This window comes from Haemaphysalis longicornis, unplaced genomic scaffold, assembly GCF_048455015.1.
Source record: "Haemaphysalis longicornis isolate Haplotype H1 unplaced genomic scaffold, Haemaphysalis longicornis Haplotype H1 scaffold_1, whole genome shotgun sequence".
Taxonomy (NCBI): Eukaryota; Metazoa; Arthropoda; class Arachnida; order Ixodida; family Ixodidae; genus Haemaphysalis; species Haemaphysalis longicornis.
In genome coordinates this window covers 253,114,748-253,403,105 of record NW_027526203.1, presented here as the reverse complement: position 1 = coordinate 253,403,105, position 288,358 = coordinate 253,114,748, and the positions used below count along the sequence as shown (strand labels likewise).

The 288,358-nt window shown below is 48.6% G+C and overlaps 4 protein-coding genes and 2 long non-coding RNA genes across 10 annotated transcripts; 5 read left to right on the top strand and 1 right to left on the bottom strand.

Moving 5' to 3' along the window:
* Positions 1-10,411: 10,411 nt before the first annotated feature.
* On the top strand, positions 10,412-17,462 carry LOC144144361 (uncharacterized). Its single transcript, XR_013317227.1, has 2 exons — positions 10,412-10,570; positions 16,903-17,462. It is a non-coding gene; the product is annotated as an uncharacterized LOC144144361 (long non-coding RNA).
* Positions 17,463-27,295: 9,833 nt separating this feature from the next.
* LOC144169247 (uncharacterized) lies at positions 27,296-77,688 on the top strand. Of its 2 annotated transcripts, XR_013322402.1 has the most exons (5): positions 27,296-27,511; positions 76,910-77,037; positions 77,115-77,185; positions 77,246-77,302; positions 77,372-77,688. It is a non-coding gene; the product is annotated as an uncharacterized LOC144169247 (long non-coding RNA). The 2 variants fall into 2 exon arrangements; XR_013322400.1 differs by having other exon boundaries at positions 77,115-77,302.
* Positions 77,689-117,700: 40,012 nt separating this feature from the next.
* Positions 117,701-178,123, bottom strand: Flo1 (flotillin-1). Its single transcript, XM_077675774.1, has 11 exons — positions 177,952-178,123; positions 173,953-174,028; positions 172,595-172,685; positions 157,135-157,278; positions 156,848-156,967; positions 156,278-156,373; positions 151,010-151,129; positions 145,534-145,794; positions 139,853-139,990; positions 136,735-136,941; positions 117,701-119,369 (listed from the first exon to the last, which is right to left on the bottom strand). The coding sequence occupies exons 1-11, from the start codon at positions 177,998-178,000 to the stop codon at positions 119,337-119,339; spliced, it is 1,335 nt and encodes a 444-aa protein (XP_077531900.1). The 5' UTR covers positions 178,001-178,123; the 3' UTR covers positions 117,701-119,336.
* Positions 178,124-191,099: 12,976 nt separating this feature from the next.
* Positions 191,100-198,654, top strand: LOC144144340 (uncharacterized). Of its 2 annotated transcripts, XM_077675765.1 has the most exons (3): positions 191,108-191,510; positions 194,795-194,866; positions 197,320-198,653. In XM_077675765.1, exon 3 carries the CDS (start codon positions 197,384-197,386, stop codon positions 198,164-198,166), a length of 783 nt encoding a protein of 260 aa, XP_077531891.1. In that variant the 5' UTR covers positions 191,108-191,510; positions 194,795-194,866; positions 197,320-197,383; the 3' UTR covers positions 198,167-198,653. The 2 variants fall into 2 exon arrangements, with proteins under 2 accessions (XP_077531883.1, XP_077531891.1); XM_077675757.1 differs by lacking the exon at positions 194,795-194,866 and having other exon boundaries at positions 191,100-191,510; positions 197,320-198,654.
* A 7,191-nt stretch (positions 198,655-205,845) lies between these two features.
* LOC144169231 (uncharacterized) lies at positions 205,846-213,412 on the top strand. Of its 2 annotated transcripts, XM_077698297.1 has the most exons (3): positions 205,852-206,263; positions 209,549-209,620; positions 212,078-213,412. In XM_077698297.1, exon 3 carries the CDS (start codon positions 212,142-212,144, stop codon positions 212,922-212,924), a length of 783 nt encoding a protein of 260 aa, XP_077554423.1. In that variant the 5' UTR covers positions 205,852-206,263; positions 209,549-209,620; positions 212,078-212,141; the 3' UTR covers positions 212,925-213,412. The 2 variants fall into 2 exon arrangements, with proteins under 2 accessions (XP_077554416.1, XP_077554423.1); XM_077698290.1 differs by lacking the exon at positions 209,549-209,620 and having other exon boundaries at positions 205,846-206,263.
* Positions 213,413-221,644: 8,232 nt separating this feature from the next.
* On the top strand, positions 221,645-271,012 carry LOC144144332 (uncharacterized). 2 transcript variants are annotated; one of them, XM_077675743.1, is made up of 8 exons: positions 221,645-221,795; positions 229,763-229,853; positions 245,203-245,347; positions 246,451-246,511; positions 246,630-246,733; positions 247,991-248,139; positions 256,482-256,569; positions 270,701-271,012. In XM_077675743.1, the coding sequence occupies exons 2-8, from the start codon at positions 229,769-229,771 to the stop codon at positions 270,750-270,752; spliced, it is 684 nt and encodes a 227-aa protein (XP_077531869.1). In that variant the 5' UTR covers positions 221,645-221,795; positions 229,763-229,768; the 3' UTR covers positions 270,753-271,012. The 2 variants fall into 2 exon arrangements, with proteins under 2 accessions (XP_077531869.1, XP_077531859.1); XM_077675733.1 differs by having other exon boundaries at positions 229,763-229,898.
* Positions 271,013-288,358: the final 17,346 nt, after the last annotated feature.

Below are 288,358 nucleotides of genomic sequence, written 5' to 3'. Positions count from 1 at the left end.
TGCTTATTTTGTGGCAGTTTAAAACTGGACTAGTCTTCCTAGTGAAATTAAAACGCGATCATTTATAAATTCGTTCAAAACTGCGTTCTCTTTATTTCTTAATGACGCTTAGCATTGTATAAATATTGTTCACTATTTTTTTTTTTTCATTTTGTAATTCCCCTTCTTATGTTGGCTTGTGCACTGTCCTACTTGTACTTTTTGGCAAATTAGCTGCTCTGATCTTTTTGCAATTTGTGTATGTACTTACTTACAGGAGGTCCTTTAACAGCCTCGTGCTATGAGGCCTCCTTCTTTATATATTCACCTATGTATGCCGTTTATGAACACACAATAAACATTATTCCTTCTCTAATGTCTGGGGCGCTATCTTTTTTTTTATTGGGAAGGGGAAGGATAATTTTTTGGGTGAAAGCCTACAAAAATACTGTCGATCTCGCTGGACCGCAGTAACCACACCTTTAACACGCACACATCACATCGACATAGTAATTAACGCCAAGACAACGCAACACCGAAGAAAAACTGTTTCTAATAATTCTCTCCTGGCGATGTTCCATCTCCAAAGCAATTAATGAATGCAGAGTTTTCACCGTAACTATTTTCGATTTTGTTCTATTTTTGATCTTTCTTGTGGGGAAGTGCTTTAAAAAAAAAAATTCCGGTACACCTCGGCGGCACGGGAAGGACTTCTTTATGTCACCCGAATTATTCCAGCAATAAAAAAAATTAAAGCGTTCATTTGCAATTGAAAAGCAGTTTCAATTGCGATTGAAGTTGTTTTGAACATCGAAATCTTATCGTGCACGCCATTGCTCTGCTCGACTGTACGCCCTCGCTGCGCTGCACAGCCCGAAATCGAGGCGTGTCAAAAACACTGATGGCAATTTGTCGGCGGTGCACACGGGCAGCGATGTGTTGTCTACAGATGCGCAAAAATGGGCGTGCCTGTAATGGTTATACGGGTTGCGGCAGGTTCGTTACGCACTCACAGGGACAGGCGTGTGTCGGTTACGAGCATCACCTCCTGTATTTTTACAATGCCAAACGCATCGCGGCTTCCCATTGGGAGTGAGTGGTACGCCTGCAGCGCCCACATGCCGCGAGGTGGGGCCCCGAGCTGAGCCGGGATCACGCAACCGTAACTGACTTCGAGAGCGGCTTGTGCCTGGTTGCCAAGGCAACCGATGTTTGAGATTGTCAAAGAAATGGCGCTCGCGCCAGCGCTAGCAAGCTCAGAGCCGCGGCGGAGCATGTTTTGCCAACGTTGCCGCTCTCCACCACGCGTCGCCCCAAGCTAAACTGGTCCCAGATTGAAGCGCTGGGAAGGCTACCGATTGGGGGAGAGTGGCCGGAGTATAAGGAGAGGGCTTGGTTGGCCGGTCCGGGCTGATGCGTTTGGCATTGTAAAAATACAGGAGGTGATGGTTACGAGCATACTATACGTAGGTGTTATTTAAATGGCAGAAACGTGCAGATAAGGCCATATCGGTTTCTAACTGCAGTCAAGGACTAAGAAACAAGGTAATTTCAGTTGAAAGTTCACCGGCAGGCAGAAGTATATGTCGGTTCGTACGCACAGACCGGGCGGGCTTTGTCGGTCGGGGACAATACGGTGATAAGTTCGTATATTCCCTGCGACGGGTGCGCGAGAGGAATGCATGTAGCATTGATCACGTGATACGTTGGAGTCCACGTTTGGATTCCTGCAATGCGCAATCCAAGCACGAAAACAAGGTATGAAAGCAGCTTGTCGCCAAATTAAAATCGTTAAATCGGTTCGCTGCAATGCCCCGCATATTTCTCACGCTACGATTAATAATACGTTCCCACTTCAGATGAAATGTAAAACTTTTTAAGGAATCGTGGATTTTCTCGTAGTTTTTGTTAAGTTGAGCACTCAATGAGGTCCAAGGTAATACATCCGCTGCAGCAAGCATTTCCACGAAATGACTTTGACTGAGTAAACAGTGCTAATAGACGGTGAAAATTCCATCCCCTGGTGCCGCGGTTTCCGTCTCAGCCTTGAAATTTAAGCTCGATGCGAGACACTGATTCGGGTGCACTCCGAGTGGAACAATTGGAAAGGCTGGACCTTGGTTTAGATTTCCAATACTTTCATTCCCGGCTGATAACTCGCCCTCGGGAATTTTAAGCTACGTTTGCAGGATTCATCGGTGCGTAAAGGCTGTCCTACCCCCGTTCTTGCCGGCGAGGCTCTCTGCAAAGCAGCTGCAAATGCAAACGAACTGCTCCCCTTTCACCAGCTTGTACGGCGCCGCCCCTATAAATGTATGCACAGGGTGTCGTATTGGTGGAATAGTAATAATAATAGTAATAATAATAATAATAATAATAATAATAATAATAATAATAATAATAATAATAATAATAATAATAATAATAATAATAATAATAATAATAATAATAATAATTCTTTATTTCTGGTGCTCAAGAACAACCATAGCGTATTGGCAGTGGTACACCATGTTTATAAACAAACGAACATCAAGACGATTTGACACACAAAATACTAGATATAAGACAAAAGCAATAAAACAGAAATAGCTTCAAAAATCTCAGAAACAAAAAAAAAGAGCCCAGTGTTGCTAGCCCTAGCATTCAGGTGGAGAAATGTCAAGGCACGTTTTATTCAAGGTACGAAAAAGGAACTCGACAAGCAAAAAGAAATACCATATGCCCATAAGAGAGACAAAGTGTACATATTGAACAAAAACTTTTGAACACAAAGTATTAAAAAATCCAAAATTAAAAAAGATTCAGCGTACAAACAAACCTTTTTTTTTCTGCGTAGCGATTTCGGCGCACGTAAAAGATACCCAGGCGGTCAAAATTAATCCGGAGCCCTCCATTACGGCGCGCCTCATGCCCTGTGTAGCGCCGGCGCGTTAAACCAAATAATCAATCCATTCTGCCTAGCATGCAATGCACTCAAGACGACAGAAGTTTAAACAACGAGGAAATGTGAAAACACACAAAAGCATCACGTACACATAAGAAAGGCAGTGAAATACGGCACTTAAATTTGCAATCAGGACAGAAGCGTGCTTAAGCTATAACAGTTTTCAAGCAATCATAAAACAAAGAAAAAGAGCTGGGGAATATATCCAGACGATCGGAATAGTCATTATATGAACATTGTATCCTGCTGATGGGCGAACGTCGGCTACATACAGCATCCGTTCTAAAAGCCATGAATGTTCGGAAAAGCTTGTTTGGCGCATTGACATTTATATGTAAGTGAAATCAGGTCGTCACACAAATTCCGCCATGAATGAGTCTATAAAGAAAGATAAGATCGGCTCGCATTCGTCGACACCAAGGAGTAGGAAAATAATAGTAGTGGTAATCTTTTCTGGGATATAAGGAATGAACAGGATTACGTTTATTTCTAGGTCTTGAAGCCAACAGCTGGCTTGCGGGGCAGTGCCCGGCAGTAGCGGTTCACTAGTAAAAATTAAAACACGTACGAAGCTCGGTAAATTACATCTGTTGAATGTGACGTTTGTGCCCGTCGCTCAGTACAAAGGAAAAATTTGCCAATAAACAGAATTGAAAGTAAGCGTCATGCAAAGTTTCGTAACATGTATCTATAGTAATATTACACAAATAAACGTATCACATTATACCCAATTTCAGCTGTAGCAGTAATTGTTAGGATGTAAAAATTAAATAACACATTACCCGCACTTCCGCAGCCAAATGTGTCCAGGATTGTATTAAGTTGAAAAAATTACATATTGTTCAGGTTCTAGTGTCACTTGTCTTAGTGCGCTCCCAGTTGTTGTATTGTGGAATTTGTCTGGAAGACTATTCAGTGTAATAATAACAACAAGGATAAGAATAATCAGTCGTTTATTAACGTGCCCAGGGACAGCCGACATACAAATAAAAGAACAAAAAACACAAAAAACTAAACTTCTTACATGAACAATTCATAAACTACATACAGTGAAACACAAGTCAAACTGCCTGGACGCCACCGAAAAGCATAATTTCATCACGCAGATTACTGCGAACATATACTCACTACACACGAACGTGTAACGTGACAGCACCAATCCTTTACATGGACAACACAGCAAAAGTGAGAACGAAAAATCCTTAACATGGGCAGCATACCGTGCAAATTGCTGTACATACGATACAACCACCAAAATAAGCCGACTGCTACTGTACTTCAGATGGAACAATTAAAGAAATATACCTTACAGTTTTATGGAAAGAATGAGAGTAAAAATATCGATAACGGCTTTCATCACCGCGAACAGGACATAGAACAATCTTAATGTATCCCCATTAATAACAAATGAAAGGTGTGCCCGTGTTGTGGCAGGGTACAATCAATGCACTAGGCTCACCACAAGTCATTAGAAGAAAAAAAAACTAAACTCGTAACGACATTATACAGTGACACATGACTGCTGCAACAGGCCTTCAACTGGGAGCTGGCATACATGCACAACGCAGCGTATTTAAAAAGCCCGCCGGCATGATGCACAAGAAGTAAAAATAATGCACGTACATAAAAAGACCTTATAGACGCGAAAGTTCGCATAACAAGGAACAACTCCGGCAGATGGCCATAAAATCAGAAAACCATCACTGTGAATCCCAGTACAAAGCCATGGAGCAAAATACGCATGCTTACACGCACAAAATGTAAGGCATCTACACAATGTTACTGAAATGCGGCACGGAATTCTCCCCACGCCCGAAAGAAATTGTGCACATGTGGAAAAGAAAAGAACAAGAGACGGAGCGATACGGGAACAATGCATTACAGTGCTTGAGTTTTTAGCGACTGTCTCAAGTATAAATTACGCGGGCCAACGGTGTGAGCAACGATAATGAATGATCTTTGGTTGCACGCACGAGAGAAGTATGATCGCTCCGCGCAACGCTCGATCATCGTCTGCTTCCCTGTGCCTCCTTCCTGCCGCATTACCCGACACGTACTTATCTAAGCGTCAAGTGAATGAATAATGTTCGAATTTAACATGGTTATGCTCATATTGATATTTTTATTAACAACTAGATTAGGTTTGGATCCAAGCTCGAGAACATTGCGATTGAAATCCATTACCTGCAACGAACCATCAAGGAAATGAATCTGCGAAACACCTCAAGTCATTACAGTGGCCGCTTTGCTGGTTTGAAGTTCGTTGATTTTTTGCACACTCCAGCAGGCAGAAATTAACGGTGCAAGATGCGTGACAGGGGTGGTCATTACCCCCTAGCACAGTTTCAGCATCCCGTGTAGAAATAACAGCCAATGATACGAAGTAACGGAAAAAGAAAATAATGGTTGTGACGACTACCGCATGGAGATCACGGTTGTACTGTAACACCTTCTTCCGTCTTTTTTTTTTTTTGTGATTTCAGCAAATCCGTGTAGTGCGACATAGGAAAGAAGTGACCGAGACATAACGACTGCAAGTGTTCACGCAAGAACATATCTGTAAGGTTTAACGCGGCGCAGCTAAACCGGGACTATGAGCCACGCCGTAGTGAGGGGCTCCGGATTAATTATGACCGCCTGGGGATATTTAACGTGCGCTAAAATCTTGACACACGCGCGTTTCCGCGTTTCACCGTCAACAAAAAAGCAGCCACCACGGCCGGGATCGAACCCGCGTCCTTGGGCTCAGCAGCACAACGCCTCAGACACCGAGCCATCGCGGCGGGTGCGCAAGAACAGACATGTTATGAGGCACACTGGTGTTAATTCGTCGAAGTCTTATTTGTGGCTTCATCCAACAACTCAATCCATGTAATTCATTAATTTACTATTTAACGGAAGTCTGAGGCTGGGGTGGCCTTCAATTAGCGGCAGATGAAAAAACACCATTCGATAGCGGCAGCCGCACCGACTGCCGTAATGACGTCACACTGGGTTGCCATGTGTGTACCTCACCGCCACCCCTGACTCCCAGTACGCGTGCAGACTTCCTAAAGCTGGGCAAGCACCGGCCCTTCACCTCCTCCAGGCTCTACCGTAAGACCTCCGCCACCATCGTCTGGACCCCAGGCCCGTTGGGCCTTGCCGGGAGCAAGGCAGCGCACGCCGGCGCCCATCGCTACGCTTCCGGGCATTCCCGCCGCCACGGCAGGATGCCCTGGATGGCTCGGGTTCGCTCACCTCTATCCCAATGCTGCCCTCGCGCATCGCCTCCACGCGAGGAGAACCTTTGCTCCTTCCCGGCCCTCTCTCACTAACTACGAAGCTCACATCTGGCGCCGGCTTCCGGCCGGCGCATTCTGCAATCACACTATCCTCACACACACGTTCTCCTGCCCTCTTCCAGTAGCACAGCCAGAATTTCAGTATACCCCTCATAACACTAGAGCTCCGGGTTTTCGGACTTTATTTTTGGTAAAATTCGTAGGGTGTTTTTAGGAGTTTATTTTTTAGCGAAATTCCGGTGTTTCTCGGAGTTTACGTTTATTCGGATTTTATTAAGCTCTATATTAAATACTTCAAATCATAGGGGCAATGATATCTGAAACAAGAACACCTCAGAACGCTCGAAGCAAATTTTTGTCTCAACAGCTTAAATGGCAGACACACGTATATGTACACCCTTTGTCAAACTTTTTTAGCCCAATCCTAAGCCTTCTCGACCAAAAAGAAATCATTGAATAAGTTTTACTTTTACATGTAGCGAAAATATTTTATGACAGTAATAAATAAAAGTGTTTTCTATAGCTTTCCGGCATAAAACGTTCCGGCCTCGGCCGGGACGTAAGATTGTACATTGAAGTTTTTTGCGGCCTGCGCACTTTCGGCTTGCAATGATGGCTTAGAAAATTTTGACAAATACTGTAGACAGGCACGAATAGTTAAAGACAAAACTTGTGCGTTTCTCATATTGCAACCTCAAATTGTGCTGTAACACACGCTAACATAATTAACGAGATTTTTGTCGCTGATGGAAGAGCGTTGCTTTCGAGTTCTGATACTTAGCATTGAAAATGCCCTTTCAACGTTTGCGCTAGAATTAGGTCGAGCGAGAAGCCTCAGAGCGCAGCGAGACGGCACTAGCGCTCAGTGTGAACTCGACAAAACGACAAAGGTTCAACAATATTACTGATTTAATAGCCCTGGAGGTTTGCAAAATATTTCATGAGCTGGCTTATATCAGGGTAGATAACCCTTATTTAGACAAACGTACGGGTCCCGAAAGAGGACAAAGGCGCCTCCTTGTAAGACCGGTGTCCATTCGTAGTGGTCGCCGGACAATGCGAACGGCCAGTGGTGCCGATAACTTACCGGATATCCTGAACGCCAAACTTCGGCCGTCATTTTATGCAGCCGTGTGCTCTAAAATCGGTGTTTATCGGATAAATCCGAATTGTCCAAAGTTTCACCGGCGAGTGTTTTTTTTTTTTTTGGGGGGGGGGGGGGGGATTAATCCTAAAACTCGGAGCCATACTCATAACATGCCATTCAGTCCACTCCTGCCCACACACTCATAACCTCCCTCGCCAACCATTCATCCGAACAGTGGGAGGCCTCGCTAAACCGCTCGGCGCCAGAGCTTCTGGTGGACCGGCCGCCGACATGAGCGCCGACTCGCGGCCTCCTAGACTTACCACGATGACCACGCCCCCTTTCTTTGCCCAAATAAACGTTTATTTCTTTTCCCTGCGTGTGTGTATTCGGAGGATATATGTCTGCGCAGGAGCAACAGCGCAAATGAACGCCTTGCGCTGTTGTCCATTCTATTTTTCACTCACTTCGCATGCTGGGCTTTGCCGAATTCGCGCATTTGGTGTCGCTGATTGGGTGTTCTGGAGCGTTGTGGTGAAGCCAACCTGTGGCTATTTCTTAGAGTGTTATACTCTCGAAGGCGCAATTTGTTGTTTAAACAACGCAGTCCTTGGATGTAATGTATTTGATCAGGTAGAACACTGATCAAGAACCGATGTAACTTGAAAGCAGTTTCGAACAGAGCCATGAAAGTTGGCAAGGTTCCGAATACTTCTTTTTTTGGCACGCTAGTATTCTGTTATACATAATTGGATTTTGTCGTTGTGCCCGCACTATAGCACCATAGTAGAGCTTCGAATAGACGAACTATTGACATAGATCTCTTTACCCAGAAAAGGGTACATTACATTCGTCGTACATCACTTCGATAGGACTATAAAGTTCAGAGCTCACATGATGCATGCGTTCTCTGAGGTGTTCATTAAACCGAACCTACAAGAGCTTCTGCTAACTTGATTGACTAATCGTAGGCCATAGAAAGTTTATTTTAGCCCAGAAACAATGGGTTAATAACGGGCCGAAATGACGACACTTTGTTTCTGTGCGTTCACTTTGGCTACCTTTCGATCATCCATTTCGACAAGGAATTTAAGCATTTCTAAGCGCTAGCCTCAAGTTCAGAGATATCACAGGAAAAGAATGCATTGTTATTATCTTCACACATCACTAAATCCACCGATTGCCACATATAGGTGTGAGACACGGGACCTTCGCACCAAAGGACGGTCGACACGCTGTGAGCAGCAATGCTCAAATCCTGACCTTTGTCATTATTGATCTTTCGGCGTGACGGCGCCCCAACTTTAGTTTGCGTTTGTCATTACGGCTTCGCTAAAGGCCTTTTAACGCACCAGCCGGCCGCGTGGCCTAGTCCGCTGTGCCCCTGCCGTCGCTGCCTTCCGCGCGGCGAAATGAACTGGTTGATAGGTCACGTCTGACGCGTTGCCGGCCACTGCGCGATCAAATCGACGTTGCGGGTTCTTCGCGCCTTTTCCCTCCCCACCTAGAGGCGGGCTCGGGGCACCGGGTAGAGCCCCTCAGCCCCCATCTTTGATGGCCCCTCGAAGCGTCAAACACGTGCGCTATATGCACTGCCGCGGCACACTTCGCCCTCACGGGTCAAGGAACGGGCGTTTCACTCAGCGCTTACGCGCTGATGTTTCAACGCGTCGATCAGGCCGCAGAGCATCGTGCCAAATTGCGCGTGCACTGGTGAAAAAAATCGAAATAAGGAAAAATGTGCGCTGAGAAGCCAGGCAGCTACGCGGAATAGGCATCAAGGAGTACTGTTCGGTGCACGTGCGCGCGTGAATAGGGTAGCTTTACACGGCTGTTCTGTATTTGTGTCTGCGCCGTGTGGCCGTTCAGGCAGCCAAGTTTAATCGGCCGATCATCAGTGCCGTATCTCGAGAAGCACACCGAGTCTTCCCGAGCCCGCGCCGTAAAGAAGCCGCCGCGCGAGCGTCCTGGGGGAGAAAAAAAAAAGCAACTCTTCCTCGCCCCTCTGCGCCCTTTCTAGACATCGCTCCGCCAAAATGCCCGCCTTCCCACCATGATCCATTCCTCATTTCTTCTTACCGTTTCTTCTCTGGGTGTAAATTATCGGCCTCTCGTCGATGAAACAAGCCGCTCTGCGCGGCAAAAAGCGAGAAAAATGGCGGGGAGGAAGGCACAAAAAAAAAGGGCAGAAAAGAATGAATGCGGCAGGCAGATCTGCGAGAAGTCCGCGCAGAAAGAAAAATTAAAGCTGGTTCGGCTTCACCCTGCAGGTTACAGCAAGCCCTTCGGCCGCCGCGTTATCAGCGGGAGACTGAGGGCGCACTCGCTGCATTTCGCTACAGCCGAAACGGATATGTCCAAGTCGGAGCGAATGTGCAGCAATGACTTGGCTACAAGCTAAGGAGACCCAAAAGGAAGGGGGCATCCTCTCCGTTTCCCTGGGGCTGTTGGCCTAGGTGAGCGCGCGAAGGGCAGTCGGCGTCGTGAGATAGTGCGCAGAAGCAGCAGCAGCAGCAGCAGCAGCAGCAGCAGAAGCAGCAGAAGCAATAAACGACTACGACGCGCCGTTCTGCAGAAGCAGACGAACCGAAATGGTGCTAAGATGGCGGCGGCAGAGGGGCCGTTCTGAGGCGACTACCCTATTCAGGACGCCGTCGCCATAGCTTTCGCGCCTTTGCTCTTTCATGTTGCTGAGTTGCTTGTCTGGCTGATTACGCTACGCCATCTTTTTCCAATTCATTTTTTTTCACCATTCTCAGCTCGCCCTCTTGCCCACAACCGTCTCCGGCCTCCTCCTGCTCCTCCACCCGTACCCAACCCACTGCATTCCCTTCTGTTTATATTTTGTCCACGGCCAACGCGCCCTCCTCGCTTGCGTACTACACACACTTGCAGCGCACACAACAGGTTTCTTTTTCTTCCGTCGGCCGCCAGCCTCCTTTCCACCGTTCCTGAATCAAAACGTGACACGCCATCGCGCCCGCATTCCGAGACCGGAAAGCCGCGGAGGCTCGTTCCCCACGTGACCAGTACGCCGCGTGACGTAAGGCATGTGACGAACACCACGTGACCTTGACGCACGTGACCTCTTTCCCGCCCTCGACATCTGGCTCCTCCTCCCCGCTGCGCTCTTGCCGCGCGTTATAAAAGCCGGCCGACCGCGAGAACACGATCAAATTACGCTTCCCTGCGTTCAAGTCAGTGTTCTGCGCTCCTCTTGGGACTTTCGGACCCCACCTACAGCCAACATGTCCAGCTCTGGAGACGTCTGCTGCGGTACGTGCTGCTCCTGCTGCTCTTTAGGCGGGTCTTCCCCTCTGCGCCGAACATTAGATGTAGTAACTTCATATACCACGCGCTTGCAGTTGGGGCAAAACGCGACGTCCCGGCGTGCGATTTGTAACTTATTAGCTGTTATGACCTTTTTCTTCGGTCTTCACGCCTGGCTCGGTGCTAAGGACGACTGACTGAATGCCGTAAGAGTTAAAGCGTGAGTTTTCCATTAGGGGGAGCAACAGAGTTTCAGCGCACTTCGATTCCTTCATCGACGAACTGCGAGTGAACAAACTGTTGATCCTCTTCCTCTCAGTTCGTTTTCTGAAGGAGTAATGAACGGGCTTAATCGTGAAGGAGTAACTGAGTGACCTAGCAGTTACTCCTCGCGAGACCATCACTACCCTATCTGGTACCCAGAGCGGAGTTTTAGCCGGACATATCTGTGAAAGACACCATGTCCACGACTCTAGGACGAGGTATATTTTGTCTAACGCCCCCGTTTCTTAGCGAAGACGTGTGCATATTGCGCTTAATATTTTAAACAGCCGTTTCCCTTCACTGTGACCGCCTATCAGCTCCAGGACCGAACGTTTCCGTTAAATTTGGGCGTGACATGCGATAACATATATCCAAAGAAAACTCTCGCTAAGATGATACCGCGGCGACCGTGATAATCTGGTCGGATAACCTTCGTAATTTGTCTGAGCCTAGTGCCTTTCACTTTTATTCCTGTGTCGCGGCTGTGGGAAATTAACCTAATTTTGTTCCCGGTTAGATTTTTTCCATATAATTATTTTTATACGAGTTCATCTAAGCGTACGTATGCGGCATTTAGGTATGGAGCCCCAACGTCTACTAAAAAGCATCGAAAAACACCATTGCAGAGGGCTAGATATGACTGAATTACTTCCAGGTGCAAAATCGGCGCGTCACTGCATGCTGTTCCGCAATTAAACACAGCCGTTACCCTTAGGCATTCGATCAACCGCCTGTTACTTCGCGGTAAAGCTTCCTGACCCCGTAACGGCTACGCCTGGATTGTGTAATTGTGCCGGGATTGTGGATGTAGATTGTGTAATTGTTTGTGAGCTAATGAAGTCGTTGCTCACTTAAAACAGCAGATACTTCACTATTACCGGTGACGTACGATAGAGCGTGCGAGCTGCTGGGTCGGTTGTCGTTATTGTGACTACCTTTCATGTTGCAGTCATCGTCATCACAACCACGCCTCCTCACATTTGTGAAGACGGGGTGCATACTTTTTACCCTGAGTTGTTCGTGACAATATGCCGGCTGCTTTCCGTTCCACGAAGCTAAAAGAAAAGTAGTCAAGAAGGCGGCACTTATTATTCAGAAAAATCCCACTCTACCTCGTCCTCCCAAGCTGCGCCGAAATGTAATTATGTCAATACGTGCCTGTCGGAATGTTACAACTATTTACATTGGCAGATCCAGTAACCGCGATTTGTGGTGATTGGGTTACAGGACAGCATAAAGCCGCAGCGTGGCATACTTACGCAGTCGTGCACTGACTTTAAACTTGTAGCCTGTCTGTAAACTTAATTTTACGCCATATTATTAAGACTCAAATTCGCATTCTCTAGGAAGGAAAATAATTTGCTCAATTCCAAAGTATCCTTTGTGCGGACAAATCGTGCCGATCTCCAGTAATTCTAATTGCGAATACGAAAATGCCGTGCCAATTTTTTTACTCGAGAAAATCGTTATGGGATGCAAGTTGATTGAAAATACAAGAGTGGTAAGTTCGGACAAAGCAAACCGGAAGGTTTATAAAAGCGGAGATAAAACCTGTTGAACGATTCCCTAAAGCAGGCTTTGCTGCAACAAGCTTCATTGAGAGGCGAAGCCACCGTTCTGCTTCCGCTTGGGTCGGAAAGCGCGCAGCTATAATAACAAAAAAAATACATTGCTACCTTAAAGTAATTGCGTACGTACACAATATGACTATAAATTGGGGCTTTAACACCACACGCACTGAAATTCAAAGAATTCTATATCACTACCTTCTATGTGCTTAATTAGCCAAATGTGAATTCAGAAGAAAAAAAGGTTTGCCTCGTTCGCGGCATATTTTTTCGCAAACGTTCAACGTGGGCCCGTGAGATTTTACTTACGTGACTGCGTGCATGCCACCAGTGATGAATTGAACAAATTAAACTTTTTTGTAATTTCTTTTAAAGCAAATTTTAGCAATCACCAAATCGCAACATCAACTTGGGGGAGGGAGCTTAACATTGCTACATAATAGAACACGCGAAGCGCGCTACATAAACGCAGCAGAGTTTATTTCGAATGAATAAAAACTGTCAACATATGGCTCCCTAACGCAATCAAACCAAACTGCCCATCGGCATAAATTTCAGCGTTCTGTTGGCATTTACCTTTGTTTTGCTTTTCTGCTGGTGGAAACCAATAACAAAAACGCCCGCGTGCATGAACTTTTCGCGCGTGTCAAGGAATGCCAGGTGACCTAAGCTAACCTGTCGCCACCCACCACGACGCACCTCGTGGTTCAGGCGCAGCTCCCGCGCGTAAAACACAAACTTGAAATTTGAGATTAACTGTGCCGTAAGCTACTTAAAAAGTGAGTTACGTATCCTGGGTAATCATATTAAGTAGGCGCCTGACTGTAGTCTGCCTAGATACAAATCTTTTTTTTTTTAAACCGGGAGCCAGTCACGGTTTAATAATTAAATGCTTCTATAGAAACAAGGGTGTTACCCAGCGCAATATTTGTAGTACACTTCCGGGCTCTGGTGAAACTACGCTCGCGACCAGATAAAACGGGGATAATATTCCCATCTGGGTTGCAACTTCAGTAGGACAGACATTCTTAGGGCTGAAGATTAAGCTCCAGAAGCGCGGAAGCCACTCGATCGCCTCAAATGGCCGAACATCAGCATAAGGGCCGCGCCCAGTTTTGTCATGACTTCGTGGCCGACGAAATATCAACGCACCGCACGAATAAGTGCGACAGGTGCCCGAACTCTCCCAGTTTCGGCTGCAAGGTACCCGACCCAACTTTTCGCCCGGCCAGATGCGCGCATATCCCGGGCCTCTGACCGCCATTGGCCACGTCACGGCAGCGGTACTTTTCCACCGCGCAGCGTCCACTTGCAAATGCAGCTCGGGATGAGGGGCGGGTCGCAGGTGGTGGCCGCTACAAAGGCGCCGTCACTCGCTGCTCGCGCCGGTTCCGCCGCCGCCGCCGCCGTGCGTGCAGCTCGCGCGGGAAAGTTCGCCTCGCAGGCCCGCTGACGTGACCCTTTCGCGTCTCGGCGCGCCGCGTGACATGGGAATAAAGGGGAGAGGGGAACGCATGGGATGCCAGGCGCGCTACGCCGATGCCTCACATCCGCCGCCGCCGCCGTCAGTGCTGGCGCACTGCCCTGCCCACTGGCTCTCCCCCCACCCCCCACCTCTGGTTTTCCTCCCAAGGACGCCACGACACGCCCGCTGAACCTCCTTGTGCACTGTCTACCCTCTCCGGCATTTCCGCCTTGGGCCGGTGACGTGGCCGGCCCTCTTTCCTCCGAAGGGGCCCAGGCGAGACATCTCGGCCTCATTTCAAACGCAGCCGCGTTATGCGAGCGCCAAGTAGACGCCGTCTTCCGCCTTTCGCTTGACGTCGCTGCCATCGAGAGAGAGAGAGAGAGAGAGAGAGAGAGAGAGAGGAGGTGCGGAGAGAGAAGCTGCCGCGTCTACGTGGGAGTCGCCGGAGAGCAACGCCCCGGCGTGCACGAGCTTACCCGCCGAGGCCTTCCTGCTGGGCACAATAGCGCGCGGCGTCTGCATCTGCCAGAAGTGCGGCAGGGCTGTCGCGGGCGATAAAAGTCATCTGCGATTGAATTTAAAAATGTGTTCGCGGCACATTTTTTGGTGAACGAGAACGCTGGCTGGCGTCCGGGTCTCCTTAACTTCCTTCTATCACCATTTATGAAAGGCCACCCCTAACGTAATAATTACCCTCAGAGAAAAACAGGGTGGTATGCTAAGTGTGAATAACGGTAAATTTCTACGCGTTTAAGGGGGAGAAACAAGCGTGACGCGGCAGTACAGTGGACTGCACGCTCCATGTTGCATGCACTACGCGCAACAGCCGTGCTTCTGCCTCACAGTAACGCATCCTTGAAATTGCGCAGTATATGGGCGACGTACTACGGAAGCATGCAGAAAGGAGGCAGGAACTAAGGAAAACTAAAAACAATAGCGGAAAGAGGCACGAATCACACTGTAGTGGAACGAACACCACATTAGTAATAATGTCCGCACGCTGACAGAAACTGCTCGTAGCAGCAAACATCTCCGGTTTTCTGGTGACGGCACCAAGCAAGAACGATAAAAACCGAGTTGTTGTGGGAGCTTCCACTTCCTGTGATGGGCATAGCAACCTCAATGGCACGCTGTGTCGCCCGGGCAGTGCTTGGCGAAACGCTTTTCTTCGTCATTTCCGACATCCCACAAGGGACTCTGCAGGTCGTGGTTCTGGTCTATCTATTGCTTGATACCAATTGGTTCATCACTATCAGGACATCCACCGGCTAACCTCTCCTTCCTAGCTACCCGTGTCGTAGAAGAAACAAAAATGAGGGGATATCTGCGCTTGTGTGGCCTAAGATGTGCGCAAGAAAGCGTTACAAGCGTTTGTTTATAAAGTGCTTTCCGATGATCGCCGGCTAGCCCTAATGCCTAGTTGGAACCCGCCAAAAAATTTCAAAAAATATCTCGCTCAGTCTTCCGGTGTCAATGGTTCGTAAAAATAATAAAGGGATGACGACTCCTAACATATGTAGTTCTAAATGAAACTGAGCAGCTGCATTCTACTACAATTCGGGATATGAAAATAACATTTGCTTACTGTTATTGCTCCAAGCCACAAATTAAACAAACCGCGTTACATTTCGTGCTAGCACGCGATTTTGATCAAGGCTCAGAGTTCGTTTATTATTCATAAAGTTTGCTGCGCTAAATTTCGAGGCTGCGGTGGGCCTCCGCGAAAGGGAACTCGCAGTCGGCAACTCACCACAATGATATTAATCGGACTCACCCCCGGTTGGTCTGGCAGGGTACGAGAACGGCGTATTCAAGACTCTATGTCTGCTGCCCCAGGTATCCAGACGGTCAACGAACACCTGAAAAGGCCCATCGGAGGGAGATGGAAGCGGGCAAAATGGAAAAAAAAAAAAAAAAAAAAAACGGGGGTAAATGGAGCGTACGTAGTCGCTGCAGTCATCCAGGCGGGCAGACGAGAGAAATTGGGAGCTGAAAGTTGGCAAAGTGTGGTCGGTGATCCGTCACGGTGTGCGAGCACAAAGGGCTTCAGGGGCTTGCGCCTGCCCCTCCCCCATCCGTCGGCAAATGACACCAAACGACTGCCACGAACAGCGGTAGACGATCCGGTCTCCACTGCTCCCTCTCGGCGTGCCCGGGGGCTTCGCATCATGGCGGCCGTCGTCGAAGCACATTACTTCTAGAGAGCGGGGCCGCACCGCGCAAGCGCTAATCGTTCCAGCGACCGTCTGGCTTCGGCTGCGGGGTGTAGAAGGCGCAAGCGATGACGCGATCTTTCATTGTCTGGGCACGCCGCCTACCGAGACGGAAGGGGTTGTCGACCTTCCGTTTCTTTTGTGTCGAGATGCCTGGCGTCAATGACTTTCGCTCTCGACAGGTTGGCGGCTGGAAAAATTCCCTACAGCTGGAGCGATTTCGCCGACAACATTCGAGCTAAGGCGCTGAGGGTTTTCACACAACGCTAACTCTTCTTGCACAAGTTCGTTGCACCCACTACGCGTTCTGCGCCTCTTGATTGCTCCACAGGAAATCATACAACGCCGGTGCAGTACTATTTATTGCTTACACTTCATTTACTGTACACTGTTGTCGCAACAAACTTAAGAGGTACTTTTTTGTGTGTGTTTGAGGAGTACACTCTTGGAAGAACAGCTTCTCACACTGCGCTATCGGTAGTAGTATTTTTCGACATGCACTTTAAGGCTTTAGCATTGCGGCGAACGAAGACGTATGATTATGCACGAATGGCGCTCGCACGGAGCAGCCCTAACGGGCGCATGCGGTGGCCGCAGTGCTACGAGCCTGCAGGAAAAGCGCATACTCCAAGAGACAAATAACTCATTTTTGGATGTGCTTCAGCCCCGTCATTTCGTTATTAAGCAGCAGCTGCAGTCGCCATCACAGGCTGAGAGTTGCGTCGCTGCTGAGTCTCACTGAGTTCTTGTACGGCTTTGCTTGCATACGACTGCAAGCCTACCCCGCCGCACCCGTTCCTCACGGCCTCTTTTGCCCTCTCGCAGACGACAAGCCCGAGTGCTGCAACGAGACCGGGGACGTGAAGGGCGAGGCCGAGCCCAAGACCGAGGCCACCGCCACCGAGGCGCCCGAGGCGGCCCCGGCGCCAGCCGGAGGCGAGAGCGCTGCGCCGGCCGACGGTGCGCTGCAGGACGGCGCCAGCTCGTAGCCGCCGGCATGGAGCAGCTGCCCCCTTCTTCGCCGCTTTTTGCAGCCGCTGCACAGCCTTCCGCCGGCCCTCCCGAATCGCCCATGGCTCGGCCGGCCAGTGACCAAAGCCCTTCCTAAAAAAGTCTCTCCCCAATGCCTGGAATCCTTCCGCCAAGTTTACACGCCTCAAGTCCTCTCCGCTCCTACAAAGAGACGGGGCTAGGAACCTGCTCTTGGGGAGTGGTCCTATTTACATCCTGGCGGGATCTTCGGCGCCCTAAGGCTCACATCTACCAAATACGATAGTCGTCAGCTTCCAGCAATGAGCCCTTGAATAAGTGTCGACATCCCCATCATTGGCCCGCGAAATGTTCGCCTTCCCGCTACACGCGGTCCAACGACGAAGAGCAACAACAACCTTGTTATCTATCGGACAACGTCTCGTTGCAGCTGCAGAGGTTGCACAGAACGTTGTCCGCTTACCATTCATCTGGGCTTGTTGACGGCGATAAAGGAAAACAGTAATAATGAGACATAAAGAACAGCACGCGGGGTGATGTGCAGCAGCGGAAATGCGAGCCAGAGTTGAGGATTCCTAAAGAAGAAAACGCGCGGAGCGCCGACTTATCCTATATGATATATTTATGTAATGAAAGCTCACAGCTCGTGTATACACCCGCTGGCGACAAAAACTACAAAAAAAATCACAAAAGCGCGAGAAAAAAATAAAGAAGATCGAGGCCATTGTACCGTCTTCTTCCATGTACATTTCCGAGAATAAAATGAACATAAATTACAAAAAAAAGCATGCGAAATAGTGTGTTTGCCTGTGCGTGCCTCCCCATACATCAGCCTCCTTCGCCGGAAATTCCCAGGAACAGGTGGGCCGAGACACAACAAAGGTAAGGCCTTAAAAGGAGTAAACGAAGATAAAAGAAAAGGTGGAACAAGCGAGGACTGTACCCTCGCTCGTGCGTTGTGCACAAAAGAACAAAACACAAAAAAAAAACATCCCGTGTTACGAATCCTATTGTAGAGGCCTTCAAAAAAGCTTTTTTTAGACATGCCTAAGAGTCCACAACGTGACTCTATCAGCTCACCCACGTTGGCCAATCCCTCCCAGTGTCAGCCTTCAGCCTCTTCTCCTCACCCTCCGTGGCTATTCCCTCCTATGAAAATTGTCATCACGGTATTTGGATTTAAGCGGAAGGCGCATATACCAGCCTCGGCTCTAAAGTTCTTTGCTTTGGAGCATATTACCAAACCAATATAAAGGCCACACTCATGTGTACACTGATGGCTCAGTGACGGCTATACATCGTCGGCGATAGGGGTCTCGATTCCTTCGTCGCTCACTACCACCTGCGCCCTATTGAGCCACAAGTCCTCGACGAAAGCTACTGAGCTGGCTGGGCTGCGCGGTGCTTTTCAGTATATTCTAAAGCAGTCGGCCAATCAATGGGCTGTATTTACAGACTCCAGGTCAGCACTCGAAAGCTTGAAGTCGCTTCCAAAAGAACAGCTGGCTTGGGAAATCAATCTCTTGCACTTTCAAGCCATACAAAGGGGACACAGCGTAGGTCTGCAGTGGCTTCCTGGCCACTGCGGAGTTGCCGGCAACGACGCAGCTGACAAAGCCGCCTCATCTGCCCACAGTCTCTGCACTGAAGCTGTGTCGATCCCATTCACGAGAAAGGATGCGGCCATACTCGCCTCATCAACCGCATGGAATGTGCAGATGTCTATCTGGACTGATGCAAGGCAGCAATACGCACCTCTTCATGAGATTGATCCCAAGTGCACCTTCAGAATGCCACCTGGACTTGCAAGCGTGAGGAAGCCATTCTGCATAGGCTGCGCTTGAATGTGGCCTACACGGGACATTACCTGTACAAAATTCAGCAGGCATCTTCACCTCTTTGTTCCAGATGTGACTCACGAGAAAACGTCCATCATGTTATATGCGTGTGTCCAAAGTACACCGTGCACAGACAGAAACTCATATTATCTTTGTGCAGGCAGCTTGGTGCGATACTTGAGCTGAGGGCTGTTTTGGGTCCATGGTCGGGCCCCAGTCAGGCTGCGCGTGCAATCAAAGCTATTTTGGAGTTTCTTCGGAACACCGATCTGGACAGAGTTTTGTGATTTAAAATTTTGGCCGCATCAAATGACATCTTTTCGTTTTCACATTTTTTTCTCTTTTTTTCCTTTTTTTTTCTCTCATCTAGCGTAGCAAGCCAGCACTACGGCTGGGCTAACATCGCTGGTTTTCATTAAAGTTATTCTCTCTCTCTCTCTCTCTCTCTCTCTCTCTCTCTCTCTCTCTCTCTCTCTCTCTCTCTCTCTCTCTCCTTCGCAATTCATTTTCTCGTGAGTAAGCCTCGCCGTTAAGACGATGGCTCGTCCTAAACTATTGAGGAGGTGGTTCTCAAGAGGGTTTCAGGAAGGACTTCTGCAACGCGTACCGCAGTGAGGAGAAAATCTAATCAAAAATGGGACTTCACAGAAACAAACAGCAAGTAACGTTTTCTTGATCTGTTGAGGGTACCGGGTTTATCTCATTATTAGAATCGAAACAAACAAAAGCAATCAGGTGGAGTTCCTAAGCAAGGATTTATTCCCGATAGGCTGTCGGAAGAATTATAACGCCAGAAAGTGCGGTTCCGTTAACGACTGGAGCATTCAAACACTGCCATAAGTCCTGTAGCAGCTGCACATGAGACCCCCAGCGATGTTTACTTCAGGATTAAATTTAGTCTCGCAAGGCGTGCACGAACAGTTGCAAGAGACATGCACGAAGTAACGAACGAACACGTTGTGTTCGAGATTTCATAGGCGTGTTAAAGTCGACGATTGAATTCCTGGTGACATGTCGCCTTATGGGTTGAGTATAGACGCGATCTAAAATGTCAATTCATGTGATCTGCTTATCTCCACTTACCGCATGAGGCAGCCCACAAGGGTCTGCCGCAACGTTTATAGATACTATAAACGTTGGTCTGCCGGTCACCATGTATGTTCGACACTTGTATGAAAGAAAGAGAGAAAGACGTTATTTCGTCCCTCGGGATCAGGTATTGGGGATGGATAAGGCCCAGGTGCAGGCGTTTATCCAGAAAGTCGATTGGGAGGGGGGGGGGGGATGTCAAAATTTTCCTGGGGGTGTTGGGGGAGTGAATAAATGACGGGGTGCTTGTGGTTGTGGAAGCTTTTTTGTTTGTGGGGCGGAGGGGGGGGGGGGGGAGCGTGGTGTATAAATCTCTGCCCACAGGGCCGCCGAGACCGCCAGGGCCCGGGAGGTCGCCAGGACTTGGCCCGCCTCCCCCGGGTAGCGCAACATCTGCTCCCAGAGATGAGGGGAGGGCCGCTCCATCTCCCCCTTTTGGGGGGAGATGGAGCGGCCGTGGCAGGGCAATATCCCTGCGTTGCAGGAGGGAGGTTTGCTTGCCTGCAGGGGAATCGCGGGTAGGTGTAGTGAAATCGGCGACTTGTTCAATAGGTTCGCGAGCACGTACGTGCACGCCTTCATTAGCGCCTACGCGTGTGTTTGGGCACGTGGCTGCATTGAACTTGGCCGGTAAATAAAAATTTCAAGGCGGTCAAGGATGACGCAAACTTTCAGCCCAAAATTTTCCAGAAATGCAATTGGCATTGTTCGCACCACATTCTCCTTTTCTGGCCAATGCACAAAGGAACTAAAGCGGTCGTAGCACACGTCGAGCCAATTCTCAAAAATTACTGCGGCTGTGATTTATTGAAACGACGTACGCAAAATCTTGCAGCGTGCACCCAAGCGACACGAAATTTCGAAGCTGAGATAACTATTAATCGACTAGATTTACGGGAAATCCCCCAGGTGGAGTAAGTTCTTACGAAAGAAAGTTTGACATCCACCTCAATGCAGCCGTACGGCTACAAATGAAAGCTGTACAGCTTTCTCAGAAACTTCGCAGTTGAAGAAAAATTCGTCCTTGCCCAGGATTCAAACCCGGGACCACCGCTTAACCGGAGCAGTCGCTCTACCAACTGAGCTAACCAGGAGGCTAGACCAGGACAAATTTTTCTTCAACTGCGAAGTTTCTGAGAAAGCTGTACAGGTTTTCTGTGTAGCCGTACGGCTGCATTGAGGTGTTTGAGATATATATTTAACAGGCTTTTTTTGTATATGGAGGTATCTCCCAGCAAGTTTCAACAGTAACAGTTAGGTATAACACATTTTATATCCATATTAATCTTTGCGCGCACAAGAAAGCTCAGAACGGATGCCCTTTCGCAATTGTCATCAGTATGACGCCATCTCAAGTCCAAGTTCAAGTTCAAGTTTATTCAAGACAATATTGCAAAACATTGCCTTGGGGGGCATGGCTAGAGGCAAACCAGTTGCCTGACGAAGGTCACGCCACCCTCAGCCGCAAACGGTATGACAAATCAAATAAAAAGTACAAGAAAAAAATAAAAAGTACAAGAAAAAAATTTACAAGCAAAATTTTCAAGGAAAAGAAGACACTAGCACACACTGATACAACTGGATACAACTGGATGGGGTTTCAATTTTTGTACCAAGCTGTTTATAATTTGGGGTACAGAAGAAACAAAGTAAAATGCAAAATGCAAGAACAGAAACAAATTCAAAACATCGTGAGCAGCGCGTGGTGTTACAAAATAGTTTCGCTTATAGTTACAATGATACCTTCATACCTATACAATAGAAAAGAGTAGCGGTTTAATAAATTTCTTGTATTGTGACGGCGTTGTTCCTGAAATTAAGACTTCCAATATCACCGGATGTTCGTTCAACACATGGGGTATTTTGTGAGACAGTTTTTGGTCACCATAGTTTGTTCTGGATCTTGGCTTCGTTAATAAAGTTTTTCGCAACTCATATCGGCATTCTTTTATTTGGTATTTGAGTAGAAACAGGCTGTCCGAGCTGTATTGTCGCAATATTTTAATGAACAATTTATACGTCAGTGTTTTGCGGACGTCAAGAATTTTATATTCAGTGTAGTACGGAGTAATGTCTTCATTGAGTTGAATATTTCCTATTGCACGCAAAGCTCGATTTTGAAGTGCCTGTAGGAGATCCAAACTTGTTTTGGTTGCGGTTGACCACACTAATTAACAGTAATTCAATCGGGAGTGTATAAGAGCATGATATTTAACGCGTTTTAAACTTGGCGGGAAATAATACCTTAGCGTAATTTAATATTCCTACGGCTCGGGAAATATCTACTCTAAGTGCATCAATATGTGGTGACCATGATAGATTTTCGTGAAATACAACCCCCAGAAATCTAATTGTTGATGTGTGTTGTATTTGGGCACCCTGAAATTGCAGATGTGATCCAATCGGTGTTTGTGTTCCTTTTGATTTGAAAAGCATGTATTTTGTTTTACTTACGTTCAGTTGTAGTTTATTTGCAGTTAGCCATGAGCATAAACGGTCTAATCAGGTATTGGCCTGCCCAAACAAATCGTGCACATTTACGCCTGAAAAAAACACGTTGGTGTCGTCTGCATATAATACCATATTTGTGTAACCTTTGATGTGTACAATGTCATTTATATATAGCAGGAATAAGATAGGCCCAAGGATGGATCCCTGTGGAACTCCGTATTTTATGTACTGTGTTTCAGAAATGACTCCTGGCCCCGAAACTGCCCACGTGAGGGCCCCCGGCCATGACGTGGCCAACGCGCTGGCTGCTGTAGGCGCGCGCTGCTCCGGCCTGTGTATTACGTCACGGTTTTGGGACTGATGTCATGCTGCCCAGGCGCGTTTAGATGGCGAGCGAGCGCGTCCAGACCTGCAGTGGTGCGACAAGAGCGGTGATGTCACGAGCGCCGTCCTGTCATGGCGGCCGCCCCTGTGTTCGTTCTGTCGAAACCGAAAATGACACAAATAAATGAGGCAGTCAAAAATTATTTCCGCTGCGGCCGACCATCTAATGTGCCATTCTATGATTAGTGGGCTGGTAGGAACCCCAATAACAGCGAAAAAAAAACGCAACACAAAAATTTCGTGTCATGTACTCCTTTAAGAAGATGATCATTTCCTCAAACTGCGTTTGTGCATTCCTGTGGGGATGTGGGAAGTAGAGGGAGGGAGGGAGGGAGGGAGGGAGAAGCTTCATTGAATACTGAAGAGGTTAGCCCTACAAACGGCGGAGCTTGCTACATCAGATGGGGTGAACATAGTGAGGCGAAAAAAGAAAAGAAAGGGGGGGAGAAGTATAAAATTTGTGCAACAAATATAAAATGTAGTAATGTTTAAACAAAAAATATAAAGAAATAAATAATAATAATAATAATAATAATGTAAACAATTCATATAAGTGTAAAGAATAGAAATATGTAAATAATATAAAAGAGCAGTTGTCGAGTTTTTTTTTTTTTTTCACACGAAAAAATTAAGCGTCGAAGCAGCCGCCATAACATAAAATTCGCCTGCAGGATGAATAAATAATGGACAATAATGGATAACAAAAAAAATGCATGGGAAGTCTTTTCGCTACTGCCCGAAGCCTCGGACCTGAGTTTGAAAGTTGAATGGGAAGGAAGGAATGATGGGAGATCAGGGTGGGAAGGAAATACAACTAAAGCATTTCTGAATGCCTCCTTTTGTGATGAATTCAAGCAAAACGTGAAGCAAGTGCAGTCTCCTCGTGAGCCTTGTTTTTGGAAAAATGCAGAAAGAAAAAAAACTCTGCTGTACAGTTGAGTATTATTCGCTGCTACACCAGATACAAAAGAAAAGGGCTCTTCACCTGCCTGCCGACTGTAAAATATGGTTTGCACGAGAAGCCACTTCCCAGGAACAAGGACACAGCTGAAACTTGAAAACGTCTGAATGTGAAAGTTTACTCAAATTCGAACTACCTCTAAATGAACGAAATCTGTTAGTATACGTTGGCACAATTATGCTGAGCAGTAAGATTAACCCATATATCTGGGAGCCTATTCAGCCCGACATCATTGTTATGCGTGTTAACTGGTTTTCCTAACTGCGCACGAAACGCTGCCGCTTTCTTCGCTATGATGTTATAAACTCAGGCGATATAATAAAGGAAAACCGTACCTGTTTTATTTAACTGGAGAGGGAAGGTTATTTCAGCTCGCACAGTGCTTAGTATTGAAAAAAAAATAGTTGTTTTAGCTTTCAAATTAAATGAAGTAAATTTGATGTGATCTTGTTAAGATTTGTTTTGAGGTCAGAAGGAAAAATTAGCAATACTGGGTCCGAACCTATGATAAATTTTTAGCGTCCATTTTTTTAAAGGTTGACGACTCATTCAAACCTCATGACTGCAGTTGCGCACAAAAGTTCAGAAAGTGGTATAATGCGGCCCAACAAAAATTGTAATTGCGGTTTAACGTGGGCTATGAGGTGCTCTGTAGGGGTGGGGGTGGCGACAGATTAATTTAAACCCCCCAGGGATTCTTACGCATTCAGAAATTACCTACGCACGGACACTTTTCCTCTCACAAAGAAATTTTCTCGTTATTTTTCTTAAACTACTTCAAGCTGGTCAGCACAGTCTTAAAAGCTCGTGCTCACTGCTGATATCTTGTTTCATTCTAAATACCAGTAAAACAATATTCTTTTTCGAGATTTAACCAAGAATGCCCAACAATAGAAGCTTCCGAGACTGTAAACTTTTATCGGTCAGCTTAGGTTGTTGGTTCAGTGGAAGAGGCGGGAGGAGGGTTGGGTCGACGGACCTCTTTGGGGGGGGGGGGGGGAGGGTTGCACCCTCCCCCCTCCCCCCGGAAGTGTGCCACTGATCGCCCACAAGCACGCCTTGCGGATAGCCAACTGACCGGCGTCGGTACAACGAACGTGAGCCGGACGAACTTTAAAATGGCGGATGGCCCCACAATGCAATGCGCGCCGCGGGCTAGTGATTACCCCGCATTAGTAGCCAATAGGTTTACCCCCGGAATATTTTTTTTCTAGAAGTCGCCTGCGACTGGCTAAACCCGACACATATATGGGGCATCCGGAGAGCAGATATTTATGATAACTTTTTTGTGGTGTCACGACTTGAGAGAGTTTCCACTCGGAAATAATACGGCACGAGGTGCGCTTGCGGACCACTGTTGCGAACAACAGTGTAGCACTTGCTCAAACTAGAACACAGAACAAAAAACAGGTTTATACGGTTCAGGTTCCTTCCTATTAACTGCGGTTACATGATCAACTTTGATTTGTTTTGCCATTGCATGGTTGATGTGAACAACCTGTAATATTCACACAATTTATGGTATTGCCTAGTTATGTGGCCAATCATGTAAACATGTAATCTAGCAGACATTTTTGCTATTTAATAAAAATAAATAAATAAAAACCTTGCCTGGAAACTAAAACATGGGTTCAAGCCACAGGTAGTGCAACCTTTTTGCTGCATATTTCATCATTTGACACGTATTCATATTGTCAGGCTTTTGTTGGCTTACTTTGGCCCTCACTCGCATTGGTTTAAGTTGGGTAGGTTCAGTCGAGTGTGCTTGAGTTGAGTCATCTTGTTAGGATGGGTTACTTTTGGCACTCACTTTTTTCACTTATAAGGATCGCAACCGGGTTCGGCCAAGTTATGTTAACTTCATAGTAGCTAAAGGGACCATACCAGCTAAAAAATACAGGCAGAATTCACCTTTAATGGCTGTCGTTAATGCAAAGCAATGTTTCCTTTGGGTGAACTGCTGGTAGAATTTCTTGAACTTCCGCACATCCTCCGGTTAATTGAAGAGGAAGTCGTGATAAAGGCTGGCAATGCGTGCGAGTAGCGCTGCTTATGGCAGCTGGTATGGCATATTCGACAACATTCGTGATAGGAAGACAGAAAGTCAGCCAGGTCATTGAAACTGGGATTAGTGTATACATGATACATAATGCTTCACATTAAAATGGCATGCTCTCAAGTTTGTTTAGGTTAGCTCAGGTAATAATAGCAAGCTAACTTTCCGCTAAACAAGCCTTAGTGTAAACAGGTGCGATAGCATTCTCAGGGTTGATGCACCTAATGATTAGGTTGTGCAGCGTAAATACCATCGATAGGCCCCAATATATCAGGGGTACATTGTTTGCCACATGGGTAAAACGTACTGGAATTACGTACGTCACTTCTTCAACGAAGGTTCCGTTACAAAATGGGATCTGGTTGGAAGAAAGACGACGCAGAGGCGATGAGCCCAACAGCTCTGCGCTTACTTCCTCAACTTCATCCCCCCTACTTCGAGCTCTTGCTTCTTTATCCCCTTCCTCCCTCCGAAAAGTTGATTTGGTTTGGCTACCTGGACATGCAGGTATCTGGCTTAATGAATCGGCGGATGCTCTGGCGGGAATGGCATTGGGCGGTCCAGTAGTGGAGGTTCTGCCGCCCATTAACTTCATCACTTCGGCTCGCTTTCGCAAGCTGTGCTTACTTCGAAGTGTGCCTGATTCTGTTTGCGAATACTCGGAGCTCGAGCCCCTCCGGTACTCATGAAAGTGCAGCATAAGCCAGTCGCGAGCTTGCGAAGTCAGCCTCACCAGCTTTCGCTGTCGCGGGCCCAATCTAAATTATTACCTGCACCGCTGTAATCTGACCCCGTCGCCGTTATGCGCATTGTGCGATGAACCAGAAAAACGATTGACCATTCCTTCTTCTCCTGTCAACGGTTCTCCTCTATAAGACGAAGGAACTGAGAAGGCACACGTAACCGTCTAAACCTCTCAATTTCTGCTACACTGATTTTGTCATTCGGGGCGAAAGATCTGGAGTCTACCACGGGGATCTTTGTCATGCGTTACACTCATTCCTTCTATAATCAGGCCGTCTGCAGTGTTAGGGCCCCCTGTCAAACCTCTGCGCGCCTTGCTCACTGCTTCGTCTGTACCACATCCTCTCTTCCTTATTCTAACTTCCTAATTTTCGTGCAATGGTGTTTCTTTTACTTTTTTTTTGCTTCTGTATATACACTCATCCCTTTTATTTCTCTATTTATCTACTGCTAATCCATTCGAATATTTAAACACTCCTCCCCAAGAACTACATAGTTTCTTTCGGGCGCCCATTTCCTGGCCAATCCCCCTGAGTGGGTATGAGCCATCTCACTGGTACCACCCACCACCAGCAACGGCACGGGCAGCGAAGCTCGTGACAGCAACCTTTCAGGGCATCATCATCATCATAATCTTCTTCTTCTTCTTCTTCTTCCTCTACCGAATCACCCGCTCGAAGGTCGTAATAAACCGGTACTCTTTTAACCGCGTCTGGTTCCTGGTTTTCACCAATTTGATGCCTTTGGCAGGGTTACACCGTTGAAGACCCCTACCGATGAAGCGAGCCCATTGAAGAGGACGCGCCAGCCAAGAACAACGCATCGCCTCAGCTCCTGCTAGAGTGGCATCTCCGCGAACCGCCCACCATTATGGACCGCCTCAAACGAAAACATGGTGCTCTGCGCGCCTCAACTACTAAGGTAAGTCCATAATGAAGGTGACCCAGCTACCGATAGGTAAGCTGACTGAACACCTTAATATGCTCAAACTGAAAGAGGCGGCTTTAACCGATATGGACACAGAAATATAGCAACATGTTCCCGATGAAGATCTAGATGAAGAATTTGCCGCAGCTGAACATTACCGGGATTCAATCGCTCGCATGATTTTTCGCGCCGAAAGACAACTTGCAGCTGCGTGCCCTGCATCGACTAGTACGAGACAAGAGGCTGCGTCATCTCACAAAAGAGTCCAGATTCGACTACCGAAACTAGAGATCGAGTTCGAAACTAGCGATATACCCGCCGCGGTGGCTCAGTGGCTAAGGAGGTGCGCTGCTGAGCACGAGGTCGCGGGTTCGATTCCCGGCTGCGGCGGCCGCTTTTCTGATGGAGGCGAAAAGCAAAAACGCCCGTGTGTTCGAGATTTCGACGCACGTTAAAGATCCCCAGGTGGTCAAAATTAATCCGGAGCCCTCCACTGCGGCGCGCCTCATCGCCTGCGTTGCGTCGGTGCGTTAAACCCTACAATCAATCAATCAAACTAGCGATAGGAGAACTCATTCAGAGGCCTTCGTTTTGACACTTGTACGAGTCGACAATACGTAAGAGCCTATCGCTAGCCGACGTTGATAAACTCAAGTATCTGCGCAGTTATTTGAAGGGGATAGCGTCAGGCGTCATTTGCGCCTTACCAACAACCAACAAAAGCTACCCCATGGCCATCGAACTGCTGCAGCAGCGTCTTGGAAACGAAAACCTGCTAATCAACGAGCATATGAGCAAATTGCTGAACCCCATAAAGTGACCTTCTGCAACGTCTTGAGCGGCCTCCAGACGCTCGATGGACGGATACAGACTAACGTTAGATCGCTGGAGAATCATGGTGTACACATTGTATCCTACGGAGTAATGTTGAAGACGGTGCTATTGCAGAATCTGCCCTATGAACTCGTTCTCAAGTTCAACCAGCTAACGTTAAAGAAACGTCAACACGAGGACCACGAGTGGGACGGCCTAACGATGTCGCAACGCTACTTGACCTGTTGGACCTTGAAGTACGAAGCCGGGAGATGACTTCATTGATGACTGGATCAGACACATCTGTCAAAATAGAACCAACCTGGAACGAAGTCAAGGACAACATTCAAGGTTCTTCTTCCACGCTAACGGTCAACATCTGTCTTTTTGGGACTCTTTGTGACTTTTTTGTGACCATAGATGTCTTTTTTGTGACACTAACGACCTCATCACAGATGACTGCCCGGCTGACCTTCCGTTAGAAGAAAAGAAAGCCAAATTGTGAAAACAGGGATGTTGCTTTCGCTGCGCCAAGCCCTTCCACCGCGTCAAAAATTGCAGGAATGCTAAAAGTTATCATCTCGGCATTGCAAAGGACGTCATATTACTTCCTCGCGCCATCCAACTTGGAAACTCCCAACAGAAAAACTGACGACTGCGTCCAGCTCTACGGCTGAACCAGAGACGTCCCATAAAACGGTTTTTGGGCGGACACTTCAAGGAGAGGCGCCGCCAAGCATCGAATTTTAAGAGCGGTGACAAACTTGCACGTGGCAACTGAAGACCGTGTATCCGTTCCGAATGCCTTTCGGGAGCTCGACCACCTAAGACGCCGAGATAGGCAAAAACATTCCGAAGAAGAGAACGAGGACTTAACAGCTTTCATTACATTTAAAAGCAGTGAACGTAACCTTGTTGAGTTTTGTAGGCGCCCGAATTGTCATAAGCCCGGGCGCGACAAAGACATCGACAACATGAGCGATTTCGAACACGGCGAACATATCGACGACACAGGCGATGAAAGTGAGTTTACATCAACCACCTGCAAGAATCTGACATCTCAACGAAGTGGTTACCTACAAACGAAAGGAACACAAAACATCCTAATTTTATTGGGTCCAACGAACGCAAGTGGACGCGTTTCGAGCGGCGTTCAGCGGAACGGTTGCATCGCTGCAACGTTCCGACGCCTACTTCGACTAGAAAGGAATACTGAGGGTAGGGCCGCTTCTGCAGCTCGGGAACAAAACCGAAAGCGTCGTGCTTGCCGAGTGGAAAGAGGTTTTTCTGCCCCTACCCAACTGCTTCCCTCGATAGTTTATGCTCCGCTTTGGAGCGTGAAGCGTCGTCAGCAGAAACAATTTATGCGCGATGGAAACATCGAGGGCACGGATTTAGCAGTCGGTGGAGCAGATTGCGTCAGCGTGAATACCTTTACAAGTTACCCGCCGCCCACAGGACGCCAAGAAAATCTTCAGTTCCTCTCGACCTTGGAGACACCGCGCAATTGTTAAGCAGAAACACGCCCACCGAGAAGCGTTGACGAGTGACTCAACTTTACCGGGAAGAGATGCAAAAGTTCGTTTACTTGAAGTGCGTCCGCCTGCCAGAATCATTTTTAGTCGGCTGATTTGGCTATGGAATCGTCTTGAGGCTTCAGACTAATTCGCTAAGAGCTCATTCAAGATCCAAGAAATTATTCAACCACATCCGTATTGGGCCTCCTCGATTATCAGTCCCGGATCGTCCGCGGACTGCCTGAGACGCGATCCGGCGCTCGATTTTCCCATGTATCCCTATGGGAGTTCCGGTCCGAACGCAGTCCTCGGACTGCCCGCGGACCGTCCAGGACTGGTAAATCGAGGAGGCCCATTATTTGGCCGGCCCGGAGGTTGTTGCAAAATGTGATCTGGTTCGAAAACACGTTGAAGGAAGAACCCTTTTTTGGGGGAATGGGGGGGGAGGGAGGCGGCGTGGAAAGTCGGCGCGTGTGTTTTCGCATCGTCTTCTCTCTTTTTTAAGAGCAGAGCTGTTTTTAACCTAAGAAGCACAGCTCTTCAGGCCGAGCTTTGTCCGACCGTCGCACCAAAAAAAACTCGAATCCTCAAGAAGAAAATGTGGTTAGGGAGGTCAGGGGAATCGAACCCAAGTCCTTTACGCAGTGAAACCGGCAACCTAACCATTGAGTCACGCCAAATGCCCGAGGGGTACGGAGTTAGCAGCGGCGGGAACAATAACATGTGCAGCCGAATGGAAAGAAAAAAAAAAAAACGCTCTTTGGGTTACTTTAGGGTTCGCAGCGAGGGCGTTGGCTTTGGTCTTGGCCGAATGTTCTAGAGCCTGCTAACGTGGTCCATTTTGGGAGAGGCGCGGGAGGCTGTGGACGGAACGATCCAGGCCTGCCAGTTATGGAGATCTTTCGGCGGCAAGTTCGTAAATAAATGTGAGGTGCAACAGCCGGGTCTCCGACGAAGGGAGAGGAGCAGCCAGCTCTGCTGTTTCTCCAGCCTTGCACCACTAGTGCAAGCTGCGCCAATTTTTTTTAGTCGTGTGTAGTTCAATTCTAGTGCCGCGTTTTTCTTACCACAGTGAAACTCCGTAGCGTTAATTGTGACTTTAAGAAGGGTTATGTTTGGTGCGTCTCTTTAATTTCTGACACTAGAAACAGTTTAGCCAGCGAACAAATGTCATGTAGGGGATATTTAGCTTTTGATTAAAATCAAATCAAAACGTTTAGAAGCTACGCATGCTCATGCTAGGCGCAGGTTTCAGTTAGAAACTGCGACGTATGCGTCGGCTGCAGCTGTGTCACACGCATGAGCTCTTCACAAATTGAACTGTCGGCGATACGAACTCGCCATTCAAGTCGAGTTCAAATTCTACCACTGCAACTTCATTACGGGTAAAATTCACATGTCCTGACATCGTCACCACACACATTGTCACACAGGCAACCTTCACTTTCAGCACACGTCCAAACTCAGCAGAGACGAACGCACCGAAAAGCAGCACCGAAGCACAGCAGAAAATGCCCCTACGCCTCCAAAATACGCACGCTGTTGCTACTGCTCTCTCTCTCTCTCTCTCTCTCTCTCTCTCTCTCTATATATATATATATATATATATATATATATATATATATATATATATATATATATATATATATATATATATATATATATATATATATATATATATATATATATATATATATATATATATATATACAGTAGACTCTCGATTAAACAGAACTTCAAGGGACCGAAAAAATTAGTTCCGTTTACCGAGATCGATGATCGATGTATGAAAGCGCAAATTTATGTGCGTACACACTATCAATACCATTTCATGGAACTCGAAGCATCAGAAGGTGAATGCAGCTGATAGTTTTTCAGAAAGCATGAAAACTAAAAGAGGTTTAGGCACAGCACTCACAAAGTTAATTTGGCAACAATGAGTCCCTGAACATCCAATGCATCAAATATGTTTGTTTGAGTCCTTGCAACGGCATCTTCACGGAGGCTAGAGGCCTCAACTTCGCGAGTGCTTACCAGCCACCGAATGTAGAAGACGGCAACGCGGTAATGAAGCGCGAATAGTACCACGATGGCACGAACGAGGCAATAGGAGCAGAGCCCCGTGATCTCGGCATCTTAAATCGAGACCATACAACTGGAACAAGAACTGCGATGTTGCATTCATTGCGCTAACACGGCTGACCACTAACGAGACGAGGCTTACGAGGAGGGAGGAAAAAAAAACAATCACGAAACAGCCGGAACCGTAAAAAGCTGATTCGCATGCCAATTGGTTTCACAAAAAGTTCCATTTCTGGTTCCGTTTAAATGGTGACGTGGAAACTTTAGTTCCGATTACCGAGAGTTTTTTTACGTTATCTGAATACAAAACCAACGCCGCCTGCTCCTGCAGGTGCAATCGTGAACAGTGCAGCACCTGCATCACGTACCATAGTTTCGCAAGAAAGAACAGATTGCATACACTTGCCCGTGCAAAAATAGACAAAGCCCTGCCTCCCCATTTGGTTGGCTTTTCCCGCAATTTTTTTGTCTCCTCCTGCCAGTATGCATTGGTGTCCTGATAACAGTCCAGCGGCACACCGAGATAGCGCGATGGTATGACCGTCCACGATACGTTTTCAAATACGTCTGGCGTCGAGCTCCATTCCCCGTGCCAAAAACCCGTGCACTTTTCCCAGTTGACCGAGCTGCCAGTGACGGAGCAGAATCCTTTGGTGACTGCTACTGCACTGCTCACACTTCTCTTGTCAACACAAACCAAAGCAACATCATCTGCGTATGCAAGAAGACGCACCTCACTTGAGTGCAACTGAAAGCCATGAATATCCTGACTATGCAGAATCTTCAGACAGAAAGGTTTAAGAAATATTGAAAAAAGAAGGGGGCTAATTGGACATCCCTGCCTAACAGAAGACAAAACAGGAATTCGCTCAGTGACGCTTTGGTTAATAATTAACTGCGCAAAGCAGTTGCTATAGGCCATGGAAACTCCCTTTATCAACACCTCACCAAGGTTTACATGTTTAAGAACACAGAATAAAACCTTGTGACAAACCCGGTCAAAGGCTTTTTCGAAGTCAACTTGCAGTACTGCTACTTTTCTGTATAACATTTCGCAACACTGTAAAACGCTCCGCGCCACGTGAGCATTGGTCACAATGCTCCTCCCGCGGATATCACACGTCTGATGCGGCCCCACTATGGTCTTGATTACAGTTCAGTAAAATATCAGTAAAATAATGGCTGCCCCAGCAGAAAATATCGTTTTTCTGTTAGCTATATGTCTACCAGACAATCAGTATGTTCTTACACTATTTCAGTCCGCCTCCGTCTCTATCTTTGGAAAAATGCAGCAAGTATGAAGCGAGTGACACGTTGAACGAGATCCCCAGTGCGCCACAGAAATAGCGCCCCGTCGCGGCTAAGATGTAAGCGAAACGGCCCTTGAAGCCCAACAGGCAAGCTGACAGACACACGTCGTAGAAGTGGGTGCAGCGTTCGCGACTCGCGAGCAGTGACGTAAGGCGAGATGTCCGCCGGCACGCGCCACATAGCGGATCAGTGCCTGAACTAAGCGTCCCTACCCTTCCCATAGAAAAGCGCGTGACGCGTCAGGCAATGTTAATACAGGCGGCGTTGGCAGGAGATACATCGAGTGTGCGCTGTATTTGTGTGGGGATCCACGTGGGAGCGAATGAGCAGGATCTATCTTTTTCGTAGAGTTAAGGACGGAGGGTTAGGTCTGTCACACATTTTTGTGCGGCAAATTGTGAATAGGTTTCTGTTTTTGCGGAACACCACAGACCCATTCCTCCGTACTTTCCTAAAAGTGGCACTAGTGAAAGAGCTTCCCTAATACATTGTATCGTCAAGTGATGATGTTTGTTGTGTGGTAGAAGAATACCTGAAAGAAGTGGTGCTTGCTGTCAGATTTCTGGGTGCACGCTTTTCGTTTGAATATCTGTCAACTGTTGAAAGGAAACCTTTAACCATGCACCTGAAAGAGATGCTGTTCCCTGTGCCATTGTATCGGGCGTTGTACAATCTGGGCCTTGGCCAGGATGTTCTTTGCCGTGTTAAGAATATGGTTGTCCCGGCCTCAGTGAAGACATTCTTTTTTAAATTACATACAGAAACCCTGCCAGTAAAAACATGGATGGAAGGAAAAGGATTGTTTGTACCTTGGCACAACTAATTGCCTCCTCTGTCAGAAATCAGAGACAATAAAGCACGTCTTCATTGAGTGTTGGGACGCCATCTTTTTTTGGGACGTCCTGCAGAGGACGTTAAAGAAAGACTTCCCACTCACAGCGCATGGTATCCGGTTTCTTTCAGTAGAAGCCCTAAATGGCTTACCATGTGACCTTGTCATGCTGTTAGGCCTGTACGCAATATGGCGAAGTCGAATGGCTGTAAGGCACTCCGACGTGGATGCGAAGACTGTCCCCCGTATTCTCAGTCCCTCCTCCACTCGAGCCTCCGCTCGAGAGGACCCTTGAAAGCAAGTTTCGGTTTCATAAACTAACCTCCACTCGAGTGTCTCCTCCAACGGAGGAGCCGCTCGGCGATTTGGAGGAGCCGCTCACGATTTGGAGGAGCAACTCCAAGGTGTCGTCTGTGCTACCTTGAAGCAGCCCTCCAGTACTATTTTCAAGATGGCCGCCTACGCTCCTCTCGGTTCGAGCCGGCTGTGCTCGCTCGCCTCTTTTCCGGAGCATGTATCCCGGATTGACGAGGCATATAACGAAGGTTCAGGGGATTTCCGCACCGTGAATTTGCCATGTCAGCGCATAAGGTACTGGCTGAATACGCTTGAGCACTTCAGCAAGGGCGAATTCGTGTCGCGGTGCCTCCCAAATCGGTCACTGCTGGAGCTGCCGAGGTGGCTGCCGAGCCAAACGCCAGCAACCGCGGCCACCCACTGCTCCCTGCGTTCCGGCTGCTGGTAACGTTGCGATGTTATGGCGCCGGGACATTTCAAGTTGTGATGGGTGCCTTCGTCAACGTTTCGCCGCCGACAATCCGCGTCGTCAGGCGTTGGTTGGAACTCGTAATTCGAAGCGTCGTGATGTTTTCTGCGACGGCGGGCGAGCTCCGAGATACCTGTGCAGACTTGTCTTTATCCTCGCAATGGCAAGGTTGTCGCTGTCATGTACCGAAAGTCATCGCTCTGTAATGAAGGTGTCACACTAACCTATGACACGGCTATGAAGCAGACGATCGCCGTATGGAAGCGAGCGAGCGTGATGTCTGCTCCAAAGCCCAGTTTTCTTTTTTTATTTTTTCTTCGAGCCGCCTGCGCTGCGAGGCTCCGCCCCTCTCCAAGTGCCCGTCGCTTTGTGCTCGCCTGCTACCTCGCGCTTGCGTCCTTGCGTGCTGTCGAAGGGGGACATTTCTACCGGGTTCACCGTGGTGCCTGTAAAATTACACACGCACTACTTTGTAATTTGAACATTATGTCGGCTTTGAGCTGCCGATAGTGGCGTGAACCGAAAAGAACAAATAATTAGGCGCTCACTGTGTCGGCAATTCCGGTCTATGATATGCGCTCGTCACGCATGGAAGCAAACCGCCCTATACCTCCAGCCCTTCCGCTGACATATCGTTATCTTGGCTGTCATCCGGAGGGGGGGCCCTGAAACTTATAGTAATCGATAGGATCAGAAAGAACAGGAGACACAACGGGATACGAGGAGACATGGAGCAGCGTGCACAAAAACAAAACAGATTTATCGTCTGCTACCGAAGTGTGTGCAGTGTGGCCAGACCAGAAAACAGTTATTTCTAGTTGTGGCCACCTGGTTCATGTTATTTTCGTGCTCCTCTCAACCATACAAACTAATATTTCTTAGAATAGCTGTATAATTACTTAACAAAAAATAAAAACATTAAAAAGTTATATTTCTTAGGCGTACTTTCATGTCTTGAATAAAAAAATTGCCATAACCTCGCCCCCAGATGCCTTTCGCTGCCCCTCCGAAACTGCGATCTCGAGGGTCCCTCCAAACGAAGGATTTCCTCGGAGCATGGCCTCGGAGGGTCGGCGTCACCACGTTTATGAAATGCCTGGAGACCTTGAGTGGAGGTGTTGCCCTATCCTCCACTCAACGGAGTGGAGGAAGCACTTTGAGTGGAGGAGGGATTCAGAATACGGGGGACACTGTGTCTCGGTATTTTGCAGAGAACGTTAAGTTACTCCACAAAGTGTACAGCCGGTAAAAGGCTTGTCTATAACACAGCGTTCGTACTCTCAGCCCTATCCTGCCCCGCCGGAGCAGGATTTGAATAAAACTACTGCGGAATTCTGAAGTCTTAGCCCTTCGCTTTTGCCTCCGACGTGTTTGGACCGAGTATGTTTCGGCAGTTTTCGGATGTAGCTGGTTGAAGTTGAAATCGCTGTTATAGACAAGCGTTTTACCGGCTGTACGAGATGCAATGTATAGAAACCGAGTGGCTACATGATTTTGGGAACCTTGCAGGTTTTGGCGTTTTTAGCAGTTTTCCCCAGCCAAAGTCTGGCCGGTGGGTTTTAAACCGATAATAGTGTGTAAACCTAGAAAATGCAGGAAATAAAGAAGAAAAAAAAAGCCTCCTTTGGCGTCGTAGACTGCAGACCTATCTTTCAGTATATATAGAATTGGCAGTCAAGAAGACATCGGAAAGCAAAGGGGAGGATATAGTAGCTCAAGATAAAGAATTTGGAAAATAAGAAAGTGGAGAAAAAATGCCCGCCAGGTGGGATCCGAACCCACGACCTCCAGAATACCGGTCTGGTGCGATAACCACTACGCTACCGGCGGGGCTACTTTAGCCTCCACTTTCTGGGGTATTTATGTTCAGGTGTTTTTGTTTCCTGCGCTTGGGGGTGGTAGCCAGCGCCACTCGGACTACTCGGGGTGAAGGGGACCTTCTTTTTAACCCCCGGGCCGTGACTCGAGCGTCTACGACATGTCGAGAGTGGTCGACCGGCGTTGAACCCTCTTAAGCTCCCTATGGCACCAAGACTGCCAGAACTGCACCAAGACTGCCAGAAAAAGAAGGTCCCCTTCACCCCGAGTAGTCCGAGTGGCGCTGGCTACCACCCCCAAGCACAGGAAACAAAAACACCTGAACATAAATACCCCAGAAAGTGGAGGCTAAAGTAGCCCCGCCGGTAGCGTAGTGGTTATCGCACCAGACCGGTATTCTGGAGGTCGTGGGTTCGGATCCCACCTGGCGGGCATTTTTTCTCCACTTTCTTATTTTCCAAATTCTTTATCTTGAGCTACTATATCCTCCCCTTTGCTTTCCGATGTCTTCTGGACTGCCAATTCTTATTTGTCTTATTTTCAACGAGCCCCTCATTTCCTATCCTGATTCGCTATATATATATATATATATATATATATATATATATATATCGTCTCGCGCACTGCTGAGGGTCAGGTTTTTATTTATACTTGATATTTTATATGAACTTGTAGTGATGTTTTTTTTAATGTCACCATTAGCAACACACAAAAAACCGTTAGATAAATGCCAGCAGCGGCTTTACAATTTTCTCTTGATATGAGACTGCTGCAAGGTTTATGTGTCTCTGAGACTACGGTAACTGCGCGCGTTAGGCTAATTATAAACTCGTGTCGCGGTTTGAATCGAGGTTAGATCTTTTTAGAGCATCCGGCGCTGGTCCATGTCCGTCCGTGCACGCACCGTGTCGACGCGACAAAATTTTCGTTGCCAGTTTCTCGCGAATGCACTGGAGATCTCAATCTAATGTAAGTGTCTAAACACACACACACACACACACACACACACACACACACACACACACACACACACACACACACACACTGAAATTAGCCGCTAAGACCCTCTGCCATTACGCCGAGTTTCGTAGACTCGTCATAATTAGTAGTTCACCGCGAAGTTGTATATAACGTTACGGAATTCCCGTCTGTTGTCAAGACATGAACGTCTACGGAGGGAGTGTGGTTACAGAAAACGGCTGTCATTCGTGTTTTATCGAAACTATTCTGAAACATATTATATCATAATTAGCCGTTAGGACGACTCTAACATACGGCGAGTTTTATCTACTTTTCTCAATTATGTTGTTCACAGTAAAGCGGCAAATATTGGTGGAATTTTCGTCTGCCGTCAATATATGACCTTCTACGGGAGGGAAACGGACAACCCCATATTTGTGCGCTAGAATACAACTGTAGTCCTTCCAAGTTTCCCTCCGCTAGTTAACTTAGAGGTATGGTCAATCCTAAATTACAAACTCGACTGGACTGGAAAGGACTTTATTCACGTCGATTCTGCAGTGGGCGGGGGTTTGTTATGACCCCCGTCCCGACGTGGCCGGTCGTCGCATCTTCTTCGCTACCCTAATAGGCGCAGGCCCCTTTACGGAGTTCGTGCTTTTCGAGTTCAGTGAAGACCTGCTGGATGGCCCACTCTTGCTTCGTCTTGTATCTTGATTCGATGTCTTCCTGTAGTTGTGCCGGGTAGTCTTCGAAGCTGGCGCCTTCTGTGTCGTTGGCGCAGTCCCACATGATGTGCCACCGGTTGGCCGGCCCCTTTTTGCATACCTCGCATAGGCTGCTTGTGTACTCCTCTGAGTACATGCGGTGTAGTGCCGCCGGCGATGTGACCTACGCCGTCTGTAGTTGTCTGAGAATCGTCGCCTCTTCGTGGCTCAGGGCCCGATGGGGCGGGGGGTATTCTCTTCTGGACAGTCGCGCGTTTTTTAGTGCTTCACCGTAACCTCGGGCCCTATCTTTGGTCTCTGTCCACCATTCCCACTCGGGGCGGCTTTCCACTCTGGGGGCGCGGTGTGTTAGTGCGCGCGCCTCCCTGTGGGCCATCTCGTTGTGGTTCGGTGCGTGCGACGAGCATTCGCCCGCGTGCGCCGGAATCCACCTGACTTCCACTCTCCGGTCTTCTCGGGTACCCGACTTCTTGATGATCTTGATTGCTTTGCTGCTTACGCGTCCGTTAGCCAGGTTTCGGACGGCTTCTTGGGAGTCACTCAATATTGTGTCGCAGTCGGCTTCGGTCATTGCCAGGGCTATGGCGATTTCCTCGGCCTCCGTGGCGTTCTCGCACCTTGCGCTCGCTGCCGTGGCTATTCTTCCTGTTCTTGCATTGATCGTGACCGCGACGTATCTGCCTTTGGCGCAGTCCGCCGCGTCGACGTATCTCGTTCTCAGGTCGTCGCCGTGTTGCTCGACCATGTACTTGGCCCTCGCCCTTCTCCTTTCTCGGTTGTATTCTGGGTGCACATTCGTCGGTATGGGGCTCACGCGTATGTTTGCGCGCGTTTCTGGGTCGAGTTCTTGCAGTTGTCTTCCCATGGTTCGGTGTCCTTGACCCAGTGTCTCGAGAATGGTTCTGCCTGTCTTGGTTGACGATAGCCGCTCTCGCTGCGCCTCCAGTTGCGCCTCGATGAGCTCATCGACCGTGTTGTAGGTGCCTAGTTGCAGGAGTCTTCTTGTACTCGTTAACTCGCTCAAGACCAGCGCTCGCTTGTGCATCCTCCGTATCATGACGTCGATTTTGGCCTTTTCAGTCTGCGTCCACTGGTGGTACGCGACCGTGTAGGCGACGTGGCTTATTGCGAAGGACTGCACCAGTCTCGACAACGCCTCCTCACGCATGCCCGTATTCTTGGTGGACACTCGCTGTAGCAGTCGCATCGTGCTTGCCGTCTTGGTTGCCAGCTTTCTCATGAGGTTTTCCTTGTTGCCTTTGCCGTTGATGAACATGCCCAGCACCCTGATCTCCTGCACTTCGGGGATTCGTTGGCCCGACTTTGTGATTATTTCTAGGCGGTCACATTCTCTCGGGGGCGGTGGTTGTTAACGTGTTTCAATTGTTTCGTGCATTCTGAGCACACGAACGCGGGGTGGATCCCGGCCGCGGCAACCGCTTTTCAGATGGAGGCGTAAAGCAGAAACGCCCGTGTGTCCATGGGAATTTCGGTGCACGTTGATGATCGCCAGTTGGTCGGAATTACTGCGGCGTGCCTCATAGCACAGGTGCATATTTCGGCGCGTTAAACTTCAAAAATGTAAATGAAATTTATATTAAATGCAGAGCACTTTAGGGGCCGGCCCGCCTACTCGTCGTAGCTCGTTCGCTGCCACAATGTCTAGCCACTGCCGGAATCAGGCGGCGCAGCGAGATAACGGACCCAAGTAGAGCCCCACGGCGCTACAGTGTAACCACAGAACAGGGAGGATTTGTGTAACGGAACCAGAGGCTCTCAAAAACAAGCGCTTTATTCCCAATTGTTCAAAACTCCTGAAACGCTGGCGCTTGTCATACATCTCCCCGTTGTTTAGCGCAAAGAAAACTGCAGATACATTTCAGGCAACATCTGTGTATATAACCGGGAGCCCCAGCGTCCATTTAGTTAGGAACGCCCGTTGGGTTGGTTTTTACGATAGTTTGCGAAAAAAGTGACCGCCAAAAAACGACGCTTTCCAAACTGCGCAGTAAGGCGCCAGCACACGCGATATGAAAACAAGGAAGCTCTTCAACACACGGGATCTCCGAGTCGTCGATGGCTTCAGTCTCGGTTGCCGCTTCTTCTTGCATACCGGTCGACAGAAGGTCGATCAGGTACTGTGCGTCATTGACATCGTATCTAGTCGTTGACGGTGTGTGGAAGAATTGGCTGACACAAACAAGCTTCAACGCACCCTTCATGTCTAGGCGCTTGGAACAGGCTTCCCGAGTCTTATAACCGAAAACAGATTTTCCAGGCAGTCCTGGGGCAATCGGGGTGGTAGGAAGAACTTGTAGCCTTCACTGATTAGAATGACACCCTGCAAGTGAATGATCTCGGCTGCGGCTATCAAGAAACCTGCCTGCGAGGGCTTCCATTGGAACGTGCTCCCCATGTTTGTTCCCCGATTACTCTCAGCTGCCAAATGCAGTAGGTCTATGGCTGCGTGATGTTTGCCCATGTGTTCGAAACTCAAGGAAGTTGATGGGTGTCGTGATGACATACGAGTTTACAACTTAAACACAAGCCCTAAAAACCACGCTGTAGTTTCCGCCCTCGGGTCCAAGATCTTCTGCTTTATCAGTGCCGAATCCCGGTAGGAGCTTCTCGGAAGAACCACACGGTCACTCCCTTTAGTCTTCGTAAAATGCCCGTTCTACACGTGGATCTCCTAGAGTCTTAAAAATGTTTAGCGCAAAAAACCAAAGACGGTACACAAGAAAGGAGACAGGGCAAGCGCTAACTTTCAACTAAACTTTATTTAACAAGTTTTTTTTTTGAGAATCATGAACCAACTAACCCACAAACAAGTTTTGTTTGATCTCCTAGAGTTTTGGCACGACTTTTAGCTCCCGCTTCTAGTCAAAGTCTAGAAGTCTAGTCTAGAACTTGATAAAAGCCTAGAACTTGAGCACGAGCACTGCGTGCACGTGCTCAAGTTTTGCTTCTCTTGAGGGTAGGTCATGTTGACACTTAGTTGCATCACTAATGGTGAAAACGATAGAACTGAAAAGTTGGCCTTTGCATGGTGTTCTAAAGCAAGTGCGCAGCATCTGCAGTGAAGAAGTAGTAATAGTGAAGTCCTTTATTGGGAAGGGAAGGCCGGCTGGCCACTTATTGAATTTTAAGGGTCGTATAGGCAGCTCACAGTTGAGGATCAAATTGTCCAGTTTGAGGTACCGAGTGGGTTGTAGGCCCCGGCTCACACTACTCGAGCCAGACCGGTTTCAATAGAAAAAGTGCCTAGCGCGGCGAGGAATTGGGGGTCATGGTTAGGGGGATTACCTGGTGATGAACCATTGGGGAGTGCACTTTCGAGAGTATAGCAATGGTCTGAGAATGCAGCGCAGTGCCAGATTAAATTGTTGGCGTTTTTTACCGGCCCCCTAATGCGAATACCGATCTTTAAAGTGAATTTACCTGTGTGCTGACCATATTCTGCTCCCGTTTTCCTAATTCTATATTGTTTATACTTGGCGACTTTAACTTTCCCAACATTTGCTGGTCAGCTCAATCAGTTATGGTCGGCCAAACTGAAGCACATAACTACGTTCGTTCTCGTCTCTATTTTTCTCTTGTTCAGCAAATTACTCGTCCCACACGTTGTCCGTCCATATCGGCTAACATTCTCGACTTAATTTTGACCACCGATCCTGATATTGTTTTCTGACATTACGCATCTCGATGGGCTACCTGACCATGATGTCTTTACTGGTAATCTTCGTATTTCCCCTATCAAGCGCACAACTGCTAAGAAACAAATAAGATGTTTTAATAGGGCTGACTCCACAAGAACTAACAATAAACTCTTGTCATTCACTGATAATTTCTTGGAAGAACACGCATCGCGTTCAGTTGAAGATAATTGGGTCATGTTCAAGAATGCACCTACTGACTTAATCAACAGGTTCATGACAACCATCACTATAAAAACAGAAAACACCGCACCTTGGTATAACCAGCAGCGTCGACGCCTGAATAACAAAAAGAAACGCCTTTACGCCACGCCAATAAAAAAAGATCCCCTCTCCGATAGCTGGGTGCATTACAAAAGATGTAATCAGGAATATCAGTCACTGCTCGCATCAGCTCGCCGTCATTTTAAATGCAGAGCATTTCTTTAACTCACGATGTCACCCGTTCTTGGCGTCCGTAGTTGTCCGTATCGCTCGCCTCGACATGCCCCGCTCAGACGTTCCGCTATCGGCGCGATCAACATTCGATAGCGCGCCCAGGCACGTTTCAAGGACACTCTCTACCCTCTCTCGGACTCAACGTGCGCCGAGGCTGCAAATTTTACTGCTGACGAGCGCTCTCTCGTCAGCAGTTGCCACAAGTGCAACAACATTAACGTAACGCAAACTACTTAACGTCGTGCGCCCCCGGAAATGCTCTGCATTTGATCGTGCCCCTCGCGAGGGGGATGTTTCACTGCGTCGCCAGGCGAACAGTTTGCCGCGCTTTAGTTTCAGCTCCGTATCTCCCCGCCGCGGCCGTGGAGAGAAGGCGGCCGGCCGTGACTCTCGCCACCGCGGCGCTGCGGTTGCGAGTTGCGCTAGGAAAGCGAGCGTCGTCTGCTAGCGGGGAGCGGAACGCGTTCCGCTCGGCATCTCCGGTCTTCGCCACTTCTGGCTGCGCACTGCAAAAGTTTTTTAAGTGGCGTCACAGCGTGTCGTCATCGCACGAATGACGCCACCGTTTTTTTCAAACATGGCTTATCATCTATTCTAAAAATTAACCCTCGGAAATTTTGGCGTGTTATCAATCCTACTAATAATCCTGAGATCTTCCTCGTTGACTGTACTAACGACGCCATTCCCATGTCTGAGTGTGCAGAGGTTTTAAACGATGCATTTATATAAGTATTCACGTGTGAAGACATCACGTCGTTCCGTAAAGTTCATTCCTGATATCAGCATGCCACAAATAATAATTAGTAAAGCTGGTACATTTTCTATACTAAATCGACTCAAAATTTCTACTGCTTCTGATCATGTAGGCTTCAATAACAAAATACTCAAACATTTATCGGCTAGCATTTGTCCTATACTGTGTGCTCTTTCTTCCCAATCCTTATCATCAGGTTGCATCCCTCATGACTGGTGAGTCGCAAAAGTCATTCCCATCTTCAAATCCAGAGAACGCTCTTCACCCCTAGACTATCGTCCCATCTCGTTAACCAGCAACATTTGTAAACTCCTGGAACATATATTATACACACAAATTATTAACTACCTGGAGAATCATAAGATTATACACAAATACCAACACGCTTTTCGCAGAGAGTATTCTTGTGACACACAGCTCGCCGGTTTCATTAATGACATTCATTCATCTCTCGACGCTGGATCCCAAGTTGACGCTATTTTCCTTGATTTTTCAAAAGCTTTCGACCGTGTTCCTCATCACAGGCTCATCGCTAAACTTTCTCGGCTTAACATTCCCTCTAAAATTTATCATGGCTAAAATATTTCCTTTCGTCGCGAATAGAGTGCACGTCCGCTAACAATCGTACCTCTTCTTTCAAACATGTAACTTCCGGAGTCCCCCAAGGCAGTGTACTAGGACCCCTTTTATTCGTAATCTATATTAATGACTTTCCATCCTGTGTCTCTTTTCAAATAAGAATTTTTGCTGATGACTGTGTGATTTACCGAATAATGTCTTGTGATATTGACCGGAAAACTTTGCAAACCGATCTTAACGCTATCAATGCATGGTGCTCATCTTGGCTAATAATTTTAAACCACTCCAAAACTAAGTATATGTCTTTTACTAATCGCGCCTCCCGAGTTCCTACTTCCTACATGCTTGATAATATTGCCATTGACCTCGTCTCTACTTGTAAATATCTGGGAATTCACTTACAACCTGACCTATCATGGCATTGCCACATAAAACTCATCCTTGCTTCCGCTAATCGCTCTTTCGGTTTTCTCAAGCATAACCTTCAACATGCTCGCTCCTTCTAACATTCGAAAACTTGCCTTTACTACACTAATACGTCCTAAAACAGAATATGCATCAGCCATTTGGGATCCCCACTAAGCATACATAATAACTGATATTGAATCTCTGCAAAACCGTGCAGCTCGCTTCATATATTCAGACTACTCACGTCATTCTAGCGTCACAGCACTAAAACGTAGCGCCGAACTACCGAATCATAGCCCATTGCCGCCAACCTTCCCGCCTATCACTGTTCCATAAGCTTTATCACCATGTGTCACTTCTCCATGATTTCTTTGAACCACCTCCCGTAATTTTTCCACACCGCGACCATTTTTACAAAGTTAAACGCGTAAATTGGCGCTCATCTCCCTTTGCCCGGTCTTTCATTCCACGTACCATAGTCGAATGAAATAATCTACCATCACATATATCCTCTGAAAAAGAGAACACAAAATTTCAGGAATTAATCCAAGAGCTAATCTAACGCTCTGCTCTCATTCTGTGTTCTTGTTTTCCTTCTTTTAAAACATGCGGTAATTTCTTTTTTTGCCCTGTATTTTCCATTTTCTTTTTTTTCTTTTTGTTGTGCTGATGGGTTGTACATTGTTTTCGCGTTAGAATTTGACCCACTTGTGTTGCGTTCGTGTCTTTTATCATTGTTATTATGCATGGAATTTTGCATTATCGTTCTTTTCAAGGTTATAATGTGTGTATATATTTGCGTTCTAATTTTGAATATTCTCTTTTTGTTTGTTTGTTTTTCTCTCATTTTTGCAATTGTAACCCCCCTATGTAATACCCCTCACTGGGCCCTTTAGGGGTAGTGTAAATAAATAAATAAATAAATAAATAAATAAATAAATAAATAAATAAATAAATAAATAAATAAATAAATAAATAAATAAATAAATAAAAAAATAAATAAATGGTTTAGGTCCGGGATAGAGGTCGCTGAACAGTGCGCACAACGTGGGGGTGGTGGCTTCCCAGGGTGAATCCATTTCGAAATGATGCGAGGAGCGAGAGCAGCGTTTTCGGCTGGGCGTGGTTGAAAAGGGACTCCGTTGAGGTAGTCAAGCGGGGTGCTTGATGCTAAGCGGCATCGGCGGGCGTGGCGAGCGTGGTCTAGTTGCAGGCGAAAGGATGTGTATTCTAGGAAAAGGTGTGGTATCGAGCATATAATGTTGTAGTTCATGTTGCTAGAAAAGCCAAACTCACGCCACAATGACTTGTTGGAAGAATCCATACCTGAAGTGACGACGCGGATCCTCAGGGTGCGCAAAGTTGCACGATATCCAATACGTAGTCTTTAATAATGAGGCCAGCTATGCCGCTGTCAGTAAAGTGATAAGAAATAATTAAAACCAGGGAATGGTGGGTAGGTTCATCTGCAGGCAAAGTTGTGCTCCTAAGAACATAATCTTCAGCGTGATCAAGCTCATAGCCCCTGGTGATCTCCATTTCGTCTAGTAGCAGAACTCATTCTTTTTCAACGTCTTGCATGCCCTCCGCTTTCGTTTTCAAGAGGTCGATCACGTCAGTCATGGTGCCGAGCAGAAACTTGAGCCCCTGTAGGCGACACGACAGAGTTCTATTTCTTTGCAGTCGGAGGGAGGGGGAGAGAGAGAGAGAGAGAGAGAGAGAGAGAGAGAGGAGAGAGAGAGAGAGAGAGAGATAGAGAGAGAGAGAGAGAGAGAGAGAGAGAGAGAGAGAGAGAGAGAGAGAGAGAGAGAGAGAGAGAGAGAGAGAGAGAGAGAGAGAGAGTTAGAAATCTGTGTCCAAAGGACTGGTTGGCTTCTTGGTTCGGGTACAGGGAGAAGACTAGTCCTGGCGTGTTTTAAGGTGGTTCACAAGCGTGGTCTAATACAGCTCTTCAAACTCCTTAGAAGGTGTGACCCATGCCTCCCAGCAAGGAGGGCGCTTTGTGGCAGGAACTGGCTGCCAGACACTGTAAACGCAAACTAGCCGGAAATGGAGTTTTAATCAAGTAATGTGCCCTGAAAAGTACCTATAGCAAAAAATGTACTCCCTAGGCATGACCTAAAGAAGTGGACGAACCTCCACGGTAGTACCGTTGCCCATCCGGGTAGCAAAAGGGAGGATTTAGAACGACTTAACACCATTTGTGAGATGGCGTTCGGTTCCTTGTATACTACCACGTCCACAATAAACGCCCTATCTGAGGTAATCATCTCAAGCGGGCGGTCGCCATGTTAGTCTTCTGTTGCCTCCGTGCACCAGCACTTCAACCGTGGCCTAATGCTAATTAGAACGAGTAAGCAGGACGCAACGGTTGCACGCAGCTACAAAACCAATACCGTACGTATACCCGTATAGATGCTTCAACCAGCTCGATCACAGGCAGAGAGCGCGGCAGTGTTGTCTCAATCTGTTTATTTTGGCGATAGGTGGTGTCAAACTCTGCTGCTAACAAAGAGGCAGTTCTCGCCGTTGCAAACAATTGCAACGTTCATCTGCTTCGCTTGCTTGCGCATACATAGACGATTTAAATTCCCGTGCCAGCGCGCCAACGCACCCGACTGCAGCGACTCAACTTGCCCTGGCGGCACGACTGGCTGCCCGGATGTATACAACATCTGGCCTCTGTGCTATCAACGCAGCGCGGCCGGTGACTCGGCGCGGCCGGAGCTTCAAGCCTCGCCTTGGGCCGTCGTTTTTTCTTATTTGTGAAGGACTAGTAGTGCCATTTGGTGGAAAGATTTTCATGTGCCCCTGTCACACGAGGAACGGCCGCAAACAGCATTTGGATACGGCGACAGGTGTGGACAGCTCGCTGGTAAGTGGTCTTTCATCAGTCGATGCGTTTGTCAAACGTTTGGATAGGGTTAACAGCGAAGTACCCGGGTACCCGTGCCGCTCACCGCTCGTACGCGCACGGGCAAAGAAAACAGCGCACACTCGTATTATTTTACTTGTTTGTGGGTTTTGGGGTATGCGTTCGCATTCTTTTGTAGGCTGGTTTGTAACAGGGCATTCGAGGTGAAATCGTTTGTCGCGCGCGGCGTCGTTTCAAAGCAACGTGACGGTTACTTCGTGCTGGCGGAAATCAGCGCAGTCAGACGGAAGCGGTAAGGAAGGTAGAGAGGTCGGGGAAGAGGGCGCTAATATATAAAAGAAAGCGTAATGCAAGACGAGAAATATAACACAACCCGCCTGCATTTCTCCGAACTTCAGGACAGAGCCGCACACGGGTACGTTGTCACAAACTCGAGCGTACGACGTCTAAAAGTACCGTTTTTTTTTTTTCATTTTTCAACGTGACCTGAGCCACTTATCTTCTGGTTGCCGCGCATGCAGACCTGATTGTGTCCCTGTGTTTGAGCGCACAGCCATCCTTTTGCGACATAAGAACCAGCAAACGCGAGAAATTGTAGAAGCCAGCCACATCAGAAAAGCTGGTTCCGAATGTGTCAGTCATCCCTCTATCGCCCTGCTTAATCGAGAAGTCGCATATTTAGACGCACATTGAGGGCTATTTCGGTGCTTCTGGGAATGCGTGTTGGGGGTGGGAGGGGGGTCCTAATCCATGTATGATGCGGTTATCTTTGCTGATTTTTCGCCTTTCGTGCGCCTCAAAGTTCGTTTTGTGGTTTTGTTGTTACGGTTTTTTAGTCTTTTCGGCTGAGTGCGCCGAGAACTGTGACGCATTGGGGGCGCGGCAATTGGGCGCTTGGGCATATAAAGCTTTGAATTGTGCAATAATAAACTAGTTGCGAGTGTGCGCTTGTGCCGTCTTCATGTGTTCTTGTCCTCGTTAATTTGCGCGCAGTTTATTTTTCGCAATGCATAATTACCAACTCGCCCAACTCGCAACCCTTTTACAGATCCTATACTCCGTAAAAATGAGTTGCCTGTCCTTTTAGGTACGGCAAAATCTCGCGCAGCGCATCATTCTGCCAGGGGGCCATATCCTAATGTCAATGCACACACTATGACAGCAGCTTGCACTTAATGCGTCACATTGTCTGCTGATAAGCATTTTAGATTCGCCCCTCTCATCATCATTCACTTCGTGGAGATGGCGGGATTTTCTTTCATAGCTTGTTGTCACTGCAGTAATTAATAGCAGAATCAGTCCTACAAATCACAGAAACGGTTCGTTTCACGTTACACTAACACACTTTGCACCACACGGAGGAACAATCGGTTGCAGTGATGAGGCATAAGGGTAACTTGTTGTTAAAGGGTCATTGAAGACAACCAGCAAGTTGATTTCAAACGGAAGTCGGACCTCCGCATTGATTTAGTGCCAAGATGCCTTAAGTGCTGAGAAATCGCTGTTCAACTGCTCATCAAGCGTGACGCAAACACGACTGCAGTCGCTGTTTGCATCAGGATAAACCGGAAGCAAGTGAAGCAGCGGTGATTAATAGCAGTATACAAGCAACTGAATACAACATTACCACGTACCAAGCAGTTTGGTCAGTTCCGGTCAAATCGCTCATGCTTCCCCAAACTCCCCTGTCATTTGCCGTTCGAGACCACTAAGCAAAATGTTTCTCCATTGGACCTGTGATCAGTATTTACGCTTCACTGAAGAAGAACATTGGCCTTTTGAGGCCTCGCAAGTTTTGGCGTCGAACGATTTTCTCATGCGTAGCTCGCATGCTCCCTTGGAAAGCGGTACTGCCACCCCAAGTATGGACGAGTAGCACCATCCAGCGGCAGCCAAGAAAGAAGTTGTGCGCGTCAGGCCACTTAAGCCCTTCCGGTGAAAACGTGTTTTTGCTAGTTTCAACCTTATTTAAAAAAAAAATGCCAGGCGTAAGAGGGGTATAATAGTGTTCCCCGTGAGCTAATCTATCAACCTAGAGAGACTTGCATTTTAACTTCACTGTCATTTAAAGTTGTGCTCGAGTATATTGTGCGGAAGTAATATCTTTTTTATTGCTGCAAAAGCCACGATGGTTAATGTACTGGCACTTGGTTTTATGAAGCCTTTGCATTCCTAATTTAAGTACTGAAATTCGCAGGGAACCTGGCATAACAATTTTATTACTGTGCCGAATTATTAAGTTCATTTAACCATAGTGTCTGTTTTGAATTTTACATGTGGGGCATTTTTTTTTTCCTTTTTTGCTTTTTCAGGTAGATGTTCCTTCGACTCCCTGCCTGCATTCCGCGAAAGGGGAAATTAGCCTCCGCATCGATGGCCAGAGTGTCTTGACTGCATCATCTTTACTGGGAGGACTGTGTAGTCTGTTTGCATCGTTCTGGGTTTTCAACATTCAATATCCCAAGAAGGCACACAGAGCTCTAACGTTTGTGGAACATGCCTTTTTGGACCTTGCCAGCACCAAACCACGTGTGAAGGATTTAGAACTAATTAACTTTTATCGCATCAATATCCCTCACCAATATTTTATTTGTTTTCAATCCTGTAATCATTGGATAGTAGTTTAAAGAATTTCGTATTATGTTTCTGACGTTTTCTTTTTTTTTTACTGAACAGGGGATATTTGATGGGCCCTTCTGTATGCTGATAATACAGCTATCTTTTAGTGAATCAATTATATTAACCAACTAATATAACTTGAAACAATTATCTAAATAATGTTGGCAACTGGTGCCAAATGAATCAACTCAAAATTATCGGAAAAACACGAATTACATGGCGTTTTCTTCGCACTCTGAAGAAGCTGTCGCGATACCACCCATTCTGTTCTATATCCTTGCAATTAACCCCTCAGACTGGGTCACTTTTCTTGGCGCATTTGTGTCTTTATCAAAACGCACTGGTATTTTCCGCAGCATATTTCTCGTTCTTTATATTACTCATTTATCCATAGCCATCTCATTGCTGTCTGTCTCGTACATCATTTATCTCTTGTGCCTTTACCATCTAAAAAATGCTCGTTACCTTTCAATATCAAATCGTTACACAGCTCTCGCACATTTCACCACCAATTGAAAAAAAAATTTTGTTGTTGTAAACCACTGCAACCATTTTTTTCCCTTTGTGTACTGAGTACTGATGCGTACTGATAAGTACTCACGCGTTCTCAATCCTCTAGTATTATATAACGATGTCACTTACCATGCCGTTGTGTTTGTGCCTGTATGTTTTTCGCGTATTTCCAGTTCTTGTAGTAATATTGTTTCTACAGTTTGTTCAACTAGCACACAGATCGCTCATTTCACCACCAACTGAAATTTTTTTGTTGTTGTAAACCACTGCAACCATTTTTTTTCACTTTGTGTACTGAGTGCTGATGCGTTCTGATAAGTTCGGATAAGTACTGACGCGTTCTTCATCCGCTATTATTATATAATGATTTCACTTACCATGTGGTTGTGTTTGCGCCTATCTTTGTTTTTCGCGTATTTCCAGTTCTTGTAGTAATATTAATTCTACGGTTTGTTCAACTAGCATTCTATTGCTGTCTTCCATTCCTAACTGGCGTGTTTTTAGCAATTTACCATTTTTGCTTTCTTATAGGAGGTCGCCCTAAGTTTTTATTTTGGAGCCTCCTTGTGTACACCATGTACCATGTAAACTTGTATGCGAAAGTTCGTTTGAAATAAACCTGAAACCGAGCAAAACCGTGTGAAATCAGTACTCCCGCAGGGAACTAGAAACTCTCCCTTGTGGCCTTGAAAAAACTCCTTTCGGAAGGCCTACAAAACCGCCCCAACTTTGCAAAACTCCATTCAAAAGAAATATATGCTTCCCTTGAACCTCCTAAAAACTCCCCTCGCGAGGCCTACAAAACGTAAAACTCCATGCAAAAGAAGTAAATGCTTCCCTTGAACCTCCTCAAAACGCCCCTAAAATAACATAAGTACTTCCCAAGGGAGCCATAATAAGCTCCTATTCAACCGCCTAAAAAGTCCATAAACATCACTTAAAAACGCCTTGAGGAAGTAAAGAATACTCCATTTTGATCTCCTTAAATTCTCCCTAACATTTCTTAACACTCCCTAACTACCTCCTTTCTATCACCTAAAAACACCCTGTTTTGAGGAGGTAAACAAAACCTCCCTGTTCCATGTAGTAAAAAAAACTCCTACAAGGAGGATCACTAGAGGACAGGCGAAAAAGAACCTCTAGGGAGTATATGGGTGGAAAAAAAGTTTAGAGTGCAGGGTGGTTTGTATGTTTGGGCATGTCCAGCGGGTGTGTTCATTGTTGGGGTATTGGCCGAAGTGTGAGCACCTTGATGCGCCTGGAAGCCCATCTATATGTTATGTGTGTTGTGTTGGTAGCATGCCGGTTTGTGCTCGTCGAATGAGGACAGCGTCAGGGCGGGCGGATTTTCTGTGGTAGGGGAGTGTGGTTCTCTGATCTCTGACGTACCGTAAGCACTTTCTACGAGTGTGTTACATTTCTCGGCGGTGCCCTGTCGGGTCATAAAAGCGAGGCCAGGGTATTGGGGTGCCCAGATCATAAAGAACAGCTCGGGCTAAGGCGTGGGCCTTCTCATTCCACTTTACACCTGCGTGATCAGGGACCCAGATCACAGTAGTACGAAGCTCGGGGTGGTTGCGTGTGATGCTGGTGAGTGTGTAGCGCAGTCCAACGTCCCGCACGGAAATTTAGTTTGAAGCGCTTGCTTTGCAGTTTGCGGAGACCATGTACACCCTTCGTTGCTGTTGCGCGACAGTGCCTGTAATTGGTCTTCGTTAACTTAAACTTAAAGTTCTTTCCGAAGGATTTGATGTTTTCTTCGAGCTTCTTATCTTTCTTTTTGGAGACCTTGGATTGATAAGTTTGCCTGGGTACGCAATTCTTGAAGTTTGCAGCATTTATGTGTAAGGTCTGCGAGCTCCTTGCTTAATTCTGCGCTGGGAGTTCAAGCAGACTGCAGGTCAGAGACCCTGGCATTCACCCCACTGGCTGAAACTTGAGACCTGCTTCGTCCGCTACCAGTGCACTTGCTCTGGCCTCGTGTGGGCTGACATTCCGTCCTTGGCAGCTCAAAGCTGCCCGGTGACGGCATTGGGCCCATCGCAGCTGCAAATGTACCGATGGTCATGCAGATCAACACGACATAAGCATGCTTATGCCCTGTTAATGTTCAGGTATACATATGGCCGAGAAGACAGCGGGTCCGTTCCTTTGGTGCCTTTCTATGACAAGGCAAAGCTGCGAAACCAAAGGAGAGCATCAAAATGCATTCCATACACAGCACTGGGCAACAGCGGTACATGCCACGAACGGCTTTCCTAATGTCTTAGCACTTTTCTATCCGAAGCGCCGCTGGCTGAATTCATTACACATCTAAAATGCCTGTATAGCGACAAAATGCCATTTTCAGCCAGGGTAACCAACTACTTTTTGCTTGGCGCCCTTGTTCCTGTTTAAGCTACGTAGCAACAGCGTAAGAACGACCCCACCTCCTCCTCCAATCCTAGCGAGAGATCTGATTCAATGTCACATTTGACCCGCTCCGAAAAAAAAAAGCTTTGGTACTCTTGTGCCCGTTTATACAGAGGTAACTACAATATCATAAAAGCCACTGGGGGCTGAGGGCCGAGATTTGGGTTGGTCACTCAACCCCCTCATGAGTGATCAACCCAAATCTCGGCCTTCAGTCCCCAGCGGCTGTAGAACCCCTGACCACGGCGGCGGTCAGGCAAGTGATACAGCGGAGGGTGCTAAGAATCTCTGGATCCGGACAGGCCGCCTATGGAACTTGAACTTGGCAACGTTCAACGCACGAACCTTATCTAGCGATGGTAGCTTAGCTGTACTATTAGATGAACTGAAAGACGTTAGGTGGGATATTTATTGGGCTAAGTGAGGTTAGAAGAACAGGGGAAGGCTGCATAGAACTGACTACCAGGCATATTCTGTGCTATCGGCGGCCTCACGAAAAGAAAGAGCACGGGTAGGATTTTTGATCCACAGGGAAATAGCAGGAAATGTGGAAGAATTCTTCAGTGTTAACGAAAGGGTCGAATATGCACCAACAGCTAGCTACGAGGATGAGGCCATAGATAGTTTCTACGAATACGTTGAGCCAGCAATTAATAAGAGAACCGCACAGTTCACAGTTGTAATGGGAGACTTTAACGCATAAGTAGGTGCAAAGAGAGTAGGAGAAAAATCAGTGGGAAATTTTGTTATAGGCACTCGCAACTGTCGAGATGATACGCTGGTTGGATTTGCAGAGCGAAATAACCTCAAATTACTGAACACATTCTTCCGAAACGCGAGAGTAGAAAATGGTCTTGGAAAAGTCCTGACGGGATTACAAAAAACGAAATTGACTTCATACTGAGTGACAACTCAGGTATTGTGCAAGACGTGGAGGTACTAAGCAAGATTCGGTGCAGTGATCATAGGGTGCTTAGGTGCGAAGTAAGGCTAAATCTCAAAAAAGAAAAACTCCCAAGCATTTCCCCGAAGGTGAACATGGTTAAGTGCGAATGCACGGGGTGATGCTATGAGGGGGAGTAAAGTTAAAATCCGTTGGCATTCGCTCGTGAGCGCGCGCGAGCCGACCCACGGAGGTCTGGCAGTTTATCGCTGCATATATAGGGGGGTACACACTAAACTTTTTTACACCCTTTTGGGCCGAAAAGGGTGTAAAAATCTTGTCCCTTGGCTAACACCCTTAAAAGGTGTTTTGGCAAAAAAAGGGCGTATGGATGAAAAAAGGGTGATGAGCTGAACACCTTTAAAAAAGGGTGTGGAGTCTCACACCCTTTTTTTGAGGTGATGGCATGCGCAGAGGCAATGTCAAACGGCGGAGCGCGCAGCATTCAACACAAACAGCCTATACGTACAAGTTACAGTTGGAACACGGGATGCAAGCGGTACAGGGAGTGCATACTTACTTAGCAATACATGTGTTGTTCTTGCTTTTATACCCAGCAGAGGAAAGCCCCCAGATGGAGTCGGTGGGCTTGTCGCAAAAAACTGATATTTTAGCGCTAATTTTGGAAGTATGGATTTTACTACGAGAATATACAAATCAACACGTGGATTTGCAAAAACTTTTTAATTACGCGGTAGTTTTTCTGATCCGTAACTTAAAGAATTTTATTAAATATCATACAAATCTTCCCTGCCACCTCAACACCCTTCAAAAATGGTGTTCATTATTTCAACACCCTTTTTCCCAGAAGGGTGTATAGCTACAAATTAGGGTGTTCGAAACTAAGAAACAGGGCGTAAAGAAAAAAAAGGGTGTGAGAAAAGACCGCCAACGAAGAAAAAAGGTGGAGAGACCTCCAATTTTGGAGGCATTTTGTACCTGTTTACACGGGTGGACTGAACATTCTCTACAAGCGGGCCCCCGGGGGGGGGGGGGTTGTGCCTCACGATGTTTACAGCAATATGAATTGGCATAATTTATTAGCAGTGAAGCTCTTTAAGCTTCAGGAGGTAGTTTCGGCAACATTAGCAAAAACATACAAAGAAAAAACTGGGGCGCCTGTAAAGGGTGCACCACCGCAGATAGGGTATTATGACAGTTAAGTCAGCTTTCGAGCTTGTTAGAGTGTGAGCACAAGGGGCGTATGAGTATCCGCACCTCTTACTGTACCATTTCAAAGGTACTAGTCTTTTTTGTATTCTAAAAGGTAAAAAAATTCGGGCAGCTTGCAATAGTGGTGCAAGACTGGAGAAACAGCAACGCTGGGGGCCGACCTACCTTGTTTCCCTCTCGGATCTCCTGGAAATGGGGAGGGGAGGGGGAGGCGGGCACACTGGAACAGCCTTGTAAAATCAGGTTAAATTTGGCCTCATCCCTGAGCGGTCATCCTGGCTTAGCAAGAACATTGTAAACCTTAGCAAACATAACAAAACCTAGCAACACCGGAAGAAACTAGGTCGACCCCCAGCTCCGCTGTTCTTTTTTTGCAACTGAACACCTATTTCACACCGTTTCAACAACCTACAGAAAGCCAAGCGTGTTGCAGTTCGTAAACATCCTTTTCGCCACACGACTACAGTCTTCTTAATTTTGAAGGTTCAAATTGGTGTTTCACGTGCCAAAGCTAAACTTGGGACATGAGGTGCACCCAATAAGGAAACGAGCGATCATTGCATAAGAGCAATTATTTTTTTTGTTGCGTTTGGAAATTTCTTGCGAGTAGAGGAGTATATGAGGGGATGTCTTCTTCTTTACAGTGCTATTATGCATCCGAACATGGCCTTATTCAATGAACAGCTGAACACCTTTTCCACACCCTTTCAACACCCTAAGAAAAACCAAGGGTGTTGAAGTTGATCAACACCCTTTTTTTCAAGCAAAAAGGGCGTAGAGCTAGAAAAAGGGTGTTGAGACTCGAGAAAAAGGGTGTAAAGGCCTCCCAACACCCCTTTTCCACCTATGCTATGCCCTTTTTGGCTAAAAGGGTGTAAAAAAGTTTAGTGTGTACGCCGCGCCGAGCGCGCCAAGCCAGGTGGCTGAGAGAGGAGGCGAGCGCAAGGGGAGAGGGACAGGGGCGCACGGCAGCTGCAGCCGAGCGAGGGGGAGAGGAGAGAGTGTGACGTCACGGTGGAGAGAGGCGCGCGGCAGCTGCTGGAGAGAGGAGGCGCGCTGTGACGTCATACCATGACGTCACGGCGCGAGGAGTGGTGCGGGGAGCGGCGCGCACCCGCGCAGCCACGGCGAGGAGGCGGAGCGAGCGCGGTCACGTGGTGAAGTGACGTCACCGCGCCGTTGCTACCGACGCTCCTCTCCGCTCCACGCCGTTGCTAGGGAGAGGAGGACTGCGGACGCCGCCGCCGCCGCCGCCGGCGGTGGAAGGTTTGGGGTCGCTTATAAAGTGCATTCGCACTTAAAAGAAGGAAGCTCGTAAAACGTAAGAATCCCAGCGTCAGGTCAGTCAGAGACAGGTTTCAGGAGTTTAAAATAACCCTTCAGAACAAGCTCGCGCTTCTAGGTGGTCAGAACTAGTACAGTGTGGACACAACCTAACAACAGCAATCACGGAGTTAGCAGCGACTACTGGAGAAGAAGCATGTAGGAAGCAGATTGGAAAACTAACTAGGGCACTAGGCAAACAAAGGAACTTATTTCGCAGCGCCAGAGGATCATTTCGAATACGGTGGATCAAACTGAACTAGCGGAGCTGTCAAAATTGCTAAACAAAAGTAAAACAAATGACATTCGTGCATTTCTACATGGCGGTCATCGAGGAAACGTTAGAAAAAGTAGAAAGCTTGAAGGCAACAAGGAGGAAGCTGGCTATTGGCAGAGACAGAATGTACGCACTTAGAGATGAACAAGGTAACATTACGCACTATAAAATCAACGTTACTAGAATAAACTCAGTTTCGGAGCTCCGCATCTCCGCCAGCGGAGGAGGGTGGGCCAAACGGCGGTCGCGAGAACTAGCGGCGCTGCAGTCAAGTCTTGCGCTACTCTCGGGGCGTCGTCTGCTACTGCGGCGGCGGCGGCGGCGGCGTGCCGCCGTGCCGCGGTGGGCCGCCGCGGAGTTGCTCGCGGCGGCTTTCTAGTAGTGCTATGGCCAAACTTAAACATTTATCATACTTTCAGTTGACAAACTTCAAAATAAGTCATCCTTCCAGTTGACACCCCGCATCACATTTGCGCACGGTTTACGTAGATATGCATACGGTCGTCTGTATGCAGTGGCTTGCGTGCGTTGCTCATTGGTTGGCTGATTTGACGGTGGGCCTATATTTGAGCCGTGTAGATTGCGTGTAACTTCCATATACGGGAGTTTCTTAGCGAGTGAGCATTTTCAGCGTAGTTCCGATAACTACTGAGCTGTCTTATCTCGACCAAAAACGACCCAACACTTTTGTAAGAAAGTGACTTTATATTTATTTTACTTTATATTATATTTTATATTTTATTTTATTCACGAGCCGGCGAGTGTAAAATATTCCACACATTTTGTTCGTTGCCTCGTCGTAAAAACTCCCGAAAATCCACTGCTTTGAAGGCAGCGTGACAGTTGACAATTTATCAATTGTCAGTGTGAGGCCAGTTCAACTCTGAGTCACGGCAGCGTTGCTAATAATCGCTTGCCTTTCGTCTTGCTGTTGTACTTCCGGCGGCTCCTCCGCCGAAGAACTAGGCACTGGACTTTTGCGGGACATCGTGTGTTTTTGGCGCGCCTTGATCCCGAAAGTTTCGGCTTCGATATATTGGGTGGAAGTACTGGGAACAAACGTGGAATGGCACCGGGCGCGAGCTCCCACTTTCCGCGTGCTATCAAAATTTCTAGTCCGGCAACAACATGACGGTAGTGCTTTACAATGTCGTCATCTTCAAAATGAATGTCACATACTTTGCACTTCGCAGTTAGCTTTTTATCTTTGCGATGTAAAGCTTGCTCCCACCTTTTGAATTCCGTAGGGTCCTTTGGTGGCCCGAAGAAGTGGCGTGAAGTGGAGTAGCCGTTGCGGTAGCCGCTCTTGCACCCTGGCGCAAAGCAAGTCGGCATGCCGAACCGTGGATGAATCTCTTGCTCCTCACTACGCTTTGTACATGACGTACGTGTCTTCGTGCAAGCTCCTTCGCATGGCCGAAAACAGTTCCAAAAATGACCGACGAGCAAAGCGTACACACTCGCTGCCAACGTTACTAGTAATGTTGGTCGCTGCAAAGCACGCGAAATTGCACCGACGATCTTAATGAAAACCACCTGGAGTGAAGGAGGCGCCCGCTATTGACGCCGACGCTCGCCAGGCAAAACAACACTTGTTTTGCCTGGCTGCAGGCAAAACACGTGAGGGTGGTCGTTCGGCCCGCAAGGCAGTACGACAGTTTTTGTGAACCTCATCAGTGGGAGGTCCCGTTAACCAGCTTCCGGTGTAGAGTTCCTGTGCTGAATTTTTATGTGCGCGGGGCTGGTCTCACCTTCTACGGCCTTTCGAATTAATTCCGGGTGAATAAAAATCATACACCCCTTTGTTTCTTCCACCGAGCACCTGACTTTTGGAATGTTTCAAGCGAATACGCATTACGCCCTCGAATGCGTATTCGATCATATTTAATCGCGTACGGCTAATATGGAATTGCTTAAACAACTGCCTTATGCAGCTCCTTTGGAAGGTAGTGGGGTGTTGTTTTTTGACACCCCTTTCCTTTTACGCAACCAAAAAATGCTTTCAGGTGGCTATGAGACATCTTGTGCGTGAGCAAATTCTGCAGCTTCCCTGTTTCCACAAGCCTGTCAAAAGTTGCCTTGACACTGTTCATACGTATGGGGAGTCCTAAAAATACGGTTTTCTTGAGGCCCTCAATAGCTGATTTTCCTTGTGCATCCTAAAGTCCTGTTATGTACAATTCAGCCTTTAAAAAAGCCCTCATTGAATCCTCATTCGCCTTTCGCAGAGGTGCCTTGTACGATCAGGTGGGGGGATTTCTTGAGTTCAAAACATCAAAAAGGCGGTCAAAGATCCTTATGAACTTAGGCGTAGAATCCGCACCTTTAAATTGTGGATTAAAGCTTTAACGTGATTTCGCAAAAGTCGAGTGCATCGGCGAGAGATGAACTGAGCGTCAGAAGTGTAGGCGAACTTTCATCTTCGGTGCACCACACCGCACCACAAACAGCGCTGAGGCCGGAGGAGGTGAGACGAGCCCGGCGCATATAAAAGTTGAGCGTAAGAACTCTACATCGGAAGCTGGTTAACGGAACCTCGCACTGACGAGATTCACAAAAACTGTCGTGTTGCTGGACAGGCATAAAGGCGCGGCTTTTACAAACGCGTTGAGTCATTTTTCGTCGAGATAAGACAGCTCAGTACTTATCGAAGCTACGCTGAAAACGCTCACTCGCCAAGAAACTCCCGTATATGGAAGTTAAACGCAATCTACACGGCTCAAATATAGGCCCACCGTCGATTCTTAGCCAGCCAATGAGCAACGCATGCAAGTCAATACGCATACAGACGATCGTATGCATATCTATTATACTCAAACAGTGCACAAATGGGATGCGGTAACGTCGACTGGAAGGATGAATGAAGATGTTTAAGCTTGTCGACCGGGAAGATGATATATGTTTAAATTTAGCAATAGCAGAACTAGAAAGCCGCCGCGGTACGTCGGGGCGGCGGCCCGCCGCGGACGGCTGCTCTCGCCGCAGTAGCAGACGACGCGCCGAGAGTAGCGCAAGACTCGACTACAGCGCCACTAGTTCTCGCGCCCGCCACGCGGCCCGCCTCTCCGGCGGAGCTTTCAAACTGAGTTTATTCTAGTAACGTTGCTATAAAATAAGAGGAGAGACCAAGGGCCGAGACGTCCCGGTGATGCGGTGGTGTTCTATTATCAAGATGGCGGATGAGAGGAAAACGAAGCAGCTCGAGCGAGAGCTGCTCACGAGAGATTACAGGCACCGATGATGATATTCGCATCGGTGCCGCGATGATGATTAGAAAGTTTCTACATCTTCCCCGGCCGCATTCTCCCCGCCCACAAAGCAGCCGTGGTCATTCCAGTTCGTTCCAGTTCAATCCGCTGAGGCCATCAGAAGGCGACACTGCCACTGGGCTGTCGTTTTAGCACATGCAGAGTGTGTCTTTGCAGTCCATGTCTCCACTCTGAAATTCGTAGCCTGTCTTCAACGGTCCTGTACACAGATAAGAGTTGTTCAGCATTTTCCCGTTGGGCGTGAAAACGGTGTGTTGAAGGCACCCGCCCCTTTCTCGAGCGCTGTACTTTAATTATTCGAGTGTCGTTGTGAGATGCCTTGTTGTCCTCCGAATGGCGTCTGCCTGGAATTGCTTCCTTCCGAATGCGTTGACGGGTCAGTGCAACGGCTATCTGTAGATGTTTTGGGAAACCGTCCGGATCCCTCTCTTTAGTTTCCTGGATCGCTTGTCTGTTCTTTGCAGGTATTTGTGCTTCATCGTGTCTTTTTAGTATTTCAGTAGGTACATCCGGGATGTCAGTTTCGGAACACTCCCGATCCCTAGCTTGCGGTGACGCCAAGGGAGTCGAGGAGATGCCTGACTTGCTCATGGCAATGTCAGTGGTCTCTTGGAAGGCACAGAATATCAAAGCGTCTACTGTCTGAAGATCACGCGCAGCCAACGAAGTTGTCGCATGGTCACGCTGTGCTTGCGGTAGGGACTGTGGCTCATGCAAAGGTACTATCGCAGACCCTTCTTGGAAATTCTTCACATGAAGTGGGTCGCATAACTCTTCGGTGAGTGTATAAAACTCGTGAAGTTTTTCGAGGAACGCAGTTTCTTGATGATCTGGCATTGTTCGATGGGGTCACATTTTTGGTCTTTTAATCGATAGTATAATTGGATCATAACATGCTTACTTTCGTCTTCATAGTCAGTATTTGTAGCAAATTCTTCGTCTAGGTGGTCAATGTCGATGAACGGTTCTATTTATTCATTCAATAATCTCAATCTAACTTCATATTTCCTTAGCTCATGCAGCAACCTCGTCAATACATCGCTAACGCCACTGCTTGTCATACACAGGCCTAATGTTGCTCTTGCTTCTTTGCACAGTGCTCGAGCTATTATCCTCTCCTTTTCTCGTGTTATCTTCATTTTCTCAACGTGCATCCTAGACTGAGCGAGGCCCAAATCGTGTTGCAGATGAAACGCTTCTTTCATTGCGCGATACGCTGCGGCATTCCCCTCACCGTTTATGGAATCGCCGCCCATCGAGGGAATCGTCGGAGGTGAGGATCCGTCGTCTTCTAGTCCGCCCATCGCCTCGGTCACTTTCGCATACCACCACCGGTTCAGTCCATCACACCGGTTCGTCGTCGGTATCAAGGGGTCCTCCTCCTCCAAAAGGCCGAAGTTCGGAAGACTCCGAATCGCAGGAGAGCCTTCTTCCCGGGTTTCGGCACCATATAAAATAAGAGGAGAGACCAAGGGCCGAGACGTCCCGGTGATGCGGTGGTGTTCTATTATCAAGATGGCGGATGAGAGGAAAACGAAGCAGCTCGAGCGAGAGCTGCCCACGAGAGATTACAGGCACCGATGATGATATTCGCATCGGTGCCGCGATGATGATTAGAAAGTTTCTACACGCACAATATGAAAGAGGTAATAAAAATCGCAGAACGATTGTATACACCAGGCTATACGCCAGCGACGCTGGAGCGGGAGAAAGTACCGAGCCTAGAAGCGTTGATTCCGATGTTCCACCAGTAACGAAAGAGGAAGTAGAAAAGGCCCTTAAGGGCATGAAAAGAGGGACAGCTGCAGGCGACGACGGCATAACCATAGACTTTCTAAAACACGGTGGAGATATAGCTTGCTGAACTATTCTCAGTATGAAGGACTTTAAAAGTACCAAAAGCCTGTAAAAACGCCAACATAGTTTCAATTTACAAGATCAGCCTTCTGTATACAAGCTATTTACCAAGATAGTAGTTAGCCGCATAACCGCCAGCCTAGACTTCCAACAACCCAGGGAACAGGCTTTTGCAGTTGTCTCGGCTTGTGATGTCTACTGATGTCACCTAAATCGATGGTTTTCTTATTTGTATTTAAAAAAAATAATCTTTTGTTGCGTTTTTAAAAAAAAATATCACGTGTGAAAACATTCTAGATGCTCTAGAAATGTAATTGTGCGGTTTTGCGAGCTCGCTAATCGTCACCGCTATCACAATCATGACATTTGTTTGTAGAGCCGCACGGCTCTAGAACCGTGTAGAGCCGCACGGTCGAGTCGAGCCGAATGACATTAGATTTGCCGTGTGACAGGGGTATAATAAGCTGGCTATTTCCCCTCGTGTTCAAAATCACTCCTCTCATATGCACATGTTAGCAACTTCCCCCTCTCGTGTCCCCTCGACCTCCTCCGTCTCCTCAGCGAAAACGAGGATGGGTCTGCTTTTGTTGCCGGCAAGACGAACAAAGGGGCAGTGGCTGCAGTGGGGCGCACCAGCTTATTCTAGTAACGTTGGGGCGCACAGCGTACAAGGCGTGCGCGGGGACGTACAATGAGTGCACCCCGGCTATTCGCCGCGAGATCGACATGTAGGTGGCGACAGCGTCGCGCTGCTAGTGCGGATGCTCCACTACGGCCCGGCAGAATGCACACTGTGGACGCGCTTCGTGCCTTTTTAGCGCCGCATGTGCGGACGAAAGGCGCAGACAAGAGTGGCATGCTGTAGTTCGGTTCCTCAACGTTCAATGCATAGCATGGAAGCGGCAGTAAGTTTTCATTACTGCGCCCGACGACCCATCGGGAATCTCAGAACGACCGCAATAATGACAATGAACTTGTACGCCGTGGCTCGTAGCAAGCTCGATCTTTCCAGACTATAGCGTTGAGCCTTCAATAAAACCATGAGTAGAAACAAATCGGGCCTCTATCTCTGGAATTAAGCAGTTTCAATCAATTTCACTGGTAGCATGAAGCATTCTTGCATTTGTTGAATGCCCTGAAATGGTAACACCACTTAAATGCCCCGACATTTTTCTAAGAGCGCACGATATTTTTTGTGTGTGTTCGAAAGGCAACATCAAATTACTGAATTTTAACAAACGCAGAGATATAAATGCAACCGTTCTAAGGGTTCTTTTGCGCGCATGCAGCTTAAATGAAATTTTAGCGACTCTGAAGGCAGGTTTGATAAATAACGGTGTCGGATCACTTATTTAAGGCTTTCATAAGTGAACGTGCGAATTCAATTGCTAACGCGCGCAGCACAATCTCGAATTAGCTAGACTTGCAAGTGACAAGCTGGTTTACAGTGTGTAAACCCAGCTTCGACTTCACAGTGGGAACGTATTTTCTGTTTCCGCTGCACTGCATGTTGACCAGTTGCGTTCCTTTTAAAATCTAACAGGTGCCTAGTGTTTGCATTCTTGTGTAATGTCGCTTACGAACCATAAAGATGGCAAATGAGGGTGCCCTGTTGCAGATGTAGTAAAACGTTCCTTTTTATTTCTCGTCACGAAACAGCGCAACGGGTTCCCGGTAACTAGTTTGTGTTGTTAACTGTACCTCGATTTTGTCTTCGCATTTAATTCTTGAAAATCGGTTTAAAAAGGCGTTCATAAATGTTTTCTGGAGAAGACGAATCGGAATAGGCGGGCCCTACCCCACTCTGGTGATTTTCTCGTTCTTCATGAGTTTTAACGAACTGTCATTGCTTCGAGATTTACAAGCGACCATCTGGCACCTAAGCTTCACGTTCGGAGGGCGCTGCGGCGCCCCCCGGCCTCTCCGGTGAGCATCTTGCCAAGTGCACGGCGGTTACCGCCGCGACCGCCTCCGTGCCCAAGATCGGGCGAAGATGGAAGCCGGCGCAGCATCAACAGCAGCTACGTCGCTGCCAACAATTGATATGTCAACTGCAGTGCCTGCACAAGTCACCTCTCCACTACTTGGAAGTGATCATATGGACACTATGGCACAGTCCTCCGAACAGCGGCTAACCTCGGCGCCACAGGTGATGACTGTGCCGCCTCCTGATCATTACCCGATGGAAGTAACCGTACAGACACCACGGTCACCGTCAGAGTCTGGAACGTCAACCGCTTCCAAAAGGCTACCAGACCCTCCATCTCAGGGTGGCAAAAACATCGCCGTCTCACCGGGTTGAGGGGGGTGGGGGGAAACGACCTCGTACTAATCCTCGTCCGCCGCCGGAGTCCATATCATCCCACTCATCATACAAGATGATAATCAAGCCCAAGTGCAACTTCGACATGTCCAGGCTCCCTAATCGCATCATTCAGCGTACCTTGGACGCATACCTTTATGTAAGTGAATTCAAGGGCTTTGCCCTACACCGCCCCACGAGCACCATTTCCGTCTGGGTGCATAGTATGGAAAATGTCAGCCTTCTACAATCTCTGCAAACAATGGAGGACTCGAAAGATCTGACTGTACCATTGCAGGCCTACCTCTCTTCAGGCACATACCTTCGACGGTACGTTGTTCCTGGCGTGGATGCTGGAGAAGACCCGGCCACCCTTTTACAAGACCTGAAGTGCTCTACGCACCGCGTGGTTGCTGCCCGTTACCTTGGGAAAGGGCGCTCTTGTCTTGTAACACTAAGTGAACCCTCCGATTCACCGCCTCGCATGTACTACTATGGATGCGTCCTTCACGTTCGCCAGTACCGTCCATCTGCAGTGTACTCTTACAAATGCCTCCGCCCCGGACATATGAAGGCTTCATGCCCATGCACTGCTGCAGAAGTTGCGGAGACGACGACATCGCAGTTCACTTGTGGACTTTGCAAGACAAACGATCATCAGATTACCTCTCCACTGTGCCCCACCAAGCGGGAGGCTACAGAGCAGATGCGACAACGCCATACCCTACAACTCGCTACTTCACGTCACCAACAGAATGTCACCACAATTGAAGTATCAAATCGTTACGCAGCGCTGTCAACCGACATTACAGAAGAACAATCGTATGAAATTGAGGAACCTGACCCACAGTTCAAACCGACTTACAGTGAAGTCACTCGTAGTAAGAGTCGCCCTTCCCGCACCCGTATGGACGCGACCCTGACCGAAGAGACTGAAACACTGGACGCGTTATGTCAACGCCTGTCAACACTGGAGGCCGAAATTCAGCGCATCCGGAGAAGACGTGCCATACTGTCTCAGCGACACAACCAGCAGCGCTTACCAACTCCACCTGCCCCACATTCGCCTTTCACGACTTCACCTGCCACACCACCGTCTTTCCCGGTGCACACAAGGGAGACGCCGATGACACCACAGCAGCTCCTGATGTTCGTGTCGAAGCAGCTACAGCATTTGACTTCGGTGCTCGCGGATCATCTCTCGCGATGACTAGCACCGCAGGGCCTACACACCTGTCTTGTGTTCTCCAGTTGAACTGTAGGGGCTTAACGGGTAAGCTCGGTGAACTGAAATACCACATGCGCATTGGCCAATTATCTGCATGGGCCCTCCTGCTAAAAGAAACAAACTGCGCTCCGCAAATATCGGAGTTCAGTGTGCATACGTCGCCAAGCATTCGGGACCGCCGGGGTGTGCGTCCGGACATCCCCCCTGGCAAAGCAATTGTATACGTACGTTCCCACTTGCCACAAAACCAGGTCCCTCTTCCCGCATGGTGCACCGCTTGGCAAGAGGTGGCAGCTGTGCGAGTTCGCCTATCCCACTCAGAGGTGATTCTCGTATCTTATTACGCTCGACCGAGCAGTGGTCATGCTAGTCGAATTCGGTTAGGCTGGCTTTCACATCTCCGCCACAACTTCCCAGGAGTCCCGATTCTGGTGTGTGGAGATTTTAATGCTCCGCATGGATCCTGGGGCTACCCGAGGAATAGCTCTAGAGGTCAGCTGGTTGAAGACACTTTTAGGGGGGGGCGAACTTCCAACTCCTAAATGATGTTCTCAGCCCCACTCGTCGGCATACACACCCTCGCGCACCATCTTACTCCCCGGACCTCACTTGGTGGCTTGGGCACGGTGCGCCCTCATGGCACTTGGAGCTCGGCTGCTGGGCGAGTGATCACCATCCCATTTATATTAGGCTTGCTGCAGGACCGGTTCCGCGACTTCGTCGAGGCTGCCGGGTCATCGATTGGGATGAGTTCAGATCCCAGCTCTCCCCACTCGAACTGATGACCCACTGATGACCCGATTTCTATCCTACAAAGCGCACTGCACGCATCAACGCACATCTCTTGGGTAGATGAAGCCCGACCTACGCCTGACCTTCATCTGCTCTGATTGTGGGCCGCCCGCCGTCGCGCGGAACTGACTGCGGCCCGCCAACCGTCATCTGAGAGTGCCAAGATCCACCTTAATCACCTGACAGCCCAAGCCCGAAGACATGAACGACGCCTTTCCAGGGCTCGCTGGATGGAGTGGTGCGCTTCACTCGGTCCCTCAACAAACACAGCCTCGATATGGCGCACGTTTCAGGCAATGGAACGAGGCCGCAAGCCGCAGAACCCCTTGGACAATGCTTACCTTGCATCGGGTCTCTCCTTGCAAGAATTTGTGGAGGAGGCAATGAAGGCTTTTTTCCACAATTATGACACGCCTCCTCCGTCCTTTGGGGGACCTTCACCCCTTCCCCCTGAGGCAGGCCGACCCCTTACCATGGAAGAGGCAGCTGTTCTTGTTTCCCCCTTCACCATGGCGGAACTGTTGGCAGCTATCGACTCAGCAGGAACACATAAAGCACCGGGCCCCGATGGCATACAGTACGAAGTGTATAAGAACTGCACAGAGAAGTATCTTCAGGTCATACTGACCACTATAAACGAAGCTTGGGCCTTTGGATGCGTACCCACTTTCTGGAAGCACGCAGAAATCATAGGCGTCCCGAAAGCAGGAAAATCACCGGATAGGCTCAGCAATCTACGGCCGATTGCTCTGACGTGTACCTTATGCAAGCTGGCTGAGCGTATGCTAGCATCAAGGCTCACATGGTGGCTTGAGGGCACGGGTTGGTACCATCCCTCTCAGATCGGCTTTCGGCCCCACATCGGCGCAGAGGACGGCCTTGAAGCGTTCTCCACTTCCGTACTCATAGGAGGACGCACTTGTCGTATTCGTTCTATTCTTGCCCTAGATGTGAAGAAAGCGTACGACAATGTGAGCCATCAAACAATCCTACAGATAGTGCGCTGGCTTGGGTGCCCGGCGCCTGTGATGTCCTTTATAGAGTCGTTTTTAACACACCGCACATTTTCAATTAGTTTCAGGACAGGCGGCTGGCTCCTTTTCAACATGCCGCGGGGTACCACAAGGCTCGGTCCTGGCACCCATACTGTTCAACCTTGCCCTTCTCCCGCTCGCTTGGACAGTAGGGTATTTAAAGATCTAAAATGCCTCATCTATGCGGATGATATCACGCTCTGGTCGACACTTCCAGACATTGCGGATCAAGAACACGCTCTTCAGAGTACTTTAAATACGGTTGACACGTGGTGCAAATGCGTGGGACTCATGCTATCCCGAAATAAGACCGGGTTACTTGTTGTCGGCAATCGAAGGGTTCGACAAAAACTGCAAAACCGACCCATTTTACTAAATCTTGATGGTGAGCCAGTGACGGAAGTTACGTGTCACCGCATCCTTGGCCTGGACGTTGCGGCCTCCGGCTCAGCTACGCCATGGCTCCGGGAAGCTCGCCGGCGCGCCCTTCAACTGCTACATCTAGTTCGCCGGATTTCCATGAAATCGGGAGGAGCTCGCACAGAGATGGCTCGGCTTCTTGTACGGGCAATCCTGCAGCCACGTATCACGTACCAGGCTCCGTTTCAGTACATGACAAGGGCGGAATGGGATCGTCTAGAGGCCATCAATAGAGAAGCCATGAGGACTATTACCTGCCTTCCTCGCTTAACGCGCATCTCTAAACTACAGGAAGAAGCTGGCCTTAACACGATAGATGAGTTGGTTCACCAGCGGCGACATGCACGATCTCTTAAAGCGCAGGTGTACACATCTGTGGCTGCTTTAAGGTGATATATGGGCCTCCAAACTAACACGCCGCCAGATACCTCTCCAGAACCCCCTCCTTGGACCCGAATATTAATTACTGACTGCAAGCCTCTGGGTCGGTCAAGCGGTGTTGCGCCGCAACTCTCATCCAGTACTGACCAAGATACGTTTTACGTCGACGCCAGTATTTCAGGAAGCCTTATTACCACAGACATCGTAAACCCAGCCATGCAGTTTTGTCAAACCTGCCATTACTACGCCCCTCAGAGGCCCCCGTCAACACTTGCTGAGCTCAAAGCGATTTTCGACGCCTTGACGGCTATAGAGCTGCTGAGACCAAACCAATCACAACCTGTCAACATCTTTACAGATTCAATGCAAGCAGTCCGAGACCTCCGGAAAGTACTTCATCAAGTGCCCATGTCCCAAACCATCCACGCGAAGGCTGTGGCCCTTAGTTTCAGAGTGAAGATTACTTGGGCCCAGAGGACGTCGACCCCTGGACAGCAACAGGCGGATGCGGCGACTCGTATACCTCCAACGACGCATCCACTGCCCTTATTTCCAGTTGACGCAATGTCAAAGTTGGCCACCGACAAAGAAGACCTTCGGCGCTCCACACGCGCACTTATTCCACCGTGTGGATCAAACCTCCCTGGTGGGCTCACCCGCCGTGGGAAGGTGGCGCTACGAAGGATTCGCGTCGGGGCTGCTCTTACACCAGCTGTCACCCACACCTGGCCCCCGGATCGACGGGCTCCATTTGGCCGGACACGTCCATTTTGCACCACGTCGGCATCGACCGCAGACATTCACCATCTTCTGTGGACTTGCCGTGGCCTCCAACGTTCCCGACAGCAAGTACTACATAGTGTGGGACTCAACCCAGGCCGGCCTCCCGACTACAGACGCCGGCTCTTTGGGCCGTATCACCAGAGCCTTTTAGACTTTCTTAGTAAAAACTTCCTGTTTACGTACATTAAACACACTAGGCCTCCACCGTTTTATGCTGCAGAGCAAACTTTCGCAATTAAAAAAAAATGTTTTCTGTGCATTTCATTTTTATTTTTTTCTGGAGGGAGAGGGGGGGGGGGGGGGGGCAACGTTCCAAGTGCATCGAGAAGAGAACGCATGTAACGCGAAATGTAACACCAAACAACTGTATAGTTGACCTCAATGGGGGCGCCCCAAAACAAATAGTGCTCAAATATTTTTCATCTACGAAAACGTCTTAATGAAACCTGGGAGCCATGTTTCATGGGTGCCACGCTTCATGGGCACGTTACCAGTAGAAACTAACACTGTTGCAGTTACTGTTACCTAAGCAAAAAAAGTAACTCTGTTACAGTTACAGAGCTTCCAAAAGTAACTTGTTACATTTATAGTTACTGTGAAAAAGTAACATGTTTACTATTCCGTTACTGAACAAAACTAAGTAATAAATCACAAACCAAATTATAGTGTTTATTTAGCAGGAACGTATGAAGGCATGCGGGTAGTCAAAATTGCACGAGGTGGAACGAAGAGAACCTAAACGAGGAACACTCAATCCCAACACCAACAATAGTTGCATACACCTCATTTTGTCAAATCAACTTTTTTGTTGATACACCCTTGATGTCGTCATGGGTGCGCTGTTCTCGGTGGGCCCCTCTGCGGTGGTCTTTCCTTACAAGGGTAGGCCAGATTCCTCCTCGGCGGAGGTTTAATTGCCAGTTTCTTTTGTTTTGCTTTGTTTCCGCTGGACACAAGGCGAAGTAAAAGTTTTATAAATCCCCTTAAAGGAGCCATGAAGACAAAACACAAGTTTGGTTCATTCAAAAGATTGCCTCGTTAAAATCATACTGGCACCACTTTTAACGTAAACTTCGCTCATATAAGCTGTATAATTAGGAAAAAAGGGAAAGGTCATGCGACCCACTCGCTCATTTCCCGCAACAGAACCTATGATGTCATACCAGCCAGCTCTGGATTGGCGGAGGCCGGCAAAATCAAACGCAAATTAGAGCTTATAAGCTTGCCGAACGGGCTATATTTGCGCTTCAATTTAGGCCACATTTTAAAGTAGTAAGAATGGTGGGACCGACAGTGTAAGTTACGAAAGTACACGTAAACCATAGAAGTACCGATGCGCACTGCTGTTGGTACTGCGTGAACTATGCTTAATTTAGCTGCAAAGGACTGCGGGGCTTTGGGGTAGACGACACTTGCCGATTGACGCAAGCAGCGGTGTCTTACGTGACCATATTTGTCGAGCGAGCACTCTGTTTCACGAAAGGATTATTTTATCCCTGAACAAAAACAAGCCAGGTTCAAATACGGTCAAAAACAAACCAAAGGCAGAAAACGGCTTGCGACCTTACTTGCCACGGTGTGGTGGCGCCATCTAGGTTCCCTAATGGTAAACAAGGTTTTCCAATCGGCTGCAGAGCGGTAGGTTCCTCTGATGTCATTTCAGACCACGAAAACGCACGATTTAGCGCGAAAATTAAAAAAAAAAATTACGCCCATCATCCCGCGAGCGAACCGTGGTGTGATGCGACGCATCGGGGGGTTCAACGAAGTAGTCAAAGCAAGGTCACGTCAGTGCGAGAGCGAGCGTTTGACTGAACGCCGCGGCGCGATACCCGCTTTATATTCACAGCGATTGAAGGAGAGGAGACAACGGAGGAGAGTCGCGCATGCGCGCACTTGCGCGCACCGGAGCAGTTAACGCAGCGAAGCCCGCGCCAAACAAGCACGCCAGCTGTGGTATGCTAATGAGCCGGAGTGAGAGTGTTGCACACAGCTGTGATGAGAAGAACGGAGGAGGGATGCGGACGGATGCCGCGACGACGACGCAGGAGGGACAAGCCCGAGAGCAAGAGATGCGTCGCATCTAAAAATGTAACGTAAATTGATTAATTTCTCAGTGAATAAAACATCGTTTACATCCGGACAAGCACTGGGGACACTATAAAACCCGAAATCTTTCGAATAAAACAAACTTGTATTTTGTCTTCATGGCTCCTTTAAAAACCGGCCTACGATCTGGTTCTTCTAGTAGTAGTAGTAAGTTATTTTATTCGGAAATAAGAAGCGGAAAGTTCAACCAAGCATATTACTGTGCCCATATAAGGGCACACCTGCATTCAACTTGGTGTGTGTGTGTGGAGGGGGGGGGGGGGCAAGGTGGTAAAGGTGGGAGTACAGTGACTGTGAGAGAAAGGAAAGAAAAGAATTAAAAGTAGTTGCAAAAGGAAAGAAAAGAAATAAAAGTAGTTGAACGCCTCCAGCCGGGGTGGCTAGAGGCGTTGATTCAGGCCCGTCGCCTCGAGGTAGATAAGGGGAGGATATGGCAAAGAACGTCAGAAAAAGGGGAAATCGTTATATTTACGTCGGCCTTAATAACTATCGTTGCTGTTGGATAATTTCTTATAAAAAAGGAAGTAACTGCAACGGTATTTTCTGTTACAGTTACTCAAAAAAAAACTAGTTGCCGGTAACGCGTTACTAGTAACTAGTTACTTGCCCAAGACTGGTGCCAGGTTAAGAACTGCCGGCATGTTGTTTATGGGGGCCAGGGTTGAAACTTGGAGCGCCATTTGCAACTGCGCCATCAAGAGGTACACGACATGGAGTACTTAGTTGTCCTTGGACTTTTTTCTGCGCACAATTGAGCTGTTTAACGGACATTTTTTACAAAAAAAGTAATAAGAGTCAATGTTTTTTTCCATAGTTTCATAATTCTCCTTTTTTAACACAATTTCATATTTCTTAATTTTTGTGCGCAAACACGAACTGTTGTCATAAATATCGTTACGAACTATTATTTTTTCGTTCCGGAGCTGAACCGGAACGCGAATTTTATTACAGAGTTTAGCATAGCGGCTAGCGACCGCTAACGCTACTGCGCTGGGTGGCGGGGCCCGACTGGGCAGTTGCACATTCGTTCCTCAGGGACGGTCACCCACCTCGCGCAGCCCGCGAATTCGTTCCGGTGAGGGGCGACCTCCTTGCCCTCCCCGCGCGCGCATGCGCAGTCGTGTCCAGGTAACCCGCTGGATGCTGGCTAGCGTCACTAAATAAAGGCGTCATAAATAAAGGCTTTTAGAGTATCGGCACTCTTTTCTCTCATTGTTATGTGCCGCCAGGATTTTCATTGGTCGGTCGGAACCACGAGATATTTCTTTACATATGGGCGCATCCATTTTGTTTCTGGGCGCCTCTCCTCTCTCTCTCTGCTGCCGGGCGCTAGAGCGGCCGGTCACACTCTGCCCGTCACAACCGGCGGTGGTTTCGTTGGCAGAGATGGCAACACTGCAAGCCAGAAACAAAATGGCCCCCAGGCGCTTCCGGGTGCACGAAGTGGCGGTACTCTTAAGCGTAGCTTATTTAGTGACGCTAATGCTGGCCGCTATGCTGAAACTCTCTGGAACGGAAGAGAAACCGGAACACCTGCACCGGCCAGCGCGCGCGGCGGGAAACAACATGGCGGTGGCGGCGAGGGCGTGAACGAACCGGTTCTATCAAACTTAAGCATATCAGGACCATCAGGACAGAAGGCTCGGCTCCGTCAAAGAAAGAGTTTCAGCATAGCGGCCTTGCGCACGCTACGCTAGGGTCGGCGAATACCGGGACCCGTCTGCGCATGTGCACATTCGTTCCGCGCCCGTCCCCTCCTTGCCATGCCCCGGCGCGCACGCGCAGTCGGGTCCCAGTACCCGACGACGTTGGCATACAATGCCTGCGGCGTCACCCCAAAGCGTGCCCGCCTTGCCCTCTCTCACTGCGTCTGAATTCCGCGGGGTGGCGCCACCCACCGATCCTCCCGCTACCGATCCTCTCTCGCTATGTCGCATGGTACTGGTAGCAGACGATCCGCGGGCAAACCGTGTACTGAGCATTCCCGCCTTTTGCCAGTGAACGGCTATTCATGTTGCGTATTTTTACAATATGTGTGAGCATACCTGCCGCTAAATTCGTGTAAGTAATACCAGTCCATTAAACAAGCGACGATGTAAAATTTAAAACTGAGGAATACGATATTGTAGCCGCCCATTCTTCAGCGTGCAGAAGGACCCGGATGTCTCCAAATGAGTTCTCAGTGAACGAAGCCCTGAAAGCACAATGAGTAAAGAACATTTCTAGAAGGAACAGGGAACCCAACTCAACGTCGATGTTCTGCTGCAGTCTGCCCTTTTGGCAGGAAGACTTTCGGAGTAATTTAACAGGAAAAGAAGTAAGATGCTGTGCTTAGTGTTTTCCCGCACTACCCTTCGCACACGAGGCCGGCACCGAAAAGAGAAGCAAGGGGCGATCTCAGCTTCAAAAAAAGAAAGCATGCAGGAATCCGCACCGGCAAGATCGGCAAGATATCCAACGCAGAAGCTATGGTGCGACTGCATGCTTGCCTTGAAGAAGTTTTCTGACGCGATACTTCCGGATCGTCGGTCGCTTATGAAGCCCCTAGAAGCATGCTTGAAACACAGCGTTGTGCTCATCACATCAATGCCAGTCTTGGTGTAACTCATGCCAGATTGGTGGAACTCGTATGTAGAAAGTTTATTAAGCCGCTGCTGACTAACCACGCATTTTGATAACACCGTCACCGACTTTCGGTGCTCATATCCGGCACTGAGAGTTTTCTGTCTGCACCCCTGATTCTAGAATCAGGGGTGCAGACTCCACTTTCTAAAGACAGGCCTGAGAGAGAGAGAGAGAGAGAGAGAGAGAGAGAGAGAGAGAGAGAGAGAGAGAGAGAGAGAGAGAGAGAGAGAGAGAGAGAGAGAGAGAGAGAGAGAGAGAGAGAGAGAGAACTTTATTCTGGAGCCGTTGGGTCAACGACGAGTGGTGACCAGCGCTTGGAGGGCGCCGGTGACCTGGCCTGCTCGTTCAGCGAGTCCTTGCTGGACCCGCGGATCCGAGCTGCCTAACGCCGCCTCCCAGTGCTCCACACAAGAAATGGGAGGGAATGGGTTTTGAGGGCATTGCCAAATTATATGAGCAACTGTTTCGTGGACTCCACAGTCGGGACATTGGGGAGAGGGAACTACAGATGGATAAATTGCATGTAGTCAGATAAATTGCATGTAGTCAACACCCTTCCCTGTCGCGCCAGACAGGGAAGGGTGTTGGTTTAGAAAAGGCGCCAGTACCGTTCCTCGGTGATAGAGAGTGACCAATGGGGTGGAGGGTAGCGCCGGCGAGAGAGGCGGTAGTGGCAGGTGATTTCCTGGAAAGTCAGAAGGCTGTCGCGGGTTAATTGCAGATCTGAGTCCACACTAGAGTTCCTGTATATAGCTCCCGCAGGGAGCTAAGAGTTGCGCGACCGGCCGCCATCTTTGTTATCCGGATTGCTGCGGGAAAGCCGCCCGTCGCGAGTGAAGGAGCCTCGCCGCCACGCTTCCGACGGCGGCCGACGCGCGGTGGGGGCGCTTCGGTCGGCGGCGCCTTACGGCGGCTACGCTGGATTCCTGGCGGGGCGCGGTACCGCCCGCGTCGGTGGCTGCGGCGCAGCCGTAGTGGGGGCTTCTCTGCGCGGCATGGATAACCGGAGTGTCGCAATCACGGCGGCGCGTGGAAAAGGGTCGCGCAACTCTTAGCTCCCTGCGGGAGCTATATACAGGAACTCTAGTCCACACTCCTTGCGCGTGCCATCTCGCGCCACTGGTCCCATTATGCTGCCCGTAGACACCACAACCCGGTTATCCCTCCGTGCGTGCGTGCGTGTGCCGCGTGCGTGCGTGCGTGTGTGCATGCGTGCGTGCGTGTGTGTGGGGGTGGGTGGGTGCGTGCGTGCGATCGTGTGTGTGCGTGTGTGACATTTGCTTCGGCATCACCCGCCCTGGGTGGCCGGCTGGGTGGCAGGCTAGTATGCACGCGTGCATACACGCATATGTACTCGCAGTGTACTGTAACTCGCACTTTTGTTTTCACGCCTGTTTCGTTTCTGTTCATTTATAATCGTTAATTCTTAAGCTGTCTGATGCCGTTTAATTTGTTTGAATGTGTGTTGTCCGTTTCAGTCATATCGTTTGCCCAATGAGACTGGCAGCTTCACCGCTGCTGTTTCATGCGATGAAATTAACGCAACTTTTCAGAACATCTGAGAGCAGCAAAATTTGCACAAAAAGGATTACAGATAGGAGTTGCAGTTGCCCATTAGAAGTAGCCCATATATACGCCAAAGAACGACAAAACCGATAATTAAGGCGGGCCGGTATAGACTGTACAAGCGAAACAAAATCTGTTCATTTAATGATTGCACAATAAAGCACTCTTGAAAGAAGCAGAGTTACCTAAAATGACAGCAAAAACACAGGCAAACAAATTTTATCTTAGAATGTACTTCAGACGAAAGCGCGCACAAAAACCCGCCATCCGCTGACGCCGCCTTTTAGCCGCAACCGCCACCGATGATGGTGATCGATGATTATTAAAGGCCTAGGTCCCCTTTGAATCGGGGTGACGGCATGCGCCATCTAGCCTATCTTAGTAATTTAAATTTAGTTAGCCCTCAACTCGGATTTCTTTTTAACTCTGCCCTGCCGCTACCCCTGCCTGGGATGACACTTTATCGACTTCCCTGCTTTTTTTCCACCAATACTCCAGCCGCTGCTTAGTAATACCTACTGCTGACCAGTTAATGCTTCCATAGATTGCGAAGCCCAGTGCCTCAGGAAGTAGGACTTTCTCCCCAATTCTAGCCGGCTCAATCTTTTGGCATCCTATTACTATGTGGTCGATTGTTTCTTTATCCCTGTCACATACAACACATGTCTCATCCTGTGACGAATATTTGCTCATGTAAGTTCGAGTTCTCAAGCAGCCAGCCCGCTCCTCAAAGAGCAACGCGCTACCTTTATTGTTGTCATAAAAGTTCTCTTTCCGGATCTCTTGTTTGCTTGCTTTGTAGATTCCCCGTGATCTCTTCTTTTCCATCCTCTCTATCCCCATGAGCGTCTCCGTTTCCTTCACTTGCTTTTTAACTGCTCCCCCTTGTTTATTCGCCGCGGTCAAGTTATATTTAGTCCTCTTCGCGTCCTCTTCCGCCATTGGGTGTCCACACTTTTAAGGTACAGGTACCTGTGCACTCTGGCTGCCCAGTTCTTCTCATCTAAATGTCTAAGCCGCTCCTCAAAGCGTATTTTACTTTGCGCTTCCCTCGCCTCAAATGAAGCCCAGCCCATATCACCTTGTATACCGCCTCATTTGTAGTCTTACTGTGAGCTCCCAGTGCTAATCTGCCGACTGCCTTTTGGTTAACCTCCAGTCCCGCTAAGATATCTGACTTTAAGCATAATACGGCATTAGAGAACATGAGCGCCGGCACCATTACCCCTTTCCAGATGCCTCGCACTACCTCGTACTTATTGTATCCCCAAAGTGCTCTATGTTTCATTACTGCTGCGTTTCGTCTCCCCTTCAGTTTGAGGTGTTCTTCATGGGCATTCAGGTAGCCTTTTCCGTCATTAAGCCAGATCCCCAAGTATTTGTACTTATTTACTAATGGTATGGCTTCCTGTTGAATCCTTAGTGGTGCTGTATGTGCTTCCTCGTTAAACACCATGACTCCCGATTTCTGCGGGTTAAAATGTTGGCTTAGGTACGTGGCCTCATCACCACAAATGTCGGCCAGTTTTTGAAGGTATTTCACATTATCTGCCAGGAGTGACCGAGGATCGGTCACTCGCGCCACCTTGCGGTGGGTGAGTCACATAGGTCGGCGATCTGGCAGCAATGGGAACCGGCGCGACGCCGCAGGCATTGCTTACGCTGGGTGTTGACGCTAGCCGCTACGCCAAAAATAGCTGATTATGCTAGCCATCTTATGATGTAAAACAACGCCTCACGTCTTGGAAACTTTGTGAATACTAGTACAAACTTTCCATGTGAAAAGCTGGTCTATGGCATACGCAAAAAATAAAACAGCTCAATGCCAGTTTTAAGCACATTTTTCGAGAGCAAAAGGTAGAATTAGGCAACCAAGAAAATACGTGGTTGTAATTTCGTCTAGTTGTGTAATGTTTTCATTCTTGACAATTGCCTGTTTTCTAATTTTGGTTCATTGTGTTTTTATGTTTATGGGCATTTAGGCAATTATCGTCCTCTTTCAACTAATCTTGCCGACGTACCACGTCGTCATCAGTTGGTCGGCTTCTCTTGCTAATTGAAAATTCTCTTGCAAGCTGTCTGAAGACTTTTCACTTGCTCAATGAGCTGCAAGAAAAGCTGTAAGGTATTTTATATAATTAAGTAGTTTTGTCCTTTTCTGTTTTCCAGGGATGCTTGAGAAACCCACTCATGCGATGTGCGTGTCATAAAGTTGACACAGGCATTAGAAAAAGTCAAACAAGCAAGACAAAGTGGAAAGTGAAGAGGCCTGTTTTGCTATATATTCCTCCTTAAAGGTAAGGTTTTCTCCATTAGCTAAAATTTGCTTCACTTCAGTTTTCTGCACAACTTCTATACTCTGTTTTGTTTTCAGAAATGCCTTAAGATTTACAAAATTGACACACGAATAAGCTCATCTGGCAGCAAACGTCATCCATAGTGCAGGTGAGCTTCTGATCAAGCACCCTATATGTGTTACAGCAATGCCTTTTGTTTGTTTTCCAGGAATGGCTGTAAATCTCATTTGAACTGCCGGTACAAAAAGTCCTGGTTTTCTGAGAGGTGAGATATTGTCTTTGCTGTAACAACTTTGCAACTTCTCCTAAACTACAGCGTTTGTTCATTTCGCAGATGCGTCGCAGTAACAACCCTATGTTACTGGGTTCATATGGCCAAGTATGTCATCAAATTTACTTGACAAGGCAGAAGAACAAGCCCCGGAGGAGGAAAACGAAGACATCGGCTCAAACAGCGTACTTGCGACATTCAAGACTTTAACAGAATACGTATTAGGCTCGATTGTTAATGGTAAAATAAAACGCGCATGTACTTTCATTTAAAGAGTCAGTGTTGTTATTTACGCTAGCTGCGTGTTCCTTGCTTTAAAATTCCGCCATTTCTTAGGTCGCTATTTTGCCGGAATGCCTTAATTGTGCGTGTTGGTCAGTTTAGGGCAACGTTACTAGATTATTTTCAGTTGTAAAACTGGGCGGCGCTGCCCGGAACCGCCACCGATCCTTCTCTCTGTGGCGCTGCAGTCGCAACCGGCTCGGCAGCCGGGGCGCTCGCAGGCGGTTTCGCTTATGCTTCTCCCTTCGCGTTCCTAGTTCAGCGCTCGGCGCGTACGTTTCTTGTGCGTGCGCGGGCGCTTGGGTGGGCGCACACATCTGGTAATTATTACATTCTCGGAAGCAAATAGCTACAATGAACAGCAGACACAATGACATTTTTTTCGCCCCTTGGGTGGTTCTTCCGGGTCCTTTTTTTGCCGAAGAGCAGTACTCGCAGTAGCCGGCGCATTCAGTGCCGCGGTCTCCGGCGTTTCTTGTTCGCGCGGTCTTTCTCAGTAGTGTTGAATGCGCGATGCCGTTCGAGTGGCACGTTTAGTGATTTGCCAGCGACTGTATTCCATTGATGTGGGCCTCTGCATGTGAGGCTGATGCAGACAATGCCGACCTGCTTCATTCCCGGGTGTACCAGTGGCTACAGCAGCAACAATTAAGAGCAACATGGACAGGCACTTCTTCTCGGCTTCCAAAAATGCGACGCTTCGCTCGCTATGGATTAAGGCCATCCCACGTGCGGGTAAGGAAAAGGATACCATGTTGGGCTAGTTGGTGGTCAGATACAAAGGAAGGAACAGCGCACATTTTAACGAAGAAGCATTGTGGTGTGTAACTCTGTCCGTCCTTCGTTAAAATGTGCGCTGTTCGAATTTCTTTGTAGCGGATAAGAAGCTTCCGACAAAGTCCAAAGTGTGCGACTGCCATTTTCACGAACAGGACATCGACAAATGGTTCGTACATGCAATGACGTTCTCTCTGAGGAATTCTCTGCGCGCGTCATCAAATCGTATTTGGTGACGTGCATTTCTATTCCAGATTCCTTCAGCGAGAATGTGCCTTGAATGTGCCGGCGCAACGCGCTAAGCTACTGCAAGCACGCTGGCAATTAAAGTTGTAGAGTTCGATTTAAATGAAAAAAAAAAAACCTTGCATACATGTATCTATTTATTACTTTTTTTCTGTTAACATGCTTTGGTATTTTGTAGCCATATTCACCGTAAGCAAAAAAGATGAGTTGATTTCTAAATAAAAATGCTTGCATGTTTCTATTCATTACTTTGTTTCTCTTAACGAGCCATAATCACCTCAAGCAAAAACGATGTGGAGTTGATTGTAAATAAAAAAAAAACGTTGCATATATTTTTCTACTTTGTGTCTGCCGTAAAGTGTGTACTGTAAAAACCAATAAATTGCTGCAAAGAACTTTATGCTTATTGACATGTAAGCTGGTTTAACTTCGTCAGTTAAATGACTCAATAATTCTTTCAATTAGAGATATTTCGCATTTGCGGAAACGTCGCTTCTTAGTGACGTACTTTTGGTAAAGCTAACTGTTGTCAGGGCAAAACATGGAAAAGATACTATTCTAAAAAGGACGTCGATAAAATTAGGAAGTTTCGTCTTCGAGTGGCCTTAATTACTAGAGCCACAAAGTGACGTAGCTCCAATTGATGGTGACCTTGCTTCTAATTGGCTGGAAATAAAATGAGCGGTTTCATGATTTTTTTATAAAATTCGGAAGAGTCAATCAAAATAAGCTTTAACGGAGGCTTATTCTACGCTACCAGCTTGCTGCAGACCGTTCACGCTCGTGGTTGACTGCCAGCGAGCAGCCGACGCAAGCGCGCGCAAACTACGATGCGCTTCGGCTGACCTGTTGAAGAAAGCAAAACAATGAGCCGTAACTAACGGCTTTTACGCCCCACATTAAGCGATCCTGAGCAGCTACTGGAAAGTACTCTGGCCTAGATGTAGTCTGGACGCGGATAACTTGGCGGGTAGCGGGTAGTCTTTAATATTATCGCGCGCTAACGTCATGAAAAGGCCGAAGAGGCATTGGGAGAGGCCCCGTTGCACCCGACGAGCAGCGGCCGGGTAGAGCAAAATGCGGCGGTCCCGCCCTCTCGCGGCACGCCGAGAAACGGAGACACCGGCGATGCACGGCGCATGGGGAGAGTTTTACAACTGAACCTATCTAGTAACGTGTTTAGGGATCAAATGTATGAATGTACAGGTCTAAAATGCCGGTTTATACAGTGTGTTGCGACGGTAATTGGAACACTTTAAAATTTTTTCCTGAGCGAACCGCCGCTCTTTTCGCGTTGAAACTTCACACGAAGGTCGCATTTTGTGGTCTATTTTGTTTGACACCGGGAACAATGACGGTACTTACCTGTTTATCCTGCCAATAAATAAAAACGATTTCCGCCTATGGGAAAATGGCGGCGATTTGGACGTGCGAGCCCGAAAACAGGGTTTTCTGATCGTATATACGATCAGAAAAATACGACAGAATGATCCTGTGAGGGAATGGGACATTCTGTAGTCTGTAGTAAATCCTGTCCTGTAGTCTGTAGTAAACCCTGTCCTGTAGTCTGTAGTAAATCCTGTCCTGTAGTCTGTAGTAAATCCTGTCCTGTAGTTTGTCGTAAATCCTGTCATGTAGTCTGTAGTAAATCCTGTCATGTAGTCTGTAGTAAATCCTGTTCTGTAGTCTGTAGTAAATCCTGTCATGTCTGTTTTCGTAGTAAATCCTGTCATGTCTCGAATTTCAACTTGTTTTGCATAATAAATTTACTTCCCGTGATGTTTTTTCTATTAAGTACCAGAAGTATGCAGGATATGCATAACAATTTCAATAAAAATATGACCAACAAACATAAGTATTTGGGGGAATTCTTGCCTTTCTGGAACAAGCTTAAAATTGTTTCCAGTGAATAACTGATTTCAGAAAGCTGTTCCAAAAGGTAATGTAAGCAATGCAACAAGTGGTACATTCATGCATGCAATACAAAAGTTTGATGTTACGCAGATTGCACATGCCTGATGCATGTGCAGTCGCAGAAACTCGTGGACACGCACACTGCACACGCGGAAACTCGTGGATGCGGCAGCCGCAGAACGTAACGCTGGAACACGCCGGAGACAACGCGGTCTCCAGCGAATAGCGAAGCCGATGCTCGCGCTAGGCCTTTTTTCTTTAATAGCCGTGTAATTACAAACCCGCGTAGCTGTTAAGAAGAAATACAGAAGTCTTTCCTTCAGGAACACCTAAGTAGCGCTACAAAATTTAGCTAGACTCATTTGGGCACTTTTCAGCTGATTTGGCCGGGCTTCTGAAGCAGGGCCAAATCGCGTCCCATCATCGCGTTCCGTCAATGACGCTCAATCTGTTCATGAAAGCAAATTTATTCTCCCGGATAGAAAAAAAAACTATTAAACGAGCATGGACAATAACCGTTCGAAAATTCGTTCCTTATACTATTTAGGACCATTAAAACACAAGCAAATAAATATTTCTTGAACCTGATTTATTTAAACAGCAAAACTCGAGAGAACTGTTGTGCCAGAGCGCCTGGCCCAAAGGCGTTGCACGAGGCGACGCGCCGACAGCGAGGCTGAGTCACGCCTCTCCCTTTGTCGCTGCGGCGCGGCCGAATCCTGCATCTCGAAACGCTGCGGCGCGGCCGACTCCTGCATCTCGAAACACTGCGGCGCGGCCGAATCTCTCAGCGGAGAACGACCCAAACAAGCGCATGTCGCTACGCCCGGAGGCGAGGTCACGGAGACGGCGGCGGCATCGCTCTCCCTTTCCCCATTGGCGGCGCAGCTGACTCACCGCTTCGCTACCATTCGTCGGAATTCAAACTTCAGGCAGCGAGAGCCCTGATTGGAGCATTTCGAACTTCTTGGGGCCACAACGAACTTCCCGGGCTATAAAAGAAGCGCGGAGGCTCTCATCGTCGGCTTTCCTCGGCGGCTTCTCTCCGGCACCAGTCTCTTCGGAAGCACCGAGTGAAAGGGGTGCTGTCGCCTTTGTGCGAGTTATGTAACGATTGCTTACCCTGTACATACTGTATATAAATGTTACTTTAAGTTTTCGTCGGCTCGAGAACTTCTTCGCTCTGCTCTGCGCCGCGCCGATAGCGGACGGGGCGAGGCAACGTCGCTACACCGGTGACTGCGCTCGGATGGCCAGTCGCAACAGCGGAGACAGCGTCGGGATGGCTGATTCCCAACCTCGGTGACGAGCAGGAAGGCGAGTCACAACCTTGGCGACCGCCCTGGGATAGTCATTCCCACCCTCGGAGACAACGGTGGGATGCTCATTTCCCAACAGTGGTGGCAGCGGTGGGATGCTCATTTCCCAACAGTGGTGGCAGCGGTGGGATCGACCGGCAACGGCTACTACCTGATGTGGTAAGCGCTCGACGTTTTCTCTCAGTTCACCAGACTTCTCTAGCACAGGTTATGGTAGTTTAGAGAAGGGCTGGGTGAAGCACTGTGTATAGCTTTGAGTGTTTCAAGCCTAGAGAAGTGTTTTGAAACCAAAGCTAGTGCCGAGAGGTAAACAAAAGAGCGTAAAGAATTACTTGCGCGTGCCTTGCTAGTAGTTCGATAGTATAGGTACGGCAAGGGAATTCTAGCGTGGGTAAGCAGCAAGAGGCCAGTGCAAACGATGGAGGACCTTAAAGTGAAGGAACTCATCGAAATTTGCGAGGAGCTGGGCCTTGACTTAGGCCGTGCGAAACGGAAGCATGCGATCCTTGAGATCATGCGGAAGGAGAACGTAACGGCTGAGGAAGTCAATGAGGCCAGGGATGATATCAAAGAGCGCCGGGAGCGCGAGGAGGCCGAAGAGAAAGAGCGCCGCGAGCGCGAGGAGGCCGAAGAGAAAGAGCGCCGCGAGCGCGAGGAGGCCGAAGAAAAAGAGCGCCGCGAGCGCGAGGAAGCGGAAAGGCAGGAACGGAGGGAGGAAGCTGAAAGGCAGGAACGGGAAGCCAAAAGGCAGCTCGAGTTGATGAGGCTAGAGTCGGAGTTCCGTCACGGTTCGCCGGCGCCTAGAGTGACTTGTCTAACGGTTCAGGCGAGCGGTCCGAGAAGTCAGGACCAACGGCCGCCGTTCGTTGTTGAGAGGTCAGGGCCGGAAGACGGAGCGTGCCAGGGCAAACGCGAAGCGACCGCACTCGTATTCTTGGACAGAGAAGCGAGCCAGGAAAGCGAGAACGGCGCGGAGGCAGAGAAGCCGCTTCGAAATAAAGATTTCGAAACGCGCGCACAGTCCGCGAGCAGTGGCCAGTGCATGGCACTTACGAGTTCGCAAGCGGGGAAGCTCTCGGAGAATGTTGATTCTTCCCCAGCGAGCGAGACGCGAAAGGACGCCGAGCAACGTAGCTCGAACTGCGAGCCGAACGAAAACTCTCGCGGTAGGTTAGTCGAACCGCCAGCGGCTGAGGCGGGTGGCGTGAAACCCTTCGGTGGAGAAACGGAGCCGGGCGACACGGAGAGTACGTTGTCACCGTTTTCCGATCAGCCGTTACTCGAAGACGAGCTCAAGGTCGAAGCGCTGCCGATAGGGCCGACAGAGAAATCCGGTGAGCTCGTCGCGAGTGACGTTGACAGAGACCGTACCGCCGTCACGGAGAGCAAAGGGGTGCCTAAGCGAGATCAAGCACTTGCTGAGACGTCCGACAGAGGGCCGTACGGGTCCGCTGATCGCGTTCATGTGTCGGTCTCAGGTTCAACGATCTCGGCAGAACGCTCAGAATCAGAGGAGGCCTCAGAGACGGCTTCCAACAAGATCGCGCACAGTGCGCGAGCTAGCGAGGTTTCTCGTGAAAGTTTGGACGGCGAGGCTAGCCAGACGAAGCCGCTAGAGCCCCCGGAAACAGAAGGTGTTCTTTCGGGTGCGAGCTCCAACTCTGGCGATGTTGTGGCTAAGCCTGCGAGCGGGACACGAGAGACGAGCGAGCAACGAAGGCCGAGCGGCGAGCGGACCGAAAGCTCTGGCAGTAGCTTAATCGAGCCGCCGTCGGCCGAAGCGGGTTGCGCCATCCCCATCGGCGGGGAAACCCAGGTGGCCGAGCGTTGCGAGGCGAACTCTCCGTTGTCCCTAGTTCTCGATGGCTTGCTTGAAAGCAAGGTGGGGCACTTTCACCCGCATTCCAAGCCAGTGGAAGTGGAACGAAGGCGCTCAGGGCGAAAGCGGGAGTTGAGAGCTTTCTGCTATGAGCGGAAACGCGGTTGCGAGGCATGCGTGCCGGCCGCTATGTTGGCCTTGAAGTCAGCTCCGCACGCGATTACGGGCGTCTGCTTTGCGAGGCTTGTATATGACCGCGGAAAGAGAACGCGTTTCGAATAACGGAACTAGCTTGTGGGGAAGAGCTAGTTGTAACGCTGCGTTCATCCTCCCAGTGTCTTTCATTTCGCCTCTTCGTGAGCAGCTTTTATCTTAGCAGGTAGATGGGAGCAAAATTATTGCCCTCATTTGCTGCCTCAGTTGATTATTTCCGCACCGCGTGATTTCAAGTAATCAACCTTAGTTATCATTTAATGTCGTGTGTTACGTTTGACACTTAGTGTGAGTTCTTCTTTTAAGAGTTTTACGTCCCGCATGGGCCTCTTGGTGTAGAGGGTCCAAATTTGGGATAGATACTTAGCTAGGAGAGTTTGTCACGCTTTAGAGTCTGGTGTTCTGACGGAGGACAGAGGGTGCTTGCTTGCGCTGGGTGTTGCTTGTTGTCGGTCGGTTCTTTGCAAGCTCCAGAACGATGAGCACCGGGGCCGAGGACAGAACCGAAAGGGCCGGACGAAGCTGGTCGAGACACCTGGGCAGCACGGCGAGGTACCTGCGATCCAGACCTGGCAGGCGGTACCCGTTCATGGAGAGGGACCTGGTGGAGTCGCCCTTTTCCTGGGGCACTGGAGGTGTACCGGGATGAGCCTGGCGAACGAGCGCGCCCGGCATCCGAGCCACGTGGAGGCAGCTCGTCTTCACGGCGCATTGTCTGGCGGCGGGGGTGCTGTTGTGCCAGAGCGCCTGGCCCAAAGGCGTTGCACGAGGCGACGCGCCGACAGCGAGGCTGAGTCACGCCTCTCCCTTTGTCGCTGCGGCGCGGCCGAATCCTGCATCTCGAAACGCTGCGGCGCGGCCGACTCCTGCATCTCGAAACACTGCGGCGCGGCCGAATCTCTCAGCGGAGAACGACCCAAACAAGCGCATGTCGCTACGCCCGGAGGCGAGGTCACGGAGACGGCGGCGGCATCGCTCTCCCTTTCCCCATTGGCGGCGCAGCTGACTCACCGCTTCGCTACCATTCGTCGGAATTCAAACTTCAGGCAGCGAGAGCCCTGATTGGAGCATTTCGAACTTCTTGGGGCCACAACGAACTTCCCGGGCTATAAAAGAAGCGCGGAGGCTCTCATCGTCGGCTTTCCTCGGCGGCTTCTCTCCGGCACCAGTCTCTTCGGAAGCACCGAGTGAAAGGGGTGCTGTCGCCTTTGTGCGAGTTATGTAACGATTGCTTACCCTGTACATACTGTATATAAATGTTACTTTAAGTTTTCGTCGGCTCGAGAACTTCTTCGCTCTGCTCTGCGCCGCGCCGATAGCGGACGGGGCGAGGCAACGTCGCTACACCGGTGACTGCGCTCGGATGGCCAGTCGCAACAGCGGAGACAGCGTCGGGATGGCTGATTCCCAACCTCGGTGACGAGCAGGAAGGCGAGTCACAACCTTGGCGACCGCCCTGGGATAGTCATTCCCACCCTCGGAGACAACGGTGGGATGCTCATTTCCCAACAGTGGTGGCAGCGGTGGGATGCTCATTTCCCAACAGAACGTGAGAGAATTAAAATGGAAAGTCAATATTTAGCTGGAATGCTTGCCTTGGTGAACCTTGATCCGTTGACAATGCATTCGCACAGCAAAACGTGGAGGGGTATCCTGCGGCGAAAAGCGCACGTCTCTGTGGTGATGCACTATCTGGAAGAGTATGCACGCCCGATACCTGCCGAAGTCACGCAGGGGTCATTGCAAGTTCAGTCGATTGTCGAAGCACATCGCACGCATTCGAGATCACACTGCCTGCGAAATTCGTCGTATTCACTCGCATCAGTGTGCCGATAATCCCAAGCACCACGGTTAGTCGTGGCTAGAGGAGTCCTCACTTCGAGATGCTTGAAATCCGGACCACTGATCGTGCTTTTAGCACAGCTTCCGAAGCTTCAAATGTTGCGGCTGATACTTCGCGGAGACATAAGATGCACGTTTTTACAAAAAGTTAGGCGTAACTTCAGCTAGGCAAAGCGCCGATGTTAAAGGGGTCCTGAAATGCCTTCCGCCGATGCATATGGATGTACATGTAACCAAATAAAGCAATGTATTAGCAATCTCCTCCTGCAAGAATTTTGTTAAAGCGATGAGTATTAGCTGAGAAATCGTAAATCAAAAACCGCGAATTATCGTCGCGCCGTATTTCCTCCTCCTTTCAACTGTTTCTTCGCTGTTGGCCTCCCCTCCCATGATGCTCCGCTCCTCAGCGGTGACGTACTTCCGCTATTGCGCTCCCACAGACTGCCGTCTGCTACGGGCCAGCTCTTTCGGCTTTTTCATCTCTGTAGACACCATGGACACAGGCTGGAAAAGCGAACGAATGACCTGGCCGCATGTGTGCGGCCTGGCCTTGCCCTTTCGCGGTGAACGTAGCTGCAGTTGGTATCGGCGGCGAACTCGCAGCCGCGTGGGGAGAATCGTGCGCTCGTTCCCTTTGGTGCACCGCGCACTGTTTATCCAAAAAGCGCGGTCTCAGATGTGGCCCCGCTGGTGCCGGGTGTTATTTTGCGGTGGTTGTAATTCCTACTACCGGCGGCATGTGAAAAAAGACATTTTCAACCGACACAGAACCCGTGCACAAAACGCGCCGGATCGGATCGCTTTATCAGCGGCGATGAACGTGAAGGCGAAGAGCAAACCAACGCTGCACTCGATCAGCGAGAACCCGTGTTCTGACAAGCTGCACCCATGTGTTGCATTCAACACTGACGGGAAAGCGTTTGTTTGCACTTGTTTGGATAGTCGTAAAATGTCCAAACACTCCGGCACTCCGCTAGCAGATCAGCCGGCGAGACATTTCGGAAAACATTTGACAGATGGCGCCGTATGCATTAGTGTGTCGCTACGCAAAACTGATGAGACGCTCTACTAAAACTCCCATCGCGGTGTCACGTAGCGGGACGCAAAAATTTAGCGTTTAGCGTATGCAAAGTCCACAAACGCTGTACTAAAACTCTATTAGCAGCAAAATAGCGTGCGTATGTGAAACCGCTTGCGTTTACAAAGCTGCACGCCGAGCGCGTACGTTTCAAACCTAGTGACATCGTTTAAATACACTGGCAAGCACAGTGTAACGTAGTCAGATATCAACCGTATGCTCAGGCGACAAGCAAGAGCTTGTTTTATGTGGGGCGGAGATTGCGCATAAAGGCCCGTTCGCACTTGCGACGAAAGCGAGTGAGAGCGGCAGGAATTCCGCCGCTTTGTCGCGCGACGATCGTTTTTGTCGAATGGTCGGGACAAATTTTGGTTGCGCGACAGAATTCCCGTCGCTTTCGCTCGCTTTCGTCGCAAGCGGGAATGGAAAGTTCTGCCGCTGCCGTCTGCTACGCAGCTCGGAGGTACCGCGCGATCTGCTCGGGCCGGATGAACGCGCACACTCCCGCACGGCAGCGCCCCAAGCGGCAGACGGCCGCGTACATCTCTCCCGGCGCCCGCCTGGAGCCCGCCCTCGGCACACTAGCCAGTATATTTCAGGCACTATAATGGAGGAAAGATTTTTTGCTTCCGATGAACCTAGTTCTTTGCCCCTGTGTTTTTAAATACGTGAAGTGGCTAGCACGTCGCCCTCACGCAGCTCTGTATCGTCGTAGCATCGCTGATTGTCCGAACGAAGCTTGCAGCTAAGCCAATGCAGCGACCGAAGCTGTGTGTGTGTGTGTGCATCGCCTCCTGTGTGTTGTGGACGCGTTCGTTTCGCGATGAAATGCGACATTGTACTTCTGCGGGTGGATAGTGCTTTCTCGAACGACGTACCACTCAACCTCGCATGGGGTATGTGCAGTGTGCCTGGCTAAAAGCCTTCTCGCTTGCGCGCCAGAGTTGTGACTTGCTGCTCGTCCCCGCAAACCGGGTGTGAGGTGAGTGCCGAATTTACGACGGGCAGGAGGAGGCAACTCATCGTCTGTCAATGGCACCACCAAATCTTTTGGGCTCAATAAATGTTGTTTCATCATCATCGCGGTTCAGACTTGCAACGCATGTTGTGACGTTGCGTTCGTTCGAAACGCATCTCTGGATTGTTTTGAAGTTGAATAAAATGTACGCGTCACACCCGGGCATTCGGCTGAGGGCGTTCTCTGCGATTGCACCAAAGAAGTGCCACGGGACTTTCTTTATGGTACGTACTCACGTAAGATAAAATCCACGTCGTGTTATGGCCGTGTTGCATTCAATACAAACGGTTAAGCGTTTGTTTACACTTGTTTCGTTTGTCGTAAAATGTCAAAGCACTCCGGCACTCCGCTGGCAGATCAGCCGGCGAGCCGACGCTGAGCAGACGACTCATCTCTGCCGGAAGTGCGTGAAAAAGCCGCCCAATAGCAGGATGTCTAGCTCATGACGAACATCTGGGAATCGATGATGTAGACATGTGAAGATGGTGGCGTCCAAAAACACGAAGGAAAGGGTGAGAAAAAAGCGACAAACTTTGCAACAAAAGTGTGAGCTTTTCGCTGCGCGTAAAATAGTAATACTTGGCACAGGTGACGCTGGCGACCCAATCTAGCGATTGCGCTAGTTCATTTAGTGTGCTCAAAATGCCTTTCAGGGCCCCTTTAAATGTGAACGAGCCACTCGGCCACGCTGCCACCGCCAAATTTTGACCGAAAGACGAAAAGCAGGAGGGAACAAAGGAAGGGTAAGGAGGGAACCGGCCGATCCAACACCGATCACGAGAAGTTGTTTCGCGACCCCTCCTCACCCCTCTCGATTCTTCGTATTGGGGTCTCCCCGTCCCGCGAGTGCTGTCGCGCCGCGACATGCCTTCAGTGGTGACGATGCTTCCCCGAACTTCTTCCGAAGGGCCGGGCTAGAGGGAAGGCGCGCGTTTTCTTTCTTTCTGCATTTATTTTTTTAACACATCTCGGTAATGCAACGAGTTCACTGGCGCCGTTTCTTTTTTTTCACACAGGTAGCGGCAACTGGTTCGCTGTTTTTAAAATCTTATTTTAACTATTAAGACTTGATTGGACACATGTTTCGCGTTGAAATAAACAAATTGCGTGCTAAAAAAATAAAACAACAGCACGCAGATTGAAACAATGGGGCTCTCGACACCCAAAAATACGTGTCAGAATGTGCGCTGCAATTATTACACCACGTCTTCAAAAAGCATGTCTTGCTTGTCCTTTATGCGTCCGCTTTGCCGACGGGCTACCCTTATTGCCTCATTCTTTTATCAAAGATTGTCCACAGTACAATATATGCAATTGCAATTCCCTCAACGAATTAAAAAAATTTGCAAGTTCTTTATGTATTCATTTCTTTGGTTATGGGGCTACGCTTAGATGTTGCAACATTACAGTGATTTGTGCTAAGTTGCGTTGTTAATTGCAAATTTGTAGCGAGGTTTTTTCAAACACGACCGTAATGCTAATGGCAGTAATGCAGCAAACGTTCATTACAACAGACGCTTGCGATGCAATTCAACGAGATGACCGTCACTCGCACGCACCATTGTTTTCGTGCAGCGCACGCTATAAAAGTGGGAATTCGCTGCACCGCACAGGCCTAAAACACCAAGTTTCGGAGCATCTGCGTCGATCGCGGCGCTGGAATACAACCAGCTCACCCCTTAAGCGGCGCGCGGCATTCCCGTGTCCAGCCAAGCAGCGGTACCACACTAACTATCCTGTTCGGGCTATCCCGTTTGGCCTGTCTGAAGCTCTGTCCTCAAAGGCAATGGCCCCGTGTTATTCGATGCTCTCCAGCAACCACCCCGCTCGTTCAGCGCGGCGTTTTCTGTTTTCTGTTGTCTCCAGCGTATTACATCGCTCTCTCGATGGAAAATGTGGTCCCCGCGTTGATGTTGTCCAGCTCTGCGTTTTCCAGTGTAATCCGTTCTTTCCGGCGTATTCCACCGCTCTCCTAATGCTGGAAAACGCGGGGTTTGCCGACAGGGTAAGCAAGAGATTTTGTAGCAATACTGAACGGTCTGTCGTGTGACACTTTTGCAATGAATCTAAAATTCTCTTTCAGACTGTAAAAATCTGCAGGGACTACAAAATGTTCGGTCGCATGGCAGATAATAATAGTAATTACGGAATCCAGTCGTAGTGGCTGAAGGCCTTCAGTCTGTGGTGCAACAGAAGTTTGTGTAGTGCCTACAGGGTGTTGCACAACAGAAGTTTCTGTAGTACAACAGAAATGTCTCATGCGACAGACATTGTAGTTCTACTACAAAGGTTTTTGTAGTGGGGCTACACAATGTCTGTCGCATGATAGATATGTGTGTTGTACTACATAAATTTCTGTCGTACGACAGACATTCTGTCGTCCTACTACAGAGATTCCTGTCTCACAACAGACCATCCTGCATTCCCAACAGAAATTCCTGTTGTGCGACAGAAATGCCTGTCGTACGACAGATTTTCTGTAGTTGTACTACAGAAATTCCTGTCGCACGACTGACCATCCTGTAGTCCCAACAGAAATCCCTGTCGTGCGACAGAAATGCCTGTCGTACGACATATTTTCTGTAGTTGTACTACAGAAATTTCTGTCGCACGACAGACCATCCTGTAGTCCCAACAGAAATCCCTGTCGTGCGACAGAAATCCCTGTCGTGCGACAGAAATTTCTGTTGTGCGACAGAAATTCCTGTTGTGTTTTTCGACTGGCTGCAATGTTAGCTCATTTCTAGGTGCATTTTCTGATCGTCTGCTGCACCATTTGGCTCCGTACGTGAATCCCAAACATGCGTGTCACTCTGCAGGTGGTTCCGTCGTTCCAACATCAACTTGTGCTGGCTCGCATGTCCAAATCAGCTGCCATTTTCCCATAGGCGAAAATCGTTTTTATTTATTTTCAGAATACACAGGTAAGTACCATCGTTGCTCCCGGTATCAAACAAAATAGACCACAAATTGCGACCTTCGTGGCAACTTTGAACGCGAACAGAGCGGCGGTTCGCTCAGGAAAAATCTTTAGAGTGTTCCAATTATCGCCGCAACACCCTGTACCTTTCAGGAGTTTATGCGGACGAAGTTTGAACTGCTCGCTTATCATGCACTCAGCAATCGCCTCTCTAGGAAAAACTTAACTTCTAATATTTTCATCTAGTTATTGCTGCATGTATATTAGATTCATGTAACTGCAAGTTACCTGTACATTGCTGCAATATTATTGCTTCGTAAGAGAAACATTGCTTGAAAGTCATATCAACAGTGCACTGATGTGGCCCTCGTAGTGAAAAAACGTATCTGTAAAGTCGCGGTAACGTTGTAGGAAGCATCGCTTGAACATTAAAGCGACGTTTTTTTAAATGTTACCCGCACGTTGGAAAAATATAGCTGGAAAGTTACCGCAAAATTGTAGCAATGTTATATAATAACATTGCTACAATTTTGCGGTAACAATATTGCAACTTCATAAAAACATTGCTTGAAAATTAAAGCAACGTTCTTTGTATGTTAAAAGTGTGACTCTAAAGTTTCTGCAAGATTGTAGCAATGTTATCACAACTTCTGAATGATACAGGGATATGCTTAAATGTGGTATGCACGTAGCGAAAATGTAGGTGAAAAGTTGCTGCAACGTCATCGGAAAACGTCTAATAAAAGTTGTTCAAATGTGTCCCGCACGTGGCTGGAAGGTTGCTCCAAGAGTGAAACATCGTTGGTGAACGTCAGAAACAACGTTATCCAAACATTAGAACAACACCCTTCAAACGTTGCCCCCATGTTGGAGCAATGCTAATATCATGCTGACGCAATGTTTCTGGGAAACATTGCACTAACGTTAAAAAAGGCGGACATTAGCCACGTTTTGGCAATGTTAAGGGGAAACGTTGCAGAAATGTTCGGGCAATATTCTGTGATACCTGGGAATATGCTTGTCTGGTGGGATAAAACTCCTGTATTTGCAAGTTTTATGAAGTAATCGCAAAGCCATAGTCGCTACCATTAACCAGTAATGAACAAAATAGATACGCAGAGACTTCGGGAGTGCTTTTCACGTGAGGGGGGTACTCAAGTCAATTAATCAATGATGAAGATTTCGTGGCTCTATACACTAGAGCACGTTTTATTTATCTGCGTCTGGAATGCTCAGTTTTCTTTCTTTTTGCATTCCGTGGATTTTCAAAGTCAGTCTTGAACCAAAAACCAATTAATTTAAGTAGCAGCTCTTTATCTACTTCAAACATATGCTATTGTAATAATTAAATTTATTATATGTTTGGTTAGGGAAGCTGTCAATCGTACCCTCTGCGTAAAACTTGAACTGCACTGTATGCCATCACGCGTGATACAGTCGACATTCACATAGGGAATATTAATTAAATTACTGTAAGGAAACAATTTGCTCGTCGTTACTAAACTACAATACGTAACAAGTTCCAAGAAGTACACAAGCAAGACGAATAGGGAATTACGTAACAATTAGCCTTTGCAGGCGAGTCGGATGTCCTGGCAAAATGACTCGAATGGCGCCCGGACTCAACAGAGTCTAACACTTTGTACCACTCCAGACAATTTTTTGACAATTTAGCCACCATAGCTAAACTGATCACTGGGCAGAAGACCCTGTACTCGGACGGAGAGCTCCAGTACGAACACTACTCCGTTTCAAGGGCGTCCGCAGAACTTTTTGCAAGGGAAGGGGGGGGGGGGGAATATACGTTGGATTTTGATTGATTGTAGGGTTTAACGCGCCGACGCAACGCAGGCGATGAGGCGCGCCGTAGTGGAGGGCTCCGGATTAATTTTGACCACCTGGGGATCTTTAACGTGCACCGAAATCTCGTACACACGGGCGTTTTTGCTTTTCGCCTCCATCAGAAAAGCGGCCGCCGCGGCCGGGAATCGAACCCGCGACCTCGTGCTCAGCAGCGTAACGCCTTAGCCACTGAGCCACCGCGGCGGGTATACGTTGGATTTTATTACCGAACAAAGAAATAAAGTTAATAAAGGAAATGCGAGAAGTTACTGTCACTTTGTAAAGAAGAGTGGACAGTCTCGCTGCGTGAGGGTTCTCGACTCACGCCAACTGATCACCAGCACACAGCACAATACGTTCACATACACTCCGTCATTCTTTCTTGAATAGCAGCTGCAGACGCCTCGGGTTTTTCTGGGCAAATTGCGAGATGACATATGTGATGAAGTCTGTTGAAATGGCTCACACAATAAATATACTACTGGCCTCCCTGGCTTTCAATGCAGTACAGGCGTACAAGCGTTTTGAGGGGCTGATTTATAGGTTTTGTTTCGAGGCTTGGGTGGTGCCGACATTTCGCGATTTCGAAGGAAAGGGTGTACAAGGGGATGAGACGGCACGGGAGGATGTTACGCTCTTCCTACTAGGTGTAGCGGTGAAGATTTTGTCCGAAAAGTGAAGTTCTTGCGGTAGGACTGCATAAATCTATAGTTTAGGAAAAAAAGCAAAAAAAAAACGTTAAACTTTTCAGAATTGTTTCAGAACGTCAGTGGTGTATAGATTCGTAATGCAGGCGATAAAATCAGAAATCCAAGCATGGATGGAAGAAAATGGAATACTTGGGGAACTGCAGAATGGATTTAGACAAGACAGGCGACTGGATGACAATCTGTTCGTGATAACGCAGTGCATTGAAATTGCGAAAGCACAGAATAGACCACTATGGATTACGTTCTTGGACATTAAAGGGGCATATGACAACGTAAACAGAGAACGGCTGTGGAGGATGCTGAAACTCCAGGGATTAGATGACGAGTTAGTACAGTTCCTTATAGCAATCTATAAAGACAATAGAGTGCACCTTAGTTGGGAAGGACAGAAATGCGCCCAGCAGGTCAACATCCATCGGGGACTGAAACAGGGATGCCCTTTGAGCCCAATACTGTTCATGCTTTACATGGCAGGGTTAGAAAAGAAAATGGAAGAAAGTCAAGTAGGGTTTAGCCTAACCCATATGCTGCAAGGCGAAGTGGTACAACAGCATCTTCCGGGAATGTTATACGCAGACGACATTGTTCTATTAGCGGATAACCAAACCGATATGCAGCGGCTAATAAATATTTGCGGCCAGGAAGCCACTGACCTCGGATTAAATTTCAGTGCAGAAAAATCAGGAATAATGGTTTTCAATGACGCTACCACCGACGTAGTGTCTATCCAGCAAGGCGAATTACCTAGAGTGAAGGAATATAAATATTTGGGAGTGTGGATAAACGAAGGGGATAACTACTTAAGTACTCACGAGGAGCAACTTAAGGTTAAGGGAAAGCGAAACGCAGCTATAATGAAGCATAGAGCTCTGTGGGGGTATAACAAATATGAAGTAGTAAGAGGAATGTGGAAAGGAGTAATGGTTCCGGGTCTCACGTTTGCGAATGCTGTACTCTGCTTAAAATCAGACGTTCTATCAGGCCTTGAAGTAAACCAGAGAACGGTAGGACGTTTGGCCTTAGGCGCGCATGGAAAAACAACTAACGAAGCAGTTCAGGGAGATATGGGCTGGGCGTCGTTTGAAGTTAGAGAAGCTCAGAGTAAAATATGCTTTGAGATGAGGTTGAGGGCAATGGATCAACGAAGGTGGGCAACTAAGGTTTTTAGGTACCTGTACTTGAAAAGCGTGGACACGCAGTGGTTAAGAAAGACTAGAAGGCTAACGATGAAATACGGAAAGAACAGTGGGGAATCCAAAACAGCCAAGGTAACCAAAAAAGAGGCAAGGCAGATTGAAACGAATAAATGGAGGGAAAAAATGGAAGCTAAAACGTCGTTAGAGATGTACAGGGCTGAGAAGATGAACATCAGAAAGGAAAATTTCTACGATAATTCCCAGGGCAGTGCTTTGCTTTTTGAGGCTAGAGCAGGTTGCCTGCGAACTAAGAGTTTTGTGGGGAAGTATTCACAAAATGATGGGGTATGCGTGGTCTGCGGAAAAGAAACAGAAACTATGCGGCACATCGTGTTAGAATGTGAGGGTATCCATCCAAATCTACATGAAGGGAATATTGGGCTTTCAGAAGCCCTAGGATTTAAGGGTATCACAGAGGAAGTTACCTTCAAGGCTGTCGAGGGGACGAAAAGAAGATTAGAATGCTGGTGGACGAAAAGCAGAGAGGGGAATATTGCCTAGGACAGTTACCACCTGTAACAGGAAAAAAAAAAGTATTTTGTGCCTAATAAGCTTTTTGTGCCTGCCCTAAGCAGCGCTAGTATTAAACCAAAAGTGTAAAACATATGTATATTAGTAAATTTGGTAAGATGACATGTCATCACCCCGATACAAAGGGGAAACCAATAGAAATCATCATCATAATCATCATGTTTGCTATCTGCAATAGCCAGCACAGGCAGTCTGTTTCGCTGCCGTCACATGGCCGTAAATGTTAGTCAGTGTCGAAAGTGTTATGTTGACTGCAGTCCTGAAGGGCGTTCCATACGGATACGCAGGACCTGCATGAGTGTGCTAATTATTTGAGTAGAGTGGATTGTTGGGCTAGTTGGTTCACGTACATAATTAAAAAAACTTTGCGCTAAAGGACCGGACAAAGGAGAGAACATCGGTGTCGTTCTCTCCTCTCTTCCGTCCTTCAAGGCAAAGTTATTTTAATTATGGGCCAACCAAGCTGTGCAGCTTTTTTGTAGTGCATCAAAAATTCCGAATTTCCAAGGGGGGGCAGTTGCTCCCCCTTGCCCCCCCCTCCCGGTCGCCCATGCTCCGTTTACGGCTCCGTCGCGGCTTCTTGACGTGACGGTGCCGTCACAGAGAAGGTGACGGCTGCGTGAATAGGACTCCTGCGCTGCCCAGGGGGCGCTGCGCAAGCGGCTTCCGGGCAGTACTTCCGGGTAGTACAAAGCTGCGCGGGTCCCATAGGATCCCGTGTTGACAGAAGCAAAATGAGCTCGACGCTCCCGATTATTTTGCGACGTGGTCACCAGCTCATCCCCGACGCGTCCGATCTATTTCAGCGATCAACTTGGCATTAGGGGAAAAAGGTTTGCAGCGCTAAACGCGTTTACAGCGCCGACGAAAGTGCCGGGACCGTGACGGCGTCTGCTACTCGCAGGTTCACCGATCGATGGTCGTACGAAGTGAAATTTTAAGTGAAATTTCTAGTTTAAAATAATACTCTAGGTGACAAAGACTTCTCAAAAACAGCCGTTCAAAAAAGAAGAGTGACGCAATCGGCGATGATCGCGCTTTAAAAAGCCAGCGAGTACGGCGGACCGCAGGCTCTCCTGCTGCGGTGCGCCGCTCTTTTGCGTACCTGCACACTATGCGTGCACTTTCATTAAACAGTGCTAGTTTGCATCGCCGTTACGAATACATGGTGCAGCGTTAGCTTGCCGTTTTGCTGAGTGTCTCAGTGACAAAATGCCGCGACGGTCAGAAGCGTGAAATCTGTTTTGCGATTCCGAAATTAGTGGCCGTAAAACAAAGTGGTCGGGCAAACTAAGAGGCCGCTCGCTTTTCTTGTTTTCTCTCACTTTACTTAATTACGCTCTTGCAGCATACATTCCTAGTTCGCACTTAATAGCCTAGAATGAGGGTCGGCAACGGCCAAGTTCCATGCAGCCGACACGGCGAAGGGCTGGACGGCAAATCGGGTGGGAGGAGGAGGGGTGTTTTGAATGCAAAGAGAAAAAATTCAGCAAATTTATAATAATATTTGACAATAATCTGGCGAAGTGTGAAAGGGGGGGGGGGGGGGGGCAATTCAACTGGAGGACGCCAATTCTCTGTTCTTGTCTCGCTGTCTAACTCCATTTGAAGTCAAAACTGGCGTGTCGGCGTTCAGATTCGACGATCCCCTGCACTAGAAAACCAACACAGTCAGTGATGATCGTATTTAAATATTCGGGGCCCCGCGCCGTGTATGCGGCTGTGTTATGTGAAGTTGTAGAAGTACACATCTCTGCAGGCAGCGGGCGTGTGATTTGGTGCATGTTTTGCGTCCTTTAAAGGAGCCATGAAGAGAAAATGCAAGTTGGTTTTATTCGAAAGATTTCGTGTTTTATAGTGCCCCCAGCGCTTGTCCGGATACAAACGGTGCTTTATTCACTGAGAAATTAAACAATTTAGCTTAAAATTTTGATTTTCCCGCTCAATCGTGCATTTTCGTGGTCCCAAATGACATCACAGGAACCGACCGCTCTGCAGGGACCATAGCTCTGCAGCCTAGAACACCTTCATTCACGCATCCGCCGTACAGGGTAGAGACACGTATACGCTGGCGCCGCCATTTTCGGTTGCTCGCTCGCCGCCGAAGCAAGTCATTGTGTCAAAACTGCGCTAAAATTATCGCCGCAACGCGGTTTACTGAAGAAGTTTGAATCATTTTGTCTGTTTCGCGTTGCTAGGTCTCGTGGAAAACGAAAAGAATAACGCGTTGAGCCCATTGGCCCAATTGCGGCGGCACGGGACAGTTCAAAGGTTGTCTCCACCCTGTACAGCGGTGTTGGTTTGTTCCCGCGTTTCTTTACGTTCCGTAACCTAGATGGCGCCACCATACCGTGGCAAGCGTTTGGTTTGTTTTTGCCCGCATTTAAACCTGGCTTGTTTTTGTTCTGGGAGAAAATATTCGTTCCCTGAAACAGTGCTCGCTCGACATATGGGGTCACGTAAGACGCCGTTGCTTGCGTCAATCGGCCAGTGTCGTCTGAGACAACCCCAAGCCCCGTAGTGCTGTGCAGCTAAACCAAGCATGCTGTGCGCAGTACGAACAGCAGAACGCATCAGTACTTCTATGTTTACATGTGCTTTCGTAACTTCCACTGTTTGTCCCATCATTCTTATTGCTTTGTAAAGAATGTGCCCTAAATTTAAGCGCAAATCGCTCGTTCGTCTAGTTTGTAAGCTCTACCTAATTTGCGTCTGCTTCTGCCAGCCTCCGCCAATCGCAGAGCTTAGCTCATGTGACATCATAGGTTCTGTTGCGGGAAATGAGCTGGTGGGTCGCATGACCATTCCCGTTTTTCCTAATTATGTAGCTTATTTGAGCGAAGTTTACGTTAAAAGTGGTGTCAGTATGATTCTAACGAGACAATCTTTTGAATGAACCAAACTTGTGTTTTCTCTTCATGGCTCCTTTAATAGCGCTTAATTTGTTTATTTGGCGCTATCGCCCCACCTACTCGCTAGTATACATGCACCCTGCCGTTCGTAAATCGTGCGGCGTAAGACGTTACGCAAGAATCATTTAGTTTGCGAAAATACGAAACACAATTTCCACTCGTTTCAAAGGCGGTGCCAGGCCAGCAGTGTCAGCTGAGTCGGCTGCGAAATTCTTGCGTTCGCTTGCATGCTCCCGCTGAAGCAACCTTTTGCATTTACCTCACGATATAGGATGAGCAGCGTTCCGTGTTTACGCTACTCGCGAACTTTCCTTTGTCAACCGCACGCAAGAAGAAAAAACTGTAACTGTCGTCAAACAGTTAAACCGCCCGACCTGGCGATACTGTCCCACGCCGCGACCACCGCGACAGCTCGCTCAAAAGAAAGCCGACAAATCGGCTTCTTTTAGCGGATATTATTTTGTTTAGCCTCTGCAGCTACTTTACGGGCTATTTCACACAGTATGCAGTCATTTAAACACGCCAAAAAGCGCCACAACCAACTTTCCCTCTGGCTTGTAATTGAAAACACATGGAGGGCGGCGAGGGTCGTCTGCTTTTGTACTACCCAGAGGCGTCGGCCGCTAGGGGCGCTGCATGTCGCCGAAAACTAGAGTTCCTGTATATAGCTCCCTGCGGGAGCTATATACAGGAACTCTACCAAAAACACCGCTGGTGTGCGCGTTCGTGCGTGGTCGTTCGTGCGCGTCGCTCACTCACGACGGGCAGTATGTCGTTCCACGGCACATCGATCCTCCGCCAAGTGAAGGGTGCCGGCCTTCGAATGCTAAGCCTTTCGGATATGCCACCTCGGCCTGGCCAAGAGGACCCTGCCGAGAGAACGAGCGACTGAAATGAGACTCCTCTCCACAGCCTGTTTCTCGTGCTGGTTTCTCCCGCGCACCCGGAGAACACCCCTCTTCTCCTCCCTCCCTCCCTGCTCACGGAAGATGAGCCGACGACGGGCAGCTGACTCGGCAAACTCCGCGGATGACGAGAGGCCAACTGTGAAATGTGACGTGTGTGGGCGGTGGGACTACTTGGAGGAGACTCCTTTCGCGGACTTGGACGAAGCGGGAACGGAAAACACTCCCTGGCAGTGCCGAGGATGCCAGCGGGTGGCGGCGCTGGAAGCCCAAGGCGCGGAGTGTATAGCCGCACTGGCACAGAGGGCAAGGTGTGAGGCTTGCGAGCAGCTCGATGGCAGGATCGCCGACATTGAAGCGAAGATTCAAGAGCTCGAGGTACCTCTTGGACCAGGTGGGACCCCGGGACGGCGAAAGAAAGCTTCGTCTCCTCTGGGTACGGGTCAAGCGCGACAGGAGACGCAAGCGGATGCGACCACCGAAGAGCTAAAGGAAGCCACACCTGACAGTACCTGCGAGGAACTCGCGCAAGGGAGCGGCTATCGGGACAAAGTGGAGGAGCAGCACCAGAGTACGTCGTCGGGCAACCAGCCAGGGATGACTGCCGCAGAAGGAAGCAGCAACCACCCAGATGCGCAGTCCACGACGGGAGCAGACGACACAACGCTGAAGGCTACCCAAAGCGAACCACCCGCTGACGCCCGGGAAAGGGAGCAGGGGGCAGGCGACGATGGGGCGCATCAGAAGAATACCCCAAGCAGCCGCACAGTTGCCCAGCCGAAACGGCACAAATCGCCCTGGCTTCGCCCACCTCCCGGGGTTACCAAGGAAGTACCGGTAGTGGTAGTGGGAGACGCAAACGTGGGCCTGCTCGCGAAAGGCCTGGTGTCTGAAGTGGGGGCGCCCCAGTGCATTGAAGCGGTCTACTGCAAGGGTGCAACAGTGGCCCAGTCGCTCAAGCTCGTTGAGGAGTATGAGCGAGCGGCTAGACCAGTCCACCGACTGTGGGTGCTACATGTTGGTCTGCCCGACTTGCTGGCTGCGAAAGGTGAAGAAGTGTTGAGCCGCGTAGAGGAGTGGTGCGAGGGGAGGGGCCGCAGTGTGCTGATCTGTTCGATCCCGGAGGTGACACGACGGGGAGGCGAGACTAGAGCCAGAGTAGTGATGGCGAATGGTCAGCTCAAAAAGCTGTGTAAGCGTCGGCGCATCCGTTTCCTGGACCTATCAGCAAATGGCTCGGACGACCACTTCGCCGCCGACGGAGTCAGTTATGGGAGTGAGGGCATCCGACGGGTGATCAAGCAGCTGGCGACGCCAATGGCCCGTTTTTTAGATGTGGAGGCTGGAACGCTGTCTTGGAATGCCCGAAGATCTACCGGGCGACCAGAGACTCTGAGTGCAGCAGACGACCTGAAGATGTCTCAGAATGGCTTGCATGCAACGTCGATGGGGAGCAGACGCCCCGATTGCAACCTTTGTGCGGCGTGTCAAGTGGGCAAAGCGCAACGCAGTTGCAAGCAGTCCGAAAAGCACCCGAATCGGAAAACCCCAACGCAGCGCCCGGAGCCACGCAAACCAACCAACGGGAGCACAACCAAAGCACAAGACCCGGGACACAATTTAGCACCAAAAAACAGCGTCCCGACGGAAGCTCGGATCAAGGAGCTGATACAGGAGCACTTAAGCAGGAGATGGCCAACGCTGGGCCCTGCGTGGGGCAGACGCCGGCGTGGTTGATGTCGTAGTTTCAGACCCATTTGCCGAGCCCCTGATCGACAAGCGGACTACCGCGGAACCGAGTCGACCAGTGCCCCCCAACAACAGCCTTGGCGCAGGGGTGAACTGCTACAAGCTCCAGTGCCGGAAACTGGACAGAAGAGACCCAGGCGTCGTAATCGAAAGCTGAGTGTCGACGCCAAGATCGGTTTCTTAAATATGAATGGAGCTCGACACGAAGCTAAATGGGAAGAGCTATACCGTACGCTAAGCTCAGAGCAGATATCAATATATGCGGTGGCCGAAACTCATCTCAGAGACTTAGAGGAACCTCCCGTACACCCAGAGTGGTGTTGGGCGGGCACGAACAGGGACAAAAGTAGCCGAAAAGGCGGAGGCGTCGGAGTCCTGTGGAGGCAATCTCTGAGCTGGCAACGTGACATGGGAAACTGCACCGAACATGTGTGGATAACCGGAGAGCTGCTTGGCGTGCCTACAGCAATAGGCGTAGTGTACTTCTCAGTACACACAGCACGCGGGGAAGCGAATAGCCAGTTGGTTGACTGCCTATGTGGGGACGTCAAACGCATGGCAAACGACAAGGAGCTCCTTATAGTAGGCGACTTCAATGGCCATCTCTCTGAGTTGGACGGGTATACAGACACAAATGGCAATCATCTCAGAAGTCTGGCCGAGCGCCTCAATTTCCAAATTGCCAACCTGGGCCTACGCTGTCATGGCCAGTACACATGGTGCGCCCGTGGCAGTACTTCATGCATTGACTATGCCCTAGTGTCCCCCCGTCTCGCTGAGCTATTGAAATGCTTGGATATTGACGAGGAGGGCAAACACAGCTTGGGAAGTGACCACAACCGCCTACGCATGGACTTCAGCCGGGCTCAGCTCAAAGTAGAACAGCCGGGGCCCCCCAAGCGTGGCAAGTTCCTCCCAAACAGGTCGGTTGAGCTTGTAGCCAGGGAGTTTGAGCAGAGTGGAGAGCGGCGCGAGGCAGAGTCATATGAGGATTATATATCGGTGCTCAGTGGGATCATGCAACAACACATGGTACAGGGCCGGGAAGCACGAAGAAGAAACGGATGGTGGGACAGAGAAGTTGCAGAGGCACTGCGTGCGAGACGCAGGGCAAACCAAGCACATCGACGAGCACTCAAAACCGGGGAGGCAGGGTCCTCTGAAATTACCTGGAAGCTCTACCTACAGTGCAAGCGGACAATGCAGGCGATGGTACAGTCTAAACTGGCGGAAGCGAGCAGGCGCCAAATGCAGAGCCTCCGGGCAGACGGCAAATCGACTCACAGTAGTTTAGTTGGCCGGGAAGATGGCAGAAGGCACGGTACTAAGGTTGGTGGAGGAGGTCCTGCAAACTGCATCATCAGGCAAGTACCTTGGAGTTAGCTTGTGCAGCGGAATGAAGCTGAAATGAAGATGCTGCAGCTGAAATGAAGATGCTGTGCAGCTGAAATGAAGATGCTGGGCCTTCGATTCAATGCCCAGAAAACCACAGTAGTTTAGTTGGCCGGGAAGATGGCAGAAGGCACGGTACTAAGGTTGGTGGAGGAGGTCCTGCAAACTGCATCATCAGGCAAGTACCTTGGAGTTAGCTTGTGCAGCGGAGTGGACTTACTTGTTCGGCCTTCACGAAGATAGAGTAGGGAAAACTGCCCTTAGAGCCCAATGCATTTTGCGACGCAGGTGCCTTTGGGGGTGTAACCGCTTTGTAATGATCAGGGACTTGTGGAAACTCGTTCATGTGCCTGCTCTGACATTTGCAAACGCGGTGGTGTGCCTGTCGGCGAGAGGCCGTGACGTACTTGAGAGGCGACAGCGAGAAGACGGCCGAATAGTCGTCGGATGTCACGGTAGGGTGGCTAACGAAGCTGTCCAAGGTGACTTCGGCTGGTCCAGTTTTGCTGCTCGGGAGGCCTCAAGCAAGCCGGTTTTCTACAACCGCCTGCTCAATATGCACCGGGACAGATGGGCGAGGAGAGTCTGAATATTTGTCGGCAACCTGTCTTCGCACGCAGTGGACTCGGCGGATATACCACTTGGAGCAAAAGTTCGGTCTTAAGACCCCATTCGGGTGCATTCAGTCGGAGCATATGCCCAGGCAGTACGACAAAGAGTCCGCGAAGTGGAAGACGCAGCATGTCAGCTAGCACTGGCCGATAAAGAGACTCTGTCCTTCTACGGCCAGCACAAGAATTCCATCAAAGCGGTCCGCCTGTACGATAACAGCGTCGGGAGCGCCCTGCTCTTCGAGGCTAGAGCAGGGGCACTATATACTCTAACGCGGCAACAGGTGTTCGATGAGACAGTGACGTGTGTGAATTGTGCCGCGCTTGTGGGAACTCCGACGAAACAATTTTGAACATCTGGTGCTTCAGTGCGACGCGCTTGGAGAGCCTGTGTCTCACAGCACTGGCAGTAGCGCTGGGCTTCGAGGACTCGGAGGGTGAAGTGCAGACTGTGGCAGTATCCAGGACTAAGCGACGCCTTAAACAGTGGAGGGCAGCATGCAGCACTACAAAGCAGTGAGAGATCGGGGATGAAGTGTCTGTGACAATGTGGGGGTGGCGTTGAGGGCGCAGAGCGAGCCACTCTTTCTGGACTCTTCCTGGACCTCTGTGTAGTTGTGAATTTTGTTTTCTTGTTTTTCTTTTTTTTTTTGCCAGGCCGTCACTGCCGTCACTGTAACGGCCACCCGTTTCAAAGGGAAAGACACCACTGCATCATCATCATCACTCCAGCGCAGGAGGCCTATGAGGGCTAACACTGCGCTGTGTTGTGATTGTAGCGCCCATAAATGGCATTATTTCATTTTTTTTGCTTCACTTGCGATATATTGAAGCATAGTGGCGCAAGCAGGGCGCAAGCATAAAGTTCCTTAAACCAGCTTTCTTTCCTCCATGCACGCCTGAATCGAATGAAGCGCCAAAAAGTTGGTACCGCGTGACAGCGTTATAATAGCTAGACTTCACACAAAATGCTTCAGACCGATCTGAGCCCATTCGATATCTGTTTTACTGCTTCTTCCATTTTTGCAGTCTGTTCCAGCCGTTCTGAATTCTTGTTCAGTGCAACACTACCGAAAGGCTTATTTTGATAGAGTAATTCTTTCTAGCCCGATCAAGAGTCGCACCAAAGGACAAGCAGAGTGCTAAAAAAATAACAAAGCGGGAAGGTGTAGTAACAGCTCTGCCACAATCGCAATTAGTGTTATTAACTACTGCTTGCAGGGCGAAATGCTCAGACAGAAAAATAAATAATTATTATGTAACTTAGGTAGGAAAGATTGTGTGCCAGCTTTTGTTTGGCTATCATCATCATTACTATCTCATAGGTCACGTGAGCGCGGGAGCACAGCGCGCGGGGCTAAAACCCAAAGAGCGTTCGGTTCTACCGTTTCTGGCGCCCGTAAGATGCAACTAGCTGTCGCGCAATGATGCGTGAAATAGTAAAGTGGGTTATTGTTCCCACTGGTGTCTCGTCAATGCTCATTGAGGGCCGTTGTGCCAAGACAGGAGAGTTTGTAACCACTCAGGACATTCAACGGCGTCTCGGTAACTATCGTGTTGTCACCGTCGGCGGCGTGTGCTACCAACTCCGTGGGCATTTAGACCGGGACGCTTGTTCCGGAGCCAACATTCCTTTGCACATACTGGACAAGTTCAAGAACGGTGTGCCGCCAAACTGGAAGCGAATCATTCATGGCTGGTCCCCAACGGCACCGGGCAAACATAAACGCCGCCTGAAACGCCGAACTTCAGCTCGCCACGGAAGTTCGACTATGACTCGTCCGGTGAGTGTGCCAGGAACTCCCCGCAGCGATCGCAAGCTGTATGGTCGTCACAAATACAATTTGTTCGGCGAGCAAGCGGAGATGCGCAGCTTACCGCGCGTGTCCCGGGTTACGAGAGAGCAGCGAGCGTCTCAGGCGGAAAGAGGCGAAATGAGTGGCAATCATGTAGCCAACATGATAGAGAAGAACCAGCCACCTCTAAAAGAGCTGAGGGTTGTTGTGGAGCCTCTTCCCAAGTTCGTGAGTGTAAAAGGGAACATCCGAAAATTTGCAAACAAGCAAATCAGCAGCACGCCAGGATCGGTCGAAAGGCGTTCCACTCGCTCTAGCGCCAGCGTTAAGAAAGGAACTTTAAATCAGAAACGCTACAGCAACTGCACCGAAGCGCCAGTGGTTGCTCGAAAGTCCAGCTTGTCTAAGCAGGAGGAAGATTTAATGAGCATAGCCAGAGCAAAGACAGAGCATGGTCCCGTGTTGGTGACCAAAGGAACTTTTTCTTCAGAAGTGGCATCCTGCAGCACGATGCAGCCACCAGCTCCTAAGTTGCAAAGTGACATCCAAGTCCCTGCAAGGGAGACAAGTGGAGTAGGCATGGTCACTAGGCGCCGAAGTGCCTCGTGCCCTGGACTCTTACAGCTGGCAGAGAGTAGCAAAGCACAGGTGCATTCACCCGGTCTTATGCGAGGTCTGCGAGAGGCTTCACGAAGCAAGTACTTTGGTCGAAAGATGGCTGCCGAGCAAGGGGCTTCAGAGCGTTGCAAGGAGAAAAAAAGAATGGGAAGCACAGCTATTGGCAACCCTGCCATGAAGACACAGCGGTCACACACGCCAGTATGTGCTGCCGCGACCGCAATCACCAGGTCATCACTGCGAATAACGCATGGAGGTTCACTGTGGAGTGCAGAGCAAGGGTACAAGAAAGGGAAGTCAAAGCAGAGTAGAGGCCGTAGTCTTGACAGAGCTGAATGGTCAAGAAAGCACCCATATATGGACCCGCTCAAACTACACCCAGGCAAGCGAAAGGGAAAGGCTGCGAGCATTTCTTCTTCACCACCGCGTCGAGAGCTGCGAAGCACCAGGAGCTCTACCCTTGGGTGCACCAGAAGTGGGTGCCGTTATGCACGCGAAAGCGCAGGACTCGTGAGCCGAAACTTGAGGTTGGCAAGTGCTTCGTCAGCGAGACGAAAGTTAGATCTGACAAGCCCTTTGAACAGCGGAGACAGCTCACAGGAGTTTAAGGATTCACCGGCGAGCGTGCGGCAGAAGAAAGTTGGAGGTCTGAAACAGCATGATCTTGCGAAGTGTGTTGCAAAACAAACAGCTGTGTCTTCACCCAAAAGGTTGTCCAGGAATAGAGCAGAGCCAGGCATCTACTCTGAAGCTAAGGCATTGAGTGCTAAAGAAACTGTGAAAAAACACAGCAGCGCCATACAGGGACGACGACGCACACGGTCACTAACTGTCGAGAAAGAAAATGAAGCTGTGCAGGCAAAAAGGAAGGACACAAACAGTTCGCAGCCCAAGCAAGTTTCAACCTCCACAGCCACCAAGGCATCATTGCTCATTGCCGAGAAGGGTACCTTGAAGCAAAAGGTCCAGACCTTTGTTTCCTATAGAAACAAACGCACAAGAAAACAAGACACCTTTACTGCTCTGAAACCTGAAAGTCAAGCTCAGGAGCTACCTGCATCAGCTGTATCGAAAGGAGAATCAAGCAAAATGCAAGCCTCCCACCTTGGTGTGGCTTCAATGCCTGCAACAAAAGAGCAGCTGAGAAAGGCTGATGAGAAGCGGACACCACATGCTTTACACGGCCCACCCATACCAGACACGGCGGAAAGTCTGTACCCTGCTCGAAAAACGAGGCGGAGTATAGCACGAGCCGATATTGCAAAGGCTGGCCATGCCTCAGGGACCACAGCCACACAGCCGCTGGATGCACTGTCGCCGAAAATACCAAAAAGGGCTCTCAAACGAAAGTGTGGAGCCAGTGCTGAAAAGCGTGACCACTTGACTGTCCGAAAAAAGCCTAAAAAGGATGGCAAAGTTCAGGAAACAGCTGCTAGTCCATGTGCAGTCAAAATGGGTGGCCCCAGACTTGTCTCAACAGCAGTGCGAAGCAGGAAGCGAGCAGGGACCCCTAAGCTTAGCCACACTTCGAAAACCGCAGAACGACTGCTGGCCGCAGGTGCACAAAAAGAAGCTTCCAGGTGTGAAGCCCATGTCAACAAAAAGAGCAGTGCCAAGGAATGTCTCCGCACTTCCGTAAACAAGAGGCCTGAGGCTAGGGAAGCTCGGATGCCACCTGCACGAAGTCGCTGCCAACGAGCAGCAACAGCGAGGGCTAACTTCAAGCTTGACCAAAGAGCAGGTTCAAGTAAGGCACCAGCTAACATGCCTTCAGGGTCTGCAGCCACTGAGAAGCCTAACGAAGGTGACAAAGGTCAGAAGCCACTCCAATTACTGTATTTGTGTACGCCCCAAGTAAGTGCCAGTCAGAATTCCGAGCTGAAACGAAAAGCAAGATCTAGCAAAGGGCGAGCCTGCACCACGAAGGTTGGCCATGCAACAGAGGCCAGTGCCATGCAGCCAGTGGAGGCATCGTTGCCCGAGGATAAGGTGGTGGCTTTTAGGCAAAAGTGTAAAAGTGGGGCTGAGGAGCCCAACACCTTGCTTGGCCAAAAGATTCCCAACGGGCACAACTACGGTGCTGAGAAACTTGATGCCCCTACTGGCCGTGGTAAGCCACGAAACGCCAATAAAGCTCGGAAGCCACCTCCATCAGGCAGCCCAGAAGTCGGTAGTGACCAGCACCTTGAGCCTACCCTGAAAGAAGTACCTCGCAAAAAAGACTCAAAGCCCAATGGTCAAACAGCGGGGACAGGGTCTGCCACGGAGGAAGTCCAACAGAAGGCTGTACAGTGCAGGGCCCGGACTACAAAGAACACCACCACCGAAAAACAGGACGGTTCCACTGGCCAAAATGAGCCGCGAAAGGCTGACAAAATTCTCCAGTCACCGGAGTCTGTTCATCATGCACTTGAAAGAAAAATGAGTGGCCTTGGTCTTGTCCCTGCCAAATCAAGCCAAATGTCCAATATTGGCCAGGGTTCTAAATTTACAGCCAGTGATCAGGTGCTGGCAGCAACAGCCCAGAAGGGTATTCTCAAACAAAAAAGACGGACCAGCGGGACAGAAAATGTGGGGCAAACTGTCCAAAGGAAGCCCAATAAGGGTAGGGCCAAGAGGGGTGAAAAAGTTCAGAAGCCTGCTTCATCGGATGCCAAAATCATGCATGAACTTGCTCCAGAGGCTGGACCAAGCAGAGCACCAACAGAGCCCAGAAAGGGTGGTAACAGTCAGAGGCCTGCTTCTTCAGATGCGGAAGGAAATGAATGTGAGGCAGGACCGAGCAGGACACCAGCCTCGGGTGTCGGTCAGGCTCCAAAGACTTCAGCTGGCGCACAGTTCACAGCGGCGCTGCTGGCTATAACAGCCAGAAAGGGTACTAAGAAGCGCAAGGCACAAGTGAAACAGCTCACGGAAGCGTTGGCTGCCAGGGATGCATGCGACATCTATGGCGCCACTGGGGCTCCAGTTGGTGCTGTGGGTGATAGTATTTTGGGTGAAGATCCCTGGGCGGAGAGCGACTTGAGGGCGTCGAGCATGGTAACTCCACCGCCAAACTCACCACACCTGAGCCCTGGCAAAAGCTGTTTTTCTTGGTCCAGCGACCACAGTGTGCCAATGTCTACGCCGCCACCATTTGCCAACGCTATACTGCAGGAAATCAGGGGAAAGAAGGCTCCGGCTCGGCCACCACCCTCAACGCCCAAGCTTGCCCCCAACCGGAAGAAGCGCCTGTCAGTGAGTGCGTGGGCCAAGGAACTCAGGGTGCTGGAAGAGGCCATAGACAGGGACCAGATCCGTGCCAACTGCGCCGAGTCCAGCAGCGAAGAGGGCTCAGACACCGAAAGTTCAGGCAGTGCCAGGCTGCCGCCTCTGCTGCTTTGACTTCAGTGTTTGTGCGTGTGATGTGTGCGCTGTGAGGACAGTTTTGCCGCATCCACTGGAAAGCAGAGCCTTTGCGTGGTGTCTTCAGACATGTTGGGTCGGATGGCACTGCAGTATTGGTCTCGGACCCCATTGGACAGCCTCCTTCATTGGTTTCAACTTCAGTGCCAGTTGGACTGTATGTGCTGGCCATGTCTTTCATGTATGTACAAGCCCAGTCTTTGTGTGCGATTGGAAATATGTGGGTATCTGTGCATATATATCTTTGCATGTGTCAGAAGTACCAGGCCTGGCACCATTCAAATTGTGAGAAAAGCCCAATCGGCCAGATCATGAAGCAAAATTCCAGCCAGAAAGTGCTCATTTGGATAATGCCGTTGATTTGAGCTTGGTGATGGATCAATTGTACATTAGTAATATGTACTTAGAACTGTAGCTGCAGTTTCACCGGGCTGTTTAAGTGTCGCTTTTTGAGAACTTTGTACTGTTCCGTGCAGTCTGCTGTAATTTTACAACTCTGTGGAATGCATTGAAATGTACTCGGTATAAACCCCTGGAGATACAGCTGCAGTATCACAGTGTGCCGTCATTTTTTATGCTGCTTTTTAAGACTTGACTCCACCCTTCATTTTTTTCAAGTTAATTGCAGTGAGGCAAGTTGTTCTTTTTGCATTTTTAACATCTTTATTTCAGATGAAGCATACAGCACCAGCTGATGAAGATGAATTGGTAAAATAAAGTGGGAACATGCACTGTGTAGCATTTGCACTAGACAAAAAACTATTGCTACTTATATGCAATATCTTTCACATCTGGACACAGTGTTTGCACCACCACACAAGGCTGGCTGCTAAATAGCGACTTTATATGTAGAGGAGAGAGCGTAAAAATATCTGCTTGCTTCATTTGAGGTCTTGGGGTACATGGCAGTCAATAGAGCTGTTTGGAAGGTTGGACGTTTTATTGCCTCGGGGGCTGTGTATAAGACAACATTGCACTTGTATTTTGTGACTGGGAACATGTGATCTCGTTCTGTAAGGAATGGTTTGTTTCATTTTCTTTCTTTGTGTGTCATGTTACGTTTTGCTTGGAGATTTCTAAACAAAATGTGGTTCGGTCCTTTTGGCATTGTTTCACGTACATTGTCATTGGTAGTTGCTTATGTACGTTGTGCTTTATTTTAAGCAGCTGTGGCACACTTTAAGCAAGGTGAGATGTGTTTATAAAAGGATCAATAATCAAATTTTCTGGTTGTTAGCATGGCCACTAAAATCTTTTTCGTCATGACATGAGCAAGCTAATGCCTCCATTTCCAAAACTGAGAAAATTGGGAGAGAACAGCCTATAATGTAACTGGCAATGTTAGCCTAACAAAGATGCCTGGCTTGCTGAGCCATACAATTGAAAAAAAAAAAAAAAACCTTATGATAAGGAAACTGCAGCTGTGTGTGCGATTTATTTAAAGTTGTTTGAAATTTACAGTTCAATGTACCAAGACACTTTACTGGAGGGTGATACAGAACTGCTGTTCCCAACAAGCCTTTTGTTCTGTTGTGTACAAAGAAGCACGCATGTTAGTTTTCATGCTGTAGTTCATGTCTGGAATAAACAATTGTTGATTACTTCCAGAGTTCCACAAATTCAGTCTAGTATTCACCTGCTTAGCGCAGTGAAGAGTGCAACACTTTTTCACCTCATTTAATGTGGATTAGTCTGTGCAGCTACCTCTTTTTAAGTAATGTTGGCAATACTTTTCAGCCATTTGCACTTTGCAAAGCTGTCGGACATTGAAACAGCAGTTGCTGCCTTCACATTGCACAAAAAGAAATTGTAGTTTGCAGTGGAAATGCTGGCAGAGAGAAACTGCTGAGTGCAGTTGTTCTTGCAACAAATTTTGTAGTGTATGCAACTAAAACAATGCAAACTTCAAGCCGAGTTTGTGTGAAAGAAGTGAGCAGTTTAGCCGAGCGGTAATACTTTTAATGGGCAGTGATGCAACAGTCGGTACACCGTAACAGTATCGTTGCTATCACATGAAGAGAGTCTGTCATTGGGTGTCACAAGACTCTTTCGGCGCGCAAAATTGCTCGTGAGTAGTTGCCCAAGGCTGCTTCCTAGCAGTATGCCCGAACTGGCCAGAGGACCTTGTGGCCTACGAACAAATGTGGCATAGTTCCACACGTCCATGCATATGTGCAACAACTTACAGAGGCAAAAGACAGTATAACAATTAGCTACACATGAAGCTGGGCAGTTGGGAATTTGTTTTTCACATCGTTCCTGCAGTTTGATCACAAACATGGTGTGGAAGTTCCCCCCCATGTGAAGAAGTCCATGTTTTCAAAGGCCTGTGTAAAGGCATATGCTGCAGCTTATCTTGATAAAATCTCCACTTTCTCTTTGCATGATTTAAAAAGGAAAGCTATTTGGTGAGTGTATCTAATAGGCAAACCTTTCGAATGCATTTTGCAGGGGTTTTATAGAATTATATAGTACCAGTTGGCAGAAGAATTTGATTTTTTTTTTTTTTTTAGAGAAAGGGCGGGGACAAGCAATACCTGGGCACCTGGGGCAATCCAGAAGTATGTTATAATATTACAAAAACAGAATTAACGAAATCATTTAAGTTACAGGTCTGTGATGCCTTTAGCACAAAAATATGGAAGAACATTATGCAGTAATGTGCGAATAAAATTGAGGATTTCACATGCTAAAGTCACCCCTAAACCACAGAGAAAATGCTGCTCTGCGATATAGGTAATGATGTGTTCTTACTGCAGCCCAGGGCTCCGGATTAATTTAGATTGCCCCTCCTGAAAGGGCCTGTTAAACTAACTGATATTTTTGTTTTGTTTGAAAGAATCAGTCTGAATCAGTCTGATTTGCCCAACTACACTCTGGCTCTGAAAGACATTGATTTAAAGCATTCAGATTTCCCACTACACTATGTCTGCAGCAATGTCACTGTGAGGTGCCACAATCAGTATCAGTGTGTCAGCTCAATGCTATTAAAATGGCGGTAGGTGTCGCCGGCAGCCGCCAACCACACAGTGCCGCTACCCATGATGTCACAGGGGCAGTGAACCAAAGTGGTAGTTGTCTCCACTCCTTCACCTTTTTTCATTATTTTTATCAAGCTTAACTGTTTGAAGTCTGTGTTACAATCGGTATGATTGTTCTTCTGACGTAGCAATCTTACAAATGAACCAAATTAAATGCGCACCTCAGAGCAGATTAACTTAAGCACATTCAAAGCTAAAACTCATGTACAAACTTTTGTCCTCGACTCACTGCAGGTCAATGCATGGCAGACTTACTTATATTGGACTTATGTATGTGTATGACACATATAGACAGATGACGCATATGCTTTATATCGTGCTCTAGTTAAACATTAGAATAAAAATTACACATGGTGACAAGTCATTAAACACTGCCAACTGATGAGCAGATAAAGCCCTCTGCTACTTTCAGTGGTAGTGATAGTGCTGGCGAATATGACATGGTTGCTCCTATCATGGTGCCCTGCAATACACTGCGCAACCCGATTGATTGATTACAAGGTTTAACACGCCGACGTTACACAGGCGATGAGGCATGCCGTAGTGGAGGGCTCCGGATTAATTTTGACCACCTGGGGATCTTTAACATGCGTCAATACTGCATAACCTAGTGTGCTTACTGTGTCCACGCGTCGTAATAAAATAAAAACGCTTTCTCTAACCCTTAACGCTTTTTTTTCCCTGCCTCGAGCTCATCCCATGCGAAGCAAGTGTTTTTCTTTGCCTAAGCTGCCTGATTTTTGCAATAACGTGCAATGAAAGCATGCTTTCCTATCACTGCTACCAAGAACATCTCAACCCAATGGCATAAGCCATGCATCATCAATGAGTGGTGTTTCCTTACCAACGCAATAACCCTCAGGAGTACATCGACTGATGACATTAGATATGTGCCAATTTCAAAACATTTTACAAAAGGTTATTCCTAAAGTAATAGCTAGCATTCACACACTGCAATGGCTAATGATAAATAATTGCAACACCGCTGCTGCTATGCTGTTCTTCTACTTTGTAGTACCATCATTCCATTTTGTACACTGATTGTACTTCAATGAATGCCCCTCTTATAGAAGATCCTTGGAATTACATAACAATAACTAGTGTGGCAGTCAATAAATTAAATCAAGAACTGCAGAGCTGAAGAAAGCAAAACACGTCCAAAAAGGAGGAACAGTGGATGTGGGGTGCTGCTCTCCTTGCATGTGTGCACGATGTAAAACAAGGGGGCCAATGATACAGTGTTATGTCAGATAAGATTGTGAAAAATACGAGCCTACAGGTGATGGATGAAGAGGCACCAAGTTCTGGCAACATAACAGGCAAGAAAGCTCAAGATCCTGGAAGGCGTGAGAAGGGTTCGATAACTTAACATGGTTCACTGGTGCTATAAAGGTTGCACGATGCACGTAATTATAGGCAACATCTCAACAGTGCAATAACAATGAGGGATAGAGCATGACACTAATGTCTTGGGCATATTCAGGGAACCACGAAGAAAAAGGAAACAATACTGCTTTCTGATCAAATTGTGGTGCAGCAAAGCTGGTAACAGTTTGATCGCACAACCACAACCATTCAATGGGAAAATCACACAGGGCAGTGGCAGCCATCTCTGCCTCAAATGACGTCAATCAAGGGAGAGTGCATTTTTTCTCTTCTAGATGGACAGGTCATGAAAGATTCCAGCTGCAAGAGGGACAATGCCGTCTCATCCACTCTTAAGTTCTTTTCTTTTTTTTTTTTGTGCTGTCAAATGAGGCACAGCTTTTTGTACATGAACCAAATATCCCAGCCGAGGCCTCGCAAATAGCTTCTCTCAAATAAAAACGTCATTTAGAGCAATTGGGGCACATACCCAAGAAAAATTGTGGCAAGCACTAACCCAGGCAAATCTGCCAGAAAAGGAAATGGCGGAAGGGGAAGGCCAGGTTAAAGACTCCGAACCTCCTCTTTCTGCCGTCTCGGGCTTCAGTTTGTCGGTGCCATGCATTGCTGCATAACACTCCAATGAACATTGGTGTACTTTAACCTAGAAATGCGGTTCACTATATCACATGAAAGTGAATAAACCAAAACCCTAAACCGACACATGGCTATACCATGAAAAATCTGGGCAACTGCACTGTATTTGCGGGGTTGAACATACCTGAACCTTGATTTATTTAAGTCACTGGAGACCACAAACTCATTTGTTATACCAAAAATCTCATAAAATTGAGGAAGCATTAAGCCTATGGGTAACTGCAGGGAAATCCAAATTTTCTCTTTAATTTGGCACATTCGTAATATCATGTTTTGTAAAAGTGATGTTAAAGGAGCCATGAAGACAAAATACAAGTTGGGTTTATTAGAAAGACTGCTTTGACCCGATAACAATGATACCAATATCATCGCACTGTTCGAACAAATAACGGAGATATTAAAGAAAACGTGGGAAGCAGTCGCGACCCCCTAGCCAATTTCCCGCAACTTTTCTATGACGTCACGGAACCTTGTTTGTGCGATTGTCGGCCGCCTGACTGACCTGTCGCGACGACACATGAGTGGACGTCTGTAATGGGGCCTCTAGTTCCATTTGACCGCATCACTTGAATGCTAACGTGCAGTTAACGCACCGAAAATTATGTTTTATTGTTGGCCCGTATGACGTCATTCTTGCTCATAACACGTCACTGTGGCGCAAAATTTGAAAGTTTTTAAATACTTCTTGCTTTTTTTTCGTTAAAAAAACATCTTTTGGGGCTGTAATGGAGCTGAGTGAGATACTGAATCCTAGTTCTTTCAAATTAAACGAAGTTGTATTTTCTCTTCATGGCTCCTTTAAACTATCTATGCTCATATCTTGTTTGGGTGCAGAATGTCACTCCTACCACCAATGGCTTAGGACATCCAAATTCTAGTCATGTTCTAATTGCAGCATGTGTGCGCTCAGTTATAGTGCAGGGTGGAAACCAGAGCTCCCAAACTAATCCAGTCCTGCACACCTTACAACGAACTATCTTCGCCGTCTATATGTGGGATATAGCACACCAATGCAGGAAAAAGAAAAAAACGGTCACAGTTGAAACGGTGCTTGTCACATTTTCCCCGACTACCGGCAGCAACAGCAGTGCGTTTTTTTTTTAAGTGCAACATCTTGTGCTTGTAAAGACCAGCATTCGCAAAGCCCAATGGCACATCTCTCCCCATCCCTTTCCTGTTGCTCTTTTCCAGACATTCAAATTGGCAGTCCCATTTTTGTTCACCAGCGCATATCGAGACTTCCTTGCAAAAATTTTACAGTTCCACGTGTTAAAAACTACGACACAGCAAAACCGAAGTTCTAGAAAAAACTTTGTTGAAATACTGCAGTGAAGTGCACAGTCCAATGTCTTTTCTCATTCATGCCAGCTATGTTGAGAATGCAGTATTTTTTGCATTACAAAAAACTGCCTTGAAATTGACAAAATACAATATCCGTTGTGGGTCTGGTGGAAAACAAAAATGTAGTGTGCCCTTCAAAATGTTTTATTGGCAGTCAGTACACTACTCTACTCTGTGCACAAGAACAATCAAAACTGTTTGCATCATTTTGGGGCCACGAATTCTGCACTGTAAATCAACCAAAGCAAACTTAAACTGGAATGGCGCAAAAATGCATGAAATATTGATTTTATTCAGCATCGAATGAAGAGTTGACTTGGCATAAAGTGGCCAATTGCATTACGCTGCTACACCGGCAGTTAATGCAGCTTGCAAAAGGGCAACATTTTTTCAAACATGGTCACTGCATCACGAGTCATGTAGCATGCGCAAGCCGACTGTTGCAGGTTTTTTTTCTTCTAATGTAGGACGGCTGCTATGTCTGCCACTTGCGGTCTCAGTAGTGCGATTTGGTGGGTCACAGCACACCTGAGATAAACCACAGTTGACCTAAAGGAAGCAGTGGCAGTAAGGAATCAAGAATTCAAAGAGAGCTTGCACACTGAACACATTAACAGTGAACACCCCTGCTGACATTACGCTTTTTCTCAGCAAAACACAGACATCGAAAACAGCAAGCCACATTATAGTTGTGCGAGTGGCTAGACCGATGACAAGTGCAGACCTTTAACAGCATCAGCGGCCAGTTCCCCTTTAGTTCCACCCTCAATATACATATAAAAAAAGCACCGATATCCCAGAGACTTGCTTCTACCGGAAGAAAAAAAAAAGCTCAACTGTCCCTCCCCTTCCCATATTTTTGGGGGTTTTTAATTGGGACTAGTAATTCACTACCACCCTAGACACGCAGACACAACATCAGACTGTTTTTCCGAGGCTGAAGCACGCAGCATGACAAGGTTTTTCAACTGCACCTGCTACCATAAGACAGCACTGCTTTTTTTTCCGCAGAAAATTGCTCCAGAATAAGTCAGCACTTGTCTTGCGCCATATTGGAGAGCAGACGTAAGGACCCACGAGCACGACTAAATTCGCAAAACGCAGTACCAGGATGGCTTGAAGGAACCTTGGATTGTGCACATGCCGCCAGCCATAAAGCCGGCACCCTCTTGGACAGAAGCAGGCATAAAAAGTCTCCATATACAGTAACTCTGCTACAGCTGTGGATGGCATCCATGGAATTGAGCAGGCAAAACATGCCCCATGCTGTACATGCTCTGCAGTTGCAGCCGTTTTGCTTGCCTAGGATGAAATGGTCACTGTCCTCTTTTCACATCAGCTTGAATGCACCGAGCTGTGCAGTCAAGGGTCACAAGGCGCAACTTTGCTCTGCTACTACGATCAGATTCTAAACGGCCAACCCATTTCAAGCCACAACATAAAAAGTGCATTTTTACTTGCGAACCCGATGGCCTTCACTTGTAAACGCAGTTGCACCCCTGTTTTATAGCATTCCCAAGCAAGGTATTAAGAGGAATGAGCACTGCAAATCACTCTTCACAATTCAGCAAGTTCGTATGCAGATGCCAAAGAGTGCCCTACATTTCTACACTTTTCTCAATGAGAAAGGTGGGCAAGATTAACCCCTCACACCCCCAACTAATTTTCTAAAGTAATTTCATCCCGTAGCTGTAATAGCAAGCAAGGCGACTGCCCCTCTGTCCACCCCTTCTAGCAATCGTGAAAGGGTACGATATGAACAAACTATTTCCACGCAAGTTTTCTTTAGCAATTAAACGACTTATTTAGCAGTCACCAAGCGCCAAGTTACTCAGGCCCTCGAATGCTCCATTAGAAAGCCTGGGAGCTCACAATGTTGGCTGCCATTTAATTATATGCTCAAAGCACTTCGCCTGCACTGAACGATTCTGCCTCTCGCCCAGCTACCATTTCTCTGCTAACAGCCCACTTGAGTTGCACGTTTGGCGGGTGAGAAGTGGGATACTTGTCTCAACACAAACAACCGCATTCAAACCACAATAGAGACAGTTTTGATTTGGAGCCTTTAAACTGCTTAGCATACAATTTGCCAACAAACTGCCAGTTGCAAGGACTATCTCTTGCCAGTGCTGAATTATCATTTTCATTGCCTTGCGTGTCCAAGCAATCTGAAGTGATCATTTGCCACTGATCACTCCCATGTCTGAAAGGCTACAAATGTTGAGCATACCACACATCAGGGGCTTCTGCCCCTTATCTTTGCACAGCATTAGCTGAATTAGAGATGCTGGTTACGTTGCTTTTAAGTTTGCCTATAAGTATGCTTCCAACATTATGCGGCAAAAGGGCACAGAATCGCAACAGCTTATCTCGTGCTTCAGGGCATTTTACAGACATTTTTCGCCCCAACACCACGATACTGCCAAAAGTGCTTTCGAGGTTAGCAAAGCTGCACTGTTGACGTTTCTCACGCATGTTATTCATCCTTTCCTACACATGCAAACCTATGCATGGTGAATTTAAAGGGTAGGGTCACGTCTCAGATACTGGATTAGGGAGTAGAAACACTTCTCAGCTGAACAACTTTCACGAAGTTAAATTTCCGTAGTCGTTGCAAATAACCACACAAGCAACTGACCTGTGGTGCGAATACTTTCACAAGCTGAATTTTGTACAAAATGAGTTTGTGCAAACTCTTGATGCCGGTGCTTGTGCTGAAGTAAAAGAATAAAAGCATAGATCTCAAAACAAACCCGCTTGTGAGGGCAAGTGACATTTCCATCCTTCATACATGGCACAGCAAAATCACTAGGCTACAGCGGCTGCGACACAAATGGATATGGCACACGTCTAGCATGCATGACAATGCAGCACACACACAGACACCCGTCCATACGAAACAAAAAATGCTTTTAATAAAACCACATGAGAGTATATCAAGAAATGCAACACTGAAAAAAATTCACTCGGGTAAACAGATGCTGAACGCCATATAAAACTCTAGACATGCAGAAAATGCAGCTGCAGACTGAAATTCTTTCAAAATGTCAAAGGAACTCGGCAACATACTAGGAACATGCAGACGGATGAGAGAGCAAGTTCATTTTAAAGGGCAGTCCTGCAATGAGAGATTCCTTGTGCAGTTCCCTCAAATGGCTTTTCAAGTGCTAAATGTTGTGCAAGCACTCAGAGGATAACCCTGCCTTGAGTATTCATGTGCCACGAGCTTAAAGCCGCAAGGACTAACTCCACTGTACACACTTGTTTCATGTTTAGGCATTCCAATTGGCTCTTGTTACTCCGTTTCTAGACATTCTTCAAGCTATTTAAGTGATGCAAAAATGTTTGCGGTTGACTTAATTTGTCCACATTTTACTAAAACATTTTCCATATGGACACGCATATAAAATTAAACTGCACAAGATCTCAGCCTCCCGCCAGAAAAGCTTCCCCACGAATGCAAGCATCAAAGCCTTATATCTGCTTTTGCGTTTTCTCGGCTTGCAAACCAGTCTTTTCAGTTTGTGGGTCTGGACAGGGCCCACAAACTGACTACGAATGTTATACAAAGCATTCATCCACATGATGTGTAATGCTCATCCAATTTATATTATATACACAATTTAAACTATACTTTGCACATGTTTGTGGCCAAGATCAGCTGCTAGGAACAAAACAAAACAAAGCAAACTGCAAATGGAGGGAACCCGGAATAATAAAATACTAATAAAAAAGGCTAAACATACCAGACTAGGCCACGAGCTATGGCTTTGCTCGTAAAATGGGAACAAGACCATGCTACCTGCAGATCAGCCCTCACAACTGCCCAAGGTTCGTATGCACCGAGCTCACAGTACCAAAGTCCGAGTTGATACAACTTTCAGCAGAAATTTTACCACTTGACCTGGTTGCACGAAAACAATGCTCAGCTGTTTTAAAACAGGTGCCGGCACTTTTGCACGGAGGCAAGCAAAGCTTTCGTAAATGTCGGAGAATGGTGAAAATGCTGCAAATGTGTACAGATAAAAGCCCCCAGGTTAGACAACAAAAAGCTGGCTTACAGAAAACACTGCTTAAAGGTACAGATCATCTTAAAAAGGAGTTAAAAACTACGCAACTGGTTCCACAAGCTAGCACAAAATGATGCAGCAGTTTGTCTGGCAAAGCCCGTTGAAAGCAGAATAATGTTGCTGTACACACTTGCAGATTCCTTTTTAGAGGCGTTGCCTTCAAGCTAAGCGACATATTTCACCTCACAATAGACCCCATACGCAGCTGCCCGCATCGAAGAGGACAAAGCAGATTACACTCCCAGTGTTTTGCCGAGCAACACAAGCCAAGAGCACGAACCTCCACAAGCAGTGCAACCCGCGAGAACAGGTGCACTCAGATACACCACCAAGCACAGCTGTGGTGAGCAGTTTCAAAGAGCTGCTCTGCAGAGTAACGCCACAAACAGTGCAGGCATGGATTACAAATTGGCTGGCACAGACATTTTCCTCCGGGGGCCTTCCAGCTGAAGCATCTCTTCACATGGCAGCTTGGGCAGTCTTGTTGGTGTTCTGAAGACAAAAAAAGACAGAAGAGAAACTTGTAGCAGCAATTTCATAGCCAATACTTAATACTGTTTGCTAAAGAACAGAGCAGAAGATGACTTTGGCTGGAATGTATATTGACTGGGGCTGCAGCACTTGGCGCAGCCCGCAGGCTGTGGCGAGCAGAGACTGGCGCCAGACATCACAATGTGCGGCAGTGGAGCAACTTGGCTCTTCCCTTCCAGCCTGGACCGACCATCGTCTGCCGGAGTTGAACGATTCTGGCCACTCAAGCAACATGGGACTTGTCGAGGATGTAGAACACGGCAGCACTGGGGTGGTTCGGTAATAGACCACCTTGGAAGTTGGCGTCTGTTGCCTTTGTGCTTTGCCTGCCTCCCACACCGATGCTACAGTGTACTGGAAGATGAGGTGTGTCGTGGGGGGACAAACAAATAGAGAACGAGGGCCTTTTTTGCGATAAAAAAATTGTATGGAGCACCGGCGTTCCCCAGAGAACTCCTGTTGCAGCCAGCGCCACCTAAAAGTTTTTTACACAAACTCAACAATTATTTAAGGTTTTATAAAACTTTATGCCATAAAATGGAGAATTAAGACTATTTAGGACAATAAATAAGGATGAATTTCACAAACAGAACTTGAGAAGCCAACTGGTAAGCAGCGGCCACCAGAGGCGCTGCTTACAACAGGAGCTCCCCAGCAGAAATTTCCATCGCAAAATGGACCCCATGCCAGACCCGGATGACGCATCTCTCTTCTAGTACATCATACCGGTGCCGTAGACAGGCAGCCGCGTGTGGAGGATCGTCTGAGTGAGACCATACCCACAAGCTATAAGGTTGTAAGGAGCTACAAGAGCTATAAGGAGCTATGGTATCAGGCACTGCACCATGCCATGCCTGCAACACCTGTTGTCACCTCTTACACTCCCTCTTCGGCAGATCGAAAAGAAAAACGCCAGCCATAGTGTAAAATAAATGCACTGCCCCAAATAAAGGGTTTCCATTTGTGGCATGGTTACCGTATAAACCGGTTATAGGTAGAGTTTTTTCAACAAAAAATCCGCACAAAAGTCACCCCTCGTCTTTATTGGGGAGGAGATTTAGGAGTGGCGCCCCTAGCGGCGCCAACGAGAAACTGAATAGAGGGGAAACAAAGCAGACAACACAGGCTTTTTCACATGGCCGAAGAGGTACCTTGTATTTCTGGAGAATGAAATTTAGCTGTTTATCTAATTCTAGGGAGCACTTTTGAGTACATGTTGATCTGAAAGAATTACTCTAACTGCACACATTTCCCGAGAAGATTTTGCTGGCTGTTTTACAGCGTTTTGTCCGAACTAAAACCCCACTTACCTGACATTCCACAGTCTCTCTACAAGAGAAGCTGCACTCAATCATTCTTACCAGGGCTATGATAATCCGTACAACTGCTGCACCAGAAAAGTTACTAAAAGAACAGAGGAGCAAATTCTCCAACGTTGTTTAGTTCTCGGCGTTCGAATTAAATTCCAGTTAGACAAGAAACTGCATTCGCGTCCTTGTACTGCTTCCCCGACTGGTGCAAAACTTTGTCTCCCACACTGAACTTAGTGGCACCCAGTAGCCGCTTAAGGCGGCAGAGTTGTAATACTTTCACATGGTTTCTTCGACAATGTACACACAAATTTGCGCGACACTGACCTGGTTCTGTACGCATGAAAAGAAGCTTCGGCAAGTTCACTAATCGCGCGCGGCTTTAGGAGCCACCAAACTGCCCTAACGGCTGCTCGCTCTTTCTTAGCGTGCTGTCGTTCAGGAGAGGGGAACAATAAGAGCAGTGACCTCCGGCATTTTTGTGTGTTTGTGTTGATTCCGGCAGTCCAATAAGCGCAGAGTGCTGGGGAAAGAAAAGGGAAGGCACGGGGTGGAGGCGGCGCGCCAAGCTTTATCCCCCTCCGTATCGTTCCCTGCTTCAACGTCAATTTGCCTTTCTTTGTAGGCGTTTATTTGCAGACAAAGCCACGGGTCGCATGATTGTTTAGACCAATGAGCGTTGGTGTCGCGGCAACAGCTTCTGTTTGAAACGTACTGGTTTTTTTCGACATGCTAAGGCTGCGCAGAAGGTGTGTGCTTATCGCCCGTTAAATTAGCTGGCCTGTGTCGGTGTGCAGTGCGCCCCATAGAGTTATGAAACTATGGTGTGTCCATCTCGCGGTTTGCCTTCAATTCCCTGTGCTTGTTCCATCACTGTCTGCGTGTCAGCTCACCCGTCTTATATGCGCTGCTGGCTCACCGTGTGACGTCTAATGACCACTGGATACAGACTCACACAACAGTGTGTGGTACACCGTAGCACTGCCTATTTTGTGCGGATTACGGGTCGTCCGCGCTGGGAGCGTGTTTTGCGTTGCTACCTGTAAGTATCACTGTCCTGACTGTTGCGCAACAGGGGCAAAATTAAAAAGAAATCGCTCTGTTATTGTGCTATGCTCATTTTTTTTTTTTTTTGTATGTTCGCAGAGCCGTATCCTGGCATTTCTTCATCAGCGCTTTCATCTTGGAAACATCAGCTTGTTTTAAGGGGGCCTGTGGCGTGATCGCTGCAGGTGACAGGTGCTAATGTTACTTGTACGCGTTTTTAATAGAATGAACGCGTTCTTAGACCACTGTCGCGTGCGTTTTGAAGCGAAGGTTGCTAGCGAACAAAATATTTTGAGAGCAGCTTTTAGCATGTTCAAGTTGCATTTCGGCGTAGCGTGTACTGTGGGTGCTATGGGGTATCTATCTTCTTCGCAAGCGGGGCCTTATAAATTGCCGCACTGACTCAGGACTCCATTCTTAGGTATGGAACTTACTACGTAAACACACGGTTCATCAAAAGTGACCTAGAGCCAAACTTGCGAATTTTCGAAAAACTTGCAACTTTCGGCCGCTTATCGTGTTCACACCGGGCAGGTTGTCTGACGGAACAGCTGTTCTTTTAAGTCACTGTCTTTTTACTGCCGTGAATGATTGTAAAGCCTTCTGGGTCGGCTTTTCATGTCTGCGGCGATTTGTGTGCTGTTATCATCATTTCCATCTGAGATGTGCCTGAAACACTCTGCGCTGAGGTATACTTCAGACCGAGTCCAACGTTCCCTCAAAATTGTAGCTTTGATATTCAGAGCCTGCGTTGGGTTTCCGGCTGCGGAAAGCGGTGCAGGCTAACGCCTCATGTGTATTTCGTAGATTTCCACTGCCCCACTGCGCATAATTTCGCTGTACATCAAAGGAATCTTGTTTGACCGACTAGTGCCCTATAGAAACCCATGTAATTTTGTCGTTTGTTTCCCCTCTATAGAAATTTGACCGTGGTGCCCCATAGACTAAGTGGCGCCACCTATAGGACGATCTCGTGGCCAGTAGCGGTCATTGGAAGAACGTAAATTGTTGTCTGGCAACAATGTGCAAGCGTAGTCCGTCGCCATCGCCCTTTGTGTCTGACTGCTCTCTCTCACTATCAAGCCTTCATTTATTTGCTTTTCTCTTTTCTCTAGTTTTTCGTCTTTTACTCGTCTTGTGTGTGCGTGTGCGTGCATTTCTGCACGTGTGCTCCGAAATGAGCAGCGGAAGTCTTCGCCAGTTCACCACTGCACTTAAGCTGAAGCGATTGAGTCACCGAGCAGAATGGTAATATGGCGGCACAATGCCACTTTGGCGTTTCGGAGAAAAGTGCGGTACTGGCGGAGCCAGAAAGCGAAGCTGTGCGCTTGCAACCCCCGGAACGGATCGTTCCGTGAACGTCAACAGGGTGTCTAGCAAATTGTCTAATTCAATTTCCCTGACTTTTCCAGGTTTTCCATGACCATTTTAGTTGAAATTCCCTGACCAATACAACACGCGCTATTTTGTGGAAACTGTCCGTGAAGCATATAAAAAGCGTAGAGAAAACACATTCTATCATACGGAAAAACACATTTGTTGCAAGTGCCCTAATTCTCAAAAGGCACGTTGATTAATTTCAGTTTGTTCAGTTTGAGGTTTGCTTGCCTTCAGTTACGGCTTCAGAGAGTTTATTTCATCTTGCGGGATAGAAGCTTCAAGTTGCGCTTCAGCAAGCACCTTTTGCTTTTTTTCTTGATTGTTCTGGCTTGACATGCAACGTGAACCGCATGGTGCGTTGCGCGTGCGCGCTGCGCGTGCGATTTCGTGCGTGCCTTGTGCGGCATTTTAGAGAACGCTTAGAAGCGTTCGCTCGAGCTCCCGTCACCACTTCGCGGTCGAAGCCGCCGCTGTGTTGCCGCCGCCGGCAGCACCACTCGCAGCGTGCCGGTAGTTCCGCGGCAGCGTCAGCGCGCCTGTGACGTGCGCGGCGCGTTTTCACGAGCAGAAAACACCCCATGCGGTTCGCTGGATTCGCGCTAAACCACGTTCCTTTTTGATTATGTAATTCTGGCTCATGATGTCATAAGGAAGTTCTTTCAAGATTAGCTCCCAAAAAGCGCTGCCTTTTAAAATTCGCTCGAAAAAAAAAGCCCGTTTTGCGTGCGATTTGGGCACCACCTAGACGTCCCTCTGCCGCAAATGCACCCAGCAACCTAAGCCAGCTGCGTGAACTGCGCGGCGAGTTTCTGCACGCCATTCGTGCGCGGTATTTTCACGGCCGCGTCGACGATTTCGTGCCTGCGGTGGCTCCTTTCCTGCACAAGCCAGTGCGTTTGTGCCTTGAGTAGCGTTTTTAAAGAGCGGTTAGAAGCGGCCGTTGGAGCTACCGCAGTACTCCGCGGCCGCCGGCCGGTGCTGCCGCCATGTTGCCACCGCCTACCGTTCGGCACGCACCGTGCGGGTGGTTTCCGCGGCGGCGTCAGCGCGCCTCGGGCGTACGTGCCGCGTTTTCCCTTGCAGAAAAACCAGAAAACGTTTCATGCGGTTCACGCTTTCATCGCGCGCGAACGTGTTGCGTTCGGTAACTTCTTGCGGGCCTCCAACACTGGTTTACCCTATTCTAAAACTGTGTGGGCAGGCCCCAAAGTGGTTTTCCCTGACTGGTATTACTTGATTCAAAAATTCCCTGACAATTTCCTGACTTTTCCCGGTGGCTCAAAATTCCCTGACTTTTCCCGGTTTTCCCGGTCGCTAGACACCCTGGTCAAGCGGTGCACCCCATGTTGGAGAACGAAGTGGCGAACTTTTCGGGAACTTCGCTCACGATCGCTGCCGGTTACAGCGCAGGGCATCTGCGGACCGGCTCTGCAAACTGTACATTGAGTGGATAGCCGGCGACAACGAAAAGACATCTACAGGCCGGCTGCGAAGACCATCCCTCGTGACCATATCAAGCTGGTTGTCCTCTTGGCAGTCGCTGCCCGACGACATGGTTGCACGAGCGTTTAGTAAGTGCTCCATCAGCAACGCGCTAGACGGCAGTGAAGATGACAGCGAAAAGCCATAGAGAAAAAAAATATATAAGAGAGGACACTTAAATTTTTAAAGTATTGTTGCTTATTAGACTACACACTTTTCTTTACATAACAAGTTGAATAAATGTGAATGTAGATTTTGGTGGCTTCTTTTTATTTATGTAACAAGTTGAATAGTTGTGAATGTAGATTTTTGTGGCTTCTTTATGCACAATATGAAGGCAAGCCTGACCAAGCCGCAAGCGGAAGCTATAGTGCCTAGAATATACAGTATATTCTAGGCACTATACGGAAGCCGCCATTTGGCTCTTTTGGCAGTGTTTGCACGTGCGTTTCTGCAGCCTCGTGCAAACTTCTCTTGGGCAGAAAGAAACGCCTAGTGCTTTCTTCGCGGCATCGGTTTTGCTTCCTGAACAAAAGGTGAGACTTTTTATAAAAACGTGCTGGAGTAGAGTATCATATTTACGTTTCCTTGTACTTCAAACGGTGCGAGCATTGCGTAGCTTCAATGAAATTAGACATTGCTGGTTTTGCGTCTTTAGGATAAGAGCTTAGGAAACGCACCGGAAATGCATAAGAGACCATTTTTTTTTAGCCGCACGTATAAATAGAGAGTTTTCGCTGACTGTTTTAGACTGTCTGCTCAGGTACCGGCGGCCCGCTCAGCGCAACCAGAGCCAATGCCGCTCACGGCCAAGCGTGCCACGCTTGCTATCGGAGCGGACTGGACTGGACCGTGAAAAATGGTCAGCTAAAACTCGCTAATATTTTAGGCAGGTTGTGCAGTTTGCTGAAGCACTGAGGGATGTCAGTGGTACGAGCCCGTCGCCACATGTAGCGTTCACGTGCCGTAAACAACGGTGGTGAGTTACTTGCGGAAGTGGCCAGCTTGCCGGCTGTCCGTAGGCGAAGCAGGCGTTGTGCGCTGTGGCTGCACTGAAGTTACATGAGCCGCACGCTGCGTTGAATTATTCTACCAGCTAGCCATGGCTATGTTGGCCAACTGTTACTGCTATTATTTATTATGCCTCCGTACACTGATAAGCTTTTACACGTGCGCCATTAATCGTGCGTTGCATGCGTACCCGGCGAAACCACTCGCCGATGCCAATGGTGTGCACGCGTCGCTTCGCTACGGCGCATCAAGTGCGGTGAAAACGCGTCTTTAGTCTGTAGATAACAGCTTTCCTCGCGGCAGCGAGAGTATGCCAAGAATTGAAACCTTCAAATGGGGTCTTCATTTTACATTGTATATCCAGGGGTGAGACAGCCCAAACAGATTTGGGAGCAGTTTTCGGAGCAGCAAAATTTCGATTTTGGAGCAGAAGAATCTTGATTTGGAGCAGTTAGGGACATTTAATACATCGTCTTGTGAGCTTAAAAAATCATTATTTCAGCAATTTGCGCGGGCGATTTTTTCACGCACGCGCTTCTGCTTCTAAGTTCTACTGGTTTTACCTCGGTATGACGTGTGACGAGCGGCAGTGGGATAAGCCCGACGACTTGTGGCACTTTGAAAGTGCTCCAGCTGGCGCCGCCGGAGATGTTTAGGCTTACCACGGTGGCGGATATTTGATTGGCGCTTTCCCTAGCGGCGCGGATGATGCTTTATAGTGTCGTTTTAGACTACATTATCAGCTCCTTTCTTGCACAAACGTATTCGTTTGTGCCTTCAGTGATATCTTAAAGAGCGGTTAGAAGCAGTCGCTGGAGCTACGCATACCTCTTTGCGGCTGGTGACGCCGCCATGTTGCCGTCCCCGATCGCGTAGCGCGTAGCATCATTAAGAAAGACGTAAGACCGTACATTGTACAAAATCATGCAGGTGGTATTCGCGGCAGCGTCAGCGTGGCTGTGGCGTGCGCGGCGCGTTTTCACGAGCAGAAAACGCCCCATGCGGTTACATATTACACTATAACCATGGGAACGAGGGTGCAAAGCTGTCCCCACCTCGTAGCACCCACAATTTCTCGTTTCTCTTTCCATTACTAATGGTACACGGTTCGATTTCGATTCTAAGTCGACCCCCCAACATTGGATTGTCAAATTTGAAAAAAAGGGTCGACATACAATCGTGTAAATACGGTAACTGCACTACCTTTTTCCTAACTGGTGATATTGTGTTGCGGCTGCACGCAACACTGACAACAAAACTGCCGTTAACATTAGAAAGTTTTAGCAGTCCGTCTGTTCTGTTGGTTACTTTGTTACCGGGTTGACCGGGACCAGTCTGCGCCTGCGCGCGCGGAAGGGCGAGGAGGCGCGGACAAGGCAAAGGCAGGCCCGCGGAACTAATCCCCCTACCGCTACGAATGCCCAAGTGCCCAGTCGAGTCCCGGTCAGCACGGTAACTACGTACACGGCGGAACAGACGGACTGCTGAAACTGTTATCAAATTTAAGGGCTCCGTAATTGTGGCATTTTTTTTGCCGTTTTAATGCTAAAATTATTATTTTTTGTAATCCCAGGCTGCGTTGTACGAACGACTGTAGTCACGGCAACAGTTGAGCGTCTTCGAGCTAACAGTCGCATATCCCAACCAGACTACCCGTTTCAGTCTTCAGGGCGCAGGTTCACCCTATGGTCATTTGAGTAGCGTTACTGTTTAGCCACCTAGATTTTGGCATTAAATTTCACTTTGCATACATCAAGTGTTATGTTCTATGGCAACCGTGTAGTCCTGCAGCTATTGGGCGCTGCCTGAACAGGTCGCGGCGCCGCAGCACAGCCTGCAACTTTCGTGTCGACCGTTCCATCCCCGAGGCTCGCGATCGCGCTTCGAAGCACAGCAACACCTCAGCATTTTATAGCACCACAACAAGCCAAAAAAATCACTTCACGAACCCGATTATAGATGCGCGCACCGCGTTTCGCAACTCAAGGACAAACCACGCCGAAGTCGTAGGCCCCACATTTCAATGAACTTTTTTTCGAGCCGCGCAACTTCCCGTAATCTGGCACCAATCTCAAACCATATCCCCGCGTTAACGTCACTGTTCAGAGCCACAACAGATAGAATGAATAGACTGGAACCCAGCTGATAGTGTAACATAAACCAGGGAAAGTATTGGCGATGCGCACTGAGCGCGTTGGTAGCAGCCAGATCAGGCGGCGGCCATGTTTGTTGCCACAGCGATGCCTAATCGAGAAGGCCGTTTCAACGAACCCGGACGGAAAGCGAATCGAGTTTTAGAAGCTATCGCTTGCTTCGTTTCAGTTTTTCTATTTGTGCCATTTCTGTGTTTGCGATTGACCGACGATAAAAGCGGTGACCGGGATGCGGGAGGCTTTCGTCCCCGCCAAAACTGACATGAGCATCAAAATCCGTGCCGCTGAGGCTCTTCTGGAGCAGTTTGGCGCAATTTTCGCCATTTTCGTGCTTTTGGAGCAGCTTGGCGCAGGAAAATGGAATTGTATCAAAAAGGCACAATATGCGCAGCTGTCTCACCCCTGTATATCAAGTCCGGTATCACAGGCATTACATAGAACTGTTTCGCCCTGGCAGTTTTTAAAGCTTTTGCTCTTTTTTTCTCTAGTCGCATTTTGGCTAATTTCACGTATTGCGCAGATTGCACCTATTCAGTCGGAGCTGTGTGTGTTCTTGTCATGTTTTTCAGTCCATGGCCTCTGGCGGTCATCAGTACGACGCTCACTGCTGCTTGCCATGGTGCCCACGCAGCGCCCAAATATACCTTCGCCAGGTGCCCGTTCTCGGGATGCGTTTCTTTCGCTGGCCCATGGGGCAACAGGTTTGTTTAAGCTTTGTATTACGTTCAGCTCACTCTCGCTCTTCGTCCTGATTTTACAAAAAAGACAAAGGGATTCAGGCTACGTGAGCAGCATTATCATTTTTGTTAAACCAAACAATAGCTGAATTGCATTAAGAATGTGCCCAACCAGTGTTGCGAAATTACAAAGACCCATATTTTCAGTGTTGCTAATAGCGTGACCGCATGATTGCTGAATAGAATTAGAGAACTAATGTTTTAAATAGGTGGCATGCACTGGAGGTAATACTTGAGTACTAGCTGCAGTGAAATTTACAGACTGTTCGCAAGTCATCTGTCATTGCAAGCAGTTTGTGCACTATATCCCCTATCACCTATGCAGGTCTACAGGTGCCCTCAAAACAGAGCCAACCAGCCAGCTGCATTCGTCATACCAAACATGGTGTAAGCACTTCATGGCACAGGACTTCACGGATCCTGCCCTCACACGACTCAAAAGTGGCCATGCCAACTGTTCTCTTAGAGTTATTCAGTTGTATTAATGACTGCCTGCAATGCTTCTTGCTGCCTTATTGATGCTCCTGATGGGTACCGCAACTGTACTCCATCTATTGAACCTTGCCATTAGCACCCGAAAATCTAACGCAAGTCTTGGCACTCAATCATGCGTGACAACTGAAAAAGCCTAACGTTGACACAAGGAACAAACTGTTTTTAATCTCTGACGTGCCTCATCTCATTAAAACCACTCACAACAGCGTCCAGTCTCCTAACTCCACTCGCAAATTATTGTTGCTGTTAGCTCTAATATTGTGAAAATAGTACATCCACGAAAACCCTTTTGCATTATGAAGACTGCCATGGTAAGAGGTCATGCAAAATGTCGTTTGTCACCGTACGTGCCGCGTGTTGTTGGAGTGACCTAGATGAAGAGAACCACGTTGGGACCTACGTTGTCAAATGTGCTCATAACGTCCTCAGCAAGGATGCCTGTCTTAGCTGAGAAGAACTTCTTGCTGGACTTGTTGGTGAATAGTGTCCAGCGCCTGTCGTCTACTGTGTTTCTTTGTTCGTGTTTCTTGTTGCGCTCCAAATAATGGCTCTCTTGCTGCACCTTAGAAGTTCGTCGGTACTTAGTGTAACCTCTCAACAGGGAAAACTCTCAACAGGGAAGTCGGGTGTTTTTTTCTGACGAATTGTGTACTCGCATCGTGGTAAGTAGATGCACCTGTTGTAAGTGCAGCATACGCCGACTGTGTAGTGGGGTGGTCCTTTGCCGGACTCTGTTTTCAGGTGAAGCACAGCTTGCAAATATACGCAGTGCTCCCATGATGTGCCTCGTAAAAAAAAATTGCACTGCAATTCTCCTTGTTGTAATCAGGCAGAAAAAGTGTACAATGTCATGCTAAATACACAGATGCGGTGTAATCCGCGAGCATATAGGCGGCACAGACATTTTTGATTGATTGATTGTAGGGTTTAACGCGCCGACGCAACGCAGGCGATGAGGCGCGCCGTAGTGGAGGGCTCCGGATTAATTTTGACCACCTGGGGATCTTTATCGTGCGCCGAAATCTCGTACACACAGGCGTTTTTGCTTTTCGCCTCCATCAGAAAACAGCCGCCGCGGCCGGGAATCGAACCCGCGACCTCGTGCTCAGCAGCGCAACGCCTTAGCCACTGAGCCACCGCGGCGGGTGCGGCACAGACATTTTTAACCTCTGTCATAGCACATGGCGGATTGCGAAACATACCTGATGTAAAATGTACTCTAGTAGCATTCCTCACTGCCTGGTGCCTGGTTGCGAGATGCAAAGCATAGTATAGTCAAGTTCAGTTGTGCATTTGTGCGCGGAACTATTGAAATTGTGCTCGACTACGTGTTCGAAAAGGCAAAAATGTGGCGCGTGGTCCCACAAATGTTGTTGCATTACCTTATGGAAGCATATACTGCTTTGATCGCATTGACAGCGAAAGACGTGAATTTGTGTGCCTTAATTGAGCCTGGAACCTGTCGTTTGACTACGTACACGTACCTAAAATATCCCCACCTGGCCCTTTGCCTTTACTGGGAAGGCGACGCTTTCGGAAGGTAACCCGGCTTCTTGGGAAAATGCACCCTTGCAAGGAACCAGTAGGAAGTTGTTTTTCCTCTTAACGTTTTTGCGTGTGCATATCCACACATGTGATTTCTGTTCAATTACTGCTAATGATCTGAAGTTGCCCCGAGGCAATAGACCCCATTGGAGTTCATCAAATAAGCAAGACCATCAAAGCCTTTTTGGTAAATGGGGCGCAAGTGCTTCCCTTCTTTCACATCCTAACTGGAGAAATTGCCAGACTAAAAAAATTATTTGCGGAGATTGTGGTCGTAAACAGGTGCAAGTATTCCAGTGTCTAGATTTTGCTATGGTTGATATTTTTGTATGACTGCAACAGCGCACACAGTCTGAGGGTGTCGTAGATACATGTAAAACTGTGGATGGCCGATTCTTCTCGGTTTTCTGCGTTTTCAATTATCGTGGAGAATAAATCCTTTGTGTGGTTGTGGTACCTTTACTTGTTAATTCTTTTCATTCCTGGAAACGTGTTTTCCTCTCACTACTGCCTATTATCTCTGTTGTGCTGTATTACCAACTGTTTATTATGTGTGCATTGCAAGGAACGATGACAATTTGAACTTGTTGTTTCGTTTAGTGACATGCAATAAATATTTCTTTATGATCTGTCTCTTTTATGTGGCTTGACAAGATGTGAACACAAGACAGAATTCGTAACCATCTGTAAACGATGCTGTAACTACCAATTTCACATTAAAAAAATTTTTTTTTTAAAAGCTTGCGGGCACCAAGCCTGAGAATGATATATTAAAATAAACACTAACCAATGCATAAAAGTGTCTGAATACCGCACCGATGCCCGTCTCCGTGAGCAGCACTTTCCAATCATTCAAACCACCCGCTAAAATCGGTGCCCGCGAAACCGAAAGTGAACAGTTAGTTCTTGGTCCTCCCGCTCGGTGCGCCAGTCAATTGGGCCGCAGGGCCCTATGGGAGTGTCCTTTCTTAATAGTATTTCTTCCTCTATGGAGAAGCAGTCATCCTCGGACAACTCTGACAGCTCGGACGGGTGACTTCGGCAGGCATAGTGGGTGGCAGTGACGGACAGGCGTCGAAAATAAATATAGACATTGTGTGTGCGCTTCTGTGCTGAATTATTTTTTTGCCAACATTTCCCACTTCAAGGTAGGGGGTCAACCTATATACCGGGTCGACCTATATTCCTGTTTATACGGTACTTGAGGGACTGAACAAGTTCCATGTCGTATCTGAAAGCTAGTGATGGCAGTGTGCTAACATCATTTAGCCCATATTGAGTACTTGAGCCCTTGCACGGATATGGACCGCAGTCTCCTTTATTACTGAATGTGCCTGCCCAGTGCCAGAGACTCCACCGTAAACTTTGGTGGCACCACAATACCAGGTTATTTTGTATTGGTATGAGGGTATTGTCAACATTTGTCTTCACACGTAAGAACAGTGGAAGTAGTATGAAGTTATCAAGACCCTTTACAAGTGCAAATGAGGTATTCACCCTACAATAAAGAAGGAGTGGTGAGAAATAGCTGTGAAGGTAAGCTTAAAAAAAGGGAGCAAGCAACATTGGCAGATATGAAACCAGCAAATAAGGACCCCAACAACTCTAGCTCAATTGGAAGTATGCACATTGAAGTGCTAAGCAACCAGTTATCCCTGCTTGAAATAACCCAGCAGTAAAAACTAGCAAAACAATGTTGCAACAACAAATAGATATACTAAACAAAACAAAACAAAAAAAAAGGTTTCTGTAGACATGGCTAGCTTCACGGTGCGCAGTCTTCGCGTGAAGGTTGCATCTTGTGGTCTACCTTTCCAGAGATAACTTAGGGAACAGCAAGGCCTTTCTAAACTTTGCTTTTGTGGTCAAATAAACACCCGCCTTCTAGTATGGTTGCTAACACACATGGGGAAAAAGAATTAAATAGGGGTGTGCGAATATCAAATTTTTCGAATACGAATTGAATACAAATATCTAGCTTCGAATATCGAATAATTAATAGAGGCATGGCTTTTGAAATTAACTCTTATTTCTTAGTGCATTTTGATGAAAATTAGCGCAGCAACTGGAAAGGCTGTGATCACAGCACTAAAATTTTAAGGTGATATTTTGAAAACTTTTTTTATTTATAAAATTTTCTTTCTGTTCACCTTGTACCGAGCCGGAGCAGCCTATAAAACACGATAGAAAACTTGTTCGAAGTGCTTTACATTCCCAAATGAATGGATGAGGTCGTGGCAGTCTTCGATTTTTTTTATTAGAAGTTTTTTTTCGTTCAGTTTTTAGAGGTGAATGTACAACAGGCATATACTCGTAGACCATGAACAACTATTTGAATAAAAAATTCACAAAAAGTAAAGCTGAAAAACCAAGAGTCACGACCTGAACTGTTCATCAAGGAATATAACGCAAAGAAAGGAATCAAATAGACCTAGCGGTCACGAAGAAATCACTGGAACAAGCGACGTAGGTGGCAAAAAAAAGTTTTGAGAAAACGGCTTCCTAAGTTGCAACATAAATTTCATCAAAAGTTGCTAGGGTTGTTGCCTTTCATGTCCTTTTGAACACTGGGCTTCTGGAATGCCTTGCCTTGAAATTGGAGTGCCATTTGCCGCCTTTTTCTTTTTATAAAACATCATTTTCAGCTCCTCTGTGAAGAGCACAGTGCCCAGTGTGCAGACCAAATGGGAAGGAGATGGCTTTCATCGCAAAGTAGGTTAGCCGGTTGCTTGTATTGCACTGGACAACTTCCCTCTGCAGTGTTGTGACCATGGCACAAGTGAAGGACATAATTTTTTTACTTAAATTTGAAAACTGAGTTTTGACTTCTTTTATGCTTCATAACCTTGCCTGGAGCAGCAACTTCGTACTCGTACGTGCAGGTGTTCATTGCCAAAAGTTCACATACCACAAGAATACAAATGAGCTACTTTGAAGCTTGGTATATTATTCTGCATAACTCCAACTTCAGTACATGCACATTTTTTAGTACTTAAATTCAGGGCAACCAATGTTCATCGCAGCAGAGCCAATATGCACTAAACTACAGATGTATGCATTGGTATTTATAATTTCCCTGAAAATTCTATTTGTTAAATTCTATGACGGTAAAGTACATTTTTAACGCCGTCAGTAGACGTTTTTATTCTTAACTCCGACCTGTTTGCATGATTACTCGAAGTGCACGGGAAACGCGCAAGAAAGCGATATGGCTCGCCCGCATCGCGGCGTTCGTATACCACAACATGTCATACTTTGATTATCCCTGACAGCCCGTCAGGTCGCTCTTCAGATTAAATTTAACGTCCCAGGCATTAATTACAACTACTGGCGTTCACTCGTACCCAATTGCGCAGTTAGGCGATGCTACAACGCGCTCGGCTACGCCGTGCGTGCTGCAGCTTTTGACGCGTCGGCCGTTTCTTTCCCACGCCTAGAAAGCCTACTGTCAAGCTTAGCAATAACTAAGCGTGAAAGCATCGCAAATCAGACGAAAAGTTCCCTTCACGAACCGCTATCACAAGCGCGCACACCGCGTTTTACCCTCCTGGGTAAAGTCATGCCCACCACGAATCGTTCGATGACCTCCGCCTTTCGAGCCACGCAACTTCCCATAATCTAGCTCATGATCTCAGGCATTCCCATCGTGATAATGTCTGTGTTAATACCACAGCAGGCAAAATGACTGAACAGTAGCTTGGCCGAGCGAAGCAGCGAAAATGAGCTCAGGAACGCGCACTACGCAGTTCAAGCTGCCGCCATCTTTCATTGCCGCAGCGACGCCCAAAATCAAAAGGGCCGTTTCAGCGCGTGCCGACCGGAAGGCCAATCGCGCTTCAGCATGTATTTCTGGCTTCGTTTGTGCATACTTCTTTTTCTGCCGTTCGAGTGTTTGTGAATGAACGAAGATAAATGAGACGGCCGGGACCGGAAAGAGGATCGCTCGGCCGACCCAATGGTACCAAAATGGCTGCGCCCGGTGGCACCATTGCGGAGATACAGCGCTCCGGAAATTGCAGTTTTTTCACCATTTTGGGCTGACCTTTTGTCACCACCGCTTGCAAAAGAATTTTTTTATGCTACTTTGCGACTGTTTTCCAAAAGCTTTGCAAACGCACAGGATAGAAAACATAGAGGCCGAATATGTGGCTTTAAAAAAAAAAAACAATGTTTTGGTCATTTTTCGAAGTTGAAAGCCACGTCCCCCCCTAAAACTAATCAATCCCGATATTCGATGATAGCCGATTAATATGAACCATTTCGAATATTCGAAATGTTTCGAATACATAGTTTTCGAAGTGAATATGAATATAACATATTTAATATTCGAGTAATATTCGAAATTTTCGAATATTCGCACACCCCTAGAATTAAACTAACAACAGACAGAAATGTTGGTCAAAAAACTAATTTTCACATTTTCTTCCACAGTTGCCGACAATTTTTGACACTATTTTCCAGACCTGCCTCAATATACTCTACCGCGGCACCGTCACACATTCCACAGAGTCGATGTACAACACCGACCAAAATTTTGAATGTTTTTTGAAACCTTTCGTGTTTTGATTTTGTGGACGTTTTCTTTCGATCGCGAGTCAAAAGCTACCAAAAACGCAAGCATCGCTGCCATTTTGTTTTCCTGCAGCTTCGAACCACTGTTGCATGCGTATTGCCAGCTGATCTGCACGAATGCGTATCGTCAGCTGATGCGTGTTGCATGCGTATCGCCAATCGCTGGAAGAAGATGATTCGGACACAGACAATGAGGAGGCAGCGACTGTGCTGCTAACTAGCTCTGAACCAGCGCGAGCCATCACATCATTTTGCTTTCTGCTGTTTGCAGCGAGGACGTCACCCTCGTCTCCGCGCAAGTTGGCCTATCTGTATGGCAACGTAGTGAATGAAGAGTTTTTCAAGCAGCTCGGTAAATAAAGTCAGTTTCTTTTTTTTTTGCCTGAATTTGTTTTTCGGATTGCCCGATTTTCTAATCGCCATCTCAACCCATTGAGGGTTCGAAAAATCGGTCTGCAATTGTAGTATGTATGAACACTGGTAAGTGCAACATAGCAAGCAGTTTTTTGATGCACCACTTGGAAGTTTTTTCTAACCCATTAAACAACTTGGAGTGTGAAATGGAGGCTGGCCACTGTTGCCACCAAGTAAGCTGTAAAGGAGCTGTAAGCGAGCTGTAATGAGCTGTAAAAGTTCCTCTGAGTGTACAACAAAAAAAAACGCCTGCTATACTGCACTAACCAATGTTCATAGCACTAGAAATTCTAATATGAAGGCTGGTTTTTTTTTTTTTGTGCTGGAAAAAAAAGCGAATAACCTCTAATTATTTGGACTACTAGTTGACTGACTACTATTTGACTGACTGACTACTAGTTGACTACTAGTTGGAGTACTAGTTGACCCTTTGACTGCTGAGTTTTTATGGCTGGTCCTCACTTCCTGCCGTTTTCTTCTTTTCCATGTTTGTTCGGTGGTAATTTTAAGCTAGTAATGCACTACAATGCTCATTTGAGTAGAACAAGTCAAGGAACTTCAGTGTATTGGGTACTAAGCATAGCCTAGGGGGTGTTTTGCTTCGGCATCGTTGGTACGTGCTCAGCCTAAAATTTTTCATAACATAATTCACAACAAAACCATATTGACAGAAGCTGCTATTTAATTAGGCCAGACTGTTTCTTAAAGACTGATCACTCCTGTAATGTAAACAAAATACGTTGCAGAATGAAACTGTTTAAACATTCTTTTTTTCCTAAAGTCATTGATGAATGGAACAAGCTACCAAAGGTAATTGTGTCAGATACATATGATGACGCATTTTAGAGTTCTCTGTAATGTGTTTTCCTTGGCAATGCCTGGTTTTGGCTTCTGTGTAATGCATTGAATCATTTGTCTGTTTTTTGTTCCCCCCCCCTCTCTCCCTCTCCCTCTCTCTCCCTCCCCCCCTCCCCCCTCCCCCCCCTCTCCCTCCCTGTAATGCCACTGGAAAGGCGCTGTGGGTACTATGACACAAATAAACTCACCCAGTTGTCTATTTTGTTTCACCAAAGTAATCACCTTAGCACTGCTCTGCTACTACTGATGCAAGACAGTGAATGCTATGCAAGCATGAAAGACAGAGGGAGGGAGAACAGGCACAACTGCCAGTGCAACGTACCCAGGAGGCGGGCGATGCAAGGTTGCGATCCTTGCCACAAGCAGAGCCCACGTTGACCCCCGTGAGTTGGTGAACCATGCTGGTGGTCTTGGTGATGATGTCGATCACCTCTCCCGTCAGCTTGCCCGCCCCAACTTCGCCCTTGCCCGAAGACACCATCACGATGCGCTTGCACTGCGAAATGGGCGCGGCCACTTCCGCAGCCACCTGTCGAGAAGAGGGGCACACCTCGGTCACACGGGGAAAATGCCAGAGCTGGCCGAGAAAGCTTGACAGGCAAGACCTGCGAGTAGCGGCCTTACTCTACTCTTGGCCCAAACCATAAATATGGAAGGCTATTTACCCGTGGCCGACAACTGGTGCAGCAGTCAAAGTTACCATTGGGGCCAAAAAACGAACTGGCAGTGTGCAGGAAGTCTAGGAATGAAGTCGAAACTCCCCTGAACTTCCTCGAGCTCGACTGTCATTCCTCCTTGACACACATAACAGTACAGTCATGCTCTTTGCAATACAGCTAAACTTTGTGGGGGCCAGTGTTTCACTACACCTCGCCTGCACATTTTGGCGAGCTGGGAGCCGCCATTGTGGGCAGCCGGTGCGTCATGCGAGTCGAGACCTCTTCATGACCCCATGCGACTCGCCGAGCCGGCTCGCAGTGAACGAGTGCGCGATGGCGCGGGGGAAGGAGGTCCAGCTTGTCCCCTCCCTTCGCGCCACCCTCTCCTCAACCAGGGGAAGACCTCTCCCTCACGAGCTGACCTGCGGGACACGCGCGCATTCCACCGGGAGTCGACTGGGCGATTTCGTCGGCATCAGTTGACTCGGTAGTGCCTCCTCCAAATGCCCACATGACAGTGAACCCAGTTGGCTCCACGGGACTCTGCTAAGAGATTCTGTCCTGATTGGTCACAAGAGATGCCTCCCTCGCTCCCGCGGCTGTGGTAGCGGATATAGAGGTCCTAGTCCTGCGGCTTGAGCGAGCGAACAGAGCCACTGTCTCCCCGCAAGAGATAGTAATGTTGTCTGGTATATGCCCTGTATCTGCCAGGCAATAAAGCCTCACTTTGGATTGCCAGAGTCTGTCTACCGCATGTGAGTACCCGAACCCGTGCGTGAGTCTTCGGATTTCGCAGGGGCCAGTGTACGGCGTGTAGCCCTTTCTCTAGTGAAGCTAGCCGAGGTCCTCTGCTATCCCATAAGTTAGCCCACAACCTCGTTAAGTTGAAGCTAACGGAAGAGTCAACATTACTGCTCAACCACTGGCTACGTCTACATCTCATACTGCATGGGTGATTTGAATTTTTTAGGGGCGAAGCTCCTAAAGCCATGGGTCTGTCCCTCCCTTGTGTCTCATGGTACGTGACCGCCGCATGCTTTCGGAGATGTCGCAAAGTGGGCCGCGTTGCACGCGCAAGAACCGGCTGCAACCGGCAGCGCAAACTCGGCACTGGGAGCGCGAGCTTGTCTGTGTTCGCCAACGGAGGCGCGAGCGCACGTGCACTGCTAGGGGGAGATCACGCAAGAGATCACTCCACGAACGCAGGCAGTCGTTCTCGGAGATCGAACGAGACGCAAGGACCTTTGGTCGTTTCCTCTCGTCTTGTTCGGGCACAAGTTCGCCCTAAATAAAAGTTATTTCTTCACCGTTGTGTCCCATCTTACGTGACAAATTGTGGTAGAGGTGCGGGATAGTCCTCGATGGCGCGGGGTCTTTCACCAGGTCTGGGTCTGGGAGCATTGACTCCGAAAATAAAAGTTGATTTGTACAATGTACGGTCTTACGTCTTTCTTAATGATGTAATGGGCGAACTTTCACGGGAGAGTTACGGTTACCGATGATCTCCCCCTCTCGAGCTTCGGCCCACTTATCATTCATTCCGTGGATATGGCGTGATTTTTTTTCTTCAAAACATGCTCATGGTATAACCCGATTCATTATACTAATGAAGTTAATTGCATAAAGTGCATCTACGTTTTACAGCAAACTGTACAGGGGATCTGTTTAAAACTTGGGCATCATATGCAAACGCTGCGGGTGCAACAAAACAAATTGCATTTAGGCCTAGAAGGATATTGGATGTCATAAAAGTGAAAAAGGAGTGCCATGCAGCCACTATGCTGATGTTGGGGTGGGCCTACTCCACTGGCTGAGAAGGGGGGGTTGTGGCTTGAAGTGCGCACTAAACTTGCATCTGACGACAGCCACAAGATCGCTTGTTTGTGTACAAACTGCTTGCAACTCATCTTGCTGCAGCAGAGCATTGAGGCAGCCTACCATTCTCAATGCAAATATACTATTCAGATGAAGCAATTTCGGTGCAGCCCACAAAAGCACCCTGGCACCAGAGAAGAGCAAGGGAAGAGAAGAGCAAGGGGTCAGTTTGTGCCACACTGTCCTGCTCTTGCCTTTCCGCAACAAAGCTGAATTCCCTTCTATGCCAATTCTCTTTTACCAAGCTGTTCCGCATTAAAAAGCCCACGTCACGCCACACTTTTGCTAGAAGTGTGCCTTATGTGGTATCTGCCTTTCCTCTCCCAATGTGTCGCAAGAATATGTCGGGCTGAAAGGCCAAGAGACCCTTTGTCTCCGTCTTTGCGCGTGCTGCTGCGTTTTCTTTCCTGACCGATGAGGCCGTCAAGTTGGTGCCTGTGGTTTACTCTCGGGGCAGTGTGGCACCGCCATGCGACCAAGTGCTTCGTCCCTAAAATAGAGCGTTGAGCAGTAACAGCAACATGAAGGGCAGCCATGCAGCCCCTCCGGAAGGTGTGATCCAGTCCTCGTGTGTCTCCATAGCAGACTTCAGGCATTTGCCAGGCCATGCTTAGCACTAAACAGTCGCCCATTTCTGCACTCCGTATGGTCTCGTATAAGATGCATGCAATTTGATTGAGACCGCAGACTATTTTGAATAAAGCGATTGCTGTTTGGCGAGAGTGCACTGTACTTTGACGTTTTGAAATGAGAATGTATACATTTAGAACTGCATTTCAGCAAACAGGTGCAGAAAATTTATGCCCCATTTCAAGCAGGCAAATGTGCCTTTTATAGTGAACTGTACAGTGTGCAACTAAAATGCCTAAACCCCAGGAGATGGGAGTGAGAGAGGCAGAGACCGACCTTGGGCAGAGTGTCCAGCATCATGTCCAGTATGGCCGCCTCCTTGTACTCCCGGAACGCATCGGCCTTCTTGATCAGCTGCTCCGCCTCGGCGCGTGCCTTGCTCTCAATGGCAAAGGCCTCAGCCTCCCCTTTCAGCTGCAACGATGTCAGCGCAGAGCACAACGGTCACTCGTGTGGTGAATGCTTTGGCAGGCAACACACAAATCGCTTACAGTGCACTGTTTCCAGAACATAACTTATAAACCTGCATGCCCAAACCAATTCACTTAGAACTGGCTGAAACTTTGAGAAATATAATTTAATCCAACCAAAAATACAATAAATAAAAACCCTGACGTTTTTTTTTTTATTTTTGAGCCAGTTCGGATCCTTCCTCAGGGGTGACTGGGGCGACACTGAAGTGGCGTCTTACAGTTTTTCATCAAAGTCGGCCTCGCACAAAGCTATTCGTTGTGGAGTGCAGCCAGTGTGTGTACACAGATGGAAGAGTTCCATGGCAGCGATTGAGGTTCTGTGGCGTTTGCTGAACACAACATTATATCGGATATAACTAGGGGTGTGCGAATACTCGAATACTTGAACACGAATCGAATAGTACCTCCGCGAATAATTCGATTCGCGAATCGAATATCCACTAATCGATGTTTCAAATAGTCGAGTGGAGTTTTTGAACGTTCCCTGGCTTTGCGAAAGCAAGAGACATTGGCGCACGCTAACGCACTGCTGCTACACCGTCTGCTAGGCAAGTTTCACCCAAATCGAGCTTTCAACGAGCACGCCTTGCAGAGGCCATTAATTTTATCCCGCTGCACAGAGCAATCTGCGATTGCGCCGATAAGATCTTTTTTTCGAGCCGTCGCCGTCGACTCCAGCTGCCATTTTGAATTCTGTGACCGGATGTTTACATGTTAGGGCGGCTTCTGGTAAAGACCGCCGCCGTTTTAACAGCAATCCGTTAATTTGAAATCAAAAGCGGTTCTGGCTGTTTTTAATGCAGTTGACGTCATCATCATCACCAGCCTATCTACGCCCACTGCAGGGCAAAGGCCTCTCCCATTATTCTCCAATTACCTCGGTCCTGTGCCAACCGTGACCAATTTATCCCCGCAAACTTCTTGATCATCTGCCCATCTAACTTTCTGCCGCCCCCTGCAACGCTTGCCTTCTCTAGGGATCCACTCTGTTACCCTTAATGACCAGCGGTTATCTTGCCTTCGCATTACGTGCCCTGCCCACGTCCATTTCTTCTTCTTAATTTCTACTAATATGTCTTTAACACCAGTTTGCTCCCTGACCCACTCCGCTCTCTTCTTGTCCCTTAATGTTACACCTATCATTTTATTTACGCTCCATTGCCCGCTGAGTCGTTCTCAATTTAAGTTAAACCCTCTTAGTGAGCCTCCAAGTTTCTGCCCCGTAGGTGAGTACCGGTAAGATGCAGCTGTCATACACTTTCTTCTTCAGCGACAATGGTAGGCTGCTATTCATTATCTGGGAATGTCTGCCATATGCACCCCCCCCCCCCCCCCCCCCCCCCCCCCATTCTGATTCTTCTAATTATCTCTGCCTCATGGTTGGGATCTGGGGTCACAACTTGGCCTAAGTAGATATATTTGCTTACCACTTCCACTGCCTCGCCACCTATCTCAAACTACTGTGCTGTCCCGAGGTTATTGATCATTACTTTAGTTTTCTGCATATTAATTTTCAGGCCCACGGTTCTACTCTGTTCGCCCAGTGCGGAAAGCATGCTTTGCAATTCGTCCCCCGAGTTACTTAGCAAGGCAAAGTCATCAGCAAATCTGAGGTTACTGAGGTATTCTCCATTAACCCTTACTCCCACCTGTTCCCAATCCAATGTTCTGAATACTTCTTGTAAGCATGCTGTGAATAACATTGGGGAGATTGCGTCTCCTTGTCTGACACCCTTCCTTATAGGTATTTTACTGCTCTCCCTATGGAGGATGATGGTAGCTGTAGACCCATTGTAGATATCCTCTAGTATTCTTACATAATGCTCATCTACCCCCTGGTTCCTTAATGCCTGAATCAGGGCCGTACCCAGAAATTTTTTTCGGGGGGGGGGGTTATGAATTTTGGGAAGGGGGCATTTTTGCTGAAAGCAACAGTAAGTATTGTTTACGTGCTGCCTGGAAAAGATTTCGGGAGGGGTTCGAACCCCTTCAGGCCAGGGTACGGCCCTGGCCTGAATGACTGCTAGGGTTTCGACCGAGTCAAATGCTTTCTCATAATCTATGAAGGCTAAATATAGGGGTTCAGTATACTCAGCGCACTTCTCTATCACCTGATTGATCGTGTGAATATGGTCCATTGTTGAATAACCTTTACGGAACCCTGCTTGTTCTTTAGGTTGACTGAAATCTAAGCTTGCAGAGATTCCGTAAGCGATTACCTTGGTAAATACCTTGTAGACGACTGACAGTAAGCTGATCGGCCTGTAATTTTTCAAGTCCTTCATGTCGCCTTTCTTATGGATTAGGATGATGTTCGCGTTCTTCCAAGATTCCGGTACCATTGCGGTCATTAGGCATTGCGTATACAGGTTTGCCAGTTTTTCAAGTACAATTTCTCCGCCATCCTTCAAGAGGTCTGCTGTTATCTGATCCTCACCAGGTGCTTTGCCCCCTTTCATTTCTTTCAAAGCCTTCCTTACTTCTTCGGTCGTTACTGGTGGGATGTCTATCTCCTCTGAACTACTGTCTCGTTCGGCATTATCCTGTATGTCCCGGCTACTGTACAGATCTCTATAGAACTCCTCAGCCACTGTGACTATTTTATCCCTATTTGTGATGACATTGCCTTGCTTATCCTTAAGTGCATACATCTGATTTTTCCCCACGCCAAGACGTCTCTTCACTGCTTTCAGGCTACCTCAGTTTTTTACAGCGTATTCGATCCTCTCCATATTATACTTCCGTATGTCAGCTGTCTTTCGCTTATTGATTAACTTCGAGAGCTCGGCTAGTTCTATTCTGTCAGCTGCGGTAGAGATTCTCATGGTTTGCCGTTTCCTGATTAGATCTTTCGTCTCCTGTGAAAGTTTGCCAGTATCCTGTCTAGCCATAGTGCCCCCGACTTCTACTGCACACTCCGTGATAATGCGTGTAAGGTTGTCGCTGGCTTCCTGTGTCGTAAGCTCGGCTTTCATGTTAAGGGCGGAATATCGGTTCTGCAGCGCGATCCTGAATTCTTCTACTTTACGTCTTACTGTTAGCTCATTTATTGGCTTCTTTCGTACTAGCTTGTTGCGGTCCCTCCTCAAATCTAGTCTAATTCGAGATCTTACCATACGGTGGTCACTACACCTTACCCTTCCGAGCACTTCCACATCCTGCACAACGCCAGGGTAATCGCATAATATGAAGTCTATTTCATTTTTGTGCTCCCCATTCGGGCTCCTCCAGGTCCACTTCCGACTCTCCCGTTTACAGAAGAAGGTATTCATTATGCGTAGGTTATTCTGTTCTGCAAACTCAACTAGTAGGTCCCCTCTGCTATTTCTACAGCCCAGACCATAGTTCCCAACTGCCTTGTCTCCAGCCTGATTCTTGCCTACTTTAGCATTGAAGTCCCCCATAACTACGGTATACTGTGTTTTTACTTTAGCCATTGCCGATTCCACATCTTCATAGAAGCGTTCCACTACTTGGTCGTCGTGGCTGGATGTGGGCACATAGCCCTGCACCACCTTGAGCTTGTACCTCTTATTGAGCCTAATTACAAGACCTGCTGCCCTTTCGTTAATGCTAAAGTATTCGTCTATGTTGCCAGCTATGCTTTTATTGACTAGAACGTACTGCGTGTTTACTAGTTTTTTAGACCACAGTGGATAGCGCAGGCTTGTACCTGGCGACTGTAGTGCGAGCTTTCCTCCAGATACGTAGTATTCCCGATTCATGCTGCCCATGTACTTCCGAAGAAGTGCTTCATCGTGGTCCATAATCGTTCATACCTGCAATGTGCTCGCTTCTGAGTTATGAGGCGCTGTGTTGTCGTTGCCTATAATTGCAGTACAGCAACTCCAGTGGAAATTTTTTCTTTTTTTCTTTTTTCCAATTGCGTATCGTGCCCGCTCCGTATTACTGGAGCACCACCGAAATGAGAGTTGAAAAGTGCATTCTCCGGGTTGAAAAAGAACGTCATGTCTCCCAAACATGCGAAGTAACTTCTTTTGCACAAAAACCTATGAAAAATTGAGGCCTGTAAAAAAAAATTGATATTTGATTCAATATTCGACATTTGATTCGATATTCGATATATTGCTTTCGTGTTGGCTTTGGCTTTGGCTTCGTGTTGGCTTTGGCCGTGAGGTAGGCAGGTCGCTCCAGCGACCGCTGGCTACCATTCGCCAAAATGACACTCAAGGCACAAACACTGTTGCATATACAGGGAAGGAGCTATTGATATGGGTGAAAATTGCACAATAAATCATCATTCAGGTCTTTTATGAAAGCGGCAATCAAATATACGTGGCAGTACTATGCCTAAACATATCTAGGCAGCCCACTAGCTGCTCCGAATGCGCGTCTCCCATCCTGCCACGACCGGCTTCCTGCTAAAGCGTGTTGCGCTTCATTTTATACGTAGTTTACGGCCGCTTTTTGGGCGGTGGACGAGAGATGTGGAAAGGCTTTTCAGAAACAACTGCGGTCACAGAATCGCCGGTGCTACGGCAGCCCTGCTGGGGCCAATAGTATAACCTGCAAACACTGATATCCTTCCAACAGTCACATCCTCCATGTGAGCGAAGGAGCTGGCCAAGCGGAGGTCCGCCTGCGGTGACGTCCCTACCTTGGTCGGATTTCTCCACTGGAATGCTCCCTCGTGTGATAACCGTTTATATAACAGGCCAGGGAATCTTTTCTCTGCATTGTGGAGGGGTCTATTTATGGGCCGGTGCAACAAAAAAGCAGGCATTGATGCCTGCTTGCAAGTGTCAGGTTGGTAGAGCATTTTTGAAGCAAACATTTGTTGTGGAATGAACTGATTGAAAGAGAAGTATTGGGTTTGTCACTAAAACTCTGTGCGCACTTAAAACACAAAAGAAATGCCAAAACTATTTGTACAGGTTCAGGCATAGAAGTGGTTGGTGCACAGCACTAACGGTGGCGGATCGCCAAAGGAAATGCGAGAAATAGACCGCGAAGATGACCAGCAACAGCCAATAGGACAGCCACCGCTGTAATGACGTAATTACAGTGGTGCATAATGAGGGAAATTGAAAAGAGTGCAGTTGGCTTTTCCGAGTCTTTCACAGCAATTTGCGAGTTTGCCACTTCACGTGCACATGTAATATTTGGTTGAAGTATTCCTGGCCGTGTAATCTAAACGTCGTGCAGGTTTATTAGCTCTGCTAAAAGCGTGTTGCAGGTCCCTTTAAGAAGGAAGATGTCATGTCATTCACTCTCGTCCACTTGTAGAGCTAGTGGGAAACCTGCACACCACCAGCCCAAGCCCTCAACACTTTTCAATGCTGTTGAGCCACAGCACACAAAGTGCAGCACACCAAGTGGTATAAGGTTGTGGTGGAGACACTTCGTAATGCACGTTCAGACTCGATTACATACACGTGGACAAATCTTCCCCTTGAGCTGGGCTAGGCACACCCCCCATTGCTGCGAACCCCTTGAAGCACGAAGAAGAGCAGACGGCCTCACCCGGACAGCCTCCGCTTCTGCCTCAGCCTCCATGATGACGCGGTTGCGGTTGGCCTCGGCCATCTTCTCGAGGCGGTACTTCTCGGCCTCGGCCGGCCGGCGCACGGTGGCCTCGAGCTCCTTCTCACGCCGCATTATCTCCTGCTCCTGCACCTGGATCTCCTGCGACCGCTCTATCACCTGCACCTGCATCTGCTCCTCCTTGATGCGCTGCCGCGTCTTGGCTGCTTGCAGGCTGTACGCCAGGTCGCTGTCTGCCTTCTGCACACACAGGCCAGGACAACGACGCTTGACAAACCAACCATTTCAGACATGGTAACCGCCTTGCATTCTCAGCAAAACCTTTCTCAATCGTAATCCCTCAAAACATGTGTACAGGCCTGCAAAACAAAGCGCGCGCGCCTCCTACACTTAGGAACTAAACATTTTGTGGTACACAGCATTAATGCAGACTATATGTGTTGCGTTGTGTTGTTTTATGGCACATGAGAAACTTACGCTATCATGCACCAAACAAAAAGTTTTGTGTATTTTGTGGATAATAACTGTTTGCTGTTTGTTACAGCACGTTACAAAGTTACAGCTTGTTTAGAAGCCCTGCTTCTTTTAAAAACTAAAAACCGAGGAAATTTGAACAAGAGCATTTTCTCCTAAATGTAGACTGGGGTTAAATAGAATGTGCTCATCGTAGAACAGCCCAAAATGCTTTTTTTCTCAGGACCTCAAATTTCGTACATAAGAGTAACATGTGGTTTACTGTTAGCTCTTGGTCGCATTCCTCACATCTCGGTTTATCTTCTTTCATAAGAAGGAAGTTATGTGTCAGGAGACGACATAAAATGACTTCTGTGAAGCGTTCTTCATCTTTGCTTGATTCCCACTCTGCTATAGTGGGTTTAACTATACGTGTGGGATCCGTCGACCCCCAAGGACAAGACTCAAGCGTCGAGGGGGAGAGGAGCGACCATCGAGGTCTATGTTTAATGGAACGTCGAAGGGAACAGAAGACGAAGAAACAATGCGTGCGTTCGTGAAGCGTGAGACATGACCATGCCAGCCAAGGGAGATTGACCTCAGTTTGCTACAAATAATGGCTGGCCGCACCCGGCCTATGGCGGTCGATGGCGATGCGGCTGTGACCTGTACAAAGAGATTTTACATCTTCCCGGCGGCCGGCAATGTGGAGACAGTCTGCATGTAAAGAGTGTAGGCGTTGAGCTGGCAGCCATGGTACAAGTTCCTGCGCAGTCGTTGCGTAAAATCTGGCATACCCGATGGCAGCATGCACTGCAGTGTAGTTTCCGCAGAATGTTTTCAAAACTCATGTCGGAGTCCAAAATGAAACGAATGACTCTTAGATTGGCGCAGCAGAAAATGACGTGGGAGCGCTTCTTCGAAGATGGCGTCTTGAAAATACGTGGTCCCTTCAAGCTCGTTGCCTCGGTTATTTGCTGTGGCTGCATGGGCAAAATCTCCGGGTCGGGGGGTGAGCTGTGCATAGAAGATGTCCGCGAGGGTCCTTCCCACGACGCGTAAGTCATCAGCGGCTCGCTTTCCGTTTTCCTCGATAGGTTCTCGTCTGAGTTGTCGCTTCCTAGGGAAAAGTTCTGATCGTGCTTCTCGACCAAGTGACCTGTTCTTCGCTCTGCTCCTTTGGAATTGTCACCTAGGTCAGTTGCCTGTTTGGAGGGAACAGCAAGTTCGTAACTCGCACCGACAAAATACACGTTTTCCTCTGGCTCTTCTGGGTCTTCGTTGCACATTGAGGGAACGTGCCGTCGTTCGCAACGGGGGCAAACGATCTTCCTCCTACACTGTCGAGCGATGTGTCCATGGGTGAGACAACGGAAACAACGTCCGTATTTGGTAAGAAGGCTCTTCTTCTGTTCCATGGTTACATTTTCAGCTGCGCAAGACGCTGCGTCATGTGAGGCGGAACAAAACAAGCACTTTCGTATCTCGGGAGCGGCGGTATTTAGGAACGCTGCAGCATGTTGATGTTTTGAAATTCCTGTTCGCAGCTGTTCCCCTGTCTTGTTGTCCTTCTTAAACTTCGTTAGCTCCGACGAGTCCTGAAAAACTGCTTCCAGGTACTCAACTTCGTTTCCAATGAAGTCCATCAGTTCATCAAACTTTTTCTTGTGGTCGATCGGTTGTTGTTGACGCTCCACTCCGGTTGACGATAAAGCAGTAGACGACGTCTTTGAATGCCGGTGGTACCTCAGGACCATGTCTCGAGGGAGTGCCCGAAGAAGTATCTCACGTAGCATGGCACAATAAGACTCTGGGCTAGTACCAAGTGCAGTCAAGCTTCTACAGTGTATCTGCACCTCGTCGTAAAGCTTTCGTAGTTCTATTGCGTCAATTGATGAGGAAACAGGTGGTATGTCAATCAGAGCTCGCAGGTGGTCTCGGACAATAAGAGTCTGGTCACCGAACCGCTTCTGAAGTATCTCGATCGCGTCATTGTAGCATTGTTCGGTCATGGGCAGACCAGAAACTGATGCAGCCGCCGAGCTGGTCAGTAGGCTGTTCAAGTAACAAAATTTCTCCGTCGCCCGCAGTTCTGAGTTGTTATGTACAGCGGACTCGAATATACTCCAAAATCTCAACCAGTTTCGACGGTCTCCATCGAACTTCAGCAGTTCTAATGTCGGTAGCTTCGTTCTTGTGGTTGCGGTTTCGCTATGCGGCGGTCTCGTTAAAGAAGGCGAAACGAGGGACTCACCAGCCTGTTGATCTCGAGATCTGTACTGAAGCACAGCCCTAATATTCGCCACCTTGTCGTTGTACGAAGTCGCGTTGGAGGTCTCTTGCGTGACCATTTCCTCTGTAGCTTCCAGGAAAATGTCGTCGTCCAGCTTCTGGATCGGTCGATGCATGACCTCGATCCTCTCCAAAGAAATCGCTGCGTCCATCGCTGTAGTCAGGGTACCACTTCGGAGGCCGTCTTCTATCTCGGTCAAGACGGCGGAAAGCTTGTCCCGAAGGGCAGTTCGTCGAAGCAGCTTTCGCTCGATTGAAGTCATCCTTGGTCCTTGGAGGTAGGTCCGCCGGTCAGTCAAGCAGAAGCCATCGAAGAAGGGCTATCGGTCCTGCTTGTCGGTGTCGGCCTGGCAGACACGAGTCCCGGGTCGTTTCGGCACCAATTTGTGGGATCCGTCGACCCCCAAGGACAAGACTCAAGCGTCGAGGGGGAGAGGAGCGACCATCGAGGTCTATGTTTAATGGAACGTCGAAGGGAACAGAAGACGAAGAAACAATGCGTGCGTTCGTGAAGCGTGAGACATGACCATGCCAGCCAAGGGAGATTGACCTCAGTTTGCTACAAATAATGGCTGGCCGCACCCGGCCTATGGCGGTCGATGGCGATGCGGCTGTGACCTGTACAAAGAGATTTTACAATACGAAGTTTGTTGTTTGTTTCGTTATCCCATGAGGACTGCCATGTTTCTCTGAGTTTACTTCGTATAAATTTCATACAGTCGCTATAAGGAATATGTACCTTGTGTTACTGTTTTGCTACCAGACTGTGCAGCACATGCATCGGCTCTCTCATTACCATTGATCCCAACATGGCTAGGAACCACAGCACAACTTAATCTCCTGTCCCTGTGTTTTTGCTGTCACTAAATTGTGTATTATGTCTACTATTTAGGGTTGAGCTGCATTTTTGTAATGTAGGGCTGTGATCGCGCTGAGTGATTCTGTGTAGATAACACTTTTCGGAATGCATTCCATCCTTATTCTTTCTACAGCCACAGCAATGACACGCAAGACTCAGCTGTGAAAACCAAGGCGCACTGAGGTAGCCTGATCACCTTCTCACATTTACCTTGTAATATTGCACTCCCAACATAGCATGATGTTTTGGAACCATCTGGGTAGAATGAGGTGTAGCCTTTGTATTTTTCGCTTAGTGCCAAAAACTCCTGTAATGTGTTCGCGTGGTTTTTTTTTTTTTTTTTGAAAGTGTGTCAGAGTAAAATCGCACACAGCAGGGAATGTATACCAAGGTGGTAGTTTTGTTCTTTGGGCAGTCCCAGGTAACGTGTCCAGCATACTAAGTTCTTGGCATTTCTCTTCAAACCAAAGGAGCAATGGTCTAATAGCTTGGCGTTTGTTATTAAACAGTATCCTAGATGGGCATTTCGTAACTATGGGATAGCACAGATGCTTCGGTAGTGAACGGATCTTTAGGAAGTTTGAGCATGTCAACATGGTTCTTCTGTATGTAAGTGGTGGCTCATTGGTTTCAACATAAATACTGTCAATGGGTGATGTCCCATATGCACCAGATGAGAGATGTAAACCTAAATTATGTACGGGGTCCAGTCGTTTGAAGTAGGACCGTTTTGCTGAGCCATACACAATGCAACCATAGTCTAAGCAAAAGCGAACAACGAAGCGATAAACTCGTAGAAGGCATGATCTCTCGGAACCCCAGGCATGATCTCTCGGAACCCCAGTGTGAGTGACAGAACCTTAAGTATATTTAGAGCTTGGGATGCTTTCTTTTTCAAGATGCTGATGCGAGGCAGGAAAGTGAGTTTTTTGTCAAATGTTATGCCGAGAAATTTGTGTTCATTTTAAATTTATTTCTCTTAAGTGTAGGGTGGGGTCGGTCTGCAGGCCTCGTTTGAGTGAGAAAAGAATAGCGACTGTTTTGTGTGGTGAAAACTGGAAACCCTTTCTGTCTGCCCATGTCAGTTTATTTATAGTCAACTGTACTTGTCTCTCGCATGTCGCTACATTGGAGGATGTGCAAGCTATTTGAAGGTCACCAACATAGAAAGACAGAATACATAATCGACCTTGGAATTATTTTGGATATGGAGTTCATTTTTACGACAAACAGTGTTGTGCTAAGAATACAGCCCTGAGGGACCCCGTTCTCCTGTACAAATTTCCTTGACAGGGTTGAACCGAGGCGCACTTGAAATGAACGATTTGTCATGAAGTAATTCAGGCAATTCAGCATTCTTCCACGGATGCCCAATTCTACTAAATCCCGCATTATTCCAAACCTCCATGTAGTGTCATAAGCCTTTTCAAGGTAAAAGAAGACAGAAAGACAGAAGAAAGCAAGCCATAGCCGGTGGCCTTTTTTCTTTTTGTGCGACCAGCGGCAGGGTAGCCGCTTTCACTGTCGGATAAAACTAAGCATGGTTAACCAGCTGAACATGGCGAAAAACAGGCCGACATCGCCAGAAGTACGGGCCTGTCTAAGTAGACAGTCTACTCGACCGTCAAGAACAAGGGCGCTGCCGAAGAACGCGACTCCAGTGAGATTGAACAATGCTTTCAAATACACTAAGTGGCACACCCGAAAGTTGAGTCTGCCCTATTCACAGTTTATGAAATAAAGAACTAAGTTTCAGTGAAATTCAGCATTTATTATTACCATGCATGCATCGTTCCCGTTCTGTTCGATGAAAAAGGTAAGAAATGCCTCAAGCACAAACAAGTCACAAACCTTGGTGTTGACCTCCATGTCGTATGCAGCCTTCTTGAGCTCAAAGTCACGCTGAGCCTTGGCTATCTCGGTGTCATTTAGGTAGCGCGATGCCATGCGCTCTTCCTCAGCCAAGGCCTCCTGCAAAATGAAGCAAGGGAGGGCATCTCTCACACATTGCACAGCTGTGCAAGCTGTTCACGAAAGTAGCTTCCTTACTCTTTGCAGTATCCTGTGGAGGAAGAAAAAAAAATCCGAAAGAAAAATGTTTGCACCGTACACTCCGGCCTCAGCCATTACATTGTAAACACTAAGGTTACCTATGCAGATTAATGTCTGAGGAGTGGGAGGTCCGGGCAGTCATTCAAACCATCAACTTCAAGTCGGCCCCGGGGCCGGACGGGGTGTCGAACAAAGCGCCGCGCAACCTCAGCGACGCGGCCATAACGGCGCTGATGGGTTACTTTAACAAGTGCTGGCGGGCGGGCAAGCTCCCCGCCAGCTGGAAAGAGGCCAGAACAGTACTGATCCCAAAGCCGGGCAAGACGCCGAGTATCGACAACTTGCGGCCCATCTCCCTGACGTCCTGCATCGGGAAGGTGTTGGAGCACGTCCTCCTAAACAGATGGCAAGCGTACCTGGAAGAAGAAGGTCTCTATCCCGACACGATGCTGGGTTTCCGAACCAAGCTCAGCACGCAGGACGCGATGCTGCTCATCAAACACAAAGTCCTAGACCGACCGGCCGGCTCCATGGACAACAGAGCGGTACTCGGCCTAGATTTGAAGAGCGCGTTTGACAATGTTCGCCATTCAGCCATACTTCAACAGGTCTCGCGCCTCAACATGGGGGAGCGCTCCTTCGCCTACATCCGCGATTTCCTCACGGGCCGCACCGCAACGATAGTGGCGGGAGATATGGAACTACCCAAGAAGAGCCTGGGGAGCACGGGAACGCCGCAGGGCGCCGTGATCTCACCAACGCTGTTCAACATGGTCATGGTCGGGGTTGCCCAACGACTACAGGGCATCCCGAACGTTGGGCCCACCATTTACGCAGATGACATCACGCTGTGGATGTCCGGCGGCAGTGACGGCGAGATCGAGGCGTCCCTGCAGAGCGCCATCGACGAAGTCGAAGACCACCTGCAGGACACGGGCCTCACGTGCTCCCCGAACAAGTCGGAGCTGCTGATTATTCCACCGAAACGAAGAGGTCAGGGAAGCAAAACAGAACCCGACATCAACCGCCGAACTCGAGACGGGACGACCATACCGTGGGTGAAGACGCTGCGCGTCCTCGGACTGCACGTCGACGCCCTCGGGCACAACGGCCTTACCGTCACCAAGCTCGAGACGAAGATCATGACGGCAGTACAGCTAATCAAGAAGGTGGCAACACGGCACGGAGAGATGCGAGAGAACAACCTCCTGAAGCTGGTTCAATCATTTGCAATCAGCCATGTGGCATATGTGGCGGCCTTCCACGACTGGTCGGCGGCCGAGAGCGGCAAGGTTGACGCTCTGATACGCAAAGCATACAAGATGGCACTAGGCCTCTATACACACACCAACACGACGCGACTCTTAGAACTAGGAGTCCATAACCCCTTAAGGGGGCAGACTGGTCTTAGAGCTATTTTTTTTTATTTACCAACCAATTTTAATGAAACTGCACTGTGTTATAGAGTGTTTTGTGCTGATTTCAAATCTGCCATTAGATTTTTTGTAAGTTGATTATATTTTGAGTTAATAATTGATTAATTGCCATTATTCTGGGTCACAGTTACAAAATAACCACTCCATACAGAATGGCAATTACCACGTGGCTAGGCAGACAAATGACTAAAGAATACAACATAGGAAGAACTTTTTTGATTCAGCTATTTTTGGTCGTTTTACAACCCAGGGAACTTCGCTTCTCCCACGCTCTGCCAGAAATGGCTCGCGGGTGGTGCCAATTGAACACAATAATAACTTTCCAAAGCCTCCATTTAAAAAATCTGTTTCCAACATTGTATTCTCCACACATTTCAGTATCAGAAGCAAAAAGAATTAAAGTTGTACCTGTTCTGGGTGCCAAGATATCTGAGGATGAAATGCTAGCTTTGCATTGCAAGAAAAGTGCCATTTGACCATCGAATTCTGCGCTTACTGAGCTGTAGGGTGCACTTTAAAATGCTATTATAATATAATAACAAAATATGATGCCTTTTGATGAGGAAATTTACAGACTGATAGAAAAATGGCCGTAGAGGCCAAAAATGCCATTTTTGAGAAAACGCTTTTTTTGGCCGTTTTTCGGCCCCAAAGACCCAACTGCCCCCCTAAGCGAGATAGCAGAAGCACAGCGCACAGCACAGCTTACTAGACTAACGCTAACCAGAACCGGCAGGTCGATCTTGCACAGAGTAGGTTGCCAGACGAGGCTGCAGGGGGAGGGAGACAGGGGACCGGTGCCGCCGCCGCCTCCGCGGTCGTTGCCGCGCGGGCTGCTCGGCCTCATGCAGGTCCCGCCGGTCCCCAAGCACATGGATCCGGAAACGAACCAGGAACGCCGCCTGGCCAGGGCAAAGGCCCTCACGGTCGCGCACGCGACGGACACTAACGCCTACTACGTCGATGCGGCGGCATACCCGAACCGCCAAGGCACGTACGCTGTGGCCGTGATAGCGGCGACCTCAGGGGAGCTGTACACGGCGGGCAGCGTGCGGGCCCAGGATCCGAGGCAAGCGGAGGAGCTGGCCATAGCGCTGGCCCTAACCAACCCCAAGTGTGTGACGGTGTTGTGTGATTCACGCAGTGCTGTCATGAACTACGCCACAGAGTGTCCTCGTGCGCGTCTAGGGTGTGCGGGGCCCTACCACAACGAACAATGCCGGTGACCATCAAGTGGTTCCCGGCGCACATGGGCCCGGTGGGAACGGGTGCCAACCGCAACGAGGGGGCAGACCGAGCGGCGCGCGTGCTTACCAGACACAGCGCTGCCCCGAGCTCCCCCCCTCGTCCTGCGGAAGGCGAGGAAGAAGATGAAGAAGACCACATCGAGGCAACTCCAATCGACACACACAAGGAGGTGCTGGCCTGGTATCGGGAGGGCAGAAGAGCCTACCCGCCGCCGCACCGGAATCTTACCCGAAGAGAGGCGGTGCTAGTGCGCCAACTACAGGTGCGCGCGATATGGACGCCTGTGTTCGCCAAACACGTGTGACCCGAATTATTCCAGACAGATAAGTGTGTGATGTGTGGTGACGGTCGCGTTACCATGCAGCACATGCTCTGGGACTGCCAGCAAACGGACTCAACCACTGCGGATCCGCTGCCGCCGCACTTGGAGAGTGCGGTGACCAGTGTGGACTATGAACTACAGAAGATGGCTGCACAGCTCGCGCTAGCGGCCATCGATCGCCAGCGGCCGAACTTGTCACCTCCCCCCCAGGGAGGCCGGCGATAGTAGGTACCCCCCCCGAGGTTTCCGCAGGCCAAATAAAGACGTTGTTTCTCTCTCTCTGAATTCCCTAAGCCATGTTTCGACCACTTTCAGTGCGTTCACGTGAATTTAGTAGAAAAATTAATTTGCAAGTGCTGTTTCTCTTTTCTCATCCTCCTTGCCAATTTGGCAACATTTCCTGCGACACTCAGTGTTTTTTCATATTGGTTTGACAGTGCCAACTGCACAGCTCACGAACTGCCTACAAAAATCTGTCAATTGGCCAGGCTGCCAATGGGCCATCAACTTGATCGCGAAGTGAGAATGGAGCCCCAATAAGATTAACGCCCGGAAGACTAGCTTTATTTGGTTAGCTTGTAGACTGTATTAAGCTTAATAAAGTCGAAGTAAAAATAAAACTCCCCGCTCGCACATACGCGATAGCATACTGGCTTATGATGCTCTGCTGAGTTCACTTTGAGTTAGCTACATATGCATGTGACTGGTACGCTAGTAGAAAACCTAGGGTCCATTTAAAGGCAGGAGAAGAGTCAGTGAATATAATCTAGATAATAAGGAATTGAAATCAACCGAAGCTTTAATGGTGAAGTGTAAAACCAGGGTACAAGCAGCATGTGTGCACGGTAAGCTAGCAGCCTGCAAAATGACCAGACATTTCAGATCCTCTGCCTGGCTTAGTAAACGCAATTGCTGGTGGTCAACTATTTGCGAGGGCTAAGGAGAAGCTTACTGTGCAAGAAACACTCAATCAAGCAGCTCAGAATGCTGCAAGCAAAAAGCGTGCTACTAGCTTGTTCCTGTAGCTTAGAGATCTAACTCAATGGGAATGGTGCATCTCACTCCGCCCGTTCAAATCTCAAGTGGGCTACTTTTTTCTTCATAGTTTATATTTAAAATTTAGGCAATACTCTATACCGCATTCCCAATTTTGCGTCGCAACTTCCACTGCTCTATAAGTGAGCTGGCAGGCTGCGCAGAAGACTGATGATGACACACCGGCGAGTTTTCGATGCATACCACCGCTCACTCCAGCGCGACACGAGCACCAGCAGCTCACAGGCAGTGCCAAATCAGCCGACCGTCAACCTGGTGTGAACGCACCTCTCACAACACAGATGAATCAGGCGAGCTCAGAAGGTGCGGGCGAAACGCCTCACATTTGAGCGGCTCTGATGACGCGGAGGGCATTACCCACTGCGTATGCCTACGCTCGTCATTGGGCAATGAATGGTACGGCATGCGTTTGCCCTAAGCAGTGCTGGCAGGCTTATCCGACCCGTTCTGCAGCCAACAACATGGAAAAAGATAGTATGCCAAGAGGTACTTGATCCACAATTGAAGATAACATTAGCTGCCAAGCATGTTGTTGCAGAAAATTTAAACAGAAATGGATGTGAACTCACTTAAAAAACTGCAATTTGGCCTATATGCCTGTTGCCAACAAGTTCTTTCTGAAAGACAACACTGACAACTGCGTGTGCATATGCATGAACTTTACTGCTTCAGGGCCTGCATGAACAATGAAAAGCATGTTTCTTTGAGTCAATCTACAGAATACAGACACAATTAAAGTTAGACAAATTCCCTTCAGTGTACCTTTCCTGCTTGTTACAATAAACAGTGTAGGCAGGAATTGCCACGCTGCATTACTGAAAGGGCAACTGCACCCCCTATTGTGCTCTGCCATCACAGAAGAACAGCTGAGCATTCTGACAAAATTTCCGTGCTTTGAAAAGAAAGACTGAACATGCAATTGAGCAACCTTTTCGGGTACATAAACACACTATGCCCAAGGCTGTCCCAGAACATGAAGGAAAAAAAAAAAAACAGAGTGCCTGCCTTGATTTGAGAGTCCCTTTGCGCTTCAGCTTCTCCAATGCGGGCGTCTCGCTTGACCTCCGCCGTTCTGGCCATACCCAGCGACCTTAGATAGCCCTGGGAAAAACAAAAACAAAATGATGGCGCACGCACACACACGCACGCACACACACACACACACACCAGTCACTTAAGTACAGCCTCAGCCAAAAGTAAAGGCCTTTTCCCTGTGAATGTGGCATGACTGCGTCATAGTAAATACGAAATAGCACTAGTAGCCTGCGAAATGTCCCAATGAATCAATAATGGCACTGTCTGCTGCTTACTTTTTACGAACTTTAAAATTCACTGCACCACCTAAAAGCCCCACTGCTGGCTTGTCACAGTTAGGTGCAGTAAGCACCCACTTTATATCGTGCTGCCAGCATAACCACTGCTGTTTGCAACATGTCCCCGTACTTGCGCAAGAAACTCCGGTAACCCTAGACATGACTGCAGTTTTAAGACTAGCGACCACCACAACTGCTTTGCATGCAAACAAGGTTAATCAATACAAGCCAACACAAATAGGGCAGCAACAATAATACCCACCTCGTCATCGCTGATGTCCTTGATGGTGTAGGACACCACCGTGATGCCCATGTTGACGAGGTCGGATGAGGCCACCTCAAACACCTGCTTGGAGAACTTCTTGCGGTCCTTGTAGATTTCCTGACAGGAGGAACAAAAAGATGAGAGAGACAGGCATGTTCTCAGGCATGCAACTGCACGGCTTGCACTTAAAGAAAAAGAAAACTGGAGGCAACTCCAGAAGCTGATCGTCCAGCAAGCACTGAAGCTTGAGCGGCGCATATCCACCACAGAAGGACAACACGCACCTCGACGCTCATTGTGCCCATGATGGCACGCTGGTGACCTTCGAGGGTCTCGCGGGCAATGTGCATCACCTCTTCATCCTTCTTCCCCAGGAACTGCTCACATGCTGCTCGCAGCATCTCCACGTTTTGGCCCTGGATCTTCACCTGTCCAAACAGAGCAGTTGCTTATAGCTAGGTGCACTAGACACAAGTTCAAGCGGCTCTTGCACTGGCATGAAGAGACCACTTTTCTGCACGCCTCTGAAGGGCGTGGTGGCTTTGGGATGTAGCTCAGCCGACTGAACAACTGCCCTGATCTGTGGAAAGCTGCATCAAGAAATTTTTCGTACCTAGAAAACGCTTCAGTATAGAACACCAATTATTGCTGAATTGTTTCAGAAAATGTTGTGCAAAAAATGTTTCACACCTATTGCCAAAGTTGGACTAAAAATTTGCAATTCGCTACCCGTAGTGAAATCAGTCACTTCACATAACAAATAGTAAATTTCACCATTTACAAACAGATTTATACAGCATCGCTTCGCTATACCCCATTATATTTTTCAACCCAAAGATTCTCGGCCAAAAAGTATTTTTACTAACCCACAAAAAAACGTAAAGACCGAGTTAAAGCCCAGAATGTGTGGTTTATGTTCAGAGTCGTCCAGCTGATTCGCCCAAATTTTTCTTGCGACATTGAATTCTGAACTGCAGTTACAGTCACGTGCTCTGTGCCTAAATTAGGCAGTGCCAGCTGCGACAACCCTGGCAAGTCTGTAGGGTAGCAGTTAACTCTTTCGTTACCACGCCTATTCAAATTGATCACCAGTGATCGATGCTTTATATTGCAAATTTTGACTGTTGTCGTCATTTCTCGTAGACCTAATGTGCCCGAGTACTTAGTCTAGGCACTGCACTTTTAGAAGCAGTTATAAATTTTCTCACTCCGGTGACATCGAGATTTTTGGCGGCGTTTTTTGCCAGCATAGGTGCGTGTGTTTTCGCAAAAAGGGCATGGCTGCTGCACTTGACAAAACAGCATGCCACTCGTGGTTATACTACATATTACCATCAATATTTTTTATCAAAAGGTTTCTAGCAAGTCAAATACCAAATTATGTTGTCAGCTTTGGAATCTGACAGCATTGAGAGGTGATAGTTACCTGAAAATGACACCAGCTATTCACTAGTGATTTTTGGTTCGGAAAAAGGGTAGCTTTATTCTGCCAAAGTTTATTTCTGAAGGTCCCTCACATGTCTAACAAGTGGACCTAGACTCTCAGTCAGTTTCCAGCAGCTTCAGTTTCATTCGGTTTCATATTTGGCACTACTACACAGTTACCCAACTTCAAGCCGATTTGCCATGGCCCCTCCGTCGCCCGCCACTGTTCCTCGAAACAAGCCTGCTGCTTGCAATTCCACTTCACCAACGCCTTACTTCTGCGATAACAACTTCAGATGAAAGTCAAAAGATAATACCAAGTCGTCAGACATCAGTTCAGACGAGGAGATTGCTTTCAATCGGCCTTGAACACCCCCAGCTGTTCACTCGCCAGTTTTGTTGCCGTACGAGGGTCATTCCGGAGGTCCAGTCAGAGTTTCTCAACATTACGTCTAGTGTCGCTTCTTGGTAGATCTGTCTATTCTGACAAAGTCTCCAACAGGCTTGATATTGTTTCTTTTCGAAAATGTTAGGAGGTGCCGCAATTAGGAGGCTCATAGTGCTGAACTCTCTTCATAGCATGACAGCTGCTTGGTGAAAGCTTGCTGGGCATGATTCTAGAGCATTGCACCGTATTCCTGCAAGCACGGCTACTATAGTGAGTCATAAGATGATAAACTGCACATGAAAGTTCTGACAGGTAAGTGACGATCAGAACATCAACAAGGATTCACCACCGAAATTGGTTTTCAACTCGAAGTGGATTTCTTCACATTGCTTGCTTGCCTTTAATCTTGTGCGGGCCGTAATAATTGACAAGGTGTTTTTACATCCTGTGGGGACTAACTGGTGTCTTTAAGAATGTAAAACCACCAGATTTCTCACAGAGAACAGTCGAAAATTGCGAAATTTCAAATAGAGGTTGGGCTCCACCACACGGCGCGGGCGCCGCACAGGCTAGCAATTTTTTTTATATATCTGACAAATTGTTCCGAGCAAATCAAATTTTTTCAGAATGCGTTTTTGAAATGTTTACCTACAAAATTTTTTCTACTACTGGTGGTTTGTTATACACAACTTTTTTTTTTATTCGACGCCTGGACAAGAATTTTTAATTTGATAATTTTTTTCGCAATCGATATTTTTGAAAAAAAAAATTAAAACTGGTGTCGTTGGAAAGGGCGTTGAATCGTCTGCATTTTATGTCACTGCAATATGTGCCTAACTACCGTATAAACCGGTATATAGGTCGAGTTTTTTTCCAAAAAAATCCGCACAAAAGTCACCCCTCGTCTTATAGAGCGGTCATTGGCAGAATGTAAATTGTTGTCTGGCAACAATATGCAAGCGAAGTCCGTCGCCATCATGGAGGAAAAAAAAGTTAGGAGACGGCATGACGTCACGCAGCTAGCCTTCGCAAGCCCCGTTGAAGCCGCTCCCTCCGCCGTTTCCCTTTCTCAAGCCGCCGCAGTCGGCCCTCCAAGGTCGGGTGGGCCGGCGGCAGCGGCGGTCTCCGACTCCGGGGCATCTCTCGTGTTTCGTTGGCGGTAGCTGTTCCCCGTCCTTCCTGCATTTGTCTGCTCGGCGATCTCATGCCCGTGTGCGGGCAGGAGTGCCACGTACGTGCGGAAGACAAAAGCCGTGGGGAAAAAAAACCAACATATAGCAGGCTTCGCGACAACGGGCCGCAGAGCAGTTTCGAGCAGACGAAATTGAAGAGCGCGGCGGCCCATACAGAGGCGGTGCGGTGGGGTCACGTGGTGCAGTGACGCCTGGGCCGACTTCGATTTTACTTTTTATGTATTCGCCGCGAGCTCGACATGTAGGTGGCAACAGCGTCGCGCTGCTAGAGTGGATGCTCCGCTGAGCGGCCCGTAAGAATGCACACTGTGGGCGCGCTTCGTGCCTTTTTCTCGCCGTATGTGCGCACGAAAGGTGCAAACAAGAGTGGTATGCTGTAGTTCGGTTCCTCAACGTTCAATGTATAGCATGGAAACGGCAGTCAGTTTTCATTACTACGCAAAAAAAAAAGCGACGACTCATCGGGAATCTCAGAATGGCCGTAATTGTGACAATGAACTTGTTCGCTGTGGCTCGTAGCAAGCTCGATCTTTCCAGACTATGGCTTTGAGCCTTCAATAAAAGCATAAATAGAAACAAATCAGGAAGCCTCGATCTCTGAAATTTACAACGGCAATCTCAACGCTTTCACTGGTAGCATGACGCATTCTTGCATTTGTGGGATGCCCTGAAATGGAAACACTACTGCACTGCCCCGAAATTCTTTCTAAGAGCTTACGATATTTTTTGTGTTCAAAAGGCAACATAAGATTACTGAATTTTTATCAGTGCAGAGATATAAATGTAACCGCTCTAACGGGTCTTTTAAATGAAACTTTAGCGACTCTGAAGAAAGGTTTGATGAATAACGGTTTCGGATCACTTATTTACGGCTTTCGTCGCAAGTGAACTTGCGAATTGAATTGTCAACGCACGCAGTACAATCAACATCTTATGTTTAGCTAGGTTTTCGCAAAGTGACAAGCAGGTTTACAAACCAAGCTTCTGGGACCTCACAGTGAGCACAAATTTTCTGTTACGGCTGCTCTGTTGACCATTTGCGTTCCTTTTAAAATCTAACAGGTGCCTGCAACAGCGAGATGTGTTTGTTTCATGCGTATAAGGTCGCTTAGGAACCCTAAAGTTGGCAATAAATGAAGTTGCGCTGTTGCAGATGTAGTAAAACATTTACTTTTTATTTCTCGTTGCGAATCAGCGTAACGGGTTCCCGGTAACTACTGTGTTTTGTAAACTGAATATCGCCTTTGTCTTTGCATTTACTTCTTGAGGATTGGTTAAAAAATAAAATTCTGTGCATTTCGTTTTTTTTTCGGGAAAGGGGGGGGTCCTGCCAACGTTGCAAGAGCAGCAAGAAGAGAACGCATGTAACGCGAAAAGCCAAACTATGGTTATCACTATTACTTACAATCGAAACTAGACTAGGCGTCGTGTTCTGTAGCGGTGAAAAAGCAGTACTTTAACACGTATTTTCAAAACTGATTAACCCCCTTTTGGTCCGAAATTGTCCAGGAATTGTGGCTCGCCTTTTTCAAAATTGTATTGAAAGCAAGCATTGTGGGAAAAAATTAAAAAAAAAAAAAAAACAGCGAGTCATGGCACACACCTCTCACACATGTGGGCAACAACGTGCATTATATTACGCGTTTTCTCCTCTTTCTTTAAACTTAGGTCAACCTTGAAAGGTTAAGATGGGACCATATTAGGCATTTGGTCATGCTGAGTGAAACACGTTTCTGGACAAGGTGATTCATGTCGGATTTGAAAATGATATATATGAAAATGGGAATGCCACATGACAGACGCAAACTCACAATTTTTACTGAACAATCCCCCCTAAATACTCTTGCGCATCCACAGAAACGTATTTTAAATAATACGTAAAATTAGCAACTCGGTACACTTGTATAAATGTTTATTTCTTCTCCTTAGTATAAACAACGACTGTCCAAAAATGGTATTTATTTTAGAAAAAATACAAGAAGGACCCGATCACACAGGCGCTTGCGGGTGTAAAATACGTGTCCGGTAATGTATGGGCGATAGCGCACGGGTCGTGTGCAGTGTAAATGTTTTTGCTTGTTTCTTCTTTCTATAAGGACACAGCGCAATTTTACAAGGGTGTGGAATTTTCACGCGTATGCACAGGTCTTGTCGCTTCTTACCCGTTTCGCGTACTAAACTTTTATCCTTTAAATAATCACCACGCCACCTTCAAAAAGCACCCTTCGACGTTCCTGAAACGGCAGACGACTGCACTCAACAATACGAAAAGTGCAATGTGTGGAAGCAATGTTTATAACGCGTATCACACTCAAGCGGTGACCACGGCAAAGATGTTTCGTGGAATTAATCCAGCGCATTAAACCGCAACGGCCGCTGATTATTGCGTTTCTAGAGGAAATGCGCAAGCAGAGGTAACTATGTCATTGCTTACTGCCAAACGAGCACACATATTGGCTGTTTTGTTGTGTGCAGCACGCGTTTTGCGCCGCACGCAACGTGAAAAAGCAGACGACGCGAGAGCGCCATCCACACTAGGAGCGGTTCGTCCCGCCGCCGCCAGGAGCCGACTGTGTTCGCGCTCGGGGCGAATAGGCTTCACGTTTCTCCGGCGGCGCCGTCTCCTAACTTTTTCTTCCTCCATGGTCGCCATCGCCATTCGTGTCGGACGGCTCTCTCGCACTATCAGGCCTTTATTTCTTTCCGCTTTTCTCTAGTTTTTCGTCTTTTACTCGTGTATTGTGTGTGCGTGCGTACATTTCTGTACGTGTCTGTTCTGAGATGAGTTGCGGCAGTCGTCGCCATTTCACCGCGACGTTTAAACTGAAGGCGTTTGAGTCGCCGAGCAGAATGGGAATATGGCGGCGCAACGCCAGTTTGGCATTTCGGAGGGAAGTGTGTGGTACTGGCGGAGCCAGAAAGCTAAGCTGTGCGCGTGCAACCCTCGGAACAGATCGTTCCGTGGACGTCAAGCGGTGCACCCCGAGTTGGAGAACAAAGTGGCGGACTTCGTCCGGGAACTTCGTTCACGATCGCTCCCGGTTACAGCGGAGGCCATCCGTGGACCGGCTCCGCGAACTGTACAATGAGTGGATAGCCGGCGACAAGGAAAAGACCCATACGGGCTGGCTGCAAAGACCACCCCTCGCGACCGTGTCAAGCTGGGTGTCCTTGTCTTGGCAGTCGCTTCCCGATGACATGGTTGCACGAGCGTTTAGGAAGTGCTCCATCAGCAACGCGCCTGACTTCAAGAAAGATTACAGTGAGAAGCAGTCATCCTCGGACGACTCTGAGAGTTTGGACGAGTGACTTCGGCACGCATAGTGAGGGGCAGTGACGGATGGGCGTCGAAAATAAATATAGACATTGTGTGTGCACTTCTGTGCCGAATTATTTTTTTTGTCGTCTTTTCCCACCTCAAGGTAGGGGGTCGACCTATATTCCCACTCGACCTATAATCCGGTTTATACGGTAGTATGTTTAGCAAAGAATAAATGTTTTCTTAAACCCCTAAAAATCTGTGAATTTCTTGCAGCAACGAAAGACTTAACAGGCTGCAAGCAAGTTTAACCTGTGTACCTAACTGCTCAAACAATAAGGCAACATTAGGCAAGAAATGGGTGATAAATTTTGAGGACTACGGTAGCACCAAACTGCATTGCCAATCAGTGAGGTGTCATTGCGATATTTAACAAAAAGGCCTCAAATGACACTTTCCCATTCGAGCTTCAAACATACACCAAGACTCCAAATAACCACTGAATACCAAAGTAGGAGCCATTTAAAGGTATGAGAGTATCAAATTGCAAATAAAAAATTTACTGCAAATAGAATCAAATATTTTCAAATGTGAATATCTTCACTTTTAACCAGGATCATCTAAAAGCACCATGAAATAATAGTAATTTGAGGTCAGGACTTTACAAACCAATGTAATTGATATAGTAATGTTCAAAAGAAAAAAATTTGCCAAAAATTACATTATGGGGCAAAGCACTCTCAGTAAATAAAAGCTTGAAAAAAGCAGAGGCACTTTATTTGCAAGTCTCTTTTTTGAATTTTTAATGGCATAGAAAGCATTTGTGCAGCATAATGAAGCCCCGAGGGCAGGCTGCATATGACCCTTGCACCTGGCTATAGAAAACACACCCGCATTCACCGGAAAGACTGGCAACTACCTCCTGCACGTGGGGTTTTTTTTTTTTCGGTGTTGCCTTCTGTTACAGTGGAGTTAGGGTAATTGTTCTGCACAGAAAGGTGAACCTCATGAGCATTTGTTTTGTGCTTGCGTTGCTGAAAGCTGGGCAATTTGCCGCTGTGCGAGTTTGAAAGGTGCTTGTTTGAATTGAGTAATTACAGCAATTACCTCACATAGGCTGTTCATTTTTTCTTGACAGAAGTGCCGTTTAATTGACACTCACTGATCGGTTGCACGAAATTTCTAAATGACTGGTGGTCCATCTACAGCTGCAAAGCAAGTGTCATCCCTGTGTGCTGTACGGTTCGTTCCCAAAATCATTCAGAAAACTTCACCATTTCACTTGGTAGGGCTGTGCTTACAAGTCAGATTACTATTACAAAAACCCGTGAAAATATTGTGACGAAGCACTAGGGCCCCATGCCAATGGCTGATAATAAGTTTTTCTCTCAATGGCTTGGCTGTTAACTGGATGGCAAGTGAACTTACAAGTTGATCTTAACCAAGTCATCGCAACAAACGATGATGCCTTTAGCGTAGACTGGCTCAAATGAACACACTTTTCATTGTTTATCCGGGCAATAGGGTGGTATTTATTTTATAAACCCTGAAGGAAGAAAAACTACCATGCGCGGTTTCCAACGGCTGCACCAACTAACCGCAGTGACATCAGGTAAAGGTGCACCGTGATTGGACGATGTCCAGGATTAGCATTCAAACAAGTTTCGGTTTTGGTTCTGTAAAACAACATGCTTGACATCCGACGTTATCGTTGGAAGGGCATTCTCGATATCTCAATAATCGCCATACCACGCTTCTGTCATGTTGTCAGCTGTAAAATGCCTAAGATAAGCCTCCCAAGACAGCTTAGAATCATAGAAATCACTAGCCGAGGCCTACGTAGTGGATGAACGCCCTCCGCGTCACCGCAGATGCTCGAATGCCATGCGCGTTTACCCCATATTTGGAGCTTGCCTCACTCATGCCTGTATCGTAAAAAGCGTGATCGCGCCAGGCCAAGGGTCTGCTGATTCTGGCCTGTGCCCACTGCCCGCAAGCAGTCGGTGCTTGTGGCAACAGCACGCCAACGAGAACTCGCTAGCGCGTCAGTCAGTCTGCGTGCGTTCTGCGAACTCGCTCGTGGAGCAGTGAACTTGCGGGCCCAAAAATGGTGAACTCAGTTTTGAAAACATCGGCCGAAGACGAAGAAATCAACTTGCAAAAAACAAAAGGAATGTACCCTCGGGGATTTGAACTTGCGACTTGCAAAATAACATCTATTATAGCGGTCCAGACCACTCGGCCACGAGCCAGCACTGGCAGTGATGGAAATACAAGATATCTAATGTATAACCAGTTCGCACTTTTATTTATTTTTAGCACTTCAAGCAGCTTAGGTGACTATTCGTTGTATAGCGCTCATGCAGTAAGCATCCCCCAAATTTCCACAATATGTCACGTCTAGCAATTGCATTTCTTAGACTGAAAAGCGTTTACAGCTGTGTGGTCGTGCTGCTGACCGATGTGCTTGTTCACCCAGCGCAAAAAAGTGCTTCCTGCTCCCTAGTTTTACACTAGGGAGCAGTGGAAGCAGTGGAAGACGGCGACACTACCGAAGCAGTGGAAGACGGCGAAGACGGTACTCATTCCGAAGCCGGGCAAACCGCCGAGCATAGAAAACCTGCGCCCAATCTCCCTAACGTCATGCGTGGGGAAGATCCTAGAACACATACTGAACGACAGGTGGCAACGATACCTAGAATCGGAGAGACTCTACCCGGACACCATGCTCAGCTTCCGGGAGAGACTGAGCACACAAGACGCAATGATTCAGTTACAACACGACATTCTGGACGCGTCCGTACGCACCCACGACAACAGGGCCGTGCTGGGGCTGGACCTCCAGAGCGCGTTTGACAAAGTCAAGCACTCCGCCATCCTCGCGCAGGTCAGCAGCCTTGGCATGGGCAGAAGGTCTTATGAATATATTCGGGACTTTCTTTCAGAACGAACCATCACAATGCACGCGGGCGACCTACAGCTGCCGCCCAAGAAGCTAGGGAGCACGGGAACCCCCCAGGGCTCGGTGATATCACCGCTGCTCTTCAACCTAGTCCTGATAGGCGTTGCGCGCAGGCTCTCGGAGATTCCGCAGGTCCGCCACACCATCTACGCGGATGACATCACGCTGTGGGTCCCCGGGGGCAGCAACGGCCACATTGAGGACGCGTTGCAGACAGCGGTGAACGCCATCGAAGACCAGCTCATCGGCACGGGACTGCGGTGCTCGCCGCAGAAGTCGGAGCTGTTGATCATCCCACCGCCGGGCAGGTACCGCAAGAAAGAGGCAGAAGAATCGGCAAACATCCACATACGAACGAGGGACGGCACAGTCATCCCCAGGGTCGCCACTCTCCGGGTCCTCGGCATGCACATCGAGGCCAGCAGAAGCAACAAGACCGCGGTGGACCGCCTCGTCACCAAGATCGGCGCGGCGGCCCGACTCATCCGGAGGGTGTCGACGCGGCACAATGGAATGAAGGAGGCCAGCCTCCTCCGCCTGCTCCAGTCCTTCGCGATGAGCCACGTCGCCTACGTCGGGGTGTTCCACTTCTGGCTGCGCCAGGAGAGGGATCGCATCAACGCGGCCATCCGCAAGGCGTACAGGACGGCCCTGGGCTTGCTAAATAGCACCAGCACGGCCCGGCTGCTCGAGCTCGGGGTGCACAACACCCTCGAGGAGATCAGCGAGGCCCAACGAACGGCGCAACTCGAACGCCTCGCCACCACGAGCTCGGGCAGGCGTATCCTGGAACGCCTCGGGCTGGCGGGCACGTCGTCGCAGCAGAACGAGACAGCGCAGCAACAGCAGCGGCAGCAGCTCCAGCCGGAGGTGATGGGGCGACTCCGGATCCTCCCGCTGCCCCGCAACGTCCACCCCGACCACAACCGTGGTCGCAGAGAGGCGAGGGCCCGCGCTCTCGCCGCAACGCACGCCAACGACACGGGCGCCCTGTACGTGGACGCCGCCCGGTACACCGACCGACCCGACGCCTACGTAGCCGTGGCGGTCCGCGCTACCACGGGAGAAATATACAGCGCCTGCAGCGTCCGCGTGCCATCCGCCAGCCAGGCGGAGGAGACGGTGATCGCGCTGGCGCTGACGGATCCCCAGTGCACCACAGTGCTTAGTGACTCCCGGTCGGCCATCGCGAACTACGCCAAGAACAACGTATGTGAAAGTGCCGTGCGTGCGGTGAAGTGCAGTGCGGTGATCAGTGGAGCGGTGCCGGCCACCCACCTTCGGTGGTTCCCGGCGCACACCAACATCAGAGGCAACGTGGGCGACGGTCTCCCCAACCGCAACGAGACGGCGGACGCAGCCGCGCGAGGACTGACCAACCGCGCGGCGGCGGTCTCTTCCCCACTGCCGAGCTCCGCGACAGAGGGAGGCCAACGCGAAGACGACGACGAAGACGACAACGACGACGTGGAGTGGGACCCGGAGCCCCTCCTCACGTACGGGGAGGTGCTGGAGTGGTACCGGCTCGGCCGGCGCACCGCTCCGGCACCCCACCCGGAACTAACACGACAGCAGGCAGTGCTACAGCTGAACCTCGTTATAAGAGACACTGATGTAAGAGACAAATGGGTATAAGAGACACTATTGACCCACATGGTTGGCTGCCCTATCTTTCCCATTAAATCGACCTCTTTTATAACAGACATCGGATGTAGAAGATTGGTTATAAGGGACAAGTCATCCTTGAACTTTAATCAGTAAATCTCGCCCGCCGCGGTGGCTCAGTGGCTAAGGCGTTGCGCTGCTGAGCACGAGGTCACGGGTTCGATTCCCGGCCGCGGCGGCCGCTTTTCTGATGGAGGCGAAAAGCAAAAACGCCCGTGTGTACGAGATTTCGGCGCACGATAAAGATCCCCAGGTGGTCAAAATTAATCCGGAGCCCTCCACTACGGCGCGCCTCATCGCCTGCGTTGCGTCGGCGCGTTAAACCCCACAATCAAATCAAAATCTAATTAATAATCTCGCTTGTAATAGACATTTTAACTTCAGACGCAGTGCCACCAGTCACTAATTGCAGTTGCTTCCATCCTGGAAGCACAGGTGGACGACAGACGCCTGCAGTCGCTATTTATTATAACTTCAGCAAACACACAGTGGTTCAGTCAGCTATAAAATGACGATGAGAAGCCCTGCCAATGGAAATGCAACTTACAGAAGTGGTTGAAGCTTACTGCCATCCATTGGATGGAGCGCGATCGCACTGCGGGTTCTCCCACGGGCATAGCTCCCAATCAAAAAGCATCGCAGATGTTGAGTCCTGCAAGCATAATGAATAGCCTGAGCACACAGCGGAAGAAGCTGTGCGCTCCGCCTATTCATCAGGCTTGTGAACTCAACATGTACGATTCATCTTCCACAAATGAGGAATGAAAAAAAAGCTTGCAGAATCGGTTGTAAAATATACAGTGTAAATACAGTGATGAAGCAAAGATTCAGAACTGTTTCATAAATTCTGGGGGCCAAACATAAATTAGAATGAATCTTTTGAAACATGCTGTAGCATTCTTTTGAGCTTGTTTTAGTCATAGGGTGCCCACATTGAACTAGGGTCTGATTAGTAAGTGAAAACATGGTACCCTGCTTATAAGAGACATCTCGTATAAGAGACAGAAACTGCTCCCCGGTACGTGTCTCTTATAAAGGGGTTCAACTGTACTATGCCAACTGCAAACACAGTCAGTGATCACGCCGGCGCTCGCGCGTCACGTGTGCCCGGACGTGTACGCCAGTGACGTGTGTAGTGTGTGCGGGCAACATCGCGCAACTCTGGCCCACATCCTGTGGGACTGTGCAGTGCACCCCGTGGAAGCTGCCGACCTCTACGGCCGGCTGCCGGACACCATAACGAGTGCCGTATATTCGACGGACCTGGCCGCACAAACTCTAGCTGTCCAGCAGCTCGAGGCTGCTCTCGCCAGGCAGAAGCGGAGCGAGTCGCAGACGGGGGGGAAAGGGACGAACTCCCGAGTACCTTTCGCGCACCGCTCACGCCGACGCCGGCGGGGCCTAGTCCCGAAGACGTCGTGAACGTGGGTGGGATGTGGAGGCTCTGCGCATCCCGACCTCCCACTCCCTGCTGGCCATAAATAAAGTCTTTCTCTCTCTCTCTACAATAAAAGTTTCAGTTGATTTTATTTCTTTAATACCTACATTAACTTTGCTGACTCTGCTCCCACCTTCAATTGGCCTTAGATTTTCCTGCTAGCGTACCAGTCAGCGAACCGTCACGTGTGCGCTTGTGCAGCGCTTGTGTGGAGTGACCTGGACTTGGAGCTTGATGCAGCGTACAACCTAACATACTAAAGAAACGCACGTTCTTCCATTCACAAACGTGTCGTGGCTTAGTTTCAACTGAGCAAACGAATTGCAACGACTCTTCGGCAGCCGGCAAACTAAACGCAGGACCGACTGACTCTGACGGCTTGACTACGCTACTGCACGGCTTGCTGAGCTTCCAAGTCCTTTTTTTCCTGACGTCACACAAAAACGCCACAGAAAATAGGCGAGGATGCAGAGAGGACAGCATTTTGCAATTGATTTTTCTACTAAATAAATTCACGTAAACACACCCAGAGTGGTCGAAACATAGCCTAGGGACTCCAGACTACAGTTTGCGCTAGTAATCCCGCAATGTTTACAAATCACGTCAGTGTCCCTTTAAGCCTTTTGACATCCCCCATCTTGTTAGCATTTTTAGACGTTAGGGGTGCCTTTAAAGTTGTTGATTGATTGATTGCGGAGTTCAACGCGCCGATGTTTCACAGGCCATGAGGCGCGCCATAGTGAAGGGCTCTGGATTAGCTGTGACCACCTGGGGATCTTCAACGTGCGCCAAAATCTCGAACACACGGGCGTTCTCGCTTTTCGCCTCCACCAGAAAAGCTGCCTCCGCGGCCGGGAATCCAACCCGCGTCCTCAGACTGCCTTTAAAGATCTGGGGCCATCAAAATAATTTTGCAAGCTTTTCTACTATAATGCCCCTTCCATCTTTTAGTGAATCCACAGTTATTCCACTGCCTCATGTCGCTTTTCCTTTCTTCATCTCCTTCACCACCTTTGCTATTTTGTTTTAAGTGACTGTTGGGTTTTCATCAACTAAATTATTCTTACACTACCGCCTTCTGCCCTGATATAGCTAGTGTACAACTTAGTGTAAAATCTTCCCGCTACTTTCATTATCTCATCCATGTTGTGCGTAATATCACCTCTTTCCTAAAAAAGTGCATACATTATACATTTGCCAATAACATGCTGCTTTTTAGTTTCCTTCAAGCTTCCTTAGCTATGTTGTAGGCATGAACGTTGCTCCACCACTGACATTTGTATTCCTGCCCTTCAAAATAAGGTCCTCTATTTTCATAGGTAGCTAAGTAGTTTCTTTTTTCAATTCACCTCCTCAAACAGCTACTGCTGACCAATCACCATCATTAGGTTTCCCTGCAGTATGGCTACAGTATCTTCACTCTCACCAGCCAAATCCATGAATTTGTTCTGGAGAACTATTTTAAAACATCTGTGCTCTGTTTCTTACTGGCTCTAGGTGCAGTTTCCTTCTTTTAATTAGTTTCGTCCTTTCCCTTTTCAGACCTAGCATCGCCTCAATCTGCTCCTTACCGTCCTGTAGTCAAGTGTCGAATCTTGCCTAGCACGTCAACGTTCTGCACAATGCCTGGATAGTTACTTAAAATAAAGCTGATTTCACTTTTAGTTTCCCTGTTGGAGCTTTTCCACTTCCCTTACCTATTCTTTCACCTGCACAAAAATGTATTCATTATTTTCAGGTTGTTACTCTACAAATCTAATCAGCGCATCTTCTCGGCTATTCTGCCTACCTATTCCAAGGCTTCCCACCGCATGTCCGCCCACTTGCTTCTTTCCTAATTTTGTGTAGTCTCTCACACCACCGTGTACTGAGCGTTTACCCGATTCATTGTCGATTTAACATCCTCGTAGAAACTACCAGCGGTCTCACCCTCACAGCTAGACGTTGGTGCATAGGCTTGTACTACATTTAAAATCTATTTAGAGCGAAGCTTTTTACCTCCCTCTCCCCCCACCCTAAGGTTCTGTCGCGATCATTGTTGCCAACAGAAAACTCCCGCGGACAAATAAAAGAACCTACTGGCACCACCAGGAATCGGACGGTGAACGAATAAAGAAATGGAGCGAGAGCCCATTGTCTTAGTGATTGAGCTACGAGCCGGGGGTGCACTCACTGAGCACATCTGCGGGTTTACCCGTTGCGTTCTCGCTGAATGCCATGCGATAGCATCACGGGACCCCTCGCACCGTTGTGCGGTCCCGCCATGGCACGTGTGGCGACCGTGTGCGCACCTCGCTCATGCGCTAAGAGTTAGTAAAAATTAAAGAAAGCTCACACCAACACATGGCATCTCACTTCTCCGTCTCTGCCGCCGATCGTCTAGCAAGGAGTTTGAGCTTCCTTTCATTTTATAAAAAAAGTTTCCACTCATGTACTTTACCACTACAAGTCAACCAACTACCATTCATGGATCATGCATTGATTTAACCTCAGGAAAAATATCTCTTTAAAGTAATAAAGGGTGTGGTTAAGTGCATTTAACTTGTCTCTGGTTTCACACTTTGTAGAGCCATGTGTGTGAATTTAAGTGATGTCGCATGGGTAATCGTGGGTGTCGTTGACAGCTTTGCTTTGCAACCACATTCACCGGGTGGATTGGTGCGCATTTTTTTTTTGTTCCCGCTCAGTTTTCACAGGTTAAAGTGCCTTGCGATTCACTAAATTCCAAATATGGCAAGTTCTACCCACCAGACCTTTCAGCATGTCACAGCAGACGTCACAAATCATGGAGGAAGTTAATTATAAAAAAATGGCCCTTTTCAGGCCACTTTTCTTGGAAAAAAAGAACCGTACACAAATAAACTAAAAGAAACTCAATATGTGTTACATGTTATAGTTTATGCTGATAAAGTCATTGCAGCATGTTCAGAACTCTTCAGCATCCCTTTAAAATATGGCAACGTCACGAGTGACGTTCAGCGGTACCATGCCAGTCTCCTGCACACTAGCAGGTGGCAGCTTTGCACGATTGAGCTACCAACGCTCATCACACCAGATGGGCAAAACTGGTATGATATTGCTTCACAGTAAACGACTGTATTCACAAACATCATATTCTGGGAATTATAGCAACCTGGAAGGTTTGAGAACACCACAAACAGCAAGTTTTACGAGGGGAAAATTTGAGATTCTTCTTATCAACTGTTGACGCCCATGTTTGCCATGCTCCACTATGTGCTTTCCCCGACGGCTGCTGTAGTATATACGTGCACCTCCTAATCCTTGCACACATGCTGGTCTGGCTTGTACACTCGCACACTTGTACACTTGCAGCCACTGGCATGGCTGCAAGTGTACAAGTGATCGAGAATAACCACTGGAGAACCAGAAGAGAAAACGGCCATGGATACCAACCTGGGCTATGCCAGTGACAGATATAGGAACACCCTGCTGTGTGTACACCTTGGGGCTTTCAATCGTCAACGTCATGGTGTTCAGGCTGATCCTGCAGGCAAACGAAAACCACCGCGTTACACACAGCAGCAGGCTGTGTAAATAATGCTACAGGGCAAGTTGAACGTCCACCGTCCCTGTGTCTGCTGTATGTCTTTGGCCTGAGTGAGAGTAACACACAGCCTCAGGGAAGCCACCGAAAACAGACCCTGGCGTGGGTAGCAGCAGCAACGTTACAGGTAGTCGGGGCATGTATAATTAGATAAATGAATTCTTGGATGGCTACAATGATTATGCAGATGAAAACCTGTGATAAGCCCTGGCCAATTTCCCATTGAAACAATGCATAGCAATTGCCTCTACAATAAAAACTCGTGCCAGAAAACTGCGTATAATAAAAGGTTTCAGTGCCCTTAACTGATTATATCATTAGGACGAACCAATGACTGCTGCCACGACAAGAGTGCATTGCCTTGGCAGTTACCTCAACTGAAGCCCCACTTCGTACATGTCAGTTACAGTACCCTTGCCAAGTCATTTACCAGCAAACACAGCCTCACAGGATGCCATTTAACAGCAACCAGGTAAGCCTTTCTTTCCTTGCCTCCAATTTTCGAGATTCAGTCATACCAAAATGTCACAACAATGCATATGCTTCATTAAATTTCAAAGACTGCTTGATTAGTTCACTGTTGCCTCCAACCTGAGTTGTGTTAAGCCCAGTTTGCACACTGGTGCCTCTCTGGGTCTATTGAACTGAGGACAGACAGCTCAAAAACACTAGAACGATGGCAGTTAATTCTCCATGAACAAATAAATATCTCCCAGGCAGTGGAGGGCAGTGAAAAGAAAATAGTCGCTGCAGAAACTTGAGCAAAAGCATCCCTTTCCACAGAACTGTGGCTGTTACATAAGAGATGCTACAAATGCTCGACACTTGAGTGCATGATACGAAAAGGATCCCGTAAGCATAAGATAGTTAAGTTTGCGAAGTATTGCAACAGCAACAAAAAAAGCCAAGCACATTCTTCCTCGCATTTACATTTATGGCCCAAGGAAGCAAGGATACAAACCAGACGTACAAAACCAATTTTGAACAAGTGCTAAGAGGAAGACCGTGAAAAGGCACGGAAAAAGCTTCGTACAGTAACCAAAAAAATTCCCAGCACAGAAGCAGCGGAACATGACTGCAGCCCCCCGTGAAGAGCTAATGAGCTCAGTGTAGCTGCTACATTCAAGCACAGAAAATAACAAGGACCGTCACAGAGCCCATGAAGCAAGCCAGACAGACACCTGCACGCCATCCATCCATCACTCACTTCTGCACTCTCTGAATTATTGGCCAGACAAAGACCCTTCCTCCAGGAACCAGCAGAGGGTGGGCGTGGCAGCACCCTGCAGGAGGACAAAAGAGAGGAGCAGGGGCAACAGCCACAGGGTTGGCCATGGCCGAGCATTTCATACAAACAAAGAAGCTGCTTAAAAAAAAAAAAAAATGAAACTGTTACAGGCACAGTATACTTAAAAATTCAATTATATTGTAAAACTACGCCAGTAAAGCACTAAGGAGCCACATGCACTTCGAAAGAAAGAAGCTTTCTTAGTGTTTCTTTGGTACAAGTGCACTAAATAAGCCCTTTGTGCAGCATTCAGAGCACAAAATTACCACTTCTATCTACAGGGCTCTAGTATTCAACTTTTGGCGAAGGGTTTCAAAAACTGACCAACACCCTCAATTTGCAAAAGCACAATCTGAACAATTAAATATGGCAACAGTGTAGTTGGAGAAGCGTGGAGGCCATGAACACTCGTCTCCAACTGCACTCAGCTGGACTACAACCAGACGGTACAAAGCTTGAAACAGTATTTAAACACTGGATTAAGGGTGTTTATTATTAACAAGGAATGGTTAAACACTGGTTGCGCTTTATGAACAATGCAACACCTTCAGTAGAATATATTCCTAAAAATTGAGATGTTCAACACTTGAGGTAACACACACCCAAGAAGCATTTGGCCTATTAACTGTGCACAAGTGAAGCACTCCAGCACAGTTTAAAGACCTGAGAGTTTGATATGCAGTAATTTCATGCACAGAGATAGTTTTACAGTCACATCGCAGCAGGAACCAAGCTTCTGTATGCCAGGTGAAGCAGCAGACTCCATTAGCTGTAGTGCCAGTGCAGCAGCCTAAAACTTTGTTGCAGCCTTCTTGCCTTTAACAGTCATTAATTTACTACCATATGTTATTTCCAAGTTCACTTGAACACATCTGCGAGAACTGAAAGCAAGAAACTGACTAGGCAACAGCCTAACACTCGGCACAAACGATCAGCACAGGCTGCAACTAAGAAAAGGCAGCAGGACGGGGCTTCACCATTGCCATGATGCAACACCACTGGTCACTACTGCTTGAGACTAATAGCATCTTCGATAAACCGCACTGGTGCGCACCATCTGTCCTCGATAAACGGGAGCGCACCATCGTGGAGGAAATTTTGGTTGCCCCGTCGCACACAGAGTCGACGGCGGGGTGCAATCCCGAGATGCATCATGGAAGACGCCAAGGAAGCGGCTTCCTCTGCCGTTTGCTACAATGACAGCGCATCGATGCGCTCTTGGGAATGTAGAATCGGCTGCATATTGTTGCTGACAAGAATGGGTCGCTTGTGAATTCATCGGACAGCGATGGAACGGGCTCAGAATGGCCCCAATAATGGCCAGAGATTGCATATGAGCACACAAACATTATGCCCATGTAGGAATTTTGCTGACTGCAAAGAAGGCTCCGTGGCTAGCCAATTGGAGTAAATATAGGAGCTTTGCATCCATTCTGTACGAACAAAGTATCACACACAGTCACTGGAGTGCCTAGAACATGAAGGGTCTACATATTTTGCCGTAGCTGAGGGATAGGTCATGACTGCATGCAGGCACTCACTTTGCTATGGTTCTCAGAAGACGAAAGCAACTTGTAGGTGGCTGTTTAGTAGGAGTACGTTGTCGCGCATGTGTGAGGGATGTGTTAGCTTTCAATTAATATCAGTTTGGAGCAGAGCTGTGTCATGCTGAGCTGCTTTCTTTCCACTCGTCAATGCTTTCATGAGTTGTGCTCATAGCCCAAGAAATTGAGCTAGTGTAGAACTGCTCAGTTTGTCCTCAATCAACGCTCTGTGCTGGTGCGCACCGTCGTGGGCCACTGTGCAGGGGCACTGGTTTTGGCGGAAACCCTGGTGCATGTTTATCGAGGACACTACAAGTGGTTCCGATACTCCAGTTTGAGGTTGCAGCATGGTGAACAAGTTCACGTTTCCCAGGGCTTGTACTCGCATTTACCAAAACCACAAAACAACTATATTCACTTTGTAATGCCCTCTGCAAATGTGCTTGATTCAGACTTGTCATGGTGACAAAGCTTACTTCCATAAACATAGCTACCATTCAAAAATGTAGTCCAAGCATTGCCATAAACCAGAAAGGTAAATGGCAATGCCCTAAAACTGCAGTTTTCAACCATGAATGGTGCAGAGACCCCTGTAGAGCTTGCAAAAATGGAGGGCCCCACAATGACCTATATTGATCCATGTCATGTCAAACAATTCGCACATGCAGCCCGTCGGCCCGGCCCCACTTAATGTCCACCTTTTGAGGTTGACTTTTATGCTGATGCATGTTATTGTCACATGATTTGCTCTTGCAGCTAAAAGTCGCACCACTGTTTACATGTTGCCTTTTGGGTGTCCAGCTTTTTGCATAGCTGGTGTACAGTGCAAAAAGCAGACATCAAATGATGTGCTATACGGAGAAAAAATTAACGTACATGTCATGCAGCCAAGCCACATTTTTGCATTGGTAGCGAGGTTTGGCAAGGAGAAATGAATAGGGGGGAGAGCGAGTTGCAGAAAAGGCTTCAGGGACCCCTAGAATGTTCTTGCGGACGCCCATTTGAGAGCCACTGCCCTAAAATATGGTAACTACAAGGTAATTGCAACAACCTGTCTATACTGGTAATAGTTGCACAGGTAATATTTCTATTATTGGTTCAAAGAAAGCCACTATGTCAAGCATGGAGCCAATGTGGATGAGTGGCAACTGAACAACGCTCAGATGCAAGTGCTGGTGGACTGTGTTTCTTTGAACTTTATAAGCAACAAACAGAGTGTCTTAATGCTGTGTAACTAAGAGCAGAGCAAGACTTCAGACTACGCGTCACCCACCTGGACTAGGTAAGCACCCTGTTGTGCACTTGAATCACGCAAATGCTAAGACATAGAATTCAGGATCTTTCAAGCAGGCACGAAGCCAAGTGCACTGCCTGCACTCTAGTTTCATGGCAGACTGCAGGGATGCTTGAGGTGGATCACTGCACAGGTATGCCGAAACCGACCGCTTGCAGCAAGTGTCGCCTATTTAACGGTTCTACGGCTTAGATGGGTTTATTTTTGTCTGTTTTTGCCTTCTCCAGTCGGAACAGTTTTCTGTAGGATTATCTTTTTGCTTTTGCACGCGAAGAGGTAGCAATGCCACGTTACACCGAAAGTAGTCTAAAATCTATTATAACGAACAAACGCTGCTGAAACGCACCTGAACATTCCAAACAAGCCTGTTCGATAACTGCACGATACAGTATACGTCTTTAAGGCTTCCCAGAGGTATGAAGTGAGTATAAGCAGATTAACGTCCCGCGAACGAGCAAGAAACTTTTATACCGCTGCCAAAAAGAAAAATAGCGCCGAGATTTTACACAAATATGTATTTCAAAAACTGCCCACCAGTACACATTTACTCCTCGCAGCGCACATTAAAAGCGCAAATTTGTCCGTACGTTACGCAAGGGTACACCACAGCCAAAGGCGAAAGCTACTCGCACGCCTGTGCGAAGTACAGCCAGAATTAGCGCGACTTAGCGCCAGAATATTTCTGCAGTGTAATGATAGTGTCACAAAGACAAAGACGCCGAAAGGCACGAAGCAATTATTAAAGCGGTGTGCCTAAGCTCTGCATAAATTTCGGAGCTATCCAAAGAAATGGAGTAACAGGGTGCCGCTGGCGCTTTTAAGCTGGAAACAAATTTCATACGCGCCGCTGGTGTTTCTTGTAGACTGTGAACTCTTCTTCGGGGTAAAAAAGATTCCAAAAGTAAGTAAGATTGCCTAGAACTGAAACTTCAGCGAAGCTAGGACCGTAATATTCGGAGAACTCTGCATTAATCAACGGGTTGCAAGCCTAGGCCTATTGTTGATATTTTGCGGGAAACGGCTCGCGAAGGGGCGGGGCGCAAAGTAGCGAAGCAGTCGTATTCTGGAAATTAAACTTACCGGACACGACCAAGGCCTCATTGGGGCCACACGCGACGAACCCGACCATGGTAACAGTCTAGTTTCACTCAGCGGGCCACAAACAGCGGACGACAGAGCATAACAACAACCTAACCCGCTTTCCTCTTGTTTGTCGCTGCGGATGACTCCGATCGCGCAGCGCAGCGGCCGAAGATAAAAATCGTTCGCGAACACAGTGTTGCCTAGTGACGCTCCTATTGCCGCTACTTTCGGAAGACACGTTTCACGATTCACATTTCTTGATTGTTTCGATATGCGTTCGCTCCATGATTGGTGGTTCATAGTTTGTCCAAGAAGGATCACTGCTATGCTGCCTTGAAAAACACGAAAAAGCAACTTAGTCCTCCTGTGCTAATTTAATTTCAAAAATAAGGCGTCCTACGCTCAGTCGTGACAGACGCCTCCAGGGACTTGCGCGATTCACTATAGTGAATCGCGCAAGTCCCTTGAGGCGTCTGCTCTGTATTTCAGCGGAGGCGTTGGCTTGACGCGGAAGGCGTGAGGCCCGCACGGGCGGCGGGCCCTCTCCGGCACCCAGCCAAGGGTCCGGATGTCTGGTCCGCAGGTGTCGCTGGATTAGCAGGCAGGCGTCGTCCGCTGCCGCCTGGGCCACCGTGTACGAGCGAGGCAGCGGTAAGCCCCAGCGGCCAGCTCTTCCGCCCGCTCGTTGCCGTCCAGCCTGATGAGGGCGGTGACCCACTGCAGGCTCACCCGAGTGCCACGGACCACCAGCTGCGCCGCCTTCTCCCGGATGCCCCGCACCAGGGCCGCCCGGGAGTCGCACAGCAGGGCGCAGCGCTCGGGCTTCGTCTCTAGCAGCAGGTCCAGGCCCAGTTCGATGCCCAGCTCAGCCGTGGCCGAAAATCAAGCATAGGGCAGCCGCACCTGCCGGGTGGCTTCCCCAGCATAGCGGCCGCTGCGGCAGACCCCTGATACTGCTGCACAGAGACGTCTGTGTACACGAGAACGTGCACGCATCTAGGTCGCCCCAGACGACGCCCCAAGCCAGCTACAGTTAGATGCAGCGGGGCGTCTGCCCCACGTCGGCCGCCAGAGCAGAAGCCGGACCGCCAGGTCCTGCGTCCACGGGGGCTTTTACCTCCTGATTAAGCGCCAGCATGCGCCCCAAGGAGCGAATGGTGGTGGCCCCGCAGCCGCTGCAGCAGCGGGCCGCCTCCCTCGGCTCGCCGCAGCAGGTCAATCTGGCCAAGCGCCCTCTGGTCAGCCGTCATCTCAAGGGTCCACGCTCCCGCCTTGGACAGCGTCTTCTTACACGGCGAGCGCTGGGGCAGGCCGAGGCATGCACGGACCCCCTTGCAGTGATCTCTTTCCAGCTGCTGCCAGGTTGGTTTCCGCAGGCTCACCAGCGGCAGCGCGTACATCAGGAGACCCACCGCCGAGGCGCTGTACAGCCGGAAGGCCGTCCGCTGTGAGCAGCCGCTGTCCCGGGCCACCATCTTGTGTACTGCCGTGGTGGCCAGCTGCGCCCTGGCTCGGAGCTCCTTGACTGCCTGTCGGAAGTTCAGCCGGTGGTCCAGGGTCAGCCCCAGGTAGCCCACCCTGGTCCTCCACTGGAACTCCTCGTCATCGATGGTCAGGCGCCGGATACATCTGCCGACGACAGCGTCCGGATGTGCCAGCATGGCGTCGGTCTTGCACGCCGACAGCTTCAGGCCGACGCCCGTAAGCTTGGCCCGGACTGTGTCCATGGCCGCCTGCAGCTGCTGCACGATGGCTCCGCCTTGACCCTTGGGTCCCAGCACCCACAGGGCGATGTCGTCGACGTACACCGAAATATACACCCGGTGGCCCCCTCCTCTGGTCAGGCAGCCTGGCAGTGCTGCCATCCCCAGGTTGAAGAGGAAGCCCTGGACGGAGAGGAAGCTTGAAGAGGAAGCTAACGACGGAGCCCTGCGGGATTCCCACGTCCACCGGCCGAGGAGACGACAGGGCGTTGCCCACCTGAACCTGCGCAGCGCGGCCCGTCAGGAACACCTCGACGAAACCCCGCAGTTTTCCCACAATGCCAACCTCCTCCAAGGCTGTGGAGATGGCGTGGCACTGCAGGTTGTCAAATGCGCCCTTCACGTCCAGCAGCACCAGGGCCGCCACCTGCTCGGAGGCCCTGGCGTGTTCGAGGGCCGCCACGACGTCGGCGATGGAGTCGGTGGCTGCCTCCGGAAGCCCGTCAGCTGCTCGGGGATGGTCTCTTCCTCCCCTGCGATGGCCTCCATCCGCCGCAGCGCCACCCGTTCGAGCAGCTTGCAGCCGCAGGATGTGAGGGCCACGGGCCGGTACGCTGTGACTGCCACGATGCCCTTGCTTGGATTTGGGATGGGCCTCAGGATGGATGGCAGCCACTCAGGCGACAGCCGGCCCGTGTCCCATATGCGGTTATAGGCGGCCAGGAACCGGCCGAAATTAATCTCATCCAGATTGTTCATCATCTGGTAGGTGAGGCCGCCTGGCCTTGGCGCCGACTTATGCTTGCCGCTGCGGAGGGCGCTGCGGAGCTCAGCCTCTGTGATGGGAGCGTTGTTGAGAGGGTGATGTACCTCCTTTTTCCCTACAGAAGTAGCAGCGGGCATTGGTCCCGCCTGGTGCGGTGGCAGGAAGTGTGCCGCGAAGAGCTCGGCCAGCTCCGAAAAGCTGGCCTGCTTGGGGATGGCCATGGCAACCAGGGGGTTATGGTTCCTCTGGGGCTTGATGACGAAGTTGAAGATTCTCCAGAGACGGCGGCATCGCGAGACGGCCTCCAAGCTCACGCACAGCTCTGCCCAGCGCTGCCGGCTCAGGCGGTTGGCGTGTCGGCGGCAGGCCGCGTGCACGCGACGGTACGCCATCCAGTCCATCCGCTCCCCCGATCACTGGGCCTTCCTCTCCACCCGGCTGCGCACCTCCCGCAGCTGCAGCAGCTTCAGGCCCAGCGTGGTGGCCACCTCGGCTACGGTACAGCTCCGTGTGGCTCGCCTAGAGCAGCAAATCAGGCCGAACAGCTCGACTCCCTCCCCCAGGTCCTGCTCGGCCAGGCAGCGCCGGAACCGGTCCCAGTGGGTGACGTGGTGCAGTGCGGCTCGATTGGTTGTCCTGTCGGGTGGTGCGATGTGCAGCGGGCAGTGGTCAGAGCCCCACGTTCTGGACTCCCTCCTCCAGGTGGTCTCAAGTACTACGAACAAAATATTTTCGGACTGCCACCTGTAAAGCGTGCTTTTCTGTAAGAAGAGTGCGTATATGTGAGGAGCCAACGTTCAGGATCTAGGAGACGTGGGGTGCCGGCCAATTTTCGGCCAAATTCCATTCTTTGGTTTGGGCGAGTTGGTACATAGCGAGGTATCGAAGCGCAGCACAAGACGCGGGACAGAAACACAGAAGACTAGGGTGCCTCGATGTGCGCCGCGGGCGCGCATCGAGGCACCCTAAGAAGACGACACACAGAGCGACCCGCCGCGGAGGCTCAGTGGCTAAGGCGTTGCGCTGCTGAGCACGAGGTCGCGGGTTCGATTCCCGGCCGCGGCAGCCACTTTTCTGATGTAAGCGAAAAGCAAAAACGCCCGTGCGTACGAGATTTCGGCGCACGTTAAAGATCCCCAGGTGGTCAAAATTAATCCGGAGCCCTCCACTACAGCGCGCCTCATCACCTGCGTTGCGTTGGCGCGTTAAACCCTACAATCAATCAACACACAGAGCGCTAACTCCAACTTTAATGACACAAAAAATCCAACCACCACATATATTGCCGCGAACCATGTATGGGCTTGTTTATTTATTGTTTGTTTTTACTGGCCGGCCACGCCCGGCTCTGTTATCTGTGTCCCAAGCGAAGCGCGTCTTCCATTCTTTATTTTTATGCCGCACGGGCTATCTCATTCAGTTAAGCGGACTGTTTCGTCTTAACGTCACTACCCAGAATAATCTTCGCTGATCTACAATGTTCTAGATGTAAATCGACGGTTCCAGAAACACTCGCGACGAAAGATAAAAGCCTGCAGAGCAGACGCCGCGGCATTCGAATCGCCGGAGCTCGCCTGCACACGTCACTTTGTTGACTGCTGCTTCGCCGCCTGTGTATTCTTTGAGTTGTTAGGGGAGCACAAGTTCGCTCCAATAAACTTGTTTTCTTTGAAGACAACTGCGTCGTCTTTGATTTCGTGACAATAGTGCTCTTATCAGCCAACATGCCTTATTTGAACCAACCAGGATGTAGTCAACAGCTCAAATAAAACGGCGTAGAAGTTTAACATTGTCAAAAAACGATAAAAGGATCACATTACAAATACACCGATAAAAACCGATCAAAAAACTTAAGAAATAGGAAGTTGCCAAATGCACGCAAGGGTAAGCAGAAAACTCATGCGCGAAAGACACACGCTCCGGACAACAATTCACGGGTTTGACCATAAAAAATCTAACTCTTTGGCCCCGAGGGCTACCGGTGGTTTCGAAACGCAACGATACCGCAAATCAGCAATGGTTTTCGCTTCGAAAATTTTGCGTGTAAGGGGGTGTCGGTGTTTGGTCACAACAACACACTTCTCAAAGAAGGTTGCACTTGATTTGCACTGCAAAACGCCTTACGTTTTGCAGTGCAAATCAAGAAAGCCCCGGTTCTGATTACGAACGTTGTAGATATGCTCCTTTTAAGCGTTCGTTCAGGCATCTGCCCAATCGCCCCACGTAAACCTTGCCGCAACGTAGCGGAATCTGGTACACGACACGCTCAGTGCACTCAATAAATTTATTCCTGTGCTTTGTCTTGCATGAGGGCTTCGCCGAGCTATTAGGCTTTGACAACCGGCTGAGCTTTCCTAGCTTCTCGGAAGCAGAAAAAACTACTTTTATGTTGGAGCCAGAAGCTATCTTCTTGAGATTATGGGACAACCCGCCGCGGTGGCTCAGTGGCTAAGGCGTTGCGCTGCTGAGCACAAGGTTGCGGGTTCGATTCCCGGCCGCGGCGGCCGCTTTTCTGATGGAGGCGAAAAGCAAAAACGCCCGTGTGTACGAGATTTCGGCGCACGTTAAAGATCCCCAGGTGGTCAAAATTAATCCGGAGCCCTCCACTACGGCGCGCCTCATCGCCTGCGCTGCGTCGGTGCGTTAAACCGTGCAATCAGAGATTATGGGACAAGCCATGCAGGTACGGGATCACCGCCACCTTGCTTTTCTCCGTTGGCGGTTGTGCATCATCACGTTCTTTCATGCGTGACTTCCTGAGTATGCGCTCAGCCACCGATACCATAACATGAGTTGGGTACCCTGCTTCTTCCAGGCGTACCGTGTGCTTTGCAAAGCTTTGGCCCATTTCGTGCTCGCAAGACTTCTTCAAGGCGTTGGTAAACCACAGGTTGACGATACCTCTTTTAACAAGTTTCGAGTGGGCAGAGTGATAGGGAAGCAATGACTTATTGGCTCTAGGTTCGTAGCTCCAGCAAATGTGATTGTCGTGAAAAGAAAAACATATGTCAAGGAAGCGGATTCTATTCTGGACAGGTAGCTCAAATGTAATTTCGAGGGGTGCTCGTTTTGTCTTCACCATGGCTAGAATTTCGTTAGCGTCTGGTTGGATCTCACAAGCGGAGGACTCTAGGAGGAACAGGTAATCATCGACGTACCTGAATACCTTTCTGTTTTTTGTGCCTGCGAGGGAGTTTGCTATGCTGGTATCCAGTTTAGCTAAGTACAAAATCACTGAGAATGGGTGCTTAGCTAAACTGGATTTGTACTGGATTTGTTTACAGGTAAGACATTGCCTGCATGATTAAGCAGGCTGAAGGAAGATGTATTAATTACTGCGCTGAAACGCCTTATAGTGGGTCAGTTAGTCTCCTGGTCTCCGTTGAAGGTTTTCCGCCACCACAGATCTTGCTCGTGTCAGGCGGAATGTAGCGCAAAGCGTAGGCAACAAGCTTAAATGACCACAAGGACAGCTGCCAACTAGCAACCAAAAATATATTACTTCTGAGGGCACTGGGGCTTTACTGGTACGAAGTCTCTTCCGCGTGTGGGATGCACTTTCGGAAGTACCCTATGCTCAGTAGCAGGTGGGTTCCCCACAACATTCGGCGCCGCCTGCATTCTGTTCTGCAGGACCGACGGTACGTAGTTGCTGTTCGATCTAAGCCGCTCCCACTCCTCCTGGACAATGGCACAGAGCGTGTCCGCTGAGAGGCCGCGCAGCTGTCGGTGGGCCAGAGCAATCTTCATGTTACCCCAGACATTGGGGCTCTTCGATTTACAGTCTCGGACTCACCGCGGACTATCTGCGGTGAGTCCGAGAGTGTAAATCGAAGAGCCCCATTGTCTATGACATTGAGGTCAGGTGACTGGGGAGGCCATTCGAGGAATGCCTCGTCACGACTATCTAGCAAAGCAGCAACTTTTTTCCACTTGTATATCGGCGAGTTGTCATGCTGCAGGATGAAGTAATATTCGGGAAATGGTCTTTCAACAAGGTATAGGAGCAGCACATCGTGGCAGTCTAATCGGGGAAGTGAAAAGAAAAAGCGCTCAGTTGTATGCAGAAACTACACAACGCGCCACAGTGAGGGAAGTGCGCTTTCCCGCAATGCGGTCGCGGCGCGCTAGGACGTTACAAGCATGCCAAGAGTTAGGCCGGGTTCAGACTGTTGACGCAACTGTCGTAATAACTATAAAGAATGACGCCACCTTCGCGTCTCAGCCGACCGAACTGCGTGAAACGCCGTTTTTTTACGTCCATAGATCACGATATGGCTTTGGGGTCGGTAGTCTGAACATAGCCTTAGGCGTGCTTAACAGCAAAGCAAGGAGCGTACTCCCGAGTTTTAGCAGACGACACGAAGCCCCGCTACCAAGCCGCTGAGCGCCTGCGCCGCTTAGCTTGGATGCGTGGCCGCGCTTCGTGCGCTGACGCTGACGCTGCGCTTGATTCTGTTGACGCTGCGCGTCACAGAATCAAGCGCTTTTTTTGTAGGCAATAAGTGCTGTGTAAAGGGACTTATTAATTTCTGCAGATTTTTCCGTTACTTGATTGATGACGTGGATGTGGTCACTTGTTGAGTAGGCTATCCTAAATACAGCCTTTTTTCTCGGTTGTTGGAAATATAGGCTGTTTCTTATGCGATTAAGTAATACCTATGCAAACAGCTTGTATACAACCGAGAGTAAGCCTGTAACGAAGTTTTTTTACATCACCGTTCTTGTGAATTAAAATTATGTCGACTTTCTTCCATGCAAGGAACACCCTCAAAGAGGTCACAAAGACAAAATACCAGTTTGGTTCATTGAAAAGAGTGCTTTGCCCTGATAACAATGACACCAATTTTATCGCAAAATTCAACCAAATCATCCACATACCAAGAAAAACTGAAGAAGCAGTGGCGACTCTCCAGCCGGCTTCTTCCAGGTCTCTACACTAGCGCCATATCTTGGGCTATGAGATCAACTCATGAAAGCATTGACAGGTTCCTATAAAACAGCTCAATCTGACGCAGAGCTGCTAAAAACTGATATTTGTTGAAAAACCACACAACCTACATCCCGCACACATGCGCGACAACGTTCTAAAGAGCCACCTGCACGCTCCTTCTCGTCTTCTGAAAGCCAATGCGATGTGCCTCCAGTCATGGCCCGTCCCTCAGCTATACGGCAAAATATGTAAGGCCTTTATAGTCCAGACACTCCAGTCACTGTGCGCGATACCTCATTTAAAGAAAACGAATGCAAAGCCTCAATATTTACTCCTACATACTGGCTGGCCATGCAGTCTAGCTTCTTTGCAGTAAGCGGAATTCATATATGGCACATAATGTTTGTGGGCTAATATGCAATCTCCGGCCCTTATTAGCGCCAGTTCTGAGCCCGCCGCATCGTATACTGAGAAATACGCCAACTACTCATCCTTGTCCGGTTTCCGCCTTCAGACGGGTGCGTCGAAGCGCCGTCGCTGCAGCAGACGGCGGAAGAAGGCTCTCTCGGTGCACGACGGGGAAGCTGAAAATTGCCCCGCGACGGTGCGCCTGGTTTATCGAGGACAGATGCTCCGCACTGGTGTGGTTATCGAGGATACAAGGCGCACTGGTGCGCCCCAGTGTGCACCAGCGCACACTGGCAGTGCGCAGTGCGGTTTACCAAAGATGCTGTATGGTTTTGTGTTCCCCTTATTGCAGCGCGTCATACTTCACGTCATGCAACGGGAAATTCGAAGGTTTTTTTTTTACTCTTTTGCGTCTTTTTTCGTTAAAACGACGTTTTTTTGTGGCTGGAATGGAGATGAGTGCGTTATAAAAGGCTAGTTCTTTGAAATTAAACAAGATCGCATTTTGTCTTTATGGTGAAAAGAAAAATTCCATGCAACGAGAAATGCTTGTAACGCTCGGAAATAGAAAACATCAGCCTGGATTCGGGGAAAAAAAAACAGTGTATAGAAGAAATAGGCTTGGCTGGTCATGCAATGCGGAATAGGGACAATAGTTGGACCATCCGTTTAACGAATGGCTGCGAAGAGAAGGCAAATGAATTCGAGGGGGAGCCCAACCAAGGATTCGGTGAAGGGATGAACTGAAAAATTGGGTGGCGAATAAGGGATGTGGGAAAATTCGCGGTATTAGGAGTGGCTGGAAATCTTTGGGAGAGGTCTTCGTCCTGCAGCGGGCGCCAAAAAGATGACGACGACGACGACGACGACGACGGAGGCGGTGGTGGTGAGACACTCCTTGCAATCCTGAAACTTGATCCGGCGAATTCTTCCGTGATGCTACTCACCGACTCCTTGTCCGTGTGCATGGCTCTCTCCTCAGAATCCTTACATCCTATTGCCAAAACTTTTTATTCCTGCGTCCCCACTCATGTGCGGGAGATTCGGCTCGTTTGGCTGCCCGGCCACTGTGGGTTAACCCTCAATGAAACCGTTGACATATTAGCTAAAACAGCTTTGGCTTTACCGATCGTCGAGGTTCTTCCCCCGTTTTCTTGCGTGTTGTTGGCACGCTATCGCCAATACCTGTTTAATCAAGATGCCTCCGACCATGGTCTGAACACTTCTCCTGAACTGGAACACCTCAGGTACGGCTGGGAGAGAAGTTTATGCCAAACTCGCTTGTGCGAAGTATTGATAACTTCTTTTCGTTGTGGTGTGCCACCCCTTAATCGGTATTTATACAGGGCAAATCTGATAACCACCCCTTTGTGCCACTTTTGCCAAGAAATTGAATCCGTAGAGCATTTCTTTCTTCTTTGCCGCCGATTTGCTAACCATCGGAGAAGGCTGCTGGAGATTCCCCTGCTACGTCTTGGTCTGCCTTTAACTGTACCGGTGCTCTTGTCGTTTGGGGGGACTAGGCTGGGCCGATGTCATAGGGACGTGTGCAACGCCATCCACTCCTTCATTTCGGAGACAGCTCGTCTGCAGTGCTAAAAACATTCCGATTAGGCTGACTTTTACTATAAATTTCCTATTCTTCTCTCTGTTTTTTTTTTCTCGTGTTTTCCCTCTCTCTCTCTCATTAACCTAGACCAAATTCTTTCTTCTGCTCCATTATTTCGCCTTGATTGATTGTAATGAAAACATAACTCTTCTTGGCCAATCCCCCTAAGTGGGTATGCGCCATTTTTCGGGCCACCACCACCACCACCACCACTCCGAACATAATTTTGCAATCTTGTCTAGTACAGTATCGCCTCTCCCTTTCAGATGATCCATGGTTATTCCGTCGTGTAGTGCGGCTCAACAGTTCACAGATAGGATACGCGAGCAATGAAGTGAAATTTCCTGCGAAAACAAACGGGGCGAAATCAGGAGTCAGGACGTACACGTACAGCCATGGACAAATAAAACGCGATCACCGAAATACGAACCAGAACACACAAACAGCGAAATGTCTTTCCATGCAGGCCAAACTGACGCGGGGCCTAATTACAGCAACAAAGCAATATCTGAGCAATATCGGGAAATGTGGCTTATACCGACAGCGCTCCATTATTGGACCTCCGCAGTATTTCTCAATTTTGTGTGTTCCGGTTGACAATTCAAGCGACACCTTAGTGTCCTCACTGATGCCCGTGTACGCCAACACGTCCTGCAGAAAAGCCAACTTTCTCTGGCGATGATGAAGAATGGTCGTGGGCGAAGGGAAAGAACCAAATGTTTCCCGTGGCCGGAATCGAAACTGGGTCCCTCGCACTATGAAGCCGGCGTCTATCCGATTACTCTATTTCGACAACGTCGAAGCGAACGCCAAGCAGCAGGTACCGATTCGCGCCGTACACCCCAAACCCAAATGTTAGGCCTACGGAGTGCACACCTTAGAGTTGCTGTGGGTATTCCTGGAAAGCGGTGCGCACATACTCGCAATGCGGGATTGGCGGACCACAGAATACATCACGAGAAAGCTTCGCGTTCAACCATCGCCGCCGTTAGGCGGAGGGGTGCAAGGTTTTTTCGGGCCCGCATTTCATTTGTCCGTGACTGTAACTTCCCTGTGGGAGGCAAGTCGTCAAAGACGCGTTCTTAACTGCTTCGTTTCGGCGACTGAAATTACACTTGAGGTCGCCAGGGAGGGTTGGAAGCGACTAATTTACCTCGTGCGGACCTTTGGGAAACTCCTGTAGGACTAAGTCATTAGGAACGCATAATTGCGGGCGCTGTACCAGGGACCAGTGAATTCCGGAAACCAAAATAAAACAGACAGGATAACCAAGAAGCGAAGTTGTTGAAACTTTGGACCCCAGAGGACAAAGAAGTCATTGCAGATGTGGGTGAAAGGCAACGATGAGGAACGATGGCAGCCGACGCACATTTTCTTCGTTTTAATTCTTAACCTTTTTTAACAATGGCATCACAATCAGAATTGGCCAATCCCGAGAGGGTACGCACCATTGTTAGGATGACTCCAATCAACCAGCCAACCATGTTCGGTGTGTAGTCAAATGTTGACACAGCTCTTATCCCTTTACGAAGGCGTGTATAGAGGGGCCATCGTATACAGCGATCTTTCTCTACAGAAGTTGCATTTCCTTTGAAAACAAATGGTGTTAAATTACTCGTCAGGACGTACAGGTACATCAGAAGGAGTCAAGTGCTCATGTAGGCGCGCTGTCCGCCTGGATATACCGCAAAACTATAGGCTGCTCCACGCCCCGGATTGAAGCAGTCGTTGCGAGCTTGTGGTCATCCGGTGTCCCGCGATGGGACTGGCGTTAAAGGGCCACCGCCGAAAAACACGTTTTGAGGTTTGAGTCTTGTCCACTTTTACTTCACGGCTATTTCAGAAGAAGTTTAACTCCTTTAATAGGCCACGAGGCTACAAAATGTTGTGCCCTACAAATAACCAGAAAGAGACAGAAGTCATCTCAAGTTCGAACATCGTATACTTGACTGCTCTTACATAAGTGGAAACGCGCATATCGGTTAAATAAGAAGAGCGAGAAAGTACTGGAGGAAAGGAAACGCCTCCTTAATTCATTTCCTCAGTGTTACCGAAACCTGGAGGCACAGCGCAAAACCTCTTCAGCTTTCAGAACCTTATCAACACCGGTTCAAGCGCAAGTTCAGTATCTGGATGATGGTCGCGCGGGTCGTTTACAAATCCTGGCTGTTTAGGAGACATAATCTCTACGCACACCCTTTGTCCCGGCGAGCATTCCTTTATAGATTAATCGGCTACTGCAATGTCACCGCCAACAAATTTTATGGCTTCAGCCACCCCGATGCGTGTTTCACTTGCATCACAGCCTATACCAATAAGCACAAACGACATTACCCTCGCCCCTAAATGCTTCCACTGGGGTTGCATATAAATGTTTCCCGGACATCGTTTATGAGAACGCCATTTCAAGTACTCCATGCTCTCCCCCCCCAATGTTCGAGATGTCACCTGGCCCTTCGTTGAAACCCCACAAACATTGCTGAGGGAATTTGCGCAACTACGAAAGCGACAAGCGCCACGTTTCTCAGATGGCTGACCAGCCTGATAAGCGCTCCGAGCCCGAGTGAGCGCATGCATTCGATAATCACGTACCAAGAAATCACACAACACTACTCGATAGAGCGACAGCACTACCTCTCACCACACAAACAACTCCCCAGTGATAAGGAGCGACTCTTCCGGGACCTCCAGGCACTTTTCTCCAACCCATTCGAAGACAAATTTTGGCTCGTATACCCTCTTCTCTTCGCAGTGCCGATTTTGCGGGGCCCCAGGGACGCCTCAACACATGGTAGGGTGATGAAGGGTAGGATAGGAGTAGGCTGCGACCAACCCTTATCCCACTCACGAGTTTGGGGAGATAATCCTAGCCACTTCCAACCTCGAGGACCAGCGTCAGCTTGTCGAAAGGACAGCTGATGCGGTCCGTGGTCAAGGTATCCTGGTCTGAAGAAGCCAACCCGAAGACGGCAATGTGTTCTCGATAAAAACGCCTATTTTCCCTCCCTCGACCAGCAATGCCCATGTCACCACCTTGCTGCTGCCACCATTCGCCGGCTATTTATGTGAAATTCACTACATTTGTGTCAGCCATACATATGTATGTATGTATGTATGTATGTATGTATGTATGTATGTATGTATGTATGTATGTATGTATGTATGTATGTATGTATGTATGTATGTATGTATGTATGTATGTATGTATGTATGTATGTATGTGTGCGTGTGCGTGTGCGTGTGCGTGTGCGTGTGCGTGTGCGTATGCGCGTGTGCGTGTGCGTGTGCGTGTGCGTATGCGCGTGTGCGTGCGTGCGTGCGCGCGCGTGTCCTCTATGCTCACTTGGAGCTACCGCAAAGGCAAGGGCTACAAGAGCCCTTTCAGCACACGCGTGGGGGGTTTCGCGCCTCAGGGTATTTCTGTTGAAGCCTAGATCCAGCAAGGCCTGGTTATGAGGTCCGGGGGCCCGGACCACCAGCCGCAGCCAGGTTACCCTGGGGTGAGAATGCCCTTCCCCGGATGGGTGCCCTAACATTAACATCTGCACCTGATGCTCGATAAATAAAGATTTGTCACGCACTGTGAAGCATAACAACTGAAAAGATCATGACGTAAATAAAGGACAGCATTTTCTTTTTGTTTTGTTTAAGCGCCTCGCACAGACATCGCAAGCCTCAGCTCGAGCGCTGGCAGTTTTCTTCTGCTTTTTCACAGCAATGCGGGCTCCGAGTGACAACCCTAGCACCATCGCCATCGCCTCCTTCCTCGTGCACCAGTTCCTCGAGCCTGGCTCACCAGCTGAGCGTTCCGTCCTGGCGTCTGTGTGTTCTGCCGCCCCTCCGGTGGCCGGCGTAGGCACAGCGAATGGGCCCGCCGTCTAAAGGGCTCCGTATACTTCCGAGCGTTCGGTCGAAGTGTTTGGCTTCACAGTGTCTGCAGCATGCGGCGTCCTGTCGCCCCAACGGTGGCTGGCGTCCGCTCAGCATGTGGCGGCCTCGCAGCCTCCAGGGCTGCCCCAGCCCTGGGCATTCAGTCGGGATCCTCGGCGTCTCCACGCAGCGCCCTGCCACCCCACCGGTGGCTAATGTTGGTTCGGCGGCTGGCTCGTCCCCCCCTCCCGCAGACCGAAGGGAAAGGTAGGGGCTATGACATTCTATGCGGCAGCGTTCTGGGTAATCGTTCGCCGTTGTAAGCCTCAGCTGAGATCTATTCGCCATTGCTTTCGTTCGTGCCAACACGCACCCGCGAACGGACGCGCGGCTCGCTGAGCAAAAAATCGATTTTTTTTTCTGTTTTGCTATAACTGGCGACTCAATGAACTGCAGTATATTGTGCGCGAATCATGGGAGATCACTTTCTCAATTGCGAAAAATACGCATAAATTATCAATTAAAAACACGTTGAACATGCACGGGCAATAGAAACCCAGTTCTAGGTGGGACTCGTTGATTCTCAGCACCTATAGGACGTTTTCAGCGTACACCGAACGTTGGCTACATGGAGCTTTTCGCTACCATTCCCTTAAAAAAAAAACTGAGACCTTTCAGAAGTATACCATTGAAAAGGCAGGGTGAAATATTTAGGCTCCCACCCTCTCCTTCCGAAGTTGCCGACAAAAAATACGGGGCTTTTTACAGGCTGGCTCGGTCATGGCTGTTTCTGCTTCGGTGAATATCCAGCCTCGAGTGAGTGGATTCCCATTTTTTCGACGAACACATCTGCTCAAAAGACACCACCGCTCGAACATGAGGACTGGAGAGTCCGCGCAGCCCGTCTCGGACGAGGCAAGCAACCGCACTCGTTCTTCCTATTCGCATTCCCACAATGCTCCGAGGCTCGCAGGAGTGGTTCGGACAGTTTAGTGAGTTACCGTGCCTGTCGCCGACTTCAGGGTTATTTAGAAAAACGTCCCGTGCCTCTACCCCTGTTGACAACGGTCTCGGTAGCTGCTATTTCGCGGCTTGTAACGACGTGAATATTATAGTCAGGAGCTGTGACGCGGGTCGTGGCTAGCTGTTGCACAACGTCGTCACGGCGGGTACAGGGGAAAACTGCCTGCACCGAACGGGAAGACCGTACCGCCGCCTCGCGCTCCTCTGGTATGCGCGCGATTTTGCCAACAACTATAGGAGAAAAATCAGTGCCCTTCATTCTGTGGAGAAGGGCGACCAACGAACCTGTGGTGCGCAATGTGAGAGTCGTCTTAGCGGCTAATTGTCATATTTATTTCGGGAAACTTTCGATACCACAAAAGTTAGAGCCGTTTTCTGTAAACATACTCCTCCGTATAGGGTCATGCTTCACTGTGCAATACACAATGTTGAAACGCCATGGCGTACAAAGACCGAGCTTAGAGCGATCTCTCTAAAAGTCGGCTTAAGCCCCTTTTACATGGTGGGAATTTCGCCTGCGAATTCGCAGCTTCGGCGGCGCTCGTTCGGCAGAACGATCTATTTTTCGTATTTTCACTGCTGCGATAAATTGCCAAATGCCAAGAGGCGTCAACGGGAGACGTTCGACTGTTCCGAACATTTGGCAATTTGCCACAGCAACGAGAACAGATCGTTTTGCCACAGTTGCGAATTTGCAGGCGAAGTTCGCGCCATGTAGAAGGGGCTTTACTCTAAACACAAACGCATTGCTGAGAAGACATTTCTCCAAGGGCAATAAAAGTCGCCTTCTATCAAATTAAAAGGCCTAGGACCTGTTTATTTTTGAATGAATTTTTTTCTATACTGGCGGAGAAACCTGTTCATCGTCTAGCCCAGCCTAATAACAGCTTCGCTGTAAAAAGTTCTTGCTGCCTCGTCTTGCCGTCCCATAGGGCTTCAGCTGCTGTCAAAATTAGTGGCCTCATTTTGTGCACTGCCTTAGTGGGCGTCCTGGGACATAGGACAGTTAAGGAATTACGCGTAGCGCATGACTTATCCAGAAGCAATGCTATATATGAAGTTCATCTGCGACAAATGGTGCTCAGCCAGGCCGCTCCTAAACTCCACGTGTTTTCCCCACTATTCAACAGCGGGCGCCGGAGCCGACTTATTTAAACTAAATCACGCGACAAAGATTACCTCCGCCTACATAGATCACAACACGAGCTGTAAGAGGGAGCGAGCGAGTCGCCAAAAACGAGGCACTGCTGCAGGTACTTTTAGCCGTTTTCGGGCAACGGTCGGAGTATATTTATTTATTCATTGAATTGGCCTGGTTGGGTACACAGTACCGTACTTAAAGGGGCTGGGGGGTGGGGGAGAAGGGGCATTGCGGTACACGTGTCGTGGGCGGGGGCGCCGATCCGAGTCCGCCCAACACGTGCATGAAGGTTAATGGTGGCGCGGACACAATCGTCGCTTGTAGTGAAGCGCCACCTCCTATAGGTGTGAAAACACCAAGATCAAGGAGTTCAAAATGCAACTCCAGATGGTAGCCAGCGTGCATGCGTGCGTGCTGCACTACGTTCTCTTCTCGTGGGTATGCGAAGAAGACGGGGGCTTGTCGCTCTCGATATCAACGCACCTCTGTACACTCATTTTCACAAGGCAAGGCTAATAAAACCCGTGCAGTGGCTTGGACTCATTGTGGTTTCTTAGTCCAGGATGCTCAAAGAAAAACGCCGCGCTGCTGAGCATTCGTTCATGGGTTTTAATTCCAGCCGCGCCAGTTATTTTATCATGCCGGCGCAAAACTGAGTCGGTATCTGTACGAAATTTCTGGGCACATCGACGCCGCATCACTATATTACGCAAACCATGCCTGGCGTTCTTCCACAGTCTAAGTGGTCGCCTTTTCGCGCTTATAGGCGGCATCGGCTGCCTATTACAGCGTTCTTTGTTCAGCTTTCTTCGCCTCGGGATTCTGTCACGCCATTCACATACAATCCTCTTTTGCCGCCTACACACCCTTGCATTGGCCTCACACCAAGTGCTCAAAGGTGCGCCAGCAACTTCGTTACTAACTCTAAGAATGAACTGAAGCCGAGGCGGTGCCGAGATGGGCGGCAAATGCGGAGCCACGGCGTACGCCTCCCCCTCCCCTTTGGCCTCGGCTGGATGCCTCCCCTCTCCACGCGGGGCTGAACAGCTCTCACTGTATATCTATATATACGTCCCTACATGTATTGCACTCCGCTTCTTCTTCTGCATTCGCTCTTCGCAGCTACTCTCTTTAGTGCACGGGAAGACGTGGACGCATTTAAGGCTTCCATGACCCTTCCGTTTCCAACGCAATAAAATGGCCTACAGAGTCTTGCGTACTGTGCCCCTCGAACAAAGGATTTGCATTATTAATCAACCCTTCACCCATTTTTGTAGGCTTCATTCCCTCCGCACTACGAGATACAAATGGTTTGAGGGCACGGCTCCCAACATTGTCCTAAAGGCGAAATGCGGTTGACAAGTTTTATTTTTCATAATTGATGCAGGAGCTAACCGTGGCTGTCGCTCGGAGACCTTGCGGTCGCTCTGGAGGCGCCTGTGGCCAAAGCGAGTCCGGGGTGAGCCCATTTCGCTTGTTGAAAGACTAGTATGAGCCTGAATGCAGACATTTCAGGCATTTGCTTGCTTAACTATTAGCCTAGCGTACATAGTTCGCCTAAATAGCAACGTTCCAAAATAGCTCTGTCGTAAACACACCAACGTACGATACGGTGATTTTGACTAAAAGGAGCGTCTCGATTCACCCGTATGTTCTAGCATTTATTCTGGCCCTTTAACAAAACAGTGATTGCCAGTGGTTGTTCCGCTTTTGGTTTATTAGACTTGTTTCTTAAGAAAAATATTAGGAGGCATTTTTAACATTTCAAGGCAAGCAGCCATGAGTTTTCCAGTTAGGATGAAAATGACACTACAAACAGAAGCAATACCTGAAAGCCGCTCTATTAAAACCAGCAATAATTTCTTATTCAAGATAGAGAATAATAACTTTGGAAACTGTAATGATGGCAGCGCCGATAGTGCCCGTCGGGACGATGACCCCCTTCCCTTCTCGTGGCTTTGTTGTGTCCCCCTCCGTCGGCGGGAGTGCTGTGGCCGCCGCCGGCGCCTCCTGCGAGGCGCAGCCCTTTGGGATGGCCTTGCCGGCGATCTTAGTCGCGGCTGTGGGAAAGGCCATGTCTTGAAAGGCCTTCAAGCCATGCGATAAACGGTGCATGTACGGGATCACAGCGGTTTTCATTCTTTCCGATGCGAGACCATCTTTCGTAGATTCCTCTCTCGAACATTACGTGTTCCGGGAAATCCATCCGCGTTGAGCCTCGTGATTTGTGCCTGGAAACTATTCCCAGTTTTATACAAACAGAACTTAAAAACAGCAGACGACCTTAAAACAGAAAAGGCGATTCCTGGACCTGCGCTTGTGTTATTACAACCAGGACATGCCTGCTGGGAATGTTGTCCTGGATCTGCGAACAGGGAACTCTGAACTGCTAAAAAGTGGAATCGCCTTTTCTGTGTTAAGGTGTGCCGTTTTGGTCTGCTGTGTAACACTTCGGTTACACACAAGAATAGGTCAAAACGTCAGGTTGGTTGCAGCAACATACGGAGCTCAATTCATACCTTGATCAGGGGGTAGCCAGAAATTTTTTCCGGGTGGGGGGGTATGGTTTATGGGAAGGGAGGAGTTTTGCCGAAAGCAGCAGTAAGTATTGCGTACGTACTGCCCGTAAAAAAAAATTCGCGAGGGATTCGAACTCCTCTTGGCTACCCCTTGGCTACGGCCCTGATACGGCTCCTCTTTTCTGTGTCGTACGTGTGCCATCCTTTCGCTTTAACATGGCTAATTATAAGCTGCTTAGATGAGGCATTGACTTTGAAAACCATTGTCTGCGTTGACCTTTAGTCAGTAAATTGCCATTGCGTGAGAAAAGTGGGGCAAGGGGGCTTTATGGAAATGATTTTCTTAGTTGAACACGACGCCTTTTTTTTCTTCCCCCCTCGTGCTTTGCTCACAACTACCCCTAGCGCTTTATTATTTTTTTCATGGTCTTTCATGAATATATACTAAGGTCGAGAATGCATTCCCATCCAACGTCTTTTTTTTTCACAGTTAGCCGATGCAAACTTTTCGCCCGTAGCAGCTGCAGGAGACCAGGATCCTACTAGCGGAGCCATTCGCGTCATGAAACACCTTCATCACCGACGATGTTACCCAGCCATGGACGAGATGAGTTAAAAGGAGTGAACTGTGACTATCCAGGCCGTGATGCCCGTCGACAGAAGTTTCCAGTGTTGGCGGCCAGCCGCCGCCACAATCTCGGCCATGCGAGGCGCTCTTCAAGCTCGTTCCTCACAGGGGGAGGGAAATCACCCTTGAAAGAGCAGGATTTACAATTGCGATGCAATTAAAGGCAGGTTACTAACGACGACCAGCGTCGAGAAAGGGGAGAAATGAGCCGTGGCACAGAGGCATAAAAAAATGCAAATTGTCAAACTTCATCAGGAAGATACGAAATTACGGAAGAAAAATGTAAAAGAGAAAAGAAATAAAATATAAAGCACAAGTGACAGAAGCACAAAGACAATAAAAATGTCCGCACCCTGTGGTACCGTTGCGGAGATACAGCGTTCCGAAAATTGCCGTTTTTAACACGCTGTTTTTATTCCCGGATACGCAGATTTCAATGACGTCATATCTGTCCTGGAAATGACGCCAGTTCAACGAAGCAAGCGGCCTGTAAAGGGTGCACCCCTGCACACAGGGTCTTCTTGCATTCAGCTCGTGCGTTGCAGTTTTTTTAAGTTCATGGACACTTTCTCTTTCTTTATTCCGAGCTAACTACTGCTAGCAATACGTACGTCAGACTTTTTGGCTTTGCTCCACATTTGGCGTGTGTAGGTAGATAGTTACACATTGGCATCCCTTTGTCACTGTAACCCAATGGTCAACAGTTACATAAGTGTCGGGGCATGTTTTCACACCAATCTTGTCACATTTCTTTTTTATCGGTAGCCTGTTGGACACAACGAACACGGAGCGTTCACCTTCCGGGCCCATTGCTTCACTTGCCACAGCCATGGGAAATCTTCACATCGGCGATCACAACGGCAGGTCCGATGACGATCCAGAACATCGTTCCATGGCGGAGCCAGCACCGACCTTCGAGCTGGAGGAGGCCGGTCAAGATAATTCCAACAAGTGCATCAACGGTGGAGACCTTATCTTTGACGATCACGAGCTGTCGTTGCTCGAGAGCCGAAGAGATGCAGCTGCTCTGACTGCTCCGACCTTCACTTCGACTCCGTTTGAGGGGAGTCCAGTTCCCCTCCGGGACTCAATGCCCCTCATCTACTTCACCCCGGACGGGCCTAAGAAGCCAACCCATGGCTTCTTGGCCAAGTCAGATTCGGAAGCCGGTGTTCTCGACCGGGTGGCAGAGGAACAATTAATGGTGCCTTTCTACAGGCATCTTGGCTTCAACGAGACTGACACCATGGCTCCTGTTGACGAGGCCACTGCGACTGCTACCATGCCTGTGCCTCCTGACAAGGCCCTGAACAGGAGCCTCAGCTTCATCGTGGCTCCGGCTGTGGCTGTGGCTGTGGATCATGCTGAGGTTGACGAGGCAGCAGCTTCTCCGCCTTTGCCCTCTGGTACAACCGTGGACATGCGTCTCAGCTTTGTCGTGACCCCAGCCACCGAGCCTGTTGAGGCTGACAAGGCCGCTGCCACCGCCTCGCCAAACCTCCCGGTTGCTTGTGATACCGGAGACTCGCATACACATTCATCCTTGACAGGAGAGGACAGTTTCGTCACTAAGCTTTTTCTTTGTGCCTTTTTATTTTATCTCAAGTGGTAAAGCCATGAGACTGTGCGCTTTCAGTACACTACAGTTGACAGTGCGGAGTAAACTGCTTAATTAAGTCTGCTTTATAAGTGATACTGCACTACAGCCTAAACGTGCGCGAATCAAGTCATATATACGTACCAAGTACCTTTTAACTATTCTTAATTTATTATTAGTCAAACTATAATTAAACACTCGGGCACTGTGTTTCAAGCTTGTGCTGCAAGTTGTCAAAATGGTGCACATGTTTTCAACTTGCTTTTCGTTCGAGTTCGCGCTTGCTGTTATATAAATTAGTCCTAGTAGAGCCATTGAAAATGCGTACAAACATGTACTCCTGGCCTCCCTTCTTTCCTGCACCGTTGGGGGCACGGGCAGTTTCAACGGAACTCCTGAACTTCATACACGGAACTAACCTGTTTGTGTTTCTGTGGATGCCTTCATCTAATATGGTGTAGGGCAAAAATTCTCAAAGCACCGCAGAGACTGCAGAGCGCAATTACCCCCTCACTTCTAATGTTCAGTGAAGTCACTTAATGCTCCTTTGTTGCTGCAGAGAACTTTGCCGTCAGCATACAAGTCAACTGTGAAAAATCACGTCTTGAGCTAGTTTATACGGTTTTAAGTCTTTTGTTACCAAAGACATCCCCCTCGCGAGGGGCACGATCAAATGCACAGCATTTCCGAGGGGGTGCGCCGGCAAATCGTATCTCTCGATCGCGGGACCCGTGTCGCCATCTTTCGGAGGTGCGGGACAACTTGTGGCGCTTTCGAAACACACCAGAAATGAGTGAAGGATATAAGGCGCGTTCGGTGCATCGAATTCTGTGTCGGTTTCGTGGCTCAGGCGGTAGTGCGCCGGGCACCTTGCGGAACGCCCGCGGCGTCATGGGTTCGAAACCGGGCGCCGGAAACTGTTATTTCTTTTAAGTGCGAATAAGCGACCCCAAACCATCCACCGCCGGCGGCGGCGGCGGCGTCCGCAGTCCTCCTCTCTATATATAAAAAAAAACAGCATCCGGCGCCAGGTTTCGATCCGAGGACTTTGTGGCCGCAGCGCGACGCTCTAGGTTCGTAGCTCCAGCAAATGTGATTGTCGTGAAAAGAAAAACATATGTCAAGGAAGCGGATTCTATTCTGGACAGGTAGCTCAAATGTAATTTCGAGGGGTGCTCGTTTTGTCTTCACCATGGCTAGAATTTCGTTAGCGTCTGGTTGGATCTCACAAGCGGAGGACTCTAGGAGGAACAGGTAATCATCGACGTACCTGAATACCTTTCTGTTTTTTGTGCCTGCGAGGGAGTTTGCTATGCTGGTATCCAGTTTAGCTAAGTACAAAATCACTGAGAATGGGTGCTTAGCTAAACTGGATTTGTACTGGATTTGTTTACAGGTAAGACATTGCCTGCATGATTAAGCAGGCTGAAGGAAGATGTATTAATTACTGCGCTGAAACGCCTTATAGTGGGTCAGTTAGTCTCCTGGTCTCCGTTGAAGGTTTTCCGCCACCACAGATCTTGCTCGTGTCAGGCGGAATGTAGCGCAAAGCGTAGGCAACAAGCTTAAATGACCACAAGGACAGCTGCCAACTAGCAACCAAAAATATATTACTTCTGAGGGCACTGGGGCTTTACTGGTACGAAGTCTCTTCCGCGTGTGGGATGCACTTTCGGAAGTACCCTATGCTCAGTAGCAGGTGGGTTCCCCACAACATTCGGCGCCGCCTGCATTCTGTTCTGCAGGACCGACGGTACGTAGTTGCTGTTCGATCTAAGCCGCTCCCACTCCTCCTGGACAATGGCACAGAGCGTGTCCGCTGAGAGGCCGCGCAGCTGTCGGTGGGCCAGAGCAATCTTCATGTTACCCCAGACATTGGGGCTCTTCGATTTACAGTCTCGGACTCACCGCGGACTATCTGCGGTGAGTCCGAGAGTGTAAATCGAAGAGCCCCATTGTCTATGACATTGAGGTCAGGTGACTGGGGAGGCCATTCGAGGAATGCCTCGTCACGACTATCTAGCAAAGCAGCAACTTTTTTCCACTTGTATATCGGCGAGTTGTCATGCTGCAGGATGAAGTAATATTCGGGAAATGGTCTTTCAACAAGGTATAGGAGCAGCACATCGTGGCAGTCTAATCGGGGAAGTGAAAAGAAAAAGCGCTCAGTTGTATGCAGAAACTACACAACGCGCCACAGTGAGGGAAGTGCGCTTTCCCGCAATGCGGTCGCGGCGCGCTAGGACGTTACAAGCATGCCAAGAGTTAGGCCGGGTTCAGACTGTTGACGCAACTGTCGTAATAACTATAAAGAATGACGCCACCTTCGCGTCTCAGCCGACCGAACTGCGTGAAACGCCGTTTTTTTACGTCCATAGATCACGATATGGCTTTGGGGTCGGTAGTCTGAACATAGCCTTAGGCGTGCTTAACAGCAAAGCAAGGAGCGTACTCCCGAGTTTTAGCAGACGACACGAAGCCCCGCTACCAAGCCGCTGAGCGCCTGCGCCGCTTAGCTTGGATGCGTGGCCGCGCTTCGTGCGCTGACGCTGACGCTGCGCTTGATTCTGTTGACGCTGCGCGTCACAGAATCAAGCGCTTTTTTTGTAGGCAATAAGTGCTGTGTAAAGGGACTTATTAATTTCTGCAGATTTTTCCGTTACTTGATTGATGACGTGGATGTGGTCACTTGTTGAGTAGGCTATCCTAAATACAGCCTTTTTTCTCGGTTGTTGGAAATATAGGCTGTTTCTTATGCGATTAAGTAATACCTATGCAAACAGCTTGTATACAACCGAGAGTAAGCCTGTAACGAAGTTTTTTTACATCACCGTTCTTGTGAATTAAAATTATGTCGACTTTCTTCCATGCAAGGAACACCCTCAAAGAGGTCACAAAGACAAAATACCAGTTTGGTTCATTGAAAAGAGTGCTTTGCCCTGATAACAATGACACCAATTTTATCGCAAAATTCAACCAAATCATCCACATACCAAGAAAAACTGAAGAAGCAGTGGCGACTCTCCAGCCGGCTTCTTCCAGGTCTCTACACTAGCGCCATATCTTGGGCTATGAGATCAACTCATGAAAGCATTGACAGGTTCCTATAAAACAGCTCAATCTGACGCAGAGCTGCTAAAAACTGATATTTGTTGAAAAACCACACAACCTACATCCCGCACACATGCGCGACAACGTTCTAAAGAGCCACCTGCACGCTCCTTCTCGTCTTCTGAAAGCCAATGCGATGTGCCTCCAGTCATGGCCCGTCCCTCAGCTATACGGCAAAATATGTAAGGCCTTTATAGTCCAGACACTCCAGTCACTGTGCGCGATACCTCATTTAAAGAAAACGAATGCAAAGCCTCAATATTTACTCCTACATACTGGCTGGCCATGCAGTCTAGCTTCTTTGCAGTAAGCGGAATTCATATATGGCACATAATGTTTGTGGGCTAATATGCAATCTCCGGCCCTTATTAGCGCCAGTTCTGAGCCCGCCGCATCGTATACTGAGAAATACGCCAACTACTCATCCTTGTCCGGTTTCCGCCTTCAGACGGGTGCGTCGAAGCGCCGTCGCTGCAGCAGACGGCGGAAGAAGGCTCTCTCGGTGCACGACGGGGAAGCTGAAAATTGCCCCGCGACGGTGCGCCTGGTTTATCGAGGACAGATGCTCCGCACTGGTGTGGTTATCGAGGATACAAGGCGCACTGGTGCGCCCCAGTGTGCACCAGCGCACACTGGCAGTGCGCAGTGCGGTTTACCAAAGATGCTGTATGGTTTTGTGTTCCCCTTATTGCAGCGCGTCATACTTCACGTCATGCAACGGGAAATTCGAAGGTTTTTTTTTTACTCTTTTGCGTCTTTTTTCGTTAAAACGACGTTTTTTTGTGGCTGGAATGGAGATGAGTGCGTTATAAAAGGCTAGTTCTTTGAAATTAAACAAGATCGCATTTTGTCTTTATGGTGAAAAGAAAAATTCCATGCAACGAGAAATGCTTGTAACGCTCGGAAATAGAAAACATCAGCCTGGATTCGGGGAAAAAAAAACAGTGTATAGAAGAAATAGGCTTGGCTGGTCATGCAATGCGGAATAGGGACAATAGTTGGACCATCCGTTTAACGAATGGCTGCGAAGAGAAGGCAAATGAATTCGAGGGGGAGCCCAACCAAGGATTCGGTGAAGGGATGAACTGAAAAATTGGGTGGCGAATAAGGGATGTGGGAAAATTCGCGGTATTAGGAGTGGCTGGAAATCTTTGGGAGAGGTCTTCGTCCTGCAGCGGGCGCCAAAAAGATGACGACGACGACGACGACGACGACGGAGGCGGTGGTGGTGAGACACTCCGAACATAATTTTGCAATCTTGTCTAGTACAGTATCGCCTCTCCCTTTCAGATGATCCATGGTTATTCCGTCGTGTAGTGCGGCTCAACAGTTCACAGATAGGATACGCGAGCAATGAAGTGAAATTTCCTGCGAAAACAAACGGGGCGAAATCAGGAGTCAGGACGTACACGTACAGCCATGGACAAATAAAACGCGATCACCGAAATACGAACCAGAACACACAAACAGCGAAATGTCTTTCCATGCAGGCCAAACTGACGCGGGGCCTAATTACAGCAACAAAGCAATATCTGAGCAATATCGGGAAATGTGGCTTATACCGACAGCGCTCCATTATTGGACCTCCGCAGTATTTCTCAATTTTGTGTGTTCCGGTTGACAATTCAAGCGACACCTTAGTGTCCTCACTGATGCTCGTGTACGCCAACACGTCCTGCAGAAAAGCCAACTTTCTCTGGCGATGATGAAGAATGGTCGTGGGCGAAGGGAAAGAACCAAATGTTTCCCGTGGCCGGAATCGAAACTGGGTCCCTCGCACTATGAAGCCGGCGTCTATCCGATTACTCTATTTCGACAACGTCGAAGCGAACGCCAAGCAGCAGGTACCGATTCGCGCCGTACACCCCAAACCCAAATGTTAGGCCTACGGAGTGCACACCTTAGAGTTGCTGTGGGTATTCCTGGAAAGCGGTGCGCACATACTCGCAATGCGGGATTGGCGGACCACAGAATACATCACGAGAAAGCTTCGCGTTCAACCATCGCCGCCGTTAGGCGGAGGGGTGCAAGGTTTTTTCGGGCCCGCATTTCATTTGTCCGTGACTGTAACTTCCCTGTGGGAGGCAAGTCGTCAAAGACGCGTTCTTAACTGCTTCGTTTCGGCGACTGAAATTACACTTGAGGTCGCCAGGGAGGGTTGGAAGCGACTAATTTACCTCGTGCGGACCTTTGGGAAACTCCTGTAGGACTAAGTCATTAGGAACGCATAATTGCGGGTGCTGTACCAGGGACCAGTGAATTCCGGAAACCAAAATAAAACAGACAGGATAACCAAGAAGCGAAGTTGTTGAAACTTTGGACCCCAGAGGACAAAGAAGTCATTGCAGATGTGGGTGAAAGGCAACGATGAGGAACGATGGCAGCCGACGCACATTTTCTTCGTTTTAATTCTTAACCTTTTTTAACAATGGCATCACAATCAGAATTGGCCAATCCCGAGAGGGTACGCACCATTGTTAGGATGACTCCAATCAACCAGCCAACCATGTTCGGTGTGTAGTCAAATGTTGACACAGCTCTTATCCCTTTACGAAGGCGTGTATAGAGGGGCCATCGTATACAGCGATCTTTCTCTACAGAAGTTGCATTTCCTTTGAAAACAAATGGTGTTAAATTACTCGTCAGGACGTACAGGTACATCAGAAGGAGTCAAGTGCTCATGTAGGCGCGCTGTCCGCCTGGATATACCGCAAAACTATAGGCTGCTCCACGCCCCGGATTGAAGCAGTCGTTGCGAGCTTGTGGTCATCCGGTGTCCCGCGATGGGACTGGCGTTAAAGGGCCACCACCGAAAAACACGTTTTGAGGTTTGAGTCTTGTCCACTTTTACTTCACGGCTATTTCAGAAGAAGTTTAACTCCTTTAATAGGCCACGAGGATACAAAATGTTGTGCCCTACAAATAACCAGAAAGAGACAGAAGTCATCTCAAGTTCGAACATCGTATACTTGACTGCTCTTACATAAGTGGAAACGCGCATATCGGTTAAATAAGAAGAGCGAGAAAGTACTGGAGGAAAGGAAACGCCTCCTTAATTCATTTCCTCAGTGTTACCGAAACCTGGAGGCACAGCGCAAAACCTCTTCAGCTTTCAGAACCTTATCAACACCGGTTCAAGCGCAAGTTCAGTATCTGGATGATGGTCGCGCGGGTCGTTTACAAATCCTGGCTGTTTAGGAGACATAATCTCTACGCACACCCTTTGTCCCGGCGAGCATTCCTTTATAGATTAATCGGCTACTGCAATGTCACCGCCAACAAATTTTATGGCTATGCGTGTTTCACTTGCATCACAGCCTATACCAATAAGCACAAACGACATTACCCTCGCCCCTAAATGCTTCCACTGGGGTTGCATATAAATGTTTCCCGGACATCGTTTATGAGAACGCCATTTCAAGTACTCCATGCTCTCCCCCCCCCCAATGTTCGAGATGTCACCTGGCCCTTCGTTGAAACCCCACAAACATTGCTGAGGGAATTTGCGCAAGATGGCTGACCAGCCTGATAAGCGCTCCGAGCCCGAGTGAGCGCATGCATTCGATAATCACGTACCAAGAAATCACACAACACTACTCGATAGAGTGACAGCACTACCTCTCACCACACAAACAACTCCCCAGTGATAAGGAGCGACTCTTCCGGGACCTCCAGGCACTTTTCTCCAACCCATTCGAAGACAAATTTTGGCTCGTATACCCTCTTCTCTTCGCAGTGCCGATTTTGCGGGGCCCCAGGGACGCCTCAACACATGGTAGGGTGATGAAGGGTAGGATAGGAGTAGGCTGCGACCAACCCTTATCCCACTCACGAGTTTGGGGAGATAATCCTAGCCACTTCCAACCTCGAGGACCAGCGTCAGCTTGTCGAAAGGACAGCTGATGCGGTCCGTGGTCAAGGTATCCTGGTCTGAAGAAGCCAACCCGAAGACGGCAATGTGTTCTCGATAAAAACGCCTATTTTCCCTCCCTCGACCAGCAATGCCCATGTCACCACCTTGCTGCTGCCACCATTCGCCGGCTATTTATGTGAAATTCACTACATTTGTGTCAGCCATACATATGTATGTATGTATGTATGTATGTATGTATGTATGTATGTATGTATGTGTGCGTGTGCGTGTGCGTGTGCGTGTGCGTATGCGCATGTGCGTGCGTGCGTGCGCGCGCGTGTCCTCTATGCTCACTTGGAGCTACCGCAAAGGCAAGGGCTACAAGAGCCCTTTCAGCACACGCGTGGGGGGTTTCGCGCCTCAGGGTATTTCTGTTGAAGCCTAGATCCAGCAAGGCCTGGTTATGAGGTCCGGGGGCCCGGACCACCAGCCGCAGCCAGGTTACCCTGGGGTGAGAATGCCCTTCCCCGGATGGGTGCCCTAACATTAACATCTGCACCTGATGCTCGATAAATAAAGATTTGTCACGCACTGTGAAGCATAACAACTGAAAAGATCATGACGTAAATAAAGGACAGCATTTTCTTTTTGTTTTGTTTAAGCGCCTCGCACAGACATCGCAAGCCTCAGCTCGAGCGCTGGCAGTTTTCTTCTGCTTTTTCACAGCAATGCGGGCTCCGAGTGACAACCCTAGCACCATCGCCATCGCCTCCTTCCTCGTGCACCAGTTCCTCGAGCCTGGCTCACCAGCTGAGCGTTCCGTCCTGGCGTCTGTGTGTTCTGCCGCCCCTCCGGTGGCCGGCGTAGGCACAGCGAATGGGCCCGCCGTCTAAAGGGCTCCGTATACTTCCGAGCGTTCGGTCGAAGTGTTTGGCTTCACAGTGTCTGCAGCATGCGGCGTCCTGTCGCCCCAACGGTGGCTGGCGTCCGCTCAGCATGTGGCGGCCTCGCAGCCTCCAGGGCTGCCCCAGCCCTGGGCATTCAGTCGGGATCCTCGGCGTCTCCACGCAGCGCCCTGCCACCCCACCGGTGGCTAATGTTGGTTCGGCGGCTGGCTCGTCCCCCCCTCCCGCAGACCGAAGGGAAAGGTAGGGCCTATGACATTCTATGCGGCAGCGTTCTGGGTAATCGTTCGCCGTTGTAAGCCTCAGCTGAGATCTATTCGCCATTGCTTTCGTTCGTGCCAACACGCACCCGCGAACGGACGCGCGGCTCGCTGAGCAAAAAATCGATTTTTTTTTTCTGTTTTGCTATAACTGGCGACTCAATGAACTGCAGTATATTGTGCGCGAATCATGGGAGATCACTTTCTCAATTGCGAAAAATACGCATAAATTATCAATTAAAAACACGTTGAACATGCACGGGCAATAGAAACCCAGTTCTAGGTGGGACTCGTTGATTCTCAGCACCTATAGGACGTTTTCAGCGTACACCGAACGTTGGCTACATGGAGCTTTTCGCTACCATTCCCTTAAAAAAAAAACTGAGACCTTTCAGAAGTATACCATTGAAAAGGCAGGGTGAAATATTTAGGCTCCCACCCTCTCCTTCCGAAGTTGCCGACAAAAAATACGGGGCTTTTTACAGGCTGGCTCGGTCATGGCTGCTTCTGCTTCGGTGAATATCCAGCCTCGAGTGAGTGGATTCCCATTTTTTCGACGAACACATCTGCTCAAAAGACACCACCGCTCGAACATGAGGACTGGAGAGTCCGCGCAGCCCGTCTCGGACGAGGCAAGCAACCGCACTCGTTCTTCCTATTCGCATTCCCACAATGCTCCGAGGCTCGCAGGAGTGGTTCGGACAGTTTAGTGAGTTACCGTGCCTGTCGCCGACTTCAGGGTTATTTAGAAAAACGTCCCGTGCCTCTACCCCTGTTGACAACGGTCTCGGTAGCTGCTATTTCGCGGCTTGTAACGACGTGAATATTATAGTCAGGAGCTGTGACGCGGGTCGTGGCTAGCTGTTGCACAACGTCGTCACGGCGGGTACAGGGGAAAACTGCCTGCACCGAACGGGAAGACCGTACCGCCGCCTCGCGCTCCTCTGGTATGCGCGCGATTTTGCCAACAACTATAGGAGAAAAATCAGTGCCCTTCATTCTGTGGAGAAGGGCGACCAACGAACCTGTGGTGCGCAATGTGAGAGTCGTCTTAGCGGCTAATTGTCATATTTATTTCGGGAAACTTTCGATACCACAAAAGTTAGAGCCGTTTTCTGTAAACATACTCCTCCGTATAGGGTCATGCTTCACTGTGCAATACACAATGTTGAAACGCCATGGCGTACAAAGACCGAGCTTAGAGCGATCTCTTTAAAAGTCGGCTTAAGCCCCTTTTACATGGTGGGAATTTCGCCTGCGAATTCGCAGCTTCGGCGGCGCTCGTTCGGCAGAACGATCTATTTTTCGTATTTTCACTGCTGCGATAAATTGCCAAATGCCAAGAGGCGTCAACGGGAGACGTTCGACTGTTCCGAACATTTGGCAATTTGCCACAGCAACGAGAACAGATCGTTTTGCCACAGTTGCGAATTTGCAGGCGAAGTTCGCGCCATGTAGAAGGGGCTTTACTCTAAACACAAACGCATTGCTGAGAAGACATTTCTCCAAGGGCAATAAAAGTCGCCTTCTATCAAATTAAAAGGCCTAGGACCTGTTTATTTTTGAATGAATTTTTTTCTATACTGGCGGAGAAACCTGTTCATCGTCTAGCCCAGCCTAATAACAGCTTCGCTGTAAAAAGTTCTTGCTGCCTCGTCTTGCCGTCCCATAGGGCTTCAGCTGCTGTCAAAATTAGTGGCCTCATTTTGCGCACTGCCTTAGTGGGCGTCCTGGGACATAGGACAGTTAAGGAATTACGCGTAGCGCATGACTTATCCAGAAGCAATGCTATATATAAAGTTCATCTGCGACAAATGGTGCTCAGCCAGGCCGCTCCTAAACTCCACGTGTTTTCCCCACTATTCAACAGCGGGCGCCGGAGCCGACTTATTTAAACTAAATCACGCGACAAAGATTACCTCCGCCTATATAGATCACAACACGAGCTGTAAGAGGGAGCGAGCGAGTCGCCAAAAACGAGGCACTGCTGCAGGTACTTTTAGCCGTTTTCGGGCAACGGTCGGAGTATATTTATTTATTCATTGAATTGGCCTGGTTGGGTACACAGTACCGTACTTAAAGGGGCTGGGGGGTGGGGGAGAAGGGGCATTGCGGTACACGTGTCGTGGGCGGGGGCGCCGATCCGAGTCCGCCCAACACGTGCATGAAGGTTAATGGTGGCGCGGACACAATCGTCGCTTGTAGTGAAGCGCCACCTCCTATAGGTGTGAAAACACCAAGATCAAGGAGTTCAAAATGCAACTCCAGATGGTAGCCAGCGTGCATGCGTGCGTGCTGCACTACGTTCTCTTCTCGTGGGTATGCGAAGAAGACGGGGGCTTGTCGCTCTCGATATCAACGCACCTCTGTACACTCATTTTCACAAGGCAAGGCTAATAAAACCCGTGCAGTGGCTTGGACTCATTGTGGTTTCTTAGTCCAGGATGCTCAAAGAAAAACGCCGCGCTGCTGAGCATTCGTTCATGGGTTTTAATTCCAGCCGCGCCAGTTATTTTATCATGCCGGCGCAAAACTGAGTCGGTATCTGTACGAAATTTCTGGGCACATCGACGCCGCATCACTATATTACGCAAACCATGCCTGGCGTTCTTCCACAGTCTAAGTGGTCGCCTTTTCGCGCTTATAGGCGGCATCGGCTGCCTATTACAGCGTTCTTTGTTCAGCTTTCTTCGCCTCGGGATTCTGTCACGCCATTCACATACAATCCTCTTTTGCCGCCTACACACCCTTGCATTGGCCTCACACCAAGTGCTCAAAGGTGCGCCAGCAACTTCGTTACTAACTCTAAGAATGAACTGAAGCCGAGGCGGTGCCGAGATGGGCGGCAAATGCGGAGCCACGGCGTACGCCTCCCCCTCCCCTTTGGCCTCGGCTGGATGCCTCCCCTCTCCACGCGGGGCTGAACAGCTCTCACTGTATATCTATATATACGTCCCTACATGTATTGCACTCCGCTTCTTCTTCTGCATTCGCTCTTCGCAGCTACTCTCTTTAGTGCACGGGAAGACGTGGACGCATTTTAGGCTTCCATGACCCTTCCGTTTCCAACGCAATAAAATGGCCCACAGAGTCTTGCGTACTGTGCCCCTCGAACAAAGGATTTGCATTATTAGTCAACCCTTCACCCATTTTTGTAGGCTTCATTCCCTCCGTACTGGGAGATATAAATGGTTTGAGGGCACGGCTCCCAACATTGTCCTAAAGGCGAAATGCGGTTGACAAGTTTTATTTTTCATAATTGATGCAGGAGCTAACCGTGGCTGTCGCTCGGAGACCTTGCGGTCGCTCTGGAGGCGCCTGTGGCCAAAGCGAGTCCGGGGTGAGCCCATTTCGCTTGTTGAAAGACTAGTATGAGCCTGAATGCAGACATTTCAGGCATTTGCTTGCTTAACTATTAGCCTAGCGTACATAGTTCGCCTAAATAGCAACGTTCCAAAATAGCTCTGTCGTAAACACACCAACGTACGATATGGTGATTTTGACAAAAAGGAGCGTCTCGATTCACCTGTATGTTCTAGCATTTATTCTGGCCCTTTAACAAAACAGTGATTGCCAGTGGTTGTTCCGCTTTTGGTTTATTAGAATTGTTTCTTAAGAAAAATATTAGGAGGCATTTTTAACATTTCAAGGCAAGCAGCCATGAGTTTTCCAGTTAGGATGAAAATGACACTACAAACAGAAGCAATACCTGAAAGCCGCTCTATTAAAACCAGCAATAATTTCTTATTCAAGATAGAGAATAATAACTTTGGAAACTGTAATGATGGCAGCGCCGATAGTGCCCGTCGGGACGATGACCCCCTTCCCTTCTCGTGGCTTTGTTGTGTCCCCCTCCGTCGGCGGGAGTGCTGTGGCCGCCGCCGGCGCCTCCTGCGAGGCGCAGCCCTTTGGGATGGCCTTGCCGGCGATCTTAGTCGCGGCTGTGGGAAAGGCCATGTCTTGAAAGGCCTTCAAGCCATGCGATAAACGGTGCATGTACGGGATCACAGCGGTTTTCATTCTTTCCGATGCGAGACCATCTTTCGTAGATTCCTCTCTCGAACATTACGTGTTCCGGGAAATCCATCCGCGTTGAGCCTCGTGATTTGTGCCTGGAAACTATTCCCAGTTTTATACAAACAGAACTTAAAAACAGCAGACGACCTTAAAACAGAAAAGGCGATTCCTGGACCTGCGCTTGTGTTATTACAACCAGGACATGCCTGCTGGGAATGTTGTCCTGGATCTGCGAACAGGGAACTCTGAACTGCTAAAAAGTGGAATCGCCTTTTCTGTGTTAAGGTGTGCCGTTTTGGTCTGCTGTATAACACTTCGGTTACACACAAGAATAGGTCAAAACGTCAGGTTGGTTGCAGCAACATACGGAGCTCAATTCATAGCCTTAATCAGGGGGTAGCCAGAAATTTTTTCCGGGTGGGGGGGGGTATGGTTTATGGGAAGGGAGGAGTTTTGCCGAAAGCAGCAGTAAGTATTGCGTACGTACTGCCCGTAAAAAAAAATTCGCGAGGGATTCGAACTCCTCTTGGCTACCCCTTGGCTACGGCCCTGATACGGCTCCTCTTTTCTGTGTCGTACGTGTGCCATCCTTTCGCTTTAACATGGCTAATTATAAGCTGCTTAGATGAGGCATTGACTTTGAAAACCATTATCTGCGTTGACCTTTAGTCAGTAAATTGCCATTGCGTGAGAAAAGTGGGGCAAGGGGGCTTTATGGAAATGATTTTCTTAGTTGAACACGACGCCTTTTCTTTTGTTCCCCCCTCGTGCTTTGCTCACAACTACCCCTAGCGCTTTATTATTTTTTTCATGGTCTTTCATGAATATATACTAAGGTCGAGAATGCATTCCCATCCAACGTCTTTTTTTTTCACAGTTAGCCGATGCAAACTTTTCGCCCGTAGCAGCTGCAGGAGACCAGGATCCTACTAGCGGAGCCATTCGCGTCATGAAACACCTTCATCACCGACGATGTTACCCAGCCATGGACGAGATGAGTTAAAAGGAGTGAACTGTGACTATCCAGGCCGTGATGCCCGTCGACAGAAGTTTCCAGTGTTGGCGGCCAGCCGCCGCCACAATCTCGGCCATGCGAGGCGCTCTTCAAGCTCGTTCCTCACAGGGGGAGGGAAATCACCCTTGAAAGAGCAGGATTTACAATTGCGATGCAATTAAAGGCAGGTTACTAACGACGACCAGCGTCGAGAAAGGGGAGAAATGAGCCGTGGCACAGAGGCATAAAAAAATGCAAATTGTCAAACTTCATCAGGAAGATACGAAATTACGGAAGAAAAATGTAAAAGAGAAAAGAAATAAAATATAAAGCACAAGTGACAGAAGCACAAAGACAATAAAAATGTCCGCACCCTGTGGTACCGTTGCGGAGATACAGCGTTCCGAAAATTGCCGTTTTTAACACGCTGTTTTTATTCCCGGATACGCAGATTTCAATGACGTCATATCTGTCCTGGAAATGACGCCAGTTCAACGAAGCAAGCGGCCTGTAAAGGGTGCACCCCTGCACACAGGGTCTTCTTGCATTCAGCTCGTGCGTTGCAGTTTTTTTAAGTTCATGGACACTTACTCTTTCTTTATTCCGAGCTAACTACTGCTAGCAATACGTACGTCAGACTTTTTGGCTTTGCTCCACATTTGGCGTGTGTAGGTAGATAGTTACACATTGGCATCCCTTTGTCACTGTAACCCAATGGTCAACAGTTACATAAGTGTCGGGGCATGTTTTCACACCAATCTTGTCACATTTCTTTTTTATCGGTAGCCTGTTGGACACAACGAACACGGAGCGTTCACCTTCCGGGCCCATTGCTTCACTTGCCACAGCCATGGGAAATCTTCACATCGGCGATCACAACGGCAGGTCCGATGACGATCCAGAACATCGTTCCATGGCGGAGCCAGCACCGACCTTCGAGCTGGAGGAGGCCGGTCACGATAATTCCAACAAGTGCATCAACGGTGGAGACCTTATCTTTGACGATCACGAGCTGTCGTTGCTCGAGAGCCGAAGAGATGCAGCTGCTCTGACTGCTCCGACCTTCACTTCGACTCCGTTTGAGGGGAGTCCAGTTCCCCTCCGGGACTCAATGCCCCTCATCTACTTCACCCCGGACGGGCCTAAGAAGCCAACCCATGGCTTCTTGGCCAAGTCAGATTCGGAAGCCGGTGTTCTCGACCGGGTGGCAGAGGAACAATTAATGGTGCCTTTCTACAGGCATCTTGGCTTCAACGAGACTGACACCATGGCTCCTGTTGACGAGGCCACTGCGACTGCTACCATGCCTGTGCCTCCTGACAAGGCCCTGAACAGGAGCCTCAGCTTCATCGTGGCTCCGGCTGTGGCTGTGGCTGTGGATCATGCTGAGGTTGACGAGGCAGCAGCTTCTCCGCCTTTGCCCTCTGGTACAACCGTGGACATGCGTCTCAGCTTTGTCGTGACCCCAGCCACCGAGCCTGTTGAGGCTGACAAGGCCGCTGCCACCGCCTCGCCAAACCTCCCGGTTGCTTGTGATACCGGAGACTCGCATACACATTCATCCTTGACAGGAGAGGACAGTTTCGTCACTAAGCTTTTTCTTTGTGCCTTTTTATTTTATCTCAAGTGGTAAAGCCATGAGACTGTGCGCTTTCAGTACACTACAGTTGACAGTGCGGAGTAAACTGCTTAATTAAGTCTGCTTTATAAGTGATACTGCACTACAGCCTAAACGTGCGCGAATCAAGTCATATATACGTACCAAGTACCTTTTAACTATTCTTAATTTATTATTAGTCAAACTATAATTAAACACTCGGGCACTGTGTTTCAAGCTTGTGCTGCAAGTTGTCAAAATGGTGCACATGTTTTCAACTTGCTTTTCGTTCGAGTTCGCGCTTGCTGTTATATAAATTAGTCCTAGTAGAGCCATTGAAAATGCGTACAAACATGTACTCCTGGCCTCCCTTCTTTCCTGCACCGTTGGGGGCACGGGCAGTTTCAACGGAACTCCTGAACTTCATACACGGAACTAACCTGTTTGTGTTTCTGTGGATGCCTTCATCTAATATGGTGTAGGGCAAAAATTCTCAAAGCACCGCAGAGACTGCAGAGCGCAATTACCCCCTCACTTCTAATGTTCAGTGAAGTCACTTAATGCTCCTTTGTTGCTGCAGAGAACTTTGCCGTCAGCATACAAGTCAACTGTGAAAAATCACGTCTTGAGCTAGTTTATACGGTTTTAAGTCTTTTGTTACCAAAGACATCCCCCTCGCGAGGGGCACGATCAAATGCACAGCATTTCCGAGGGGGTGCGCCGGCAAATCGTATCTCTCGATCGCGGGACCCGTGTCGCCATCTTTCGGAGGCGCGGGACAACTTGTGGCGCTTTCGAAACAAACCAGAAATGAGTGAAGGATATAAGGCGCGTTTGGTGCATCGAATTCTGTGTCGGTTTCGTGGCTCAGGCGGTAGTGCGCCGGGCACCTTGCGTTCCGCCCGCGGCTTCATGGGTTCGAAACCGGGCGCCGGAAACTGTTATTTCTTTTAAGTGCGAATAAGCGACCCCAAACCATCCACCGCCGGCGGCGGCGGCGGCGTCCGCAGTCCTCCTCTCTATATAAAAAAAAAAACAGCATCCGGCGCCAGGTTTCGATCCGAGGACTTTGTGGCCGCAGCGCGACGCTTTACCGACTAAGCCACGGACGCGACGCTGATATCAGTGTTAGTAACGCGCTTTATATCTTTAACGCATTCAAACTACGTCGTCAGCGGCGTGCGTTGGCGACTCAGCGGCGTTATAGCGGCTTGATAACTGCTTGGTGTACACGTGATACTACAAACCCGATGGAAGAGAAGGCGGCGAGGCGGTGGGCTGCGGGGGCCGAGCGCAAGCGCCGCAAGCGGGCCGACAACCGTGCATTCGCACTTTCACATTCTCCCCCTCGGGGAAATGCGGGGGAATTTTTTATAGTGTAGTGGCCTGGCTGCGGACTACGACACGGCACGCCAACGCCGCGTGACATTGTGAGTTACTAAAATGCTATGCATTTAAAAGTGTGGGAGGGCTGCTCCTATTATGCGCGCACGCCATAGCTCTCCCAGAGGACGAGGATTACTTCTGTTTGGTGTGGTGTAGTTGCCCCGCAGCTCGCAAACGCGCGGGTCACCCGGGAGGCGGACGGCTGGAGCGCCCTGCATGCCCAGGCCGACGCCCGATGCCCGCCTCGTAGTCTTCGTTTGCACCCTTCATGCACCTTCAGACTTCGCGCGTCTTGCTTGCGCGGGTGATTTGAGTAGTTATAGGTACTTCGACCAGCCTTTTGGTCCGCCCCAGTTTTCGCTGGAGTCTAACCACTCTCACCGCTTCGGCAGCTTGCGCCTTTGGAAAGACAGCTGTTGATTCCCTGCCTAGCGCCGATGGGCTCTGTAATTTGCCGTGTACGGCCGGCAGGTACCCCGCTTCTTGCTCCAGGGCTAGGTGTGTTTTACCGGAGCTATTGCAATGTGGCGTCCCACGCGTGGAACGCAGTTATGCAGTGCTAGCTAATCCTCTTAGAGTGATTCAACGCGCGTGGCGAGGGCCGGCGCTGCCTTACGGCTTGGCCCGCTCGAACCCATGGTGGGCATCTTGCAGCCTGCGCTGAGACAGGACTGCCGTTGTATGGCACCACCGTCGCATCATCAAATAGCGCCGCCCGTGGCGACACGCTCGTCAGTGGAATGCCGGTGGCGGTCTGCACGGCGTTCTTGTGCGTGGCTCTACCCGTCGTTGTGCGGTGTGGCTTGCAAAGCCTAAATAATCGCAAGGACGTTTTCATATCGGTGAATACAGAGAGTGGAGGCAATCTTTACTAGACACGGCCCCCTACCGCCGCGGGGGCTGAGCAGCTAAGGCGTTGCGCTGCTGAGCACGAGGTCGCGGTTTCGATTCCCGGCCGCGGCGGCCGCTTTTATGGTGGAGGCGAAAAGCAAAAACGCCCGTGTGAACGAGATTTCGGCGCACGTTAAATATCTCCAGGTTATCAAAATTAATCCAGCGCCCTCCACCATGGTGCACCTCATAGTCCAGGTGTAGCTTTGGCTCGTTAATCCTCCAATTCCACATAATTTCAGAACCATGCGTTTACAGCAGCCACAGGGAGGCGTTTCCAAAACAAATACTGCATGGCAGTAAAAAGTTATTTCTTCATGTTGAAAACCAAGGCTCTATGCCTGTAATAAGATATGGTTGCCGGCTAGCTGGTTCATGATCTCTGAAAAATAAATACTAGGTGTCTATAAGAGGACAGGGACGGAAGGCTGTGAAGGAGCTGCCTTTTAGTTACAGGTCGCATTCATGCACTTACGCTTGAATAAACCAACCGCGTCGCATGGGTGGCACTCAATCCATTGTCAAGTTGTAGGCTCAAGCAAAGAGCTAGGCACACACAAAAAAAGAAAACTGCAGAATTTTTTGGAATTGTCAGTGCGAAAAAATCCATGCGTGACTTCTCCATTTCACAAATCTTGCGCTTTGTTAGTAGCACTCCCAGCGTCAACCCAGACAGCGGGCACTAAAAAAAAGGCTTTTTCTTTGTTCAGTTAATCGAGTTAGGCTGCTGTATTGAACAGTACAGCATGTTTGGCTAGTTGGTACAGAATTTTAAGAGTAGAAAAACTGCGCGTCGAAGACAAGACTAGTACATAGGGGATTGGACGGGCGCAGACTCGCAACTCAGCACCCGTTGTGAGTTGCTAATTTGCGCCCATCCTGTCCGCGTTGTACTAGCCTTGTCTTTGACTCGCATTTTTTCTACAATTAAAATTCGATATTGAAATACACCTGCATTACCTCCTCTGTTCATTTTCAGTTTTTTTATTGTTTGATTGTTCCTAGACAAACGAATGAAGGCGTATGACTAAGTGGAACATTGTAATTTCGTTTTTTTGTATTTTTATTTATTTAGTTACATGACACCAACTCAAAATGTCTTGACGAGCCATTACACAGTTCGCGTTGAGGTACTCGATATAGAATGCAAACGCATTGAAAAAAACACAGGTCGGCGTTAACTAACACACCATGACACATTTTCAACACTCTTCGCAGTGTTTTGGTGGCACCTTTTATTTCACCCAGGTATGGAAATGTTGGTTGGAATATTTCGACTCAATAAAATTATCACTACAATCGCCGAAGCGGCTTCAGCTCCCAGACTCCCGTGCAGTCAATCCTAAGAAACAGAACGCACAAAGCTTGTGGTTACAGTAAAAAATTGTAAACTTCCACGTAATTAACTTGTGCGTAACTGTCTCTCTACAAACCAAACTGTACACAGGTATAGCCACCGTTAAGACTGTTGCGAAAACCGCTTTGATTGAAACCGGCAGAAATGAAAACTAATACTTCCAGTTGTGCTCGGGGCGTGTAAAGCCCGGCGTACAGGGCCGCATAAGGTAGCAGTGCCTATACCAATGAGGCTTGTGAACCCAACCTTAGACGAGTTCCACGAGTGTACGTAACTGTTAACGCAGCCAACAGCAACTCACAGCTGTCTAGGCTTTGATTCCGAGGATATGTACGCTCACAACAACATATAAACATTAAAAACGCCGAATCAAACACGACAAAAACAACTGAAGGCAGCTATTATACTCCAATCTGCTGGCCCATTCCAGTAACAAGGGTAGCGCCGTGCGGTGGCGTCGCCCGTCGAGCTGCCCGGTCCCTATAGGGTAGTCTCACATTTCTGGCGCTCAACGCGGGGTAGCTCATGCTTACGTATTTGCTGACTCCTTTTAACGAGCGTTGCTTGTACAATCAGCCGCACGCGCCATGAACGATAGCATATAGGAGACGAGTCTAGTGATCCGCCATTATCCCGCTGCGGGGCGCCTCCCATTGTAAACACGTTCACACACTGCGCATGCGCGACGTACGAAGGTCACGAGGTACGCTGGAAAATTATGAAGGTCTAACGTCTATTTAATTGACAAAAAATGGCTGGTTCGACTTTACCGCAGGAGAGACAAACATGTGGGAAAGCAGACTTAACGGGTATACACGCGCATACATGCATCACCTGAAAGTCCCGCGTGTTAAAAAAAGAGAAGGTTGCGTCAGTTTTTTACGAGAATTGTTGATAAATGTTGAAACTGTAGTTTGTTTGCAGCACAATGGCTTATGTAGCGGGAATAAAGCTGCAGTACTCGCGACTTGATATGATGCAATTCCGCTCCCAAACGACACCAGTACGGCGTGGAAGCAACAAAAAAAAATCAAAAACGACGCAAAAATACAAGTAAACTAAAACAACAGAAATGCACACACACATACATAAAATTTGGACGTTAATGCCGAATTGCAGAAATATGTTCCGAAGGGTACTGTAAGAGAGTGGAATAACAATAGACCTGATGCAAAATCTGCTGCCTTCTCGCGGCCGCCGCGAGCGCTTCCGCCATGTTCAAGGGTCCAACCGGAAAGCACAGCATCTGACTGCGGAGAGTTTTCGGCGATCTGGGTTTTTCTGTTCTCCAGGATGGCCACATACTGTTGTGTGCCATGCCGCTCACAAAGTGGTAGCAAAGATGCTCAAGGGAGAAAGGTAAGAACTCTAGAAGTTAAAGTAATGTCGTTTATTGTGTCATCACAGGTACTCCAACAAACGTGCGCGTTGCAACTTTATCGTGTATGCGTGTCGCGTGTGCTGCGAATAGTATCTGTGTTAGCTTTGTTCATGTAGCAATAGCAAGAACAATCCGTGTGGTACGTAAGGTGTTACCAAAAATCTGCCGGGTTGTCTTAAATCTGCCGGTTACCTCGCGCTACGCAGCAGCGATTGCGTGCTACTAACGCGTAGATAAGTGCGAACGCGATCGAGGCTCTGAAACGATTTACCCCGAATACTAAATCGAACGGCTAACGCACGCGTGTCTAATACTGATATGTTAGCGTTCTTGCTTGTTCTTGCTTGATCGGTGCTTAACATTATTTCATCCTGCGGAAGGCACACCAGAGAGGCTGCTACACCTAGATGTGTTTACATGCTTTCTGAGCTCAAGGCAAACTTAGCTTCTACATTTTATGGTCTGATGTACTTTCTGTACTGTCTGCAAGAATCCATTTTTTACGTGACCACGACAAAGAAAATTTCCCGCGAAAAGTTTTGCACCCTCTGTTCGCACTCAATACAACGCACAATAAGCTCGAGCGGTCGCGTGGACGAACTCCGTGCTAAAACCCACCCATCGCTTCATGTGGGATTGTTATTGCCACGAATGACGATTATCTGGCACAATCAGGCAACAAGATCGCCGAAAACGCGCCGAGCCCTCCCCCCAAGAAAAAAAAAAAAACGCTGTCCAAAGATGCCATTCAGCGAAAATGCGGACATGGAAAACGGCGCAGTTTGGACACATTTATATTGGAGTTAGTTTGCATTTTTTAGTTCGATAATAAGCGCAATAAATGATCGTTGAATAAAATTGCGTTGTTGAGTAGGTAATTTGAAAAGGAGGAGGGGTAGCTGTTTATTTGACGATGTTATTCTGTGGGGTCACCACCGTCGTACTCGCTTTCATTTTACACTTTAGAAGTTCCCTGTCTGCCTAAGAATAGTTTGTTTTTTCCAGGCCCTTGCCAAACTTCATGGTTGCTGCACACTGTCGCTCCTCTGAGAGTCGTGGCACCACAAATTCTCGAGCTGTAGACTGTAGAGGTGTCGATGAGCAACCTTCACGTTCATCACGGCTTCTGGTGCCATCCTTTTTAAAGCAAGACCCTCGCTCCAACCGGCTTTTTATCTGCTCTACCCCCGCTCCCAAGATCAGCCGAAATTTTTATGAACAAATATTTTGCAAATGCTAGCTTAACCCCAGAGACATTCCGTAAATGGTATACCCCATCCCTGCCGCCTCGATGTCCCTTCTGCGCCTCCCTCACACCCGCCAATCTCCAGCACCTAATTTGGCACTGTCCAAAATTTACGCGTTACAGAAACTTCAAGCCTCCTCCAAATGCCTCCTCCTCATACATCGACCCTCGAACACTGGAACCCTCCACGCTGACTTTAACTGCGCACTACTCTCTAGAAAGCGGTCTAGCGCGAGCAGTTTAGAGCCGTGAGCCTGCTCTCCTCACCCCACGTGGCCACTTCCGCCTTCGTAAGGAGCCAACCAGCTTCAACTTGAACGGTTTATTTTCAAGATGTCCCAAGCCTCGAATACCACCCTCTACTCCCACTTCCCCCACTTGACCTAGCGTATTCCTAATGTAATAAAGGCTATCTCCTCCTCCTCCTTTTTCGAGGGCGTCGTCACTGTTGAGGTAGTTGCGGTGGAACAAGCTCGTCGGGTGGCTCCCTGTAGCCCAGCTCTTGCAGAACTACAACTGTGCTTAAGACTGCCATCAGGTGGTTAAATAACCAGATGCCCCAGCCGGGCAACTGCACTTAGCTTGCTCCACTTGGCAGGTCATTGTGACGGCTAGGTCCCCAGTGTACATTCTTTCTTTTCCGGCTCCCGTAACGGGCACAACGCACAGCAACAGCAGGACCAGAGATAGTGAAACCAAACAACAAACCCGTAAAATTAAATGCAGGCGCAGAATCACTACCTGTTTAAAAGCTACATAAGCGCCTAAAGTTGGGAGCAGGGAGGAGAGTGGGCATTCAGAGCTTCTTATTTTGACTACAGTGTGGCATGGCCTTTAATGCGGACCCTTGAGAATAAACAGTGTAGTTTTACAACGAAGCTGCCTAAGGCTAGGTTGCGGAAAAAAATGTGTCATTGGATGATAACAATAACAACAACAAAGCTAAGGGCACCCAAGAGCTATAGTGGCAGCTGTTTTATCCGTCCAGCTTCAAGGGCTTCCGGAGCGGAATTTGGGCCGGTGTCATTCACATATAAGTATTCGCACATCCCCCGTTGCCTATTTATGCGGGGAGGTATACGGCGTGTACGCGCAGCCAGCCTTCTCGCGTTGTACGGCTCAGGTGTTCCCTGCTTGGGCGTGTGAGCTGTGCTCTGCCGCCTACAAGTGAAGACCCCCGCTACCGTCGGCCCTACACTTTCTACCTTACATGTCTAATCATCCATATATATTCCTATCCCCTGCACTACGTTGTATACAGGAGTACCCTGCGACTGGGTCAATAATGCCCGGTGTGCATCCTTCCCTTATCATTCAATTTTGGATCAATAAACAACACCACCCATGACACGCCCGTTGTGCGGGTAAGAGATTTCAACGTGGACACCTCACGGCCCAATGCCACCTACCTGTTGTCCTCCGTGGTCGTGGTTTAGCGCCCTTTTGAGGTAATTAGCTTAGGGAAACACGGAAGGGCTGCAGTTTTATTCTAGCTGATAATGATATCGATCCGTATCCCAGTGTCTTTGTGACGCGTGCTGGAAGATATGATTGAGGAGCGGCGGCAATCTGCGATTTGTAATGAAACTGTGACTGATATATTTATTCCTAATACCGGATGAGATAAAACTCTCCCTTGTTATACAGTCGCCTCAACAGTCAAATTAGAGATCATTTCGGTGGAGCACGATTGTATCCGTCATCTGTAACCGCGTTCCTCCCGTGGAAACCCATGTATTGACGGCGGACGGGAATCACGACACGTTTGCGTATTTACATAACAGATGTAAGCTATTCATTTACATGGTGCTGCCGCGGAGCAATGCGATCCATTTGCAAGCGGCCACGATCGCTCGTTGTTGTTGTTGTTGTTCCCCTTCTAGTGGCACATACCCACGTGGGGGATTGGCCAAGAAATGGGGTGGCTTTTTGGGGCTAAAACGCCCACGAGCCACGAGTCCGTGCCATCCACCGTTTCGTCGTCGTTGGTAATGGGTCCCCTGCAGCTATACGCCAGCGCCCACTTGCGCTTCCCGTGACAATATGCCCAGCGAACTAACTAGCTATGACAAGTAAATTAAACTCTGCGTGATAATAGGGTAGCATTAGCAGCCGATTGCGATGATTTTGTCCAGGATATCTGGCCTAATTTCAGATCAGTGATATCGCGAGAAAGTTTGCTTTGCCACAAAGCGTGTTCTGCTGACGTACACGAAAAAAGTTGCGGGGGCCGAGCAATATACACCTTCACTGTAAAATACCTGCGCTATGTTGGATACAAAACACGTGCTAACAGACTACGTAGAAGACTTCAGCAGCAGCAATTACGAAACCGAAACCTCTGATCAAGGATGTAACTTTTACATTTGTGTAAAAAAACCGCAACGTTTGTTTGTAAATGTTGCGTTAATTTTCAAAATAACGCAGTTTACAGTTCAATTCTTAAAACAAATTATAAACGAAAAAAAAAAGATGGGCTCTAGGGAGCGTGTCACGCGCCTCGCATCGCGCGCTGTCACCCGCGAGCGGCGGATTCGTTCGAGTGACTGGCGGGCAGCCGATGTGACGCCCCCCCTTTTTTTTATCACGCCGTCTTGTCTGTGCTGCGTTGGCCTGCTGCTTCGTTCTTAGGGCTGACAGTAAAAGGTAAGTGCGAAGTATTTTAATGCGTGTTGCTTAAGAGTGAACTGTCCTGCACCCTTCTGTCACCGCTGAGCTGTGCGCCTTCTCTGTCAAAGCTATTAGTTTCTTATGGTTTCTCTTTTTTAGCAAAAACCGCGCATTGCCAATCTTCCGGTTAAATTATACCCGCATGTGTAAAAATTGAAGCCGTTCCTCTCAACTTGAAGGCTGTCGGAAGTGCAGAGCAGCGATTCGCCATAACGGGCTGTGGCGCCGTTATCCGCTCACTGCTACCACCCACCACGCTCTTCACCGCCCTGTCTCACTCCTCTCCCGTTGAATTGAACGGAGCTTTGTCCAATGCATTTCCAATTTCACGCCTTCGCAGTGCTTGCGCGCCCCCTGCGTGAAACAGCGCTAGCGGGAATTTTCTTCCTTTTGTAATTGCTTTTCATCCCGCACGTGCCGGCTCCTTAGTGCGCAGTTTGGAACGGGACATTCTTTTTTCCTGCACCACCACTTTCGCTTGCTATCGTAAAAACCAACCAAACGAGCGTTCCTAACTAAATGAACGCGGGGAATGCCGGTTAATTACGTATATTTTGCCTTAAATGTACAGGTGCCGTCATAAGTAATTGGAGCACGGGAGCTGTGGCCGAACCGCATAGGAGCGCCGTGTAGCTGCACCGGCGGTAAACTAAAGGAGCAGAACACGCATGCGCGCCTGCCGACGGTGATATCCCATCTATACTTGTGAACCCACTTCTCTTAACGCGGCTTCGAGCATTATTCGCAGCATACTGGCCTCAGCGATGGCGCCGATAGAGGCGGTATCTGGCAGCGTTGCTCCCACACCTTCAGCGCACGCGAGCTGACAAGCGTCGCAATCGCAGGAATCTGCAGTGACAAATTTTCTTTTCTAATATTTTTAGGAGGGTCTGCTGTCAGCGCCATCACCGAGACCAGTATGCTGCGAATAATGCTCGAAGCCGCGTTAAAAGAAGAGGGTGAGAAGTATAGATGGGCTACCACCGTCGGCAGGCGCGCATGCGTGTTATGCTCCTTTCGTTTCGTTTACCGCTGTTGTAGCTACACGGCGCTCCTATGCGGTTCGGCCACAGCTCCCGTGCTCCAATTACTTATGACCACTGATCTCCACTTAGTTGCTGGATGGCGCTTCGCCGCTGTCGCGGCCGGGCGCGAGCACGGCCACCGGAAGTTCAACGGCTCGTCCCGGAAGTCGGGCGTCTGCTATGCTTTTCAACCGCTCATAAGCGTCCCGATTGGCGGATTTTGGCATTTTGTTCTCACTTTATTACATTTTGGCTATACACATTGCGTTCAGACCGCAACATATGCTATACCGAAATATGCGACGTTAATATGAAGCAGAATTTAATTTCAAAGGAGAACGAAAATGTCACTTGGGTCTTGGTTTGAGAGACGACGCAGCTGTAACGGGATTTATGCTAGAAATTTATGCTAGGGATTTATGCTAGAAAGAAAACAACGTGAGCACGGCGACAGGCTGTAGCCGAGTTCGTGCGCCCGTTCTGTCAAAACAGTTGTCAGTAAAGTGGTCACTGCAGAGCCTGCTGCCTGGGGATGGAGAGCTAGTTACACGGGCACAGTTAACCACGGTTAAGCAAACCGCGGTTAGACAAAACCCGCAGTTTGCTGCGTTACACGACAGACGAAACTGCGGTTACGTCGCTAACCATGGTTAGCGCAAACTGAGCTTGGCACCTCAGTTCGGTCACGCTAACCGCACTTTCTGCAGCCGCAGTGCTCAAAATCGCACAATTCAGTTCGGACGCAAGTTGCGGCGCATCAGCGGAGGCGAAAAAAAAAATCACCTGGCGTTCGGAAGAGACAAAGGTTCTCAAATAGCGGGCGCCCAAAAGCTACATGTCCCCAAGACGCGCTTACGTTCTTTGCATCGCTCTCGCAATCAGCGCGACTGCCCGTCAGCAGCGGCTCGTTTCCCGATCCGCCCGATCAACTACGACAAACGCCGTGCTAAATTTGTAAATTCCGCGCGTCGTCCGCCAGAAATGGATATAGCAGGCAATCTTGAAGCGTTTTCAGCACACGGAAACGATCGGCGCGCGCGTCGGCCGTGCCTGTAAAGACGCCGGCACGCCTGCCCGCACGGCACTGCTTGCGGCCCGAACCGTCCCAGACCACGGCAGCAGCAGCTTATCGCATCGCCGCTCTTCGAAATCAATCTTATCGCGGAAAAGAACTTCCGCATTCGAGAAAATGAATGTTAGTGCGGTGAAAAATTGTGCTATGGATTGTAATTCGCAGTTGTAGAGATAGCGGTGGTCAAATACCTACCGCGATGCTAAGCTGAAAGTTCCAAACACCGAACAGACCTAAGCAAACCAAGCCGGTTGCGAGCTGTTGGGGAAGCCCCTCTTCTCGCCGCGCTCGAGTGCGTTGCGTTTGTGTCAGAAGCGAATGCTTTAACGATATTTCTTTTTGTCTACACTGCTTCTCTTTTTTTATCGTGAAGTTAAAAGTGTGGTAATTTATTTTTGTTGCGCTCATAATCAAGTGACTGCGGTTACCAAACTTGCAATTTCGCGTGCAACATCCAAAACCGCGGTTGGCGATAACCGCGGTTAAAGTTTAGTAACCACGGTTAAACTTAACTGCGGTTACTTTCGCCGTGTAACTAGGGTATAAGTTTGCCGCCCAACGCTGGTATAAATCCGGCTTAGAGCGAGGGAATCTGCGTAACAAGAGCCCCAGCTTAAAAACGACACTGCTATGACATTTGCGTTTCGCTGCGTATCACGCACGTCGTTCAGAATATTGTAATACTTCCAAGTAGAACGTCTTCCCAGACGACTTCTCTGGTCTGCTTGTGCAGTTTACGGCGCTACAAGCAGGCATTTTTGGCGAAATGCGTGCGAAACCAGCCCATGCGTAGCATGCGCTATGCTGGAACGGCCCGACTTCCGGGACGAGCGCTCGAACTTCCGGCGGCCGTGCGCCGGAGAGCTCGAAGCGCCATCCAGCAACTCTGGTGGAGATCAGTGCTTATGACGGCACCTGTACAGGCGGCCACAGAATAAACCGGACCAAGCGAGCGGTGCGCGAAAACTATCGGAACGGCTCCTTCCGGCCCAGCGCCTGCTGTCGAGATGGCGGAGGGCGCATGCGTGTCCCTGTGCATGTCAGTGTCCTTGATTTCGGCTGCAGCACTTCGTTCCTCTCGAATGCAACGCGCGGCGGGCCTACCGAGCGGTGTGATGCTTGGCAGCAGCCGGCAGCGTGCGGCATAGGCTGATGGCGCGTAACTGTGCGTTCATTTGAGAATGTTTGTTCGGCGCTCTTTTTATTTTATTGACTGGTTCGCAAACCACCGTTGAAGAAAGGCTACGATAAAGATTCACACATGGCTGAACCAGTGCTGGTCGTTATGCAACGAACACAGTTGATATCAAGAACTGAAAACAGCGATAGTTTATTCGCTTCGGAAAAAAAAAAAACATCGATGATTGTCCGAGTGGTTCCCCTGATTAATTGTGTGTGAAGTTTCCGTCGTTTTGGATAACTTCACGAATGCGTCAGGGGAGCGACTCATAAAGCGACTTTATGATTTCGGGACGGGAGCGCAGGCGTCCCCATTCATCTTCCACTGCCTGCCAAAACTCGTCCACCATGCGACCGCAGTCATTTCGTTTACTGAGATTTATTTACTGAGATTCATTTCGTTTACTGAGCTGCGGTGCGCCCCGCACGGAGGCGCACCGCAGCTGTCGCACCGAGTGGTCCTCGAGCAGTGCTCTCACGGTTCGTGCTGTGTGGACAGGGCTACGGTCCTGTTGCAGGATGAAGCACCCGTCCATGAACGGGCCGTCCAGGACGTAGGGGAGCAGACTTGTCGTAATGTTGCAGTACTGGGAAGCATTGAATGGCCCAGAAATTCTGACGAGGGGTCCCAGGCCATCCGCACTCATTGCGCCCCATACGGTAACGCAGCACTGCCCACTGGAAAGGACGCTTTCGGTGTAGCCGGGCTGGTATCTGAAAAATGAATAAAGCGAATTCGTATTCTAAATACAGAAATACATTCAGAAAAGATATCTCCGAGAGTTGCTTAAAAGAAATTTGGAGGGTATAACAGCTAAATCAATGAAAGGACAGTCGCCGTGATCAATAGTTATTATGTCAGTTGAAATTACTGGCACATTTTTTTTTTTTTTTTTGCGGGAGGCTGCACCCCCACTGCCACGTAGGCGAACAGTATCCTGTATAAAACCATGCTTCAATTTCATCCGCTTTCCACTGCGAGAATTACAAAATGCCCCGTTAGCCGATGCGGATTACCTGAAGTTTTTCCTAAAAAATAGCGACAAGAAACGCTTAACAAACGGTGCTTTTAAAACTGCAATTAAAACGGTTAAAATGAACCCAGCTGAATAAAATTTACAGGGAAATTGTAAATCGGTTGCTCCGAAATATAGTTATTAACAGGCAGTTATGCATTGCTAGCCTTAACAATTACGCTTAGCGTTGCACTCGGGACCTCTGAAGGAATGCTCAGCCATTTTCACATTAAACCGTGTTCCCAATTCGTCCTCTTACGCTATAGTAGTTTATGTATCGTCTAGAATGCACATTACCAGCTACGTTTCACAATTCAGTTTCGTACCTGCAGCTCATCTCACTCCAAACACGCGGCTGTTGATCCCAGCCAGTGGAGAAAGTGGATTCGTCTGTGAATATAACTTCCTTCCACTCGTCCGTTGTCCACTGCTCGACCGCGCGGGCGAACTCAAGCCTTTCCAGCCTCTGGCGGGCCGTCAGGTGTGGTTTCTGCGCTGAAACGCAACTCCCGAGTCCCGCCTCCTTCAGTCATCTTCGAATTGTCTTCAATGACAGCTCCCGTCGAATTCCTTCTGCAGACTGGAAGGGATCTGCCACAGCGGCGGCGGCAATCAGTAGTTCCTGCTCCTCACTGGTGACTTTAGGCCGCCCGATGCGCTCTGCGTCAATGAGTCTGGCCTGATCCTCGCGGTAAGCTTGGATAATGCGGCCTACAGAAGTCCTAGACCTTCCGGTGAGGCGGCAAATTTCCCGCTGAGTAGTCCCTTCGATGAAAAGTCGCACGATGTGCCTCGTTGCTCGATGGGGACGCGGGACGGCATTCTTCACGAATATGACCATGCAGGACGAGTTACTTGGTTTATACGCTTCATAGCTGTCACTGTCCAATGGGGGACATGGAAGGAAACGCCTCATTGCTTTTCGATAGCAATTCACTTACAACGCACAATCGTGTATTTCGGTCTATTTTTCCGAAGCGAATAAACCATCGCTGTTTTCAGTTCTTGATATCAACTGTGTGTTCGTCGCATAACTCTGGTTCAGTCATGTGTGAATCTTTATCGTAGCCTTTCTTGAACGCCAGTTTGCGTTACAGTCAATAAACTGATAAAAAGAGCGCCGAACAAACTGCACGTGATAATCCATGTCGTCGTGGGGGTTTATGGGAAGACCCCCCTTGTGGCTTGGGCTTGGCATGACAAGTGAATTCTTAAGCGGTTTTTGGGATTTGCTTTCTTCACTATGCAATAACACAACTACGAGCTACGAGGAATCCGAAATCCTCCCTTTTCTGTGGTAGCCGTGTTCGGTGAAACGGCAGACAGTGCGCGATTGTGCTTGACGTTGGTCATGCCGCAGCCGAAGGACGTATGACTGAGCGGGTCATATGCCGCCGCGAAAGTTGTACCTGACGAAAAAAAAAATTCCCGCGCCTTCCCGCGAGGGGAACACGAGTAAATGCAGAGCATTGGGGCCTCAGTACTGATTGAAGGCAGTGTTGCTTCCATCGCTTCTTCCGTGATGCTGGAGTAGCAGACACGAGTAAACGTGGGCACGAGCGTCAACCAAGGAAGGAAGGAGCAACGCAGTGACTGAAACACGAGCGACCGCTAGCCGCTATATTTGCAGCGCGCGCAGTAGAGGGAGAGCAGAACGGGGGGGGGGGGGGGGGGGGAAGGGGGAGAGCACGCATGCGCAAGCAGCGCGCGCCCTTCCAAGCCCCACCGCGCTGCTATCACGCACCTGTTACGCCGAGACCGCGACGGAGCGAACGGGCTGACTACTACGCATGCGCGCGCCAGCTGCTGTTGAGAGAGAGGAGGGAATGAGAGGCGCACCTGCTGCGGACGCGAAACTGTTGACACCGTCCGACGCAGGAACAGGCGAGGCTAAGAAATGCTCTGCATTTAAAAGAAACAAAACGTACTTCGACGAAGACAAGATACGACACATACCGACGCCTGTATCTGTCCTATCTTGTCGTCGTCCGTGACTGTTTAAAGCCACGTTTCTTTTTTTCTTCATATATGAACCACAACTCGCTCAGCAACAAGTTTTGTTAAACTAGCTGACGGTCCGTGCACCGGTTAACCAGGAAGACGACGTTTTCATAGGCACGCTCAAAAAGCTTTCCAAACTCTACAAACAACGTATTATCTGAAACAATGGTAAAATTAATAAAATAAGAGTCTCTTATGAGTTTCCCCCAAAATAATGACATTGTTAACTACCAGCTTGACCTGCAGAATAGTAGGCACAACAGTTTCTGCGAAAATACACTTCGCTCCTTTTTTTCCTTAGCTTTAAAACAGGCAGTTTAATTTTCCACTTATATAACACACCATTCTTTGCAGTTTTTGTGGCATTGTGTTCGAATATACGGCCACTAAAGCATTTCAATCCAAGCCAATGATGAAACTAAGGCGAGCGCATGATATAATGGCGGTCCATGACTACACACAGCGTTGATGTGAGCCGCATAGACGCTAGCGCCAGATTCCTCTCTAGTGTAACCCGCCGCGGTGGCTCAGTGGCTAAGGCGTTGCGCTGCTGAGCACGAGGTCGCGGGTTCGATTCCCGGCCGCGGCGGCCGCTTTTCAAATGGAGGCGAAAAGCAAAAACGCCCGTGTGTACGAGATTTCGGCGCACGTTAAAGATCCCCAGGTGGTCTAAATTAATCCGGAGCCCTCCACTACGGCGCGCCTCATCGCCTGCGCTGCGTCGGCGCGTTAAACCCTACAATCAATCAATCCTCTCTAGTGTATATTGTAAGAAACTCTATGACAGTACGCCACACTCTCAGACGCTCTAAAAAAACTACGCATGCGCGCAGTTTACTGCCAGTGCAACCAGACGGTGCAGCATGCGTCGGAGGCAGTGTGCTCCGTTGTTCGTTTTTATTTTAGTCCCCCCGGTACATCGTAGTCGGTTTTGATTCCCGGCCGGCTGCGGCGGCCGCTTTTCTGATGGAGGCAAAAAGCAAAAACACCTGTGTTCGAGATTTCGGCGCACGTTAAAGATAACCAGGTGGTGAAAATAATCGGGAACCATCTACTACGGCACGTTTCATAGCCCAGGAGTAGCTTCGGCGCATTAAAGGGACCCTGTAGCACTTACCATCGACTACTCGGAATGTATTTTGGGGTAAAGTATATTGTCCCAGCAATCTCCTCCCGCAAGAATTGTGAAAATCCGTTCGCTATCACCGAAGCTACGCGCGATGAGAAATCGCGCATAATTGTTCCCTCGCAAACTCGACCTCGGGCAACGCGACGAAAGCTGCGCACTCTCTCCCGGAGAGGGGGCGGCTCGCCGCGTTCACTTCGGCGGCCTTCGATATCACATGCCGGGGAGTTTTGACCTTTTCTCCGCAACTTAGAGGGGTCTAGTTGCGGTCTTGTGCCACAAAAAAAAAAAAAAAAAAAAACGTAGGTATATCTGCCTGCTCGCAAGCGCGCGCACAGGCGCTTGTTGTCCAGTGGTTTCGTTCAAAGGGGAGTATTGAGTTGTCACTCACACTATGCGCGCACTCAAAATACAAAAGAAACTCCAAACCGGTGCGGTGCGCACAGGTTCAGGCATCAATACCGAAGTCGGTGTCATTCGAGGCGTATGCTATTGCGTTCGCAATGCGTTATTTCCTCTCGCAGGTCACCATGGAAGCGACACCCTCGAAGCTCTCCTTGGTCGCCCAGTTCGACGATCTCTGCCGGCAGCTGAGGGACGACACCCAAGATGAAGGTTCGTGCGATTCGTTACAAAGAGCGCCAGACTGTATCGGCAGGGGTAAAACTGTTACTACGGATTCACTTGCATCCACTACAACGTTAACGTACAGGCCCACATAGGGTGAAGAGTTGTGCTGGTTAGCAAACTACCTTTGCTGTTTCACGGAAGTGTCTATTCCCACGGCAGCTGTGACTCTTAACTTCGGAAATTCTCACGGCACTCGCCTTCTATTGGCTAGGCACGCCACGCGAAGCTTTGTTGGGTAAACATTCGGCGAAGACTCACTCCTACGGCTATTTCTGTGGCGCACTGGTATTGGCGGTGAGATGTTTCAGTGGCGCCACCTGGCTTTGACGTCGGCTTAGGGACTCGGCTTAGGGCTTAGGGCTGTCGTCCGCTTGTGAAGGGCAGCAGTGCCCGCGCTAGAAATCGCCCGCTTTTATGCTATAGTGCAATTAAAAAAAGTATTTCCAGTAATTCAGTTGTTTTTCCAGCTTCTGACTTCGCAGAATAATTTCAAGCTGTGTGCCGCACAAGTTTGCAACGCACGAGGAGCGAGAGAACAACTTTCCTGGAGCATCGCTCAGACGGTAGTGTCCAACTCGTCCTTTCTAGCTTATTTGCGAGGTTCAGTACTCAGAGATCCTGGATAAGAATTAGAAATGCGTAGGCTTCCCTAAAGTATTTTAGGATGCTCTTATGATATGACGGTACGCTCCGAGCATAGGGTCGCACACGCGCATCGCGCAGCAGGAAATAAGACGGCTGTCTTTTATTTCTTTCGTTGTATTGTATTAGATAATTGTTTTTTCTGTGCCCAACACAATAATTTTTCTGCACCGTCACAAACTTCTTATTAGGAGGTTTCGGGATGTTTGGTAGGCTCACAAATTTCGTGTCGATATTTTATTCGGGCTGTAAGGCATACACTAACTTCTTCAGAAATTGCTATTTGTTACGGCCTCTTACAAGGTGCATATCCTCAGCGTGCGTTGTTTATTCACATGAAAATGCAATGAGAAGGTTTATGCACGCCACCGAGATCGCGCCCCAGACAACGTCGTCGAGTAGTCGAAGGCGGCTTTTGCGCCCCGAATTTATATTGTAACCATCGCTATGGTAACAAACTGAATCTCGACCTCAACATTTACATCATTACTCTTTTAAGCACTTGCTATACTCGCTAACGAACGTCATGATCGTATGCGTGCCGGTTTTCAGTATTACAAGGAATTGAAATCGATGAATATGTCTAAGCAGCATTTTATTGTTTTCCAACCCCTTCAGGCGTAAAGAAATCCTGGCCTACCCGGGGTAACATTCCTTGTATTGAAGAAAATCACCCTTACTCTCTTGTCCTGGACTGAGAAGCCCACCCACTTAACCAGCCCGATTTTACTGTTAAATAATGTTTTGTCCTCCTCCCTCTCCTCTTGAGTGCAGTTTTACTATAACGCATATCTGAAATTGGGAAGATATGGCTGCGGGAAATGTACCGAAATATCCCTCCAGGTCCGAAGAAGCATAGTGTCACTTTATTTTTAGCATGGACGTGACTCGTTTTGCTCAATAAGCCTCCATACTGGTTAGAAGCCCGGTATAAAACAAGCACGCGCCTATAAAAAGCGTAGGTTATTTGGAAATCAACCTGCACTTTTTGCGCGCATGTCGGCATACTTTAATGCCATGACAACACAGTGATATAATACAATGCTTTCCGGCGTTCGGCAAGGTTTCAAAAACTGTTTTACCTTGCATACGATTAGCAGGAATCGTGATGCCTACGCCAAAGCAGACAGTGCAGGAGGCCTGGAATTTATTGTTTTGGTCTTGTGTTGTCGATGTTGTCGGTTATTAGACTGTGCAGGATCTACGCTTTGCTCGAAAGATTGCTCGATACAGAAGCTGACGCCTAGGTTCGACTCTGCGCGCTGGGCACAGGACCGGCTTCGCAGGAATAAGCGACGCCGGCAATGTTTTTTCCTGTACGGTATCAAAAACTATACTTAAAATCACGCTTTCAGTTAGTGTATGCGATTTTAAGCCTCGTATTATGATAAAAAGTTGCGCATACGCAAAATCTGCTGCGAGAAAGCATCAAATTAAAGTCAACCGCGCGCAAAGAAACCGCAGGGAGAGCGAGCGCCAGTGAAGCAGACGACAAATGCGAGAGTCCCTAAGCCGACGTCACGGAGACGCACTTCGCAGCGCCGCCCGTGGTCACGCTCACTGCCAATAGTGCCTGCTATCAAACCGGAGAAGCCTTCAGTGCTGAAAAATGTACACGTTCTCTGATACCATGGTCTAGTGGACAGAAGAGAGCTGGGAGTGGGATTTCAACTAATAAATGCATAGCTGGCAACATAGACCAATACTGCAGCATTAACGAAAGGGTAGCCGGTCTTGCAATTAGGCTTAATAAGACGTAAAAATTTAAGGTGGTATAGGGCTACGCGCCTACAACCAGCCATAAAGACCAGCAAGTTGAATGCTTCGATGAAGATGTGGAATCGGCAATGGCTAAAGTAAAGACACAGTACACCGTAGTGACGAGAAACTTGAATGCTTAAGAAGGGAAGAAGCAGGCTGGAGACAAGGCAGTTGGGAACTATGATCTGGGCTGTAAGATTAACAGAGGGGACTTATTTGTAGAGCTCACAGAACGGAATAATCTGTGCATCGTGAACATCGTCCGCAAATGCGAGAGCCGGAAGTGATCCCGAATGGGGAGCATCCAAACGAAGTAGACTTCATGCTATGCGATGACCCTGGAGTCGTGCACGATGAAGTGCTCGGAAGGGTGAGGTGTATTGACCACAGGATGGTAAGATCTCAAATTAGGCTAGATTTGAGGTGGAACCATAACAAGCTAGTACGAAAGAAGCCGATTAATGAGCTAACAGTAAGATGTAAAGTCAAAGAATTCAGGGTCGCGCTGCAGAACCGATATTCATCTCTAACCGAAGAAGCAGACGTTACGGCACAGGAAGCGAGCGACAATCGTATACGCATTATCACGGTGTGCGCAATAGAAGTCGGAGGTAAGACCGCTGTACAGGATACTGGTAAACTTTCCCAGGAGACAAAAGCTTTAATTAGGAAACAGCAAACCACGACAATCTCCACCCCAGCTGACAATAGAACTAGCGGAGTTTTCGAAGTTAATTAACAAGCGTAAGACAACTGACATACGAAAGTAAAATATGGAGAGGATTGCGCATGCTTAAAGAACGGAGGCGGCCTGTAAGCAGTGAAGGGACGTCTGGACCCGTAGCGTTGTTTAGCGTGGCGGAAGCGAGTGTGATCAGTTGTAACCAGATTTTAAGCCACGGCTACTGTAATAAATGCGTAGCAAAAAAGTTACAGGGGACATCTACGTTTAGGTCTTAAGATGTAAGACGATAACGTTACCTCGTCGTCAAGGGCAAGCTAGAACGGAGCTGCAGCATTCGCCATTGATGCTCTCCGAGCGCTGAAGTTTAACCTAACAAAACTAAGAACTACGTCCTTTTGTGGGACAAGGAGCTTCACGGCGCAGAAGCGGCAAGTGAGACCACGTATCCCTTCTGTCCTCTGCGCAGCAGTATCATTGTCGGCAAGCCTACCGGCCCGCCTCCTCCTTTCCGCATTCGGTTTTGAGCAACCACGCCCGATTACAGCTTTAGGCGCGAGCTCTGTTTGGGGTGCGCAGACTTATTTCCCGGTTGACGGAAACATTGTCTTCCGTGGTCGCTTCATGAGCACGGCTGATAGCAGACAGTTAGCCTTCAAGGAAACGCGCCGAATGAGCCCAGTAACGGCATCGCGGCAGCAGTGGCTCATCGGCGCATGAACCAACGGTGGGAGAACGAACTCACTGCGCAGACGCGATGCTTCATGAATCACGTACCATTTCTGCCATAGCATCCGCCGTAGCATCGTTGCCCTCCATCCCACCCGCCAGTTAACCTTTGCATCTGGCTGCCTCAGTCGTAGTTTCCTGTTGGCAGTGGTGACGTATTTCCGTGGACACTTGACGGGCCCGGCTGATAGCGGACGGCTAGCCGGAACGGCGAAATCGAGAAATGAGCCTAATAACGCTATCACGTTAAATATTGCCGAAGAGAGTACTCATATGCCGTACCTCGTTGGGTTGGAGACCTCCCAGTCGACGATCCACGACGTACTGGTTGCCTCGCCTTAGTACGTCAGCCATGCGTACGCATACCCGCACGAAGCACGTCCACGTTATCGACGCTGGCTTTGCAGTCTAACTGAAATGTTGGTCACTTAAAGACAAGCAAGGCAATGTCATCACAAATAGTCATGGATAAAACAGCCATATTGGCCGAGGAGTTCTAGAGTGATCTGTACAGTAGCCACGAAATCCAGGACAATACCGGACAAGGGTTGCCACCTTTCCCCGAAGAAAAAACCGGCCCTTCGGGGTGGGAGGGGGGGGGGGGAGGGGGGGCGGTGCTATATAGAAGGTTCAACTTTTGTTAAAAAACAGACGTCACGTTCTTTTGTGTTTTTTGAAGAACGCTTCTGTACCTTGCGGCATATTGCCATCGTTGTGACTAAAGCCCATCCATATCGGAACATTGGTCTCGTCATCCGCCGCCTAGAAAGAAAGCGGGAGGGGCCTGACGAAATGGAGGGGCCTTAGCTGTGATAGAGGCCGAAGATGGCTATCGGGGCTTCACTACTGTCGCGACCGCCGTCCGCCTGTAGTAGTTAGGGGCCGTCATGCCTTCAGGTGTGGAACTGGCTCGGAGAGCTGCAGTGGGTCTTTTCTGGCATCACGCCCGTTCCCCAGTTTCTTAGGTTAGGGAGAAATGCAGAAAACAAATGTCCAATCCACGATGGGGGGAAAGGGGGGGGGGGCGAAAGTGACTCCGTCTGCAGCACCGCTTTCAGGAGGGGACACGCCGTGCGCGCACGCTGTGGCCATACAATTAGCCCACTGAAAGACACTCCTATGGCTCGACAGTAACGTGAAAGAGAGGGGATATAAAGGGGTGACGCGCGTAACAGCGGCATCAATTGCTATGCGCCTTACTCACAAAGGTCCTCTCCCGGTGCACGGTCCGCATTCATCTAACCACACATTTTGCAGGATACGTAGACCCATTGGTTTGTTTGGTCACTTTGTAGGAGTCTTGAACGCCTTCTGCCGCCGCTGCATTGCGCGCGGTGCTGCTTGGAAAGGCAAAGTTCATCTGTTCCCTTTTGTTCACCCAAAAATGGATGGCGGTGCCCCCTTATTCCGCCGCCAGTTACTGCAGACCCCTCCTTGTTTCCCCCACCACACCATGACGAATAATCTTCTTTGCTGCGTTAAAGTCGCGCGTGGTTTCCCTCTTGGGAGGGCGAGGAGGATAAACAACTTTATTGTTGTAGTCTTCAGGAGGTAAAGTCCTCAGTCCAACCCCATTTGCCTTGCCAGCCGCTATATCACTCTCCACCAGCCCAAGACATAGTCGCACAGGCATGACTTGGGCAGGGCGCGCCTTTAGAGCTTGGGAGAGTTGAAAGGATCCGGTGTGGGGGAGAGGCTGCTCTTCAGGCGGAGAACGACCAGTCAGTCTCCACGTGGCGACATCGGCCACATTTCTCTGCGCATTTGAGTATGGGACAAAACATATTTGGGATGATTATATGGAACCACACAAAAGGACCACGCACGCGTTTGGCGTCCCGCGCTTACCTTACCTGAGGAGGCCACAGCTATGGTTGCTGCAGCCCTCTGCATTCATCCTGACTGAGGCGCTTCGTTCTTTGTAAGCGCCCAGACGTCGAACTGGCGTTGAGACGCGAATGTTTCTAATAGTGACAAGTTTGAAGGATATGCGCCTTTGTTTACACGCGTAGTAAAGCTCATAGCAGGGAGCACGGCACCTACGGTAAAAAATTCCGGTGGTAGGGGGGGGGGGGGGCTTAAACCTGGTCAGCACCCCCCCCCCCCCCCCCCTGGCTACGCCACTATCACATAAACTTTCCCGGTGGGGGCGTCGCCCCCACCGAAGGAGCTCGGTGGGAGCAGGCGCACCGCTGCCCCTACGTACTTGACGCCTATGATGGCAACAAGATTTTCGGCATCCCATGATCGTCCTCCAAAACGGGAGCGCAACGAAGCAGTCCAGCAGTTTTTCACTCCTAAAAAGTCAGAAAATTACTTGTAGTTCCACGTCATGCGCTGTGAAAAAGAAGGCATGTAAATGAGACGTCTGTCACCATTCTTGGTAGCCAAAGTTTTAACGAATGAGCTAGGCGGCGGCTATAAAGCAAGCAAGTTGGGAAGTGGTGACCTCCTCTTAGAAGTACAAGACGCAGCTCAGTGTGCCAAGTTGACGAAAATAACCACTGTTGGTGACAATCCTGTGAGCATCAGTCCCCACCGATCCATGAACACTACCAGAGGTTTTATCTCTGATGAAGACTTTGTGAACTTGTCTGAGCAAGAACTCCTGGAAGGGTTTGAGGGCCAGAATGTTGTGAATGTTCAACGAATCAAAATACGTAGAGATGGGAAGGAAATTTCGACCAAGCATGTAATCCTCACATTCTCTACCAGTGTACTGCCCGAGTCTGTCGAGGCAGGCTACGTTAAAATCCCTGTCCGTTTGTATATTCCAAACCCCCGACGCTGCTATAAATGCCAAAGATTTGGCCATGGTTCACTGAGCTGCCGAGGCAAAGCAGCATGTCCAAAGTGTAGCCTCCCTGATAATTCGTCTGACACCTGTGAAGCTCCACTCCACTGTGTAAACTGCAAAAGAGAGCACGCCGCGTACTCGCGCTTGTGCCCGCATTGGAAGAAAGAAAAAGAAATAATTGCTCTGAAGTATAAGGAAAACATTACCTTTAGGGAAGCACGACAAAGACTGTTCCTGACACACACTAGCTTTGCCGATGTAGCGCGACGGGGGGCGGCGCTACACTCGGTTCGAGTTCCCCTCGGAACCCTCCCAGCGAGGCCCCAAGGGACACCCCAAGCCCCCTCGGGGCCGGTGGCTAAGGCCACTGCACATGCCACAAAAGAAGCGTCAAGGGCTGCCCCAGCACCCCTTGATGCCAACACTAGGCCCCTTGCTGGCACTGCAGTGCCGGTCCCTGCTGAGAGGCAGGCTGCCGCAGCCAGCCAGCCTAGCCCTGCAGTCGAGGCTTCGCAAGAAGCCATGGTCACAACGCCAAGCCCTCCGTTGCGCGGACGCCGATAGGGCGCGGCACGTCGCTTGACCGTTCAAAGCAAAAGCCACCTAGGGTCACGGCTCCTGGGAAGGTGTCTTGAGCCTGGGAGGGTGACAGCATGGCACTTCCTTAATCCTTGTTCAGCATAAGCTGATGGTAGCTGATAATGTAGTCCAATGGAACTGCAGAGGCCTCCTGAGAAACTTGGACGATATCTATGAATTGCTGTCACAACACCAAATAAGTATTATGTACCTCCAGGATACACACTTGAGGTCGAACCAAACAAACTTCTTAAAGAACTACTCTGTGTTTGGAAAGACAGGGATGGCTGCATGCACCCCTCTGGAGGAGTTGCGATTATCGTGCAAAAATCAGTGCCATGCCAGTTCTTACCGCTACAGACCAGTTTAGAGGCTGTAGCCATACGAGCCTTTATCTTTAATAAACTGGTAACAGTATTCTCGCTGTACATACCTCCAGACCACGGGCTCTCCAGAATGGAGTTTGAAACATTTGTTGATCAGCTGCCAGAGCCGTATCTGCTAGTTGGGGATTGTAATGCTCACCACCCACTCTGGGGTTCTGCACGCACGGATGTTAGAGGACGCCTCTTTGAAAAGTTTCTGCTATCATCTGGAGCGTGCATACTTAACAAGACCCAACATATTATAACACAACACATGCCACGTACTCCTGCGTAGATCTCGCCATAGCCTCTCCAGTTCTGTTTCCAGCACTCCAGTGGAAGGTCATTAATAACCTGTACGGAAGTGACCACTTTTCAGTAAGCCTCAAGCTTTTAGACAATAAAAGAGAACACCCCATGCCCAAAAAAGTTCGAGGAGGCCGCAGGCTGGAAAAATTCAAAGAGCTCTCTGAGTGTCACTATACACTTACAGACAACCTTGGTATTGATGAAGCTGCTGAGACTCTGACCACCCATATAATTGAAGCTGCGCTGAAGCCCACCCCCCAAACTTCTAGTAGGGTCACTAAGCCAAAACCTTGGTGGAATGATGATTGCAGGCAGGCCCGTAAGGAACAGAATAAGGCATGGGGTGTCTTGCGTAGGTGCCCAACGACTGAAAAATTGGTACTTTTGAAGCGGGCAAAGGCCAATGGCAGACGGATACGGCGTATTGCGAAAAGAGAAAGCTGGATTCGTTTTGTGCCGTCAATCACATCATATACTGACACGCGGAAAGTATGGAGGAGAATCAAAGCACTCCGAGTAAGTAACACTCTTACGCACCCTTTGGTCAGCACAAGTGGAGACACTTTACAAGACCAAGCGAATGCCCTAGGCAAGCATTTTGAGTATGTATCAAGCTCAGCTCACTATTCAAATAACTTCTTGAGACACAAGAATGCAGAGGAATGGAAGATCGTACGTGACAAACTGCCGTCTGAGGTAGGGTATAATTGCCCCTTCACTATGCAGGAGCTTAAAGTTGCGCTCGCTACTTGTAGTAAATCATCACCAGGTCGAGACCGAATAACATATACCATGATTAAGCACCTGCATGACGACACGCTAGAAGCGCTCTTACTGTTTAACAAGATCTGGCGTGCAGGGCAGTTTCCAAAAGTGTGGAAAGAAGATATTGTGGTGCCGATTCTAAAGGAGGGGAAAGATCCATCACTTGCAACTAGTTTTAGACCGGTCGCTTTAACCAGTTGCTTATGCAAGGTCTTCGAAAAAATGATTAACCGTCGCCTTATCTATTTTCTTGAGTACCATGGTATTATAGGCAATCGCCAGGCGGGTTTTCGCTCTGGTAGATCTACAGCAGACCACCTAGTGGCTATTGAATCGTACATCAGGGGTGCATTTGTTCATAAGCAGCATTGTTTATCAGTTTTCTTTGACCTCCAGAAAGCTTACGACACAGCCTGGCGTTACGGTATTCTTTGGGATCTGCGCCGTCTTGGAGTTTGTGGAAACATGCTGAACAGTTTGAAAGATTACCTTTCGGAGAGCACCTTTCAGGTTAGTGTTGGAAATGTCCTCTCAAAGATGTTCGTCCAAGAAAATGGAGTGCCGCAGGGTGGTGTGCTTAGCTGCACCCTTTTTATTGCTAAGATGAATTCCTTAGGAACTGCACTGCCTCGCTCCATATCCTACTCACTATATGTTGATGATGTGCACATTGCCTTTAAATCATGTAATATGTCCATTTGTGAGAGGCAAATCCAAATAGCTGCAAACAAACTTACAAAATGGGCAGATGAGAATGGCTGTTTTAACCCAGAAAAAAGCATGTGTGTGGTCTTCTCTAGGCAGCGTGGTATCCTCCCAGATCCGGTTATTAAACTCAAACACCCATAGTAGTAAAACAGCACAAGTTCTTTGGGGTTGTCCTTGATGACAAACTTTCATTCATTGCACACCTCAAACGCCTTAGAGTTAAATGTTTGGATACAATCAGGATCCTGAAAGTCCTCTCACACCAGTCTTGGGGTACTGACACAAAGTGCCTATTGGCCTTATTCAATAGCCTTGTGAGGTCCCGCATCGACTACGGGTGTCCTGTTTATCAATCTGCCGCTAGAACAGCACTAAATATGTTAGGCCCTGTCTACCATCTTGGCCTTCGTCTAGCTACAGGCGCTTTCCGAACAAGCCCTGTTTTAAGCCTGTATGTGGAAGCTCTCTTGAAACACAGCGGAAGTACACTGGGTTGACTTATGCTCTAAAAGTGACATCCTTGACCGGACACCCGAACAGCACTCTAGGTAACCAGGCAATCAAGCTTTTTGAAAAGCGACCTGCCATGGCTGAGCCTTTTCTTCTGTCGGTGAGGGCACTGGCCACAGGCCTGGGAATATCCTTCACTGACGCTCAGAAAACCAACTTTGCTGACCTTGTCCCTCCATGGGATCTCTGCCATATCTCTTATGATCTCTCTTTTATGAAGATTGACAAAAAGAACCGCTCCAAAGGAATTAATTTTCAGCATTTTTTGCTTTTGCAGAACAAGTACAGAGCATCTGAGTTCTACACAGATGCTTCCAAGTCAGCTGGTGCAGTATCATGTGCTGCACATTGTCCAAACTTTTCCACGTCAAAGACTATGCCTAAAGCCACATCTATATTCACTGCTGAAACACGCGGCCTTGTATTGGCTGTAGAATATATTATTCAGAACAATGTCCAAAATTCAGTGATATTCACTGATTCTCAAAGTGCTGTGCAGGCTTTAGCGTCAGGAAAGTTACAAAAAAATCCAGTCTTTAATCAATTGCTAAAACTACTGTGCTCAGCCCACAAACAAAAACTTGAAATCAGTCTGTTGGGTCCCAGGTCACTGCGGCATAGCCGGAAATGAGCAAGCAGACAGGAATGCTGTAACTGCAGCTCTTCAGAGTGACCTAGATATTCAAAGCGTCCCGTATGATCTTAAAGCGTACGTACGTAAGAGGATGCGCGACTAATGGCAGGAAGTTAGGAATAGGCAAACAGCACACAAATTGCACATGGTAAAACCCAAGTTAGGTAGATCGATCCCTGAGAAACTGGACAGGATCGCAGAGGTTACTCTCTGTAGACTGCGCATAGGCCATACCCATGCTATACATGCGTACCTATTGAAAGGAACAGAACAGCCACGCTGCTTTGAGGGGTGGAGGGTAGCTATCAGTCATTCACGTACTAGTAGAATGCAAACTACTTGAACCGCAAAAAACGCTTCATTTTCCAGAATTGTACGCACGCATGATACCTCAACACCCATTGCTGTTTTTACCAGACGAGCAATTTTTCTGTTAACCGTGTTTTTAAGTACCTCTCAGACTTCGATTTTTTAAGGTGTGTGTCATATCACCCGTGAGCCGAGCCACCATCGCACGCTAGAACCCGGTAGGGCCTCTCACTGCTACCGCAAAGACGGTGGCAAAGGGTGCACGTAGAAAATTCCTGTCATAGTGACAATTGTTTTTACTTGGCCCTCTACACCAATTCTTTTTTCAACAAAAATTTGAGATACCTTTTATTGTATATTCTGTACTTTATAGTCCCACTTGAATAATCCTCACTATAGTACTGGCGCTCTTAGGTTTTCTTGGCGCAAGGGCATCAAGACCAAACATCATCGTCATCATTCTAACACTATGTGGCGCAGAGTTTGTTTCTTTTCCGCAGACCACGCATACCCCATCATTTTGTGAATACTTCCCCACAAAGCTCTTAGTTCGCAGGCAACCTGCTCTAGCCTCAAAAAGCAAAGCACTGCCCTGAGAATTATCGTAGAAATTTTCCTTTCTGATGTTCAATTTCTCAGCCCTGTACATCTCTAACGACGTTTTAGCTTCCATTTTTTCCCGCCATTTATTCGTTTCAATCTGCCTTCCCTCTTTTTTGGTTACCCTGGTTGTTTTGGATTCTCCGCTGTACTTCCCGTATTTCATCGTTAACCTTCTAGACTTTCTTAACCACTGCGTGTCCACGCTTTTCTAGTATAGGTACCTAAAAACCTTAGCTGCCCACCTTCGTTGATCCATTGCTCTCAACCTCATCTTAAAGCATATTTTACTCTGTGCTTCTCTAACTTCAAACGACGCCCAGCCCATATCTCCCTGAACTGCTTCGTTGTTTTTCCATGCGCGCCTAAGGCCAAACGTCCTACTGTTCTCTGGTTTACTTCAAGGCCTGATAGAACGTCTGATTTTTAAGCAGAGTACAGCATTCGCAAACGTGAGACCCGGAACCATTACTCCTTTCCCCATTCCTCGTACTACTTCATATTTGTTATACCCCCACAGAGCTATATGCTTCATTATAGCTGCGTTTCCCTTTCCATTAACCTTAAGTTGCTCCTCGTGAGTTCTTAAGTAGTTATCCCCTTCGTTTATCCACACTCCAAAAATTATATTCCTTCACTCTAGGTAATTTGCCTTGCTGTATAGACACTACGTCAGTGGTAGCGTCATTGAAAACCATTATTCCCGATTTTTCTGCACTAAAATTTAACCCGAGGTCAGTGGCTTCCTGGCCGCTAATATTTATTAGCTGTTGCATATCGGTTTGGTTATCAGCTAAAAGAACAATGTCGTCTGCGTATAACATTCCCGGAATATGCTGTTGTACCACTTCGCCTTGCAGCATATGGGTTAGGCTAAACCCTGCTTCACTTTCTTCGTTTCTTTTCTAACCCTACCATGTAAAGCATGAACAGTATTGGGCTCAAAGGGCATCCCTGTTTCAGTCCCCGATGGATGTTGACCTGCTGGGCGCATTTCTGTCCTTCCCATGTAAGGTGCATTCTATTGTATTTATAGATTGCCATAAGGAACTGTAATAACTCGTCATATAATCCCTGGAGTTTCAGCATTCTCCGCAGCCGTTCTCTGTGTACGTTGTCATATGCCCCTTTAATGTACAAGAACGCAACCCATAATGGTCTATTCTGTGTTTTCGCAATTTCAATGCATTGCGTTATAACGAACAAATTGTCATCCAGTCGCCTGTTTTGTCTAAATCCATTCTGCAGTTCCCCAAGTATTTCATTTTCTTCCATCCATGCTTGAATTTCTGATTTTATCGCCTGCATTACGAATCTATGCACCACTGACGTTACTGTGAGTGGTCTGTATGAATCAATACTGGCTTTGTCTCCTCTGCCTTTATATATTAATTTCATCCTACTTTATAGCCAGTCCTCTGGTATTTGTTTGGTTTCTATCACCTTATCTATTGCCCTCATAAACGATTCCTTACTTTTAGGTCCAAGCAGGTTTATCAGTTGCATTGGTATTCCGTCCGGGCCCACTGCTGTCTGGGGGGAAACCTTTTGCTCTGCTTTTTTCCAATCAAAGTTGCTCAAACTTATTTCCCCTTCTGCAGGCTTCTGTGGCGCTGATGTTATCGGCGCAGGCTTCCCTACCACTATTGCCCTAAACTTCTCACTAATCATGATGAATATGCGCCAACGCGTGCTCCTAAATATTTCCCCTCCACATCAATCAGGCCCGGGATTTTTTCTTTATTTCCCAAATTTTAAAAGTTTATGTTCATGCGATATTTGTTCTCATTTTTTCTGCTGGTTATTCCTACAAATATCACGAGACGGAAGTCCATGGCTTCAGGGTTGAGCAATTGAGTTGTTTTTGATGTAGTCGGTCTGGTTTAGATTACGCTGGGCTAGAGTTCGGTAGGTTACGTTACGTTTGATTGGGCTGCGTTACTTTGGGTAGGGTAGATTATGTTAAGTTGTTAGGTGCGAGCCCAAGGACGCGGATTCGATTCCTGGCCTCGGCGGCCGTTTTTCTGATGGAGGCGGAAACGCCTGTGTGTTAGAGATTTAGGCGCACGTTAAAGATCCCCAGGGGTTCAAAATTAATCTGGAGCCCTCCACTACGGCACGCTTCATAGCCTGTGTAGGCAGCCCGTTAAACCTCATAATCAATCAGTCAAGCAGTCAATTATGTTAGGTTACAATAGGCAGCATTGGGCTAAACCTTGCCCTCACTTTTTTCACTTGTTTGTTTTATAAGAACACCTATTCGTAGGCGCGAGTTTAAGTGCAGCCGGCGTTACCACTCGCCCCATTGAAGGGATGTTCCGGGCTTGCGCGCCTACAGCAAAAGGTCATTTATTCTAACCGTAAGGGGACGCCATCTTAGTTCGAAATAATGAAAATGAACCATCAGTACAGTGCAATTGAGAAGCAGTAGGGCATGACAATACTTTGGTGCTTAAAAAAAAATTGGCTCCAATCCATGCTGTGAAGCTGGTTCAACTGCGAAGCTGAAGCGACACCCACGAGTACCCATGCGACGTCACTTGAAATCGCACACGTGGCTTCACAAAGAGTAACACCAGTGACTCTTACAGCCGTTACCCGCTTTTCGCGGGGGTGGCGTCCGCGTAACCGAGTGAGCGAACGCAGTTGTGACTGAAGAAAACGTAGAGGAGCGTCTGACGAAGGGTGAGGAGGAAGGAGGCACGCGCGGCTATGGCGTCATCTCTCATTGTTTCCCCCTCACAATTGTTTCATGCGTCGCCGTCAAGGAGTGGCCGTCGTGCGTCGCCGTCAAGCACACACGATCACCAAGCATGCAGGCATATTGGCGCCTCCTTCCACACGCTCCGTTTGTTTGTAAACACAAGCCAACGCTTTGACTGGAGAATTCAGATCGACCATGAACTATACCGCCCAACTCTGTGGCTCAGAAGTGAACCAGATTTTGTCAGTGCTGCAGCTTTGACGGCATGCACTGACTTGAAAGCTCTTCTGGAGCTCAAAAGTGGGCAGCACCAGCGATATGTTTAGCGTACGCACAGAGCAGCACGCTTACTCCACCCGCTCGCTTACGCCAGCGAACTGGCCAACCAAACGGATTGCGGAAACGACGGAGAGTCCCGGTTGCGTCAGCCTGACTTGGGCGTACACTTTGCAAACCACTTGCTTCGCTTGTTTTGACAGCTTTTGCTTCTCAAGCTTCTCAAATCCTACGCGGAGAATGAAATGGCGTGCTGCCGCGAGCTGCGGAAGCCTTCGACGAGGACGCCGTGTTTTTTTCGGAAGAGAACCATTGCGACGCCATAGTGAATGCGAATTAGATCGTCAGCGTTGGTTGTGATATCGGCCTGAGACTGAATCGCATCGGCGAGCTGGGCAGTTGACACGCTGTGGAGAGCTAGGCAACCCTGCGGGCGTAGAACGACCTTGATGTCATCGTCGGGCAGGGAGCGATAGTCGCAACCAAAAAAATCCGAAAATAATAATAAAAAACAATGCTCTTTGTTTCATATATTTTGGCTAGAAATTTAGTGGCACTATTAATCCAAGGCTAAAACATAACTAGGCGCGACCAAGTAAATCGAGAGGTTTGTGAGACCATTTATATTCAGATGATGGAAAATGTGTGCGTACCTTCCATCACTCTTACAGATAAAAAGCTAAGCTGCCTTCAAAGGCGCATGCGCGAGACGCAGCTCGGCGTGCATAGGGTTGTACGCTACTATCACAGTACATTGTATTTTTTTTTTTCAGTAGTAGCCTCGTCTTGTTAGTGTTATTCGCTACGTGTCCGAAGTAAAAATTATCAATTGAAGTCCAGCGATTGTCCTGTCTGTTTTTTTCTTCGTACGATGGTAATGTGTATTCAAGGACAACACCAAGAAGCCCAAATTTCAGCCTTAATTGCTGTTGCCCTTTTCGTGAGAACTCTTTTGCATTTGCAGAGCTGTTCCTGGACTTCGTGCAAAACCAGGAGGCATGTCGCCAGCGCTGGCACGCTGCTGAACTTGAAAATGCTGAGCTGAGGAGGCAGGTTGCAGCGCTTCAGAAAGCCAACACGGAACTCTTAAGGAAGCTGGCGCACACCAAGTAAAGGTTCCTTCTCCGTATTGTTATGAGTTGTGTGCGGAGGTCGTAGTCTGTTCAGGGCATTCATTTAGTCCGACCTGTACTCTCCTGCATTCTGTAAGATTCGCCCGCAAGGCCTATCTCATTTAAATGGGCATTTCGCTACATTAAGGCTTGTAATTTAAATTGTTTTGTTTAGTTTAAAGGGGGGAGTGAGAGAAGCTGCCCTTATTTGTGCGTCCTTGTGGCTGTGACCAGGCTTTGTTTATATTGCCTCAAATCGCAGCAGCTTTTCTAAGGTTATCTTGATGCACACTTGGCGGAAAGCAGTTTTCCCACATGCAAAAAGGCTGCAGTGTCATGATGGCATGCATTGTAAAGGAAAATTTCGGAGCATTCACACGTGTTCTAAGTTGTAGAATGAGCCCTGGAATATTTCATAGGGTAAGTGAATTGAAATTCACGGGGCTCATTGTGTTCCGTTTTAAAGTGATAAAGCCTTGAGGGCAACCAGGTGACCACTAAGCCGCGTATGGCTGCAGGGGAAGCAGCTCAATTAGCAGCCCACATTAGAAAGTCCCTTTGCACCACCCTTGAGCCTTTCCCTTTTGTACCATCGAAATTCTCGAGTGGCCCATGATTTCTAATTATAAATCTGGGGCTATTAGCACTGTTAAACGTACTATGTATTGCTGCAAAAGCTGCTCATTATTTCCTTAACTCATATAAATAAACCCCCCTTTTCTGGAAGACTTAGCCTTAATACAGCGCAAATGTCTTCTCAGTTTGTGGCTTTCAAAAATCTTTTCTCTAACAGCTTTTCATTCAGCCTCGAAATGAAGAGCTCGGGAAGCAAAGTGTGACGCTTAAAAACTGCAGTAGCCATCGTTGTTGCAGACAAATGCTCGTGGCTCTCTAGCGCTGTTTTGCTGCTGCAGGAATAGTCAGTGACGAGGTTAACATAGGTAATGACATTCCTGGTTTGCATGCACAAACGGTTGCTTTTGACTGCGACTAAAGTAGGTGATGCTTCTGAAGAACACAAACGTGACGGCACATTTGTGGATCCTCAGCTTTTATGTAAAATCAGCGTTAAACAATTGGCCTCTTTTCTTCTTCCCTAGAGATGTCTTAGAGAAAGATGTGCTTTGGAGAGAGAAACGTGAGCGGGAACTGCTCTCAAAGGTAAGGGGACTAAACAGAAGTTTCCGCACACACATGCGTGCACGGGCAACGCCAGTTCTCTCTCTGCTCATGGTGTTTGGTTCTCTGCATCCTCCCCCCTGTACTATTATCTTTCCAGCAATACCAACTAGAGCAGATCCGTGTGTTCATGATGAACGGAACTGACCGCCGTGAGGAGACCCTGGCGTTCCTCAAGGAGGTGGAAGATAGCCATACCAGGAAGTGAGTGAACTGAAAAAGGCTCGGAAGAGCCCACTCATTCGGGGGTGTGCGTTTTCTTTCACTTGGGAGGAGATTGGTTGGCCCATTCTTATTTATTACCTTGTTTAATGAGAAAGCGTTGGGCTCTGTTACACAATGCTCTACATACTTGGTTGTTCCTTCTTGCGATTGGGAGCGGTTTATATAAAGCATTTGGAAAGTAGAAGTTGACGTAGTGGTCCCAAATATTTCATAATTCAGCTCACATTACCCAGTCTGTCTCAGTGAAGTTATGGTACTTTAGTTTCATTCCAGATAGTTTTTGCTAGTTGGATACACAGTTTAAGTACCTGCCACACCTTGAGCCTGCATCTCATGCGAATCAGATGGAGCACTACGCCCTAGGCATCGTAGGCCGTTTAAAGAATTAAGGCCATCGATATTGGAGGACAATTATGGTGCAGCCAAAGCCACGCTCTTCATTGTCTCTGTGGGAAACAGCGCTGGTATATTCCCATCTGAGATTTAATGTAGTTGCGCCAATCACAGTGAGGCAGTGGCTGGTGGTACTAATTTAGCACGCAGTAGTATTCAGTTCAGGATAGTTGATCGTTCACAAAAAAATGGCCCACGATTACTATACTCCCTAAGCGAAATTTGTGCGCTGGTTGAACTGCAGTCTTCACGGTCACGGCGCATAACTGCTGCGTCTCAGGAAGTGATCGCGCTATCAGCGAACGTACAGCGGCGCGCGCTGCTGCCTGCCGTTATCTCGCGGCGCGGCGCCGCCGCTGAGCATGTTGTAAATTTTGTTTTAACCTCGCGCGAAAATGTCACGTTGTCCGTATCAGCCACCAAACGAAGAGAGAAAGAGAAAGATGCTTTATTGAAAGCGAAGGAAGCAATGAGGAGCTCACCACGTGGTGAGCTTCTGTGGGGCCACCTCAGCATACAGCCGTCCCCTTCATATTTTAGCCACACTTTCCTCCTCCATGTTTCTTCTATCTTCTGTGTTTCCTTCGTTCGCTTGGTTACGAGGCGGTAGAAGCCGCCAAGCTACAGTAGCGGACGCTGAAGTGCTGCTCACTAGTAATATACAAGTGTGTAAAGCGACGTTCGGACTACAGCTGGTGGTTGGCTTGGGTGCTCGTAGCAGCGGGTGAAGAGGACAGAAGGGAGAAAGGGGGAGCACTTAGAAGCAGCTTTGGGAATATGCAGATTCTTTTGTTACTCTGAGTGTTGATCCTCCTGTGTTTTCTTTGTTTCTTGGCATCGCAGGCTGCTGACGATGGAGGAGTCCATCGGGTCCGTGCTCTCTCCATCCGATGCCAGCGATGAGGAAGAGGAGCTCGCGTGGGAAACGACGTTCGAGCAGAGGTCACCTCCAAGAGCACGCGTCACCACAGAGGAAGCGGAAGAAGTCCAAGGTGAGGCACCTCGGCTGCTGCATTGCATTTCTTCCAAGACGCTCAGAGCACAACATACGGACAGAGGAACAAGTCGAATGCTTAGCTCCCGTCTCTGTCTGTCCTTTGACCGTTTTTTATACTCTGAGCGTCTTGGAGTGCCGTCCAGCTCTCCTTTTTCTTTGTTTTCAATTGTCAGTTAGGTTGAAACATCCATTTATTTGTGTGTGCGATCGACTGCTTGTTCCTTGTGTTTCGTACACGACATTCAGCTTGGCCACTTCTTTCGTCTCCAGAACTTGCGGCGGCCGCTTTTCTAATGGAGGCGATAAGCGAAGACGGCTGTGTGTTCGACATATCGGCGCACGTTAAAGATCCCCAGGTGGTCAAAATTAATCCGGAGAACTCTACTGTGGCGCACCTCATCGACTGTATAGCGTCGTCACGTTAAACCTCACAATCAATCAATCAATCAATCAATCAATCAATCAATCAATCAATCAATCAATCAATCAATCAATCAATCAATCAATCAATCAATCAATCAATCAATCAATCGTCTCCAGAATTTGGTATCAAAGTGCCAACTGTTTACTTTAATTCAGTATTAAGATTTAGAAGCTGCGAGTCTCGTTATTGACATGTCTGTGCTGTGAGTAGGCAAAATGTGGCAGGAGGGAACGCTTGGCGATTTGGGGTATGGAGAAATTCGCCATCAATGTTCCTTTTATTTTGTAAGCCTCATCATTGTCGCTGTAACGTTTTACAAAGACAGTTCCGGGTTAACCCTTGAGGGCGGCGTCTAGATTTTGGCGTACGCTAAAGGTCCCCGGCTGCTCGAACTTAATCCAGAGCCCGTCACTACAGCATACCTCATAGCTCAGGCGTAGCATTGCCATGATAAACCTTATCAGGGGCGCCCCTACAGGTGGCGGGTGTTACCCCCTCCCCTGATGTCCGTCGATCATCCCCCTCCTCCCTCTTCCACCGAACAGGTAATCCAAGCGAAGTTTGTAGTCTCGGAAGCTTCTATCGTTGGAAATTTTTAGCTAAATCTCGAAAATATAATTGTTTTACTGGTATTAAAAAATAAGCGGAAGGAAGCAGAAGCACATGATTTTAAAGATTATGTGATTTTGAGTCTGCGCGTCACAACTTGCGTATGACGAAGTAGTTTAAGAAAAAAAGCCAGAAAATTTCTTAGTGAGAAAAACCGTCCGTGGGTATGAAATTTCTCAATGCGTCAGTATCTCTGAGGGTTTAAATTAATACCCCTGTCACACGGCAGATCTAATGACATTTACAGCAAATGTCATCCGCTCTAAATGTCATTAGTTCGGTGCTACACGAGAATACCGAATGACATTTGAGGCGAATGACATTTAGCGGCTAACTGAGGTCCCTAACCTCAGTTAGTGGCCAAATGAGTAGCCTCGACAGCAGTAGCGCGTCCCTAGACAGGAAAATTCAGTAACAAACCAAAGAATACCGTTTCTAAAAACTGTCAGTAAACTTATATTTTCTTCTTTGTATTGTTGTTCAAATAAAGACAGACAATTCAAGTACTAACAAAAAAGGAAATCTCGTCCCCAATGTGCGCGCTACCCTAATCCGGATTTTTTGCAGACTTGTCTCAGCTTGTGATGTCTACTGATGTCACCTAAATCGGTGGTTTTCTTGTTTTTATTTTAAAAAATCTTTCTTTGTTACGTTTTTTTTAAAAAAAAACCGCCCGCATCTTCCCACAGGGGGAACTCGAGTAAATGCGTCGCAGAGTGGTGGGGGTATCGCGTGAATGTTGCGTAATTGGGTATGGTTTGGGAATGCTTAATTGTTATTTCGTCTTTATTATTCTTATTTATTGAATGAAGGAGAAGCGAAGGCAAGGAGTGTAAAGTTAGTCTGTCTTTATTGCTTCGTGCCGTCAAGCAAAGCGTCAAGTCAAGCGAAAGCCAAGCAAAGACGCCCTTGACTGAATTCCGAACGCGCGCTCCGCCGCTTATATACACACCGCCCGCGTTCGAGGGAGAGGAGTACGGGGGAGAGACGCGCATGCGCACACTTCCGTACACAAGCGCGCGAACTTTCCACGCACCCACCACGCCGTTATCACGTGTACACGCCCTGCCGTCGTTACTGTTGAAAGCGACGCAGCGCACGGGTAGCTACGACGCATGCGCGCACAGACGCGTTCCCCCCGCACCGCCGCAGCTGTTGTTGAGAGCGACGGAGCGCACGGGGTACACGCGCTCCTCCCGCACCGCCGCACCTGTTGTTGAGAGCGAGGAGGGTACGGGGGAGAGACGCGCACCTGCGCCTCGACGCGACGCGCATGCGCAGTGAGCGTGTGGACGGCGCCGACAACATCGACGAGTGACATCGCGAGCCTAAGAAATGCTCCGCATTTAAAAAGGCTTCCCGGGTCATTTCTTGTTATGTAAAGGTGTGTCCATTATTAACGTTTGGCGTTCAGCCTGAGAGTGCCTTTATTTTCCAGTTCCCCTCCCCGGGTCGCGCCCTCATAATTCCTTCGTCGGGCGGGCCGAGCCGCCGGCTGCGCGCAGACGGCTCGGGATTCCCTTGCGTCTCGGCATAAACACAGAGCACATCTTCCCCTCACATCCTTCCCTTTTACACGCGCTGGACAGGCTTGACTACGCGTCCACTCCGTGTCTTGTAGCCTTGTTGTTGGTATGTACCTCCACAATGTAAGACCTCAGAGACCCCGCCGATCAAAGTAGCGTTCCAGTCTTGTTCTGGTTCCTTATCCACACCGTTTCTCCCGGCTCTAAATCACGGCGGATCCGAGCCCCGTGCCTTCTGTCATGGTTTCTCTTCTGCTGGGCTTCTCGGCGCAGTTCCCACGCCTGGAGCGCTTTCTTGTCCACCACAACCGGATCTAGCGAACTAGACACTGCCGGAACAGACATTCTCAGACGCCGTCCCATTAACAACTCCGGAGGGCTAAAGCCATTTGCAAGTGGCGGGGCTCTACGCCTGAAGAGCAACATAACTGTCCCCCGTTTTCTGTAGGCTCTTCTTTATGATCCGCATGGCTGCCTCAACAAAGCCATTGCTTTGCGGAAACCTGGGGCTTGATGTTACCTGTTCGAAGCCCCATTCTTCCGCGAACTGGCGGAAAGCAGAGCCATCAAGTTTTTTGAACTGAGGCCCGTTGTCGCTGAAAACTGTTTCAGGCGTGCCGTGCCTTGCGAAAATAGACTTCACGTGCTTGATGACTTCCTGCGCTGTCATTCTCGGAAGCAGGGCGATGTCGGCAAACCTTGAATAATAATCGGTCACAAGCAAGTAGTTCTTCCCTCCACAGGGAAACAGGTCCATGGCAACTTTCTGCCATGGTCGATCGGGAAAATCATATGGCATCAACGGCTCATGTCTGTATCCCTGTTCTTTAATGCACTGTGTACATCGGCGAACAAGCTCTTCGATTTCTGTCGATACACCAGGCCAGCAAACCGACTCTCGGGCTCTTGCTTGACACTTAACAATTCCTTGATGTCCCTGGTGTATCTTCGCGAGTATTTCTTTGCGCATGGGCCAAGTAATTATAATCCTTGACCCTTTCATGAGAAGGCCATCTTGAACAGCTATGTCTGACCTGTGCTGCCAATAATCTTTACATTCGAAAGGGAGCTCTTTGCGGTCGGGCCATTCATCATTGCAGTAGCTGCTCAACGTGCTGAAAATTGGATCTGCCGCTTGCTCTTGTCGAATTTCCGCAAGTCTCTTGTCAGTTGACAAAGATCGGCAATTACGCTTCTAACGTAGCATGCAACTTCTTCAAGCTCAGTGCTATCTCGGTGAGGTAGCGGCTGTCGAGACAGCGTCAGCAGCAACAAGGTCCTTGCCCGGCACATGTGTCATTTTATAGGAAAAACGCATCATGCGCATTTTTAGTCTATGTAGCCTGGGCGTGATATCCGACAAATGTTTCGACATGAAAATCGTAACTAACGGCTTATGGTCAGTTTCAATGGTAAACTGTAAGCCAGTGACATACTCCTGGAACTTCTCACATGCCCAGGTCACAGCAAGGCCTTCTTTCTCAATCTGAGCGTACCTCCTTTCTGTATCTGACAGGCTACGGGATGCGTACGCTATAGACAGGTCGATAGACGCCATCTTTCTGCTTCTGTCGCAGAACTGCACCTAACCCGAACGATGAGGCATCTGCTGAAACTACAGTCATGTTCTCTGGGTCGTAGAACTGGACCTTCAGACAGCTTTTTTCTTCAGCAGTTCGAAGCTTTTCTGTTGGGCTGAGGTCCATACCCACTCGCTTTTCGCGTTTAGAAGAGCGTTCATGGGGTGAGCTATTTCTGACATGTTCGGGACAAACTTCATCAGGTAGTTTGCCATTCCGAGAAACCTTCTCATCTCCTGAGTGTATGATGGTGGTCTCATGTCAATGATAGCCTGCACTTTTGAAGGGTCAGCATGAATTCCTTGCGTATCAACGATGTGTCCCAAGAACTTTACCCTTTGTAAATTGAACTCGCACTTTTCACGGCTCAACGTGACGCCATGTATCAAGCTCAACCATCTATTGAAGTTTTGCTTTGGCCTTCGACATTAATGGTATGGCAACTTTTCGAGGAGTGGTCAACGCTAACGGTACATCATCTTCTTTAAGCTTGATCTTGTATGCGAGCTTAATTTTACCAAGACCGGAGAACAGATTGGGAAACTCACCCTGTGGGTTGACAGCTTCGCTTTTCTGAATGATGACTGGATCACTACCTAGTTCTTCGCTAGCTTTCCTTGACGGGAGAGGCATCTGAAGACCATCCACAACGCAGATGCTTCCTTTCGTCGGCGTGTCGCGGTATGACATGTCTGCCGTTATCATGCCGTAAACAGGAAGTTGTCGCTCATTGGGTCCCATCAAAACCTTTACTGGCTTCTGGAGATGAAGATCCCTGAAATATCTCCGGTACGTTTCCTGAAATATCTCCGGTACGTTTTCACAGGAATCAGTCACATCAGCTCCAGTGTACACTTTGAAGGTGACGGGCGACCCATTGATGTCCACAGTAGCCATCCACTTGTCGTCGCAGCTGGATGAGACGGCTCTGAAAAATGCATCGTTGCTACCGACGATCTCGCGGACTGATGCTCTTTCTTTTCAGACACGGGCAAAATGTCCCTTTTTGCGGCCCTTGTTGCACGTCGAGTTTTGTGCAGGGCACTTCCCTGTAGTGTGCTGCGAGTAGCCACAGAACATACACTGCTTTGCTTCGGATTCAGGCGGCTTCTTGTTTCGTGTTGCAGACCCCTTTCGATTTCTTGGAGGTACAGTCGTTTTACGAGTCTGGCCGACTCTGTCCACGTTTCCCTACTTGTGTCTGTGGAGCGTAGCAGCTTGTTCTTTTACGACTTCAGGCTGTCGCGCCATGTTGGTGGCCTTTTGGAGGGTCAGCTCTGCGTCCAGCTGCATTAGCTCAGACAGCTTGCGGTCCCTGATGCCCACTACTATCCGGTCCCGGATCATCTCGTCATGCAGTTCTCCGAAACTGCACAACTTGGCCAGTCGGTGTTGCTCAATGACGAACTCTTCGACACCTTCTCCTTCCCGCTGTTCTCTTCTGAAGAATGTCGCTCTTTCGTACACTCGGTGCCTTCGTAGCAGGTTCGAACGTACGCTGCCACCATGTAGTGTTCGCGGAGCGCGAGAAACATACAACCGACACGTTTGGCGTTCAGTCTGAGAGTGTCTTTATTTTCCAGTTCCCCTCCCCGGGTCGCGCCCTCATAATTCCTTCGTCGGATAGGCCTGATAAGGTGTCGGCACCCTTCGCCAGACAGTTTCGGGCCTTTTCCTCCTACCTCCCCCCCCCCCTCAAAGCCTCATCGCATCGCATCGCAGGCCGAGCCGCCGGCTGCGCGCCGTCGGCTCGGGTTTCGCTTGCGTCTCCGCATAAACACACAGTACAGTTATAGCGGATGCTTCGACATTAATTTTGTCATGAGAAAATTAAGAAAACTTGTGTATTTTTATTTATTCAATTACATTATTTATTTCATTTCTATTTCTATTGATTCTTTTATATTATTTATTTATATGTTATATTATTTTATATTTGTTGTCAAAATTCCCCCCGGACAAACATGGTGGCTGCGCTATAATGAACCCTATAATCTAAATTTTTGATCAACTTTTGATGGAATGAGGGGACTTTTGTTTTAACCTAGTTCAACATTGCACTGGGGGAAACCTCTACGAACTTTCTCGAAAGGTGGGACAGGGTAATGCAAAACTTTTTAGAAGGGCCCCAATAGAACAAACAACTTGCTTTATTTGGACGTATTTCGCGACTCGCTCAACTTAATTCTAGCCCAGAAAGGCATTGTTTTCACAAAGGCACAAAAAATTCCCAACTTTACGACCTTTCCATATTTCGCGCTAAGCAATGTAAGCAGTGGTATCATCAGTGAGGTACCAAAGAGTAATGAGTGTGGTAACTCCATGTAGTACGGAAGCACCTCAATCACATTCAACTACGGGGACCAATACAATGGCACAATCGTATTTATCGGCATGAGCTTTTGTCAGTCGCACATATATAACATGTCCCCTTGACAACGTGGGGCAGTCTGAAAGAGTAGCTGAGAAATCATCGTTCGTCTGTCTTTTTTATCTGGCTGAGGAGTTTGAAGTTTGTTGAAGTTGGCATCTCACATGGCAACCTTTCGAGTGAACCAAACTTGCATTGTGTTTTCCTTTGTGTTTTGTTAAACCAAATGGTTGTTGCGGAAGTTATTGTAGAATTAACGTTGCAAATTAGGGCGACGCTGTGTCATCCCGTTGGAAAGAAATTCACATTAAGGAACGTGCGCAATGAATGAGAAACGACAGGTGCTACCCACAACAGAGTGTTGTGCAGTGAAGCTCATAGTGAAGAGGGGGGGGGGTGGTGGTGGCGATTCTTCACTCACTTGGTGATAGTGCCAATAACCGCGGAGTAGTGACCAGCATTGCCGGACCATCGTTTGATCAATGACTAGTGTATGATTTTCTGAATAGTAAAACATCCTTGTCGCACGTTTCTGTGCGTATTGTATTTTCTGTGTGCTCTGGAAACGGATTGGTTGTAAGTAGTTCCTGCTTATTCCTTGCACACCGATTCGTGTCCTTTTGCAGAGGTCAACCAGTGAAGGCAATATCGGAAGTTATTTTATGTCATCTCCGCATCGGACATACATATTTGACACAACTTTCTTCTTATGAAACAAGATAAACCGAAATGGGAAGAATGTGACCAAGAGCTAACAGTGAACCACCTCTACTGTCATGTGCGAAATTTGAGGCCCTCAGAAGGCATTTTAGGCTGTTCTACAAACAGCACATTCCATTTCACCCCAGTTTACTTTTAGGAGTGGACGCTCTTGTTAAAATTTCCTGTTTTTAATCTTTTTTTAAAAGAAGCAATGCTCCGAAACAAGCTGTAATGTTTTAAAACAACGGATCATTATCACAAAACATAACACAAAATCATCTGTCTGGCGCATGATAGCCTTAGTCGCTTATCTGCCATAAAGCACAACACGCAAAAGCAAGTGCACTTGCGGAGCACTGTGAGAAGACAAGACACGTGGTCGATTGGGACGAGGCGAAAGTGCTGATAAACGAGCGCAACTTACCTTCTCGACTGTTGCTCGAGTCCACCATCACTCGGGTAACACCCGACACTATCAACACAACGGACGGCAATCTGCACCATATCTGTGCGAACTCACTGCACCGCCCAATGCCTAATATATAGCATTGTTTTCCATAGCACATGCTCATTGTGAACAAGGCACCCGTAGGGGTGCCGAAACGTCAAACTGCTTTTTTGACTTGCTCAGTGACCTACGATGTTTTCGTTGCAAACATGCTTTTACCTGACGGAAGGTATTCCGTCAGACAGTCAACTAGGTGAACGTCATGGGGGAACCGTGGCGTTTAGGCTTATGTGGTTTGACCAAAAGGTTGTCTTTATTTGGCAGCACAAATGGCTTCGTCCGCGACAGAAGTGATTAGATCTGCAAAACAAGGTGTTTTTGAAATGCAAAAGCCGCAACGTCCGCCGGCATGTGTAAGGAGTTGTGAATATGGCAAGTGCAAATATTCACTCCACGCAGTTCGCAAAAAAAAATGTACCATTTAGTGTGGGCCCTTGCCTCATATACAAGCAATTACATATCAGTGTGCTCCACCATGATTTATGGTTCCGCCTGGTTTGATTCCTACCCCTGTGGCTGGCTGCAAGCGAAAATCTGCACTTGCTTACACTGCAGTGTGTGGTCATCACTCTAGGCATCACTGCCAGCAGTCACATTAAGAGACATTTTTTCCACAGCACCACGGAGCGAGCTCCTTGGCCCCATTTACAGTTCTGGCGGCACAGGTGGCAGTGACGAAAATACCTCTTGGTGTGCTTCAAAAAGGTAAAGTACCTTTGCTTGCTTCTATTTTGTACACAGGCCTGGGGTGAATGTTCACAACAGAACTTCCTGCACAAGGAATTTTGCGCATTCTCGGTGACAGTTGTTGTGGAAGTTCGGGTGGTGGCACCCAAACACCCATGTATAGGCTGTTTCCAACCATGGGTGTATGTTAAAAAGGTGGACTAAAAACCATTGAACTGTGCACAGGGGTTTTGGCCATGCTCTATCCAGTGCCCGCAGGGGCGCCTTGAGTTTCAAGGTGACGGTAGTGGCGACACCGCGGACCCCGAGCCCATGTGGGTTGGACCCACCCACGCCCTCGGCTGTGCGTGGCTTTTCCGTGTCCGGGGAAAAGGGCATCCTGGGGGTTGAGCCAAAGCCAGGGTTGTTTTGGACCTTCATGGCCCCCTGGCAGAGGCAACACACCACTTCGGCCCCCGCTTCCCGTAGACGGTGCCCCCAGTCTGACCCGACCTGGGGGGAATCAGCCAGTCGCCTTTTCCTGTCCTCCTCTTCATTCTTTTGCTTTCCTATCGTCTTTCCTAACCATGTCCTGTCATCTCCTTCCTTGTTTGCTTCCATGCTTCTCCAGGCGGCGAGGGTTAACCCTGTGCAAAGACATCACTCTTGATTTCAAGCATAGGGTTATAGTGGCAAGGTACGGTTAGCGTGTGCTGAAAAAGCCACGTTCCCTTGTTGGGCTCGGTGGTGGGCGACCGGCCTTGCCACCGAACACATACTTGTTGTATGGCATCTGCAAACCCCTTTTCCATGAATCGCTCTCTTAAAAGGGGGCGCACCGAGGTAACCACCTTTGAATTTTTTCTTTCAAAGAGGCAAGAGTGTTCTCCACGCTTTCACGTGATGCACTCGGAAAATGAGAACACAACAATGAGAAAGATGTCACCATTTTTTGTGTCCATGTCTGTCGAACCTCATTGGGGCTGGCTACAAGGCACAAAAAATGTCCAATGGCGACCTGCTGATTGAAGTTAAAGATAAGACTCAATGTGACAAGCTCCTCAAAGTTGACAAAATTGGTGACACCGCTGTTACTGTCAGTCCTCACCGCTCCATGAACACCGTGCGTGGTGTTATAAGTGAAGCAGACCTCCTAGACCTTACTGAAAATGAACTCCGTGAAGGCTTCCATGAGCAAAATGTCATCAAAGTTCAGCGGATAGTCATCCACCGCGAAAACAAAGAAATCCCCACCAAGCACATTGTTCTCACCTTTGGCACAACGGTTCTCCCGGAGACCGTAGAAGCTGGCTACGTGAAAATCCGAGTGAGACCTTACATTCCCAACCCGCGCCGGTGCTATACTTGTCAGAAATTCGGCCACGGATCAGAGTTGCAGGGGTAAGCAGACATGTGCAAAATGCACCAAACCGACCATGTGTCGGAAAGTTGCACTGCCCCACCACACTGTGTCAACTGCAGCGGTGACCATGCTCCATACTCGCGCTCATGCCAGCAATGGAAAAAAGAAAAAGAAATAATTGCGTTAAAAGTAAAAGAAAACATCTCTTACCCCGAAGCACGCAGGCGTCTTGCTATCACGCATAAGATAGCATACGCCGACGTGGCGCGTCAGGGGGCGGCGCCACGTGCGGCAACTGTCCAATCAGGGACCTCGTTGAGAGGGCCTGAGGGGACATCATCAGCCCCCCCAGGTGCAAGCAGCGACACCTGCTGCACCTCCAGGAAATGGTGGCCCGAAAACGGCCAATGTGTCAGCTGCAGCCTCGCGGTCTGCACAGCTGCCTAACACCACTGAGACGGTCGTAACCTCACAGGAGAACCGGAGGCCAGCCAAGGCCCCAGGTCTCAAACCGTCAACAAAGAAGCCTTCTTTGGAGGCTATGGACACAAGTGAGCCATCCTCTACGCCATTCGAGCCGAAGGATCGCCACAAACCGCTGGAGCGTATGAACTCCCAGGAACTGACCAAAAAAGCAGAGCTCCCTAAGGTGTCTCCCACTGGAAAAGGCTCTGGCAGCTAACAAGCTGAGCCTGTCTTTAGTAACAAACGTCTCAATACTAGCAATGGCTTTTTGTAGTGTACTGCAGTGGAACTGCAGGGGGCTTCTGAAAAACTTGGATGATGTTAAAGAGCTGCTCTGGGAGCATGCACCTCTGGCAGTGTGTCTCCAAGAAACCCACTTAAGCAGCAAACACACAAACCTTTTACCCCAGTACATCACATACAGAAAGGACAGGCAAAACACCAACCAACCATCGGGTGGTGTGGCTATTATCCTTCAAAAGTCAACCACAGCTAAGGAAGTTAAACTCAGAACTGAACTTGAGGCTGTAGCTGTGAGAGTTGTATGGTTGCAGCGACTAACAACAATTTGCTCCATTTACATTCCCCCAGACAAGCGACTACAGAAATCTGAATTTGAAAATCTAATGAACCAGCTGCCAGAGCCGTACATAATAGCAGGAGACTACAATGCCCATCATCCTCTCTGGGGCTGTGAAAACTACGATTCAAGAGGGCGAATGATAGAAAAATTACTAGTCTCCACTGGAGCTTGCATATTGAACAAAAAGAAGCCCACATACTTTAGTCCCACGCACAAAACATCCTCATCAGTTGACTTAGCTCTCTGCACTGCTACTCTCTTCCCACTACTGGACTGGCACGTCCTGGATGACCCCTATGGAAGCGACCACTTTCCAATCGTGCTGAAAGAAAAGGTAGTGTCGACACATGGGCAGAACAGTGTGCCACGATGGAGGATGGGGTCTGCGGACTGGAAAAAGTTTCGACAGCTCACCTGTCTTCCACGTGACTATCTAGATTCACTGGACATCGACAGCGCACTTTCCTTTATCGAAAAGCGCATAATTGAAGCCGCTAGTGAATGTATCCCACAAAGTTCTGGTAACCCAAAAAGAAAGCCGATTCCTTGGTGGAATGAGGACTGCCAAAGTGCTAGGAAAAAACAAAATGCAGCATGGCGCCTTTTCCGTAGCTCTCCCACGACTGAAAACTACATAAACTTCAAACGCATCAAATCCCAATCGAGAAGAGTGAGACGGATAGCAAAAAGTGAGAGTTGGGAGAAGTACATTGAGGGCATTAACTCTTACACCGACCAAAATAAAGTATGGAATAGGATACGCAAGTTGCAAGGGCAGCAGACTTGCCCCCGCCCTCTAGTTGCACTCTGGATGCTGGTGGCACTCTGGAAGATCAGGCGGATACATTGGGAGCATACTTTGAGTCGGTTTCTAGTGCAGCGCACTACTCAACCAAGTTTCTTAAATTGAAACGTAGGGAAGAAAAACTGCAACTTCATCGTAAATCACCTCCAAGTGAGGCATATAATGCTGAGTTTTCTATTGCTGAGTTCGAAGCTTGCCTAAACACACTTGGTAAAGCAGCACCTGGACCTGATAATATTCACTATGAAATGATCAAGAACTTGCACCCAGAAACTCAACTTGCATTACTATCACTTTTTAATAGGATCTGGAACAGTGGATATATCCCTCCAAGGCTGAAAGAGGCCATTGTTATTCCAGTATTGAAGGAAAGGAAGGACCCAGCAGTTGCATCGAGCTACAGACCTATAGCTCTGACTAGCTGTTTGTGCAAAGTATTTGAAAAAATGATCAACCGAAGATTAATGCATTTTCTAGAAGCAAACAGGCTCCTGGGTCCATTCCAGTGTGGCTTTCGAGAACAAAAATCCACGCTTGACCAACTTGTGCGCTTGGAGTCCCAAATAAGATATGCGTTCGCACATAAACAGTACTTTCTGTCTGTATTCTTTGACCTTGAAAAGGCCTATGATACTACTTGGCGGTTTGTTATATTGAGAGATCTTTGTGCCCTTGGGATACAAGGAAATATGCTAAAAACAATTGAAAGCTACCTCTCTGATCGGACATTTCGTGTAAGGATAGGCAGTACTCTGTCTAAACCATTCACACAAGAGACAGGGGTGCCGCAGGGAGGTATGCTAAGCTGCACACTTTTCATTGTAAAAATGAATTCCCTACGCACTGTACTTCCGCCAACCATGTTTTACTCAATGTATGTTGACGATGTGCAGATCGGCTTCAAGTCATGCAATCTCTAATTTTGTGAACGCCAAATTCAGCTGTCAGTGAATAAGCTCTCCAAATGGGCAGATGAGAATGGCTTCAAGTTTAACCCTTCAAAAAGTGCCTGTGTACTGTTCTCGAAAAAAAGGGGCATTGCCCCTGCACCAGAAATCTACTTAAATGGACAGCTGCTTCCTGTTAAAACAGAACATAAGTTTCTCGAATTGATCTTTGACTCGAGACTCTCGTTCACCCCCAACCTGAAGCATCTGAAACTGAAGTGTTTGAAGGCAATGAATGTGCTTAAGATACTAGCACACATGAAAGGGGCACCGACAAGAAGTGTTTACTACACCTGTACAAAAGTCTTGTTTTGTCCCGCCTAGATTATGGATGTGTAGTTTACGGGTCAGCCTCCAACACTGCTCTGAAAATGCTTGATCGTATCCACAATCTGGGCATCAGGTTAGCCACAGGGGCCTTCCGCACTAGTCCAGTACTGAGCCTCTATGCTGAATCAGACTGTTGGTCTTTGGAGTACCAGCGAACTTTTATTGGTATTACCTATGCCCTGAAGGGTACATCACAGCCTGAGCACCCATGTGACTCCCTGATAAGAGATAACTCAAGAATGCTGCTCTTTTCAAATCGACCTTCCTTAGCTCAACCGTTTCCACTGGTGATCAATTCCATCTCCACTAAACTATCCTTCTCGTTTGATGACACCCTCAAAATGACCCCAAATGAACGCGTGGCACCCTGGGATACGAGCATCATATCATGCGACACCTCATTTAGACAAGTAGACAGGAAAGGCTCACTATTGGAAGTCAAACAGCACTTCGCATACCTCCAAGACAAGTACAAGGCTGCTCAGTTTTTCACTGATGCATCGAAAACCAAATCGGCTGTGGCCTGTGCAGTTGTTGGACAGCATCTCTCAATAGCAAAAACAATGCATAAAAACACAACCATATTTACAGCAGAAGCACACGGAGTATATCTGGCTGTGGACCACATTATCACAAGCAAAACACAAAAGCCCCGCAGGGGCACCTTGCGAGTTAAAGGTGACGGTAGTGGCGACACCGCGGACCCCGAGCCCATGTGGGTTGGACCCACCCACGCCCCAGCTGTGCGTGGCTTAGCCGTGTCCAAGGAAAAGGGAATCCTGGTTGCTGAGTTGACGCTGAGGTTGTTTTCGGACCTTTACGGCCCCTCAGCTGAAACACGCAACTTCAGCCCCTGTTTCTTGCAGACGGCACCCCAGGACTGACCCGCCCTGGGGAAATCAGCTAGTCGCCTTTTCCTATCCCTCCTCTCTCTCCTTTCTCTTTTCCGTCACCTTTCCATCCCTGTCCTGTCACCTAATCTTTTCCTGAACTTCCTCTTTTCCCCCTCTGGCGGCAAGGGTTAACCCTATGGTTATAATCAGCCTTGATTAGACGTCATGGGGTTATAGTAGCGCTGTATGTTTGGCGTGACAAAGTCACGTTCCCTTGTTGGGCTCCTTGGTGGGCGGCCAGCACCGCTGCCGAACACTTTACTTTTCATGGAAAAGAAAAATCTTGACCCTGATCGCCCTCCTAAACGAGGGCGCACCGAAGTTACTGCCTCGCAAAGCTCGAACAGCAATCGTTCACTGACTGAGACGACATTCCCGAAATTTCTGGTGATGCAATCTGACGACCCTCAGAAGCCCTTGAGGAAAGTGTCGCCGTTTGCCGTTGCCAGAGAGCTGAGAAATCTACTTGGACCAAGCTACAGTGTTAAAAAACTGCCAACCGGGGATCTCCTTGTGGAGGTCCAAGCAAAATTTGTCACATGCCCTGCTGTCAATGAAAGAACTAGCAACACACAAGGTTCACGTAACTGCCCACCGCACCTTAAATACTAGGTTGGGGGTAGTGTCGCACGAAGACTTGATTGATGTGTCTGTAGATGAGATTCTGGAGGGGTTTAAAGGAGAACAGACAGTTATTGCAGTGCGAAGAATAAAGATCCGCAGGAAAGATGAGGAAATTGCCACAAAACATTTGGTTCTAACCTTCAACTCCACCACCTTACCCGACAACGTACACCTAGGCTACCTGAATCTACGTGTGAGACCGTACGTACCAAACCCCAGGCGCTGCTTCCGCTGCCAGAGGTACGGGCACACACAGCAGTCATGCCGTGGAAAACCGACCTGTGCACTGTGCGCTAGCACCGAACATGGAAATGACGCCTGTGATGTAGAAGTCAAATGTGTGAATTGCAGTGGTGAACACCCCGCGTACTCCAGGAAGTGCCCACGCTTCCGACAGGAGAAAGAGCTGCTAGCGATCAAGGTGAAAGAGAATGTGTCCTTCCAGGAGGCCAAACGACGCCTGGCCTTCACCCAGAAAGGGTCCTTTGCTGAGGTAGCCCGTCAGGGGGCGGGGCTGCCTCAATTTCCGGCACTGGCGCAGTCCACTCAGGGGAACTGCGTAGAGCCACAGCCCCCTAAACGAGTCAAGCTGGCAGCCAAGCTCCCGGCCACCAAAGAAACTGGTGTGGCTTCTAAGCCACCAAAAGACTGTGCAGGCCCCACCCCTGCCACACCATCGACCTCCTCTCCTCGGGTGACGGTCGACGCACCTCAGAGGAAGGCGCCTTCAGGAAGTGGCACTGCTGCAGGTGCTGCTCCTGGGCGGCAACGGCCTGGGGACCCCCCTGACCCTCGGCAGAAGCCAAAGGGCCGGGGAAAACCACCTGGTCCCCCTAATGGTATTCACGGAACTGAAGGCAGTGCAAGAGAGGTAGAGGAGGAGATGGAGGTCTGCCCTAGTGCCTCTGGGAGCATGTCTTCGTCCACACCTACTTGACCTCGAAAACGAAAACTCTAGAAGACACCCATATGGTTCAAATAGTCCAATGGAACTGCCGTGGATTATTGCACAATATAGATGATATTCATGCAATTATACACAAATATGAACCCAAAATAATAGCCTTGCAGGAGACAAATCTAACGAAAAGACATGACATCTTTCGCAACTTTCACCTCCTTCGAAATGACAGAGAAGACTGCACCCGTGCCTCAGGTGGTGTGGCCTTGGCTGTGGCACCAGGCACAATTCTCAAGTTGATACAACTTAACACTACGCTGGAGGCTGTTGCAGCACAAGTCTATATTAACAAGCTTGTCACTGTTGTGTCATTGTACTTGCCACCATCAGATCATGTGTCCTTACAGGAACTTAATGACCTCGTTGAACAACTTCCAGCTCCAATAATTATTATGGGAGATTTCAATGCTCATCACTACTTGTGGGGAGGTGAAAGAATAGATAGCCGGGGAAAACTCGTTGAACAGTGGGTAACTACCAACAGCTTAGTTGTTTTCAATAACGGAGATAAGACGCATTTTTCTGCAGGTAATGGAAGCTTCTCTGCTCTAGACCTCTGTGTTGGGTCGCCGGACCTCCAGATGGATTATGAGTGGAGTGCTGTGAATGATCCATATGGAAGTGATCACTTTCCTGCCTTGCTGCGCGAAGTGCAAACCCTTCCTTCCCTAAAGAGCTGTTCACCCCGATGGAAGCTCGAGAGGGCAGATTGGGAAAGATTTGAGGAGTTAGTTTCCTTTGATCGATTTGACAGCAGCATGTCCATTGATGAGGCAAATACCTACATCTGTGAGGAATTTCTTACAGCTGCACAAGTTGCGATCCCCCAGACATCTGGACGGATTCCCAAGCAACCAAAGCCGTGGTGGAATGATGCGTGTCGCGAATCCCGGAATAAGCAGAACAAGGCATGGGGTGTATTTAGACGGTACCCCACCTTAGAGAACTGTCTGAGCTTTAAAGCAGCCCGTGCTGCCGCCCGGAAAATCAGAAAAGTGGCCAAAAGGAATTCATGGCAAAGCTTTGTAGGTACAATAAATACTGCCACTCCCACAAAAAATGTCTGGGACCATTTCTGTGAAATTAAAGGCAACTACAGACGGTTCAGCATACCACTTTTCTCTACAGACGGTGCGTGCAACTTACTGGAAACACAAGCAGATGTTTTAGGTGCCCACTTTATAGAAGTCTCTAGTGATAAAAATTATACAAGAATTCTTGGCACATAAAAATAATGCTGAAAAGTTCAAGATTAAAAACTATAGCAATAACACAGAGGAATATAATAAAGAATTCACTTTGTATGAACTGAAACGAGCATTAGCTCAGTGCAAGGCTACCTCCATTGGCCCTGACCTTATTCACTATGCCTTTCTGCAGCACTTAAGTGATGGGTGTTTAGAAGTGATTTTGGAGTTCTTTAACAAAATCTGGAAAACAGGTAGGCTGCCTAAAGCATGGAAAAAGGCTATCGTAATACCATTACTGAAAGACGGCAAGCCCCCAGAGTGTCCATCAATCTACCGACCCATAACTTTGACCAGCTGCTTGTGCAAGACCTTTGAGAGGATGTTGAATTTTAGGTTGGTTTTTCTTGAAATTTCTGGTTATCTAGATAGGTTTCAATGTGGGTTTCGGCAGTTTCGGTCTACGACTGACCACCTGGTGAGGCTTGAGACGACGGTACGAGATGCCTTTGTTAATAATCAGTTCTGCCTTGCCATATTTTTTGATATGGCAAATGCCTATGGTACAACCTGGCGTTATGGAATTCTCAAGGATTTAGCAGCAATGGGAATCAGAGGGCGAATGTTTTCATGTATTGAAGATTTTCTCCAGGAACGAACCTTCAATGTAAGACTTGGCAATACACTATCCCGTACATTCCCTCAGGAAAATGGAGTTCCTCAGGGCAGTGTACTGAGTGTGACCCTTTTTGTCATCAAGATAAATTCTTTGGCAAAGGTTATATCCCGGCCAGTCATGTACTCCCTTTATGTGGATGACTTGCAGATCGCTTTTCGCTCGTGTAACCTCTCGATCTGTGAAAGGCAGGTCCAAACTGCGGTAAATCGGTTACAACGATGGGTGGGTGAAAATGGTTTTCGTTTTTCTCCCGAGAAGTGTGCATGTGTGTGCTTTACACGAAAACGAGGTATGCATCCCAACCCTGATATAAAAATTAAGAATGTACCCGTTCCAGTACACCGCGAGCACAAATTCTTAGGTGTCACATTTGACTCGAAATTGACATTTGGAGCTCATATAAAGAAGCTCAAAATGACCTGCATGAAAACGTTGAACATACTGAAAATTTTGTCGCACAAGTCATGGGGTGCCGACCGCACATGTATGCTAAGAATTTATGGCTCGGTGGTTCGGTCTCGTCTTGATTATGGCTGTATCGTGTATGGGTCAGCCCGCCAATCTGTCCTCACCTCACTTGACCCAGTACACAATCTGGGCCTCAGACTTGCCACAGGTGCATATCGCACCTCCCCCATCGACAGTCTCTACGTTGAGTGCAATGAATGGCCCCTGGAGTACCGTCGAGTATACTTAAGTGGAGTATACGTAGCCAAAACAGCATGTATAAAGGACCATCCCTGTGCTGGTGAAGTGTTTGAGAATAGGTACAAGAAACTGTATGCAAACAAGCCCAGAGTGGTCCGCCCTCTTGCCCTTCGTTTGGAGGAATATTGATTGATTGTAGGGTTTAACGCGCCGACGCAACGCAGGCGATGAGGCGCGCCGTAGTGGAGGGCTCCGGATTAATGTTGACCACCTGGGGATCTTTATCGTGCGCCGAAATCTCGTACACACGGACGTTTTTGCTTTTCGCCTCCATCAGAAAAGCGGCCGCCGCGGCCGGGAATCGAACCCGCGACCTCGTGCTCAGCAGCGCAACGCCTTAGCCACTGAGCCACCGCGGCGGGTCGTTTGGAGGAATACATGTCTCGGTATTCGTTCAAGATATGCGCGTCAAACCTTCTGAGTTTTTCGGATGCTGTGGCCCCCTGGGACCACAGGGCAGTCGAATGTGATCTATCCTTGTTAAAATACGACAGAAAGATGTTTCCACACCAAATTATGCGCCAAGAATTTCACGAACTTAAAGACAAGTACAGTAACTATTGTCACTACTTTACTGATGGCTCAAAAACCTTCTGTCATGCAGGTTTTGCTGTTTTCAATCCACCGGTGACAGTAGCAAAGAGGATTGCTGATGAGAGTAGCGTTTTTACTGCGGAAATTCTTGGTATAACCTCAGCTGTTGAAGATGTAGTAGCAAAGGGAGTACAAAAAGTGGCCATTTTCAGATTCTTTGAATGCCATACATGCTGTAACCTCCCTTGTCCCTTCAAAGAATGCAGCTGTAGGTGAGCTAAAAAACCGACTGTGCTGCCTTACATTAGCAGGGGTCAGAGTTGTCCTTTGTTGGGTACCAAGCCATATCGGCATCCCAGAAAATCAAACCGCTGATAAAGCAGCATATGAGACCAAGCATCTTGAAATAAGAGTTAAAGCTTCCCCTACCAGGACCTTCGAAACATCATACGAAAGTCAATGAAATTGTACTGGCAGTCTGAATGGGATAAACAAACCAGAAATAAAACATCTGGTCGAACCTTACGTATCTGAATGGAAAAGTTGTAGACACCGAGATCGTTTCTTCGAGGTTATTTTGTGCCGGCTGCGTATAGGTCACACCGTGCTGACGCATAGCTTCCTGTTGAAAAAGGAACAGGAACCCATTTGCGAGCACTGCGGAGAACCTCTTACTGTACTACATATCCTAATAAGTTGTCCATACCTAGAAGCGGCCCGCATTAGACATTTTAGAGCTTTATACACCTTTTGTATACCCTTATTACACCCAATGCTTTTACTTGGTGATGAACCGATGGTACATTTGACTAAAGTTTTTTGAATTTTTCAGAGACACTGGCTTTTTACACCAGTTTTAGCTACTTCATCTCACGGAACTGTTTTTAAAAATAATCATTTGTATATTTACGATACTTTGAGCAAAACTTTTAATTTACATTGATATCTTCTTACCTTGTGTTTGGCGCATTATAACCGAAAGGTTGCTGCGCCATTAAACCTCAACTTCATCATCATCATCATCAAAACACAAAAGTCTTATCTTCACAGACTCACTCAGCGTTGTCACGGCCCTGTCCACAGGAAAGGGCACCAAGAATCCCACATTTACTGCCCTTCTTAAAGCCCTGTACAAAGCACACCGGCTAAATTTAGAAATTATAGTGTGCTGGGTTCCTGGCCATTGTGGCATAGCTGGCAACGAGGAAGCCGACCAGGCTGCCGCTAGAGCAGCTGAAAGAACCAGTATTGACATCACGCAAGCACCTTACCTGGATATGAAACCAGCAGCAAAACACATACTCCTTCAGCTCTGGCAGAAAGAATGGGACGGAGAAGTAAACAAGCTTCACTTGGTACAACCTATAATTTGCCGATCAGCCGCCAGGGAAAAAAACAGGGCCTTTGAGGTCTGGCGATGCAGACTACGAATAGGACACACACATGGCACGCATTCCTACCTCCTGACTGGCGACCAGCCGCCAAACTGTGCCAGATGTGGCGAGGGTCTTTCAGTCCTCCATGTTTTGGTTGAGTGCTCGGCCTTGGAACCAGAAAGGAGACGCTATTTCCCGGAAATGTACCGTAAGAATATGCCACGGCACATTGCAATGTTTTTATCAGACTGTCCTGTGTTCGAGTTCAGCAGAGTTTTAGAATACCTTGATGACATCGGTTTTTTAAAGCAGGTTTGTTTTAGAAAGTAGCATTCTCGTCCACCTCATTACCTTGTTCATCCGTAGGGTTCTATTTACCATGGCCCTATACACCGTTAGCTCATTCCATGCCTCATCACGCCCCTCACTCATCTTTTGGATCCGGCCCTTTACACCGAAGTAATTTTATGCACTATTTGCACTCATTTCATCAGCACATTATTACCTCATCATAGCAATGGCGCTCTTGGCCTTAGATGCCCTTGCGCCAAAAAACCCCAGCAAAGAAGACATGCTCTATCCAGTGGTCTCCTTGTCTGTTTACCAAGCAGGGTGCTCCGGCACTTTGCTGAGCGCAGGAGCCAAAGGCTCATTCGAACACCCTCCTTTTTCCTCATCGTATGTTAAACTCTTCGCTAAATTTAATCAGGCCCCGAAATTGGTTTGCTCAAAGGCCTATTTCCTATTGTTACCGGCTGAAAACTTTCCCTTTTGCGTGGTCATTGAATCTGTGAACAAGTACCCCAGTCACACTGGTATGAATATTCCTCTTTGGTAAGTCCATTAAAAGTGTGGAGGGCACAGACTGTAAAGCACTCGGGCGAAATCCTTGTTGACGTAACTAGGAACTTAAGGAAACTCCTCAAACTTCACATGATCGACAATCTACAAGTTCCCCATAAAAACAGTACCACGTTCGAAGGAGTCATTTCGGAGTATGATCTTAACAAAACTATGACTCACCAGAAGGCCTGCGGTATCAGGCGAATCGCTATCTCCAGAGCATATCTGTCTGTATTTTAACCATACAGAAGTGTTTACTAGAGCATTCTTTATTACTGAGCCATATTTGAGAAATTATGAGCTTCCGTTTTTGCGGTGAGTATGAAAATGCCTCGCTTGGTTCATGACAATTAGAATCCTTTATACGCTGCATATCCGATTCAAAAGGGGAAATTTTAATTTGCACATGCCTGAATCGCATAAAGAACTTCGTAAATTTCTTTGAACTGAAGAAACGGGCCAATTTAGGAAAGGTTGCCTAACGTTAAATCACATTCACGCCATCAACCAGGATATCAAGAAATCCGCTAAATATAACAGCTTTGTATTCTGGCCCATACACATTAAGATGCATTTGACTGAGTGGAGGCTGCCGTAGTAATTAAACAATGTGGTACCGGGCAACTGAGGCTACTTCTACAGGGGGCTTTTGGAGGGCATATACAAGTAGCGTACTAGCACGTAAATCATTCGTAAGAAGAGTGAAAGGTTAATCCCTGCCTTAGGAAAGTTGTCAAGCAAAGAAACACGCCATCTTGAAAATAATTCACAGCCTGTGAAAAGAGGCACAGGTCTGATGGCAGAGAGTCATGGATATGAGTAAATGGGAAGTTTTTAATGGGACCATAAAGACGAAACTTAAATTTTGTTTATTAAAAATATTGTTGCGTAAAGACAGCAGTGATGCCAATTTTATCGCACACTTCACAATACGCAGAAAATAAACCTGGCTACCCTAGGTGCCCACGCCGCGGTCACGGGCTCCTTAAGAACCAGCATATATGTGGGACTATGCAGGGATTATACAATGTACACATATGCAGACTACCTTTCCCCTTCTCCTGGTACTTGGGCGGAGTGGCTCGAACCCCACCCCCCACCCACACGACGACCCCCCGAATTGCGCAAGCTCGCTCTCCGCAAATGCACGAAAAGCATCGGCCGGTACCCACCCGCCGCGGTGGCTCAGTGGCTTAGGCGTTGCGCTGCTGAGCACGAGGTCGCGGGTTAGATTCCCGGCCGCGGTGGCTGCTTTTCTGATGGGGCGAAAAGCGAAAACGCCCGTGTGTACGAGATTTCGGCGCACGTTAAAGATCCCCAGGTGGTCGAAATTAATCAGTAGCCCTCCACTACGGCACGCCTCATCGCCTGCGTTGCGCCTGCGCGTTAAACCCTACGATCAATCAATCAATAAATCAATACCACAGAGTGCATAACTAGCCATATCTTTTACAGATTTTGGAACTAGCAGCTTTGTTAACCTCCTGTCAGCACGAAAAATTCCGAGCGCAGGACGTGAACTACCAGGACAGGCTCTTCCTGCTTGTCCTTCCCATCATACGACTGAAAATTCTCGTGCTTAGTGTTGATCATAGTTAAAAATCGCGTGAATTCAGTAACCTTGATGTTTCACCCGTTCAAATCGGCATTAGATAGTTAATGTTACAGCAGTAACTTCACAAAAAAGCCTCAAATGCCATGACTGTTGATCACATTGCGTGTCAGGTTATGCGCATATATCGGATTGCGTATCCAAGGTTTTGTCCAGTCGAAGCTGATTTTTTCGAAAAATTCGAGATTGGTGCTTCATTACTGAAAACAATTTTGGTAGCAATAATAAGTTAACTGAATTGTACTTCTGCTATTTTCCAGCGCTGCATCAGGATCCAAGAAGCACCACTTCTTTTCCCCCATTCTCAAATGACCAGCCAGTGTTGCGAAGACTTCAGAAATTTGTATATAGTCTTGACCACAGCTAAACACAGCCAGTAGATTTCTTTTATTATTGGGCACGTGCTTCTTCGAAAGCTTCGTTCTGTCTTTAAAATAAAGGGATTTTAATTCGGTACTTGTTGTTTTGTAAGCTACTTTCCGTGTTTGCAATGAAGTGCTTTTATTAGTTGGCACAAAATCCGTCATAGGCTTCGTTCTGTATTTACAATAAAGTGATTTTGTTACTTGTTACATGGTTCTTCAGTAGCTTCATTCTGTGTTCCAAATGCACTGCCCAGTTCAGCTGTACCCGTGTCGAAAAGAAATGTTGCAAAATATGGGCGTGCCAAGTTGATCATTGAGTGCTTTTTTTGAAGTGTGTGCACGGTTAGAGCAGAGCAGGACACGGTACAGAAGGGTAGAGGCCATTTTCTGCGAGATGCCTTTTAAGTGCAGAGCACTTCATGGCCGCGCCTTGTCGTCGTAGCTCGCTCGCTGGACCAAGTAGAACCACACGGCGTTCCGTTGTATTCGCTGTCGTCGCGGCGTAACCCAGAGGCTTCGAAAGCCAAGCGGTTTATATAGCCATAAGCGTTCGAAACTTGTGAACCGCTGGCGCTTGTCACACATCTCCCCGGTGTTTAGCGCAAAGAAAACTGCAGGTACATTTGAGGCAAAATATACGTAATTAACCGGTAGCGCCCGCGTTCATTTAGTTAGGAACGCTCTTTGGGTTGGTTTTTACGATGGTGAGTGAAAAAAAGTGGCAGTTGAACGCCGGCACGTGCGGGAGGAAAAGCAAGCAAAAAAAAAAAGAGAACAGAACTCCCGCTGGCGCTTTTTCAGGCAGGGGGCGCGCGGGAACTGCGAAGGCGGGAAATTTGAAATGCGTTGGGTGGTAGCAGTGAGCGGATAAGACCTACAACCCATTATGGCGAATCACTGCTCTGCACTTCAAATTGAGTGGAACGGCTTCAATTTTTTTTTTTTTTTTGAGAGGGGCACTGGAGTGTTTGCTTTAAAGTTCCCAAGGGAGCTACAAAGAAAAACTCTGGGTTTGAAAGCCAAGCTTTCTATGCCTCACTGAGATGTTTCATGTGGCGCCAGAACTCCCTGCAGGAAAGCAAACTTTACACAGTTTCACAAAACGATAAGCGAATGCACCAGGCGCCCCAAGAAAATGATCCTCCTGGGCGGATTCGACCCTCGGTCCCTAGCGTTATGAAGGCGACGTCTGTCAGACTGCGTCATTACGACCCTGTCGAAGTATTTGAACTTCGCGTTTTATCGTTCTCTTACTTAAAGGGACAATGAAGGCCGAATTAAATTTTGTGTTAACTGAAAGATAAGCTTCGTAGCTTTCTCGGCTTTTGTTTGACGAGCAACGATTTGTTATTAGCTGAGAAATAAGTAAAGCTCTCATGTCTCTCGCGCGCTCCCTTTCATTTTTTTTTGTGACGTAGCCATTGTCTCACAAAATAGCAGCGGAGACCCGCTGTGGTCTAGAGCGTAAACGCTGGCATCTGTAGCTTTTACGTCTCCAATTCATGACCACTATGGCTGACTGCGGCAATGTTTCTCTGGCTTGGACGTTTACGATTTTGCATCGATGGAATGAGAAGCACGTTTATATGCTCGAGCCTCGAGCGGCCGTGTGCCCGCCGACTCCGGTGTCCCAGACCACATCCAGCTTGCTTGCGTGCAGAGGGGCTGCAGCGAAGCCGTTCTTGAAGCAACAAGCGCCGTTTAAAAAATCTTCGGCATCCCGGGCTCGATGCCGGCTTGCGCTGTTCAGGAGGGCGCCTGCCTTCACTTCACCTCGTCTGGCGATCACTGATAGCCATCTCATATTACCTTTTCTCGCGCGGCGAATCCCAGGATTAAGGGACACGCGCGGCAGAAGCCTGATTGCGCCCTCTCCCAGCTCTTTGCTCGTCAGGGGCGTAACTGAATGGCACAGAAAACAAATGGCCACCATTTAATAACGGAGACCGTTAGGACAAACCACTACCGGGATATCCGTAGCACGGCTCCAGTGCACACAAAAAGAGAATTTATTGTTACCCACATATCAGGGAGCAGCGACCAGTGGTAACAGCGCTGCCCTGCAAACAGAATTATCCAGTCATTTTTCATGCAACGTGATCATACTTCACACTGCACAACAATTGTATGGGATGGGCAACAAGCTACTAGAAAATCACTTCACCGATAGTTCACCAGAGTAACAGAAAGACTTCATAAACTATACTGACCTCAATACGGCACAAGGGAAATGCTCAGGATGTTGCTCCTGACCACTATAAAGTGCGTAGACCAGTGCAAAAGGAAAGATTCTTCTTCTAGAGCTGCCACCTCGTGCTCCAAGTGACTCATGAAAATCGAGCGGACGCCACAGCAGTGGGAACATTGCCCGTTGCGGCCGGGCTCGAAGACATGAAGCACCACGATTTCTCCACAAAACAAAAGCACCAGCACACATCAGAAAATTCACCAACACATCATTCGAACGAGTGTTCATTCGAAGTGTGAATCCGAACATCCGGCCCAAAGCGTTGCCGCTACACGGCAGTGAAACAAGACATGTTCTAATGTTTCAATGTGGCCGCAGTGCGGACACCGTGCGGAACGCACAACGCCGAATCTCGCCAGACGGTCACACGTACGTCGGGAGAATTTCCCAGCCACGCAAATTAACCATCCGAAATCCCGAACATCAGACGGAGGTTCCGCCGAAGTCAGCTGATGCCAACGCACACCGCGTGACCTTCTTATATGTTGGCTGTCTAACTGGGTTATTGCCAATTTTCCGCACACTTCGCTTGCCGTACTTTCTTTGAAACTTAGGCTTGGCAAGGAAGACTGGATATTTCACAATGTTTTTATAGCATACGCATAAAATGGTGGCGGCTGCTCAGCAGTAGGACCGGCGATGAGTACGTCATAAAATAATGAGCGGGAAGTTCCCAGAAAGTACTGTAGCAGCGCCTTCCCTGGGTACTCGTCCGAGTCTACAAGGTCGATCACTGCACGTACCGCCAACACGCTACACATGGTTTGCAAGCAAGGCAGACTAAAACCACCCATTGACTTGGGCAGCCTCAGCAGCGCTCGCGACACTGTTTCTGTCTTGTCCGCCCAAAAGAACGGTCCAAACTTCGTGGCTAGCTGTCGGAAATGGCACGGCGGTTTTGCTACGCATGCTACATAAAAAAGTGCCGCCGAGACGGACGACTTAAAGGAGCCATGAAGAGAAAACAAAAGTTTGTTTTATTTGAAAGATTAGGTGTTTCATAGTACCCTAAGCGCTTTCCCGGTAGCAAATGATGCTTTATTCATTGAGAAATAAGACAATTTAAGCCAAAATTTTAAATCTCCCGCTAAATTGCACATTTCGTGACGTGAACAATGGCGTCATACGAGCCGGTCCATGAAACAGATACTTAGTATGTCGACTCCATATAGCACCCACACGCGGGAATCAAACAGGAACCGGAACTCGTGCCAAAACCGAGACGGCGGCCATTTTAAAAATACTAGTAAAACCTAGTGCACCCGCAGCCCTAGTCATGGAATCGTCTGATCCGGAGAGCAACACTCTCGCCGAGAAGCTCTGGCTTGCATTTAACAACCTCAGACCACTTGAACGCTCAATGCTTCCAAGTGCACGAGCGGCACGAGTTGTGGGATACGCGGATGGACCGGAAAGCGACCATTCCGCGATAACCACAACAGACGAACGCCCAGCCGTCGGCACCGCTGCCTCGTCAGCCCCGTCGCGACGGACGAATACAGACTGGTACATTTGTGCCGTATTTTTATTATGGTTAATAGTAGTTCAATTTCAGTAGCAGTATCGCTTATGCCAGTTGGCCGGTGTCGTGTATGGAAAGCCGTTCGCGCGAGCTCTCTGCTTCGACCAGAAAGATACGAGCGTCAATGCGCGGTGTGTACGGCACTTTTTTCCCCCAAGGTCAGAGCGCTTTGACGGCGATTTGGCGAAGTCGGCGACGAGCGCCAGCATGTCCCAGGAGTGAGCTAACGTAAGGGTCCCTGCCGTAATCACTTCCTCGGAAATGAATCGAGCACACTCGTACTTCCTTTAGCTCTCTTTCTCCTCCGTTTGCAAAGATCACAAAACGTAGCCACTTGCTTCGCCGAGGTTCGTCGTTGGGCAGCACATGAAAGGAGATCTCCTCACCGGCGGAGATGTCGCACTCCCTCGACGATTTGCCCGTACTACATGGGCATTTCAAAACGTAGCAACGAAATTTCATTGTAAAGTACTCGAACAAACTGAAGTTTTCAGTGGTTGTAAACTGAAAACGAGCTCCTAACAATAGCAACAAGCCAACACCATTCCGAAACTGCGACGACTGTCACTATCTCGTCGCTGCTTGCTGCTCCTTACTCCCCTCGTTTCTATTTTTACTTTTGCTGGTTGGCGATATGACGGCCAACCTCCTGTGAAGGGATTACGATACCAAGCAAGGTCGCGGCTGTGCGTGCTGGGACGGTTCGTTGGCCCCGAAGAGCCTCGAACCCGAAAATTCGTCTACACGACAATGGCGACGGCGGCGACGGCGAGATGTCGAGTTCGGCTGGCGGTAGTTTCGTACGCATTGGCGTACACGCTTGCGTCTTTATTCGTAACTTCAACCGTTTACTCCACCGTTCTTAGTGTCATATAAGGAATGTGCAGTATGTTTAACGGGCATATAGCTCACTATGCAAACTGGTAAGCCGCGCCTATTTTGCGTTTGCTTTTGCCGGCCTCCGCCAATCGCAGAGCATTCTCGTGTGACATCATAGGTTCTGTTGCGGGAAATGAGCTGGTGGGTCGCATGGTCATTCCCTTTTTTCCTAATTATGTAGCTTATTTGAGCGAAGTTTGAAAGTGGTGTCAGTATGGTTCTAAGGCAATCTTTCGAATGAACCAAACTTGTGTTTTCTCTTCATGGCTCCTTCAAGTATGTAACTTCGCTCGGCGAGGGAAAGCCTGCGCACTAAACTTTTTTACACCGTTTTAGCCAAAAAGGGCATAGCATAAGTGGAAAAAGGGTGTTGGGAGGCCTTACACCCTTTTTTAAGGGTGTTGGAAGTGGGGAAGATTTGTTTGGTATTTAATGAAATTCTATAAGTTACGGAACAGAAAAATTACCTCGCGACTAAAAGGTTTTTGCAAATCCGCGTGTCGATTTGTATATCCTCATATTAAAATCCATACTTCCAAAATTAGCGCTAAAATATCTGTTTTTCTGCGACAAGCCCACCGACTCGATCGGGGGGCTTTCCTCTGCTTGATATAAAAGCAAGAACAGCACACGTATTACCGCATAAGTATGCACTCCATGTACCGCTTGCATCCCGTTGGTTTTTCTGCTCAATTCATTTGTCTTCCAACTATAACTTGTGCGTATTGACTGTGTTGAGTGCTGCGCGCTCCGCCTGTTGACATTGCCACTGCGCATGCCATCACCTTAGAAAAAAGCTGTGAGGATGCTCAACACCCTTTTCTAAGGGTGTTGAGCTCAACACCCTTTCATCCGTACACCCTTTTTTGCCAAAACACCTTTTAAGGGTGTTAACTATGGGACAAGATTTTTACACTCTTTTCGGCCAAAAAGGTGTAAAAAAGTTTAACTTTGCTGCAACTGCAAGACGCTGCTCCACAGTCTAGAGAAGGCGCTTCCACGTACTACGCGCCACTTCACACGAGGAATGGAACACCACACCAAGTGCTCGAACACCCGCCACCGATTCTACGTAGCCCGCCAAGCCAGACGCAAATGTGCCGAAACGCACCGCCATACTTTTTCCCCTGTTCAGTCGAGCTCCAGACAGCTCACCGTATTTATGAAATAGCCGCATAAACGCTTGATAGCTGTCCTCATCCCGAATGAACAGGGACACGTCGTCCGCATACGTTGACACTCTAACTTGGCCTATACCTGGCAACGGAAAGCCGCGGATGGCAGTCCTTGCATCATTATGGCGGAAAAGTGGGTCGAGACAAATGACATAAAGCAAAGGCGACAAGGGGCAGCCCTGCCTTATCCCATGGGTGACAGAGAGCGGACTACTTAAAAGCCCGTTAACAAGGATACGAACGCTCACGTCCGAGTACAACAGCTCAAGCACAGCAACAAAGTCTGGCAGAAAGCCATATTGACGCAAAATGCTTTGCAAGAATCGGTGCTCCACTCTGTCGAAAGCTTTCGCTTGTTCGAGAGAGATGAAGCACCCAGAAGCGTCCATCTTTGTCGCGTAACTGAGCAAATCGCGCGTCAATGCCAGGGACGATAAAACTGTACGACCTGGAACGCTGCAGGTTTGCGCTTGGCTTATAATATCGGGCAAAACGGCACTGGTGCGTCTGGCCAAAATGAATGATGCAATCTTGTAGTGAGTGTTCATTAGTGTAATCGATCGATACGCCCGGGGCTGAGTAGGATCGCCGCCTGGTTTTGCGATCAAAATTACACGGCCCTCACGGAAAGATTCAGGTCGCACTCCGCGCTGAAGAAAGCCGTTCAGCATGTCGAGGAGTGCACCCCGAATGGCCGGAAAAAAACTTGTAAAATCCAGCAGGGGTGCCGTCAGGCCCAGGCGGCGTATTCCCAAACCATATCCCGTAAGGGCCCAGGCCGACCACACCCCCTTCAAACGGCGACGTCACAGCGTGACGTCACTTTCTCTTCCTGCGCGACTTCATGCGACGTAAATTTTTTTTTTCTCGTTTTGGGCGGCGGCCGATGGTTTCGCTCCGTGCGCGAGGCTGAAGCTGAGGCGCTGGGGAGCTGACGCACATTTAGTAGAAGTTAAAGGCCCAACCACATGCAGCGTACTTTCGACGTTTTGGGGGCGGCGCTACGGTTGCCGAGGTGAGTGGACGTGCATCACATCGGCTCCGTCGATTATGTTCATTAGTGCCGAATTACTTGCACTCATCGACGAAAATTTGCTATCACGCCACGCTGCTTGACCAACGGATCACGCCGACACCACTTTTCGGTGAGCCAAACCGAATTTTCATCGATTTATTGGTGTCAGAAGATCTTCGAGCGTGAGACCGCCGAGCTAAGCCTAACGTAGGCCTAGCACGACTTTGGGCCGGCGCGCCCGCCGGCCTCGAGCCACCGGCCCCACCATCGCCGCATCGCGGGATATGGCAACCGCAATGGACAGGGGATACGAGCCCGATCGAGAAAACGAGGAACACCCAAATCTCCACTTACAACTGGACCAACTTACGGACGAACCGCCATCGCGATCCCCGGCGATGACTTACCGGCAAACGACACCGCGGGGTGGACACTCGCCAAGCGACGCTCACCGCCGCACCGAGAAACCCCACCGCTACCTGCTACCGGTGAGTCCACCGCCAAAAAGCATGAACCTCGAGTTTCCCAGGCGCAATTTGCGCGGAGAGTCACTGCAAGCATGACGAAGGCGGCCCGCATGCGGCCAGCATCCCCAGAGAAGAACATAAAGTTATAGTAAGGGCCCGCGGCGGGCTGAATACCGGTCGCGTGGAGGCTTCGGCACTCATGAAGGCGGTAATGGCAGCAACGGGAACATCTCGAGAGGAAACCATGCAAGATACAGTGTGCGCCAATTAACGTAGCACAGAACATCATAGTGCTAAGCACCCCGAGCGAACAACGAGCGATGAGACCAACCCAGACCTGTCTTTCGTTCGAGTGGCAAGCACGGCTAGAGGAGAAGTAAAGTGGAGCAACACAGGCTACAACCTGGGAAGCGACCACTACATCCTCGAAGTGGTGCTACCGACATCTGCGCTGTACACCGCAGCGCAACGGCGAACACACAAGATTACGGACTGGGCTCGATTTCGCTCAGCCCCGCAAGAAAAGCAACAGGAAATCGCAGACATCGATGAATGGACGGCGACCACTAAACAGGCGACTTCCGAAGCGACCACGGAGTTGGAAACGGACGAAGACATCCAGCAAGTAGATAGCAGGTTGGCCCCCATGCTAGACGCGCGACAATCGCTGCAGAGACGATGGAAACGCCAACGACACAACCGCAAGCTCCGCAAAAGAGTAGCGGAGCTTGGAAGAGCCATCGAGAAACACAGCCAGGAATTGTGCGCCCAAAGATGGCACGCCGCATGCAGCGCGGCCGACGGCCAGCTCCACAAAGGCCAGACCTGGAACTTACTCAGGCACCTCTTAGACGACACGACGACCTTAGGATACCAGCGGCACCGACTGGCTCTGATCATGTTTACCGCAATTAAGGCGATGGGAGAAGAAGAAACAGGCAAACGCACCAACGCGCAATACCTGCCTAGCACCGCGTCTGAGAGGCACGAAGAGTATCAAGGAACGGCCAACGCGACCCTAGACCGCGATATAGAAGAGTGGGAGGTGCGAGCCGTGCTGCAGAATCTCAACTGCAAATCGGCGGCAGGCCCGGACCACGTTACTAACAAGGCCCTGAGGAACCTAGGCGACGGTGCAGTCACGGCCCTCACAAAATACTTCAATCGATGCTGGCAAACGGGAAAACTGCCCCTACAGTGGAAGACGGCCTGAACGGTCCTGATACCCAAGCCCGGCAAACCACCCGGCATCGAGAACCTGCGCCCGATCTCCCTTACATCATGCGTGGGAAAGATCTTGGAACACGTCCTAATGAACAGATGGCAGCGCTACCTAGAAACGAAGGCCTCTACCCCGACACCATGCTGGGATTCAGGGAGAGGCTCAGCACCCAGGACGCAATGCTCCTGCTACGGCATGAGATACTAGAAACATCCGTCCCCACCCGCGACAACAGGGCGGTGCTGGGCCTCGACCTGCAGAGCGCCTTCGATAGGGTGCGCCATTCAGCCATCTTGGCGCAGGTCTCGCGGCTGGGCATGGGAAGAAGATCGTATAATTACATCCGGGACTTTCTGTCCGGACGAACCGTGAAGATTCAAGTAGGCGACCTACAACTACCAGAGAAGGCATTGGGAAGCGTCGGGACCCCCCAGGGCTCGGTAATCTCGCCATTATTATTCAACCTCGTGATGATCGGCGTGGCCAACCGACTCTCGGAGATCCCACAGGTCCGCTATACCATCTACGCGGATGACATTACCCTGTGGGTCCCCGGGGGCAACGATAGCCACATCGAGGAGACACTACAGACAGCGGTGAATGCCATCGAGGAACACCTGGACGGCACGGGCCTCAAATGCTCACCGCAGAAATCAGAACTGCTGATAATCCCCCCGCCGGGCAGGTATCGAAAGATAGCACCGGAAGACTCCGAGAAAATTACACTTCGAACGAAAGATGGAACGATCATTCCCAGGGTCCTCGGCATGTTCCTAGAGGCAAGCAGAGGCAACGGCACCACCGTCGACCGGCTCATCACCAAGCTCGGAACGGCCACCCGTCTCATCAAACGAGTGGCAACGCGACACAACGGCATGAAGGAAGCTAGCCTTCTCCGACTGGTTCAGTCCTTTGCCACCAGTCACGTAGCATATGTGGGTGCGTTCCACTACTGGAAACGACAGGAAAGGGACAAGATTAATGCAGCCATTCGGAAGACACACAAGGCCGCCCAGGGGCTACTGAACTGCACCAGCGCGGCCAGACTGTACGAACTAGGAATCCACAATACTCTGGAGGAAATTGGAGAAGCCCAGCGAACAGCGCAACTCGAACGCCTCTCGACTACAAGAACGGGGAGAAGTATCCTGACTCGCTGGGAATAGGAGGATCGGAGACCGGAAAACACGAAACCAGCACCCTACCGGCTGAAATTCTGCAAAGACTCAAGATTACGCCGCTTCCCCGAAATGTCAACCCCGACAACAACCAAGGAAGACGTGCCCCCAGAGCCAAAGCCCTAATGGAGACGCACGCCAACGACACCGGCGCCCTCTTCGTGGATGCGGCCAAGTACACCGACAGAACCGACACCTACGTAGCCGTGGCGGTAAAGGCCATGACCGGCGAAGTGTACAGTGCGTGTAGCATCCGGATGCCGTCCGCGCGGCAGGCGGAGGAAGTCGCGATCGCGCTCGCCCTCACGAACCAGCAGTGCTCAACGATACTGAGCGACTCCCGCTCGACGATCTTGAGTTACACCCACAACAAAGTGTGTGCCAGTGCAGTGCACGTGGTGCAGTGTGGTGCAGTGCGTAACTCGGTAACGGCCACCCATCTGAGGTGGTTCCCGGCGCACACGGACATCAGTGGCAGCAGCAGCGGCCACCCCAACCGCAACGAGACGGCGGACGCCGCCGCGCGCGCCCTTACCAACCGCGCGGCAGCCGGCACCCCCTCGCCTCGGCGGTCGGAGAAGGCCGCGATCAGTGCAGTGATGAGGAAGACACGGAACCTCTCCTCGGGTACGCGGAGCTACTGGGCTGGTACCGGCACGGACGCTGGACCATGCCTCCGCCTCACCCAGGCCTAACACGAGGGCAGGCGGTGATGTACAGACAATTACAGACAAGATCCGTGCTCACGCCGGCGCTGGCGCGTTACGTGTGCCCGGAGGTGTTCCAAAGTGAAGTGTGCAGTGTGTGCAAAAGTGCTAAAGCAACTTTGACCCACATCCTCTGGGACTGTGACCTACATCCGGAAGAAGCGGTCGCCTCTCCCGGGCGACTGCCGGAAGACATAGCTCGTGCAGTGTTATCGCAGGACTTCACAGAACAATTGCAGGCCGTCCAGCGGCTCGAGGTGGCTCTTGTCGTTGTTGCGCCGTCCACACCCCCACTGCGCATGCTCGGCTTGCTGAACACCCGGTGGTATCTTACCCTTTAATGGCTCCTGGAGCGACAGTGTTACCGGTGTCTTCATGGGCCGGCCCGAGATGAGCCGAGCATGCGCAGTGGGGGTGTGGACGGCGCCACAACAAGGGAGGGACATAGCCCTGACCATGAGATGCTCGAGCGACAGTGTTGCCGGTGTCTTCCTGGGCCGGTGGATGGACGGACGACGGACGACGGACGACGGATAACGGAGCTGAGAGCAAGAGATGCTTTGCATCTAAAAATTGACAGCAAGCACGCGCCCTCCGATCCCAAAGGTACAATGGGTCTTGAGAGGCAAGCTCTCGCGCAGAAATACGCCTACGCCCGAAGCCATCCTATCTGACAGGGTAAAAAAAGGCTTGCGCACAAAAGCGCTCGCGAAACAAAAGAACGTCGCGTGGAGTACGAAAATTGCACTCCTGCAAAAAGAGAAGGTCAACGTGTTGCGCCCGAGCACAGTGCATCCCGTCCCTCTGTTTGTCCAAGTCCCAAAAGCCCTGGACATTCAAAGTAAGAAAACGCACCAGCATAAAGGTGATAGGTGCACAAAGCACGTTAACCTTCCCATCTTCAAAACTCACAAGGCACTTCGACTTCGACGCATAGTTTCTTGTTGCCGTCGGCATCATCGGTGTCCGCTGACGACGACCGCAACGCCCGCTTGGACGCATCTATAAAAAAAGGCGATCCTGTGACGTCATAGAGAAATTGCCAGAAAGTGGCTAGGGATTCGCCACTGCTTCTTAGGTTTTCTTTAATATCTCGACTATTCCTTCGAAGCTTGCGATAAGATTGGTATCATTGCTATCCGGACAATGGAGTCTATTGAATGAACCAACCATTCATTTTGTCTTAGCCTTTAGGGACGCTTACAAACTACCGCGATTTTTGTTCTGTCGGGAGGCAGGGGGGGGGGAGGGGGGGAGGGGGGGGGGGGCTTGAGAACAACTTTAACCACCCCCGAAAAAAAATCCTGGCTACGCGCCTGAGCCCCACTCACCACTCACGAGTGCACTTGCGCTACTCGCGCCGTTTCCGGGGCTTACTGCAATGAGTGCCCCTATATTGCGCTTGTACTCGCTGTTGGTTATTCGTCACAGGAGCCACTCGCTGTGTTAGTTGTTAATGGAGGGATTGCTTTTAGCTTCGGAAATATGTCGTCACTGGCTCCTGCTATGGGGCACCCTAGATTCAGTTCTCTGGTGGTGTGTTGATTTTGGAATATGATTTGGATGGTCTTCTGGCGCCATAATATACCAATACTGCTCGGTTTCATGACTTATGGAGGGTCTGCTGAAAGCACTAGCGTGCGAAGGGAGACGACGAGGGGTGAGCGCGAGCGTGAGTGAGTGTGAGTGGTGACAGCGAATGGTGAGCGTTAGTTAGTGCGAGGGGAGATGGAGAGTGGTGAATGTGAGCGTGAGCGTGAGTGAGTGCGAGTGGTGACGGCGAGCGGTGAGCGTGAGGGCACAAGTGAGTGCGAATGGTCACGGCGAGTGGTGAGTGTGAGCGCGAGTGGAGGGCGCGTAGTGAGCATGAGTGCGAGTGAGCGCGAGTGGGAGGACGACTGGTGAGCGTCAGTGTGAGTGAGTTCGTGAGGAAAAATATATTTTTCTCTGGGAGTGTGGTGGGTGGGGCCCAGTTTTGCCGAGGTATGCTTGTACATCTACTTCCGTGGCACTGTGCCTGCTTTGGAACGGGATTACTTGGGTTCGAATCCGGTCAACTGATTTTACTGCAAAGCAGTATATGTCTAACCCCCCAGTTTTCATTCCGGTGTCATCAATTTACTCGGCGCCGCTGCAGGGCTCCTCCTCACCACCGCTTACACGTCTTTCACAATTAATTTTCCCCGTAGCCTCCACCGATGCCCCTTCGGCAAGTTGCGCAAGGGGCAGCTAACGGCTGTTGTGCGGTTATCAAATGATTGCGAGAAATAAACAGAAGCATGGATGGGCGCAAAAAATGCACTGATGATTACTACACTCACTAGTATAAACTTTGTGCACAGCGCCAGCTGCAGTCTTCTCGGTCACGGCGCATTTCTGCGGCGTATGAACAAGGGTTTGTGTGATCAGTGAACGAACGGCGGCGTGAGCTACTTTGCTGCTACCTCGCAGTGCGCCGCCGCCGCAGGCCAGCGTGTTGCAAATCGTGTTTGAACCTCCCGCGCAAACGTCATGTGGTTTGGATTAGCGGAGAATGGAACAGCGTCTGGGGAAATTGCCAGAGGGAGGGCGCTCCTTGGTGGCGAAGCATGAGACGTGTGAGGAAAAGGCAGCGAGAAAGATGTCACCGTAGACACGCGTGTCGTACTCCACTTCACCCTTCGCAAGATGTTCCCCTCCGTTTTCTTTCTTTCGCCGCTGCTGCGTTCGCTCACTCGGTTACGCGGACATAAACAGACGGCGCTCCCGCGAAGCCCAGGTAACAGCTGCCAAAGGGCTTCCCCCTAAAACGACCGAAACCAGCCGTCGCCGTTTCCGCTCAAAATCAATTCGCCAAGTAGCTGCGAATTCCTGCCGCTAGATGAGAAACTTCCCCAGTTGGAACGCCGGCTTGAGCCCATGTTGCTTTTTCAGCTTGGAAAGCCTTCCGAGCGACATTCTGCCGGTGTCTTCCACGCCTAAGTATGCGCCATCACCCGTTGCCGGTTTATGCCTGCATAGTTTGCGGGTAGAAAAAGGGGGCGTGCACGCACAGCTAGGCTTCATGCCGCTACCGATGAAATGCCGGTTGTGCTGGAGGGAGATTTAGATGTCGAAATTACATGTGTCAATACGGTTAGTCGGCTGTCCTCCTTAATCGAGTGGTTCGGGTGTGGGTTGATGCGTTACACACACGAGGAAGAAGGAAAACGGGCAGCCACATGTTTGTACGCGAGAATAGAGCTCAAGGGCTTCCAGGTTTTAAATCGCTTGGGGACGGATGCATGGCGTTTGTTTGGAGGAAGAAGAGCAAGAATTTAAGCGTTGGCCCGAACACAAGCGCGAATGAGAGGGAAAACAACGGAAAGCTGGTGGCGCCACCGTTACCTACTCAAGTGCTGCTCGTCGATAAGCGGCAAATTCCTCCCGGATGAACAGCAACTTTTTCGCTTGGAACGCCGGCGTGAGCCAATATCCCTACTTATGAGGGCTTTAGGGGGATATTTTCTGCGACGTCTGTCACTTATAAGCACGCGCCCATGACCGCGGTTGTCGGTTTATGCGTGCGCAGGTTTGTAGTGGAAAATAGTGGGAGGGAAGAGGGTGGGCGTGCCCGCGCAGCTATAGGTTTTATGCCCGTAGTGATGGATGGCATGTGCGTTATGCTGGTGCGAGGTTTAAACGCGGCCTTTAGACGGCCCAATGGGACCTGTCCGGAGTCCTTAGTGGTAGAGCGGATCGGGTTTGTGTGTTAGGATATATGTTCAGACTACCGACGCAAAAACGTATCGTGGTCTATGAACGTAAAAAAAAATGGCATATCACGCAGTTCGGTTGACTGAGACGTGAAATGACGGTATCTTTAAAGTTAATACGACAGTTGCGGAAGCAGTCTGAAGACTCTGATCCCGGCCTTGCACTAACTGTAAGATGCTTACGACGCGAAAGGGACACAGGTAGTTCTATGTTTATCTGCAAGAACAAAGCTTAGATCCTTCAGAGGTTCATTCGGGTAATTGGCTACGAAGTACGCTCCATCGAAAATTACAACAAACGTGTTTTGTTTCGTGCACTGCGTGGACTGCGTCCAGCTTTGCAGGGCATCCTTCTTCACAGAGTGGAAGGGCACTAATTTTTTTTTTTTTCACAATTTGTCAAGTTTACCAGAATTTTGTTAGCGAATTTTTTCCTCTGGTTAATCGATAGACGCACGTGACGTCTAGGTTGATAGGTTGTGTTCGGTGTAGTTGGGTTGGGGTAAATTAGGCTGCTAGTTTAGGTTCCACTCGGTTGCGTTAGTTTAGTTCGAAAAGGTTCGGTTGTGTCTGTTTAGGTTCGGTACGTGAGGCGACGTTAGGCTAAGTCAGCTCACTTTTGTCACTTGAATTACAAGGTGTACGCAGTACGAGACAACTATTGGTTATACCGTGCTAAAGAGGAAAATTCAGGACTGAGATAAACATTAAGCTCGACGGTGAAGGTGAGGCCCTGATGCAGAGGTGGTGAGGCCAGGAGCTCTGATTGTGTCCTGTAGGCGCGCCGTCCCTTCTCTCCCGAATTGCCCCAGGCTAATACGAGGCCGCCAAAGCAAACCTTTTGGCAGAACTCTTTAACCATCCACTGCTATTGTGCAGTACATCTGGAACTATATTGTTCGCTCAGTTCGCTGCTCCGGCACACAAATATATATATATATATATATATATATATATATATATATATATATATATATATATATATATATATATATATATATATATATATATGTTGAAATATGGTTGAATAAGTGAAACCAAAAGCTACTTAGAGGAAACAAGGTAGGTGTCACACGGGCAGTAGTGTTGCCAACTATAGGGTATTTGCCTTATATGTAGGACGTTTTTGTAATTTTTCATTCGTTGTAGGGCCGTAGGTCCGTTCTGTCATTTTTTTTTTCACTAGGCGTAGGGCGATTTTAAATTTTCCGGTTAAACTTGCGATTGTGGGTTAGAATAATTCCGCCAAACTATGAAATTATTTTCACATCGAACGGGTCGTCTGGATTCTGCAGCTCGACCCGAGGACGGAGTGAGACAGAAAATCATACAGAGAGAAGGATTTGGCGCAATCCGCGCAAGCCAACGTTGGCGCAAGCGGCATGTGTGCGGAGAAGGGTGACGTCAGAGTTAAAAGGAAAACATTCTCAGCATCACGAAGAAAAAAGCAATTTCTTTTACTTTTTTTTATGATCAGGATGGAGAAAAAAAAATGACTATGAGCATAAACTTTCATTATAATATGCAGGGACTTATACTCGTCTGTTTCACTGGCAGCACGCCACCAGGGCCCGCTAGCGCACAGAGCCCGTGTACATTCGCAGAGGTTTAAAACAGGGGTGCCCCCTTTCGCCATTGCTGTTCACACTTTACATTAGAGTAGAGTGAACTATTCTAGTTCACTCTAATTAGAGCACGGCCGTGATTAGAGGAATGGAAAGACGATTGGAGGAGAGTGGATTAGGCTTTGACTTGTCGTACAATGGAGAGTTGGTGGAGCAACGGATTCCAGGATTGATGTACGCGGACGATATAGTGTTGCTGGCTGATAATGCGGAAGACCTTCAAAAACTGGCCGATATTTGTGGTGAGGAGGCAACTTACTTGGGCCTACATTTTAACCCACAGAAATCTGGAGTCATGGTGTTCAACGAGGAAGCTCATACAGCGCCAATAAGAATTCAACAGGAAGCCATACCAGTAGTAAATAAGTACAAATACTTGGGGATCTGGCTTAATGAAGGAAAAGGCTACCTGAATGCCCATGAAGAGCACCTCAAACTGAAAGGGAGACGAAATGCAGCAGTAATGAAACATAGAGCACTTTGGGGATACAATAAGTACGAGGTAGTGCGAGGCATCTGGAAAGGGTAATGGTGCCGGCGCTCACGTTCTCTAATGCCGTATTATGCTTAAAGTCCGAGATCCGGTCGGGACTGGAGGTTAACCAAAAGGCAGTCGGCAGATTGGCCCTGGGAGCTCACAGTAAGACTACAAATGAGGCGGTACAAGGCGATATGGGTTGGGCTTCATTTGAGGCGAGGGAAACGCAAAGTAAGATACGTTTTGAGGAGCGGCTTAGACATTTAGATGAGAAAAACTGGGCAGCCAGAGTGCACAGTACGTGTACCTTAAAAGTGTGGACACTGTTACGAATGGGCCAGCGCCGCAGTACTTCCCCGCATCACTCCTCGGCTGTGCGGCGAAGCCACTCGTGCTCCTTCGAAAACAGGCGCAATCATGTCGGTGACAAGTAGCGACAAGCCTCGTCAGACGCTTCGCTCTCTGCGCATTCGGCGGCTGCCTGCGGCGGCTGAACTTCGGCGGCTGCCTGCACGGCTCGTCTCCACGCTCTTCAAGGACACAGAGGCAGCCCCCGGTGATCGCAACGGAGTCCTCCTCTCTCCCCTCTCTCGGACTCAACGTGCCCGAGGCTATGAACAGCTTACGAACTCTGGAAAGAGTGTAGTGCGTGTTCCCACGCGTTGCGTGTGACCGTTATCGCTGTTGGGTATAAATAGAGCTGCCCAAGCGTTGTAAACCATTCCTGTTAGAGCAGCGAATCGATGTTGTCGCTCTGCTCGAGTCCTGTATTGTAACCTCTCCCGTCGGGGCATTGTTCTTTGGCTTCGGCTCACCTCTCGCTATGAAGTAAACAGTTACGTTAGCCTATCGGCTCTGGACATCTTCCCTGCTGCAGTCGGCCTTCCCGGTCGCAACAACTGGTTGGCAGCGGTCGGATGGCAACTTCGTAACACCTGAGGCCAGCGGTGCGAGACCCAACACCACGGACGTCAAGGCGGCTTCGGACTTCGCAGAATTCACGGCGGTCAAGGGTGAGTGCGGGACTTTTCTTCACTGAGTTTTACCAGACTTCTGAGGATAGCTGGTAGGGCGTGTGTTTTTGTCGCGTGGGTTATTCGCGCAAAACATTTTTGGAGCAGTGGGAAAGCAGTACTCTAGACCGGCCATGAATTTGAAAGCGTTGAAAAAACCGCAGTTGTTGGAGCTTGCAAAAGAGTTGCGCTTGGATGTTACGGACGCACTGAGAAAGCCAGAGCTGATACAGGCTATACTCGCTGTCGGGGCTGACGATGAGGAGCTGTCGGAATGCATTGAGCTGATC

Excerpts from the sequence above, each read along its gene's own strand:
- Flo1 (XM_077675774.1), bottom strand. The coding sequence starts at position 178,000 with ATGGTCGGGTTCGTCGCGTGTGGCCCCAATGAGGCCTTGGTCGTGTCC. Across the intron at positions 156,968-157,134 it reads TGGGCACAATGAGCGTCGAG|GAAATCTACAAGGACCGCAA; the intron begins GTGCGTGTTGTC and ends TCCTCCTGTCAG. Across the intron at positions 156,374-156,847 it reads AGGACATCAGCGATGACGAG|GGCTATCTAAGGTCGCTGGG; the intron begins GTGGGTATTATT and ends TGTTTTTCCCAG.
- LOC144144340 (XM_077675757.1), top strand. The coding sequence starts at position 191,239 with ATGGGCCCGCCGTCTAAAGGGCTCCGTATACTTCCGAGCGTTCGGTCG. Across the intron at positions 191,511-197,319 it reads CCCGCAGACCGAAGGGAAAG|CCTGTTGGACACAACGAACA; the intron begins GTAGGGGCTATG and ends TTTTATCGGTAG.
- LOC144169231 (XM_077698290.1), top strand. The coding sequence starts at position 205,992 with ATGGGCCCGCCGTCTAAAGGGCTCCGTATACTTCCGAGCGTTCGGTCG. Across the intron at positions 206,264-212,077 it reads CCCGCAGACCGAAGGGAAAG|CCTGTTGGACACAACGAACA; the intron begins GTAGGGCCTATG and ends TTTTATCGGTAG.
- LOC144144332 (XM_077675733.1), top strand. The coding sequence starts at position 229,769 with ATGGAAGCGACACCCTCGAAGCTCTCCTTGGTCGCCCAGTTCGACGAT. Across the intron at positions 246,734-247,990 it reads GAAGATAGCCATACCAGGAA|GCTGCTGACGATGGAGGAGT; the intron begins GTGAGTGAACTG and ends TTGGCATCGCAG. Across the intron at positions 248,140-256,481 it reads GGAAGCGGAAGAAGTCCAAG|CACCACGGAGCGAGCTCCTT; the intron begins GTGAGGCACCTC and ends TTTTTTCCACAG.